Source organism: Lissotriton vulgaris, unplaced genomic scaffold, assembly GCF_964263255.1.
Source record: "Lissotriton vulgaris unplaced genomic scaffold, aLisVul1.2 SCAFFOLD_1959, whole genome shotgun sequence".
Lineage (NCBI taxonomy): Eukaryota > Metazoa > Chordata > Amphibia > Caudata > Salamandridae > Lissotriton > Lissotriton vulgaris.
This window is the reverse complement of record NW_028251493.1, coordinates 44,313-332,670: the sequence shown is the minus strand read 5'-3', so window position 1 is coordinate 332,670 and position 288,358 is coordinate 44,313. Positions and strand designations below refer to the sequence as shown.

The 288,358-nt window shown below is 47.8% G+C and overlaps 2 protein-coding genes across 4 annotated transcripts; both read right to left on the bottom strand.

Annotated features, from left to right (window-relative positions):
- Positions 1-77,997: 77,997 nt before the first annotated feature.
- On the bottom strand, positions 77,998-180,666 carry LOC147662869 (tapasin-like). Of its 3 annotated transcripts, none has more exons than XM_086950837.1 (10): positions 180,547-180,666; positions 180,021-180,105; positions 162,372-162,590; positions 146,927-147,202; positions 133,605-133,946; positions 132,456-132,779; positions 122,369-122,458; positions 117,005-117,057; positions 99,608-99,649; positions 77,998-78,315 (listed from the first exon to the last, which is right to left on the bottom strand). In XM_086950837.1, the coding sequence occupies exons 2-9, from the start codon at positions 180,073-180,075 to the stop codon at positions 99,635-99,637; spliced, it is 1,374 nt and encodes a 457-aa protein (XP_086806963.1). In that variant the 5' UTR covers positions 180,076-180,105; positions 180,547-180,666; the 3' UTR covers positions 77,998-78,315; positions 99,608-99,634. The 3 variants fall into 3 exon arrangements, with proteins under 3 accessions (XP_086806963.1, XP_086806962.1, XP_086806964.1); XM_086950836.1 differs by having other exon boundaries at positions 180,021-180,164; positions 180,538-180,663; XM_086950838.1 differs by lacking the exon at positions 180,547-180,666 and adding an exon at positions 180,377-180,471.
- A 39,063-nt stretch (positions 180,667-219,729) lies between these two features.
- On the bottom strand, positions 219,730-252,650 carry LOC147662868 (heme-binding protein 2-like). The gene is made up of 6 exons (XM_086950835.1): positions 252,549-252,650; positions 252,398-252,473; positions 250,348-250,465; positions 225,742-225,875; positions 223,203-223,366; positions 219,730-219,896 (listed from the first exon to the last, which is right to left on the bottom strand). The coding sequence occupies exons 1-6, from the start codon at positions 252,632-252,634 to the stop codon at positions 219,815-219,817; spliced, it is 660 nt and encodes a 219-aa protein (XP_086806961.1). The 5' UTR covers positions 252,635-252,650; the 3' UTR covers positions 219,730-219,814.
- Positions 252,651-288,358: the final 35,708 nt, after the last annotated feature.

Sequence of the window (288,358 nt, the reverse complement as noted above, 5' to 3'; positions counted from 1 at the left end):
GATGGCAGTGTATCGGCGACTGTTCTTAGTCATCGTTATGGACATGCGAAATTTAAAAGGACGTATGTATGTATGATATTTATAGATTTTTGACTTTGGAGTGTAACTGACAACAAGGCCACACTGCAGACTTTGAACGAGATGGGAGAAACTATGGATTTTCCCAAACTATGTATTTTGTTTGTTTCCGGGTAAGTGAGAAAACACGTTGATTTTTGGTACAATGTGTATGTTTTTAGCTACTACTCTACCCTCATTTCTGGATATGATAATAGCAATTTGTTGTGGGGTACATGCTAATTACTTAACAATAGTGTTTAATCCATTTTGCATCCCAAAAACATGGGAAGAAAAAATAATGGTTAGTGTCTGGAGCTTGTTTTGTAAAATAATTCATTGTAACATCTGTTTTTAATACAAAGTATGTGTACTATTTAGGAAACACTCAAATCCCAAATGATGGATCATGTGAACCTAGCTAGTGTAAGGATTTAGCAGGACAGCCCAGATTTTGAGTGCACTGTCTTGGAAAAGAAAATTCTTTTCTAGAGTCCCCTCACTCACCCAAGGTTGCCCCTAGGTGACATGCTTCATCATTGGGGCCATCCCAAGCATCTACTGGTTAGGGCGTGCTGCGACTTGCGAGGGATACGTAGGAGCACTTTTGTGAAGCTATGTGTGGTGCAGTGTATGGTGGACTGGTGGTGGGTGATAATTAAAAATACCTAACTAGTAAGCCAATATTTCATTCCTGTCCTGCTAAATCCTTACCCTAGCTAGGTTCACATGATCCATCATTTTGGATTGAGTGTTTCATTTTACAGTTCAGGAGGCCGAATCTAGCAATGGCCTCCCTCTTTTGTTATACTTATTAGGAAATGCAAAAAAAATGCGTTTGCATAAATCGTTAGGTTGCAATTCGTGTTTAATGGAAATATGAAGAGAATTAGATGGGTGACTCCAGGAGGACATTGTACTGTTTTTAGAACAGTAAATGTACAGTACGATCGATTAACAATGAATTAATGCAGATATGTCTATGTGTAATATGTGTTCCACCACAAGAGCATGTTGGTTTTAGTCTTTCTTAATGGTTTTTTAAGAAACAATTGGATCTTGAATGTTTGTGTCACTTGGTGTGTATCTGTATACATGTTTGTTTGTACATTATATATGTGTTGGTCATTTTATTTGTAATATCTGCAGCCCTGAGGAAGCCCAAATGTTCTGGGAAACGTGTTGGCTGTACTGAACTGTTGAACATTGATAAGAAGATGTTGAATAAAGGAATCATTATAAGCAAAGAAAGGACCTCTTATGTCATCCATGTGCTATGAATTCAACAATGTGTTGAACTATGTTTCTCTGCTATGAGTTGCCTCTCTATATATTTGTATTGTGAAAAAAAGAGACATGAGGTGGAATCAAGACCAGACAGCCTCAGTATTCATGAGCTAAAGCAACAAGAAGTGTAAGGTAGTGAGAGAAAGAGACATGAGGTAGAATCAAGTGTAGACAGCCTTGGTATTAGGCATCTCTGACATTCACAAGCACGAAATCTTTGGCCCCAGCGTATACTCTTTAACAAATTAACCACTGGAAAAGAGGTATAGAGAAAGGGGTGCAAAAGTCAACGCAGCAAGCATCTGATAAAGTGACAAATAACAGTTGTAAGTACTATGTCTGACATTTTTGTCAGTGTTCCCGTGCCAGTTAATAGCCCTTTAAAGAGTGTATGCCAAATAATAAAATACCATCAGAACTAAGGCCATTATATGCCAATCACTGCCTGTTATTTCAAGACGCTGATAATTGGAGAGGATGTGGCATTATGGCCAGAGCTGCCAACTTTGAAACTGGGGAACTAGGTCCGAGTCTCTGTGTTGGTTCAACATCATGTGATACTGGGCACATATCTTAATCTACCTATGCCTAAAAAATTAACGTGGTCTTGTGTAATGTAACTGATCCTCATGTAAAGCGGTCCAAAACCTTCTGGTGGGGTTCTAGCTATATAAAACTGCAAATAAATAAATAAATAATGCCTGTCAGCACTGCCCCACACACCAGCAATGCTGCGGCCACAGACCACGGCTGCTCATTGTGCCGGTGAATCTCAAGGCTCCCGGCTGCTTCTCGGGTGCCAGAGAAGGTGCAGGCTCCGCACTCCCGATGGGCACACTTCAAGATCTCTATTAACATCTATCTGTGAAAGTCTGTTCCAGAGTATGTCCGTGCACTCACTCACTGCCCCAGAGCATGTCTGTGCACTCACTCACTGTCCCAGAGTATGTCCGTGCACTCACTGACTGTCCCAGAGTATGTCCGTGCTCTCACTCACTGTCCCAGAGTATGTCCGTGCACTCACTCACTCTCCCTGAGCATGCCCGTGCACTCCCTCACTGTCCCAGAGTATGTCCGTGCACTCACTCACTGTCCCAGAGCATGTCCGTGCACTCACTCACTGTCCCAGAGTATGTCCGTGCACTCACTCACTATCCCTGAGTACGTCAGTGCACTCACTCACTGTCCCAGAGTATGTCCGTGCACTCACTCACTTCCCAGAGCATGTCCGTGCACTCACTCACTCTCCCAGAGAATTCCTGTGCACTCCCTCACTGTCCCAGAGTATGTCTGTGCACTCCCTCACTGTCCCAGAGTATGTCCGTGCACTCACTCACTGTCCCAGAGTATGTCTGTGCACTCCCTCACTGTCCCAGAGTATGTCCGTGCACTCACTCACTGTCCCAGAGCATGTCCATGCACTCACTCACTGTCCCAGAGTAAGTCTGTGCACTCACTCACTGTCCCAGAGTATGTCCGTGCACTCCCTCACTGTCCCAGCGTATGTCTGTGCACTTCCTCACTGTCCCAGAGTATGTCTGTGCACTCCCTCACTGTCCCAGAGCATGCCCGTGCACTCCCTCACTGTCCCAGAGTATGTCCGTGCACTCCCTCACTGTCCCAGAGCATGCCCGTGCACTCCCTCACTGTCCCAGAGCATGCCCGTGCACTCACTCACTGTCCCAGAGTAAGTCTGTGCACTCACTCACTGTCCCAGAGTATGTCCGTGCACTCCCTCACTGTCCCAGCGTATGTCTGTGCACTCCCTCACTGTCCCAGAGTATGTCCGTGCACTCCCTCACTGTCCCAGAGCATGCCCGTGCACTCCCTTACTGTCCCAGAGTATGTCTGTGCACTCACTCACTGTCCCAGAGCATGTCCATGCACTCACTCACTGTCCCAGAGTAAGTCTGTGCACTCACTCACTGTCCCAGAGTATGTCCGTGCACTCCCTCACTGTCCCAGCGTATGTCTGTGCACTCCCTCACTGTCCCAGAGTATGTCCGTGCACTCCCTCACTGTCCCAGAGCATGCCCGTGCACTCCCTTACTGTCCCAGAGTATGTCTGTGCACTCACTCACTGTCCCAGAGCATGTCTGTGCACTCACTCACTGTCCCAGAGCATGCCCGTGCACTCCCTCACTGTCCCAGAGTATGTCCGTGCACTCACTCACTGTCCCAGAGTATGTCCGTGCACTCACTCACTGTCCCAGAGCATGTCCGTTCACTCACTCACTGTCCCAGAGTATTTCCGTGCACTCCCTCACTGTCCCAGAGCATGCCTGTGCACTCCCTCACTGTCCCAGAGTATGTCCGTGCCCTCCCTCACTCTCCCAGAGTATGTCCGTGCACTCACTCACTGTCCCAGAGTATGTCCGTGCACTCCCTCACTGTCCCAGAGTATGTCAGTGCACGCCCTCAATGTCCCAGAGTATGTCGGTGCACTCACTCACTGTCCCAGAGTATTTCCGTGCACTCCCTCACTGTCCCAGAGCATGCCCGTGCACTCCCTCACTGTCACAGAGTATGTCCGTGCCCTCCCTCACTCTCCCAGAGTATGTCCGTGCACTCCCTCACTGTCCCAGAGCATGTCCGTGCACTCACTCACTGTCCCAGAGTATTTCCGTGCACTCCCTCACTGTCCCAGAGCATGCCCGTGCACTCCCTCACTGTCCCAGAGTATGTCCGTGCCCTCCCTCACTCTCCCAGAGTATGTCCGTGCACTCCTCCACTGTCCCAGAGTATGTCCGTGCCCTCCCTCACTCTCCCAGAGTATGTCCGTGCACTCACTCACTGTCCCAGAGTATGTCCGTGCACTTCCTCACTGTCCCAGAGCATGCCTGTGCACTCCCTCACTGTCTGCTCCAGGATTTTATCTATCTTTCAGTTGCTACTTCTGAGTCCTCTTATTTCCATACATTCATTTTCATGAATACTCCAGATTGGTGTGCAGACAAAATATCGAGTTGGAAATGTCGAACTACATGAATATCGAGTCCTAAATAGAGTCAGTGAGAAATATCGCCAAGCAAGAATATCTTGGTCAAGAATATCGAATTTAAGGTAAGAAATATAATTTTTTAAAATAAAGAAGTCAATAATACCGTTTGCAAAAATATCGATTTTTTTATTCGTGTCATGTATTTTAGTCTATATTTTACATGTATGTGATGTATTTTTTGTATAAGTATTGTTTATGTTTCTAATATATGTATTACAATTTTAGTAGTTATCAATTTTATTTTAATATAATTTTGCAGTTTTTAATTCTGAAGTAGGTTGTGGGTTTATAGGGGAATAGTGTGGGAAGTAATTTAATTATAATTAATGAATGATATTTTTTCATTTATTAATATTTATTCAATTGATATTTTATAGTGTTAATTGTGGGAAGTAATTCATGTTTAATTAATTATTAATTTGTTGTTAATTAATATTATTAATTGAAAATTAAATATTGAAATGGTGTAATTAATTTTAGGTGCAAGTTGTGTGGCTCATAGGGGTAAAAGGTGGGAGGTAATTGTTTTAAATTAATTAATAATTAGTTGTTAATTGTTATTAATTAATTCATTGAAAATTAAATATGAAAATTGTGTAATTATTTTTAGGTGCAGGTTGTGGGGTTTATAGGGTAACAGGTGGGAAGTAATTTGTTTTTATGTGTTTTAATTTGTTTTTTAGTTAATAATATTTATTTAATTGCTATTTAATTATGTTAATTATGGAAGTACATTTAATTTTTCATTTAGATGTGGGTTGTGAATTGTGTCGTGTCATAGGGTAGGATGTAAATAAAATGAATGTATGTAATAATGTTTTGTAATAATTTGTAACTAAAAATATTACTTTGAAGAATATTTTTTTATTTGATTTAATATAATATTTGTAGGTAATAGTGATATGTATTTAACATTATAATATGTTTTTTTTAATGTAAAATATTAAATATATTTGTATTTTAATTTTTTACATATTTATATATATTTTTAATTTATTTGCTTTTTCAAATAGTTTTTGTTGTTGTTGACATTTTGTTTGTTTTTAATTTTGAATTGATTGTAGTCGAAATAGTAATTTTTAACCCTCTGCAATCCAACACTTTCCCTACTGTTACACTCACTGGAGTGGAAATATTATTTTTTACCTCTCCGCTATCCAATACTTTCCCTACTGTTGCACTCACTGATGGGGGAATAGTAATTTTTACCCCTCCGCTATCCAACACTTTCCCTACTGTTGCATTGATTAGAGTGGGAAAGAAAAGTTTAACATTTTTTAATTAGTTTAATGTTTTAATTAATCTGAGAATGTTTTTTAACATACATTTTATGTTATTTTTATATATATATATGTTTTTGTTACATTTTTATATATTTTTAAGATTATAAAATACATTTAAATTATTCGTTGTTTAATTGTTTTTCAGTAAATATATATGTTAATTATTATATATGTGTGTTTAACTTTTTAGGTTAAGTTCATTTGTTATTTCATGCAGGCACATAAAGAGGAGCTGGGACTCCCAGTGACTGCGCTGGAAATCAAGAAGGCCATACATAGCCTACCTCGTAATAAATCACCTGGTGAGGATGGGCTGCCAATAGAATTTTACGCAGCGTTTGCTGACCTATTAATACCCCACTTGCAGCGGCTCTATCACTCGTCTCTCGAGATGGGCACCCTCCCACTTACCACGCTGCAGGCCACAGTGGTCTCACTGTTGAAACCGGGCCGGGACAGCACGGACATGACGGGATATAGGCTTCTCTCGTTGCGAAACGTAGATTACAAGATTTTGAGCAAGATACAGGCAGTTCGGATTAGTCAATATATACCGCAGTTGATCCACAACGACCAATGTGGGTTTGTCCTAGGCAGGAGCCCGGCCCTCAATATCAGACAGCTGCATCAGATAATGAGCCACACTATTCGGTGGGATGGCGCAGTAGGTTGTATCTCACTGGACCTCCGCCAGGCCTTTGATTCCCTGCAATGGGAATATATGTTTTATGCTCTGTCTAAATATGGCATACCAGAGGACTACATAAAATGGGTAATATTGCTGTATAAAGACCCTGCGGCTCAGGCGAGAACGGGAAGGCACATATCGAGGCAATATGGGGTTGCAAGGGGTACCAGACAAGGATACCCACTGTCGCCTCTGTTGTTTATCCTGGCTCTGCAACCCCTGCTGCTGAAACTGCGCTCTACTGCGGGTCATAAGGGTATAGTGTTGGGTCCTGACACGCATATTGTGTCTGCATTCGCGGATGACTTAATATTATATTTCAGGGATTTGGATGGTGACTGTGAGCCCGTGCCTTAGGTTCTTGCCGCCTTTAAAACATTGTCTCGGCTGTCTATTAATGAAAACAAATCCTATGTCTATTACTTCACGGATGCAACACGTATGCTCGGTTTTGGGAACTGGCTCGGTTTTGGGAACTGGTCATTTTAGATCGCACCTAGCACCTTTAAATACCTGGAAATCTATATAAATAGGGACACGACGGATCTCTTAGAGGGCAATCTGGACCGTGCTATCGGATCCCTTCGATCCCAAGTAAAATTCTGGGTCACCTTGCCCATATCTGTGGCAGGTAAAGTAGCAATTACTAAAATGGTGGTGCTCCCTAGTCTGTTGTATTTTTTCACCATTTTATCCATAATGGTACCAGCTAAGACGTTTAAACTGCTCTCCTCTATGCTGGTCGAACTGATCTGGGGTAAGGGGAGGCGACGCATAGGACTCAACAAACTCTGCTTGGATACCAAGCAAGGGGGCATGGGGGTGCCTGACCTGAAAGCCTACTGTTACGCGATTCAATTGCAATGGCTAGCATACTGGCTAGCGGGGAGCAACCTGCAAGAAATAGACATGACACACTTAAATTGGCAGAGGAGCGAGGTGCACACGCTTCTGTTGCCCAATAGCAGGGTCCCACCGACGGCGCCACACCTTTTGAAAATTGCGTTACTATACTGGAGGCAATCGCTTAGGAACACAAGGCGGTGACCCTGTACGCCCCCACTATACCTTTACTGGGGATCCCCGCTTTGATGGACAGGATTACTAAGAGAAGGATAAGAGCGTGGGAGGACGTAGGGATAACAACAGTGGATGACTTCTTTAGGCAGAGTGCCCTGATGACGCATGACACATTTGTGAGGGAGCACGGAGCACCGGACACACTGTTCCTTCTACACGCGGGTGTATCTTGCTACATCTGCACTAGCTGGGCACCTGGGGGTGTAGAGCCTGCCACACACACACTGATCATGATGCAACATCTGATGGGCAACGGTAGACACCTTACAAGATGGCTATACAGGGTCATAAGCGCAGTGGCAGCGGTGTCTCTCCAGACTCTCCGGGGCAGATGGGAGGCGGATGTGGGGAGGGCACTTGGGGATAAGGAGTGGAATGTGTTGTTAGAATACCCTAGGAAGGTGTCAAGAAACCCGAAATTCAAATTCATACAACTGATACTTTTACATAGGGACTATTTGACACCGAGCGAGCTGCGGGCCATGTTCCCAGATGTCTCGGATGTATGCCCGCGTTGTCAACTGCAGGCAGCGGACTTGGTACACATGCTGTGAAGTTGTCCAAGACTCCGACAGTATTGGGCGGCAGTCTGCAAAATCCTAACAACTGTAGCTCCGGTGAGGGATAATGACAGACTGGAATACTGTTTGTTGGGACTCGGCCCCAGGGGAAAGAAAGGTAGCCCGGTCACTAAATTTAACAACTTGGCGCTCGTTTTGGCCAAACGTAATATAACATTGAAATGGAAGGCTGCTAGACTACCGGCGTTGAAGGATTGGTATGATGAGCTGTTGCCGTGGGATAGGGCAGAGGGTGCGGAATTGAAGAGTGAGGAACAGAGGGGACTGCGTAAGACACCTATATCTATGGAATGGAATCTGTTGTTGGAAGAGCTTGGTGCTACAGACATACTCGAATATTGCCCTTAAAATGTGATTTGCTGGAGCCTGGGATGGGCGGTTCAACGGGGGAGTTGGGACTTTGTGGACCTCACAAACTACAAAAGAAAAAGTGGTGGTTGCTAAAAGTCATTGTTAGAATTGGGGGTCTCTGGTTGGCACAGGTATGCACTTGTGACAAACAGGGACCCTCTCCTCTGGTCAGGATAAGGGAACTACCCCTGAAGAATAACCCCTGCTCACCCTCTAGGTTGCGTGGGGCGAGCAGTCAAGGCTCATCTCCAGAGCGCTAAGTTAGTTAAGCATTTATGATCATACACAGTAAAAATAATGACCCACCACAAATGGGCACCAGGCTGTAGTTTGTTTAAAAATATGTGGACTTTATGTAAAAATAAGTAGATATGCAGATTCATCACAAGACCATAAATAGCGTTTGGCTTCAGGTGCACACAATACTTTCTTTATGCTGGAATATGTGCTTCCTCTTAAAAAGTGTCTTTAGATCATGAGGAACGTTTTAAAATGCAAAACAATTTGTTCTCTGTGAGGATATGCCTTTTAAAACGTGTTTCTTGCCAAATTAAGCCTAATCCCCCCAAGTACACAGTTCGTGGCTCCTAGGGCGACCCGCGAGGGTAAACGTACAGTTCCAGCCTTTTATAGATGAAAACCGGACTTTCCAGTCCGACACGTACACAGTACCTGACGATGCGCTGCAGACCATGCGGGGTACGAAGTGTACTCGGGCCGCGGGATCGTAGTGCCAGTCCGGCTCATGGCAGACGTCTTCGTGTTGCACTAGGTTCCTCCAGAGGCGGCAGCGGTACGGGGCGGCCTGTACACAACGTACAATGCAGCTCTCCCGGTGCGGCCTCGGGGACACAGCAAGGTGCGGTGCGCTTGGTGTACGCTTCTAGCTGTACGACGTGTACGTCGAGGGCTGACAGGTGGGTGCGAGGCGTACGGCCAAACGGACAAGGCGGTACGTCTCGTAGGATACAACAAAGGCTGGTGCGGTTGTGTAGGCTTCTGGCGGTCAAAAGCAGGGAAATTGCCTTTTCTTCGTGATGCGCGACGTTCGGGAGATGGTACACTTCGGTGTACGCAGCGTCTCCGGGACTGGTGCGCTGGTTTTCACGGTTTCTCCCCCCAGTGGGGATGCGGCAGGCAGTGCGGGGCGTCCTTAAGAGGAGGGCGAAGCGGGTGTGGGCAGCCCAGCGACACAGTGTGAGGACAGCTCAAAAGCAGAGCGGGTCACACGGGGCGGGCAGGCACAGGACGGCTTCGCAGCAGTCCAGGGACACAGGACACACTTGTGGCGGCTCCAGCGGCAGGGGGAGAACTCAGCAATTTCTTCAAAGCTTTAGCAGGCGGGCAGAGTCCAATGTTCCTGGGACTCAGATCAGGGGGCCAGCTCTCTTCCAGGCCCTTGGAGATGAGCTGTGAAGCACAAGGTTTTGGAGCAAAATGAAAATATAGTCTTTCAGGATGTCTTCCTCTCCTGTGGCAGCAAGGTTCCCACTGTTGGTCAGTCCCCCAGGATAGGGACAGTCTCTCTCCTTCAGCTTTCTTGGTTCCTTCTCCTCAGGCAGAGGGGGCGTCTTGGTTCACAAGCAGGATCTAGTTTGTTAGGCGCAGAGCTCTTCTTCTTATACCCAGTTTCTTCTGTCTTTTCAGGGCAGGGGGGCCTTTGCATAGTTCCATTCAGCTCTGGAGCACTTTGTTGTGCAGACTCTGGTCTCTTCTTTCAGTGTGTAGGGCAGGGACAGCAGACGCTCCGAAGGAGGTGGAGCCAGCATTGTGATGACAAGTACAGCCAGGAGCACTCTGTTGACAGTCCTCCCTCTTCCTGGGCCAGGTGTCGGGCAGAGTCATCAGTCACTCCCAAGGGGGCGGAGCCAGCAGAGTCAAGGGGCACTCCCCCCACCCATCCTGGTGTAATCCCTCTATTCACCACCTGTCATCCCTAGCCCTGTCACTCACAGAAGCCATTGAAGGAGACAGGATGCACACCTCGTATTTACACTTTTCTTAGCTTTTCTCAAGTTTTTCCAGTTATGCGTGCAGATTGCTGTTAGTGCCATGCCCAGTGACTCACGAGTACTAGTATCACTGAAATTGGGGCGTCATCACGTCCCAAGCAAATGCACAGCTCATTGTGCCACTTTGGTCCAAGTTATGTCTGTATCAAACAATTAATTATACACAGTCTTATCCTTGTAATCAAAATCCATTTCCCATTTGTCAAACTCTAAAGCGAGTCCACACGCCGTGTGTACGTGCTTTTTTCAGGTTTCTACTGCTCCAACTGTGTCTATCCAGACCTTTTGCAAGAACATGACTGAGGCATGAGTTCATTTCAGGCGGCATTTATTAAAAACAAAAGTAACCCAATGCATTTCGGGCTCAACGCCCTCCTTCGGGGGTCACTGTAAATGATCATAAAAAACACAATTACCAACTCTACGTTCCACAAACTATAACATTTTTTATTGCTCTGCCGTGTGTGTTAATACTATTTTTTGTGCTCTCAACGGAAAGTATTATCGTTTCTAAACATATGTATTCAATTGCGAAAAGTTCTTTTACTATAAACCGTTCCGTTCCTCAATTAAATTCCTTTCCCTGCTCATTGCTTTCCGATTTCCTATGCAAAAAAGCCAATTCTGAATTATACTTTGTCATCGTTTGCATATCGACAGGGTGGAGTGGAAAATGAAGGTTGCATGAGCACTTAAAGTATAATTCAGAATTGGGTTTTTTGCATAAAAAATCGGAAAGCAATGCGCAGGGAAAGGAATTTAATTGAGGAAAATACCGCCGTACACATTTGAAGCCAGGGATCTGATCTGCAGAGTCCCCCAGCGTTCATCACTCAACCCAACCCTGTTCAACATCTACACGGCCCAATTGCCAACATCATCAGATCCCAAAGCATCACCATCATATCCTTTGCCGATGATACATGTAGGAGGCTGGCTTAGTATATGGTGCACACTTATGTAAGTGTAACAGCCCTTATGGTGATTTTAGAGGTCTTAGACAACCTTAGAAAGCTCTCTAAGTGGTAGCCGTGGAGAGCAGGCTTCAGGCTCAGTCCAGAAGGAGTGTAAAGCAGCTTGTTTTAGCAGTTCTAATCATATAGTGTAGGTTAAACAAAAAGAAGCACCCAGTGTATGTATAAAATTACACAACATTCACTAACACATTGGTATATCTCCTATCCTAAGATATAAACAGAAATACACAATAATACTTCCATTGCAATAAGGTAAGTAGCACAAAATACAGTGGTCTCCAGGTGCAGAACAAACCATGTAATAAAAAAGTGGAATGCGAAATGCAAATTAAGTTGGGACTTGGACCAGGAGACTCAGGGGAGCTGGAGACACAAGGAATCATCCAAGGTAAGTACACAGGAACCCAACGAAGGCTGTATGTGGAGTGGAAACACAGCCGCGTGTCCAATAGAAGTCAACCGGAAAGTCGTGGTTGCAGTTTTGGAGAAGAAGGCCCTTCCCATTGGACCCTGAAGAAATCCAGTGGAAGATAGAAGATTAGAGAGTCACCCGACCTGTGGATATCCCAGGGACCAGGATACCTACACCAGCGAAGCCGTGCGCATAGGTGTCAAGTAACGTTGGAAACCGCCGTAGACCACAATGATGGACTTTAGGAAAGATGCCGCTGGGGAAGACTGTATAAGAGTCCCTGGAAATCCAAGGGTGGATTCTTGAAGAGAAGAACCTGCAAGCAGAGGGGATAGAGTCTATGCCACTCGGAGGGGGCCAGGAGGCACGGAAGAGCAATGCCCACTGATGTTGGATGGTTGCGGAGAGTTCATGGGGACCTTGTCACTGCAGCTGTGGGGACCAGGCAATGCTGAGGAAGACCAGAAGCTGTGCACGAGCTGTCCCATGTTGGAAGTCGAGAACCAAGGGGTCGGTGTCTGGCGGGAGCACCAACAAGTCTTGGCATATACAAGATACTTACCAGGGTACACCAGTAGCCATTTGTGAATGTACAGATGTACTTACCATAGTCAAATTTAAGGAAGAAGCTCAGTGACTGGGGTCCTGATTAACAGGATCCCAGTCAGACTAGTGAAAGAAAAACACTGACACCAAGCGAAAAGTGTGGTTAACCATGCAAGAAGGATCCTACCTTCCTACAACACCCAATTTCTCCTTTCCCTTACCGACAAATCCTCCAACACCAGAGTAAATTTCTCCAAATGCATGATCAACGTAACAGACTGGATTTGAGCCACCTGTCTGAAACTTAACTTCAACAAGAAAGATGTGCTGAGCTTTGGGAAGAAGAACTCTCCACGGGACTCAGCTAGGTGGCCTTCTGAGCTCACCCCAACCCCAACCAATCTCCCAAGAACCTGGGAAGCATCTTCGTCAACAAGCTCAACATGACAGTGCAGGTCAACGCAGTCAGGTTCTCCTGCTTCCTCATCCTTCACAAGATTTTCAAATGGCTACCCCAGAACACAAGACGCACTGTCACACAAGCCCTCATCATGAGCAGGGTGGACTACGGCAACGCAAGAGCCTGCAGGATCTCCAACCATCTCCTCCTCCATCTCCAGAGTATCCAGAACGCTGCAGCTAGACTCATCCCCAACCTCCCGCCTCTCCCCCACATCTCACCACACCTCAGAGATCTCAATTGGCTGCCAATTTACAGACTCTGCCTATTCAAACTCCTCATGCACGCATACACAGCACTGCACAACATTGGACCTGCTTACCTCAACCACTGCATGCACTAACACCAACCCACCAGACATGTGAGCTTGACCACACTCTCACGCTCACACCCCTCACAAATCCACAAAAGCAGAACGGGAGGTCGAGCTTTCTCCTACATCACACCCAAGACCTGGAACGACCTCACACAGAAGATCAGAGCCTCCTCCTCACTTCTTGAATGTCACCAAAAGCTGCAGACCTGGATCTTCTACTAACTATGAAAAGCCGGACAAGCACACCTTAGCACCACGCCTACACACCTCCTACAGCGCCTAGTTACCTTCAAGGGTGAGTAGCTGCGCTTTATAAATCCAATTAACTTACCCTAACATAACTGAGACCGCCACCATGCAAGTGATAGACGACACCTTCGTCACCATGAAGAAAGATTGTGCCTCCTGGTACTGCTGGACCTCTACTGATACGGGTGACTCCGCTCCATCATCTACACCCTGTGAGCACGGAGAGGACCCCCCAACAATGTTCTACACGGGTACTTGTTACATCTTGCTTATTTCTTGCATTTCCCTTGCATAGATTTTCCCCTTGCTTAGCCACTGCATCTGGGAGAATGTTGATGACACCGTAGAATGTTTGGTACCTGACTGCTCTGAGTAGAGGCAGTTGATGGCAGGCAGGCTGAGCGAGAGAAGAACTACTCCTGGTGGGGTTTTTATTATTACATCTAAAGATCATTTATTTGTTAACTTAACTTGGATTAATCTACAATAAATCAAACCTATTTATACTTACTGGATTCAAGAACTTTATTTGCTACAATTGGCGACGAGGTACAGAACAGAACTTATGCGTGGAAAAAGGACTGTTTTAATGAATTACTACTGCAACCAAGGAACTACTTAAGCCGGAAAAGAAAAGGTAAATTTACAGAAACGCCCTGGTTAACCCCACCAGTGTCCCCAGTCATCTGGACAGCCTACCATCCCAGGGTGTTTGAGTTCTGACTGCGTGATTTGATCTGAGAACTTGGATCAGTTCTCATATCTAGTTTAAAGATAATACTGGATTTTGTGTGCTAAGCACTTAGGGCCCGATGTAGGTAAACTCCAATTTACCACTTCTTAAATACCGAATCATACCGATTCGGTATTTAAGAAGTGGTAAATTGGAGGGGGGGGAGATGTGGGTATTTCAGAATCGGTAAATACCGAATCTGTAAGATTCGGTATTTACCGATTCTGTAAATACCGAATCGGTATCCCCCATTGATTCCTATGGGCCTTGAAGCCCATAGGAATCAATGTGCATTACCGAATCGGTATTTACCGATTCGGTAATTACCGATTTCTGCAAGGGTGCAGGGGGTGTCCCTTTGACACCCTCTAGCACCCCCAATACTGGCTTGTGTGCCATGTGGCACACAGACATGCCCTAAGGGCATGTCTGTCTGTCACATGGCATAGGTGTGCATGCACACATGTGCATGCACACCTGGATTCGGTATTTTAACACCCAATTGGATTGGGTGTTAAAATACCGAATCTGAAGGGCCTGTGGAACTGAAAGTAGTCCCACCTACATCCCGAATTTTAAAAATCGGTAAACTTACCGATTCGGTATTTTTCCGATTCGGTAATTTTACCGAATTGGTAAAATACCGAATCGGACAAAAAAAGGTCCCCCACATCTCAAAAGGCCAAATACTGGTCGGAAACGGCCGAATTCGGCCGTTTCCGACCGGTATTGGCCACCTACATCGGGCCCTAAGTGCTGTGTCTGCTGTGTTTTCCATACTGGCGGTTGTGAGCAAGAGCACATTTCAAAGCAACTTTATTGAAGATTTCTTATTTCTACAAGCAAAGAACACATTCATTCATAAACTCTCGATGTAAGGAGAAGTTTGAAAATATTTGGATATTCTGCTGAAGTACCAAAAGCTAAAGTTCACTGCATACTGCTTTGGATTGGTGGCGTTTTGGCAAGAAGGCTGTGCTGAGAGGGTGTTTGAGTTTTTGAGACATTGCCAGCTGTGTTTTTCCTCAAAGATAAGAGTTTAAAGATCTGCAGGAAACATTCGGGGCTTGGCATTATTTTCAGTGAGATCGTTAATTAATTGTACCTTTGGATTCGGCTCGAGCCACTCTTTTGAAAGAAAATCTACGTGTGCCCTGCTGTCTTTGCTGGCATTGTGGCAGCTGGTTAATTGGAGCAGAGCGATCCTTCCTGACTGCTATCTGTGATCTTCTGGTGACGTCGTCGAATGCGCATGGGGAGTCAGTGAAGAGCGTCGCAAGTGTGTGAGCGTACGTCAGACGTTCTGGCCGCTCTGGAATCTCTACTCTCCCCACGGCAATCCGAACAATCTACTTGTCTTCTTGTGCAGGAAACTGTATGTTATGTCACGTTTCTGTGACACTCTTGGGGATCTTTTCATCTGGTGCGGTGTGTGCAGCGTTATCTGGGAAATATTACAGAGTCCAGGAACTTTATTCTCACCGGCTATTCCTGAACAACTTTACATCTTGGCATTTGGATGATGTCATTTGTCTACATTATTAGTGCTATGTGCAGCGTTAACATCGTTCTTCTTCACACGAGTGACTGGACTTCAGCAAGTGACTGTTGGTGATAATCTACGTGGAAACTGGAAAAGAGCTCTTGTCGATCAGCGTTGGATGAGTTCTGCACTTCTCGGGTGAGAGAGTTCGTTCACCGGCGTAATATTAACTTGTTTTCTTTGCAGGGATATTTGTCTTCATGGTTTTATGAGGCAGCGTGGTTTTTTTTTTGGCTGAAATGTATTTTCATTCTGGGTTGTTGATGAATCATTTCATAATGTTCACTGCCATTATTTGCCTGTGTAAGTGGTAGTCAGTATGTTTGTTTTGATTTGAGCACAATTGTTAATTGGGTAGTGGTGTATGGGAGCAGGTCTCCTTTCCCTGGTCCATTCTCAGTGTTGGGTGGTGTGCACACACTTTCACTGTTCCCTCCCTATATGTGCCTGATCTTCTTTGTTTATGTTTTGCGCAGTGTGGGTTTTGTTCTTCTTGGCAGTCGTTGTATGTAACAGTTGCTTCAATATAGTGCACTTTAATTAGTGTAACTTAATGTGGTATCCAACCCATGTTTTAAATACAGCGGTGTGACTTTAATTCTTTTGGCTGTGCTTGTATACAGTTTTCGTACATTATTTGAAGTAATACTTTTACTGTAATGTTTTATTTAATTCGTGTTTAAACACTTGCATACTGTTTATGTTTTTATTCTTCGGTATGCTCGCATTACTTTGTAATGTTAACCTTTACGGTGTGGTTAACATAGGGGTGGGTGCTTAGTCCCATTTTCCCCTGTTCTTGTACTGCATTTTGGTGTGGGTTTGAGTTAAGCGATGTGTTGTCTGGGTTTACTTGTATTGCTTTGAGCCATTTATCTGCTCAACAGTTGTTGGGGCACTCATTTCGTGTGTGTTTATTTTTATTGAACTGAGCCATGTAAGTGCTCAACGTATGTTGAGGTGCTCTGTCATTTTTATTCATGTTTCTGGTTTTAGTTATTCGATTGAGTGAGCCATATTTATGCTCAACGTTGGTTGAGGTGCTCAGTTGTTTTATTTATATCTGTTGTAGATTGCATGTTTATTGCAGTTGCATCTAATTACATGGTCATGGGTGTGTACATGTGTACTTTTTGCGGGAGCCACTTCGGTGCTCATGTTTGAGGCGCTCCATATTGGTTTTGTACTTTTTGCGGGAGCCACTTCGGTGCTCATGTTTGAGGCGCTCCATATTGGTTATGTACATTTGGGGGAGCCACTTCGGTGCTCATTGTTGAGGCGCCCCATCCTTTTCATTTGTTTAATTAATGTTGTGAAGAGCCGTGGGTTGCTCAATTTTCTTGAGATGAATTCTGAGGAGTTCAATTGTTAATTTAATGTTGTGAAGAGTCGTAGGTTGCTCAATTTTCTTGAGATGAATTCTGAGGAGTTCAATTCTTAATTTAATGTTGTGAAGAGCCGTAGGTTGCTCAATTTTCTTGAGATGAACTCTGAGGAGTTCAATTGTTTAAGTTTGTTAAGAGCCGCAAGTTATTCTATTGGCTGATATGAACCACGCAAGTGCTCTAATGTTTTAGAGGAGTTCATATTGTATTTATTTTGGATATGAAAGTTGTCGGAGATTATAGGAACATCTGTTTAATTTTTCCCTAGGAAGGGGGATGGGGTCTCTGTATTTGAAAATGCAATTATATTTGTGAATGTAGTTGTACTTGAGAATGCAATTGTATTTGAGAATGCAATTGTATTTGAGAATGCAATTGTATTTGAGAATGACTTGAGAATGCAATGGTATATATATTTGTGATTCAAGAACTTTATTTGCTACAGTACTCCTTCTGCTCCAAACAGCAACAGTTCTTTCAGAAGATAGGCACCTCAAGATACCAGAAGCTCCCCTTTCCCTGCCCAGTGCCCCAGGGCTCTACCTTTTCACCCCCTCAGGACATCGTCAGTCCATATATGGAACCCATCAGAGCTCCACCCTCTGACACCATCACCAAAATACACCAATCCACCAACAACACCCACCTCCCTCTCTACAATGTAAAGCACACATTGCCATGCCAGTTTCCATACCCTTTAGACTCCAGTGAGTTATCTAAGAGTTCCACAGGCCATGCACAGCGATCAGCTGTGGCCACAGGGTTTGCGTCTGAGGTTCGGAGGGGAGGCGGTGCGGCCGCGGGTGCCACCTCCCACACTCAGGGTGCACGGCAACAGGTAACGGCCAAGGCGTGGTCCACACTTTAGAAAACTATGGGGCCGATTCACAGAACTAATCTGAGAAAAAATCCTAAACTTACTACTTTTGGTATTCACAGAAGGCAATTAGTAGTAGTAAAGTTAGGATTTTGTCTTAAGTTTGACTTAAGACACACTTAAGACAGACTTAAGACAGACTAGGGACAGACTTAAGACAAATTTAGGACAGACTTAAGACAACATTCTAAGTTTACTACTGTTAAATGCCTTCTGTGAATACCAAAAGTAGCAAGTTTAGGATTTTGTCTCAGATTACTTCTGTGAATCGGGCCCTATGTAAATCAAGTGAGACTGCTTCGGATTCTGCACCACCATTAACCTCACTGACAATCATCAGGAGGGGTCTGGCTCCAGCAAGTCCTTGTAGATCACAATGAAGCTACTTTTTAAATGGTGCCCCCTGGCAAGGTGTGCTGAAGACACAGCCTGTGACTGTAAACAATGTTCCGGGGAGAGACAGAGGCAAGGGCGGGAGCCTGTTGCATCTGTTGAACATACACCCCGGGGGTATATATACACCAACCAACCAAACCGCACCTCCCGTGTGATGCCCAGGTAGCCCAGAACAAGTCTGGTGGCGCTAGTGTCCTCGTCCAGAGGGGACCTGGCCCGGCAGCTCAGGGTGGATAGCTCCCATTATAGCAGGACTGAAGCCGATTTGCATATGGGTGGTCTCTGTCGGAGTGGCAAAGTGGGTGCAAAATGATGGACTGGAATGCAGCATGAGTGATCACCAGTGGCTGAGATTAATTCAAGCATTCCACACATTGCTTTTGTTGTTTTTCTGCAATAAAGTATCATGCAGTGTCCTCTTTGCGCATTGAAGTACATATTGCTGCCCGCCTCGCACATACAGAATATATATATAGGGCACGTCACCCTCAAACACAATATTGGGACAGTACAGTCAGTGATGCAAGCTTCCCTCACACACAAGGAGCAAAATGTGGCATTTACCCAAGATGTGCACAACGGTGTGAGCAGGTTGTATGACACTGCTGTGGTCTAAGGAGTCCACGTCTTTCATCCTGAGATGAACCCCCTGGGTACCCTGGCAGCAGTAGCTGGCACTTGTGAGTTGGTGCTAAAGTATAAAACCCTTGCCCCAAGCTCATGTGTGTACAGAGCAGGACCCCCCTTTTGCCTGTGGGTGGCTGCATTTGTTTACATCTGTGACTGGGGGGGGGGGGGGGGGGTGCTGCAGCCAACATGCAAGAATGTCAACATGCAAGAATGTGAGCCCCTGCAGAGATGCTGCCCTAACTAGCAGGGGCCAGCTGACCTGGCATTAGCCTGCTCCGACTAATGGTCAGTCCCCCCCTAATGAGCGAATGACGAAGCACCCTGCCCCAGCCCATCCTTTCCAAGCACCTGGTCTTAAGAGACACACCACACACTGTGCTGCCATGTCAGGGAGCATGTTAGGGGGTAAGGCATGCCACTCAGCAGTCGCTGCGCACGGGGGGGGGGGATCTAAGACCGCTCACACTGAATCCATTTCACAGAATGGACATCTGGTGGTCCTGGCAGAATGTCAATGTCTGGTGTGAGGGTACTTACAATACCAAAGTGAGGTATGGTGTGCACAGAGCCCAGTGGATCCCCAGAGGCTTACAGAGGCTCGAGGAGATGATACTAAAACCTCTATGTGTGGCAGTGTGGTTGAGCAGTCCGGCTTATCAGAGGGCTGTGCTGGGCATTTCTTGTACACACTCAGACAAGATATGATGTCAGAAACTCAGCAGACTGAATCCAAGACCAAATCTTCTATATAAAAAGTTTACTTTGTTATTTTATTTGAGAACCAACAGGAACTCAGTTGCAGATAAGTAACAGTTTCAAGAGCTGCAATATTTTTTAGAATGCAGTGGGAATACTTTACAGTATGAGAAATACTTTTATGCTGTCAATTAAAAATAGTAGCAAACTTAGCAGTTAAAAGAGATAGACACACTGGAAGGATGCGAATGCGGCCATGGGATGGAACGATCGATTGACACGAGCGACCCCTTTGTATGCGTCGGAAAGACTGGGATGCCTCTGGACAACGAAAGGTTTTGAGAAGTGGGATATGATCGGTATAAGCAGAGTGGGTGACCTTTGGGTGAAGGGCGCAGTTAAGACCTTTGAGGTACTTCAGAATGAGTGTGAGTTGAGTGACAGAGAATTTTTCAGGTATGCACAGGTCCGCCATGCCTTGACGTCGGTCTTCGCTGCAGACACTAATGTGCCCGAGTCCTCCCCACTTGAGGACCGTATACTCGATGGTCATCTGCCCGATAGTACGATTTCATTGATTTATAAGAAGTTAATCAACGATCGGGCAGATCTCCTTGTGCGTCTCAGGGAGGCCTGGACTGGAGACGGGTTGGAGTTGGATGACGAAGACTGGCAGTCAGCACTGTCTTCCCGAAAGAGGTCGCCATTCCCGCCCGTCTCCGTCTCGTCCAACTTAAAATTCTTCATCGGGTGTATGTTACTGGTCCTCGTTTGGTTGCCATGGGCTTCTCCTCAGATGGGTTATGCAAGCGCGGGTGTGGTTTGAGTGCTACTTTCCTCCATATCATTTGGGAATGGCGGGAGGTGGCTGCGTATTGGACTCGGATCCATGCTGTAATGGAGTGTGTCACCGGGGTTGCTCTGCTGCCTGAGGCTCGGAGATGCTTGTTGAATGTGTGGGAGCCGAATGATTACAACGTCGCTCAGGCCCGGTGGGCGGCCCTTGGGAACATGATCGCAAAGAGGGATATTGCGCAGCTTTGGGGTTCCCGACGGCCCCCCACCGTGTCAGTATGGAAGGAGAATATGGACTGGTGTATGTTTAGAGAGAGTACTGTGTATTTGGCTAGGGGCAAGCCGAGGGCGTGGAATAGAATCGGGGGTCAATGGAACGCTTATCGAGGGAACATCTGTACACCCCCGTTTGAGGACAATCCGGACATTTCTCTATCCCCCTGATCCTGACATTCCTGGAAGAATGTACTCTTTTTCCTGATTTTCTGACCTCCCCACTGACTCCCCCCCGGCCATCTCCATTGCTTACCTGGTTATCTATCCATTATCGAGGGTCCCCCCCGTTGGAGCACGACTTGGTCCATAATGCTCTCCGCCTTGAGACTTGTTTGTCTGGTTTTTCTTTCTGTTCTTTTCTAAAAAACAAAAATAACTATATCCTGATTCCATCCTGTGTTGCTACGAATTGTATCCTGTATTTTGCCGGACCTCTAAGGGATCGGTCGCTGCTTTGTGATGTTCCACGACTGCTTTTTATGCTCTAGCGGGCAGCCCCTGTGGTTGTAGGCCCATACTTGTAACTATATTTGCATTGCACAATAAAGTTTTTCCCCCCCCAAAAAAAAGAGATAGACACTTAAATGCAATAGGAGAAAACAGTTATAGGCATTAACAGATAAGTAAACGACTAACTCTTCCAGTCTTCAGGGGTTTAGACCAACACTGGGAAAGGTTCAGTTTAAGGTAGGTACGGCACCACCAGCGGCACTGAGGTGGTCAGGTGCAGAGGTCACTGAGCCCAATGTTAGTCAATGGAGACTGGGGTCACCCATTAGAGGTGTGATTTGCAGGTAGGTGCCTGTGGTTCCAGGGCACAGGCCCCTGGGGTTGAAGCAATCATAGGGGGGCCACGAAGCAGCACCATCCTTACACCACCAGCGGCACAGGGGCGGCAGAGTGCTGGGTGCAAATCAACGTCGGCACAACGCTGTCCAATGGGGGATCTCGGGGGCATAAAGAGGCTGCAGGCTCGGACCAGGAGGCTGAATGGAGGTGATCACCAGCAAGGCAGGTAAGTTGATATGTCGAAATAGGGCAAGGCACTGTGAGCTGGGCTCCCCAAGGTCAGGGAGCCGAGGATGCAGGGGTGCCCTTTGATGTTGGATTTCTTTTACCGGAGCCGGTCGCGGTCAGGTGGACCTTTCAAAATGAGACTGCAGAGGGCTTTGTGGAGTCCAGAAGAGGTCAGCCAATGTTGGATTCGATGTCAGGATCACTAGGAGACGTTGCTGGACAGGTGAGACACTCAGACTCGGTCCGTGGGTGTCGGATGCAGAGTGGACAGGACAGGGGTCATGGATCCGCCTGCATCCGGAGTCCTTGAATTTGGATGTTTCTGGACAGGGCCGCTGTCCTCGGGAGATCTGGTCTTTGTTGAAGCGTGGGCATTCTTCATTGGGTTCTGAAAGTCTCTGGCCACAAGACAGGCATCGCCTTCTTTTATAAGGTCTTTGAGCAGGAGACAGGCCGGTAGGGATGGGACCAAATCAGTAGTCGTTTCCCAGGCTCGTCTGGACGTCGTCTTCTTCATGCTTTTCTTCTTAGGTCGCAGAAATCTGAGAATCTAGGTTATGGGGTGCCCCTAAATACTGAATTTAGGGACGTTACAGGTACTGGCAGAAGGTAGTTAATGGGATACTTGCCTCTAGAAAGACTACACCCTTTGTATGTCCCCTCCCTTTGGGTAGGAAGCATCCCCTAACCTGATTGGCTAGTATCCTTCCATTCAAGATGGAGGAATTCCTAAGAAGGGTGTCCCCTCGATCAAGGGCACCTTAGGGGTGGTCCTAGCAGGTGGGGGCGCATTTCTCCTGGCTACTAATTTTCACACCGACCTTGCCACCAAAATTGGGGCTTGGTCAGGGGGCAGGCACCTCCATCATCTGGAGAGGCCCTGGCTAGCATATCAAAGGGACGGAAGCCTTTGAAGCTCACGGCCCTGAATGCGGTCCCTGCTTGGGGGTCAGCGTGAAGCGCATCCACCTCAAGCATCCTTTGTCCCAGAATTACGAGACAACAAGAGCGCCCACCTCAGGGTGGTCAGAAACATGTCTGTGTGTGTCAGGCTGGTGCAGACCAGTCAGTTGACAGAGGGAGTTTGATGTTTTTCAGGGGGCATCTCTAAGATGCCCACTGAGTGCATTTGGTAATAAATGCAGCACTAGCATCCGTGTGGTTTTATTATGCTGAGAAGATTGACACCAAATTTCTCAGCATTCAGTAAAGCCTTCATGGAGCTGTGGGGTTCTTAATGATACATTCCCAGACCATGTACTCAGTATGGCTTCACTGCACTTACAATGTCTAAGAATGGACTTCAGACACTGTAGGGGCATATTGCGGGCACATGATTAGTGCAGAAGGTGTACACCCTAAAGCCTCACTTGTGAGTACGATAGGCGGTGCACTGGCGCTCACACGTAAATAAGATGTGTGCTCGTTCCTTGGTATGGCAGAATATTGTGCTAAGTACATTTCCAAGTTTACTGAGAAAACATTCCACATGAGGCAGCTACTGTTTGCGCTACACAATGTGAAGAGGATTTCCAAAATGTTAAATTGAACATTGCTAACGCATCTGCATTTAAATTAATTGATCCCAATGCTGACATTCGTTTGAACGCACAACCATCCCTGCACGGAACGTTAGAAATGGCAGAAAGCATGTAGGTTTCTCCGTACATTAACAAGGCTGCTGCCACACATTGTACCTTGGGACATGTAGCTCAGAGCGGTGCCAGCTCGCACTCTGTGCTTCTCTCTTGGGGCACTGCGTACCACAATTGGAAATCCCCACAAGCAGAATTTGAAATGGTGGATTGCCCATGTACAAGGAATCGCTTCCTTTTCTATTGTCGAATAATGTCCCTCCAATCCGTTTAACATCCTAGAGGCAGAAGCCACCACTTTCTCTACTCCATCAAAAAATTTGTGCCAGTACCATCCCTAAACCATACAAGCGTGCATTTGTTGTTAAAATGGTCTTCTTATGGACATCAAAATGCCCTAAAGGAGGCAACTTACTGAGTTCTTCAACCAATACAAAAGGTCTTGCACAATCATCCGACCACTCAAATTCGTCACCTCCCTTGAGAAGTTGCCTCAATGGATGAACTAGAGATGCAAAATTCTTAATGTATGTGGAGTAATACTCTGTGAGTCCAAGAAAACTCCTCAGCTGCTCTATGTCCTTCGATACCGGTGTCTTAGGGCTAATACCTTCACCAGAAATTATATGGCCCAGATAAGTCACTGTACCAACTATAACCTGGCACTTTTCTCTAATCTCTGTTAACCCTCCATTTTGCAGTCTCAACAATCTGTCTTCGAGAACTACATCATGATTTACCCTACTTTTGCCATAAACCAAAATATCATCTTGGAATAACATGATCTGTCTTACACCTTCCAACACCTTCTTCATCGCTCATTGGAAACAGGCTGCCACTTTTGCCAACCCAAATGGCATCCTGATAAACTGAAAGTACCTGACGGCATGACAATAGATGTTAAATGCCTAGACTCTTTAGTTAGCATCACGTAGTGATAAGTTGATGACCTCTCCAAAACTCTAAAAACCTGTGCACCCTCCAACATGGTTAACTCCTCTGCAATGTTAGGTAAGGATTGTCTATCCACCTAGATGTTCCTGTTAAGATCACAGAGATCAACACAAATCTGAATCTTCTTACGCCCATCCTTGGGTTAGAACATGACAGGTGCCAACCACTCAGAAGACTCAGGGCCAGATGTAGGTAGCAGGTCTGAGGGTATGGCAAAGGGAGGAGCAGGTGTACAGGCAGAGGATCACCCTGTTCCAATTGACTGAGCCTGAGATACTCCAGAGGTACAGGCTGCACCCCACAACCATCATGGACCTAATAAGGGACATCCACCCATACCTGGATCACCCAACACCCAGGGCCCACGCCATCCCACCCCATGTCCAGGTGCTGTGTAGCTTACACCTGCTGGCCTCTGGGAGCTACCAGAGTATGATAGCTGCAGTAGGAGGTGTATCCCTGAGCTGTCTGTCCCGTTTTTTCAGGAAGTTCCTGGATGCCATGACGCAGAGAATGGGACATTACATCCAGTTCCCTGACACACCGTGGAACTTGCTAAAACAAAAACTGACTTTTATGGACTGGCACACTTCCCGCATGTGATAGGCTGCATTGATGGCACCCACATTCCCCTATGCCCACCTTCAGCCACCGAACACATATACAGAAATCGTAAGTCTACGCACTCCATCAATGTGCAGGTGATATGCAATGCAGGGAACATCATCACCGATATAGTTGCCAAATTCCCTGGGAGCACGCACGACTCCTACATATTCCAGAACAGCGGAATATACACACGTCTAGTTGCTGGAGATTTTGGAGATGGATATCTGCTAGGTAAAAAAGTGTAACACACCCTGAAATGAATGTCAGCTGAATGTGCAATGTGAATGTAACTCATGTACCTCTCATTCCCACCCAGGTGATAGTGCATATGCCCTGCGTTCGTTTGTGCTCACACCGTACCTCAACCCAACCAACAGAGCAGAAAGGCGATACAATGTGGCACACAGGTCTACTCGCAACGTAGTGGAGCAAACATTTGGACTCCGTAAGAGCAGGTTCCGCTGCCTCCATAAGAGTGGAGGTGCACGACAGTACACCCCCATCCTGTTGCAAGATAATAGTGACCTGTGCCATTTTGCATAATCTTGCTACCAAGGAAGGTACAGAGGTGGAGTTGACACATCATGAGAACATCGATGATGACCAAGAACATGCAGAGCCCCAAGCAACAGGACCAGCAGCACTAGATGGTAGATTGAGACGGACAGAAATTACACGACGATATTTCTAGGTAATGTATGACACATAGACAGGTGTAGTTTATGGCAAGTGTAGTATAATATTCACTACATTATCATTGTCACATCTAAAGAGGATCCATTAATCTAAGTCAATGTCTCTGGCTGCTCCTGCTCAGTTGCCGTCACTGTGTGCAGTTGAGTCAATCTGCCGCATAGGTCAGTGCTTACGTCCACGCACTACATTGCGGGATTGTTGTGCCTGGCCTTCAGATTCCCTGCTGGTGCCTGACTCAGCATGGCTGCGCCTGCCGCTCCTGCGCACCTCCGGTACAGGTGTGCTTGAGCCACTCCTGCTGGTTGACCCCTCTGTCTCCTCCACACCCGTGTCACCAGCATTGCCTGTGTTGGTGTTGTGCATCTGCTCCATCGCAGAGGTCACTCTTCCCATGCCCCGTGTCAAGTCTGTGCAGCAGTGCACTATTGCATCCTGCATGGAAATAGAGCGTCTGCACAGTAGAGCTGTATTAGTAGCAAACCTATTCATGGCCTTTGTTTGTTGGCGCATATACGGTCGTTCCCTTCCACGCTGTAGATGATCCCTGTCCAACTTATCCGACAGTACTCCCATGTATGTGGAGATGTCTGTTATCCCCTTTGCAATTTGCTCCAGACTCGATGCTATGTGGCCTATGCCCTTGTCCATGTTGGACATTTTATTCTTCATGCAGCGAACCTGCCTATGCATGGCTAACAGTGCTTTGGCCTGCTGGCGCTGTACCTTTACCATTGTGCCCTCCAGGCCACAGAAGACGCTCTCCCCTTCCTGCCCCTCCCCACCCTTAAGTGCCCTCCTGCCAAGGACACTTGAGCGCGCAGGGCCTGCTGCAATCGGTGGTCTTGGCCTGTCAGCCACAGGTGCACTGTTTAGGGGGACATCATCCGCATCCTCAGAATCAGAGGTTTGCAGGATCCTCTGAGGGTGCTTTGCATGCCTACTTGCCCCTCCCAGCATGGACACCCTGGACATTGCAATGGGTGTGTTTGACAGGTCAGGAGATCCGAACAACAGAGGGGAAAGTGGGACAGGTGTTGTGGGGCGGTCTGGAGATGAGGCCTCCTGGGTGGTGTCGTTGCCTCCTTCTACCGTGCTGTGACCAGGTTTTCTCTTCTCTTTCTCCCCTCTCTTAGTTGGTGCTGCCCTCTCCTCCCTCGGTGGTGCTGAACTGCGTGACGACTCTCCTGTGGAATGAAATTGACATAGGGTCAATGTTGTGGATCATTTGTGTGTAGTTCCTAATTAAATAGTCTGTACACCTTTGTACAGTGAACATTACATGCCTTGCTGAGTCATGTGTGGTGTACTTTGCTTCTATGTATACATGACTACGTCTACCATGATGCATTGCTGCCACCAAGTCTGAGCTGTTATGCAGTGTGATGTTTGTACACAGTGGGGTACGGGGTCAGGTAGATGGGTGTGGATAAGGGTACATGCCTCTTACCTTGTTTCTTTGTAGCTTTTGCTGTACTGTCCAGGTCTCCTATCCCATGGATGCATTCTGGCTCCATGGTGGTTTCCACTAGCTCCTCAATCGCTGTCAGCTTTGGTGCTTTGCTCCTGCCACCTCCAGTCACACCAGCATCCTTTTTCCGGGCAGCAATCTTTTTTTTGTCATGATGCGCAGGTCATACCACCTCTTTTTTATGTCCTCAATCTCCCGGTGGGTCACACCAATGGCATTTACTTTGGCATTTTTTTTTTAACATCATTTTTATTGCATCACCAATAGAAATGTACAGACAATATACTTATCAGTAAATATACAGCATGTACAAGATTATTATGGTCCAGTCTTTCTCCATCCGGGGGGTCTTCCTCGTCCTCGGTGTGGGTGACCTCATCCCCGATCACTTCTCGTAGCTCCTTACAGCGTCTGACCGCTACATTAGGCAAATATCTCTGGGTTGCTTTTGTGATTTTCACCCCTCCCCCTCCCCAAATTTCGGTACCCCAACAGTTCTCCAAATCAGCCTCCCACCCACCCTCCCCCGTGGTCGCTCTGCGCTGGGTTAACAGTGTAAAAGTGTCCGGTGTGTTGCAGGAGGAAGTAGTCATTCGCTAAGGTGTGTTCTCCTGTGCAGTGATAGGGTCTGCCCGGTCCAGTTCGCTCACGCCCTCCTGCCCCTCATCATCCATATCACGGAGCGCCTGCACCATCACTTCCCATGCAGTTGCCCTTTCCAGAGCTTTCTCGTCATTCATCCTCCAGGCCATCTGGTATCGTAGAGTACTTTCACACGCGGCCCATCTCAGACACTCCCCATACCATCTTTTATACGTGGGTCCCACTCTGGACTTCCAGTTTCTCGTGATCTCCCGCTTGGCCAAGATAAGCCCTAAATCTATAAATTTACTAGTCGTCTTGTTCCTGGCATTTACTTTGGCATGTATTGCAATCCTAATGTTCCTCTTCACAGTCTCTGCAACATGCAGTGACTGTCTCCCAAAAATTTGGCTGTAGTGGCTTACAATTTCATCTACAGCCACCTGTAGTTCTTCTGGGCTGAACTTGATCTTCCTTTTCCTCTCCCCTCCATCCTTTTGGCCTTCATGTGTCTCCATTCTGTCGCACTGCTTGCCTGTGGATGCTCTGCTCCTCTCACCTCTGCTGAATTGTTTGTTCTGTTGGTTTGCACCTGCATGGGTGTGGCCACTCCCAGGTACTGGGGTGGGGTGCTTCAATCTGATTGGTTGGATTCACAGGGCCTTGGTTATGGGGTGTGTAGGCTTTCCCTGATTGGTTGGCAGGCCCACATGGCGTTTTTTAAACTCCCGAATCGGAGGCCCATAGGGATGCTTGGGTTTCACCGACTCTGAATTTACCGACTTGGATTTTTCCGATTCTGTAATTACCGATTTGGGTTACCGAGTCATACCGATTCGGTAACTTTTACTGAGTTTTTACCTACATACCATTTACCGATTCAGGAATACCGATTCGGTATGAGTCAGTATTTATGAATCGGTAAATGGAATTTACCTACATCTGGCCCTCAATCTCCTCAATGACACCCAGGTCTTTCAATCCTTATAGTTCTAATTTAAGAGGTTCAAGCAGCATAGGTGGTACTCTACGGAGTTTATGAACAACGGCTTTCGCTCCTTTCTTCAATATGATCTTATGCTCAAACTCTCGCAACAGTCCCAGTCTATCTGAAAAAAAAAGTCTGGATAGCGTTCCACAATATCATTGTCATCACTGATGCGATTAATCAACATTACCTGGTTAGGTGAGTTTGGATTCAAAGTGATTCTGAGATAACGCTGATGTCGCAAGACTAAAAGGTGGTCACCCTTCTTAGCAACATATATTTTCCCACAGTTTCTCTGCCTTTAAAAATTATCTTCTGTAGAAGATACCCAATCAAATCCACTGAAATTCCCTCATAACCTATAGGGTTAAGATCAGGCTGCATCAATTCAAGTTTCTCAACACCAAACATTGTATCCCAATTCTTGTCACCTATCAAGGTGTATGGAGACCCAGAACCGGCCAGTATATCAATATCCTTCCCATCTATATTGACCTTCTATTAAGGCATTTCACATATTACTGTGCTAAGAGCATCCGGTAAGTCCTGCACTTGTTGAACAGCATCAGGACCTTTTCCTCTTGATTCTTGCAAACTCTGGCATAATGTCAATGTTTGCCACATTTGCGACTCACATATTGACTAGCATATTCACAACTCAACTTGTTGGACCATATGGTTACCACTGCACAACCATAACTTTTAAATGTAGTCAAAGATTGTCTGTGTATGTCTGAACTCAGTGTCTTCTCTTTGAGGGTTTGACGTTCACTCTCATTATCTCAGAGAGGTTTCTCTTCATTCCTCATTTTTTTGATCCACCCTGAGGCTTGTTCAGCATTCTCCGCACTAGATATAGCTTACTTCAAATATTTATTCCAAGCTAGTAATTTCTCCTAAATCCTAGGATTATTGGCACACTGTACCATCTAGCCTCTAATGAGAGGGTCTGTGGCTCACCACATTCACACTTTCTGTCTAAATACTTCAAACTAGCCTCGAAATTACAAAATGCATGGCCTGTCCTTTCTGCCATGAGTGACACTGTTTGTGCACAGCCGCGTGCAGTGAGCATCACAAGAGACACTCACCCCCTTCATCGCCGTCCTTTCTGCCACGAGTGACACTCTTCGTGCACAGAAGTGTGCAGTGAGCATCACAAGAGACGCTCACCCCATTCATCGCCGATCTTTTCTGCCACGAGTGACACTGTTTGTGCACAGAAGTGTGCAGTGAGCACCACAATAGACACTCACCCCATTCATGATCTGTCCTTTCTGCCACGAGTGACACTCTTCGTGCACAGAAGTGTGCAGTGAGGATCACAAGAGACACTCACCCCATTCATCGCCGGTCCTTTCTGCCATGAGTGACAATGTTCGGGCACAGCAGCGTGCAGTGAGCACCATAAGAGACACTCACCCCATTCATCGCCGATCTTTTCTGCCACGAGTGACACTGTTTGTGCACAGAAGTGTGCAGTGAGCACCACAATAGACACTCACCCCATTCATGACCTGTCCTTTCTGCCACGAGTGACACTCTTCGTGCACAGAAGTGTGCAGTGAGGATCACAAGAGACACTCACCCCATTCATCGCCGGTCCTTTCTGCCACGTGTGACAATGTTCGTGCACAGCAAAGTGCAGTGAGCATCACAGGAGACACTCACCCCATTCATTGCCGGTCCTTTCTGCCACGAGTGACACTGTTCGTGCTCAGAAGTGTGCAGTGAGCACCACAATAGACACTCACCCCATTCATGACCTGTCCGTTCTGCCACAAGTGACACTCTTCATGCACAGAAGTGTGCAGTGAGCATCACAAGAGACACTTACCCCATTCATCGCCGGTCCTTTCTGCCACGAGTGAAACTGTTCCTGCACAGAAAAGTGCAGTGAGCACCACAAGAGACGCTCACCCCATTCATGGCCGGTCCTTTCTGCCATGAGTGACACTCTTCGTGCACAGCCGTGTGCAGTGAGCATCACAAGAAACACTCACCCCACTCATCGCCGGTCCTTTCTGCCATGAGTGACACTGTTCGTGCACAGCAAAGTGCAGTGAGCATCACAGGAGACACTCACCCCATTCATTGCCGGTCCTTTCTCCCACGAGTGACACTGTTCGTGTACAGCAGCGTGAAGTGAGCACCATAAGAGACACTCACCCCATTCATCGCCGGTACTTTCTGCCACGAGTGACACTATTCGTGCACAGCAACGTGCAGTGAGCATCACAAGAGACACTCACCCAATTCATTACAGGTCCTTTCTGCCACAAGTGACACTGTTGGTGCACAGCAGCGTGCAGTGAGCACCATAAGAGACACTCACCCCATTCATCGCCAGTTCTTTCTGCCACAAGTGACACTGTTTGTGCACAGAAGTGTGCAATGAGCACCACAATAGACACTCACCCCATTCATGACCTGTCCTTTCTGCCACGAGTGACACTCTTCGTGCACAGAAGTGTGCAGTGAGCATCACAAGAGACACTCACCCCATTCATGGCCGGTCCTTTCTGCCACGAGTGACACTCTTCGTGCACATCCGTGTGCAGTGAGGATCACAAGAGACACTCACCCCATTCATGGCCGGTCCTTACGAGTGACACTATTCGTGCACAGAAATGTGCAGTGAGCATCACAAGAGACACTCACCCCATTCATCGCTGGTACTTTCTGCCACGAGTGACACTATTCGTGCACAGCAACGTGCAGTGAGGATCACAAGAGACACTCACCCAATTCATTACAGGTCCTTTCTGCCACAAGTGACACTGTTCGTGCACAGCAGCGTGCAGTGAGCATCACAAGATACACTCACCCCATACATCGCCGGTCCTTTCTGCCACAAGTGACACTGTTCGTGCACAGCAGCGTGCAGTGAGCACCATAAGAGACACTCACCCCATTCATCACCGGTTCTTTCTGCCACGAGTGACACTGTTTGTGCACAGAAGTGTGCAATGAGAACCACAATAGACACTCACCCCATTCATGACCTGTCCTTTCTGCCACGAGTGACACTCTTCGTGCACAGAAGTGTGCAGTGAGCATCACAAGAGACACTCACCCCATTCATGGCCGGTCCTTTCTGCCACGAGTGACACTCTTCGTGCACAGCTGTGTGCAGTGAGCACCACAAGAGACGCTCACCATACATGTCCCGTCCTATCCACCACGAGTGAGACTCTTCGTGCACAGCCGCGTGCACTTTGCACCACAAGGGTGCTCGGTTTGATGCACCCAGTCTTTAAGAAGAATGCAAACACTTCAGCAGACTCCGAGTTCCGCCAGGTGTTTCCACGGGTAAAACACTTCTAAAGGAAAAAGAAACATGAACTAACAGCTGTCCTGCGTCAGAGCAGCACGCGGGCACTTGCTCACCACTGGACCCGGTGGGACAGAAGGCCGCAGCCCCCTTTAACAGCCTCGTGACGCGTCCCAGCGTGTCAAGGCCAACATTGCACCCCTGTTCCAGCTTGTTGCAGCTGGTACCTTGAGAGTCGGAGACAACACGCTTCATTTCACGTCTGTAGCATGAGCACAGAAAAAGAAACATGGGGACCCCTCCGCCCCATCGAGCCTGAGCACATCTCTCACAAACAAGCATTGGCAAAGCCAACAGGTCTCAAATTTAAACTGCAAATACTAATCTATTGCTTTTCCCATCGGTGCCTCTCAGCAAAGCGTGCGTGCCTTTCAATGCACGCACAGAAATGCGTGCATTCTGTGGCCATTTTGGAATGGTAAGAAACACATTCCATGATGGCTGTCAATGGTGCACATGCGTTACGATGCATGTGTGTGCATGCAGTGTGGCACACCACCAGCAACTTTGTCTTTTTCAACTTTACTGTTCCAACGTGGCTGACAGCCATTTAAGAACGGTGAAGTAAAAACAAAAAAGAGCACAGGAGTGCGCAAAACAAAAGGGGGTGGCCTAGGGGCGTTTTAAAGCCATCGCGCCATTGAAAAAAGATAATACATTTAAAAATATGAAGCGAATCGGCGATGAGCAGAGAAGCATCAAAGCAGGACGGGTGGGGAGGGTGGGAGACACCAGAGTTAGTGAAACTAGGTGGCGGCACTGCCAACTCCAACGACATCACTCCCTCTCAAGCCCTTTGCGACTCCCTAGCTTCGTTCTTCCACCACAAAATCGCAGACATCCACAACAGCTTCGACAACCAACCCGGAGACCAACCCACCCAACCCTCTGCCGTACCCTCACCCCCCTTGAACATCCTTAATGACTGGAACCCAATCTCCACTGAGGACACCATCCGCCTGATGAACTCCATCCACTCAGGATCCCCCACAGATCCATGCCCTCACCACATCTTCAACAAAGCAGACTCCATCATAGCACCACACCTCCGAGACGTCATCAACTGCTCCCTCAACTCCGCCACCTTCCCGGAAAGCTGGAAACACGCCGAACTCAGCGCCCTTCTGAAAAAACCCACAGCGGACCCCACCGAACTCAAAAACTACCGCCCCATCTCGTTCCTTCCATTCCCGGCCAAAGTCATCGAGAAAGCTGTCAACAACCAGCTCGCCGCCTTCCTCGAAACCAACAAATCCCTCGACTCATCACAGTCCGGCTTCCGAGCCAAACACAGCACTGAGACCGCACTCATCGCAGCAACAGACGACATTCGAACTCTACTGGACAATGGAGACACAGTCGCCCTCATCCTCCTAGACCTCTCCGCAGCCTTCGACACAGTCTGTCATAACACCCTGTTACAACGCCTCAGAAACATCGGAATCCAAGGAAAAGCACTGGAATGGATCACCTCGTTTCTTGCCGGAAGAACCCAGAGAGTCCGCCTCCCACCATTCAAGTCAGAGGCCACTGAAGTCATTTGCGGCGTGCCACAAGGATCCTCACTCAGTCCCACCCTCTTTAACGTATACATGAGCCCCCTCGCGGCCATCGCACGCCAACACAACTTCAACATCATCTCCTACGCTGATGATACCCAACTGATCCTCTCACTCACCAAAGACCCTAACACCGCCAAAACCAACCTGCATGAAGGAATGAAAGAAGTAGCCGAGTGGATGAAGCAAAGCCATCTGAAACTGAATTCCGACAAAACAGAAGTCCTTATCTTAGGCACCTCCCCCTCTGCCTGGGACGACTCTTGGTGGCCAGAGTCCCTCGGAAAAGCACCCATCCCGACGGACCACGCACGGAACCTGGGCGTCATTCTGGACTCCTCACTCTCGATGACCAGACAAGTCAATGCCGTTTCATCTTCTTGCTTCAACATTCTTCGCATGCTCAAAAAAACATTTTGCTGGATCCCCACCGAAACCAGAAAAACGGTCACCCACGCACTGGTCACAAGCCGACTGGACTACGGAAACACCCTATACGCCGGTACCACCGCAAAACTTCAGAAAAAACTCCAACACACCCAGAACGCTTCAGCCAGACTCATACTAGACATCCCGCGCAATGACCACATTTCTGGTCACCTGAAACACCTCCACTGGCTCCCCGTCAATAAGAGGATAACATTCCGCCTCCTATCCCACGCACACAAAGCACTTTACGAACTTGGACCTGAATGCCTCAACACACGACTTTCCTTCTACACCCCCTCTCGCCAGCTACGCTCCTCCAACCAAGCCCTGGCTGCTGTACCTCGCATCAACAAAACCACCATGGGAGGAAGATCCTTCTCCTACCTGGCGGCTAAAACCTGGAACTCACTTCCCATCCACCTTCGCCTCACTCAAAACCATCTAGCATTCAGAAAGCAACTTAAAACCTGGATATTCGACAAATAACTCCCCACCCCTACCTAAGGGCCTTGAGACCCTCTGGGTATGTAGCGCGCTATATAAATCTCTGAATTGAATTGAATTGAATTGAATTACAAGCTGGACCTATTGTCTGGTCTGGTGCCGCAGTGGACTAATGCATCCACGGTAGGGGCCTGTGTTCGACCTCATGGTCACAGGTTCTAATCCCGGCGGGTCCACTCAGACTTTCATCCATCTGAGGTCGAAAAAATGAGTACCATTGAGTTGGGTAACAATATATATCTGTTATTCAGCACCAAAAGACCTTCGGGTGATACATGCGCTTCAAATGTGTATGTTATTGACGTTGCCACCAGAAGTCCAGGTTTGGGTCCCAAAGAATCTTGTACAGGATGGTTGAAACTAGGGTGATGTTTGGTTCTCGGTCCGAGGGGCACATCTGAAGTGGGTCTCATCATCTGTACGGGCTGATGGTCCTTCCTCCTGGCACGGGCTAAGAGTAAGTTCTGCTCATAATACGGGACGCTGCTGGCCTGCTTGAGATCTGGCCGTGTTCTTTTCAACGAAACCAGCTGAGTGTCTTTGAAAAGTTTAAACAATAAAGGCCATATTCATGACCCGAGTTTGCGCCGCTCTTGCCCCACGCAACGTGGTGCAACAGCAACGCAAACCTCAAGTTAGAATTTTCCTTCCATGCAAAGTCACTCTGCGGGATCCAAAAATCTTGAGTAATGCAACGCAGCACATATTGCTGCGCTGCGTTGCTCTGCCCTGGGAGGGCGTTGTGTGGGTGTTTTCACGCAACTCCCATGGTTTTTGCCAGGCTGCCCCAGGCCACTGAAGGGGCCACCTAAGAGGGCGGCCAACCTTAGTGCCACACGATGGCCCAGACTCAGCTGTAGTCTAGTGTTGGGGACCTGTGGGGTCCCCCGGGTGACATCACTTCCGGCAATGGAAGGGAGCCAGGGGGGGAGGTATAATTACCTCTGCCGCCATCGGAGCACCTAGATAGACAAAGACGAGACTCTCTGAGGAAACATGCTGACAATTCTGCAAACTCAATTGACAGCTACCCGCGGCCCATCACTGAGCTGACCATGTGATACAACCTCAACTGTGGCAAAGAGTCACACATCAATAAGACAACCTAAACAGCGACTAGAAAATTTGAAATGGATGTGGAGTAATGAGGCTACTGCCTCGGTATCCAAAGACTCATCACTGTCAGAAGGAATCTGACAGACGAAAACAAGACAGACGCTTGGGAGCGCCCTCTTTGGTCCCGGACGTTGCTGAGGACAGTCGCCCTCCTCCTGCCTGGCCGAGCTGCCCGACACTGTTTTTCTGCGTTTGATAGCTAGGTGAGTCCCACTTTGCTACGAACCAGACCCCCGCCCTCCCTGCCGCCTTGGCCCCCCCTTTGTTTGGACGGTATTTTCATATTTCGTCCCGGCTTTCTGGACAGGGGGAGGTGGTAGGGTCCCATTTTTTTAGTTGTTGTTTTCTTGGCGGGCCCCTTGCATCATGGATGGGTTGCTTGGCGGGCGGGGGAAAGGTGTAGGAGCCCGGCTGGTGCATCGAAAGGGGTGCGCATTAGTTGGCCGTCAGGTGGCCCTGTGGCATTTGCAGGAGGGGGGGGGAGGTTGGGGGCCTTGTTATACGGCGTACTGGGGGTAGGACTTAGTGGTAATGTAAATGTAATGTAATGTAAATGTAAATGGATACTTGTATAGCGCACTACTCACCCGCAAGGGTCTCAAGGCGCTTGTACGAATACCGCTGAGGAACCCATCCTTGCTTTCCCTGTGAGGCGTCCACTCCTGGGCACCCCCAAGGTGGAGGCCAGGCATCCTTAGCGTTGTGGGGGCCGTTGTGGAGATTAAGCAAGCTATTGCCCAGAGTTGCAGAGCGGGACTCCATGATTGGAATAGGCACCGAGGCGAGAATGATCAGGTCCGTGGAATTTTTGAGCTCAAGACCCGCCGCGGCGGGGAATTGAACCCTGGTCCCGGGGCAGACCTCTGCATCAGAGTCTGCCGCTCTAATCATTGAGCCACACTTCTCCACGTGTGTGCATCGGTGGGCGTGCTTGCCTATCCTGGGACCCGGGGGCGGGGCAGGTTTCCTGGGGAGGGGTATTCGGTCGCTCTGGGGCTTTGCTCTGCTGTGAGGGGTAGGCAGGCCTGGGCGCTGGGCGCCTGGGAGCTTAGCCGAGAGGCCCGGCATGCCAGCCTGTTTGCGGGGGGTTGGGGGAGCAGGCTGAGGCCTTGTCGTGTACGCGGTTTGCGGCGTTGCGGGGGAAGGGGGGAGTGCGGCCTGTTGCCCTGGAGGGTGGGGGTTTGGGGTGGTGGTGAAAGGTTGGTGGCATGCGGGGGGGATTGTTTAGCTCTTCATAATCAATATCTGCTGTTGTCCTGCTCTTACGGCCACACTGGTGCACTCTCCGGGGCTCTCCCGCTTGCGGGTGGGGATGGTGGGGGATGGTGTTTTCCCGCGACACCGAGGCCTTGGGGTAAAGTACGTTCTCGGCTAGGCCTTGCTCGTTCCTCGGTTGTCAGCTTGGAGGATGAATGCTCATCGGTGTCCTCTCCCAGCATGGTGGTGCGTTTATTTTCAGCATCTATGCATTTCTATGCGTCTGTTTACCCTGTGGGTCCCCCCCGCCTGACCTGGGACTGTGGTCACGCTGGTCATCCGGGGGCACATGGTGCGCGGTAGGCGGCCAAGCGCCGGGCTCCTTCGGAGCTTTGCCGGGAGGCCCGGCGTCCAGCGTGTTTGCGGGGGGTGGGGGCAGGCAGGGGCCTTGTCGCGCCTCGGTGTTCAGGCCCGGGTACACTTCGGGAGGGACTACGGTGTATACTGCTTCGCCAGCTCCCGGCTTGCGCAGCGCTATTAAGAAGTAACTGGTCTTGTGTGTGGGATGCAGTATTGGCATAGGAGGCATTTCAATGCAGAGTTCTGGTGTCAAATTTGTAAAGACTTAATCATGTATCTCATTGATTTCCTGGCATTTGTAAAGGCAGGAGCAGGCGCAGGTGGTTGGGACAAGTGACTCTGAGGGTGGCGTGCAGTGCTTTGCGGGTTTTGGCTAATGTGCTAGGGATCGCTGCCAGGATTTATGGGTTAGGGCAGCTGATGTGTGTTCTATGTCCCTACAGGAACCAAGCGGAAGAGGACGCCAGGGCCCCTTGGAAGGCAGCGGGAGAGATCGTCGGGGTAAAAAGGTGGTGGCACACTGGGGTCAGTGGGCCATGGTTACTGGCAAACAGGTGTGAGTTGGAAACTGACGTGTTTTTTCTAATTCCAGATTGTCTATTGGCCAGAAATTTTACGACGCCAATGAATTTTGAAGTTGGTCAGGAACAGGTATGGTCTGACACTCTGTGTGTAGGGGCAGGTCATGGTCAGTGAGGGGAAGGTGCTGTGAGGGGTTATCAACAAGCACCGAAGTTTTTCAGGATGCGCGGGGGGCGCTGCTAACCTTTCTTTTCATCGTGAAGATAACGGTAAGCTCTCGGACACTCTGAAAGACTTCATGGCAGAGCTGAGAGGGGGACGGGTTACCCCTTCTCCGGCCCAGCCGGTCAGTGTTCCAGCTTTGGGAGAGGGAGGGGCTAGGGCGGCGGCATCAGTGTGGGTGAACCTGGTGAAGGTGCCACAGTCTTCGCTGGGAGCGACGACCCCCGCTAGCCTGGGTGTCTCTTTGGTGGTCACGGCCACACCTTTGCTTAGTAGGCTCACGGAGGGAGCTCGGGAGGTCCCCCCCTGTGGCGCCCATTTTCTCTTCCACATCTAGCAGCAGTCGGTGGCAGTGGACCCCGCAGCCTCAGTGGTAGCCACTTCGGTCCCAAACACCAGTACGGCTGCTACCCCTGCAACCAGCAGTGTGGCCGCGCCAATTCCTTCGGCCGCGGGTGGCACACCCAGTGTTTCCCCTGCCGCGCAGTTAGCGCCCCGCGCCGTTGCAGATGGTCGCTGCAGCCCCCCTGTTATCTGGTCACTGCTGCTTGGCCTGGCAGGTACCTTTAGCGGTCAAGGAGGTTATATGGAGGCGAGAGCTGATAGACATCTTTCCTCTGCTCTTGTTGGGGCAGGAGGGAGTGGATATCGGGAAGGCGGGTCTAAAGAGGATGACAAGAAAATTAAGTACCAGCAGTGGCCGGAAAAATCTATTGAAAACTGGCTTGACGCTTTTGCTATCCTGTCAGCGGTCATCTTAGAGAAGCATCCCGAGCAGGCACATGGTCTCATCCAATACGGCACCCTCATTCGCAATGAGGCCATGAAATGGGGCGGACAGTGTTGGTTGAGCTATGACCGGGAGTTTAGGAAGAGGATGTCCTTGTGTCCAGAAATGAGGTGGGACCAGAAGGAAGTGCAGCTGTGGCGGATCACATGGGTTCTCGCACGTGCAAGGCGCAGGGGCACAGAGCAAGAGTCAGGGGAACAAGGATGTCAGCAGTGGTGCCTTTCGCTATGAGACTTGGGGGGACAGGCAGCCCTTCCGGGGGAGGGGGGTTCAGGGGGAGAGGGAGTAACAGAGGGGAGTTCAGAAGGTCGACCCCGGGGACCTGTCGTTTGTTCAACTCCGGGGCTTGCTCTTGGGGCAGAACATGCACATTTTCACATGCTTGCAACAGGTGTGGAGGCCCCCACCCGGCAGCCTCTTGCCAGTCTCAGCAAGAGGGCACCACCAAAGGAAGCAGGAGGCAGGAAGTTAGTAAGGACGTCTGGGGTCCCCCCTCTCCCACACCTCCCTTGTTTAGCTAGGCGGCGGTCTATTCTCAGCACCCGGCTCCCCCCCCTTTGGTTCCCTCTACAGGAAAGCTTGACGTCATTGAGGGTGCAGGGAAGGGCCCGTCGCCAGTGATCATGTCAAACCTGTTGCCTCTCTTGAGAAAGTACCCGCTCACGCTTGACAGTCAGTTGCTACTTGAGGGGTTTAGTGAGGGTTTCAGAATACCTTACGTGGGACCTGAAGGGCCCAGCGAGGCGGACAATCTTAGGTCTGTCAAGGATCAACCGGTTGTGGTCAGGGCCAAAGTGGAGAAGGAGAGGTTACTGGGGAGAGTGGCGGGCCCGTTTTCAAGGCCACCCTTGGACAATTTTGTGGTGTCTCCTCTGGGAGTGGTTCCCAAGAAGGAGCCTGGGGCTTTCCGATTAATCCACAACCTCTCTCACCCTGATGGGGCCTCTGTCAACCATAGTTTGGAGGAAGGCGCTTGTTCGGTCACGTACTGTACTCTGGATGTAGCGTTGGATTAGGGCAGGCAGGGGTGCCTGGTTAGCCAAGGCAGACATTGAGTCAGCATTCCGGTTACTACCAGTGCATCCGAGCAGCCTACACCTGCTAGGTTTCAAGCTAGAGGGCCAGTACTTTTACGACCGATGCATGCCCATGGGTTGTGCAGTGTCATGCGCGTACTTTGAGGCGTTCAGCAGCTTCCTTCAGTGGGCTCTTCAGTTAAGCTATGGGGTCAGAGGGGTGTCTCACTACCTGGACGATTTCCTTTTTATTGGGAGTGATGGGTCACAGGAGTGTAGCGAGGCCCTGTGTGATTTTGAGTTACTGGCTGCGCACCTAGGGGTCCCTCTGGCACCTGGCAAGACTGTGGGTACGGCACAAGTGTTGACCTTTTTGAGGATTGAAATTGATACAGTGGCAGGTGAATCCAGATTACCGGCAGACAAGATCCGGGACCTTGCACAGCACATCCAGGCAGCTTTGGGTCAGGAGAAGGTGACACTAGGTTTCTTGCAAGGCTTACTGGGCAAACTTAACTTCACCGCCAGAATCATATCGGCAGGGAGGGTCTTTGCACTCAGAATTGCCAGGGCTACAGCGAAGGTCACCAGGAGGTACCACCTAGTCAGACTCAGTAGAGGAAAGAAGGAGGACTTAAGCATGTGGGCGAGCTTCTTGGAAGACTTCAATGGATCAGTGGTTTGGAGGGCGCCTTGGGCAGGGTCTCCGGAACTCGCTTTGTTCACGGAAGCGTCAGGAAGAGAGGGCTTCGGGGGTCATCTTGGACACGGAGTGGTGCGCGCAGAGATGGCCCAATGTGTGGCATAAGAAGAAGATCACAGCGAACATTACTGTCCTGGAACTCTTCCCGATAGTAGTGGCGTTCCACCTGTGGACCGCGGCGCTGGTGGCACATAGGGTACTTTTCTGGTCAGACAATCTGGCGGTGGTGCAAGCCATCAATTCACATTCAGCGTCCTGCCCGCTAGTCTCGTGCTTACTCGGGAGCTGGTGAGGGTGTGCCTGGTGAACAACGTTGAGTGTAGAGCGCAACCTATACAAGGGGTGCAAAACACAGCGGCTGGCGCTCTTTCTCGATTTCAGTGGCACAGGTTTCGGGAGACGTGGACGCGAGCAAGGGAGGTGATGACACCTTTCCCAGCACATCTGTGGTTTCTACTGAATCTGAAAGGAGCTTGAGGGGGCTGGCAAGCTGTCCTTGGCTCCTCGAACGATCAAGCGGTACCGGGTGGGTGTGGAAAAGTTCTGCGCAGTTACCGGTGCTTGGGATCAAGTGAGGCCTACCCTGGAGAACAGGACTCAGGATTTCCTAATGTGGGCCAAAGACCAGGGGAAGTCACAACCGTGGATAGCAGGACACTTGTCAGCAATCAGCCACCACGCTAGGTTGAGGGGGCAGTTAGATCCTACCAAGTCCTTCTTAATAAGGTCTGCACTGAAGGGCTGAGCCAGGAGCAAGCTGCGAGCACCTGACACCAGGTCAGCCATAGACTTTCTGACTCTGCAGGGGATGCTAGATTGGGTGGACAGGGCCACTCACTCAGGTTTTGAAGCAGCTCTTTTCTCTGCAACTTTTGGGTTGGCTTTCTTTGGAGCATTTCGAATGGGGGAGCTGGAAGCGAAATCTAAACAGGACATGGCAGGTGTGGCCTTGTCCAGATAGGATGCAGTACTGACAGAGGAGGTCCTGACCTTAAGGCTGCGGAGATCGAAAACGGAGCAGGCAGGGGCAGGGAAAGTGATAGTGTTGAACAAACTGGAGATCGCCAAGTATTGTCCAGTGCGCCTAGTCGCGAGATACCTGGCGCTGCGCCCCGCTAGCGAGGGTTACCTCCAGATACACGCTGACGGTACACCCTTGACCAAATATCAACTACAGCGCATAATGGACGTGTGTTTAGAACTCTCAGGCAATAAGGTCCAGTGCAAGCGTTTTTGCAGCCATTCTTTTAGAATAGGGGCAGCAACTACGGCGTTCCAGGCGGGCTTGCCAGCGGAGCACATCAAACAAGTGGGGCGTAGGGAGTCAAATTGTTACAGGAAATATATACGTTCGTAAAAGTTATGAAATAAACAATGGTCCTGGAGCTTAAAGTGTTAAATATTATGCGACATAAGAGTCGGTGTAATTGTGATGATGATGTGGTATGAAGAATTGAGTTTTGTAGTAAACAAACAGTGTGTCAAACTTCTGCATCTTTATTTACCAGATAAAACGGTCTGGGTGATGGGACAGTCTGGAATCCAGAGGGTATCTCAGTGGGCGGATAGCAAAAAATGGAAACACGGGTTCACGTCAACCAGGATAATTTGGCTGGGGACACCCGACATGCGTTGGAATAACTTGAAGCGGAAAATACTTCAGAGACTGGGCGGGGTGACTCGCTACCTGATGTACTGGTAATACACCTGGGAGTGATGATCTGGTTCCTCTGGGACGTAGAGACCTGCTCCAGGAGATGAGGGGCACTTTGTGCGAATTGAGCAACATGCTGGGGTCCTGTGAGCTATGGTGGTCCGAAACTATGCCTAGGTTGCTTTGGCGGGGTGCGCGCTCAAGGGAGGCCATGGAGACCTCGCGCAGGTGGGTGAACAGTGCGATGCGCAAATTCACGGAGCAAAGAGGTTTTGGTTTTGTCAGGCATGGGTTGCTGCATGCGGAATGCTCCGGGTGCTTTGAGGTTGATGGGATTCACCTGTCTAAAGTAGGGATGGACCTATTTCTGCTAGACATAGGCGAAGCATTGGCAGCAGCAGGTTGTAAGTGAAAGGTCAGCATAAGGTGGGGAGGCCCTGGGGCGGCAGGGGCAACACCCAGAGCCATGGCGTGGTTACAGGGTGATCCAAAGGCTGTAAGGTACAGAAGGGTACCCTCTACAGGAGGACAGTAAGGGTGCCAAAGCCAATTATCCCCAGGGAGGTCCTCGCGGGGGATCCTGGTGGAGCGACGGCGCCCCGTTAGTCGTACGGGCGGTTGTGGACCTGAGAAACCCGGGGTTACCTGCAACTCTCCGCCCCCCCCCGTAGCGGGGAGGGGCATGAATAAGGGGTGGACTAGAGGTCCGCCGGTGGGAGGGGCTATCCCTTACCCCAAATTGACAACACCCCTCGGTTAATACCACTGGGGTTTTATGGCTCATCAGGTGGGCAGGTGGCGAGGGGCTGCCTGCCCCTGGATCGCCCGTAAGATAACCCAACATGTTGGCATATTGTTATAAAAATAAACCTGCAGCAACTTTCTCCACCAAACAATTGTGTTGTGTCTGTTATTCAGTTATTGTTGTGGGAGGGCTGGGGTATGGGCCGATGTTGGCACTATGCCAGGCTGCCCCGGCCCACCGAAGGGGGCCCCCTACGAGGGCGGCCACCCTTAGTGCCACATGATGGCACAGACCCCAATAGCGGTCTAGTGTTGGGGACCTGTTGGGTCCCCGGGTGATGTCCCTTCCGGTGTGGGAGGAGGGGAGTCGGGGGGGGGGGACGTATTTGTACCGTCACCGCCCATCTTGCGTCCTCTTTGGTCCTGGTCGTTGACGAGGACAGTCCCCCTCCTCCCGCCGAGCCGAGCTGCCCGATCGCTGTTTTCCCTCCCTACCACAAACCCAGCGGTCGAGCAGCAGGGGGGAGGGGGTGCTTCATCTAATATTATTTGCTTTGTGTTGCAGGCGGAGTTACAGGACGATCCAAAGGCTGTAAGGTACAGAAGGGTACTCTCTACAGGAGCACAGTAAGGGTGCGAGAGCCAATTATCCCCCAGGGAGGTCCTCGCCTGGGATCCTGGAGGAGTGACGGCGCCCGTTAGTCCTACGGGCGGTTGTGGACCTGAGCAACCGGGGGTTGCCTGCAACTCTCCGCCCCCCGTAGTGGGGAGGGGCGTGGGTAAAGGGTGGACTGGAGGTCCGCCGGTGCGAGGGGCTATCCCTTCCCTCAAATTGACAACACCCCAGCAGTTAAAACCATTGGGGTTTATGGCTCATCAGGTGGGCAGGTAACGAGGGGCTGCCTGCACCTGGATCACCCGTAAGATAACCCAACATGTTGGCATATTATTATGCAAATAAATCTGCAACAACTTTCTCCACCAAACAATTGTGTTGTGTCTGTTATTCAGCTAATTGTTGTGGGAGGGCTGGGGTATGGGCCGATGTTGGCACTAAACATCCTGTGATTCTGGGCAAATAAAAACAAGCGTGTAATGTAACCTGGTGCTCATGTAAAGTGCTCTAAGGCCCTTGGGCCACAATCGTGCTACATAACTGCACCAATAAATATATTACACGGACACACTGCAGTCTGTTTACATCCCGACCGTGTGCGCCTCTGTGAAGGGGGGGCTTTAACTCCATGAGCTGGTGGGCAGGGGCAGATGGGATCGGTCAGGACATAAGCCAGCGTCCCAAGTCCTGGTGGGGTAAAAAAACTATATTGAATGCCCAGCTATGCGTTGCTGCCCGCCAATCCCCAGTAACCTGTCGAGCTCAGAGCAGGCACGCTTGCCGAGGAGCACATGCTTTGTGCGCCCTTCAGGCCACAGAGCCGGGCTCTAGATCTCAATGTCACTGACATACACCCCCCGAGGACATGATTGTTGTGTGCGCCGAAGCCAGGGGTGCACACTCACAACTCATGCAGGCGACCATCTCTGCCCAGCGTTGCACAGTGTTGTACACTTTGACCATGTTCACACTGGCATTGATGGCTGTATTGTGTGTCACTGGCTATGTTCACACTGGCATTGATGGCTGTATTGTGTGTCACTGGATATGTTTACACTGGCATTGATGGCTGTATTGTGTGTCACTGGCTATGTTCACACTGGCATTAATGGCTGTATTGTGTGTCACTGGATATGTTTACACTGGCATTGATGGCTGTATTGTGTGTCACTGGCTATGTTCACACTGGCATTAATGGCTGTATTTTGTGGCACTGGCTATGTTCACACTGGCATTGATGGCTGTATTGTGCGTCACTGGCTATGTTTACACTGCCATCGTTGGCAATATTGTGTGGCACTGGCTATGTTTACACTGGCATTAATGGCTGTATTGTGTGTCACTGGCTATGTTTACACTGCCATCGTTGGCAATATTGTGTGGCACTGGCTATGTTCACACTGGCATTAATGGCTGTATTGTGTGTCACTGGCTATGTTCACACTGGCATTAATGGCTGTATTGTGCGTCACTGGCTATGTTTACACTGCCATCGTTGGCAATATTGTGTGGCACTGGCTATGTTTACACTGGCATTAATGGCTGTATTGTGTGTCACTGGCTATGTTTACACTGCCATCGTTGGCAATATTGTGTGGCACTGGCTATGTTCACACTGGCATTGATGGCTGTATTGTGCGTCACTGGCTATGTTTACACTGCCATCGTTGGCAATATTGTGTGGCACTGGCTATGTTTACACTGGCATTAATGGCTGTATTGTGTGTCACTGGCTATGTTCACACTGGCATTGATGGCTGTATTGTGTGTCACTGGCTATGTTTATACTGGCATTGATAGCTGTATTGTGTGGCACTGGCAGTGTTTACACTGGCATTGATGGCTGTATTGTGTGTCACTGGCTATGTTCACACTGGCATTGATGGCTGTATTGTGTGTCACTGGATATGTTTACACTGGCATTGATGGCTGTATTGTGTGTCACTGGCTATGTTTACACTGGCATTGATGGCTGTATTGTGCGTCACTGGCTATGTTTACACTGCCATCGTTGGCAATATTGTGTGGCACTGGCTATGTTTACACTGGCATTAATGGCTGTATTGTGTGTCACTGGCTATGTTTACACTGCCATCGTTGGCAATATTGTGTGGCACTGGCTATGTTCACACTGGCATTAATGGCTGTATTGTGTGTCACTGGCTATGTTCACACTGGCATTAATGGCTGTATTGTGCGTCACTGGCTATGTTTACACTGCCATCGTTGGCAATATTGTGTGGCACTGGCTATGTTTACACTGGCATTAATGGCTGTATTGTGTGTCACTGGCTATGTTTACACTGCCATCGTTGGCAATATTGTGTGGCACTGGCTATGTTCACACTGGCATTGATGGCTGTATTGTGCGTCACTGGCTATGTTTACACTGCCATCGTTGGCAATATTGTGTGGCACTGGCTATGTTTACACTGGCATTAATGGCTGTATTGTGTGTCACTGGCTATGTTCACACTGGCATTGATGGCTGTATTGTGTGTCACTGGCTATGTTTATACTGGCATTGATAGCTGTATTGTGTGGCACTGGCAGTGTTTACACTGGCATTGATGGCAGTATTTTGTGGCACTGGCTATGTTCACACTGGCATTGATGGCTGTATTGTGTGTCACTGGATATGTTTACACTGGCATTGATGGCTGTATTGTGTGTCACTGGCTATGTTCACACTGGCATTAATGGCTGTATTGTGTGTCACTGGCTATGTTCACACTGGCATTAATGGCTGTATTGTGTGTCACTGGCTATGTTCACACTGGCATTGATGGCTGTATTGTGTGTCACTGGCTATGTTTATACTGGCATTGATGGCAGTATTGTGTGGCACTGGCTATGTTCACACTGGCATTGATGGCAGTATTTTGTGGCACTGGCTATGTTTACACTGGCATTGATGGCTGTATTGTGTGCACTGGCCATGTTCACACTGGCATTGATGGCTTTATTGTGTGGTACTGGCTATGTTTACACTGGCATTGATGGCTGCATTGTGTTACACTGGCCATGTTTACACTGGCATCGATGGCTGTATTGTGCGTCACTGGCTATGCTCACACTGGCATCGATGGCTGTATTGTGTGGCACTGACCATTGTTACACTGGCATCGATGGCTGTATTGTGAGTCACTGGCTATGTTCACACTGGCATTGATGGCTGTATTGTGTGGCACTGACCATGTTCACACTGGCATTGATGGCTGTATTGTGTGGCACTGGCAGTGTTTACACTGGCATTGATGGCTGTATTGTGTGGCCCTGGCTATGTTTACACTGGCAATGATGGCAGTATTGTGCGGCACTGGCCATGTTTACACTGGCATTGATGGCTGTATTGTACGCCACTGGCTATGTTTACACTGGCATTGATGGCTGGAATGTGCGGCACTGACTATGTTTACACTGGCATTGATGGCTGGATTGTGCGGCACTAGCTATGTTTACACTGCCATTGATGGCTGTATTGTGTGGCACTGGCAGTGTTTACACTGGCATGGATGGCTGTATTGTGTGCACTGGCCATGTTTACACTGGTTGAGGGCTGTATTGTGTGGCACTGACTATGTTCACACTGGCATCGATGGCTGTATTGTGTGGCACTGGCCATGTTCACACTGGCATTGGTGGCAGTATTTTGTGGCACTGGCCATGTTTACACTGGCACTGATAGCTGCATTGTGTTACACTGGCCATGTTTACACTGGTATTGATGGTGGTATTGTGTTACACTGGCCATGTTTACACTGGCATCGATGGCTGTATTGTGTGGCACTGGCCATGTTTACAATGCCATTGATGGCTGTATTGTGTGTCACTGGCTATGTTCTCACTGCCATTGATGGCTGTAGTGTGTGTCACTGGCTATGTTTACACTGGCATCGATGGCTGTATTGTGCGGCACTGGCCATGTTCACACTGGCATTGATGGCAGTATTTTGTGGCACTGGCCATGTTCCCACTGGCCTTGGTGACAGTATTGTGTTACACTGGCCATGTTTACACTGGCATCGATTGCTGTATTTTGTGGCACTGGCCATGTTCACACTGGTATTGATAATGGTATTGTGTTACACTGGCCATGTTCACACTGGCATTGATGGCTGTATTGTGCGTTACTAGCTATGCTCACACTGGTATTGATGGTGGTATTGTGTGGTACTGACCATTGTTACACTGGCATCAATGGCTGTATTGTGAATCACTGGATATGTTCACACTGGCATTGATGGCTGTATTGTGCGGCACTTGCTATGTTTACACTGCCATTGATGGCTGGATTGTGCGGCACTGGCTATGTTTACACTGCCATTGATGGGTGTATTGTGCGTCACTGGCTAAGTTCACACTGGCATTGATGGCTGTATTGTGCGTCACTGGCTATGTTCACACTGGCATCGATGGCTGTATTGTGTGTCACTGGCTATGTTCACACTGGCATTGATGGCTGTATTGTGCGTCACTGGCTATGTTCACACTGGCATCGATGGCTGTATTGTGTGTCACTGGATATGTTCACACTGGCATTGATGGCTGTATTGTGAGTCACTGGCTATGTTCACACTGGCATTGATGGCTGTATTTTGCGGCACTTGCTATGTTTACACTGCCATTGATGGCTGGATTCTGCGGCACTGGCTATGTTTACACTGCCATCGATGGCTGTATTGTGCGTCACTGGCTATGTTTACACTTGCCTTGATGGCTGTATTGTGTGGCACTGGCTATGTTTACACTGGCATTGATGGCTGTATTGTGAGTCACTGGCTATGTTCACACTGGCATCGATGGCCGTATTGTGCGGCACTGGCTATGTTCACACTGGTATTGATTGCTGTATTGTGCGTCACTGGCTATGTTTACACTGGCATTGATGGCTGTATTGTGTGGCACTGACTATGTTTACACTGGCATTGTTGGCTGTATTGTGCGTCACTGCCTATGTTCACACTGGTATCTATGGCTGTATTGTGCAGCACTGGCTATGTTCACACTGGCATCGATGGCTGTATTGTGCGTCACTGGCTATGTTTACACTGGCATTGATTGCTGTATTGTGAGGCACTGACCAGGTTTACACTGGCCTTGATGACAGTATTGTGTGGCACTGGCAGTGTTTACACTGGCATCGATGGCTGTATTGTGCGTCACTGGCTATGTTTACACTGGCATTGATGGCTGAATTGTGCGGCACTGGCTATGTTCACACTGGCATTGATGGCTGTATTGTGCGGCACTGGCTATGTTCACACTGGCATTGATGGCTGTATTGTGTGGCACTGGCTATGTTTACACTGGCATCGATGGCTGCATTGTGTTACACTGGCCATGTTTACACTGGCATTGATGACTGTATTGTGTGTGTCGGGATTGAAAGCAGCGCAAGAACACGCACTCGCCACTAACCTGACTCAGATGGCCAGCAGAGACGATAAGACGATAGTCCTCCCAACTCCCTTCCGCACAACACCCAACAATGGAAATCTCACCACTAACTGAGCATGTACGGAAAGGGGCCGTGAGGTGGAATGGCAAGTGGGGTGTCTGGTGCTCTCGGTAATCTCTGGTCAAGGACTACCCCCGAAGTCACCGGTATTATGACACTGCAGGTGGAGGAGAAGACAGAGAGTAGAATATTAGTACCACAAGCTACAATTGCTTGAACTTCATTCCCCTCTTGCACTAGACTCACCGATTCCTCCACCCTTAATTGCAGTGAATGAATCCAGATAATACTCGTAACAAGGTGATGGGGATCTTGCCAATAGTATTGAGAAGTTATCTCCACTTCTCTTTCTTAACACACCTCAGTTTGCCTATGTTAATTGCCGTGGGGATTTCTCATACGAGGCGTTATCTCAGCACGTCTCGTAGTGACCACAATGCTTCTTGTGGACAAGAATAGTTCCAGATAATAAGAAGTTAGGCTCCAGTTAAAACTGGTAATGATAGAATATTAAACCCCAGGGTACATGAAACAGGATGTGCACTCCGCACATGTGGAACAAAAACGGTTATCAAAGAAAATAAGAAAAAAGACGTAGGAGGCGAACCCGCACTCCACAGGTATACTTGCAGTGCAGGATACGGCTTGTATTAACAGACCCACAGGAACTCTGACCTCGCAGGCTCTTCGTCGGCGTAGCGGCAATCCAAGAACTCTGACCTCGCAGGCTCTTCGTCGGCGCAGCGGCAATCCAAGAACTCTGACCTCGCAGGCTCTTCGTCGGCGCAGGCTGACATCAAAGGAAACTGACCTCGCAGGCTCTTCGTCGGCGCAGGCTGACATCAAAGGAAAACTGACCTCGCAGGCTCTTCGTCGGCGCAGGCTGACATCAAAGGAAAACTGACCTCGCAGGCTCTTCGTCGGCGCAGGCAAGGATATCACGAACTCCGGCGGGAACACACCATCCGACTTGGTGAGCACCCGGATACGAATTGACAAGCACTGTACTGTTCTCCGGGAGGAGTCTAAATAGAGTCCACCCATCGACCCGACCTCCAGTGCCGCATGGCCTTCTGGGACATGTAGTTTTTTAGGTCTCGCCTTTTCCATTCCGAAGGAGTGGGAAATGCGAGAATTCAAGTGCTCAAATTACTCATGAAACCAAGGGTTTTTTTGTGCGGTTTTCTTCAAGTTCACGTGGCCACAGGCATGCGCTTTTGGGCCATAAACTTTCACGGCCATCTGTTCCCCAGCTCCAGCACCTCCCCTCTCTCTCCACGCGCACAGCCTTACTTGGATTTCTCCTCCCCCTCCCCAGCCAGCTTCCACCAGGCCGTGTTCCCTCCCCTGCTACCTATTCACAACTTGTTTTTCTTCTTATTTCAGCACTGCATGGGAGACCATTTGTTTTCTTGCTCCCTCGTTTGTATATCGCTTTCCACTCACAACCACCAGTATTGTATTTGATTTTTTTATTAACCATGCTTTCTTTGCATTTGTAGAAATCTCTACTTATAACCTTTTAAAAAAACTCCAATAATTATAGGGAGCCTTCTAGAAGCACATCACTGCTGATTTCACTGCGTGAGCCTGTGATCTTGTGCATGCTGTAGAATGCCAGTGTTCTCTTTTTTTCATTATTAATTTCTGTATGGGGTGTTTTCCAAACAGCAGAGTAAATCATGGAAGAGCCCTGCTTATCTGGTGATTTCTCTCCTTTACTCCTTTGTGAGGTCTTTGAGGCCTTGCATCGTCTTCAAGGCGCTGTGTAAATTCACACTGCAGCTTCAAGAGGGTAGTGTTGTGCTATTACTAAACTCGTTATTTCGTTGTCCACTTTTGAGTAATGTATAACATTTACACAATAGTACACTGCACCGCGTATCTTTGTCGTACACTATTTTTTTATTATATGCTGTTGGTGCTGAATTTATCATATAAAATCATGCATTTTCCCTATGTACAGGGGTTCCCAACAGGATGATTTTTCAACTTAACGAGTAACTGACCGTGCCAACCTGCTGTACTCACTTGTAAGGAGAGTGGTGAAATTGCCCCGGTGCCTTAGATAAATCTTGAAATCGAAGGAATGGCTGTGGAGAGCTGCAGGGGTTTGTGCAACCGGAAAGGGTCTTAAGGCTTAAAGCCCAATTGTGACTTGATTTCAGGGTGGCTTTGTTTTTTAAAAAAAAAGGTAAAGTCATGGTGTAGCACCATTAATATTGCCAGGCTATCGGTTGGGGGTTGTGTACAATGATCAGTGCTGCAGCTACCCTGTACGCGTGTCCGTGTTCTGTCTCCGGCCGCATCTGTTTCACAGCAGGAATTTGGCAGGGCCGGGTGACTGTAACTGTAGAACGGTTTGTTTACTTTTTTTCTCTAATTTGAAGAGTAGCCCACCCTTTGAGCCTTTTTTTCTTTTGTAGCTTTTGAAACTATCTTAATGTGTAGCTGAATGAATAGAAAATATGACAGGTTAGTAGCCGTGCAAGTGCCTCGTTTGTGATGTTTGACACGAGGCGCTTAATAGATGGAAAGCTACCGTTTTTTTTTATCAGCAAAGACCGTAAAGTGCCATAGATTAAAAAATAAATAATTCAAATTACTGAGACTTCAAAGTCATATTCATGTTCACCAAACATATTTGCAATTCTCATACCCCCCCCCTCCCGCCCTGCGGCTATCCAAGACACCCCACGTGTGAAACTTCTAGCCCACCTTCCAGCCCCACCCCCACGCCCTCGCCATCCCTTCCAAGGAAGGCAGGAACAAATGGCAGGGTTTAGAAAGAGAAGTATATGGCTTTACTGCCCTAGAAGGCACCTCTGGTCAAAGGTTCACCAGTGGCCAATGACAGCGAGGGGGGTCGGGGTGGAGAGGTTAGGGGGGTGCTGGGGAGTTCTTCCCGGGGTTACATCTTCCGTAGATTCACGCAAAAAAAATAATAAAAACATGAACTCCGTACAGGCACTGGCAGGACTAAAACCCGACCCAAGACCAACGCTGCAGGTTTTTTTTGTGCCTGTCAGCGAAATGGCACTGCCTGATTTAAAGGGAGACCTGTTTTGGCTAAAATGCTTGTGTCTTTATAGTGCTTTATGTCCTCCCTTCGTCCATATCACACAGTGATAAATGACGTCAAGGAATAAGTAGAGCACTCAGCACTACTGATATTAAAATAGTCCCTCCTCGAAGCTTCCACTTTGGGCATCTGGGAGCAGTACCGAATTTGCAATCCAGTTCAGCCTGCAAGCTGCTTAAACTTATTTGTTATTTCCCAGTGGAGTATTTAAGATACTACTTTCTACTGTAGGCGTGACCCCTGAGCCCTGATCTACACACATGCCTGCCTCATGTGGACTCAGCCATTCAGCTTTTTGAGGTTCATTTTCACATGAATGTCCCTCTTTGAAATGCATGGGGCTCCGGTGGCGAGCCCACCTCTGCAGCTCTTTGTCCCCTTAATGAAGGGGCCCTGGTTATCATGCGCAGCGCTTTGAATCTTTAAGGCGCTTTGCCATGTGAATTGGTCGCATGCAGTTCAACTTGCATCAGGAAAGGAGGCTCTGGGGGCAATCAAAACATTCTTAAGCCCCATTGGTTACACCTAGGGACACAAAGGGACGCTGTGCAGGGAGGCTAGAGAGCCCCTCGCTGCAGCTCCATTTTACCCTCACTTCACTTCTGCTCCTGCAAGAAGCAAAATGGACGGAGGGAGGACGTCGGGGGCAGGGGCTGCCCACAGCACGAGCACTAATTAGCCAATAGCTGTGAATGGTCACGTGACATCACACCCCCAGTCTCTCCTGGTTGTGCAGAGAGCAGCAATCTGAGTTTAAAGGTTTTAATTTACCTTTATAAGCATTGTGGGAAAAAAACAGCTTGAAGAGTACTTTCAGGTAAAAATCCAGGGCTTGAAGGAATCACAAATGACCCGGGGCTTCTTGGCAGCCACGTTTATCCAATGACTTTACTAACACAACTCTACGTGTTGCAAGCATATCCAGGTCTTTTGAAGTTCGTGTCAGTGCTCATCACACAGCAGGAGCAGAGGCTGGGATCAGTCCTTGGCACTGCCTGCTGCTGGGCAACGAGAAGGCACTCAAATATCAATAAAGACTATTAGATGGCAATCAGCAGTTGAACTAAGCCAGAACACAATTTGCAGTTTTTTAGAGGTTTCTCACTTCAGAAGGTTTGCTGGTTTGTGGCCAACTAATTATGTCATTTGTATAGCTTATTTTTGGCCCATTTATTAAAGTCGTTTTTCCATCACTAAAACTTTCATATAGTAATTTTGGCTAGCCTCCACACAACCACACACCCAACCACACACACAACCACACACACAACCACACACACAACCACACCACACACACAATCTCACACACAACCACACACAACCACACACACAACTACACACACAACCACACACACACCACACACAACTACACACACAACTACACACACGCAACCCCACACACACAACCACACACACAACCCCAAACACCCACACACACCCCCAAACACCCACACACACACAACCCCACACACAACCCCACCACCATACACGCATACAACCACTCGCACATACAACCACTCGCACATACAACCACTCACACATACAACCACTCGCACATACAACCACCCACACATACAACCACTCACACATACAACCACCCACACATACAACCACTCACACATACAACCACTCAAACAACTACACACACAACCGCACACACACAAACACACACATCTGTCACCCTCACTCTATCTATTCCCCTCACTCTATCTATCTATTGCCCTCACTCTATCTCTCTATCGCCCTCACTCTCTATCAATCTATCTATCTATCGCCCTCACTCTATCTATCGCCCTCACTCTATCTATCGCCCTCACTCTATCTATCGCCCTCACTCTGTCTATCTATCTATCGCCGTCACTCTGTCTATCTATCTATCGCCCTCTATCTATCTATCGCTCCACCACAGCATCACTCAGGGGCACCACAGCATCACTCGGCACCACCACAGCATCACTCAGCACTACCACAGCATCACTGGTTCAAATATGTTCTCTCAATGTTTGAAGCTTTATTGCAAATGTAACAAAAAAATGTCAATATTTCACTTCTGTTCTTGGATTTTAGTCACTGAACATAATCTTCACAACAGTTATTTACAAAAGTTTAAGCTATTGCCATTACAAATTACAATCACTTTTATTTAAGTATTAATTATTTTAAAAAATTAAAAGCCAATGTTAATTGTAATATCAATACATCTAAGTAAAGGCAATACAAAACATGTGGCATTACAAATGCTAAAAGTGTCACATTTGCTAAAGTTAAAAGTATTGGCATTGTAAATCACAAAACATAAATATAAAATGTCATTTACAAAACCAATAGCTCCAACTTTCCTACTGCGAGACCTATTGGCAACGCCAGTGCTTGTCCTTAATGGGCGCTGAACACAGAGTCTCTTTCTCCCCGCTGCGCCGGCCTTGGTGATCGCTACAGTGTGGCACTGGCCATGTTCACACTGGCATTGATGGCTGCATTGTGCGGCACTGGCTATGTTCACACTGGCATTGATGGCTGTATTGTGTGGAACTAGCTATGTTTACACTGGCATTGACGGCTGTATTGTGCGTCACTGGCCAGGTTCACACTGGTATTGATGATTGTATTGTGCGGCACTGGCTATGTTTACACTGGCATTGATTGCTGTATTGTGTGGCACTGGCCTTTTTTGCACTGGCCTTGATGACAGTTTTGTGTGGCACTGGCCAGGTTTACACTTGCATTGATGACTGTATTGTGTGGCCCTGGCTATGTTTACACTAGCATCAATGGCAATATTGTGTGGCCCTGGCTATGTTTACACTGGCAATTATGGCTGTATTGTGCGGCACTGACTATGTTTACACTGGCATTGATGGCTGTATTGTGCGGCACTAGCTATGTTTACACTGGCATTGATGGCTGTATTGTGCGGCACTAGCTATGTTTACACTAGCATTGACGGCTGTATTTGCTACACTGGCCATGTTTAAACTGCCATCGATGACAATATTGTGTGGCCCTGGCTATGTTTACACTGGCATTGATGGCTGTATTGTGCGTCACTGGCTATGTTTACACTGGCATTGATGGCTGTATTGTGCGTCACTGGCTATGTTTACACTGGCATTGATGGCTGTATTGTGTGGCACTGGCCATGTTTACACTGCCATTGATGACTGTATTGTGTGTCACTAGCCATGTTTACACTGCCATTGATGGCAGTATTGTGCGTCACTGGCTATGTTTACACTGGCATTGATGGCTGTATTGTGCGTCACTGGCTATGTTTACACTGCCATCGTTGGCAATATTGTGTGGCACTGGCTATGTTTACACTGGCATTGATGGCAGTATTATGTGGCACTGGCTATGTTTACACTGGCATCGATGGCTGTATTGTGCGGCACTGGCTATGTTTACACTGGCAATTATGGCTGTATTGTGCGGCACTGACCATGTTTACACTGCCATTGATGACTGTATTGTGTGTCACTGGCCATGTTTACACTTCCATTGATGGCTGTACTGTGCGGCACTGGCTATGTTTACACTGGCATTGATGGCTGTATTGTATGGCACTGGCTATGCTTACACTGCCATTGATGGCTGTATTGTGCGTCACTGGCTATGTTTACACTGGCATTGATGGCTGTATTGTGTGGCACTGGCCATGTTTACACTGCCATTGATGACTGTATTGTGTGTCACTGGCCATGTTTACACTGCCATTGATGGCTGTATTGTGCGTCACTGGCTATGTTTACACTGGCATTGATGGCTGTATTGTGCGTCACTGGCTATGTTTACACTGCCATCGTTGGCAATATTGTGTGGCACTGGCTATGTTTACACTGGCATCGATGGCAGTATTATGTGGCACTGGCTATGTTTACACTGGCATCGATGGCCGTATTGTGCGGCACTGGCTATGTTCACACTGGCAATTATGGCTGTATTGTGTGGCACTGACTATGTTTACACTGCCATCGATGACAATATTGTGTGGCCCTGGCTATGTTTACACTGGCATTGATGGCTGTATTGTGAGTCACTGGCTATGTTCACACTGGCATTGATGGCTGTATTTTGCGGCACTTGCTATGTTTACACTGCCATTGATGGCTGGATTCTGCGGCACTGGCTATGTTTACACTGCCATCGATGGCTGTATTGTGCGTCACTGGCTATGTTTACACTTGCCTTGATGGCTGTATTGTGTGGCACTGGCTATGTTTACACTGGCATTGATGGCTGTATTGTGAGTCACTGGCTATGTTCACACTGGCATCGATGGCCGTATTGTGCGGCACTGGCTATGTTCACACTGGTATTGATTGCTGTATTGTGCGTCACTGGCTATGTTTACACTGGCATTGATGGCTGTATTGTGTGGCACTGACTATGTTTACACTGGCATTGTTGGCTGTATTGTGCGTCACTGCCTATGTTCACACTGGTATCTATGGCTGTATTGTGCAGCACTGGCTATGTTCACACTGGCATCGATGGCTGTATTGTGCGTCACTGGCTATGTTTACACTGGCATTGATTGCTGTATTGTGAGGCACTGACCAGGTTTACACTGGCCTTGATGACAGTATTGTGTGGCACTGGCAGTGTTTACACTGGCATCGATGGCTGTATTGTGCGTCACTGGCTATGTTTACACTGGCATTGATGGCTGAATTGTGCGGCACTGGCTATGTTCACACTGGCATTGATGGCTGTATTGTGCGGCACTGGCTATGTTCACACTGGCATTGATGGCTGTATTGTGTGGCACTGGCTATGTTTACACTGGCATCGATGGCTGCATTGTGTTACACTGGCCATGTTTAAACTGCCATCGATGACAATATTGTGTGTCACTAGCCATGTTTACACTGCCATTGATGGCAGTATTGTGCGTCACTGGCTATGTTTACACTGGCATTGATGGCTGTATTGTGCGGCACTAGCTATGTTTACACTGGCATTGATGGCTGTATTGTGCGGCACTAGCTATGTTTACACTAGCATTGACGGCTGTATTTGCTACACTGGCCATGTTTAAACTGCCATCGATGACAATATTGTGTGGCCCTGGCTATGTTTACACTGGCATTGATGGCTGTATTGTGCGTCACTGGCTATGTTTACACTGGCATTGATGGCTGTATTGTGCGTCACTGGCTATGTTTACACTGGCATTGATGGCTGTATTGTGTGGCACTGGCCATGTTTACACTGCCATTGATGACTGTATTGTGTGTCACTAGCCATGTTTACACTGCCATTGATGGCAGTATTGTGCGTCACTGGCTATGTTTACACTGGCATTGATGGCTGTATTGTGCGTCACTGGCTATGTTTACACTGCCATCGTTGGCAATATTGTGTGGCACTGGCTATGTTTACACTGGCATTGATGGCAGTATTATGTGGCACTGGCTATGTTTACACTGGCATCGATGGCTGTATTGTGCGGCACTGGCTATGTTTACACTGGCAATTATGGCTGTATTGTGCGGCACTGACCATGTTTACACTGCCATTGATGACTGTATTGTGTGTCACTGGCCATGTTTACACTTCCATTGATGGCTGTACTGTGCGGCACTGGCTATGTTTACACTGGCATTGATGGCTGTATTGTATGGCACTGGCTATGCTTACACTGCCATTGATGGCTGTATTGTGCGTCACTGGCTATGTTTACACTGGCATTGATGGCTGTATTGTGTGGCACTGGCCATGTTTACACTGCCATTGATGACTGTATTGTGTGTCACTGGCCATGTTTACACTGCCATTGATGGCTGTATTGTGCGTCACTGGCTATGTTTACACTGGCATTGATGGCTGTATTGTGCGTCACTGGCTATGTTTACACTGCCATCGTTGGCAATATTGTGTGGCACTGGCTATGTTTACACTGGCATCGATGGCAGTATTATGTGGCACTGGCTATGTTTACACTGGCATCGATGGCCGTATTGTGCGGCACTGGCTATGTTCACACTGGCAATTATGGCTGTATTGTGTGGCACTGACTATGTTTACACTGCCATCGATGACAATATTGTGTGTCACTGGATATGTTCACACTGGCATTGATGGCTGTATTGTGAGTCACTGGCTATGTTCACACTGGCATTGATGGCTGTATTTTGCGGCACTTGCTATGTTTACACTGCCATTGATGGCTGGATTCTGCGGCACTGGCTATGTTTACACTGCCATCGATGGCTGTATTGTGCGTCACTGGCTATGTTTACACTTGCCTTGATGGCTGTATTGTGTGGCACTGGCTATGTTTACACTGGCATTGATGGCTGTATTGTGAGTCACTGGCTATGTTCACACTGGCATCGATGGCCGTATTGTGCGGCACTGGCTATGTTCACACTGGTATTGATTGCTGTATTGTGCGTCACTGGCTATGTTTACACTGGCATTGATGGCTGTATTGTGTGGCACTGACTATGTTTACACTGGCATTGTTGGCTGTATTGTGCGTCACTGCCTATGTTCACACTGGTATCTATGGCTGTATTGTGCAGCACTGGCTATGTTCACACTGGCATCGATGGCTGTATTGTGCGTCACTGGCTATGTTTACACTGGCATTGATTGCTGTATTGTGAGGCACTGACCAGGTTTACACTGGCCTTGATGACAGTATTGTGTGGCACTGGCAGTGTTTACACTGGCATCGATGGCTGTATTGTGCGTCACTGGCTATGTTTACACTGGCAATTATGGCTGTATTGTGCGGCACTGACCATGTTTACACTGCCATTGATGACTGTATTGTGTGTCACTGGCCATGTTTACACTGCCATTGATGGCAGTATTGTGCGTCACTGGCTATGTTTACACTGGCATTGATGGCAGTATTGTGTGGCACTGGCAGTGTTTACACTGGCATCGATGGCTGTATTGTGCGGCACTGGCTATGTTTACACTGGCAATTATGGCTGTATTGTGCGGCACTGACCATGTTTACACTGCCATTGATGACTGTATTGTGTGTCACTGGCCATGTTTACACTTCCATTGATGGCTGTACTGTGCGGCACTGGCTATGTTTACACTGGCATTGATGGCTGTATTGTATGGCACTGGCTATGCTTACACTGCCATTGATGGCTGTATTGTGCGTCACTGGCTATGTTTACACTGGCATTGATGGCTGTATTGTGTGGCACTGGCCATGTTTACACTGCCATTGATGACTGTATTGTGTGTCACTGGCCATGTTTACACTGCCATTGATGGCTGTATTGTGCGTCACTGGCTATGTTTACACTGGCATTGATGGCTGTATTGTGCGTCACTGGCTATGTTTACACTGCCATCGTTGGCAATATTGTGTGGCACTGGCTATGTTTACACTGGCATCGATGGCAGTATTATGTGGCACTGGCTATGTTTACACTGGCATCGATGGCCGTATTGTGCGGCACTGGCTATGTTCACACTGGCAATTATGGCTGTATTGTGTGGCACTGACTATGTTTACACTGCCATCGATGACAATATTGTGTGGCCCTGGCTATGTTTACACTGGCATTGATGGCTGTATTGTGAGTCACTGGCTATGTTCACACTGGCATTGATGGCTGTATTTTGCGGCACTTGCTATGTTTACACTGCCATTGATGGCTGGATTCTGCGGCACTGGCTATGTTTACACTGCCATCGATGGCTGTATTGTGCGTCACTGGCTATGTTTACACTTGCCTTGATGGCTGTATTGTGTGGCACTGGCTATGTTTACACTGGCATTGATGGCTGTATTGTGAGTCACTGGCTATGTTCACACTGGCATCGATGGCCGTATTGTGCGGCACTGGCTATGTTCACACTGGTATTGATTGCTGTATTGTGCGTCACTGGCTATGTTTACACTGGCATTGATGGCTGTATTGTGTGGCACTGACTATGTTTACACTGGCATTGTTGGCTGTATTGTGCGTCACTGCCTATGTTCACACTGGTATCTATGGCTGTATTGTGCAGCACTGGCTATGTTCACACTGGCATCGATGGCTGTATTGTGCGTCACTGGCTATGTTTACACTGGCATTGATTGCTGTATTGTGAGGCACTGACCAGGTTTACACTGGCCTTGATGACAGTATTGTGTGGCACTGGCAGTGTTTACACTGGCATCGATGGCTGTATTGTGCGTCACTGGCTATGTTTACACTGGCATTGATGGCTGAATTGTGCGGCACTGGCTATGTTCACACTGGCATTGATGGCTGTATTGTGCGGCACTGGCTATGTTCACACTGGCATTGATGGCTGTATTGTGTGGCACTGGCTATGTTTACACTGGCATCGATGGCTGCATTGTGTTACACTGGCCATGTTTAAACTGCCATCGATGACAATATTGTGTGTCACTAGCCATGTTTACACTGCCATTGATGGCAGTATTGTGCGTCACTGGCTATGTTTACACTGGCATTGATGGCTGTATTGTGCGGCACTAGCTATGTTTACACTGGCATTGATGGCTGTATTGTGCGGCACTAGCTATGTTTACACTAGCATTGACGGCTGTATTTGCTACACTGGCCATGTTTAAACTGCCATCGATGACAATATTGTGTGGCCCTGGCTATGTTTACACTGGCATTGATGGCTGTATTGTGCGTCACTGGCTATGTTTACACTGGCATTGATGGCTGTATTGTGCGTCACTGGCTATGTTTACACTGGCATTGATGGCTGTATTGTGTGGCACTGGCCATGTTTACACTGCCATTGATGACTGTATTGTGTGTCACTAGCCATGTTTACACTGCCATTGATGGCAGTATTGTGCGTCACTGGCTATGTTTACACTGGCATTGATGGCTGTATTGTGCGTCACTGGCTATGTTTACACTGCCATCGTTGGCAATATTGTGTGGCACTGGCTATGTTTACACTGGCATTGATGGCAGTATTATGTGGCACTGGCTATGTTTACACTGGCATCGATGGCTGTATTGTGCGGCACTGGCTATGTTTACACTGGCAATTATGGCTGTATTGTGCGGCACTGACCATGTTTACACTGCCATTGATGACTGTATTGTGTGTCACTGGCCATGTTTACACTTCCATTGATGGCTGTACTGTGCGGCACTGGCTATGTTTACACTGGCATTGATGGCTGTATTGTATGGCACTGGCTATGCTTACACTGCCATTGATGGCTGTATTGTGCGTCACTGGCTATGTTTACACTGGCATTGATGGCTGTATTGTGTGGCACTGGCCATGTTTACACTGCCATTGATGACTGTATTGTGTGTCACTGGCCATGTTTACACTGCCATTGATGGCTGTATTGTGCGTCACTGGCTATGTTTACACTGGCATTGATGGCTGTATTGTGCGTCACTGGCTATGTTTACACTGCCATCGTTGGCAATATTGTGTGGCACTGGCTATGTTTACACTGGCATCGATGGCAGTATTATGTGGCACTGGCTATGTTTACACTGGCATCGATGGCCGTATTGTGCGGCACTGGCTATGTTCACACTGGCAATTATGGCTGTATTGTGTGGCACTGACTATGTTTACACTGCCATCGATGACAATATTGTGTGTCACTGGATATGTTCACACTGGCATTGATGGCTGTATTGTGAGTCACTGGCTATGTTCACACTGGCATTGATGGCTGTATTTTGCGGCACTTGCTATGTTTACACTGCCATTGATGGCTGGATTCTGCGGCACTGGCTATGTTTACACTGCCATCGATGGCTGTATTGTGCGTCACTGGCTATGTTTACACTTGCCTTGATGGCTGTATTGTGTGGCACTGGCTATGTTTACACTGGCATTGATGGCTGTATTGTGAGTCACTGGCTATGTTCACACTGGCATCGATGGCCGTATTGTGCGGCACTGGCTATGTTCACACTGGTATTGATTGCTGTATTGTGCGTCACTGGCTATGTTTACACTGGCATTGATGGCTGTATTGTGTGGCACTGACTATGTTTACACTGGCATTGTTGGCTGTATTGTGCGTCACTGCCTATGTTCACACTGGTATCTATGGCTGTATTGTGCAGCACTGGCTATGTTCACACTGGCATCGATGGCTGTATTGTGCGTCACTGGCTATGTTTACACTGGCATTGATTGCTGTATTGTGAGGCACTGACCAGGTTTACACTGGCCTTGATGACAGTATTGTGTGGCACTGGCAGTGTTTACACTGGCATCGATGGCTGTATTGTGCGTCACTGGCTATGTTTACACTGGCATTGATGGCTGAATTGTGCGGCACTGGCTATGTTCACACTGGCATTGATGGCTGTATTGTGCGGCACTGGCTATGTTCACACTGGCATTGACGGCTGTATTGTGCGTCACTGGCCAGGTTCACACTGGTATTGATGATTGTATTGTGCGGCACTGGCTATGTTTACACTGGCATTGATTGCTGTATTGTGTGGCACTGGCCTTTTTTGCACTGGCCTTGATGACAGTTTTGTGTGGCACTGGCCAGGTTTACACTTGCATTGATGACTGTATTGTGTGGCCCTGGCTATGTTTACACTAGCATCAATGGCAATATTGTGTGGCCCTGGCTATGTTTACACTGGCAATTATGGCTGTATTGTGCGGCACTGACTATGTTTACACTGGCATTGATGGCTGTATTGTGCGGCACTAGCTATGTTTACACTGGCATTGATGGCTGTATTGTGCGGCACTAGCTATGTTTACACTAGCATTGACGGCTGTATTTGCTACACTGGCCATGTTTAAACTGCCATCGATGACAATATTGTGTGGCCCTGGCTATGTTTACACTGGCATTGATGGCTGTATTGTGCGTCACTGGCTATGTTTACACTGGCATTGATGGCTGTATTGTGCGTCACTGGCTATGTTTACACTGGCATTGATGGCTGTATTGTGTGGCACTGGCCATGTTTACACTGCCATTGATGACTGTATTGTGTGTCACTAGCCATGTTTACACTGCCATTGATGGCAGTATTGTGCGTCACTGGCTATGTTTACACTGGCATTGATGGCTGTATTGTGCGTCACTGGCTATGTTTACACTGCCATCGTTGGCAATATTGTGTGGCACTGGCTATGTTTACACTGGCATTGATGGCAGTATTATGTGGCACTGGCTATGTTTACACTGGCATCGATGGCTGTATTGTGCGGCACTGGCTATGTTTACCCTGGCAATTATGGCTGTATTGTGCGGCACTGACCATGTTTACACTGCCATTGATGACTGTATTGTGTGTCACTGGCCATGTTTACACTTCCATTGATGGCTGTACTGTGCGGCACTGGCTATGTTTACACTGGCATTGATGGCTGTATTGTATGGCACTGGCTATGCTTACACTGCCATTGATGGCTGTATTGTGCGTCACTGGCTATGTTTACACTGGCATTGATGGCTGTATTGTGTGGCACTGGCCATGTTTACACTGCCATTGATGACTGTATTGTGTGTCACTGGCCATGTTTACACTGCCATTGATGGCTGTATTGTGCGTCACTGGCTATGTTTACACTGGCATTGATGGCTGTATTGTGCGTCACTGGCTATGTTTACACTGCCATCGTTGGCAATATTGTGTGGCACTGGCTATGTTTACACTGGCATCGATGGCAGTATTATGTGGCACTGGCTATGTTTACACTGGCATCGATGGCCGTATTGTGCGGCACTGGCTATGTTCACACTGGCAATTATGGCTGTATTGTGTGGCACTGACTATGTTTACACTGCCATCGATGACAATATTGTGTGGCCCTGGCTATGTTTACACTGGCATTGATGGCTGTATTGTGAGTCACTGGCTATGTTCACACTGGCATTGATGGCTGTATTTTGCGGCACTTGCTATGTTTACACTGCCATTGATGGCTGGATTCTGCGGCACTGGCTATGTTTACACTGCCATCGATGGCTGTATTGTGCGTCACTGGCTATGTTTACACTTGCCTTGATGGCTGTATTGTGTGGCACTGGCTATGTTTACACTGGCATTGATGGCTGTATTGTGAGTCACTGGCTATGTTCACACTGGCATCGATGGCCGTATTGTGCGGCACTGGCTATGTTCACACTGGTATTGATTGCTGTATTGTGCGTCACTGGCTATGTTTACACTGGCATTGATGGCTGTATTGTGTGGCACTGACTATGTTTACACTGGCAATGTTGGCTGTATTGTGCGTCACTGCCTATGTTCACACTGGTATCTATGGCTGTATTGTGCAGCACTGGCTATGTTCACACTGGCATTGATGGCTGTATTGTGCGTCACTGGCTATGTTTACACTGGCATTGATGGCTGTATTGTGTGGCACTGGCCATGTTTACACTGCCATTGATGACTGTATTGTGTGTCACTAGCCATGTTTACACTGCCATTGATGGCTGTATTGTGCGTCACTGGCTATGTTTACACTGGCATTGATGGCTGTATTGTGCGTCACTGGCTATGTTTACACTGCCATCGTTGGCAATATTGTGTGGCACTGGCTATGTTCACACTGGCATTGATGGCTGTATTGTGTGGCACTGGCTATGTTTACACTGGCATCGATGGCTGCATTGTGTTACACTGGCCATGTTTAAACTGCCATCGATGACAATATTGTGTGTCACTAGCCATGTTTACACTGCCATTGATGGCAGTATTGTGCGTCACTGGCTATGTTTACACTGGCATTGATGGCTGTATTGTGCGGCACTAGCTATGTTTACACTGGCATTGATGGCTGTATTGTGCGGCACTAGCTATGTTTACACTAGCATTGACGGCTGTATTTGCTACACTGGCCATGTTTAAACTGCCATCGATGACAATATTGTGTGGCCCTGGCTATGTTTACACTGGCATTGATGGCTGTATTGTGCGTCACTGGCTATGTTTACACTGGCATTGATGGCTGTATTGTGCGTCACTGGCTATGTTTACACTGGCATTGATGGCTGTATTGTGTGGCACTGGCCATGTTTACACTGCCATTGATGACTGTATTGTGTGTCACTAGCCATGTTTACACTGCCATTGATGGCAGTATTGTGCGTCACTGGCTATGTTTACACTGGCATTGATGGCTGTATTGTGCGTCACTGGCTATGTTTACACTGCCATCGTTGGCAATATTGTGTGGCACTGGCTATGTTTACACTGGCATTGATGGCAGTATTATGTGGCACTGGCTATGTTTACACTGGCATCGATGGCTGTATTGTGCGGCACTGGCTATGTTTACACTGGCAATTATGGCTGTATTGTGCGGCACTGACCATGTTTACACTGCCATTGATGACTGTATTGTGTGTCACTGGCCATGTTTACACTTCCATTGATGGCTGTACTGTGCGGCACTGGCTATGTTTACACTGGCATTGATGGCTGTATTGTATGGCACTGGCTATGCTTACACTGCCATTGATGGCTGTATTGTGCGTCACTGGCTATGTTTACACTGGCATTGATGGCTGTATTGTGTGGCACTGGCCATGTTTACACTGCCATTGATGACTGTATTGTGTGTCACTGGCCATGTTTACACTGCCATTGATGGCTGTATTGTGCGTCACTGGCTATGTTTACACTGGCATTGATGGCTGTATTGTGCGTCACTGGCTATGTTTACACTGCCATCGTTGGCAATATTGTGTGGCACTGGCTATGTTTACACTGGCATCGATGGCAGTATTATGTGGCACTGGCTATGTTTACACTGGCATCGATGGCCGTATTGTGCGGCACTGGCTATGTTCACACTGGCAATTATGGCTGTATTGTGTGGCACTGACTATGTTTACACTGCCATCGATGACAATATTGTGTGTCACTGGATATGTTCACACTGGCATTGATGGCTGTATTGTGAGTCACTGGCTATGTTCACACTGGCATTGATGGCTGTATTTTGCGGCACTTGCTATGTTTACACTGCCATTGATGGCTGGATTCTGCGGCACTGGCTATGTTTACACTGCCATCGATGGCTGTATTGTGCGTCACTGGCTATGTTTACACTTGCCTTGATGGCTGTATTGTGTGGCACTGGCTATGTTTACACTGGCATTGATGGCTGTATTGTGAGTCACTGGCTATGTTCACACTGGCATCGATGGCCGTATTGTGCGGCACTGGCTATGTTCACACTGGTATTGATGGCTGTATTGTGTGGCACTGGCTATGTTTACACTGGCATCGATGGCTGCATTGTGTTACACTGGCCATGTTTAAACTGCCATCGATGACAATATTGTGTGTCACTAGCCATGTTTACACTGCCATTGATGGCAGTATTGTGCGTCACTGGCTATGTTTACACTGGCATTGATGGCTGTATTGTGCGGCACTAGCTATGTTTACACTGGCATTGATGGCTGTATTGTGCGGCACTAGCTATGTTTACACTAGCATTGACGGCTGTATTTGCTACACTGGCCATGTTTAAACTGCCATCGATGACAATATTGTGTGGCCCTGGCTATGTTTACACTGGCATTGATGGCTGTATTGTGCGTCACTGGCTATGTTTACACTGGCATTGATGGCTGTATTGTGCGTCACTGGCTATGTTTACACTGGCATTGATGGCTGTATTGTGTGGCACTGGCCATGTTTACACTGCCATTGATGACTGTATTGTGTGTCACTAGCCATGTTTACACTGCCATTGATGGCAGTATTGTGCGTCACTGGCTATGTTTACACTGGCATTGATGGCTGTATTGTGCGTCACTGGCTATGTTTACACTGCCATCGTTGGCAATATTGTGTGGCACTGGCTATGTTTACACTGGCATTGATGGCAGTATTATGTGGCACTGGCTATGTTTACACTGGCATCGATGGCTGTATTGTGCGGCACTGGCTATGTTTACACTGGCAATTATGGCTGTATTGTGCGGCACTGACCATGTTTACACTGCCATTGATGACTGTATTGTGTGTCACTGGCCATGTTTACACTTCCATTGATGGCTGTACTGTGCGGCACTGGCTATGTTTACACTGGCATTGATGGCTGTATTGTATGGCACTGGCTATGCTTACACTGCCATTGATGGCTGTATTGTGCGTCACTGGCTATGTTTACACTGGCATTGATGGCTGTATTGTGTGGCACTGGCCATGTTTACACTGCCATTGATGACTGTATTGTGTGTCACTGGCCATGTTTACACTGCCATTGATGGCTGTATTGTGCGTCACTGGCTATGTTTACACTGGCATTGATGGCTGTATTGTGCGTCACTGGCTATGTTTACACTGCCATCGTTGGCAATATTGTGTGGCACTGGCTATGTTTACACTGGCATCGATGGCAGTATTATGTGGCACTGGCTATGTTTACACTGGCATCGATGGCCGTATTGTGCGGCACTGGCTATGTTCACACTGGCAATTATGGCTGTATTGTGTGGCACTGACTATGTTTACACTGCCATCGATGACAATATTGTGTGTCACTGGATATGTTCACACTGGCATTGATGGCTGTATTGTGAGTCACTGGCTATGTTCACACTGGCATTGATGGCTGTATTTTGCGGCACTTGCTATGTTTACACTGCCATTGATGGCTGGATTCTGCGGCACTGGCTATGTTTACACTGCCATCGATGGCTGTATTGTGCGTCACTGGCTATGTTTACACTTGCCTTGATGGCTGTATTGTGTGGCACTGGCTATGTTTACACTGGCATTGATGGCTGTATTGTGAGTCACTGGCTATGTTCACACTGGCATCGATGGCCGTATTGTGCGGCACTGGCTATGTTCACACTGGTATTGATTGCTGTATTGTGCGTCACTGGCTATGTTTACACTGGCATTGATGGCTGTATTGTGTGGCACTGACTATGTTTACACTGGCATTGTTGGCTGTATTGTGCGTCACTGCCTATGTTCACACTGGTATCTATGGCTGTATTGTGCAGCACTGGCTATGTTCACACTGGCATCGATGGCTGTATTGTGCGTCACTGGCTATGTTTACACTGGCATTGATTGCTGTATTGTGAGGCACTGACCAGGTTTACACTGGCCTTGATGACAGTATTGTGTGGCACTGGCAGTGTTTACACTGGCATCGATGGCTGTATTGTGCGTCACTGGCTATGTTTACACTGGCATTGATGGCTGAATTGTGCGGCACTGGCTATGTTCACACTGGCATTGATGGCTGTATTGTGTGGAACTAGCTATGTTTACACTGGCATTGACGGCTGTATTGTGCGTCACTGGCCAGGTTCACACTGGTATTGATGATTGTATTGTGCGGCACTGGCTATGTTTACACTGGCATTGATTGCTGTATTGTGTGGCACTGGCCTTTTTTGCACTGGCCTTGATGACAGTTTTGTGTGGCACTGGCCAGGTTTACACTTGCATTGATGACTGTATTGTGTGGCCCTGGCTATGTTTACACTAGCATCAATGGCAATATTGTGTGGCCCTGGCTATGTTTACACTGGCAATTATGGCTGTATTGTGCGGCACTGACTATGTTTACACTGGCATTGATGGCTGTATTGTGCGGCACTAGCTATGTTTACACTGGCATTGATGGCTGTATTGTGCGGCACTAGCTATGTTTACACTAGCATTGACGGCTGTATTTGCTACACTGGCCATGTTTAAACTGCCATCGATGACAATATTGTGTGGCCCTGGCTATGTTTACACTGGCATTGATGGCTGTATTGTGCGTCACTGGCTATGTTTACACTGGCATTGATGGCTGTATTGTGCGTCACTGGCTATGTTTACACTGGCATTGATGGCTGTATTGTGTGGCACTGGCCATGTTTACACTGCCATTGATGACTGTATTGTGTGTCACTAGCCATGTTTACACTGCCATTGATGGCTGTATTGTGCGTCACTGGCTATGTTTACACTGGCATTGATGGCTGTATTGTGCGTCACTGGCTATGTTTACACTGCCATCGTTGGCAATATTGTGTGGCACTGGCTATGTTTACACTGGCATTGATGGCAGTATTATGTGGCACTGGCTATGTTTACACTGGCATCGATGGCTGTATTGTGCGGCACTGGCTATGTTTACACTGGCAATTATGGCTGTATTGTGCGGCACTGACCATGTTTACACTGCCATTGATGACTGTATTGTGTGTCACTGGCCATGTTTACACTTCCATTGATGGCTGTACTGTGCGGCACTGGCTATGTTTACACTGGCATTGATGGCTGTATTGTATGGCACTGGCTATGCTTACACTGCCATTGATGGCTGTATTGTGCGTCACTGGCTATGTTTACACTGGCATTGATGGCTGTATTGTGTGGCACTGGCCATGTTTACACTGCCATTGATGACTGTATTGTGTGTCACTGGCCATGTTTACACTGCCATTGATGGCTGTATTGTGCGTCACTGGCTATGTTTACACTGGCATTGATGGCTGTATTGTGCGTCACTGGCTATGTTTACACTGCCATCGTTGGCAATATTGTGTGGCACTGGCTATGTTTACACTGGCATCGATGGCAGTATTATGTGGCACTGGCTATGTTTACACTGGCATCGATGGCCGTATTGTGCGGCACTGGCTATGTTCACACTGGCAATTATGGCTGTATTGTGTGGCACTGACTATGTTTACACTGCCATCGATGACAATATTGTGTGGCCCTGGCTATGTTTACACTGGCATTGATGGCTGTATTGTGAGTCACTGGCTATGTTTACACTGCCATCGTTGGCAATATTGTGTGGCACTGGCTATGTTTACACTGGCATTGATGGCAGTATTATGTGGCACTGGCTATGTTTACACTGGCATCGATGGCTGTATTGTGCGGCACTGGCTATGTTTAAACTGCCATCGATGACAATATTGTGTGTCACTAGCCATGTTTACACTGCCATTGATGGCAGTATTGTGCGTCACTGGCTATGTTTACACTGGCATTGATGGCTGTATTGTGCGGCACTAGCTATGTTTACACTGGCATTGATGGCTGTATTGTGTGGCACTGGCCATGTTTACACTGCCATTGATGACTGTATTGTGTGTCACTGGCCATGTTTACACTGCCATTGATGGCTGTATTGTGCGTCACTGGCTATGTTTACACTGGCATTGATGGCTGTATTGTGCGTCACTGGCTATGTTTACACTGCCATCGTTGGCAATATTGTGTGGCACTGGCTATGTTTACACTGGCATCGATGGCAGTATTATGTGGCACTGGCTATGTTTACACTGGCATCGATGGCTGTATTGTGTGGCACTGGCTATGTTTACACTGGCAATTATGGCTGTATTGTGTGGCACTGACTATGTTTACACTGCCATCGATGACAATATTGTGTGGCCCTGGCTATGTTTACACTGGCATTGATGGCTGTATTGTGTGTCACTGGCTATGTTTACACTGGCATTGATGGCTGTATTGTGTGGCACTGGCCATGTTTACACTGCCATTGATGACTGTATTGTGTGTCAATGGCCATGTTTACACTGCCATTGATGGCTGTACTGTGCGGCACTGGCTATGTTTACACTGGCATTGATGGCTGTATTGTGTGGCACTGGCTATGCTTACACTGCCATTGATGGCTGTATTGTTCGTCACTGGCTATGTTTACACTGGCATTGATGGCTGTATTGTGTGGCACTGGCCCTGTTTACACTGCCATTGATGACTGTATTGTGTGTCACTGGCCATGTTTACACTGCCATTGATGGCTGTACTGTGCGGCACTGGCTATGTTTACACTGGCATTGATGGCTGTATTGTGTGGCACTGGCCATGTTTACACTGCCATTGATGACTGTATTGTGCATCACTGGCTATGTTTACACTGGCATTGATGGCTGTATTGTGCGTCACTGGCTATGTTTACACTGCCATCGTTGGCAATATTGTGTGGCACTGGCTATGTTTACACTGGCATCGATGTCAGTATTGTGTGGCCCTGGCTATGTTTACACTGGCATTGATGGCAGTGTTGTGCGTCACTGGCTATGTTTACACTGACATTGATGGCTGTATTGTGCGGTACTTGCTATGTTTACACTGGCATTGATGGCTGTATTGTGTGGCTCTGGCTATGTTTACACTGCCATTAATGGCAGTATTCTCTGGCGCAATGATGCTCATGGTTAGTCTTAGGTTAGTTCCTGTGGTTGTGACCACACTGCGGCAGGACCAGCACCTGGCATGTGGCATCTCATTATTATGTTTAAGCACAAAGAGCTCTTTTTTTTATTGATAATATCCCCAGATGTGGGTTCTACGGTCACTGTTTAATCCATATCATACTACATTGCCAACACCCCTGGCCTGTTTGAACCCCAACACTTGCATTCTCCACTGCAGAATCTGGATTGGGGTAACCACAACAGTCTGGTGCCCACGGTGAAGAAGGATACTTTGTATTCACGGCAGCCTGGTCCCACAGTGAAGAAAGATACTTTGTATCCACCGCAGCCTGGCTCCCCAGTGAAGAAAGATACTTTGTATCCACATCAGTCTATCCTCTTAGTGAAGAAAGATACTTTGTATCCACAGCAGTCTGACTCCCACGGTGAAGAAAGATACTTTGTATTCACAGCAGTCTGTCCTTTTAGTAAAGATACATTGTATCCACAGCAGCCTTGCCTCTCAATGAAGAAAGATACTTTGTATACACAGCACCACTCCCTCCTGAATCCACCTCTCTGTATCCACCACTCTCTGTATCCTCTCCCTCCTGAATCCACCTCTCTGTATCCACCACTCTCTGTCTCCACTACTCTCTGTACCCTCTCCTGAATCCACCTCTCTGTATCCACCACTCTCTGTACCCTCTCTCTGTATCCACCACTCTCTGTACCCTTTCTCTGTATCCACTACTCTGTATCCACCACTCTCTGTACCCTCTCTCTGTATCCACTACTCTGTAGCCACCACTCTCTGTATCTACCATTCTCTGTACCCTCACTCTGTATCCACCACTCTCTGTATCCCCCACTCTGTATCCATCACCCTCTGGATCCACTACTCTCTTTAACCTCTCTCTGTATCCACCACTCTCTGTACCATCTGTTTCCACCACTCTCTGTATCCCCCACTCTCTGTACCCTCTCTCTGTATCCACTACTCTCTGTATCCACAGCAGTCTGGCCTCTAAGTGAAAAAGATACTTTGTATCCACAGCAGTCTGTCTTCTTAGTGAAGAAAGATACGTTGTATCCACAACAGCCTTGCCTCTCAATGAAGACAGATACTTTGTATCCACAGCAGTCTGGCCTCTCAGTGAAGAAATATACTTTATATCCACAACAGTCTGGCGCCCACGGTGAAGCAGGATACTTTGTATTCACGGCAGCCTGGGCCCTCAGTGAAGAAAGAAACTTTGTATACACAGCAGTCTGGCCGCTCAGTGAAGAAATATACTTTGTATCCACAGCAGTCTGGCCGCTCAGTGAAGAAAGATACTTTGTATCCACAGCAGTCTGGCCGCTCAGTGAAGAAAGATGCTTTGTATCCACAGCAGTCTGTCCTCTTAGTGAAGAAAGATAGTTTGTAGGAGTAGGTGTGATCTTTAAAGACACATGGAATTTGGCCACAATGGACATTGATGTGACAGAGGGATTTGAAATGATCGGATTTGGGATAAAAGATTCTAACGGTCGGTCACGCATGGACTGGGATTATTCGCTGCAGACCTCCAGGGGCTGTTACTGTGCAGCAACAGCAGTCACTGGCTGTGGGCTCCATTCACAGAACTAACTTAAGACAAAATCCTAAATGTACTACTTTTGGTATTCACAGAAGTTAGGATTTTGTCTTAAGTCTGTCTTAAGACAAATTTAAGACAAAATCCTAACTTCTGTGAATACCAAAAGTAGTAAGTTTAGGATTTTGTCTTAAGTCAGTTCTGTGGATCTTGCCCTGAGACTCTTAGTAATATGGCTGCCAGACTAGTGGTTCTTGGTGATTTCAATCTTCGGTTAAATGGAACCCTAGACTCCGGGTTTAATCTCCTCCAATCTGGTGAAGGTTTGAACCTACATCAGTGGGTGATGAACCAACACATAAGGAGGCCAGGCGCCTGATCTGATTATTTGGTTACATTTCAGGCGTAGAGCCGCACAGCTCATGGTTTGGCTGCCGGAGAATCTAGAATTGTTGTTTGCAGAGATTGGAAGTCCCTTTTAAACAAGGGAAGCGCCGCTCCGGGGTTTGTTCTTCATGACTGTTTTCAGGCAGACAGACACGTGGAGGAGAACGATGGGACCCTTTGCACACAGATCACCTCTACTTTGGACCAGCTCGCTCTGCTAAAGAATCATAAGAGGGTGGGTAGACCATCGCCCCCTGGTTTAATGACAAATTAAAAAATCTGAAACTGGATTGCAAGCAGAGAGGAAATGGAGAAGGGCCTATGAAGAAAAAGAAAAATCTGTATACTACTTTCTGTATCCAACACTCTCTGTATCCACTCCTCTGTATCCTCCTCTCTCTCTCTGTATCCACCCCTCTCTGTATCCACCCCTCTGTATCCTCCTCCCTCTCTCTGTATCCACCCCTATCTGTATCCACCCCTCTGTATCCTCCTCCCTCTCTCTGTATCCTCCTCTCTCTCTGTATCCACCCTTCTGTATCCTCCTCTCTCTCTCTGTATCCACCCCTCTGTATCCTCCTCCCTCTCTCTGTATCCTCCTCTCTCTCTGTATCCACCCCTCTGTATCCTCATCTCTCTCTCTGTATCCACCCCTCTCTGTATCCTCCTTTCTCTCTGTATCCTCTTCCTACTGAATCCCTCTGTATCCACCACTATCTGTATCCTCCCCTCTCATTCTATGTATCCACCGCTCTCTGTATCCACCACTCTGTACCCTCTACTCTTGAATCCACCTCTCTGTATCCACCACTCTCTGTATACCACTCTCTGTATCCACCACTCTGTATCCTCCTCTCTTTTGTATCCTCCTTTCTCTCTGTAACCACCACTCTGTATCCTCCTCTTTTGTATCCTCCTTTCTCTCTGTATCCACCACTCTCTGTAGCCTCTCCCTCCTGAATCCACCACTGTGTGAATCCTCCTCTCTCTCTGTACCCAACACTCTGTATCCTCTCATCCTGAATCCACCTCTCTGTATCCCACTCTCTGTATCCTCCTTCCTCTCTGTATCCACCTCTCTGTATCCACCCGTGGCTGCATCCTCCCCTCTATCTGTATCGTCCTCTCTCTCTGTATCCACCACTCTCAATATCCACAACTCTCTGTATCCCCCCTCTCTCTCTCTCTGTATCTACCACTCTCTGTATCCACCACTCTCCGTAACCTCCTTTCTTTCTGAATCCCCCTTTCCCTCTTTATCCACCAATCTCTGTATCCACCCCGCTCTATGTATCCCCTTCTCTCTCTCTGTATCCACCACTCTCTGTATCCTTCCCTCTTTCTGTATCCACCACTCTATGTATACTACTATCTGTATCCACAACTCTCTCTCTGTATTCTCCTTTCTCTCTGTATCCTCCACACTCTGTAGCCTCTCCCGCCTGAATCCACCTCTCAGTATCCACCTCTTTGTATACACCACTGTCTGGCTCCTCCTCTCTCTCTCTTTATCCTCCTCTCTCTATATTCACCACTCTCTGTATCCACCACTCTCTGTATTTACCACTCCTGTATCCTCTTCTCTCTCTGTATTCACCACTCTCTGTATCCACCACTCCCTGTATCCTCCTCTCTCTCTGTATCCAACACTCTGTATCCTCTCATCCTGAACCCACCTCTCTGTATCCACCACTCTCTGTATCCTCTCCCTCCTGAATCCACCTCTCTGTATCCACCACTCTCTGCCAGAAATGGGAATGCACTTCTGTATTTTATAAAAATTGATTTAACTGTCTATTTTTTCACCTCTTGCTATATGTATTGTATTTTTGTATGTAGTAAATTTTAATAAGACTTAACAAAAAATACCTTCTACAAAAAAAAGATGTTATAAAATAATAAAATATCAGAACAGATCAACACAATTAACGTGTGTTTTTAGTCATTAGTTTGTCAGTTTTCTTTCTCGAATATAACAGGCACAAAACCTGATGCAAATTTGCTCCCTCTTTACCCCAATTGTTGCTTCCTTGCCAGGGTTTATCCTATGAGGCAGGGGCCCCTTTCTTCCAAAAATAATCCACCACTCTCTGTCTCCACTACTCTCTGTCCGCCTCCTGAATCCACCTCTCTGTATCCACCACTCTCTGTACCCTCTCCCTGTATCCACCACTCTCTGTATCCCCCCTCTCTGTATCCACCACTCTCTGTACCCTCTCTCTGTATCCACTACTCTGTATCCACCTCTCTCTGTATCCACTACTCTGTATCCACCACTCTCTGTATATACCACTCTCTGTACCCTCACTCTGTATCCACCACTCTCTGTATCCACCACTCTGTAGCCATCACTCTCTGGATCCACTACTCTCTGTACCCTCTCTCTGTATCAACCACTCTCTGTACCACCTTTTTCTACCACTCTCTGTATCCCCCACTCTTTGTACCCTCTCTCTGTATCCACTACTCTCTGTATCTACCACTCTCTGTACCCTCGCTCTGTATCCACCACTCTCTGAATCCACCACTCTCTGTATCCATCACTCTCTCTACCCTCTCTCTGTATCCACCACTCTCTGTACCCTCTCTCTGTATCCACTACTCTCTGTATCCACCACTCTCTGTACCCTCTGTCTGTATCCACCACTCTCTGTACCCTCTCTGTATCCACCACTCTCTGTACCCTCTCTCTGTATCCACCTCTCTCTGTATCCACCACTCTCTGTACCCTCACTCTGTATCCACTACTCTCTGTATCCACCACGCTCTGTATCCACCACGCTCTGTATCCATCACTCTCTGTACCCTCTCTCTGTATCCACTACTCTCTGTACCCGCCACTCTATGTATCTACCACGCTCTGTATCCACCACTCTCTGTATCCACCAGTCTCTGTACCCACCACTTTCTGTTTCCACCACTCTCTGTACCCTCTCTCTGTATCCACCACTCTCTGTATCCACCACTCTCTGTACCCTCTCTCTGTATCCACCACTCTGTATCCACTACTCTCTGTACCCTCTCTGTATCTGCCACTCTCTGTACCCTCTCTGTATCCACCACTCTCTGTACCCTCTTTCTGTATCCACCAGTCTCTGTACCATCTCTCTGTATCTACCATCTCTCTGTATCCACCCCTCTCTGTATCCACCCCTCTCTGTATCCACCCCTCTCTCGTGTATGCCTACCTCGCCCATTGTGTATCCCCAGTTGAACCTTCAGTGCAGAGCTCTGCAGAGTGTTTACTGCCCCTCTCAGGCAGAGGTGCCTGTGCTGTCCATCACCAAACATCTGCATCACCTGAATGTTACAAGTGAGAATCCGGACAGTGACGACTCTTGTCGTCTGAGGGTGATGTCATCAGTGTTTACTGCCCCTCTCAGGCAGAGGTGCCTGTACTGTCCATCACCGGACAGACATCTGCCTCACCTGAATGTTACAGGTGACTCAGCCTTCAGAGGGTCAATCAATCGATCATGGAATTGTTAAGCGCAGCTACTCGCCCAGCGGCACTCAAGGCGCTGGGAGGGGGCGCAGGTCCTGGATGTTCACGGAGATCTGAAGAGCCAGGTCTTGAGGTCCTTTGTGAACTTGGAGAGTGTCAGCGTCTGTCTGAGGTGGAGTGAGAGGGTGTTCCATGCTTTGGCCTCAACGAGGAGACGGAACGTCCTTCCTCCTCCCCTGGTCTTCTTGATGCGAGGCACCGTTGCCGTAGTCGAGTCTACTGGTGACAAGGGTATGGGTGTCGGTTTTTCTGTGTTTGAGGGGGATCCATTTGAAGGTCTTTCATAGGATGCGGAGGGTGTGGAAGCAGGAGGATGAGACGGCATTGATTTGGCAGTTCATTTTGAGTTCGGAGTCCAGGATGCTTTCGAGGTTGCATGCATGGTCCGTGGGGGATGGTGATTTCCGAGGATGGGGGGTCACAAGGTGTCGTCCCAGGTGGTGTGTGGGCCATGATGAGTACTTCGGTTTTGTCTGTGTTTAGTTGTAGGCAGATGTTCTTCATCCACCTGGCGACTGCTTCCATTCCCTCTTGAAAGGTATATTTGGAGACGTTGGGTTCGTTGGAGAGGATGAGTTGGGTGTAGTTTGTGTAGGAAACAATGTTGAGTCTGTAGGATTTCACGATGGGGGTTAGCGGGCCATGTAGACGTTGAACAGGGTGGGGCTGATGGAAGATCCTTGGGGAACTCCGTAGGTGGTCGGTGTGGGATCCGAGATGGAGGGTGGAAGTCTGTTCTGCTGCGTTCTGCTGGAGAGGAATGATCGGATCCAGTCGAGGGCTTTGTTCTGAACCCCTGAGTGGTGCAGTCTGTGGGCTAGAGTGCAGCGAGAGACTGTGTCGAAGGCTGCGTAGAAGTCCAGGAGGATGAGGGCCACGGTCTTGCCTTTGTCGAGGAGGGAGCGGGTGTTGTCTGTTGCGGCGAGGAGGGCGGTTTCAGCGCCGGACTGGGAGGGTGATGTCCTCATTGTGTTTACTGCCCCTCCCCGGCAGAGGTGTCTGTACTGTCCATCACCGGACACACATCTGCAACACCTGGATGTTACAGGTGAGAATCCGGACAGTGCTGACTCAGGCTTCAGGGAGTGATGTCATCAGTGTGATTGGGCTGGGCTACTGACGTCATATGCAATGCAGGTTAGGGTACTTTTCACTGCCTATGCATGTGGGAGTATTTGTATGGCATGTGGCTGGCTGGGAAGCACCAGGGCTAGGCGTTTAGGCCCCGCACATACTTACACTGCATTACAACTGACAGATATTCTTCTTAGGCACAGAGAGCGCAAGTGACTCAGATCACATACTTTCCACTCAAGAGCTGGGATTCAAGCACAGGTCCGCAGGGTCCCTGGTGGTCCGCATGTTCCCTGGTGGTCCGCAGGGTCCCTGGCGGTCCGCAGGGTCCCTGGTGGTCCGCAGGGTCCTTGGTGGTCCGCAGGGTACCTGGTGGTCTGCAGGCCCCTTCAACTGTCACACTCTCCAGCTCAGAAGGCCTATGGGCGCTGCTCCCTTTTTTTATGATGGAAACTTAGATCTGTGCCCAGAATGAAAGAGAAGGCCACACTTAGAACACACTTTTATTCGAATTTTCATTCCACAGATTCAAAAGTATTTACACTTTGTCGATTTCCTCGACCTTCTCCAAAACAAACCTCAAGGATGGATGACTTGTAAAGATGGCGTCACCGGGCCCGAGAAGCCACAACACACACTTTAGACCCCGACCTTAGATTTCCACTTTTAGCAAACGGCTGCTAGCGCCAAGCGTGAGGCATCAACCTGGGTTCCAGGTGCAGTGCAGGCGCCAACGCAGAAGCAGGGGAGCGTCAGGAGAGCAGGGTGGCAGCTGTGCCAGGGGGAGAGGCACTCAGGTGACCCTGTATGAGGAAACAAAGGACACAAGTTATTATTCAAAGTAGATGCAAGCGCGTCCCAGAAACTGCGCCTGTGCAGACACGACACCTGAGATGTGCCCACGTCTCGTGCAACCAGGCTGGAGACTGGCGCTGCCCTATTCAACCCTCTGCACAACCCCGATTTGCCTTTAGCAATGATTTATTGGTAATACATAACATAACGTGTATTTATAGCAAGTGCATATTTGCTCAGTAGGGTGTCTTGACAATGAATCACAGATGTTTATTGTTACCCAACTCAATAGTACTTATTGTATCGACCTCAGGAGGATGAAAGGCTGAGTGGCCAAACCTGGGATTTGAACATGACGACAAACACAGACCCACACAGTGGGCGCATTACGCAACGAAGCCAACAGATCCGACAATACAACATATTTGGGGTTTTCTCTCCTCCCCACTCGCAATCTCTGTCCCTGCAGTTTCTGTGTGTCTGATGTTGTTCACCCATGTGGAAGGGTACACGCTTACACACGTCGCTGCCTTGCACATTCTTTTTAGCACAACGCAGTAGCCAAAATTGCTGTAATGCACAAAGAGGGGGAGCGGAAGCAACCCAGACTCAAATTTATTAAAAAAATTGCCTGCTGCTCCCCACCCCTGTGCTGGTGCAAACACAGGCCATCCAGTGGCGTGCACAACCTTGCATCATGGTGCAGTGGTGTGTGCGGTCATAGGATGTGTGGTGGAAGCCCACCAACTTTTTTACCTAGACAAATCCTTAAATATTCCCTACACTGTATGTACGCGGTCCCATCGGTGGAATGGATAATGTTACTTACCCAGTAAGCCTCTGTTCTCGGCTTGTAGAGCTGTAGATTCACATGCTTTGCAAACTCCTGCCATCTAGTGTTGGGTCCGGATGTTTGCAACTTGTTTTTGTCTTCGAAAAACTCTTTCCAGTCACGAGGTACAGTGACTCCTCCTTTCGGTGCTAGTGCTCATGGGCATTAACTCCATTGTTAGATTGTTTCCCGTAAGAGGGTGAGAATGGAGTATGTAAGTGTAGAATAGAGATGTCCATGAATATAAACGTAAAATGAAGAACTGCAACAACTACAAGTACCCGGGGAGGCAGGTGGGCGCATGTGAATCTACAGCCCTACATGCCAAGAACAGATGCTTACTAGGTAAGTAACATTATGCGTTCGAGGCATGTGAGCTGTAGATCACATGCTTTGCATGGACTAAAGAGCAGTATACTCCCAAAGCGGTGGCTATCCTGCAGGTGTTGCAGTTATTTGAAGTAGTGTCTTAAGCACTGCTTTGCCTACATTAGCCGGTTGAAGTGCTAACACATCTACATAGTAAATGTGTGTGGTGTAGACCATGTAACTGCTTTACATATGTCAGCTAGAGGAATGTTGCCTAAGAAAGCCACAGTGGCCCCTTTCTTGCATGTAGAATGCGCTCTAGGGGGTATGGACAAAGTTCTTTTGGCTCTTGTATAGCATATTTAAATGCATTTAACAATCCACATTGAAATGCCTGATTTAGAGATGGGATTGCCTTCGTGAGGTGGAGCAAATGCAACAAACAATTGTTACGTTTTGTGAAAATTTTTGGTTCTTTTTATATAATATGATAAGGCTCTTCTAACGCCCAGCGTGTGGAGAGCTCTTTCTGCCACTGAATCAGGTTGAGGAAAAAACACAGGTAACTCAACTGATTGGTTAATATGAAAAGCAGAAACCACTTTGGGAAGGAATTTTGGATTGGTGCGAAGAACAGCTCTATCTTTGTGGAGCTGAAAGAAAGGTTCTTCTAGGGTTAAAGCTTGTAGCTCACCAACTCTCCTCAATGAAGTGATAGCAATGAGGAAAGCAACTTTCCATGAAAGAAACCGTAGAAGACAATGATGTAAGGGTTCAAAAGGTGGACCTACAAGTCTTGTAAGGAGAATATTAAGATTCCACACTGGTGCACTGGTGCGGGTGGAACTCTTGGTGGTATTACTCTTTTCAAATAGGTCTTAATGAGCCATACTTTTTGGGGACTAGAAAGTAGAGAAACTAGACCCCTGACCCTTGGCACTGAAGTGGAATTGGTTCTATGGCTTCTTTCAGTAAGAGAGATTGCGGCTCTTGTTCGAGCAACAGCAGGTGGTCTGCTGACAATTTGTGATGTCGGGTGGAATATTTGGAGGATTGGTGGTAAGCTCCTGGCAATAACTATGCTGGATAATTCCAAACACCCATTTGTGGAGAAAGTGTTGAATTCTTCCTCCGACAGGTGTAGAATTATTGGAGGGAAGCGTGGGGAAGTCACTGCTTATTAGGGGAAGGGGTGTTACGGGTGTGGTGTTTTTACCTCTGCCTTTGGAACTGTTTCACCTGTAAACTCCTCTGAAAAATCCACTTGCAGAACAGGATTGGTTGTTCTGCGTTTGACGAGTTGACCTTGTCATGAACAATGGGGATCATGATTCTGCAGCGCAGGAGGGGAAAACCCCCTAGCAGCCAAGGTGTTAAAGGGCTTGCCTAGGGAAGGGAACGCAAGCACTAGAGCGTCCCTTGCCTAAAAATGGCGGCAGCGTATGGCACAACCCGGAAGTGGGTAAAAATTAACGTGCAGACTTTCCCCGTGGCCTCCCTCCACTCAAACAGTCCGCTCTTGACTGCGGTGGACCGGGGTGGCCACAGGTAAGAGAGCACAATCCCAGACCAGCGAGCAGAATAAGAACAAAAGGCCTTATAGACACACTCAGGTAAAGTAAAAAATTCAAAGAACAATTTTTGCAGCAATTTAAAAATAAAACAAATCACATTACTAGACGAAATAATTAAAAATTAGAAGGAGTGCGGAGTGATTAGCAGCGGCAAAGGGCAGATCGCAACGCTTTGCTGTTCAAGTAGTTTAAGTCCTCTAAGGATTCTCTATGGAGCACCACCCCCATGGTATTGTGCGGCCCTGGGAATGATTTCTTGATAGGACAGATTGGAGATAGCTTGGCAAGGTAAAGGTCTGGATTGTTATCCAATGGAGGGTCAATTGTATAATCGGTCAATGGATCCACTGGTAAGTGTGTGTCTTCCTCATCAGTATCATCTCCGTCATGTTGAGATTGTGGAGAGAGATCAGGTGTAATATGTAAATGATCTAAAAGTGGGGAGGAGGAGATGATGTTAGTGGATGGAAATGAGTAGTACCAACATTTTTCTTCTTCAAAGGAATTTTATGACTGTTGTCATCAGGAAGCTTGTGCTTGGATGGCGTCTTGGCATGAATATGTCCTGTGTTAGGATTAATATAGAGTTTCTTTTGCGTGGGATCCAATTTGGATGGCACAATGTCTATTTTCAGATCCGAAGGTGCTAAAGGGTCTTCGGCACCGAAGGTTTCAGAGCCGAGATGGAATGACCTTTCGGTGCAGAAGATTTCGGCTCCAAAGGGTGATTCTTGGTTTTCGATGTTGAAGGTTTCAGCTCCGAACCGACCTTGTGCTTGGAACCGGAAAGTTTTGGCTCCGAAGTAGATTTTGGCCGACTCGGTCACGAGCCGAAAGCCTTGTCAGTATGTTTCAGGGTGGAGCGTCAAAAACATAATCTCAATGCCTTGGCCAGAAAGCGGAGGGGGTGCTGAAGCCTTAGATTTTATAGGGTAGGGTGGACGGGGCAAAGGGTCTTTTGTACTCATGTCACCCTGTCCCTGTGAAAGGGTAAGGAGTGCCTTCAAGGGGATTTGCCACTTCCCATGCCCCTTAGACATACACTTCTAACGTGTGTCTCTGTATTTTGGTCATTCCTGGTGTCCCAATGTGTGTCAATGAAATGAGACAGTCTGCACACATGTGTGAGTGTGCATCACTGCCCCTGCATTCTGTCCATCAACTGTTGTTTTTGGATTTGTCACCCCGAGTGGGACGGGAATGTTCAGACGTGAGTCCCATGCTCTCCACACCACTGGAGTCAAGCTATCCAGGCTGATGACGGCTGATAGCCAGAAACCTGTCCTAGGATGCTTGATTCCAGTCCAGGGAGGATCTGGCCTGCCAGTTCGAGCTGGACTGTTCCCATTGGGCGCAGGGTCAAGACTGATTTGCATATGGCTGGGTCCAAACTGGAACAGCATGGTGAGCAAAAAAACGATGGATTTAGGCCCAGATCTCTGTACTGGGCTGAATGTATGACATTGTTCTGCATTCTGTCCATCAACTGTTGTTTTTGCATTCATCACTGCCCCTTATACACACCCACTGCGAACAGGTGTCCTTGAGACTGTCTTGTACTTTTTTGGTCATTCGTGGTGTTCACCAGTTTGTCAATTAAATGAGGCAGTCTGCACACATATGTGTCGCTTCCCCTGCCCCTTACTTTCTCACTTTCTTTCTCTTTATCTCTGTCTCTCTCTCCCTTTCTCTCCCCCTCCCCCCCAATGGGTGTCCATGTATTGTTTGTTCATTCCTGGTGCCCCAGTATGGTTCAATTAAATGAGGTAGTATGTGTGCATGTGTGTTGCTTCCCCTGCCACTTACACACACACTTCTAAAGGGTTTCCCTGTGGGTGTCTTGTATTATTCGTTCATTCCAGGTGTCCCAGTGTGTGTCAATGAAATGAGGCAGTCTGCACACATATATGTGTGTGTGCGTGTTCATGTGTGTGCGGGTATCAGTTACCCTTACACACACACTTCTAACGGGTGCCCCTGCGGGTGCCTTGCATTATTCGTTCATTCCAGGTGTCCCAGTGAGTGTCAAAGAAACAAGGCAGTCTGCACAAATATATGTGTGTGTGTTACTTCCCATACCCCTTACACACACATGCACGCTTCTAGTGGGTGTCCCTTAGGCAGCCTTATATTTTTGGTCATTCCTGGTGTCCCAGTGTGCATCAATGAAATGAGGCAGTCTGCACATGTGTGTGTGTGTGTGTGGGTGGAGCTTCCCCTGCCCCTTGCACACACACTTTTCATGGGTGTCCCGGCGGCTGCCTTGTCCTTCTGCACATTCACTGTACTCATCAGGGTGTGTTGTGTGTGTGGTTGAAATCAGGAAGTCTGCACATGTATGCAAGCGTCGCTCACCTGCCTGCTTGCACTTTGTGTTAGTGGGGCATTGCAGCTGCCTTGTACTGTTTTACTTTCACTGTGTTCATCAGTGAAAAGAGAAGGTCCCACACACATGCTCCTTTGTGCACACATGCATGTGCGTATCGCTCCCTTGCACACACACATGCATGTGCGTATCGCTCCCTCGTGCACACATGCATGTGCGTATTGCTCCCTTGCACACACTGCTCTAATGGACGTCTCTACAGCTGCCTTGTTTTCTTCAGTAAATAAACAACAATGGTTCTTTAGGACTTGTTAGGTCGAGCCTGGGTAGCGCATGCGCTGCTCTGCGAGGCATGCTGTATTCGAGTATGGACTTGAAGCTCCGCCCATATTTGTCATTGGCTTGTGTCATTGTTCTTTGTAAATGCTGGCTTCTGATTCGTTAATAGGCTTGTTAGTCCCTCCTTAGTACCGCCTTGTCTTCATTTGTAACCTCCCATGAGGACTGGCCCTTTTACTGCTGTCATTACAAGGTAGGTCTTATTTAGTCTTTAAGCACTACTTTCTTTAATGAGTTTCTCCTACTTCAGGCACGACATGCTTTCCTGCAACATTCAGCGCGCCATGCGCGCTTTAACTTTCAAGCAGCCCCGGACAATGGCGGCCACTTCTTTGAAGTGAAAAGGGTCTCGCATTTACAAGAGTTTGAGCTATTGGCATTGTAAATGAAAATGTTTTTTATTTATGTGTTAATTATTAAAACAGATAAATAAAAGGCATTGTCATTTACAATGCCAATAGCTCAAACTCTTGTAAATGCGAGACCTATATATACTCACAACCCAAACTTCTTTCTAAGTTTTGACATAATTTTGCTCGGTTTATTCTTAAATATACATTGAATGTCAGCGAATTCAATGAATGTGCAACCGGCGCAGTGCTCAAAAGGTGACGTAGACAGAGGTGTGGGTTGAGTGTATATATACAAAAAAAGAGTCCCACGGAACCGTGTTGTTTATTTACAGTTTGTACTCCGGTTGGATATTGGGCATAAGGATACACCGTATTTTCTTGCGCAATCATTGTGTCAACAAGTGAGTCTTTGGAATCCAAAGGTGCATGCACCGCTCCCCCGCTTCCTTGCAAACACGGCTTTGGTGGGTGTCCCCGCAACGACTGGCGTGAGCCCCGAGCTCACCTTGTATTCCTAACTGATTCCACATATTTGCAAACCACAATGTGTGGTTATTTCTAATGCTCCCTGGCAGGGGCGGTGCTTGGTCAGTAAGACGGGGGCGCGAGCTCAGCTCTTCCGACAATCGCGCTGGCGCATAAGTTAATCACTATATGGGTGGGAAGCAGCGCACGAGGGTGGCTTAAGGGCCAGAGGAAAGGGAAACGAGTGCGGGTTGTGAGGCGGACTTAAGACAGTATTTTGCAAAATAACAATGCTTTAAGACTTTCAAAACAGAGAGGAGCGCGTATGTGGGTGTTTTTGTCTGAATGAGTATTTAAAAATCCCAGGTGAAATCCGACTGACACCTTATCATACCCGACTGACTGAAAGCTCCTGTATCCAACCATTTATTAAACAATACATTTATTGGAGGGGTGGGTAACACTCCAGACAGCTAAAAAACTGAAGACAGAGCCAGGAAGGAAATAAAAGCAGTGCTTTTTAGGTATGGCTTGAGATTGCAGCTAGATACAGAACTATTGTTAACGATACACTTATAGTGGCCTTGGTTCCGCCCAGTAGACTCTTGCCCACTCACCTCATGTTATTGGCTGAATGGTGTAGCACCCCACTTCCTTTGGGGCGCTTGCATTACAACGAATAAAGGGCTATTCCTCATCTCAGAAGTACACTGAATCATGATGCCTTAAACTGGTTCTAGCACAGACAGAACAATCTAGCTTTCTTTTATCTGTTACTCCAGCACACGTTTGTACTGTTTTAGTCAGGACTGAAAATGCAGGCCAGACATGTTAGCTTTGCCAATGCTTGTTACCAGTCCCAGTGAGGGAGGCGCACACCCCCACAAGGTGACAGGGTCACACTTCCTTAGGTAAGCCCCTCAAAGGACTCGGTCCTTTCATCTCAGACAGGAGCCGCCTCTGTCATTAGTTAAATGTTGTAAAACTGGGCCCGCCAACGCCTGGAGCCGCCTGCCAGGGCCCCGACCCCGCCCGCTGAGCTGAGCCTTAGTAGTGCACTAGAGCCCCTCCCTTCGTGCAAATGCAGCTTCAAGGCGCTTCTCGTTCTTACTGGGATGACGAAATGTCCAGCTCGGTTTGAAAACAAGAGCTCACCTGCAAGCCACATCTACAAGAGAACTGTACAAAAGCAGGGTCCGCCTACAAAATAAAATATATCTTTTCAAAAAAACGGAAACAAAGTGAGAAGGCTTCGGAGAGTCCAGCTAAATTTGACAATACCATTGGTCCAGAGCATCTCTCGGGCCTCATCCAATCAAATGTGCTTGATACATGCCGGCATCTGAAAGATCCAATCAGACCGATTCTGGGCAAAGCCAGCAGCAATATGTGGAAAGCACTGGAAAAGTCAATCTGCCTGGCCTCGATAAACGTGCGACATGGCTATTTGTTTATTTCAAGCACAAGCCACTGAAATAACATTGGAAAAAGAAAACATGCCAATTCTTAAATGTTGCATGCTTGCAATAAAAATATTTCATTTAAAAGAAAATAATCTTTGTATACAATTTTAATTGGATTGCAGGGTTCTCCAGCGGATGGATATACTTATATAGGTAGAGAAGTCCTTTTAAGTTTTAATACGAATCACATGAAAATATGTTTCTTATTGGGGCAAAGATAAGGTACTCATGACTTTGAATTATTGTAACTTGACAAAAACGTTTGAACACACAAGGATAGTATAAAAAATGAAATTGAGTTAGGAACTAAAAGAAAAAATCATTGACAGAGAGGTAGGAGCCAAATTGCCCTAATACTGAACTGCACTTGTTTCAATGTGCAAATGTGAGCACGAAAAAATCCCATCAGTCACAGTGCAAGAGAGCTGGTGGCTGAAGTGGACTAGCTCAATGCCCCTCTATGAATGTGTATGAATTATTTATATGACGCTGGCGACCCAGCTAAAGCAATCAGTGCAAGAGAGCCAGTGGCTGAAGTGGACTAGCTCAATGCCCCTCTATGAATGTGTATGAATTATTTATATGATGCTGCCGACCCAGCTAAAGCAATCAGTGCAAGAGAGCTGGTGGCTGAAGTGGACTAGCTCAATGCCCCTCTATGAATGTGTATGAATTATTTATATGACGCTGGCGACCCAGCTAAAGCAATCAGTGCAAGAGAGCTGGTGGCTGAAGTGGACTAGCTCAATGCCCCTCTATGAATGTGTATGAATTATTTATATGACGCTGGCGACCCAGCTAAAGCAATCAGTGCAAGAGAGCCAGTGGCTGAAGTGGACTAGCTCAATGCCCCTCTATGAATGTGTATGAATTATTTATATGACGCCGGCGACCCAGCTAAAGCAATCAGTGCAAGAGAGCCAGTGGCTGAAGTGGACTAGCTCAATGCCCCTCTATGAATGTGTATGAATTATTTATATGACGCTGGCGACCCAGCTAAAGCAATCAGTGCAAGAGAGCCAGCGGCTGAAGTGGACTAGCTCAATGCCCCTCTATGAATGTGTATGAATTATTTATATGACGCCGGCGACCCAGCTAAAGCAATCAGTGCAAGAGAGCCAGTGGCTGAAGTGGACTAGCTCAATGCCCCTCTATGAATGTGTATGAATTATTTATATGACGCTGGCGACCCAGCTAAAGCAATCAGTGCAAGAGAGCCAGTGGCTGAAGTGGACTAGCTCAATGCACCTCTATGTATGTGTAGGAATTATTTATATGACGCTGGCGACCCAGCTAAAGCAATCAGTGCAAGAGAGCCAGCGGCTGAAGTGGACTAGCTCAATGCCCCTCTATGAATGTGTATGAATTATTTATATGACGCTGGCGACCCAGCTAAAGCAATCAGTGCAAGAGAGCCAGTGGCTGAAGTGGACTAGCTCAATGCACCTCTATGTATGTGTAGGAATTATTTATATGACGCTGGCGACCCAGCTAAAGCAATCAGTGCAAGAGAGCCAGTGGCTGAAGTGGACTAGCTCAATGCACCTCTATGTATGTGTAGGAATTATTTATATGACGCTGGCGACCCAGCTAAAGCAATCAGTGCAAGAGAGCCAGTGGCTGAAGTGGACTAGCTCAATGCACCTCTATGTATGTGTAGGAATTATTTATATGACGCTGGCGACCCAGCTAAAGCAATCCGTGCCAGGGAGCCAGTGGCTGAAGTGGACTAGCTCAATGCCTATCTATGAATGTGTATGAATTATTTATATGACGCCGGCGACCCAGCTAAAGCAATCAGTGCAAGAGAGCCAGTGGCTGAAGTGGACTAGCTCAATGCCTATCTATGAATGTGTATGAATTATTTATATGACGCTGGCGACCCAGCTAAAGCAATCAGTGCAAGAGAGCCAGTGGCTGAAGTGGACTAGCTCAATGCCCCTCTATGAATGTGTATGAATTATTTATATGACGCTGGCGACCCAGCTAAAGCAATCCGTGCAAGAGAGCCAGTGGCTGAAGTGGACTAGCTCAATGCCCCACTATGAATGTGTATGAATTATTTATATGACGCCGGCGACCCAGCTAAAGCAATCAGTGCAAGAGAGCCAGTGGCTGAAGTGGACTAGCTCAATGCACCTCTATGTATGTGTATGAATTATTTATATGAAGCTGGCGACCCAGCCAAAACAATCAGTGCCAGGGAGCCAGTGGCTGAAGTGGACTGGCCCAATGCCCCTATATATATGTGCATGAATTATATACATGACGCTGGCGACTCAGCTAAAGCAATGTCCGGGCAAGGCCTAAATAGCACAACATTGTGACTCTGACAAGGCACTGAAGAGTCCATCTGTCTGTAAAATGTGACCAGTCAGTCGTGTTTTAATGCACTGCTCAATGCCTGACGCAAACGCTCACAATTCAGTCAAGAAAAGCATCCGATGCATAATGAGATGAAGACATTTGGCAGAGATTACCCGATGTGGGTAAGTGGAGAAGCTGAGAATGTGAAGAGTCTCAATGGTTCTCAGTAGATTACTTAGGTCTAGGGCTGCAAAGTAGATTCTTTGTTTATTTTATGTAGAATTGTGAAAAGATAAATTAATGCATTATATTATATGTGTTCCATATGCCACAGCATTCACAAAACCCTTCCTTATACGCAAAGGTAATACTGAGCAATTAACAGGACCCTTTCTTATACATTAAGGTACGATCAAGCAATTCACAAGACCCTTTCTTATACACTACGGTAAGATCGAACAATTGACAGGATCCCTCCTTATACTCTTCAGTAATACAGAGCAATTCACAGGTTCCTTCCTTATGCACCAAGGTAAGACAGAGCAATTCGCAAGACTCCTTCTTATACATTAAAGATGGAAGAATTCACAGGACCCTTCCTTATACACTAAGATAAGACAGAGCAATTCGCAAGACTCCTTCTTATACACTAAAGTAAGATGGAAGAATTCACAGGACCCTTCCTTATACACTAAGATAATACAGAGCAATTCGCAAGACTCCTTCTTATACACTAAAGTAAGATGGAAGAATTCACAGGACCCTTCCTTATACACTAAGATAATACAGAGCAATTCGCAAGACTCCTTCTTATACACTAAAGTAAGATGGAAGAATTCACAGGACCCTTCCTTATACACTAAGATAAGACAGAGCAATTCGCAAGACCCTTCCTTATACACTAAAGTAAGATGGAAGAATTCACAGGACCCTTCCTTATACACTAAGATAAGACAGAGCAATTCACAAGACCCTTTCTTATACACTAAGGTAAGATGGAAGAATTCACAGGACCCTTCCTTATACACTAAGATAAGACAGAGCAATTCGCAAGACCCTTCCTTATACACTAAGGTAAGATGGAAGAATTCACAGGACCCTTCCTTATACACTAAGGTAAGATGGAAGAATTCACAGGACCCTTCCTAATATATTAGGTTGAAACAGCGTTTACTGAAGGGTTTTGCCAAATAATTCACAAGACTCCTCCTTATACACTAAGGTAATGCTGAGTCATTCACAAGACTCCACCTTATATACCAATGAAAGACATATCTATTCCCAAGACCCTTCCATATGCACTAAGGTAAGACGGGAGCAATTCACAAGACCCTTCCGTGTACTCAAATGTAATGCGGAGTCTAAGGTAATGCGGAGTCATTCACAAGACCCTTCCTTATATATTATGCTAAGACAGAGTTTACTGAAGGGTCTTGCAATTTGTTCTAAGGTTTGGCCAAATAAGTCACAAGACTCCTCCTTATAACCTAAGGTAAGACAGAGCCATTGCGTAATTGGACCCCTGGTAAATCCAGATCTCTGCTGTAATAATAACTGTGGCGGTATGAGCACGTTTGTATGTGCAGAGGCCCATTGAGACAAGAACCCCGTCCTAAACTGGGTCCAAGCATAAGAGAGCTCCTGCATAGACACGTCTTTGAATATTCAGGGATCGGACATACATAAAGCCCCAGTATATGGAAAGACTGGGCCGCTGCTATGATTCCCCACCGCAATGCGTGGCACCACATGGGACACGTAGGTTCCTTTTTACAAGCCAAGCAACTGTCCCATCCCCACACCCACTTCCCCAGCTCGGTAAGTTTAAAAGTAGAAAACATTTCCCTCTCGGTCCTGACTCGCTCTTTATACGGGGACTTCCTGTGGAGACGACAGGCCAGTTTTAAAGAGTCGAAAGCTACATGAACCCCCAATACTGGCCCGAAGTCAAGTGACCACATCTCCCCAGCACTGATATCCCTCCACCTACTCCTGACCAAGCATGGGCTGAATTCAACACTTGACGTGTCGTGCACAAGGCCCTGCGCAGTCACCAGCCACCTACGGTCCGTCCCTCAAAGCAGCGTCCCAACCTTAGACCAGATCCCACTGTTTTGGGGCAAAGCTGATCCTGCAGAAGGCTTCGTCACCGGAAGGGGCTTTATCTGGAAACTCCGAAGGAACCTTTGGTGGCACCAATGCAAACAGCTGATACTAACAAACTAAATAAAATAATACATTAAGAAAGAGGCCAAAAGTGGGGGAGGTAGATCTGGGGCCCCCTGCTGGGCTGGTCAGGAAGGAGGGCTGATAGCCATTAGACACTTGAGACATACACTGTATGGATTATTTGTGGGGTTCAATTTCACATCTGGCCTAAAAATAACTTGATGAACATTTCATCATCGACTCAACATGTTTAGATGTATTTAATGAGCTTAAAATCAATGAATTGTATGTTTTGCTGTAATTTTGTCAAGTGATTTACTTCTCTGTGGGTCTTTGTGATTCTGTTTTAACCAATATTTGATGTAATTATTCATGCTGCCCTTGTGGAAAAAATTACAATGAAAAATATTTTTTTATAAAGAAAGAGGCCAAGGACACTTTGGAGGCATGCCAGAGCCTGAAGCACGGAGTTTCTGTCCAGGACACACGCGCTGGTCTTAAACTTCAGGTGCTTTCCAGAAATCTGACTCAGGGTGGAGGTGGAACTGTCAGGGGGGGATAGTCAGACACATTCCCTCTTTGCCCAGGAATAGTGTCATGACATCACGTGTTCCTAGCGACAGAAAGCTGCGGCGCTTTGGGACATCTGATGGAACCTACAGCACCAAGCACTACACGGTGTCCTATGAACCCCCCACTACACGGTGCACCCCAAGAGTCTGTTCTGGAGCTGCTGGACGTCTCCGCAGCTCAAGTAATGCGGAGGCGCATTCCTCCTCTGTAATCCCGGTTCCTTTGATATGATGCATTGTCTGTGTTTGTAACCATAGTAGACTGAAGATGTAAGTTTCATTTTTTGTGATCCTTGCTCATAAATTCACCATTAGTACATTTTGAAGCTCTAAGGCATTGGCACTGGTTCATTTCTCGCTTATAACAGTTCTACACACCTGCCATGCAGTGAGGCTGCAGGCTACCTCCGCACCCACCTGCCCAGGGGTGTAAGAGACACTAAGTGCGCTCAGACCCTACCACGAGGGGTCCAATCTCCAGATTTCAGAGATGAGCAGGCCTACAAGGTTCTCAGCCTTCGCTCCAGTCTGGGAGGCATAAAGGTTGTACAACAAACAACACAACACCCAGTGCCATTTGCAAAACACATAAGTGCCAGGGCTCTCGTCGGGAAGACACTGCAGCTTGCACCACATACTGCCCCTAACAGCTCTGCCAATGATGGTAACCACACAACTACTAACCATCACACCCCCACAAGTCTGACAGTTCGGACTATTCCAGATACCCGAAGCGATAAGAATGGCTTGGACATGGTGCTCGACGCCACATTGGCATTTGATGGGATAGAATGGCCATATTTGTTTGCCGCCCTGGCTAGGCTGGGCTCGGGCCGAAGATCTCCGAGATGATCACTCTGCTCGATCAGGCTCTGGTGGCGAGAGCGAGGGTGAATGGTGCACTGTCTAGATCCTTCCTATTAGGAAGCAGCATCCGACATGGATGCCCACTGTCGCTTTTGATATTTACCCTGGCACTGGAACCCCTGGCTGCTGGGATCAGAGCGGACCCACTTGTATGGGGATCCCATCTAGGGCCGGTTGGGAGGAACAAGTCCCCCTATACACCAAAAATATACTGCTATATGTTTCCCGACAATATTACTCGATAGCCCACATTTTGCACATAATTGAACTGTTTGGTAGGTATTCTGGCTACAGAATTAACTGGGCTAAGTCTGTTGCTTTCTCCCTGTCGAGTTAACCCCCCAAACTCAAGGCAAGAAGTGAGGCTCCGATTGAATTAACAGGCTTTGAGTACCTTTGAATCTTCGTGACCAGGGATCAATCCCTGTTTCTGAAACATAACCATACCCCACAGGTAGATCGGCCTCAAACGGATGTGATACATTGGCCTACCCTACTCCTGTTGTTGTCTGGGGGGGGGGGGACTGCACTATACAAAATGATGTCCTTGCCGAGGTTTTTATATGTCCTACAAAACACGCCATACCCCATTCCTCTGGTTTTCTTTAAACAGCTAGTTTAGGTGCACCGCACATTACTGAGGCAGGGAGGAGCGCCTCGAATAGCTCTAAAAAACTCCAGAGAGGGGTTTATGATGGGGGCCTACAATCCCAGACATCAAAAGATATTATTGGGCCTCGCAGCTGTTAGTGATTAATGAGTGGGTGTATGGGACTGGGGGAACCAGCCTAAAGGGCAGATAGAGACGCGATGACCACTAATAATTAAGAAATCGTTCTATACACCCGTAAGCGAAGGGAGGCCCTCCCAAGACATACGTCTACTGTGGTGGAGTGCTGGACAGAGGCTGAGATTCACTTGGGAGGACGGGATGTGGTGGCGGCCATGACTCCACTTTGGTATAGCGATAGACAAAGAGGTCTCCAACTTGCCGGGCTTCTAACGATGGGCAAAGATAGATATTGAGCATTTGGGTGACATTTGGAGGAATGGAGCCTTTATCTCCTTTGACACCCTGAGGCAGGAGGCACTTAACTATCTCCAACTGAGGCACGGTCTCCGCACACACATCCGAGAGGGTACGAGCTTACTGGACTCCCCCCCCCCCCCCCCCGCCCCCCTCTGGAGCACTGCCAGCTAGCTGATCCCATTCCACAAAGGTGCACCAGCGATTTATAAAAATTAATGAACAACTCCCCAGACTCTCTGGGCTCCTTAAGAGAGGCTTGCACTGATGACCTGGGCAACAGAGGACGAGGAATGGGTAGAAGCACTCCAAACTCCCCGGGATATATCGATCCGAGCGCGTTTTAGGTTAGTATAACTCAAGATCCTACATAGGACATACTACCCACTCACCCTAGTTCACAAAGTGGGGCAGTAAATGCGCCTCTATGCATAAGAGATTGCTGACAAGTAGGCTCCTTTTACCATATTTAATGGGAGCGCCCAATGATACAATGATTATGGCAGGAAGTGACCACTGTAATGTCAAGGGGTCCTTTCGTTTAGGGTCCCTAGTGATGCTAAATGGCTTTTGTTGATGATACATGGTGAGGAAGACTGGCCCAGATACATCCGGCTATTTTTGGCACTGGTGGCGGGGATGGCTAAACGTAATATTGCGAGGAGATAGGGGCACGGCTCCCGCCGTCGGTGAGGGTATGGGAAAAGAATCTAGACTGGTGCCAGAGGGCGGAGGAGGTGGTGTATTGCAGTACGGGATGCCCTAAGAAATGGGAGGTGGGGGCCCTGACAAACGTTCGGGGAGGTGAACCTAGACATACGAGTGCCCTCGGTTTAAAGACGGGTTGCCTCAATAGAGCAGAGGGAAGAAAGTGAAGATAATACCCACTGACTGGTAATGTTTGATGGTTTCATTTGGTTTTACGCACCTCGATTGTGAAGTGACGACTTGCCTCGATGTAACAGTTGTGATACAATACACTTCTGTACCTGCTTTGTATTGTCATATCTTACTCTGTACAATGAGCATGTTTAATACAAGTTTTAAAAAAAGAATGGCTTGGACAGCAGGCAATAGTGATTTTAATGTATATTGAACTAATGATTAACTGTTGTTGTGGTGATCTCTGAATTAGCCAGACAGCGCCACCTTATGGTAGAATGTCACAAGCGCTGTGTTGATACCGGAAACCACCAGCTCAAATTAAGCACTGACAACACCGTAAAGTCTCACAGTCCCGCCCCCATGTTATCCAGTCCCTTCCCCTTCTGTTCCTCCCACTGCTTTAAAGGGTCGATGGTGACACGGCAGCCACAGAAGAAACCATCAAGACGCTGCATCTTCCAGAGGGCAGTGCTTTGCAATGTCAGTAAGGGCTGCCGCACCACAGAGTGGCATGCTACTGACTCTCCCCAATCCTGCTGGCCTTCCAGAGGCACTGGTTTGTTGGATGCCCTTTGTCTCTCTTGTTCGGTCCCACGCTAGCGCCCTCATTGGTTAAGGACAACTTCGACCCAGCTTCTAGGCACTTCACAGACAGTGGAGGCATGCATCACTTGCCACTCCCTGGTGAAAGGATGCCCCTCTGGACGGTGGCACCGCCTGGCTCTAACATTCACCTGTACTTCTCAGAGTGCATGGCGCACTGTCTCTAGGGCACGAGGGAGGGCGCAGGCCTGCTAAACCCCTCGCACATGGATGCTGGTGAGAACTACCGAGGCTCTCAGGGGGACCTGAAGACAAACTCAGCCCTCCCTCCAGGTAAGGACCCTCTCCTGCCCTCGGCTGGAATCTGCCCACAGGCCCTTCTCCCTTCAATCAATCAATCAGGGGCATTGTAAGCGTGCTACTCACCCGTGAGGGTCTCAAGGCGCTGGGGGGGGGGGGGGGGTGTCCCTGGTGTCCGCTGGTCTGTTTTAGCCGAAGAACCAGGTCTTGAGAGTCTTCCTGAAGGTGTTCAGGGAGGGGGCGCGTCTGATGTCTGCTGGTAGCTCGTTCCAGGTCTTGGCTGCAATGTGAGAGAAGGATCTTCTGCCTTCTCTGGCTCTGTGGATGCGCGGGGTTTCGGCCAGTGCGAGGTTGGAGGATCGGAGGTTTCTTTTGGGTACGTGGAAGTTGATTCTGTTGTTTAAGTATTTGGGTCCAATGTTGTGTAGGCATTTGTAGGCGTGGGTGAGGATTTTGAAGGTGACTATTTTCTCCATGGGGAGCTAGTGGAGTCCTTGTAGGTGTTTCTTATGTGTTCTTGCCGGGGGATGCTGAGAACGAGTCTGGCTGCGGTGTTCTGTATGGTCTAGAGTTTGCGGAGTAGGGACTTGTTGATGCTGGTGTAGAGTGCGTTTCCGTAGTCCAGTCTGCTGGTGAGGAGTGTGTGGGTGGCTGTCTTCCTTGATTCCGGTGGGATCGATTTGAAGGTGCTGAAAAGTATGCAGAGAGTGTTGAAACAGCTGGATGTGAAGGCGTTGACCTGTCGGTTCATGGTGAGTGAGGAGTCGACTATGATGCCCAGGTTCTTGGCGTAGTCTGAGAGGGTAGGTGTGCTTCCGAGGGAGGTCGGCCACCAGGTGTTGCCCCATGCCGAAGGGGCGGTTCTGAAGATGAGGATGTCTGTCTTTTCGGCATTGAGTTTCAGACAGCTGATGGTCATCCAGTCTGCGATGTCTTGCATTCCTTTCTGGAAGTTGAGTTTGGCAGTGGTGGGGTCTCGGGTGAGGGAGAGGATGAGTTGGGTGTTTTCGGCGTAGGATACGAAGTTGAGGCCGTATTGTCGGACGATGGCTGCGAGGGATGTAGATGTTGAAGAGGGTCGGGCTCAGGGATGAACACTGTGGGACTCCACAGGTGATTTTCGTAGGATTGGAGAGGAAGGGTGGTAGTCAGATTGTCTGGCTTTTTCCGGTGAGGAACGATCAGATCCAGTCCAGGGCTGTTCCTTGTATGCCAGAGTCATGTAGTCTAGCGACTTGTGTGCGGTGAGAGACGATGTCAAAGGCCGCCGACAGGTCGATTAGGATGAGGGCTGTGGAGTGGGCTTGGTCCAGGAGGGTGCGGATGTTGTCAGTGGTGGGGAGAAGGGCGGTCTTGGTACTGTGATTGGTTCTGAATCCGGAAAGGGGAGGGTCAAGGATGACGTTCACTTCGATGAATCGTGTCAGTTCTCTGCAACTTTGGCTGCAAAGGGGAGGAGCGAGATGGGCCGGTAGTTCTTAAGGTCGGTACGGTCCGCTAGGGGCTTTTTGAGCAGGGGCCTGACTTCCTCGAGCTTCCAGTCATCTGGGAAGGTGCATGTTTTGAAGGTGGTGTTGATGGTGTGTTGCAGTTCGGGTGAGATGGCGGCAGCGGATCTGTGGTAGATGTGAAGAGGGTAGGGGTAGGTGGGGGTCCCCCCGAGTGGATGCCTTTCATGGTTGAGGCGGTGTCCTCAATCGTGATTGGTGTCCAGTTGGAGATGGTGGGTTGGATGGTTTCTTTGGGGGGCAGGGCGGCTGTGGCATCTGGAGGGCGGTCGATGAAGTTGTCGTAAAGGGGTTTGATCTTGAGGTGGAAGTAAGTTACCAGCTTGTCGAAGAGGTCTTGAGTGGGGGTGATGTCTGTGACTTCCCTGCATGGGTTGGTGAATTCCTTGGGAATCCTATAGACTTGAAACACCCACAGGGCAGTGTCTGTCATATACCACCAGGGCACCAGACGATATCTTGAGAGTCAGATTCTAGAGCGTAAGATCTTTCTCCTATACTGCCCCTTCAGACTGGAATCAACTTCCAAACTACATTTGCTCCTGTCCAGACTTTGCTACGTTTAAAAACTCTTGAAGACCGGGTTGTTTTAATCAGTTGCTTGGCCCTGAGTTCGCAAAGCACTGAGGTACACACACAGATGTGAGTCGTTGCGCTACATCAAGTAATTATAACAAAGCAGAGCAGTATACAAACCTGTACCTCACAGAGGGGCAGCCCCCGAGGGGCCAGGGCACACTTTATTTCAGCTTTATGTTTGTCATGCGGCTGCATGCAGCGTCTCCCTCACAACTATAGGGGGAGTAGAGGTGCTCACCGAACAGGAAGGAGTTGAATGCTCCTCCAACTGAAGGCAATGCTCTAATCAAGTCCAATCCACAGGCCGCAAAGGATCATGGGAGGAAGGAGCAGTTCACCTACACATACCTGACAAACCTGGCAAAAGAGAGAGAGAGAGAGAGAGAGAGAGAGAGAGAGAGAGAGAGAGAGAGAGAGAGAGAGAGAGAGAGAGAGAGAGAGACGGCGTTTGGTGCAACAATGGCCCAAGCACAACAAACACGTGTACCCCAAAGAGCTCTTGCTAGGCTCTGCCTTTCCTAAGCTCCGATTGTCAAGCAGCGCTTTGTGTCATACTGAGGCAGCTGCTACGCTGCAGCTTATGAGCTGCACAATTTACTCATCACTCGCTCTGGGCATCATGTGTTTCCCAACGGGCGCCATATCCTATTTTAAAACACAGCTTGATTTTGATCTGAAGCAATCTATCGACCAAGGCCCAGATTTACAAACCTTTGCTTCGGGCTCGCCTTATTTCTCGACACAGGCCCAATGCAATTCTACAGGTTGATTCACAATTCGACACATCGTGATTTACAGAGGGCTGTATCTTAAAGTAACGCAGTGCAGGGCAGCGCGCTGCCTGCGTAACTTTGAATCAAGGAGGGGTTCCAGAGCGGCGCCTGGGCGTTCCCGCGCAATCACTCATGGGGTTTGGCATAAATCTTCATCTACAAAGAATTGTACATGGGGATTTGTGCAAAAATTCTGTGCCTCCCTAAGGAAGACCTAACAGGTAGAAATCTTTCATTTCTTCTTGGTTTTCCCTCTTTGCATGTGTGCTGCATTCTAAAGCCCGCATACAGAGAGAATTGCCATAAAGTATAGTTTTTTTGTACATGAAGGGACTGCATACTACACAGAAACTATGCTGAACACAACGCAGACACCCTGCACTATGGTGCAAGGTACCCGCATTGGTGTGTGGCTGCCAAATGTTCGTCAACGTAGCAAGAGAACAGAACAGTGCCATTTCCAAGTAGAATTGGCGCAGCTCTGCTCTCGCCCGGTAACCCAACACAGTACAGCAACTTTACCTGCTGTGCGTCGTAGCACCAACTCTTTGTAAATGTGGCCGTAAGCACTTTGGGTGTGCAGCCCCGTTCCTCAGCAATCAACAGCGAAGCCCACAGAGCTGGCTTTTTTACGATGTTGACACCGAGAAGCTGTGGTTGGATGAGCACAACAACGTGTGTCACATTCTGTAAGTTGTGCAACAGAAGGCAGCACTTTAGCTAAGGTCACGGTCTGAACCCCAGGATCTGCACTGCAGGTCACCCTGACCCCGGGCGGATTTAGATCTCGGCGGACGGGTTACTATGTCACAAAGGTGGCCGATATCCATTGGGTAGAATGGGATTTATATTTCGGCGGAGTCACCAATCTGCCTGGATCTAAACCAGGCTACAAGTTACAGCTGTAACATCTGTTCAGTCGTTCAAATGAAGGCCACCGTGCTTTTTTCCAAAGTACAACTGGTAAGCGTTACAGTTAATAAAAAAGGGATGATACTGAAAGACTGAAAGATACTGAAAGACTGCCTAACTGCTACTTTTGGATGGATGCACAATAACCATCTTAAGTGCAACTCTGCGAAAACAGAGATCCTGCCCTTCGGGAAAAATAACATCTTTTCCCCTCTTACATGCTGGCCATCAGACGCAGAAGCCCCTCCCAATACCATCAGTGCCACACGCAACTTAGGTATAAAATTTGACGATATGCTGTCCTTTAAACAGCAATCCAAAGAAGTGGCCGGTATCTGTTTCAACATAATCAAGGGCCTCAGAATTTTTTTTGACTACCTCCCACTGGCCGCCCGCCGTACGGTTGCAATCGCTCTCATAACATCGAGAATCGATTACTGCAACAGTTTGTACGCAGGAGCAGCTAAATCTACCCTGCACAAACTGCAAATGATTCAAAATGCGGCGGCCCGGCTTGTCTTAAGATGGCATAGGAGATCATCCGCATCAGCTGCTCTGAATGCGTTGCACTGGCTCCCCATCCAGAAACGGATACTATTCAAAATCCTTCTGATCACATACAGAGGCTTTCATAAATGCGGACCCAAATATCTGTCAACCAAATTTCACAGATACCTCCCAAATAGGGAACTTAGATCAGCCACTGCTAATCTAATGACCATACCCAAGTTTCGACTGACCACCAAGGGTGGCAAATCCCTAGCAGTCCTAGGCGCCAAGGCCTGGAATGCCCTTCCAGCTAAACTTAGAGCATCACCATCAGAAAAAATCTATAAAAAACTTCTAACAACATGGATTTACGGATTATCTGATGCAAAATGTAAGACTCTAATCTAAGGACATCTACAGCTCAGCTACCATCCCCAAATATTTCATCTTTGCAGTGAAATCAGCAGCGCCAAGATGCTCCATGGAGTGTATGTGCGCTATACAAAAACCAACAAACATCAAACATCAAACATCAAACATGTAGGGTCCTGCATGAGAGTCAATTAGATGATAACAATTCGAACTGTGAGCCGGCAGCTTTCGGTGTCCTTTTAGGTGAGTTTGCAGACCATGGAAGGCACATGTATGTAGTGACGTCCCCAAGGAGTGCCCCCCCCCCTTGACCAGACAGCCCATCTCCGTACTTACCGCTGAGACGTCTGGGTGCCACGCGGGTTACTCCGCCTTGTCCTGCAGAAAGAGATGACATTAATTGACGTGTGTCCATCCCACACCTGACCCATGATCCACCCCACCCCAGAGAAGCCTCGCCTCTACCAACCTCCCTGGTCAAGAGGTTTCCTTGGCTTCAAACCTCATCTGTAAGTCTGGACTCCTCAGTACTGAACAGTGTGAGGTGTGTGTGTGCGCAGTACTGCAGAGGGTGAATGATATGTGTGATCAGCACTGTAGAGGGTGAACAGTAAATGTTTACAGTACACCAGAGGATGGATTGTATGTGTGCTCAGTACTGCAGAAGGTGAATGATATGTGCTCAGTACTGCAGAGGGTGAGTGGCATGTGTGCTGAGCACTGTAGGTTACTTATCCTATAAGCATCTATTCATAGCATGTAGTGGCTTAGATTTATTTGCTCAGCGTACTCCTGCCATCTACTGCTGAGCTCAGATGTTGCAAGTTAGTTGTTGTTTTAAAAGTCTTTCGAGTCAGGCGGTGTAGTGACCCCTCCTATAGTCTGTGATGCGCATTGTTATCGGCTCCTTCGTTAGATTGTTTTTGTCCCTTTGGGCAAGCTTAGGATAGCAGCAGAAAATGAGATAGTAAAGATGAACATGAAAGTTATATTGAAGACAGATAAAAGTTGAGTAAAAGAGTGCGTTCATTCGTTATGAGCTTCCGGGGAGGAGGGCGGGTGCATATGAATCTACAGCACTACACGCTACGAATAGATGCGTACAGGGTAAGTAACATATTCCATTCGTAGCATGTGTTGGCCGTAGATACATATGCTTAGCATCAAATACAAAGAAGTGCTCTCAAAATGCGGTGGCTAGCTAATAGCTGACGTAGACGCTTGAAAAAGTGTTTGTAATACGGCCTGACCCACTTAAGCTCATTGATTAGCTAAGACATTAACACAGCAACGCTTGGTGAATGTATGTGGCGGGTTCTTCCATGTGGCTGCTTTACAGATATCCACTAGTGGAATGCTGCCTAGGAAAGCCATAGAGGCTGCCTTCTTACGGGTGGAATGTCCTCTTGGAGTTACAGGTGGCACTTGTTTGGCTGTGTGGTAGCACGATTGTATGCATTTTACGATCCAGCTGTTGAGGCTGGGAATCCTCTTTGAGGAAATGAGGAGGCTACAAAAAGCTGCTGAGTTTTACGAATTGCCTTTGTCCTCTCTGATGAGGCGACTCATCAGGCAAGACACACTCTTGATGGCACTTTTTCTAATAATTTGCAGTTATTAGTCACCAAGATTACTGCACTTCCGTGGTCAGACCACAAAGCGGTGTTATTTAATCGCTCTGTTCCAGAGCATCTTTCGCAGAAGCCAGTTGTCAAAAAGAAGCTGGTGAAAAGAGCGTGGAATAAAGTAGTGGCTGAGGATCTGTGCGACCCCTTCAATAAGACCATAGGCGTGCCCCCCCTAACCTAGAATATGCAACACGCTTCTTCTCTAGCTGGTTAGAAACAGCAGGGAATGTACTTGCTCCTAAAAAAAAATTCTACCCACCAGACGGCTGCCATCCGCCCCATGGTATTCACAGGTACTCAGGGAACAAAAAATGATATGTAAACATATGGAGAGAAAGTGGAGAACAGACTATAAGGATACCGACAAGAAGAAGTATAAATGCGCTCTTTCCATTTATAAACAGCAGGTTCATCAGACAAAACTTCTATTTTTCTCTATGAGGATTAATAGAGCAAAAGATTCAGCGAGGGAACTGTTTAATACAGTTACCAGCCTGGCCAATCCAGTGACGATCACAGCGTGGCCTAGTCAGGAGTTATGTGAAAAACTGGCTAGATTCTTTTTTGAGAAAGTGGATGCTATTTTTTCCAATGCTACAGCTAAGAACATAGCGAATCAAACTGTCGAGCGACAGATAGAGATGAATGTGGTATTGGACAAATTTGTTCCACCGTCAGCTATAGAAACTGGTAAACTTCTCAGTCAGGTGAAATCTGGATCCCCCTCGGACCCTTGTCCGATTGCTTTCTTAAGCTAGCGGCTGTGCCAGTATCTCAAGTTCTGACACCTATTTTCGATTTAATGTACTCAGAGGGATATTTCCTGTTAGACTGGAAAAAAACTTCTATTCTGCCCCTCCTGAAGAAACCTAATCTTGATACAAGAGACCCAAACAATTATAGACCTATATCTAGACTTACGGTACCTGCTACAATTATTGAGAAAAATTTAAATATGCAGCTGAGCCAATTTGTGGAGTACACTCAAGCCCTGGACCAAACACAATATGGTTTTCGAGGGGGCCACAGTACTGAAGCTGCCCCTTTGAAATCTACAGAAGAGATAAGGACTATTCTAGATCTTGGTGGTAAGGCGGCCCTGATCCGGTTAGATCTCTCTGCAGCTTCCGATACGGTCCATCACGTTTTGTTGATGGACCGGCTGCAGAAGATCGGGGTACAGGGCTCGGCTTGGAGACTCTTAAGATCATTTTTGTCTAACCGGAGTCAGCAGGTGGCATTGGGGGAATTTGTATCTAAACCTTTTCATTACCATGTGGGGTCCCTCAGGGGTCCTCACTGAGTCCGACACTATTTAATATTTATGTGTCCTCCCTCGCACCCCTTATTCAGTCCTTTGGGTTTAGTCTGACCAGTTATGCAGATGATACCCAAATAGTGGTGTCTCTTCTTCCAGCTAAATTAAAAAGTATGGCAGTCTGTTTTAAAGATTGTATGAATGCAGTGGTGACATGTATGGCCCAAAACTGCCTTAAGTTAAACTCCAGTAAGACGGAGGTGGTATGTTTTGGGAATCATCCCAATTTCTGGACTCCAGAATGGTGGCCAGACACCCTGGGTCCTCTTCCCGCACCCAAGAGGAAGGTTAAAAATCTTGGGGTGTGGATAGATCAGAAGCTTAATTTCAAAGACCAGGTTAATTCAGTGGCTTCTGCCACGTTTTTCGCCCTTAGGTCCTGCAAGAAAATTCTGCCTTTGCTGCGGATCGAATGTCGTAAAACAGTGATCACAGCTCTCACTATGTCGAGGCTGGATTACTGTAACAGTTTGTACTTCAATATTCAGGAAGGTTCATTGCAGAAGTTGCAACTCCTACAGAACGCAGCTGCTAGACTGTAGCTGGGCATTCCTAAATATGCTCCAATAGCGGAAGAGATTCGAAGACTACACTGTCTGCCACTCAGGAAGCGTACTATGTTCAAGGCGATGTGTCTGGTCCATAAGGCTCTTTATGGAGTAGGGTCGGCCTATTTAAAAAAAAAAACTTTATTGGTACACGCCAAGTAGAGTACTACGTTCATCTGATGCTAAACTGTTGTATGTGCCATTTGTTAGAAAGGCCACTTGGGGTGGAAAAAGCTTTGTGGCAAATGCAGCCAAAGCATGGAACAAGGTTCCCCATAGGCTTAGAGCTATACCGAGACTCCTTACCTTTCGAAAGGCTTTAAAAACGTGGCTGTTTACAGAATAGTTTACTAAGTAGCATGACACCGGTTGGACCCTTTGAAAGATCTCACATAGCGCCAGGATACCCATGGGTAACCGTGCGCTCAATAAATGCTATAAATAAAAATATATAAATGTAATACATTACAGCTCCTTTAACATCGAGTATATGTAGAGCTCTGTCTGCTACCGAGTCTCGTTTTGGAAAGAAAATTGTGAGCTCTATGGTCTTATTTAAATGAAAAGAAACCACTTTTGGGAGTAATTTGGAGTTTGTTCTTAGTACCAATTTGTCAGGAAGGACTTGGAAAAAAGGTTCCTCCAAAGTGAGTGCTTGAAGTTCACTGGTCTGTCTAAAGGATGTTATAGCTACTAAGAAGGCCTACCTTTCAACTGTCGATCACATGAATGTAGAGGTTCGATGGTTGGATCCATATGTCTGCTGTAACTATTTGAGATTCCAGACTGGAATAGAGGGCGGAATAACTCTTTTTAGGTCCTTCACAATATCTTTGATGACTGCAATTTTAATGGACATGTGTTGTCCGTTTTGCCTGTACACTGCCAGCACTGCTAAGTGTAACCGAAAAGAAGTATATACAATACCTGCTTGTTGTAAATAGAGTAGATAGCAAATAAGATCCTGTACCATAGGGAAGAGCGACTGGATGTGATTTTGTTAAACAATAGCGCACAACTGTTTTCCAGTTTACTGCATAGCATGCCCGTATGGTTGGGGCTACGGGCTTGTTTTAGAATGGTCATACATTCTTGTGGAGGTTTTAGGTATCCAAATTCTAAGACTTCAGGAGCCAAATCACTTGATTGAGCTGCTGGATGTACGGCTGTCTCACTCCGCCCTGCTCCTGAGTTAACAGGTGTGGCCAGATTGGCATTCCTTTGTGTGGTACAGCTCAGCTCGTTGAGCCTGCATTGGGGCTATTCGAATTAGTGTGAGGGATATTCGTCTGAGCTTCTGAACCAGATAAGGAATGAGTGAGACAAGAGGAAAAGCATAAGAAAATATCACTGACCAGAATTTAGGATAACAGTATTGGCAATTGTTTAGTTTCCTATCCAGTTGATCCATACGGCATTGCCCTTGGACCGAGAGTGGGGAAATCTGTAGGCGTTCTCTTGTGTGGGAAAGATCTCTACTTCTGTGGTTCCCCTCCGTTGGAAGTATGAGAGGAACAGTGTTGTATCGATTTCCCACTCATGTACCTGTTGTTGCATTCTGCTAAGCATATCTACGAAGTAGTTGTCCACCCCTGTTAGGTATTCTGCTAGTAGGTGGATATTGTGATGTACGGCCCAATGCCACATGTGCTGGTCTGTACGAGACACCTGTATGCAGTGTGCGCCTCCCTGTTTTTGTATGTAATACACAGCGGTCATGTTCTCGGTGCAGACTAGAACCACTCTGTGGTGAGGATGTTGTTGAAAAGCCTTGAGAGCTCATTGAATCTTGTGTAGCACTAGGTGATTGATGTGTAGATACCTTCGCACTGGGGACCATTGACCCGGCACTGTGAGATGTTACATGTGCGCCCCTCTACCATGTAAGGATGCGCCTGTTGTTATGGTTACTTGTGGAACAGGAGCTTTGAAGGGCCGTCGCTGCAACAGATTGTTTCACCACAGCAGGCGGTGATGGGTCGCCGGCCCTAGCAACACTAGATCCTGACGGTGTCACTCCGTTTGAGGTCATTGTGACTGTAGACACTGTGGTAGGGGGCGCACGTGCAGTTGTGCGTGTGGCGCTATGGAGATGCACGAGGCCATCATAACAATAAGGTCGCTCATTTCGATGTGACAATGTGGCTGAAAAAAGGGCAATGCAAGCGGGATCTTTTGTCCTCTTGGGGGGACTGGGATAAGATTTTGCTAAGATTGAGTTTAGGGTTGCGCGGAGGAACGGCTGTGTCTGTAAGGGTTGTAGGCGAGACGAACGGCTGTGTCTGCAAGGGTTGTAGGCGAGACGAACGGCTGTGTCTGCAAGGGTTGTAGGCGAGACGAACGGCTGTGTCTGCAAGGGTTGTAGGCGAGACGAACGGCTGTGTCTGCAAGGGTTGTAGGCGAGACTTTGTAACATTGAGCATGCAGCCCAGGCTGTGCAGAAGATTGATTACTTTCGGAGAATCTTGCAGAAGGTTTTTGCTTGCGCTCTTGATCAGCCAATCATCTGGATATGGGAACACGTGTGCCCCCCTTTTGAGATGAGCGGGTACCACTGCTAGACATATCGTGAACACCCTTGGTGCATTAGGTATCCCGAATGGCAACACTTTGAACTGATGTTGGCCACTTACTTGAAAACGGAGGTAGCGGCGATGGGCTGGGTGAACTGCTATGTGACAATAGGCGTCTTTGAGGTCTACGCCTGTCATGAAGTCTCCTTGCTTCAGCCGTAGGGTGACTTCTTGAAGTGTAACCATATGGAAGTGCTCCAACAAGATGTACTTGTTGAGGGGCCCAAGGTCTAATATAGGCCTTAAGGCGCTGTCTTTGTTTGGAATGAGGAAATACAGAGAGTACACCAGGTGTCTCTGGTATTGTTTTGGGACCGTCTCTATGGTTCCCTTTTGAAGCAGAGCTTGAACTTCCTCTTGTAGAAGTGTTAAGTGTTCCTTTGACGTTGCTTGTGACCGAGGTGGGATATTGGGAGGAGACGCAGTGAGTTCTAGACAATATCCATCGGTTATTTTTGACAGGACCCTCTGATCAGTGGTGATTTGTTCCCAGTCTGTGTGAAAGCCCTGTAGCCGTCCCCCCCACTAGTGCTAAATGTGGGGGTGGGGAGGCAGACAGAGTCACTGCTAAGTGGAAGTGTTTCCCTTGGTAATGCATCCACTACTGCGACCCCTGACAGTATTGCCTCAGTTGTGTGGTCGGTGGTATGACACTCTCGTAAACTGGGATTGATAGGGGCTTTGCTGCTTCGGAAAGGTACCTGTGCCCGTTGAGGTGGGTGCCTTGGATGACTCTCTACACTGACCCCTCCTAAAGGACCCTCTGTTGTGGTATGTTTGTGGGGCTCCCTTGGCTTTGACAACGTCGGTGTCCTTTTAATGTTTTTCTAGCATTTCATCCACTTGTGGACCAACGACGTGTTCTCCATCAAAAGGTACATTGAAGAGATATTACTGGGCATCAGGGTTAAACCCGGACACCCTCAGTCAGGAACGTCGTCTGGCGATGATACTAATGCTGACTTCCCTAGCACTAGCATCAGTAGCGTCTAGAGCACACTCGATAGTTGCATTAGAGATGATTCTCCTCTTCTACGAGTTCTGTACCTCTTTGTTTATATTATTCAGAAAGGTGTTGTAAAAATTCCTGCATTTCATCCCAATGTGCTCTATTGTACCTTGAGAGGAGGCCTTCTGAGTTGGCAATTCTAAGGTGGTTTGCCACCTGCACTGCAACTAGGTTAACTGCAGTGTCAAATTTCTTGCTCTCCTTGTCTGTAGAAGGAGCATCGCCCGTCCCTTGAGAGTTGGCTCGCTTTCTTGCTGCGTGTGCTACAAGAGATTCAGGAGGGATAAGTCCTTTCACATGTGTTGAGGATTTATATTTTGATCAACCCTAGGCGTTAACACCCTTGTTTTGGCAGATTGCTTAAATATCTCGGTTGGGGGTCCGAGCATGCCCTTTAACACGGGCAAGAGTTGGATGGTTTGTTGTATTTTTGATAGTGTGTCTACAAGGAAATCAGCTACATCTTCCAGCGTATGTTTAGGAACTTTATGGTATTCTGCTGCCCGGCGCGGTATCTCATAATTTGTGGTGGTGTTCTTAGGTGGGGAAGGTTTGGAGGGGTATAGATCGAGATATGTGTCCCCTTGTGGGTTGACATTAAAGCAATCGCAGGGTTCATGAAGTGAGTCAGGGTCACCATGTGGATCTGGTAAATGCATAGTGTATTAGGGGTCTATGTTTTCCCCTCTGTTGCGTTCCCCTAGAGAGGAAGTAGTGGGCTACCCCTGTGGATTAATATGAAGGGAGCATTGCGGTGAGGTTGGTAAAGGTGGAGGAGTGGAAGGCATTTCCAAAAGAGTAGGTGTAGGTAGAACTGGAGGTAGGAGGTGCCGGTTGGAAATGCTTGGGACCGGATTACCTATCCCTGTGTTTTGTACGTGAAGGCTTTTGCAGTTGAGGTCCCATAATCTCCTCCTCGAAAGTTTTCTTGCATTTTGGTAGTGTATCTGTAGGTGGTAGAGGTGATTTGGTTACCACCTTGCTTGCATCTGGGTTTATGGCCAGAGTTCTTTGCTTGGCATCATGCAGTTCTTGTACCCTGCAGTTCTTGTACCCTGGCTAAAATAGAATGTTTATAGGGTCAGTGTGGGCTTGCAGTAATTTTGGAGCCAAGATTGGCTTGGGTGCTGATAAAGTCTTGGATGTGGAGGACGTTTCAGATGCCAACGGGTTCTTTGGCACCAATGGTAACATGGTGTCTGATGGTGTTTTCGGAGCCAAGGGTATTTTCGGCGCCGACAGCATCCTCAAATTTGAAGATGCCCTGGTTTTCTCTGGCCCAGTGTTCGGCTCTGAAGACTTCTTCGGCATCAATGAATGTTTTTTTGGATGCCAGTTCCAAGACTGGCTTCGACTTGGAAAGGGTTGGGGCCTTAGTCTTCTAAGTTACTTTTAAGGCTTGTTTGGATGGAGGGACGACTGTCTGCACCTTTACCATGTGCCAGACACCTCCATATTTTCAAAAACACAAGGGAACCCGAAAGGTAGATAAATACCTTGGGTAACAGTTTAGTAATATTCGCATTTTCTGAAGATGAATAACCTGGCGTTTAAACTGTGAAAATAAGTTCCAAAGCAGCAAGTGGCGATGCACGTTATGTTGTTTGATCCAAGGCTCGATGGCAGGGACACCTCCATGGCCCGAGGACAGTGGGGCTCCATGAGCCTGTGCTTACTCTTTTGTTTGTGTTCGCGAGGCTTTCACCACAGTACTCATGCGACCTTGTAAAGCGACATGTCGGGCCTCTTTTGTGTCCTGGTCAGAGTCGGACCCATCTCCGCTGCTGGTGAGAAGAATGGGGACATCCATAGGAGCACCTTAGGTCTCTGTTTTTCCGTCGGTGTCACGTTCTTCCAGTTGCACTTGTTGGTCCTCAAAAATATCAGGGGCGTCTTCCGCTCAATGTGCCTGAATCGTGGTGTGGGCCCGTCACCTCTCACGTCATTGTTGAAGAGTCTTTTTTGACCGAAAGGCCAGGCAGGCTTCCCACGATGTCTCGTCATGTTCCGGAGATAGGCAGAAGTTGCGGTCGGGGTGATGATCTTGCCTGGAGTACTTGCAGTGGCTGAAAGGCATCTTTTCCATCACTCCGCATGCGTCGAGCGAAGGAAGTCGATGGAGAATCCTATAAGTTGAGCCGGGCCGGAGGCCAGACAGGCAGAAAGCCAAAGAAAGCAGTAAACTGCTGGGTATCTTGCACGTCTCCTTTGACGGGTGATGTAAATTAGTCACGTTCAACAAAAAATTAGGGAGGGTCTAAGGGCAGGTTTACCGACCAACCAGATATAAGCCCCGGACTCAATATACAACAACAAATAATATCTGGGGGTCAAAAAGAGAGAGTCAGTAAGTCTAGCAGGAAGGACCACTATACCAAAAGCATGCAAAACAGTACCAGTGAGAAATAATAGTTAGTGAACGGTCAAGTCAAGACTCAAGAGTACATGGAGAAAAATGTATTGTTCCCATCAGAAGCCACACTGTACCGCCCTTGTTGTCATCATTTGGGATCTCCTTACCCAGGAGACAAGACGGCCGGTAAATGATTACCGTGACCGAGATGTGATGTGAGGGCAGAACAGAAGGGTATGATCGTGGCTAATGAAAAAAGCAGTGTATGGTGATTGGAGTGGAAAAGTGAAGGGTAATTATAAAATTAGGTGAATTGGGTGGAAAAAAGAAATTTTATTAATCTCCCCCAACCCCTAAGATTAAAAGGCAGGTGTGGGTGCAGGTTTTAAATAATAACCGCACGTAATGGTGGTCGACATGTTTCTGCATTTCACAAGAAAAGATTTTCTAATGCATTCCTCAGGACCTAAAAAGGTACACTACTGCTTTGTGAATATAAATAAAATGAATAATAAAGATATCACCTGGACATCCAGGCGTACTCAACCGTATACTGTCAGTGCATAATGGTAAGGGATCCAACATGTAAAACAAACAGACAAACAAACGGAGAAACAAATAGGACACTTAATGTTATACACATTGTTTCTGTTTGTAATCATAATGGCATTGCAATATGTTCATTCATACTAGGACATCATCTCAAGTATACACTCACCCTTATATGTAGGTTGAGAGGCTTCACCCCACCTGGCTGCAGCGCAGGTAAAAGGAGCACCGCTCTGGGGATAATCATATTGTATTTGCAGAGCGGTTAGTTATGTGACACTAGACAAAACAAGGTAAAAATAGAGTGTACTTCGAGACTAGAGGTAATCTAGACCTCTTATAAAATCAGGTGGTGACCAGGCTAGGCGTGACCGCCGTAATCTATCACAGTCAGTGGGGATGACCACCCAGCGTTGGTAGCTTTTGAGTCTATCGCATTATGTATAAGGGCGAGATGAGGTTGCTAGGACATTTTGTTGTTCAAAATGGTGCACGTACAAGTTCGCCAGGCTCGGCGCGAAAACACTGCCCATGCTGGTTCCGGACGTTTGCAGGTAGAATGTGTCCTCAAAACGGAAGTAGTTTTCCTTCATAGCAATTTCTGCTAGATGCATGATGAAGGGTATTGGAGTAATGGATTGATGGTTGTTCTGCTCCAGAAGTGTACCCACTACTTCTAAGGTCTCAGTTTGGGGGATCGATGTGTAAAGGGACTCTACATCGAACGATACTAGATCAAAGAATCACAACCATACAAAACATTACCTCACTCCGCGATCGGCGCCCCCCTGAGCAGTACTGAAGACTGCCCGGAGACACCGACGGAGAGGTGAGTGAACGCTGCGCGAACCGCTTTCTCAATGCGCGTGGCGTTTGTTCTTTCCCTGAGCAGATACGGAGCAACACACGCCGCTAGAGGCCACTCCGCTCTCAAAGATAGAAAGCGTTGCAAGTATCGCATTGACTTCGTATTGCTTGTGCGCTTTTAAATAATGTTCACACGGAGCGTTTTCCATGCATACCAGATCTCTGTGTTAATAAGCCCACGATTAACGAGTGTTAGGCAAATCATTAGAGCGACTCATTCTTACGCCAGTGTTAAGCGCTCAGTGAGTACCTCATCTCGCCCTTATACATAATGCGATAGACTCAAAAGCTACCAACGCTGGGTGGTCATCCCCACTGACTGTGATAGATTACGGCGGTCACGCCTAGCCTGGTCACCACCTGATTTTATAAGAGGTCTAGATTACCTCTAGTCTCGAAGTACACTCTATTTTTACCTTGTTTTGTCTAGTGTCACATAACTAACCGCTCTGCAAATACAATATGATTATCCCCAGAGCGGTGCTCCTTTTACCTGCGCTGCAGCCAGGTGGGGTGAAGCCTCTCAACCTACATATAAGGGTGAGTGTATACTTGAGATGATGTCCTAGTATGAATGAACATATTGCAATGCCATTATGATTACAAACAGAAACAATGTGTATAACATTAAGTGTCCTATTTGTTTCTCCGTTTGTTTGTCTGTTTGTTTTACATGTTGGATCCCTTACCATTATGCACTGACAGTATACGGTTGAGTACGCCTGGATGTCCAGGTGATATCTTTATTATTCATTTTATTTATATTCACAAAGCAGTAGTGTACCTTTTTAGGTCCTGAGGAATGCATTAGAAAATCTTTTCTTGTGAAATGCAGAAACATGTCGACCACCATTACGTGCGGTTATTATTTAAAACCTGCACCCACACCTGCCTTTTAATCTTAGGGGTTGGGGATATTAATAAAATTTCTTTTTTCCACCCAATTCACCTAATTTTATAATTACCCTTCACTTTTCCACTCCAATCACCATACACTGCTTTTTTCATTAGCCACTATCATACCCTTCTGTTCTGCCCTCACATCACATCTCGGTCACGGTAATCATTTACCGGCTGTCTTGTCTCCTGGGTAAGGAGATCCCAAATGATGACAACAAGGGCTGTACAGTGTGGCTTCTGATGGGAACAATACATTTTTCTCCATGTACTCTTGAGTCTTGACTTGACCGTTCACTAACTATTATTTCTCACTGGTACTGTTTTGCATGCTTTTGGTATAGTGGTCCTTCCTGCTAGACTTACTGACTCTCTCTTTTTGACCCCCAGATATTATTTGTTGTTGTATATTGAGTCCGGGGCTTATATCTGGTTGGTCGGTAAACCTGCCCTTAGACCCTCCCTAATTTTTTGTTGAACGTGTTACTAGTACAGCTAACGGCTGTGGGTCTTTTTAATACTGGTTGACCACTCTGGTCACCAATGTAATAGAGTATACTTCGAGAATTTCGCTCTGTGGTTTGGCCGCCTCACCTGTCATTTCAAACGATGGCTACCAACTGGGGTTTGGCTTTTGAAAGCGCTGAAGTACAAAACATCTTAGACGAAAATCCTAGCCTTTTAGATAATGTCCCTGTTCCACCTCAAGCAACAAACAATGATGATAGTTGGAATAAAGTCCTAATCCTAAAGAAGTCCCACTCCAGAACTTCCGTCCATGGTATGATCATGGCACAATACCTTCGAGGCAACTGTGCTCCCACAGGCCTCATCGTCAACAATGCACCACGCCTTTTCCTTGACGACAAGGAATTTCTCAAGGATTGGGCCATGATAGCTTGGAGATGTACGAGGGATTGGCTGGTCCTGATCATCAAAACCGCGAAAAGAATTGCGGATACCATCCTGATTGAAATTCAGGTTCTTGAGGGCCAGATTAAAACCACTTTAAAAAGTGGACAATTTAAAAAGGGACAGGATGATACGGATAAGAGTAATAAAGATTTCAAGGAATCTATCTTATCCACGAAATTAGAGAAGTTCAAAAAGGACTTAGCGAGATTTTCAATGGAAAAAGTGTACCCATATAGTAGCGACAATTATACAGCACCTACATTCAGTCGCAGTGGCCAAAAGGGTGGCTCCACATATGGCACCTCCAGTTCAGATGGGACCTCTAGTGACTCAGACACATCACAAACCGGATCGTCTAACCAAGCCCCTAGAGGTCGTGGTAACAGGAGGAATTGGAGAAACCAACCGCAGAACTTTGGAAATTTCCAACCATGGTGGCCTATTAACCCTTGGATGATGGGACCAAACTACCCTCCGCAAATGGGCCCGACCTTCTGCCCACCACAGATGCAACAAGGCCCGGGGTCATTTCCTTTTTTAGGTTTTGGCCAGAGACGAGGGAGAGGCAGGAGGAGACAAGGAGTAGTGCCACAACAAGTTCATTGGAACACGGACACGAATACCCCGCAACAATCGAGGATGGATCTACGCAGCGGGAAGAAAGTCCCCCAAGACGCTGCGGGAACAAGCAACCAGACGGCATCGTGATCAACCTCAGCTCACACACACTCTCTACCAATGAAGAACGCCTCTTAAACAAAGGCTTGGGATTTGTAGCCACCCAGAAAGGTGATCCTTTTCTGGCTCAAATCGAACTATCCCAGCTGTTTAGGAAAATAAGGTTGCACTATTTTTTCACAAAATCGACCAATTTGGAAACCATCACCAAAGACAACAACACTGGTTTGAAAAGACCCTCCTCGTTCAATCCACCAAGTGCCACCTTACCACCCAAAGTTCTGACCTTTGAAGCAGCTGTGGAGAACGACGTCACAAACCTGTACAGAAGAGAGGTCAAGCCCTTCATGAATCTTTCCAAGGATGAACAGCAAGCCTTGCGCTCACTAACCTCCAACGACAAAATCACCATCAAGCCGGCCGACAAAGGCGGAGCCACCGTTATTCTAGATACCGAGGTGTATAGAAACGAATGCCTCCGGCAACTAAGTGACCGCAAATCCTACCTACCATTGAGATCGGATCCAACAGAAGGGCTACAAACCAGAATAAGCACCTTGGTAGAGGAAGCCACGAGTGAGGGATGGATAACATCACAGGAAGGACAGTATCTGGTAACCAAACACCCTACGATTCCATACTTCTACTGCCTCCCTAAGGTGCATAAACCACTAAGGCCACCACCCGGTAGGCCTATTATTTCAGGCATTGGGTCGGTATTAGAACCCCTCTCGACCTTTGTCGACCACTTTCTTAACCCAATGGTTAAAGCAATGCCTACCTTTCTCCAAGACACTAAAGATGTCCTAAGACTCCTTCCAACGATACAATAGAACATCGAAACTGACATCCTAGTATCGTTCGATGTAGAGTCCCTTTACACATCGATCCCCCAAACTGAGACCTTAGAAGTAGTGGGTACACTTCTGGAGCAGAACAACCATCAATCCATTACTCCAATACCCTTCATCATGCATCTAGCAGAAATTGCTATGAAGGAAAACTACTTCCGTTTTGAGGACACATTCTACCTGCAAACGTCCGGAACCAGCATGGGCAGTGTTTTCACGCCGAGCCTGGCGAACTTGTACGTGCACCATTTTGAACAACAAAATGTCCTAGCAACCACCAATCCATATCTATCATCAATATATATATGGAAACGCTATATTGATGACATCCTGGTGGTGTGGCGTGGCACGGAAGAAAATCTCATGTCATTTCACGGCTGGTTGAACGGCAAGAACGCATATCTTAAGTTCACTATTGAGCACAGCAGAACATCTCTGGCTTTCCTTGACCTGAAGTTGAACGCAACACCCACCGGCATTGAATCGGAGCTATATCGCAAACCCATGGCCAAGAACGCACTTTTGCGATACGACAGCTGCCATCCGCGCGCCCTGAGAGACAACCTACCTTTCGGTCAGTTTCTCAGGGTACAGAGGAACTGCTCCAAAAAGGAATCCTTTGAGGTGCACTCCAGAAATCTGGAGGCTCAACTGAAGGAGAAACAATACCCCAAGAAAATCATCCGCCGGTCAAAAAAGAGGGCCTCAAATAACAACAGGGAGGCCCTACTTGAAGTCCACCCTCCAAAGGAGAAAACGGACCGTATTGCTTTCGTCAACACCTTCAACAGCCGATCAAACCAGTTGCAAAAAATCATAAGGAAACACTGGTCTATCCACAAAACCGGAGGTGACGACATCCCCCAGCCCATGTTTGCCTACAAGAGAGGACCAAATTTAAAAGATCAACTGGTCCACACACGCCCACGCAGTAAGGAGGTGAGGCAAGTGGGTACCCTATGGGACCTACCACCCGTGGTGGGACACCATCCATGCGGGAGTTGCACTGTCTGTCCCCAGACCAACAAGTCCACTGAGATCGATATCGGCACCAACCGCCCATGGATACAAAACAAGTTTACGAATTGCAACAGTAGTAACTTGATTTACTTGATCAAATGTCCATGCCAATTACAGTACGTCGGCATGACAACCAGAAAGATACGGACACGTATCCAAGAACATAAAAGCACAGTGCGGTGCCGAAAACAAGCTACCCGACTCACCGCACACTTTCTGGAGAAGGGTCATGGTCCTGAAGAGTTTTACTGGACAGTCCTTGAGCAACCGCACATCCCTGATTCATGTGCGGATGTCAGCCGTTTTTTGTTCAAGATTGAACAAAAATGGGTATACCGCCTTAACAGCGACAAGGAGGGCCTCAATGAGCCTATACCCTGGATGTCCCTCTGAATGGTGCCCTGTATAATGTCCCTCTGAATGGTGCCCTGTATAATGTCACTATGCACCGTCCACTAATACTTGTCAGAAAGCCATCTAACACCCACGCTACGGTATGCATACACTTTGATACTAATGCCGTGGAAGTTGTGATCTTAATTACCACGGAGTGTGTTTTAATCAATGTACATATACACACACTGCTGTGCAGCTTTAAAGCATTTTTCCATCGATTGGAGGCTGAAATGGGTAGCGAACTACATCTCCCATAATTCCAAACATCACGTGACTGCTTTTGTCACGTGATGTCTGAAGAATCACAACCATACAAAACATTACCTCACTCCGCGATCGGCGCCCCCCCGAGCAGTACTGAAGACTGCCCGGAGACACCGACGGAGAGGTGAGTGAACGCTGCGCGAACCGCTTTCTCAATGCGCGTGGCGTTTGTTCTTTCCCTGAGCAGATACGGAGCAACACACGCCGCTAGAGGCCACTCCGCTCTCAAAGATAGAAAGCGTTGCAAGTATCGCATTGACTTCGTATTGCTTGTGCGCTTTTAAATAATGTTCACACGGAGCGTTTTCCATGCATACCAGATCTCTGTGTTAATAAGCCCACGATTAACGAGTGTTAGGCAAATCATTAGAGCGACTCATTCTTACGCCAGTGTTAAGCGCTCAGTGAGTACCTCATCTCGCCCTTATACATAATGCGATAGACTCAAAAGCTACCAACGCTGGGTGGTCATCCCCACTGACTGTGATAGATTACGGCGGTCACGCCTAGCCTGGTCACCACCTGATTTTATAAGAGGTCTAGATTACCTCTAGTCTCGAAGTACACTCTATTTTTACCTTGTTTTGTCTAGTGTCACATAACTAACCGCTCTGCAAATACAATATGATTATCCCCAGAGCGGTGTTCCTTTTACCTGCGCTGCAGCCAGGTGGGGTGAAGTCTCTCAACCTACATATAAGGGTGAGTGTATACTTGAGATGATGTCCTAGTATGAATGAACATATTGCAATGCCATTATGATTACAAACAGAAACAATGTGTATAACATTAAGTGTCCTATTTGTTTCTCCGTTTGTTTGTCTGTTTGTTTTACATGTTGGATCCCTTACCATTATGCACTGACAGTATACGGTTGAGTACGCCTGGATGTCCAGGTGATATCTTTATTATTCATTTTATTTATATTCACAAAGCAGTAGTGTACCTTTTTAGGTCCTGAGGAATGCATTAGAAAATCTTTTCTTGTGAAATGCAGAAACATGTCGACCACCATTACGTGCGGTTATTATTTAAAACCTGCACCCACACCTGCCTTTTAATCTTAGGGGTTGGGGGATATTAATAAAATTTCTTTTTTCCACCCAATTCACCTAATTTTATAATTACCCTTCACTTTTCCACTCCAATCACCATACACTGCTTTTTTCATTAGCCACGATCATACCCTTCTGTTCTGCCCTCACATCACATCTCGGTCACGGTAATCATTTACCGGCCGTCTTGTCTCCTGGGTAAGGAGATCCCAAATGATGACAACAAGGGCGGTACAGTGTGGCTTCTGATGGGAACAATACATTTTTCTCCATGTACTCTTGAGTCTTGACTTGACCGTTCACTAACTATTATTTCTCACTGGTACTGTTTTGCATGCTTTTGGTATAGTGGTCCTTCCTGCTAGACTTACTGACTCTCTCTTTTTGACCCCCAGATATTATTTGTTGTTGTGATGTAAATTAGTCACCTAAGGGTCGGTGAAACAGTATCAAAGCTTCAGTCCTGGCACCCGAAGAAGACGTCCGAAGACGGAGAAAAACAAACAATTTAACAAGGAGCTGATGATCACGTGCAACACAGACAACAGGACGAGTCTCTATACCTCGTGACTCGAAAGACTTTTCGAACAAAAACAACTCGCAACGTCGGAGCCCAACTCTAGACGGCAGGAGTATGCGAAGCATATGTATCTATGGTCAACACATGCTACGAGTTTACATTTTGAAGCAGGAGCACGAGGCCTGAAAGAAGTGTGTATACTGGGAGAATAACACCCCCTCTGCCTTCCCTACTGGGAAGGAAAGTGTCTGAAGAAGCCAGAGATGCTCATAGAAAGTGAAGTAGCACCTACCTTCTGCTTCACTGATTGTGAGTCTCCTGCAGGTGGGGCCAGCCAAGATGAGACTGCAAGAGAGAGAGAGAGAGGCATGTGAGGGGAGCTGGACTGGAGGGGGCTCAGGTGGATAAGGGAGCCAAAGAGAGACTGCAAGACAGAGAGGCGTGTGAGGGGAGCTGGGGTTGGAGGGGGCTCAGGTGGATAAGGGGAGCCAGGGGTACAAAGGATACCAGGGACATGAGGGCAGGCCTGCGGTGCGAAGACAGGGTGGGGGCAGCGGAGGGCATACAGGCTACCAAGGGAACCAGAGCAGTCAGAGTGTAGGAGCTGATGGGCCCTGAGGGCAGATAGGAGTACAGGGCAGAAGGCTCTGAGGGCAGATAGAAGTACAGGACAGATGGGAGTGCAGGGCAGATGGGAGTGCATGGCAGATGGGAGTGCATGGCAGATGGGAGTACATGGCAGATAGGAGTACAGGGCAGAAGGCTCTGAGGGCAGATAGAAGTACAGGACAGATGGGAGTGCAGGGCAGATGGGAGTGCATGGCAGATGGGAGTGCATGGCAGATGGGAGTACATGGCAGATAGGAGTACAGGGCAGAAGGCTCTGAGGGCAGATAGAAGTACAGGACAGATGGGAGTGCAGGGCAGATGGGAGTGCATGGCAGATGGGAGTGCAGGGCAGATGGGAGTACAGAGCAGATAGGAGTACAGGACAGATGGGAGTGCAGGGCAGATGGGAGTACAGAGCAGATAGGAGTACAGGACAGATGGGAGTGCAGGGCAGATAGGAGTACAGGGCAGAAGGCTCTGAGGGCAGATAGAAGTACAGGACAGATGGGAGTGCAGGGCAGATGGGAGTACAGGGCAGATGGGAGTGCAGGGCAGATGGGAGTACAGAGCAGATAGGAGTACAGGACAGATGGGAGTGCAGGGCAGATGGGAGTACAGAGCAGATAGGAGTACAGGGCAGATAGGAGTACAGGGCAGATAGGAGTACAGGGCAGAAGGCTCTGAGGGCAGATAGGAGTACAGGACAGATGGGAGTGCAGGGCAGATGGGAGTACAGAGCAGATAGGAGTACAGAGCAGATAGGAGTACAGGGCAGATAGGAGTACAGGGCAGATGGGAGTACAGAGCAGATAGGAGTACAGGGCAGATAGGAGTACAGGACAGATGGGAGTGCAGGGCAGATGGGAGTACAGAGCAGATAGGAGTACAGGACAGATGGGAGTGCAGGGCAGATGGGAGTACAGAGCAGATAGGAGTACAGGGCAGATAGGAGTACAGGGCAGATAGGAGTACAGGGCAGAAGGCTCTGAGGGCAGATAGGAGTACAGGACAGATGGGAGTGCAGGGCAGATGGGAGTACAGAGCAGATAGGAGTACAGAGCAGATAGGAGTACAGGGCAGATAGGAGTACAGGGCAGATGGGAGTACAGAGCAGATAGGAGTACAGGGCAGATAGGAGTACAGGGCAGATAGGAGTACAGGACAAATGGGAGTGCAGGGCAGATGGGAGTACAGAGCAGATAGGAGTACAGGGCAGATAGGAGTACAGGGCAGATGGGAGTACAGAGCAGATAGGAGTACAGGGCAGATAGGAGTACAGGACAGATGGGAGTGCAGGGCAGATGGGAGTACAGAGCAGATAGATGTACAGGGCAGATAGGAGTACAGGGCAGATAGGAGTACAGGGCAGAAGGCTCTGAGGGCAGATAGGAGTACAGGACAGATGGGAGTGCAGGGCAGATGGGAGTACAGAGCAGATAGGAGTACAGGACAGATGGGAGTGCAGGGCAGATGGGAGTACAGAGCAGATAGGAGTACAGGGCAGATAGGAGTACAGGGCAGATGGGAGTACAGGGCAGAAGGCTCTGAGGGCAGATAGGAGTACAGGACAGATGGGAGTGCAGGGCAGATGGGAGTACAGAGCAGATAGGAGTACAGGGCAGATAGGAGTACAGGGCAGATATGAGTACAGGGCAGAAGGCTCTGAGGGCAGATAGGAGTACAGGACAGATGGGAGTGCAGGGCAGATGGGAGTACAGAGCAGATAGGAGTACAGAGCAGATAGGAGTACAGGACAGATGGGAGTGCAGGGCAGATGGGAGTACAGAGCAGATAGGAGTACAGGGCAGATAGGAGTACAGGGCAGATAGGAGTACAGGGCAGATAGGAGTACAGGACAGATGGGAGTGCAGGGCAGATGGGAGTACAGAGCAGATAGGAGTACAGGACAGATGGGAGTGCAGGGCAGATGGGAGTACAGAGCAGATAGGAGTACAGGGCAGATAGGAGTACAGGGCAGATAGGAGTACAGGGCAGAAGGCTCTGAGGGCAGATAGGAGTACAGGACAGATGGGAGTGCAGGGCAGATGGGAGTACAGAGCAGATAGGAGTACAGGGCAGATCGGAGTACAGGGCAGATAGGAGTACAGGGCAGAAGGCTCTGAGGGCAGATAGGAGTACAGGACAGATGGGAGTGCAGGGCAGATGGGAGTACAGAGCAGATAGGAGTACAGGACAGATGGGAGTGCAGGGCAGATGGGAGTACAGAGCAGATAGGAGTACAGGGCAGATAGGAGTACAGGGCAGATAGGAGTACAGGGCAGAAGGCTCTGAGGGCAGATAGGAGTACAGGACAGATGGGAGTGCAGGGCAGATGGGAGTACAGAGCAGATAGGAGTACAGAGCAGATAGGAGTACAGGGCAGATAGGAGTACAGGGCAGATGGGAGTACAGAGCAGATAGGAGTACAGGGCAGATAGGAGTACAGGACAGATGGGAGTGCAGGGCAGATGGGAGTACAGAGCAGATAGGAGTACAGGGCAGATAGGAGTACAGAGCAGATAGGAGTACAGGGCAGATAGGAGTACAGGGCAGATAGGAGTACAGGGCAGAAGGCTCTGAGGGCAGATAGGAGTACAGGACAGATGGGAGTGCAGGGCAGATGGGAGTACAGAGCAGATAGGAGTACAGGGCAGATGGGAATACAGAGCAGATAGGAGTACAGGGCAGATAGGAGTACAGGACAGATGGGAGTGCAGGGCAGATGGGAGTACAGAGCAGATGGGAGTGCAGGACAGATGGGAGTGCAGGGCAGATGGGAGTACAGAGCAGATAGGAGTACAGGGCAGAAGGCTCTGAGGGCAGATAGGAGTACAGGACAGATGGGAGTGCAGGGCAGATGGGAGTACAGAGCAGATAGGAGTACAGAGCAGATAGGAGTACAGGGCAGATAGGAGTACAGGGCAGATGGGAGTACAGAGCAGATAGGAGTACAGGGCAGATAGGAGTACAGGACAGATGGGAGTGCAGGGCAGATGGGAGTACAGAGCAGATAGGAGTACAGGGCAGATAGGAGTACAGGGCAGATGGGAGTACAGAGCAGATAGGAGTACAGAACAGATGGGAGTGCAGGGCAGATGGGAGTACAGAGCAGATAGGAGTACAGGGCAGATAGGAGTACAGGGCAGAAGGCTCTGAGGGCAGATAGGAGTACAGGACAGATGGGAGTGCAGGGCAGATGGGAGTACAGAGCAGATAGGAGTACAGGACAGATGGGAGTGCAGGGCAGATGGGAGTACAGAGCAGATAGGAGTACAGGGCAGATAGGAGTACAGGGCAGATAGGAGTACAGGGCAGAAGGCTCTGAGGGCAGATAGGAGTACAGGACAAATGGGAGTGCAGGGCAGATGGGAGTACAGAGCAGATAGGAGTACAGAGCAGATAGGAGTACAGGGCAGATAGGAGTACAGGGCAGATGGGAGTACAGAGCAGATAGGAGTACAGGGCAGATAGGAGTACAGGACAGATGGGAGTGCAGGGCAGATGGGAGTACAGAGCAGATAGGAGTACAGGGCAGATAGGAGTACAGGGCAGATGGGAGTACAGAGCAGATAGGAGTACAGGGCAGATAGGAGTACAGGACAGATGGGAGTGCAGGGCAGATGGGAGTACAGAGCAGATAGGAGTACAGGGCAGATAGGAGTACAGGGCAGAAGGCTCTGAGGGCAGATAGGAGTACAGGACAGATGGGAGTGCAGGGCAGATGGGAGTACAGAGCAGATAGGAGTACAGAGCAGATAGGAGTACAGGGCAGATAGGTCATGAAGTAAATAGTAGTATAAGGGCAGAAGGGATTATGAAGGCAGATAGGAGTACAGGGCAGAAGGCTCTGAGGGCAGATAGAAGTACAGGACAGATGGGAGTGCAGGGCAGATGGGAGTAGATGGCAGATAGGAGTACAGAGCAGATAGGAGTACAGTGCAGATAGGAGTACAGAGCAGATAGGAGTACAGTGCAGATAGGAGTACAGAGCAGATAGGAGTACAGTGCAGATAGGAGTACAGAGCAGATAGGAGTACAGTGCAGATAGGAGTACAGTGCAGATAGGAGTACAGTGCAGATAGGAGTACAGAGCAGATAGGAGTACAGTGCAGTTAGGAGTACAGAGCAGATAGGAGTACAGTGCAGATAGGAGTACAGTGCAGATAGGAGTACAGAGCAGATAGGAGTACAGTGCAGATAGGAGTACAGAGCAGATAGGAGTACAGAGCAGATAGGAGTACAGAGCAGATAGGAGTACAGTGCAGATAGGAGTACAGTGCAGATAGAAGTACAGAGCAGATAGGAGTACAGAGCAGATAGGAGTACAGTGCAGATAGGAGTACAGTGCAGATAGGAGTACAGTGCAGATAGGAGTACAGTGCAGATAGGAGTACAGTGCAGATAGGAGTACAGAGCAGATAGGAGTACAGTGCAGATAGGAGTACAGTGCAGATAGGAGTACAGAGCAGATAGGAGTACAGAGCAGATAGGAGTACAGAGCAGATAGGAGTACAGTACAGATAGGAGTACAGAGCAGATAGGAGTACAGAGCAGATAGGAGTACAGTGCAGATAGGAGTACAGAGCAGATAGGAGTACAGTGCAGATAGGAGTACAGTGCAGATAGGAGTACAGTGCAGATAGGAGTACAGTGCAGATAGGAGTACAGTGCAGATAGGACATGAAGTAAATAGTAGTAGAAGGGCAGAAGGGATTATGAAGGGAGATAGGAGTACAGGGCAGAAGGGTAAAGAGGGCAGATGGGGTTAGGGGGGCGGAGGGGAATATGGCCCTGGTGGAGGAGGGTCGTGCTGAGGGGAGGCAGGAAAGGTCTGGGGGTTCGATGTAAGAGCGAGGTAGGGGGAATACATGGCGAGGACTCATCAAAGAAGGTAAGTCACACTTGGAGGTGGGCTGGGGGCAGCGGGGACACAGGGAGGGGTCCGGTGGGCTGGAGGGCCGCATGCCAATGGGACTTAGAATCACATACGGAGAAGGGATTTGGGGGGGTCGCACATGGAGAGGGGTACATGCATGTGAATTCTTACCCTTCGTGCCGATGAAGGTCAGAAGCCCACAGAGGATGAAGGCAGTGATGAAGAGTCCGATAGCATCTTCCATAGAGGGTCCAGACTCCCCTAGAGCGAACAAACAAAAGACGAAGCGGCATGAGGTCAAGGGCCGCAGTCAGCCTCGAGCGACCTCACACCTGTACCCAGATGCACTAATACAGAAAAAGTTACAATCGCGTCAAAGCTTCAGGCAATTCCAGATTCACAGGCTGTGTGTCACCGCGACACCTAGTGGCTGGGATTGGAAAAGCAATGGCGTATATGTCTTTTGGACCGCCCCATAGGCGGAGTCCATGTGACTCATGATGGTGGGCATGGCACCAATACTGTGAGCTAAATCTCCTCTGATAAAAAGAATATGTCATGAGTATCATGCACTAAACCATTGCTCCATTGGAGTAAATATTGACAAATCCACACCAAATGGGGCAATAGTTTTGTAAATGATTTTTAGGACATGATATTTATATCAAGTGGAATGTTTGCAATAAGTCTAACCACTGGCAATCACTCGGGTTGTACGAGTAGGGCCCTTCACCACAGATATGTCTCCACCAAGAAATCTTGGTGCTCATTTTACTCCAAAAAGAAAAACAATGAGTTGGTGAAGTTCACCACCGACCGCGAACCAGAGGTACCAGCCGTGCTTGTTGTGCGTCCGGCAGCGAGAGTCCCCATCAAGGTAGAGCATGAAGAAAGAGACGTTACCCAGTTCTGTTAGTGGGGTGATGCCATGAAAGGTGGACCTCTTGAACCTCAATGCCTGCATGTATCGAATCAAACTATGAAAATCCAACATTGATCGGAGGGTACTATATTTTTTGGGGGATAAGGAAATAAACTGAATACACATGTTGGCCCTGATTATGCTAAGAATAACAAATTGGTTCTGTCGGTTGAAAACAATCACTTTGATCTATGTACAAATGTAAAGAAATCACAAACAAGGCAATAGAACCTTAAGGATAGAAACATACCAGTTGAAAATGTATTTGTTTGATATTTTAGTCATTTACCAAATAAAGTAGATATGGCTGTCATAAACACAATTCAAATAGAGTGATACAATTGTGAATATAGTGAGAAATGAGTGACAAAGTGACAAGTGAAATCAATGGTGCACTATATACATGACACACAGAGGTGAAGTTTGATTCAAGATTTTTGTCCTGTCCTTAGTTTTTCACATGAATACAAGACCCAATAATGATTTGAAAAAAGGGTAAAGGAGACCATATGGACAAGCGTAGTAATAACCTCGACGTTTCGACCCTAGACAAAGCACAGATTGTAACGCGTCAAGGCCAGGTCTTCCTCAGGACAGTAAAGAGACGGAGCAGACAGCCACAAGAGCAGAAACTCCAAAAAGTGAAGTGCGATCACAATGGGAAATTCACTGGAATTCAAGAAGCAAAACCATGCAGTCATTCATGGGGTAACTTAGATCCAATGGTAAATGAAGGCTTTGGTCAAACGAACACCTGGTCTTAATCTGTAGGAAAAGAAGAGCTCCACCAGCCGGTTGGAGTCTTAATGCGTGGCTCAAAACACTTGACTTCCACAAGCCGGTTGGAGTTGTGTCAGGTCAGGTAAAGTGCCGCCAAGACGGTCGATTACTTGAAATTCAGTGCGTCGTCTGAGCTATAACAGGAATTGTCTTCTAGCAATAATAATTTAATTCCTACTTTGAAATCATTATTGGGTCTTGTATTCATGGGAAAAACTAAAGACAGGACAAAAATCTTTGCATTTGTGGCGAAATATATTGTGATATCTTTTTATATATAGAGTACACAGATTAAAGTGTTTCTTTTCACCCGACTTGTTATTCTTATCGTAAATACCCAGGTTCTGAGGGACACAGGGTCACCCCGTTATTTTTAATGGCCCTGATAATGCAGCAGAACATCTCAGACAGCAGTGATTGCAACAGAAAGTTGTGACCCTGCATGATTATAGTTTGCTTTGGTCTGTGATTTTATGACTTTCTGGAAGTTCCACAAAGTATCACTGGTACAGAACCTACAGAGCTCTTGGAACAGAGGTGCCGCCTTCACGATGGGCAGGAAAGTTCTCAGACGTCCTTCCACTGGAGGAAGAAAATGTGCTCTCAGTGGAAGGCGAGGGCTGAGCCACTGGGGCTTTGGCTCCTACCCTGAACTCTGCCTCGACAGGACTGGCCTTGCCCATGTCACGACTGCGGCCAGGATGCACTCTACTGCTGATGATACGGCGTCCAATGATGATGATGCTGGTGCCTGAAATACAGTTTACACCGTCTCGATCTGCACATGAAAGACTCTCTATGTTCTATTGCCTTTGCTGTCTCAGTGCCTCGTCCATGTGGGAGAAGAAACATGGTCTCCATCAAACAGCAAGTTTATGATACGTCTGTGGATGCCGCAGGAACTGTGATGTATCTCAGAGTTCATGGTGGGCTGCCTCTTGTGTCATCCGCATAACTCAAGGCAAGCATCTGCGATTGGCAAACAGTGTTGTATCTCAGAGCTCATGGTGGGCTCTCTAGTCTGTCATCTGGGATGTATGACGGTACAACGCGGTATAAAACACCGCAGACCATCACAACGCAGGTTTTACAACGCAAGTCGTTACCACAACTTGCGCTGTAGGGCGCTGGACTTAAGAATAGTAAGATTTACTATTCCACAACAAGCCAACGTACAGTAGGGAAGTTGCTGAAATAGTAAATCTACGATTCCTAAGCCTAGAGCGCCCTCCAGCGCAAGTCGTGGTAACGACTTGCGTTGTGAAACCCGCGTTGTAATGGCACTGCTGTGTCATTACCGCGTTGTAAAGGATGTTCCCCGTCATCTGCATGACTTAAGGCATGTATATTTAGTTAGTGAACAGCGGGAGGGAACGAGTACGATATATCTCCTGCTCGTGACTCAGAGGTCTAGTACCGCGTGCTGTGGTGAGAGTGTCTGATAGGATGGAACGAGTACGATATATCTCCTGCTCGTGACCCAGAGGTCTAGTACCGCATGCTGTGGTGAGATTCCATCTGACGGGAGGGAACGAGTACGATACATCTCCTGCTCATAAACCAGAGGTCCAGCACCGCGTGCTGTGGTGAGAGTGTCTGATAGGATGGAACGAGTATGATACATCTCCTGCTCATGACCCAGAGGTCGGCACCGCGTGCTGTGGTGAGAGTGTCTGATAGGATGGAACGAGTACGATACATCTCCTGCTCGTGACCCAGAGGTCCAGCACAGCGTGCTGTGGTGAGAGTGTCTGATAGGATGGAACGAGTACGATACATCTCCTGCTCGTGACCCAGAGGTCTAGTACCGCGTGCTGTGGTGAGATTCCGTCTGACAGGAGGGAAAAAGTACGATACATCTCCTGCTCGTAACCCAGAGGTCTAGTACCACGTGCTGTGGTGAGATTCCGTCTGACGGGAGCGAACGAGTACGATACATCTCCTGCTCGTGACCCAGAGGTCTAGTACCGTGTGCTGTGGTGAGAGAGTATGATAGGATGGAACGAGTACGATACATTTCCTGCTCGTGACCCAGAGGTCTGGCACCGCATGCTGTGGTGAGAGTGTCTGATAGGATGGAACGAGTACGATACATCTCCTGTTCGTGACCCAGAGGTCTCGCACCGGGTGCTGTGGTGAGAGTGTCTGATAGGATGGAACAAGTACGATGAATCTTGTGCTTGTGACCTAGAGGTCTAGCATCGCGTGCTGTGGTGATAGTGTCTGATAGGATGGAACGAGTACATTACATCTCCTGCTCATGACCCAAAGGTCTAGTACCATGCGCTGTTGTGAGATTCCGTCTGAAGGGAGGGAACGAGTACGATACAACTCCTGCACGTGACCCAGCGGTCTAGTACAGCATGCTGTGGTGAGAGTGTCTGATAGGATGGAACGAGTACGATACATCTCCTGCTTGTGACCCTGAGGTCCAGTTACGCATGTTTTGGTGAGATTCTGTCTGATGGGATGGAATGAGTGAGTTGCATCTCCTGACAGTGACCCAGAGGCCGCATGCTATGGTGAGATTCTGTTTGATGGGAGAGAACGAGTACGATACATCTCCTGCTCGTGACCCAGAGGTCTAGCACCGCATGCTGTGGTGAGAGTGTCTGATAGGATGGAACGAGTACGATACATCTCCTGTTCGTGACCCAGAGGTCTAGTACCGTGTGCTGTGGTGAGAGAGTATGATAGGATGGAACGAGTACGATAGTCAAGTCAAGTCAAGTCAAAAGATTTGTATAGCGCGCTACATACCCAGAGGGTCTCAAGGAGCTTGAAGAAGGGTGGGGAGTTACTTGTCGAATATCCACGTTTTGAGTTGCTTTCTGAATGCTAGGTGGTTCTGAGTAAGGCGGAGGTGAGTGGGAAGTGAGTTCCAAGTTTTAGCTGCTAGGTAGGAGAAGGATCTACCTCCCATGGTGGTTTTGTTGATGCGAGGTACAGTGGCAAGGGCTTGGTTGGAGGATCGTAGCTGGCGGGAGGGGGTGTAGAAGGATAGTCGTGTGTTGAGGCATTCGGGTCCAATTTCGTAGAGTGCTTTGTGTGCGTGGGTTAGGAGCCGGAAAGTGATCCTCTTATTGACGGGGAGCCAGTGGAGGTTTTTCAGGTGATCAGAGATGTGTTCTTTACGCGGGATGTCTAATATGAGCCTGGCTGAGGCGTTCTGGATGCGTTGTAGTTTTTTCTGGAGTTTTGCGGTGGTGCCGGCGTAGAGGGTGTTTCCGTAGTCCAGTCGGCTCGTGACCAGAGCGTGGGTGACTGTTTTTCTAGTTTCGGTAGGGATCCAGCGAAATGTTTTTTTGAGCATGCGAAGAATGTTGAAGCAAGATGAAGAAACGGCGTTGACTTGTCTGTTCATCGAGAGTGAGGAATCCAGGATGACGCCCAGGTTCCGTGCGTGGTCCGTCGGGATGGGTGCTTTTCCAAGGGCCTCTGGCCACCAAGAGTCGTCCCAGGCGGAGGGGGAGGTACCTAAGATGAGGACTTCTGTTTTGTCTGAGTTCAGTTTCAGACGGCTGTGCTTCATCCATTCGGCTACTTCTTTCATTCCTTCGTGTAGGTTGGTTTTGGCCGTGTTAGGGTCTCTGGTGAGTGATAAGATCAGTTGAGTGTCGTCGGCGTAGGAGATGATGTTGAGGTTATGTTGGCGTGCGATGGCCGCGAGGGGGCTCATGTAGACGTTGAAGAGGGTGGGACTGAGTGAGGACCCTTGAGGTACGCCGCAGATGACTTCAGTAGCCTCTGACTTGAATGGTGGAAGGCGGACTCTCTGGGTTCTTCCGGAGAGGAACGAGGTGATCCATTCCAGTGCTTTTCCTTGGATTCCGATGTTTTTGAGGCGTTGTAGAAGGGTGCTATGGCAGACTGTGTCGAAGGCTGCGGAGAGGTCGAGGAGGATGAGGGCGACTGTGTCTCCATTGTCCAGTAGAGTTCGAATGTCGTCTGTTGCTGCGATGAGGGCGGTTTCGGTGCTGTGCTTGGCTCAGAAGCCGGACTGTGAGGAGTCGAGGGATTTGTTGGTTTCGAGGAATGCGGCGAGCTGGTTGTTGACAGCTTTCTCGATGACTTTGGCCGGGAAAGGAAGGAGTGAGATAGGGCGATAGTTTTTGAGTTCGGTGGGGTCAGCTGTGGGTTTCTTCAGGAGGGCGCGGAGTTCGGCATGTTTCCAGCTTTCCGGGAAGGTTGCGGAGTTGAGGGAGCAGTTGATGACGTCTCGGAGGTGCGGTGCAATAATGGAGTCTGCTTTGTTAAAGATGTGGTGAGGGCAAGGGTCTGTGGGGGATCCTGAGTGGATAGAGTTCATCAGACGGATGGTGTCCTCAGTGGAGATAGGCTTCCAGTCATTGAGGATGTTCAGGGGGGGTGGGGGTCCTGCAGGGGATTGGGTGGGTTGGTCTTCGGGTTGGTTGTCGAAGCTGTTGCGGATGTCTGCAATTTTGTTGTGGAAGAATGAGGCTAGGGAGTCGCAGAGGGCTTGAGAGGGGGTGATGTCGTTGGAGTTGGCTGAGGGGTTGGTAAATTCCTTGACGATGTTGAATAATTCCTTGCTGTTGTGGGCGTTGTTATCTAGACGGTCCTTGAAGGCTGTTTTCTTGGCATTTCGGATTAGTTGGTGGTGTATGCGGGTGGCGTTTTTGAAGGCGTCCTTGGTGCTGGTGGTTGGGTCTTTTTTCCAGCCCTTCTCGAGGGAGCGACAGAGTTTCTTGGATTTCTTAAGGTCATCGTTGAACCAGGAGGCCTTCTTGCTGCCTAGTTTGATTTGTCGTTTTTTCAGTGGTGCTAGGATGTCGGCGCTGTTGGATAACCATTGGGTGAGGTTGGTGGCTGCTTGGTCTGGGTTTGAGGAGTGGGCGGGGGGCTTTTGAAGAAGAGATGAGGAGATCTGGTCGATGGTGATTTTGTTCCAGTTTCTTTGCAGAGTGGGTTGGGGGTGGTTGTTGGATGTGGGCTTGTTGTAGGTGAAGTGAACGCAGCTGTGGTCAGTCCAAAGGAGGGCTGTGGTGTGGCTGAAGGAAACATGATTGCTGGAGGTGAAGATAGGGTCAAAGGTGTGACCTGCGATGTGGGTGGAGATAGTGACAAGTTGTTTAAGTCCGAGGTTTGCGAGGTTGTCCAAAAGGGTGGTGGTGTTGCGGTCGTTTTTCTTTTCAAGGTGAAAGTTGAGGTCTCCCAGAAGGATGTAGTCCTCGGAGGGGAGCGTGTGTGGAGTGATGAAGTCCGTGATGTCTTCACTAAATTGTGCGCGGGGTCCTGGTGGCCTGTAAAGGAGGGTGCCTCTGAGTGTGGTCCTGGGGTCGATGTGGATCTGGAAGTGAAGGTGTTCAGAGTTGGCGAGATTGACGTCTGAGCTGGTTGAGATGCGGATGGATTTCTTATGGACGATAGCGATGCCTCCTCCTGTGTGGCCGGTACGGTCCTTGCGAATGATCTTAGAGCCTTCCGGGATGGCAATGGTGATGTCTGGGGCTGAAGAGGCATTCATCCATGTTTCTGTCAGGAAGGCGACGTCCGGAGAGATGGTGTCGAGTAGATTCCAGAGGTCAATGGCGTGTCTGTGGACCGAGCGGGTGTTGAGCAGGATGCATTGTAGGTGGTTGGGATCGGATATCTGTTGAGAGTTTGTAGATGAGGAGTTGTTGTTGGTGCCGTCGAACTTGCAGGAGTAGCAGGAAAAGGGTCCATGGGTGTGTCCAGGAGCGGCCTGGACGCAGCTGAGGGAGCGGCCGGGGTTGAGGGCTAGGAGGGTGGAGGCATCGTAAGTAATGCGGGAGGGGTGGACTTTACGAGGACCAGGGGCTCTGGCGCTGGGCGCGGTCCAGGCGCAGACGGGCTTACCTTTGGCGCACCTTCGGCGTGGCCGTAGCGCGTGGACGCTGCGCGTGGGGCCATCTGACATAAATGGACAGTGGAGGGGGCGGAGCGTGGGAGGGGCAGCAGGGAGGCGGTAGTGTGGGTGAGGGGCGGGTCAGGGGATCCCAACAACAAAATGGAGGGTCAAAGGGGAAAGCCAGACAGGGACAACAAATGCACAAATGCGAGTTCTTTGAAATCAGTACATAAACAAAAACACTGGAGAAATGAGCGCAGCTGCCTGAGCGAGGTCGCGCTGATGAAATCAATCAAAGCTGCGGCGCTACAATTCACTGCTAAACCGCGCTAAATTTGAATGTTACACAGCGCTATAATTGAAGGCTACACAGCGCTACTATTCTATGTAAAAACGGCGCTACAATAGGATGATACACAGCGTTGCAATTCTATGTAAGACAGCGCCTCAAATGGATGCTACAGGGCGCTACAATTCTATGTCAAACAGCGCTACAATTGGAAGATACACAGCGCTATAATTCTGTGTAAAACAGCGCTACAGTTGGATGTTACCCAGAGCACGAAATTGACGATATCAGCAACGCGATAGCGTGGAGTGATGCAGCTGTGAGTGAGGAGGAGCGAGGGTGAGCGACCGTTCTGAAGAGAGTCCAGATACATCTCCTGCTCGTGACCCAGAGGTCTAGCACCGCATGCTGTGGTGAGAGTGTCTGATAGGATGGAACGAGTATGATACATCTCCTGTTCGTGACCCAGAGGTCTTGCACCGGGTGCTGTGGTGAGAGTGTCTGATAGGATGGAACAAGTACGATGAATCTTGTGCTCGTGACCTAGAGGTCTAGCATCGCGTGCTGTGGTGAGAGTGTCTGATAGGATGGAACGAGTACGATGAATCTTGTGCTCGTGACCTAGAGGTCTAGTACCACGTGCTGTGGTGAGATTCCGTCTGACGGGAGCGAACGAGTACATTACATCTCCTGCTCGTGACCCAGAGGTCTAGCACCGCATGCTGTGGTGAGAGTGTCTGATAGGATGGAACGAGTACGATACATCTCCTGCTCATGACCCAGGGGTCTAGCACTGCTTGCTGTGGTGAAATTCTGTTTGATTAAAGGAAACGAGTACGATACATCCCCTGCTCGTGACAGAGAGAGTCTGTCCTGAGTTTCTCACAAGTTGTCTGCAATCTTTTGATGTGTGTTGTGACTCCTCCTATTAGAGATGGGCCCCTTCTTCTGGGTATTGTGGCGTGTGAACAGATACCGTCGGATGACCAGCAGTAGTAAAGGGTTCTGCTGGTCTTTTAGGGCTTGGGTGCTTTGTAATTATATATTCATGAACTGAGCCAAAAAAAGGGATTTCTTTTTTGCAACGACCGTCTGTGTTTATAACAAAGCTGTATGGGGTCAAAAAGTCTTGCATTCTATTTTGATGCCGATGCCAGATGCTGACAAACATGGACTTTTCAGCAGAGAAGGTACTTGGTTCTGGATGAAGGCGGACCGCCCTTCTTTGGAGCGGCTTGGCTGACATACTTTGCCCCTTTGGCATGTTCTTTGATGTGTTTCAATACTGACGTGTTTTCATCTCTAGCCTACGTAAACATTACATTTTCTTTGTCAACGTGGGTTGACTTAGTTAAACATTATTGTTTGGTGGGGGGGGGGGGGGTCAAAATATGACTTTGCAGTTTGAGGCACTGGAACCACAAGTTATTCACTGATCAGGAGCCGTTGCATAAGTTTTCTTAACTTTCCATGACACCACCTAACCTGCAGTGCCTCAAACTGGACTTTGAGAATTCTCACCCGGTCTAGTTATGACCATTCAATGTCTGAACCTTCAGCGCTGAAACCTACAAATAGCGGATCAGCTGCACTTGTCCAAATTCAGACTCCCTGCGGCATCACATGGCAGCCCAGGGTTTTTATTTGTGCATTCTAAATGGAATTATATTGAGAACACTGCAGCCCTTGCACCGAGTTTAATCTACACTCCGCGGAAGACACAAATGTCACCCTCTTAAAGCGTAGACATCACTGGTGACAATGCAGGCAGAACACAAATGGCTTCTGCTCATAATCAAAATCCAAAACACATTAAAAAATTACTCTTTAACCAGAGTCATTATTTACTCCCTGTGTCCCTAAATGCCCAAGGTCTGTGCAGAGCTGCATATGGCCAAAGTTAATTTTCAGCATTTCCAGATTTCCTGTGGACTGCCCCTGGCTGTAGTTTTTGACTTTGAAAGCATGAATTTTAAAGTTTTTTGGAAAGTGGTTACATTTTGTGTCCCAACTTGAATAAACTCTATAAAAGTGGTAGCCCTGCAACATTACCATGAATCCTGTGGACTCCACCTATGGTCGAGGCCCAGCATAACGTTTATATAGATGCTGTTCTAAGCCGAACCCCCAGACGGTGAAATAATGCACAGCATGTGGATCTAGAACAGATTCATGATACCAAACCACCATTAACTTCAAACCCCTGCGCCTCGATCTGGTGAATGAAGCGAACTACAGACCCTGGGAAGATGAACAACCTCCCCCCAATGCCCATCACCGTGAGAAATTACCAATTATCTTCAGTGGGAAAATAAGAGCCCCCAGAACCCCAATATTCACTGTGCACCAAGTTGTCCCCCTTCCCTTTTACACATACACACATGCAAGATAGCAGAACTGCACACACACACCCTTAGCATCCTCCTCACTTTACCTGCCACACTTAGTCGCAGACTCCTCTTGGTGCCAGTCTTGAGTGCCGGGTGGCTGACATAGCAGGTGTACTGGGCCCCGTGCTCCTTGGGGTCCCCCCACACCCGCACATAGCTGCTGAGGGTGAAGGTGCCGTCGGGGCTGGCGCGGTGGTTGGATTGCCAGGACCCTGTCAGATACTCCACCTCGGCCGCCGAACCATTCCGCCGTAGCCACTCCACCGTCACATCCAACGGGTAGTAGGACGCAGCCTCGCACTCCAGGACCTGGTCGCGGCCCGGCACCACGTAGAGGGGGTCTGGGTGGAGGGTCACCCGGGGTGGCTCTAGGGGACAGAAGGATAGGGTGGTAATGAGCAAACACATAAAAGATGCAGTCTCTTTTCAGTTTCATGGAAAGGGGGCCAGGTACCTTTGCAGAAGGATTGCCCACTATGTCCCTTTCAGAACTCTGAGGTCCTCCTCGTTGAATCTGGCTACGGTCCCTAGAGTTTCTCGCGCCCAGGCTGGGGGATCCTCGTTTGGATTCCTCGGTGCTCAGGCCTGGAATGCGCTTCCCGCTTCATTGCGAGCGGCGACAGATTTACCAACATTCAGGAGGCTTCTCAAAACTCTGCTTTTTAATCAATAATGTGAGTTGCTCTCAGCTCTCTGTTTTCCCCTCTTCCCTTTTCTTTTCTGCAATTGTAGTTGGTGTGGGGGGTCTATTCCAGGGGGCTTTTGATGCGTGGGGAGTGGGACACTCTTCTGAGTAGCTGTGCCCTATATAAATGCCTTTATTCAATTTAATTCTCTACCTGGTCTAGAGTTCACCTCACCTGTCCCCCTAGATTTGTTCCCACTTGTACCACGAGTTGATCACAGCTTCTATCTCCATACAGTGGGATGTGTCTTATTCTTCAACCTGCAATCTTCAGATCTAAAATGGCGCACATTTCCACCACTAAGAACTATCCTTGATTCAGAGATCTGCTGTCACAGGAGGGGCACAAGCTCCAATACTTGGAAGATGGGGTTACGCGCATGTCCTCTGTGGAATCTGCAGGTTTCTGGGTAACGGGCTTTGCACAGGCCTGGCCTCCACTGAGCTAAGACTCACGCAGGGCCTACTCATGGCTTATTGTTTGCAGAGCCCTTCTGCAGTCTCTTACCAGCGATCCGCAGCTCCACAGCCTGCTGCACATGGAGGTACGGGGTGTACACGATGCAGAGGTAGGTGCCCTCATGCTGGACGCTCACATCGCGCAGCAGAAGCGAGGCGTTCCCATGGCTGTGCATTTCCTGGAAGAAGATCTCAGCCCCTTTCTGTGCGACAAGGATGCGGTCCGTCACTCCGTCGTAGGCGTACACCACGTGTCCTGAACCCTGGAACTGGTACCGCCACTCAACCGAGAAGCGGTCGTCCTTCAGCGCCGAGAAGCCGCAGTCCAGCACTACCTTGGAGCCCAGCCGGGCCTCAAGCTTAGGGGTCTTTGTGAAGACATTCAGAGCCACTAGGGATAGGAGCAAAGAGAGACACCCATTAAAATACAGAAACACCTCCTGTCTGTGCAGTCCAGGAGACACTACAAACGCCCTCTGTTCACTACCACATGCCTCTTCTATTGATATGTAATAGTTATCTATTGGTGATTTCTTCAGCAATTCAATACAGCTCATTGATAAATGACTCAAAATAATAGCCATAATAAGGTGGGTTGGGAAGATACACAAGAGGAAAAAAAGATTTGAGAAAACATTTAACCTCTGCCTATGTGTATTTTCATTTTAATGGCCTAAAAAATCCATATCACTGTTCTCGAAATTAATCCCTTAAAGGATAAAAAAGAAAAGGGTGTCTGTCTACGTCTCTCTCTTTAGAAATAAATCTATAGATGTCCCTGAAAAACCCAAAAGGTAAGGAATGTTATAGTTATGTGAAAATGTCAGTTAAAACATACCTTCCTGGTGCCCAGCAGGGATACCCACATCTTTAATTTTTATTTTGGCCAGCGGGGGGAGCTCCAAGTCCCAAACCGACTCCCTGCAAGCGACCCAATGGGCTGTGCAGGAGCCGGCAATGTGGTTTCGAGTTTTTAGGTCGAGCCTAGAGTCAGGGCGCATGCACTGCTCTGGGAGTATTGGTGTAGAGGAGTAGGTAATAGAAGCCCTGCTCACTCTCCACAAATATTTCCCATTGGTTTGTGTAAGTTGTCCTTCCTAAATGCTGGCTTCTGATTCGTAAATAGGCTTGTTTGTCCCTCCTTGGCATCGCCTCCTCTTCATTCGTCACCTCCCATGGCGACTGGCCCTTTTACTTCGATTGTTACACGGTACCTGTTATTTAGTCTTTGAGCACTATTTTCTTAATCGTGTTTCTATTTCTGCAGGCATGATGTGCCTTGATTACATTCCGTCCATGGTGCCTTCTTTATAACCCTGCCCTTCCACCCGCCCTCCGTGCCTTCTGTACCACCAACCCCCCTGCCCTCCATGCCTTTTTTACCCCGAAGTTGTCTGTGCCTTCTTAAACCCCCGCCCTCCCGCACTCTGTCCGTACCTTCTTTAATACCCGTACCAGCCCTCCCTCCCATTGTCCGTGCCTTTTTAAATACCCCGCTCTCCCTCCCGCTGTCCGTGATACCTACAATGTGATAGGTCTTGCATTTACGCAAGTTTAACCCCGTCCCTGCAGGGGTAATTCCCCCACGGTGCGGGGTGGGGAAATGGGGGTGAGCATGGCGCCGCGGTGCTCGTGACGAGCCCAGCTCGTCAGGAGTCACGATGGAGCAGTGCTCAAGAGGAGCTGGTCTCGTCATGACCCCGCCCACTGATTAATTCACTCACACAGGCGGGGAATGAATCGTGCGTGGGCGTAGCGGCGTCGCTATGACGAGACCAGCTTGTCACGAGCACAGCTCCATTGTGACTCATGACGAGCTGGCCTCGCCATGAGCACCAAAGAGGTTAAGCTTTTGGCATTGTAAATGACAATGCCTTTTATTTATGTTTTTAAAACATAAATAAAACACATTGTCATTTACAATGCAAATATCTTAAACCTGCGTAAATGCGAGCCCTATGGCATTGCAAACGTTTTTTTAACCAGATGAGAGCTGGCTATCTGAAAGCAGGTTTTAAACAGATTGACAGTCTAAGGGGCGGTACTTCTCATTAAGCCCTCCGATTGGTTAAAAAACATAATCTGCCCAGAAAAGATCGTCGAGACACCCTAACAAAGCTGCCGTGTACCGGAAGTGACATCACCTGTAGTGCACCGCAAAAGAACCCTCTGTTGCTCTGGAAGTCCTGATCCAGCCTCATATGGGTAGTTGTTGCTGTCCTTGCTTTGATTTCCTAATTGCCAGAGTCTGCTTAGCCACATTTAAAGAGTACGGTGTATGGGCAGACTGACTGGGGCACACCATAGAGACTTTCGCTTGCTCAAGAAAGAAAAGTGCAGCACAGGTCGACAGCGCTCTGTGAGCGGGTCAGTGTCCATTGAGTTGAGAGGGTCGCCGGCAGGGGCCACAGCTATCCATCAGGAAATGAGTGGCTTAGGGCATTGTAGTGGGTCGCTCTACCATGGCATGGGAGCTACCATTTGGTGCTGAGACTGTGATGGTGTTATGTTTAGGGCATTGGCACTGTGAGGACCCAGCGGCAGTCTGAGAGCTTCCAGGGGCGTGCTTGCTGTGTCGGCTCCCAGCAGATTATGGGGTGTAGAACGCCATTTGGCTTATGGCAGTGGATACAGCAGGAAACCTTGGGCAGTTAGGCATTGAGCACCCACCAACTAAGAGCAAGGGGCATTGTCTTGATCTGTTCAACTTCTATGCATTAAAACCAGCTCTAGAAATGGGGTTGTTCGAGCCTTAGAGCAGCGGAGTAATTTCCATTTATTAAGTTAATTACCACTGTTTATTTTCACACACACACATATATATATATATATATATATATTAGATAACGACATATGTATATATTGTCCATTTGGTATCTTCTGCCTCGCCCTTCCTGTTGTGGTGTCCTCCAGCGGTCTTGAAGCTCAAGTTAGAATGTTGGTGAAGAGATGCTACTTTTCTGTCATTCTGGCGATGAGCAGAGCGTGTAAATTTCCTCTAATAAGGTTCTACATTGTATCAAAGTCATTGGTTATCAGTCATAATTATAACATGTAGACTGCGATACCACCAAGTGAGCGGTGTTCTGAGTGTGCAAAAGCCCCTCTCGCGGGCAGTATGATTCTGGTCGGAGAATGCAGGTAATCCTCTGGTAAAAAACACTTGAGCTTATTTAAAGTTTTGATGCTCACTTTATTACTGGTTAGAGTGAGATGGTTGGGTTGGGTTGGAGGGACCAGGTAGACCTCTTTTTACTACATTAGGATGCACTGTTAAAAACAAGGGTAGGTAGGGAGGTCTAGGAAGCCTGAAGAAGACCAAGTGACCAATAGGGCATTTCTTTAATTCGACTGAAACATGTTGGCAAATTAGAGATGCAGGAACCATTGGATTTCAACTTGGCATCCCAATGATTTATTTTTAATCATGGTATGGTTCCCCGTCAAGTACAGGAATTTAGGATATAATTTTTAGACTATACTAGTCCACCACATTTGTCCAGAGAATTATATAGGATTCGGTTGAGCCCGCCATGGTGGCAGTGGCCTACCTGGGTGAGTAGCACACCACTGATGAAGCATTCCACCATTGATGGGAGCGGTGTCTCCTCTTATGATCTTTAATGGTCCAGTCGGATAGAGTTTTAGACACAGGTATGTATTGGTCCCCGAGTTCTGCAGTGAGGATAGTTATAGGTTCTTTACCCCGCTTCGCCATGGGCGCAGCCACATGATGAGCTTCTTTGTTAGCTTCACTGCAAGAAACAGCCCCCTTGCATCTACTTTGTCCACATCTCTTTACAAAACAGCCATCTCATAACTTCATTAGTCCGCATCACGACGATCACGACTATCCACCACCACCAGCAACCGGTTGCTCGAAGAAGCTGGAACAAGATCACAGCCGACCAGCTCGCCGCTTCCCTGAGCCAGCACCCCCCCGCCAACTCAGCGAACCCCAGCCAGGCCGCCGACAACCTCACGAAGTGGATCAACAACTGCGCGGACGAACTCGCCCCACTGAGGACCCCGCCTAGCAGACATGGCAGCAAGAAGGCCCCATGGTTCACCGACGAACTCAAGAGCTCCAAGAAGAACTGCCGAGCCCTCGAGAAAGCCTGGAGAAGGGAACCAACACCGGACAACATGACCGCCCTCAAGCTTGCCACCCGGAAGCACCACCAACTGATCCGCGCCACTGAGAAAACTGCTTTCAAGGACCGGCTGGACAACAACGCACACAATTGCAAGGAACTCTTCAACATCGTCAAAGAGCTCTCCAACCCCAACGCCGGAAACAATGACATCACCCCATCGCAAGACCTCTGCAATTCCCTCGCCTCCTACTTCCACAACAAGATCGCGGACATACACAACAGCTTCTGCACTCAACCGACGCACGCCACAACCGAACCACCGCCCCCCACCACCACCCTCCGCGCCTGGACTCCGATCAGCACCGAAGACACCATCCGCATGATGAACTCCATCCACTCCGGATCTCCGACCGACCCCTGCCCTCACCACGTCTTCAACAAGGCCGACGCGGTCATCGCACCCCACCTGCGGGACATCATCAACACCTCCTTCGACACCGCCACCTTCCCGGAGAGCTGGAAGCACGCCGAACTCAGCGCCCTACTAAAGAAACCTACAGCGGACCCCACCGAACTCAAGAATTACCGCCCCATCTCGCTCCTCCCGTTCCCAGCCAAAGTCATCGAGAAGACCGTCAACAAGCAGCTGGCCGCCTTCCTCGAGACGAATGGATCCCTCGACCCCTCACAGTCTGGCTTCCAAGCCAACCACAGCACCGAGACCGCCCTCATCGCTGCCACCGATGACATCCGAGCCCTGATGGACAACGGAGAAACAGCGGCCCTCATCCTCCTAGACCTCTCCACGGCATTCGACACTGTCTGCCACCGCACCCTAGTGCAGCGCCTCAGCAACATCGGAATCCAGGAGAAGGCACTGGAATGGATCATCTCCTTCCTCGACGGAAGAACACAGAGAGTCCGTCTACCACCGTACAAGTCAGAGGCCACCGAAGTCATCTGCGGCGTCCCTCAAGGATCCTCGCTGAGCCCCACCCTCTTCAACGTCTACATGAGCCCCCTCGCGGCCATCGCATGCCAACACAACCTCAACATCATCTCCTACGCTGACGACACCCAGCTGATCCTCTCCCTGACCAACGACCCCGCCGCCGCCAGAGCCAACCTTCACGAAGGGATGAAAGACGTAGCCGAGTGGATGACGACCAGCCGCCTGAAACTGAACTCAGACAAGACGGAAGTCCTCATCCTGGGTTCCTCACCCTCCGCCTGGGACGACTCCTGGTGGCCCCCCGCCCTGGGCAGCGCACCCAAACCGACAGACCACGCACGCAACCTGGGCTTCATCTTGGACTCCTTCCTCACCATGACCAGACAAGTCAACGCCGTCTCCTCGTCATGCTTCAACATCCTGCGCATGCTACGGAAGATCTTCCGGTGGATCCCCACCGAGACCAGGAAGACGGTCACCCAGGCCCTCGTCACCAGCCGACTGGACTACGGCAACGCCCTCTACGCCGGAACCACCGCCAAGCTCCAGAAGAGACTCCAGCGGATCCAGAACGCCTCAGCCAGACTGATCCTTGACATCCCACGACACAGCCACATCTCCGGACATCTGAGAGACCTGCATTGGCTCCCCGTCAACAAAAGAATCACCTTCCGCCTCCTCACCCACACACACAAAGCCCTACACGATCAAGGCCCGAGCTACCTCAACAACCGCATCAACTTCTACGCTCCCAAACGACATCTCCGATCAGCCAGCCACGCCCTCGCCGCCGTCCCCCGCATCCGAAGAACGACAACAGGAGGAAGGTCCTTCTCCTACCTGGCCGCCAAGACCTGGAACTCCCTCCCGACCGATCTGCGCTTGACCCAAGACCACCTCTCCTTCAGGAAGAAGCTCAAGACCTGGCTATTCGAGCAGTAGCAGCACTCCCCCCTCCCCCCCCCCTAGCGCCTTGAGACCCTCCGGGTAAGTAGTGCGCTATATAAATGTCTGTGATTGATTGATTGATTGATCACGGCAAGAAGCAGCCGTCTTGTGCCTTCCTTCAGCAGAAGCGTTGCGTGTAACAGCCATCTTGTGGTTTCTTTTGTCAGCTTCTCTGCAAGAAGCAGCATTGCATCGTTTGTCAGCATCACTAGGAGAAGCAGCATTGCATCATTTGTCCGCATCACTAGGAGAAGCAGCATTGCATCATTTGTCAGCATCTCTGCAAGAAGCAGCATTGCATCATTTGTCCGCATCACTAGGAGAAGCAGCATTGCATCGTTTGTCAGCATCACTAGGAGAAGCAGCATTGCATCATTTGTCCGCATCACTAGGAGAAGCAGCATTGCATCGTTTGTCAGCATCACTAGGAGAAGCAGCATTGCATCGGTTGTCAGCATCACTAGGAGAAGCAGCATTGCATCATTTGTCCGCATCACTAGGAGAAGCAGCATTGCATCGTTTGTCAGCATCACTAGGAGAAGCAGCATTGCATCATTTGTCCGCATCACTAGGAGAAGCAGCATTGCATCGTTTGTCAGTATCACTAGGAGAAGCAGCATTGCATCGTTTGTCAGCATCACTAGGAGAAGCAGCATTGCATCGTTTGTCAGCATCACTAGAAGCAGCATTGCATCATTTGTCCGCATCACTAGGAGAAGCAGCATTGCATCATTTGTCCGCATCACTAGGAGAAGCAGCATTGCATCGTTTGTCAGCATCACTAGGAGAAGCAGCATTGCATCATTTGTCCGCATCACTAGGAGAAGCAGCATTGCATCATTTGTCCGCATCACTAGGAGAAGCAGCATTGCATCGTTTGTCAGCATCACTAGGAGAAGCAGCATTGCATCATTTGTCCGCATCACTAGGAGAAGCAGCATTGCATCGTTTGTCTGCATCACTAGGAGAAGCAGCATTGCATCGTTTGTCCGCATCACTAGGAGAAGCAGCATTGCATCGTTTGTCCGCATCACTAGGAGAAGCAGCATTGCATCGTTTGTCAGCATCACTAGGAGAAGCAGCATTGCATCGTTTGTCCGCATCACTAGGAGAAGCAGCGTTGCATCGTTTGTCCGCATCACTAGGAGAAGCAGCATTGCATCGTTTGTCCGCATCACTAGGAGAAGCAGCATTGCATCGTTTGTCCGCATCACTAGGAGAAGGAGCATTGCATCGTTTGTCAGCATCACTAGGAGAAGCAGCATTGCATCATTTGTCCGCATCACTAGGAGAAGCAGCTGTTTTGCAGCTTCCTTTGTCAGCACCGCTGCAGGCAGTAGCTCCCTTGCACCTTCCTGCGAGAAGCAGCTTCTTATGACTTGCTTTGCCTGCATCTCCATGCTGAGCTGTCCTACAAGGTCCTTTGCCTGCAATGCTGGAATGGTCTGTTGTCTTGCAGCAACCTTTGCTTTAGTGGCCACTAGACGCAAAGTGAAGGTGAGACGAAGTAAAGGTCATTTCAATGCTAAAGACAGGGGGTAAAGAGAAGACAAGCCGAAGTAAAAGTGAAGAAGTACATGGGGATGTGAAGGTTGTGGACATACAGACATAACGCCACTCCTGCTTGCGGTCTGGCTTTTACTCCAGAGCTTGTTGGTTGAAGGAAGCCCCCGACATTGCCCGCGGTGAACCAGAATGATCACCGTCCGGGGGCTCCCATAGCTCATGAGTCTCCTGAGGTGGCTAGAGTTGAGCAGAGGAGGATTACAAAGGGAGGTGATGTGACACCTGGATCCAAAATACAGTATAACATATTATTAACAAACAGTACAAATCAATCTCCTGCCAGAGGTATCACTTCTAGCACCTTCCACTGTTGACTTACTATGGATACTGCTCACAGAGTATGAGTTGAAGCAGTTTCTCCATAACACAGTGTTAAATACCAAAGAGGGCGAGGCAGGCTCGGCCACTAACCGGCCTCAGCTTTACCTCTGCGGAATAGGTCGCCAGGGCTAGTGCGACAGCGATGGATGGCAAAATCAATCAGTACTCCTGTCCTGGTCCTAAACGGGCTGCAATCGCAGGCTTCAAACTCAATCCTACTTTTTGGGCAACTGTCCTTGTTTTATTCGTTCAAGTCGCAGTGGATGTCCTACAAGAAGCACGGGAGGTATATAATGGTATATTCTTACATAAATAACTGACGTCTCTTGCGCTAGCAATCACCGCATATTTGCATTCTTGTATCCAGAGTTTCCAGCAAGGTGTGATTCCATAGGAAACCAGCCAGGTTTCTAGCAGGGTCCTCACACCAAAGATGTTGTGCTCTGTGTGGGAGTTCTGCGCTGTTTGCTAAAGGTCGTTGGCAGAATTGCTGTTTTGTGAACTTCAGTGCAGCCGGGTGGACCGGCAGGGTCTACATTGGTCCTGCATTGCTGAATTTACTCAAAGCTTTCCATCCCAAGAGTAGGGTCCAAGCTCCAACGAGTACCATGGGGACGTCACGCCTAGATCTGAAACCTTGTCTGGACTTAAACAAGGCTTTGCACTCTCTCAGGCCCCATTGCGTGTGTATGCCTCGGATGCGGATTAGGGCTCGCAGACTGCTCATGGATGTCCTCTTTCGCAGGGCAGATCCCAATATATTGATTAAGACATGGTCATGTTTTCATCTAAACTCCTAACGCCCTCAGCGATCACTCAACAGATCATCCACTCACAATCTTGAGAATAAATTGATGGTGAGTGTAACAACACTGAAGGTACCGGACTGTGGTCACTTAGGGGCACCTAACATAAAGCAATCTTAACCTACATAAGATATGAACTCAACTAATCTTGATCAATATGGAAACACGTCTGTAATATACACTCCCATACACCTAGCTGCTAAGTACATCTTAAAACCAAACAACCAGAAAGCCAATACTGAGACCTCTATTTCACTAAAGTTTCCTACGCGCAAAGAATTAAACTAAGCGCAGGACAGTGACACAGTTCACAGATTAAATCTCTTTAATTTATCAAAAAAAAATTTTGAAAATAATTAGTTGGTTCAAAGTTTACCAAAGATTCAACACAATTTAGAACACAAACAATACAGGGAACAATATTCATAAAAATGACATTTTCTTAAAACAAACATTGATAGCACAACAATTAGTGAAAAAGCATACTATCATACCTAGTTGATCAACATTTGCAATCATAACTCACTCTCTCATACACAGCACACACTCAGGACTATATATATATAATTGTAATGTCACAAACTAATTATTTGAATACAAATAAATGAGGGAAGAGAGCACCATAGACAACAGCTCTAGAAAAACAAATCAGCTTATTTTTATAAATTCTAAAAAAGAATAGTTTAAATTTGGCAGTCTTATGGTGTTGTAGAATGGTCTACGCGTTTCGAACCCTTACGTTTAGTTGTATTGATGAGGCGTGGCCTTACTGTGGGAAGCCCACACCCAGTGTTGTTTTCTCAAGTACATCTTAAAGACATTTCTGTTTACGCGCAGCGGGTCTCAGCTTTCTAAGAAGATTTATCTCTACTTTTAAAGGCGGCAAATGTGTGCCCCCACTTCCACCCCAGAACCTGAAGGAAGGCTGGGTTTACTAAAATGTGAATTACTTTGACAATTACTGGAGTTGATTAAGTCCACCTACCATGTCTGCTGGAGCTCGAATTTGGTGGGGCCTCTTGTTTCTATAATGGATTATTGTAAAATTATTAGATCCATGCTGTTTCAGTAGCGTCTAAAGAACAGTTTACACACTAATTCCAATGTGCAGCAACGAACAGAAATGTAGAGCAAGATCTGTTTGTTCTACATTGTAACTGTAGGGTGATCTCAGGGGAGGGTTACCAACCCACTGTGACTCAGGGATACTAGGATGCTGCCTCAGCCCATGTTAGAAATGGTTATGGGTGTATCAGGGAACAAGAGCTGAGACCTCTGGATACCACCGACCCCTGGAAACGTTCCCCTTACAGGAAAGGTATGTGCAGGAGACAACTCTTCATTTATATGCACTTGCTTTTATACTTATATAGTGCTTCATGCCTTGGTATAGGTGTCTAACCGCTGGAAAAAGGTACAGTTTTGCGGTGTTATTGTTAAGAAATCATTGACTACGATGAATGAGCTGGATCACCTGCATGTTTTTAAAACGCTTGTAGCCTAATGTTGTAAATTATTACTATTTTTTATTCCTGATTTTGAATTACATGAATCTTATGTGCAGTTTCAATGGTACAAAAGTATGAAAATACTTAACTCCAATAAAGCATTAATGAAATAAAATTTAAAAAGCACAAATGTATCCAAGAATCTTGAAAGAAGCAGGAAGTTCACAATACCCTCCACAGATGTTACCGCTTTAGGTTACACCTTCATAACATACACCCTCCTCAGATGTTACCGTAGGAGGTTACACCTTCATTGGGTTACACCTTCATTAGGTTACACCTTCATGAGGTTACACGTTCATTAGGTTACACCTTCATTAGGTTACACCTTCATTAGGTTACACCTTCATTGTCTACAGTAGGATGCTTAGAACGCAGATCACGTACTCATATGCAGTTCAAATTTGTAAAAGAAATACAAGTTTCCATAAAGGATATGAAGTAAGGGTCACTTTTATTACTCAGATGAACAGCAGGTGAAGATGTATGCTGTCCACCGGTGCACAGAGCCCGCCTTGACGTCACTGAGGGACATAGGGAGCCTGCAGCCTCCTGGGTGCACCTGGTCATGGTTCGGTTTCTTCTGGTGACCTGTGGCTGCCTTCGTCTCTGGCCTCAGGTCATCAGGGGTTCTTCAGGCTCGGCGGGGGGCAGTCGATAGCACGAAGGACCTGGTCTGGCCTCACGGCTGGTGGTCGCTATCCCTCACCACACCAGGTGCTGTCACCAGAATAGGCCCTGAATGGCGCCCGCGCAGCACCACAGTGAGAACTCTGTGTTTGTGCCGCAACACTCCACACCCGGCACTCGGAGGGCTCTGGACACAAGGACTGCTGGGTACAAGCCGCAGACTGATTATAATAATAACGATAATATATTTCCATAACTCACTTATGCAGTTTCTAAGTGCTGTAAATAACAGATGTCACTATTACAGGATTTATTGTATTGTATTGTAACTACATTTGTATAGCGCTTACTACCCCTGACGAGGCGTCAAAGCACATTTTTGGCAAGCAGCACGCTACTCCGGGACCCATAGAGGATTAGTGTTGAATCAGTATAGTGAAACATGCAAGTACATTTTAAGTGGTGGATAGGTTAGTCAGTTATTTGGATGCTGAAGGATAGAGGAGGAAATATGGATTTATGGTACACCGAAGAATGAATGGATGAATCTGCCCTACAGAGATTTCAATTTATGACCTCAAAACACCACATTTGTCATTGGCTAACTGAGATACACTGACAGCCTAACTTGTAGCCCTAAGGAGAGAGACTATTCTGCATTGCAGGGCAGGATTCTGCTCAACCAGCACAGCTCTCCACTGGGGCACGGCTGGTCCCTCAAAGCTGCTGAGGTCTAAGGTCCCAGGAGGGTGGCACTCTGGTCCTTGAGTGAGGCCGGGACCTCCTTTTACTGGGTACGGTCTTCAATCCCCCTGCTAATCACTTCAAACCAAGCAGCCAACATCACGGCCAAGAGATGAACTTTTCCCTGATAAGCCGACGAAAAGGCAGCGCTCAGTGTCCACATTAAGGTCCAACATTCGGAGCGCTTCTCCACGGTTCACGCAGGGCGTTAGGGAGGTTGTTTTCTAAGGTCGGTGGAATCACCAAGGAGCTTTGTATAATGTAAGACAACCATAATCCCAAAAAAGAGTGTCGGAGAGCAGGGTGTCGGAGAGCAGGGTGTCGGAGTGGAGTGGCCTAGATCTAGTGGCATGGAGTAGAGTGGCATAAAGTGGAGTGTCAGAGTGAAGTGGCGGAGAGTAGAGTGGCGGAGAGTAGGGTGTCGGAGAGTAGAGTGTCGGAGAGTAGGGTGGCAGAGAGTAGGGTGGCAGAGAGTAGGGTGGCAGAGAGTAGGGTGGCAGAGAGTAGGGTGGCGGAGAGTAGAGTGGCGGAGAGTAGAGTGGCATAAAGTGGAGTGTCAGAGTGAAGTGTCGGAGAGTAGGGTGGCGGAGAGTAGAGAAGCAGAGAGTAGAGTGGCGGAGAGTAGGGTGGCAGAGAGTAGGGTGGCAGAGAGTAGGGTGGCAGAGAGTAGGGTGGCAGAGAGTAGGGTGGCAGAGAGTAGGGTGGCAGAGAGTAGGGTGGCGGAGAGTAGGGTGGCGGAGAGTAGGGTGGCAGAGAGTAGGGTGGAGTGGCAAAACGTGGAATGGCGAAGAGTAGAGCACTTCAGAGTGGCATAGAAGGGCACAGAATGGAGTGATGTAGATTTGATTGGTATAGAGCAGAGTGGAGTGGTGTATAGCGGCATTGCATCGAATGGTGTAGAGTGGTGTGGAGTAAAGTGTAGTGGCGTACAGTGGAGTTGCTTAGAGTAGACTGGGATAGAACAGAGTAGCATAGAGTGGGGAACAGAGCGGGGTAGTGTGGCGTGGAGTGGCATAGAGTGGAGTGTCATCATCTAGAGTGTAGTGGTAAGAGTGCCGTTGTGTGGGGTAGAGAGGCTAAGAGAGGAGTGGCATAAGGTGGAGTGGTGTAGAGTGGAAATAAGTGGAGTGCAGTGGCGTAGAGTGGAGTGGCGCCCACCGGTCTGCCGAGGGAACCTTCGCGGAGGCGATGTAGTAGGAGTCTTTGGCATCAAGGAACTATCTGAATCGCAGCCTCGCCTACTGCAGTGAACTCGCACTCCGGCTTCTTTGCACTTTCTTAAGCGCTAGAAGAACCCACAAGTAACTGTGCTTAATGCTTCTGCAAAGTGTTTTGTGTCGAACATTACTGCAAGCTACGTCATGAAACACTGATGACATGCCCAGTGCTTGCTGGCTGTTTCTGGACAGAAGGAACAAAACTGAAAAGGAGCCTTTTTGATGCTCTAGGAACACAAAACAGCGACCATGTATATCAGATGCTCTTTTACAATCTCTTCCAGCACCAGTCGCTGAATCGGGACCCCGCAGTACAGTCATCTGTCTTGATCCACACTGAAGAGGCGCTATAAGGCGCTAAGGTATGGGCTTCGGGCAATTGAGCCACTTGAGGCCTCTTGAGGATTCTCATTCTTGACACACAAAGAAGGGTCATTAAATAAAATGCATTTCCCAACCAACCACTAGATGGCAGAAGTATGCAAAGCATGTGAACCTATAAGAATGCTGCAAAAGTGAAAATGTCAATTCCTTCTGGCTCTCCCCCCCAATCCTGTCAAGGAGTGTTGTGGGGACGCTTACCCATGGTGCTCTTGGCCTGCTCCTGCTGGCCCTCAGGTCCCGGCGCCCCCCTGTGGACGCTGGAGATGCTGAAGGTCTTCTGGGGGTCCTGCAGAATGCTGGTGTACCAATCCCCACCCAGGTCTGGGGGGCTCTGCTGCTCTGGGGTCAGAGACAGGGCCCAATCCAGGAAGGCTGCCTGGGGCTTAAAGGGGGACACCTCACAGAATGAGGCGACCCTCCGCTCGGACGCCCGCTGCTGGCGAAACATGCGGTTCAGGAGCCTTCTGGTGGGGTCTGCAAAGAGAGAGAAGGGAAAAGGTCAGAGAGAGAGAGATACCAGCATCACCCAACCCAAGCCAGCACCCTGAGCAGAGTTTCACCACAGCCAAACTAATACCTTGCCGCTGCCAATCCTCGGCTTTCACCAACATCAGGTGATAGCCCACGCCAAAGTCGCGTCCAAGCCAACCCTTACCGCAAAAAGCCACCAGGCCCAAACCAACATCCTGACCTAAAATCCCCAACAGAACAAAGGCCATAACCAAGTAAACTCTTGACCTAAAAGTCAAGGCCAAAAATATTAAGCCCAGGATCAAGCAAATGGTACACACAAGTCAACACAAAGCCCAGCTCCCCTTCAACAAAACCAATGGCCCAAGCCACCACCAGGCCACAGCCAACCCCAGGACCTAAGGTCCACCTCAAAACCAGGCCAGGCTCAAAAGAACACCATTTTACAGTCAAGACCACAGCTAAGCAACACCAATCCAACCCAGACAATTCCGGAGCAAAACCTTCACCACAAAAAAACCAAGACCAGGCAGAAAGCAATGTTGGAACAAAGCCAAGACCAGGCTAACACCAGGCCCAGACTTACACTCCAACAAACCCAAACCAAGCTCAAGCCAACACCAGAAGCAAAGCTCTCTCCTGACATATGGCCTTAAATGGAGGCAAATAAGCTGTAGCGTAATCAGATCAACACCAAAGAAAAACAATGCCCACAAGTAACCCCCCCTCAACCCAAAGGCCTCAACACTACTATTCTGATGTAACCACTTGAATAAATCCTACACTTCCCCCAACAATCTTTCAAACTCTCCACCCATACCAACCTCCTGCCAACACAAGCACTCTAGCCACACCTCTGCTCTAGCCAGAGTAAGCTCCGGAACAGAAAAACACCCTCCCCACAAAGCTGCTTCGCCCTAACCAATCTCCCTCCAAAATCGACACTCCGCCTACATTCCATCCTACCTAAACTAACTTCAAGTCAACACCAGTGCCCTGCCAGTACCTCTACCCCAATGAAACCAAACCTCTTTGATAAAAGCTCTGAAGCAGGTTAAGTTGTAGAAGGAGCTTTAATTGTACAACCATCAACAGGAGATCACAGCAACTGACTCTTCAGGAGAAAACATAACATTCTGATAATGATGTCAAGAAGACAGAGCCGGTAAAGTTCTATTAAAGGGATAGTAACCACAACACATCCCCTTACCAATATAAAAGAAAGAACAGAAAAGTAAATGCAAAACATTTCATAAAATCAAGGACAAGGGATAAGCTAAGGCTTAAGACATTACATAATCATTGAACTTCCGAGGAAGGTGTATAGACCTCCTAGGAACAACACTCTGATAACAAGGAGAAGGAGTAGCACTGGGATTACAGGAGGAACTGGAACTGGTATTGGAATAATTCCTAACACCATCGCACCTGGATAATCTAGACATATTCCAAGTGCAACCATTGTCCAAAGTGACAACGTTTTTTCTGATGGAAACAATGGTGAAGGGACCGGTGAAGTTTGAAACACCTTTATGACCACACTTGGATTTTTTCACCAGAACACTGTCACCCACATTCCCTTTCCTAAGTTTGACAACCCTCTTAGCATCATAATGTTGTTTGTATTTCTGCTGATAATTTGTCAACACTTCCCTCCTTCTCACTTCTCTCTCAACACTGTCATCGCGACTTTTCTCAGGAAGCCAAGTGGGATTGAGTTTAGAACAAGCTAATCTACCCCTCAAAGCCTCAAAAGGAGATCTCTGCATGACAGCGTTGGGAGTCGTGCGGTGTGCCCACCACGTCTCCCTCAAGACACTGCTGAAAGAGACTTTGGATTCCAGGGCCCTCTGCGCACAACTTTTTACAACTCTATTCATCCTCTCCGTGAGACCATTCGCTTGTGGAGAGTAAAGAGCTGTTTTCTGATGAATAATCCCCAGATCTTTTAGGAAATCATCCATCTCTCTGGAGGTGAATTGCACTCCATTGTCAGTGAGCAGGAATTTTGGAACACCCTCTGAAACAAATACTACCTTCAAAAACTCAATCACAGTACTAGAATTAACAACACTCATGCATTTGGAAACAACCCATTTAGAAGTATAGTCAACTAATAACACAACAAATCTTTCATGCGAGGGCATAAGCTCAAACGGACCTGCAATGTCCAGGCCCAATTTAGTCCACACAGCAACAGGAACCTCAACCGGTGACAAAGGAGATTGACTAGTAGTGCGTGATTTGTCATTGACAGCACACAAATGACAATCTTTGACGTCAGTCTCTACCATGCGATCCATACCGGGCCACCAATACCTCTCTCTAATGCGAGCTTTCGTGAGATTTCTACCCAAGTGCCCTTCATGAGCTAGGTTGATAACTCTCTCCCTCAAATCACCTGGAGGTACAACTCTGTCACCTCTCATCAAATTATCTTGAATGAAAGTTAAATCATCCCTTACCGTCCAAAAAGGCTTCAACATACTCTCAAGAGCATCATAATGTGGCCATCCATCTCTGATAACATTTTTAAGCAATTGAAAAGTGACATCATCTGCAACACTCTGTGACCAATCCTCCTTGGAAATGCTGGACTCCAAAACCCAATTTATACAAACACCTTCTGTGACACAGTCCCTTTCAATGGGAAGACGAGAAAGGCAATCAGCAGGTTTATTGTTCAACCCAGGAATATACTGTACCTTAAAGTTGAATTCCTGCAACCCTTCACTCCATCTCTTCAACCTAGGCGTCATATGATCACTTTGATGACATGAAAAAATTTGAACCAGGGGACGATGATCAGATTTTACAACAAACGGAATCCCCCACAAGTAAAATTTAAAGTGTACTGACCAAAATACCGCCAACGCTTCCCTCTCAATACAAGAATAATTAATTTCAGCTTCTCCTAAGGCCCTAGATGCGAAGGCAACAACAACCTCTTCACCATTCACAACTTGTGAAAGCACAGCGCCTAAACCCTTAAGGCTGGCATCAGCAGTGAGAATAGTTTTGAGTCAAAATGGCCCAGAGTAGGCATCTTACCAATCTCTTTTTAACCAATACAAAAGCTTTTTCACAATCAACAGACCAGGAAAAATTTACACCCTTCTTTAAGAGGGCCCTAATGGGCTCAACCAGACTGGCAAAACCTTTGACAAACTTGGAATAAAATTCCGCCATGCCTAAAAATGACTTGACCTGATCTTTATCCACAGGAGTCGGTGCCCTCACAATGCTCTCAGCTAACTCCAATTTGGGCTGGATCCCACTTCCAGAAATAACATGTCCCAAATATGTGACAGATTTTAAACCAACACGACATTTTTCCTTCTTTACAGTAAGTCCACTCTCATCTAACTTGTTCAAAACGGATCTCAATACCATGTCATGTTCACACTCATCCACTCCATATATCAAAATGTCGTCTTGAAAGAACATGACATTTGAAAGGCAGCCTAGAACCATCTTCATTACTCTTTGGAAACACGCAGCAGCTGAAGCTAAACCAAATGGCATTCGTAGAAATTGATAAGCACCCAATGGTGTGACAAAAGATGTTAAATGTCTGCAATCTTTATGTAATACAATTTGATGGTAAGCCGAAGAGAGATCGAGTACACTATATACCCTTGCACCTTTCAAAATGCTGATGCTCTCAGCTATGTTGGGCAAAGGCTGTCGATCTACCCAGAGTCCGCGCAAGTCCACACACATCCTAATTGACTTCCCACCATCCTTGGGTGCTAGAACCACTGGACTTAACCATTCAGATGATTCAATCTCCTCAATCACCCCCAAATTCAACAATCTTTCAATTTCAAGCTTAAGCGGCTCAAGCATCATATTAGGTACCTTTCTCACCTTGTGCACACACGGTTTGGCAGATTTCTTGAGAATGATTCTGTGTTCAAAACCTTTCAGACATCCCAGGGTGTCCGAGAAAACCTTTGGATAATCATCAAAATATTTTTCAGACCCACACACAGAATCTATTTGAGAAGGAAAAGCAACAGGTAGAGAAGCAGCAAGAAAATCTTCCTTCAACATGACTTGGTTTTTTGGATCTTCAGCTCCTGGATTAAGGATAATCCCCAAATCATGCTGGTGTCGCCATCCAAGAAGATTGTCACCTCTGATGGCAACATAAACCTTGCCAGAAATACTTTTACCTTTGAAAGAAATATTAGCTACAGTATATCCCAGTATCTCTATTTTAGATTTGTTATAACTCAAAGAAGAGATGTCAGAAGGTAACAATTGAACATTTTCTAAACCCACCACTTCATCCCATATTTTGTTTCCAATTAAGGTAAAAGGGGATCCAGAGTCTGCCATAAGTTTGAAAACAAACTTGTCAATTCCTATATCACAGAATGGCATGAAAATGTGTTCTGAATCAACCATTCCATTACTAACACTAGAAATCACAACTGTACGTACAATGTCAGAAACAGGCTCATTGGTTTCCCTCTTTTTAGTGGACCTACACACACGTGCATAGTGCCCTTTGATACCACAGTTGTTACAAACACTATCTTTAGCAAAGCATTGAGGAAATTGGAAGTATGAAAGAAACTCCCACATCTAAAACAACGCATTTTTTGGTTGGTGAAAGGACGTTGACGAGAATCTTTAGGAACAAAGGAATCTTTAGAGGAAGAAGGGCGATTTTCAAAGGAACTCTTTTGGGAAACTGAGTTCCTTTGAGAAGATTTACTTTTAGGCCCAACACTAACTTTAGCCACTTCTTCGAGACATTCACTGAATTCATCTTCTCCTAACATATGTACTGAGTCAGGAGTTTTCTTTTTATTACCACTAACAGTTTGACTCTCATCTTCTTTATTCTTGCACGCGTGGGTTCGGATCCCATCCTCGTCGCCAGTGATAAAAGCTCTGAAGCAGGTTAAGTTGTAGAAGGAGCTTTAATTGTACAACCATCAACAGGAGATTACAGCAACTGACTCTTCAGGTGAAAACATAACATTCTGATAATGATGTCAAGAAGACAGAGCTGGTAAAGTTCTATTAAAGGGATAGTAACCACAACACACTTCTAAACCTCTAAGGCACTCAAACTATCACCAGGCATCATAGCAGCCAAGCCACTTCCAAGCCAATGACCCATCCATACCTACGTCTAAATCAGACCAATGCGTCATCCAACCGTCCACCAAATTCAAGCCAACACCATTCCAAATTAATGCTCTGACCAACCCAATGTCCATCCAACACTCCCACCCTGTTGACAGAACACACACCGAAAACAAATCCATACGTTGGAAGCACTGATCATGCCTCTTAAGAAACCTCAAACCATGAAAGCTGTCAAACCACCCAAACATCCACACCACCCAAACATTTCCCCCTTCAAGTCAGTGTGCCCACCCCAACCTAACAGCAAAGAGCTCCCAAAGGCACTTCCCCCTGAAACACACACCGCGTTGCCTGCTCTTGCGGCTCTTTGGCAGTCGGAGGGAGCTGCACAGTAACCTCTGTGTGGATACGGTTGTTGATCAAGGGTGTCTCAGGCCTGAGTGCTCCTGCACTCTGATAGGAGAAGCCATGTCCTTCCCTCATACCCATAAAGCCCATGGGTGAGGACAGTGAATAATTTGTCCTTTCTTGGTACTATGTATGACAGATTTCAATGTCATGTGAAGAACAGGAGTTTATTTAAATGTAGGTCACATGGGCAGTCACAGCTATAAAACATCCCAAGGACAGAGGAGGTGACACCTGTTGGGGCCAACACACACCCCAAAAGTATCTATGGGGTGCGGTATAGGAACCTAGATTATTATTTGGGATGGGTGACGGCCCTCTTCAAGGAATAATCACAACCACCCTTGTCAGGGTGAACCCTCCAAGTCACTAAATTAATCTGCGCTGAGCCCCCCCCCCTAGAAGCCAGGTGCAAGAGGAACAAATGAGGGACGGAATGCTGAACAATGCAAGCATTCACCCCCAGCCACAGATCTGGGTTAAATCCATCGTTCTTTTGCTCACCACGCAACCCCAGTTAGGACCCAGACATATGAAAATCAGTCCAAACCCGTCCCAGGATCCTTGTTTCTGGTCCAGGGAAGACCTGGCTTGGCAGTTCGGCTGGACTGTTCCCATGAGGCACAGGGTTAGACTGATTTGCACATGGCTAGGTCCAAACTGGGATGGTGAAGTGAGCTAAAGAATGATGGATTATACCGCGATCTTTGTGACTAGGGGCGAATGTATTGTTCAGCATTCCATCAATCATTTGTTCATTTTGCTGCGTTTTCTCGCTCTACGTAGGAAGGGTCTGCCCAGACGTGGGTCCTTTGCTCACTTTGCAACTGGAATCAAGCTAACCTGTCTCATGAGGGGTGATGCCCTGAATCCGGTCCCAGGATGCTTGTTTCCAGTCCAGGGAGGACCTGGCTTGGCAGTTCGGCTGGACTATTCCCATGAGGAACAGGGTCGAGACTGATTTGCATATGGCTGGTCCAGACTGAGGTGGCAAAGTGAGCTAAAGAATGATGGGTTAAACCCAGATCTTTGTTACTGGGGGTGAATATTTGGATTGTTCAGCATTCCCTCCATCATTTGTTCCTACTGTTTTTCCCCCTGGTAGCCATAGCACAGAGCAGACAGGCTGAACTTACAGCAATGTCTAAAAAATGTATACAGCACTAAAACAGAAGTTAAGTCGAAATGCAAAACAATAAAAATCCCATAACGAATTAGAAAAATAAAGTACAAGGGTTTTTTTTCAATTATAATTAGCAGAAATGCACAGAAGTTGAACAAACACCTCCTAAAGCTTACTCCAGGCAGAAGAAAATGTGAATAACATAACATATCAACGGAGGAAGAGGGCTGGCATGAAGCCCCCATAACTAAGTACACTCAATCAAGCAAATATTTATAAAGTGCTGCAAATCACCCGTAAGGGACTCAAGGCGCTGGAGTTGTTTTGTGCTGCATGCTGATATCTTCATTCAAACAGCTAGGTCTGGAGTCCTTCCCTGAATCCCCGGCGCTATGAGGCGGTCCTGGGGTGCAGGGGAAGGGAGATCCATGTCTTTGCTGCCAGGCGCGAGAAGGAGCGTCCTCCGCTGCTCGCTCGGCGAATCCAGGGTGTGTCTGCGAGGAAAAGGGAGCAAGATCATAGGTGTCTGGTCGGTTGGTGGAAGGTCAAGCGTTTGTTGATGTAGCTGGTCCTATGTTGTGCAGGCCTTTGTAAGCGTGGGTCAGCATCTTAGATTGGGAGCCAGTGTAGCTTCTTGAGGTGCGGTGCGATGTGGGTCCTTCTGGGGAGGTCGAGGATGAGTCTGGAAGTTTTGTGTTGTCTGTAGTTTCTTCTGGAGGCGTGCAGCGATTCCTAAGTAAAGTGTGTTCCCATGGTCCAGCCTGCTGGTGATGGGGGCCTTCGTGACGGTCCTTCTGGTGTTGACTGGGGGGCACCTGAATACCTTGCAGAGCATTCATAGGGTGTGAAAGCCGGGGAATGAGACTATGTTTACCTGTTTCTTCATAGATCGCTTGCTGTCCAGGATGAAGCCGAGGTTGCAGACGTGGTCTGTCGTGGTGAGGGGGGGACCCAGTTCTGCGAGCCCCCATGTGTCGTTCCATGGCGAGGTGTTATTCCCAAAGACGAGGACTTCCATCTTGTCCGTGTTTAGCTTGAGACCGTTGTCCTTCATTCAGTCGGCGAGGTTCATCATACATCTGTGGAAGTTGGCTCTGGTGGCCTAGGACACCGAGACAATGAGCTGGGTGTCGTTGGCGTAGGAGATGATGTTGAGTCTGTGCGATCTGATGGTGTTGGCGGGGATGGTTCATGCAGGTGTTGAAGAGGAGGGGCAGAGGGAAGATCCCTGGGGGACGCTGCAGATGATCTTCTTGGGTTCTGTAGTGAGCGGTGGGAGACGGATTCTCTGGGTTCCTTCGGTGAGGTAGGAGGGCGTCTCCCTGGATTCCAATGTTGTAGAGTCTGTTGATCAGGATGTGATGGAAGACAGTGTCGAAGGCGTCTGACAGGTACAGGAGGATGGGGGCAGCAGACTCTCTGCTGTCCAATAGGGTCCATGATTTCGTTGGTGTCTGCAATCAAGGCTGTCTCGGCGCCGTGGTTGGCTTGAAATTCAGATTGAGAGGGGTCCAGGAAGTTGTTATGTACCAGGTGTTCAGTGAGTTGCTGACTGATTGCTTTCTCGAGAACTTGATCGATCCTGGATCAAACTCTTGCTCAGTGTCCTCTTAGCAGCCAGGGGAGGTCAAAAAGTGGTAAAAGAGAGCGAAGTAGAACACACTCAATCCCAACCCTAAAATAACTTATAAAGGTCCTGCCAGTCACCACGTCAGTGACAGATGAACTCACCATGGTGCCTCCACCAGGCATCAGCCACCCCTACAGAGACAGGTGAACTCACTGAACACAAGAACCAGACATCCCCATAGTGACAGGTGATCTCACCAATCACAGCCACCCCTAGAGAAACAGTTGAACTCACCAAACACAGGATCCAGACATCCCCAAAGTGACAGGTGAACTCACTAATCACAGTCTCCAGCCACCACCAGAGTGACAGGAGAGCTCACCAAACATAGCCACGCCTAGAGTGACAGATGAACTCACAAATCAGAGCCACTCCTAGGGTGACAGGTGAACTCACTAATCACAGACAGAGGACACACCTAGAGAAAAAGAGGAACTCACCAATCACAGGCACCTACCACCCCTAGAGAGACAGGTGAACTCGCCAATCACAGGAACCAGACATCTCCACAGTGACAGGTTAATTCACCTATCACAGACATGAGTCCATTCAATCACCCCCACCAATTAGAAGCACTAACCACCCCAAGAGAAAACGATGTACTCACCAATCACAGCCACCAGCCACCGCTAGAGAGACAGGTGAACTCACCGATCACAGGATCCAGACATCCCCATAGTGACAGGTGATCTCACCAATCACAGCCACCCCTAGGGTGACAGATGAACTCAACAAACACAGCCACCAGAGGCCACTAGAGAGACAAGTGAACTTGCCGATCACAGGAACCAGACATTCCCATAGAATAAGATGAACGCACCAATCACAGGGCACTAGCCACATCTAGAGTGACAGGTGAACTCACCCATCACAGCCACTAGACCATCCCTAGCCTGGCAGATAAACTCACCGCTCCCAGCGCCAAGACCCCTGGCCCCTGCAAATGCCACGACACCCGCCTCCACTACGACTCCAGCACCCTCCATGCACTCAACACAGGACGCCCACACACCTGCTTCCTGGCCGCCCCGAAGCGCACACAAGGACCCTTCTCCTGCCGGAACTGCAGCTTCACCAGCATCCAGCCGGCCAACCCATCTACCAAAGAACCCTACTACCTCAGATGCATCCTTCTCAACACCAGCTCTGCACGCAAACACGACTGTGAACTCTGGGACCTTCTGGACTCCAACAACCCAGACGTCGGCTTCCTGACGGAGACCTGGCTGAACCACTGCTCGGCACCGGACTTCACCATAGCCGTCCCGGAAGGTTACAAGATCACCCGCAAGGACCGCACCAACGGAATAGGAGGAGGAATTGCCATCGTCCACAGAGACACAAAATCTCGACACACGCCGACGACACCCTCAGCACCGCCGCACACTTGCACTTCCAGATCCACACCGACCCAAACACCACCCTCAGAGGAACTCTGATCTACAGACCCCACGGACCCCGACCACAGTTCAGCGCCTCCATCGACGAGTCAGTCAGCACACACGCCCTCGCCTCCACGGACTACATCCTCCTCGGGGACCTGAACTTTCACCTCGAGAACAACAACGACCCCAACTCTTCCACCCTGATCGACAACCTCGCCAACCACGGACTCATAAAACTCGTCACAACACCCACCCACTCCGCCGGCCACACGCTTGACCCCATCGTCACCGCAAGCCCCCACGTCTCCTGCAACCACACCACCAAACTCCACTGGACCGACCATCTCTGCATCCACTTCACCTTCAGGAAACCCACCACGCATCACCGCACTCAACAGATCCCCCGCCGCTGCTGTAACAAAGTCACCGAAGACCAGCTAAACACCACCCTCGCCCAGAGCCCACCCGCAGACCCGATGACCCCGCCGCCGCAGCCCGCAACCTCAGACAGTGGATCGACAACTGCGCCAACACCCTTGCCCCGCTCAAGGAACCCTCAAACAGCCACACCAGAAAGAAAGCAAGCTGGTTCGCTGAATACCTCCAGACTTCCAAGCAAACCTGCTGTAAGCTAGAGAGGAACAGTGAACAAACACCGGAAAGCCACACAGCCCACAAGACCGCCACCCACAGACACTACCACCACATCAGATCCGCCAAACGGGCCTCCTTCAAAGACTACCTAGACAACAACGCACACAACAGCAAAGAGCTTTTCAAAATCGTGAAGGAACTCTCCAACCCCAGCGCCAACACCAACGACATCCCACCTTCGCAAGCCCTTTGCGACTCGCTGGCCCCTTTCTTCCACCACAAGATCACAGACATCCACGACCGTTTCAACACCCCCCCGACCACCCCGGGAACCACCGAGACCCCCGCCTCCTCGACCACCACCCGCACCAACCGCCTGATCTCCTGGACCAACATTAACTATGACGATACCATCAAGATCATGAACTCCGTCCACTCTGGATCCCTGTCAGACCCATGCCCACACCACATCTTCAACAAAGCCAGCACCACTATTGAACCCCCATCTCCGGAAAGCCATCAACATCTCCTTCGAGACAGTAACCTTTCCGGAGAGCTGGAAGCACGCCGAGATCAACGCCCTACTCAAGATACCCAAGGCAGACCCCAAGGACAACAAGAACTTTCGACCCATCTCCCTGCTCCAGTTCCTGGCGAAGGTCATCGAGAAGGCCGTCAACAAACAACTGACCAGATTTCTCGAGGAGAACAGCATCCTGGACCTGTCCCAGTCCGGGTTTTGCAACAACAACGGCACCGAAACGGCCCTCATCGCTGCCACCGATGATATCAGGACCCTGCTAGACAACGGAGAAACCATGGCCCTCATCCTCCTGGACCTCCTGGCCTTCGACGCGGTCTGCCACCGCACACTACAAACACACCTCCACGACGCCGGGATCCAAGAGAAGGCCCTGGACTGGACCACCTCATTCCTCTCCGCCTCCCCCCCTTCCACTCTGAAGCCACCGAGATAATCTGCGGCATACCCCAGGGCACATCCCTCAGCCCAACGTAGTTCAACATCTACATGGCACTGCTCGCCCACATCACCTGTCTGCACGACCTCAACATCATCTCCTACGCCGATGACACCCAGCTGATCCTTTCCCTCACCAAAGACCCCCTGTAATGGCTGGATTTTCTGGTTAGATGGGATCAGCCCCTAGGGGCCCCTCCAACCCAGCCAGAACGTAATCACATCCCTCCTCAGGACCAACTATCCAGGCACCTGGGTACCTACCTGAGGATGGGGAACTCGCAATATACAAGCTCATATTATTAAAAACACCACTAAATCTATAGGGATACTAAGAATACTCACTGATTACTAGGGATATCCATACCCTACACCACACTTATATTCACATCAGTTGGTCTCGCGGCCACTCAGACCCAGACCGGTCTACCCTAGGGCAGATATGACACACAATCCGGTGCGTCTACACATGGGCCTGCAGAACCCAATGCTCCCTTTTCCAAACTGTTCGCAATCCTGCAAAACTACACGCCAGTCTCCTTCCTGGCGCTCTCACTTATTCAAGCCACAATCCTGTGGGTATCCGCGCTGGTAATCCCCCCCAGCGTTCTCACTAACACCGTATATCAACGACGACCACATTCCTATGAACACCTATATATATATATAGTGGGAAGTCTCTTCACTAAGGGTCTGCTACTACAATATTAGGAGTTAGCCAATTAATATCATGCATCTCCTATTCTTGGCATCATAGGTCCACTCACTCCCTATTTATGTGATCACCACTTACCTGATTGGGATTACTCATCCATTCATGTACCTAGTAAATACCTAGGAGCTTTATTTACCTAGATTGAACAAAAGTAGGAGACACAGGCCAGTTTTCTACAAACTGGGGGTTATTTTATTAGTACAATATAAACCTTTACACAGAACTGACAAAGACTATAGGTAGAACACACCGCTGAAAGAGAAAAGATTAAACATAACAGGAACACTCCGCTGAAAGAGAAAAGATTTAAACATACAATGGCTTAGGGAATAAGGGCAAAATTACGGATGGAGTTCACCTTATTAGTGTGTAGTCTTGTTCTAGCTGTCATCTGGGTTCCTCTCTCGTCTGTGCCTTGGCTCATCTCAGACTCCCTCTCTCTCCTGCACTCTTGGGTACACCTCTGCGCTGATCACTTTGCACTGGACTCCTCTCCCCCACGAACTGTCTCCACCTTCCAGCTTCAATCTTAATGGTTCCTGCCGCTCTGATCACCGTTCATTCCACTAGCTTATTCACTCTGTCTCTGCGCCAATGTCCAAATAACTCCATCTGCTCCCATAGGTTAGTCCACAATCTCTCCTCCGTCTCTTCTAAAAGGCATTACTTCAGACTCCAGCTATTCACACCTCCTCCTGATAAGTAACTGCTTCCGACTGCTTCCTTCAGTTCCAGCTCACTATTCAACTCAGCTCTCTCCAGCTTGAACCCTCTCTCTCTCTGCCAACTCCACTCCACTGCTTTCCACTCCTCCACCTTAACACGACTGACTGGCACCGCCACCTTCACTCGACTGCAACTCTACTCGACTCCCTGACTCCGCCTCTGCACTTCACTGATATAGAATGCTGTTTCCTCATGGAAAGTTCCAGCCAGCAGCTTCCTCCCACCAATCCCATGCACCAGGCTCCTTGCGCTAGACGCTCCCACAGTGACCAGTCTGCTTGTTTCGTCTAGAGACCTGAGCCCGGGAACAATTCCTGATTAGATTCAGCTCTGGCCGGTTCTCTCCGGTCCGCTTAGGGCGAACAACAGTTATAACTATAAACTTTGCCTTTGCCCTGAAAAGCCTCTCAGCTTCATCAAGATGGAGTCCCTCTAGCTCTAGGCCTGTAGGCCTGAAAGGGATGAAATGCCCCTTAGCTCTGTCAGAATACCTACATAAACCATACCAATGTGTCTAATATGTCAAAGCCAATAGGCAATAGACAGGTTAAAGTGAAGAATAAAGGATCTATTATCATATTAAGCAGCTATCCTCTTCTAGGTCTGGAAAAAAGGGCTTAAAAGGGCCAACACAGGCTAAGAATACCTATACTAGATGTGAGCAAGATTAATGATCTATATCACTGCTAAATAAAGCCAAAAACTCTGCCATTACACCCCCATACCACCAAAACCAACCTCCGCGAAGGAATGGAGGCCGTCGCCGAAAGGATGAGAAACAGTCGACTGAAGCTGAACTCGGACAAGATGGAGGTCGTCATCCTCGGATCCACATCCTCGGCCTGGGACAACTCCTGGTGGCCGACCGTACTAGGAACTGCTCAGATGCCCACCGACCACACACGCAACCTAGGGTCATCCTCGACTCGACCCTCTCCATGACGAAGCAGGTCAACGCCGTCTCTTCCTCCTGCTTCAACACCCTTTGCATGCTCCGCCGGATCTACAAGTAGATCCCCACCGAAATGAAAAGGACGGTCACCCAGGCCCTCGTCAGTAGCAGACTGGACTACAGAAACGTCCTCTACGCAGGAGCCTCAACCAAACTCCTGAAACGGTTCCAAAGCATCCAGAATGCCTCCGCACGCCTGATCCTCGACATCACTCGCCCAGCCACATCACACCTCACCTGAGAGACCTGCACTGGCTCCCCGTCAACAAGAGGATAACCTTCAAGCTCCTTACCCACGCACACAAGGCACGCCACAACACCGGACCAGCATACCTCTACAGATTATTCAGCTTCTACACCCCAACCCGCCAGCTCCGCTCTGCAGACCGCGCCCTCGCCACAGTCCCCCGCATCCGAAGAGTGACCACCGGTGGCAGATCATTCTCCCACCTCGCCACCAAGAAATGGAACACCTACCCAACCCGCAAACGGCAGACCCAAAACCTACTCGCCTTCAGAAGACTCCTCAAGACCTGGCTTTTTGAACAGTAGCAGCATTCCCCACCCCAGCGCCTTGAGACCCTCACGGGTAAGTAGTGCGCTTTACAAATGATTTATTGATTGATTGATTGATTGAATCACAGCCACCCCTAGAGAAACAGATGAACTCACCAATCACAGGCACCAGACATAATATCACATTTGTATTTGTAAAGCACACGTTCACCCGGAGGTATCTTGGCGCTGAATAACAGATGTTTCTTATTACCCTTACCCAACTCAATGGTACTCATTTTATCGACCTCAGATGGATGAAAGGCTGAGTGGACCTGGCAGGATTGAACCTGTGACCATGAGGTCGAACACAGGCCCCTGCAGTGGATGCATTAGTCCACTAAGCCACCAGACCCGGTATCCCCACAGTGACAGGTGAATTAACCAATCACAACCCTCAGCCGACCCTAGAGTGACAGGTTAACTAACCAATCACAGCAACCAGCCACCCCTAAAGTGACAGGTGAACTCACCAAGCACAGTATCCAGCCACCCCTAAAGTGACAGGTGAACTCACCAAGCACAGGAATCAAACATCCCCACAGTGATAGGTGAACTTACCAATCACAGACACCAGACATCCCCACAGTGACAGGTGAACTCACCAATCACAGACACCAGACATCCCCACAATGACAGGTGAATTCACCAATGACAGACATGAGTCCCTTCAAACACCCCCACCTGTCACAAGCAACAGTCCCTTCTACCACCTCTAGCTTGACCGATGAACTCACCAGTTCCTTCAGCTATCCCTACAGTGATAGGTGGACTCACCAGGCACAAGCACCAGTCCCTTTTGAACATCTTCAGTGTAACAGGTGAACTAACCAGTCCCTTCAGCTGCCCTCACAGTGACAGATGACCTCACCAGGCACATGCACTATTCACCTCCAGTGTGACAGGTGAACTCACCAATCCCTTCAGCTACCCCTACAGTGATAGGTAGACTCACCAGGCACCTGTACCATTTACCTCCAGAATGACAGATGAACTCACCAATCACGTCGAAGAAGAGGCCGGCCTCCACGTCCTGCGGCACAGTGAAGTCTAGCGCCTTGGTTCGTTGGACGTCATCACGTAACAACATCAGGGCCTTCCTTTGCGACACACCTCTGGCGAAGGAGCCCGCGTGACCCTTGACCTCCTCCACGTACCAGCAGTCCACCAGGGTGCCCAGGGATGTGGTCTCCACACATCCGGCGCCCCCCAGCAGAGCTGAAAGTGTATGACAGAGAGTTAGGGATTATGAGACATCTGACACATGCAAGTATAAAGCGCTATACCAGGACCACAGCGAGTGGCACTAAGCGTACTCCCACAGCCCATGGCGAGGCGTGGCACATATCTCTGGGACTCAGAGGCGGGAGTGCAACATAACCAGTGAAATCAGGTGTGAGGTGTGAGGTGCACCCAAGGCCAGTGTGAGGTGTGATTTGCCTCACATAATCAGTATAAGATGTGAACCCCACCTCTGGACATAGAATGTATGATGTGTGGAAAACACACCTTGAACCCGCTGAGCTGTGTGGAACATACACCTGGAAACAGGCATGAGGCGTGGAAAACCCACCTTGAACCTGCTGAGCTGTGTGGAACATACACCTGGAAACAGGCATGAGGCGTGGAAAAGACACCTTGAACCCGCTGAGCTGAGTGGAACATACACCTGAAAACAGGCATGAGGCGTGGAAAAGACACCTTGAACCCAGTGAGCTGAGTGGAACATACACCTGAAAACAGGCATGAGGCGTGGAAAAGACACCTTGAACCCAGTGAGCTGAGTGGAACATACACCTGGAAACAGGCATGAGGCGTGGAAAAGACACCTTGAACCCGCTGAGCTGAGTGGAACAAACACCTGGAAACAGGCATGAGGCGTGGAAAAGACACCTTGAACTCAGTGAGCTGAGTGGAACATACACCTGGAACCAGGCATGAGGCGTGGAAAAGACACCTTGAACCCAGTGAGCTGAGTGGAACATACACCTGAAAACAGGCATGAGGCATGGAAAAGACACCTTGAACCCAGTGAGCTGCGTGGAACATACACCTGGAAACAGGCATGAGGCATGGAAAAGACACCTTGAACCAGCTGAGCTGAGTGGAACAAACACCTGGAAACAGGCATGAGGCGTGGAAAAGACACCTTGAACCCGCTGAGCTGAGTGGAACATACACCTGAAAACAGGCATGAGGCGTGGAAAAGACACCTTGAACCCAGTGAGCTGAGTGGAACATACACCTGAAAACAGGCATGAGGCGTGGAAAAGACACCTTGAACCCAGTGAGCTGAGTGGAACATACACCTGGAAACAGGCATGAGGCGTGGAAAAGACACCTTGAACCCAGTGAGCTGAGTGGAACATACACCTGGAAACAGGCATGAGGCGTGGAAAAGACACCTTGAACCCAGTGAGCTGAGTGGAACATACACCTGGAAACAGGCATGAGGCATGGAAAAGACACCTTGAACCCAGTGAGCTGAGTGGAACATACACCTGAAAACAGGCATGAGGCGTGGAAAAGACACCTTGAATCCAGTGACCTGAGTGGAACAAACACCTGGAAACAGGCCTGAGGCGTGGAAAAGACACCTTGAACCCGCTGAGCTGAGTGGAACATACACCTGAAAACAGGCATGAGGCGTGGAAAACACATCTTGAAATGGTCAGACATATTATTATTATTATTATTATTATGTTTCTTATATAGCGCCTGAATCGACCCCCGAAGGGGTATCTCCATGCTTGCCTTGGGAACCCGTCCTGGCTTTTCCCTGTGAGATAGCCCCTACAGGGCATCCCCAAGGTGAAAGCCAGGCATCCCACAGCGGGGGGGGGCCGTTGTGGAGATTAAGCAAGCTTAATGCCCAGAGTTGCAGAGTGTGAACCCATGATTAGGTCAGGTAACGAAGCGAGAATTATCGAGTCCATGGACATTTGAGCTCAAGACCCTGCCGCGTCGGGAATTGAACCCTGGTCCCGGGTCGGACCTCTGCTTCAGGGTCTGCCTGCTCTAACCAGTGAGCCACACTTCTCCATATGGAACATACTCTGTGAACATGGCGTGAGGTGCGGAACATACACTTGGAACCCAGGGCGTGGAGTGAAACATTCACCTCGCAGCCTGAATGAGCGGCGTGGGACGTAGGCTTGGAGTGCGCTAACCCACCGTACCTAGCATCAGGCACGTGACCCACCATGAACACCTGTGTGAGGTGTGGCAGAAGAACCAGCACCTGTGTGACGAGGTTAAAACATCTCTCCTGCTCTAGCAGGCGGTGCTGACCTGAAGCTGGACTCTGGTGTGAGATGTTTAGTTTGGTTAATTGTTTGGTCAATTAAAACCTTTACAAATTGCTCATGAAAGAAAAGTTATAGCAGCTAAGTTAAAGATTTAAGATTAATGTAAAAAAAAAATATATATATATATATATTCAATGAAAAAACCATTGGTTTTAGGCCATATATAGTTAGGGATTTGCATTTACAAAACCTTATTTTACTCGCATAAAACCATTGAAATTCCATATATAGTTATAAGCGCTAACTATATATCGCGCACCCGCAATCCACTGCTGATGATGTCACATATTACATCATTCATGACATGGTTAGTGACATCACTGATGACATCACTGATGACATCTCAAATGACATCACTGATGACATCACTGATGACATCATCCAGTGACTGTATGTTTCTGTAAAGTTAAAATATCTCTTACATATTGAAGAATGAGTGGATGTATAAGTGTCTGGATGAAGGATTTAGTAGGTGCATGACTGACTGTATGAGTGAGTGATTAAATGTGTCTCACTGAGTGCATGGGTTAGTGACTAAACTGTCTTAATTTGTGCATCATTATGTCTGTTGTTCTGTAAACTGTTGCATGTGTTGATAAGTAGCTATATGAGTAACTATATGGGTTATTGATTGATTGTCCAAGTATTTGTATGGGATACTGAGTGTGTGTGTGTGGGTGGCTGGGAGGTGTGTGACTCTGTGCATAGATGTGTGAGCAGTTGATTCACTAGATGTATGGTTTCAAAAGTGCATGTGGAAACAGCTGTATGGGCGGTTGACTGTGTGCATGAGTGTATTGGTGAGTGAATGGATATCTCAGTGCTACATGTCAAAGTAAGTACATATGTAAAACACAGTACATGTGAGAGTTGACATATATAAATAACTGTGCATAAGAGCCAGTGAATGTGTGAGTGGCTGTATGGATCATTGTGAACTTGTATCAGGGATTGTATAATAGAGTAAATATGTGTTAGTATATGTTTGAATAAGTAAAGTTTGTATAACTGTATAGTTGAGGAAATGGAGGTGTGATTGATTCTTTGCATGACTGACTAGGTGTGTGAGTAACTCCATGGATGAGTGACAGTCTGTGAGTGTCTGTTTACACTGATTGTATCTAAGGTTATATTAGAGTCTGAAGAGGTTCATCGTATTATCACATGAATGATATCATCAGTGATGTTATCAGTCATGTCAAATGAGATGTTTTCAGTGATGTCATCAGTGATGTCATTTGAGATGTCATCAGTGATGTCATCAGTGATGTCACTAACCATGTCATGAATGATGTAATATGTGACATCATCAGCAGTGGATTGCGGGTGCGCGATATATAGTTAGCGCTTATAACTATATATGGAATTTCAATGGTTTTATGCGAGTAAAATAAGGTTTTGTAAATGCAAATCCCTAACTATATATGGCCTAAAACCAATGGTTTTTTCATTGAATTTTCAAGGTTTTGTAAATGCAAATTCCTAACTATATATCCACTATAACCTATGGTTTTTTCTGTGAATTTCATTGGTTTTTTAATAGCAAATATGAAAAGCTTTAAAATGTCAAGTACGTGATAGATAAAAACATTTTCGTATTTATGCACGCTGATGTGCTTTGAACGCTGCACCCCCCCCTCCCCTCTTTTGTCTTAGTAGTACTCTCTCTTTGCAGATACTGAAGGGTAGTTAATGCAGGCCTTTACCCCCGTTGTAATCCGTCGTGCCTGCTTGTCTCTCCATTTGATTGATTGTTGTCCAAGCATTTACTGTTTTAGAATTGGTTCTCTTTGGATCATTCTCTATTTACAAACAAGCACAAAGTCGCAATACTCTGTTTAGTCTTTGCAGATAGTGAAAAATCGTGTAAAAAAATAAAAGTAATCGAGCAAAATCAGTAGGCCACTAATTGGATCTCTTTTTGACCTCGCTAAAATAGAAATATTAGGAACAACCCTTCATGAGAAATACGAAAATAGTGAGATGAACTGAGCTCCACACCATGAGGGCTGCAAGACAGCTCGGCTCCATCACCCATCCCGCACAAAATAACGACAAACCCTATGCAAATATTAAAAATATAGACAACACACCAGCAAAGAAACAGGGTAAAACATTTTATTAAAAAACTATTTACATAACGTTGGTTTATAAGATGATGTCAGTAGTGGACCGATGTGTGAATAGGTCGAAAGCAGCACAAGGCTCCAAGATCCGGATGGCAAGCTCCTGGATGTTGGGTGCCATAGTTCAGAGTTCTGAGTTTGAGCCTTTTTCAATGCCTGTGCTTTGTTGAATCAAAATGGCGGCTTGACACAAAGCTGACTCAAGCGTTGCTACTGATGCTATGCAGACCAAAACTGGTTTTCAGTTTGTACATTTTTCTAGATTTTTCAATCCAAGTTTGGTTGACTTTGTAGAACGATGGCTTCAAATTTTCAACATACGGTGTGGTGGCGCTGACTGGGAGGGGGCGCTTCGCTCCTGCCCCCTCCCTAAGTAAGATTTTCATACGTGAAAGTACGTTAATGGTTTTGGTCCTTGAGTTGCTTCGATGTCACTGCCATTCTCAAATGGCATAAGTTCTGGATGTTGGGTGCCATAGTTAAGAGTTCTGAGCAGTGCTTGTAACACTGTCTGAAGCTTATTTCCACCTACTGCAGCTTCACTATTCTCAAAGTAAGTGAGTGTCGTTTGTGGACCTGACTGCATTAGAAAACAATGTGATATGTTACCTTCCTAAACAGCTTGACGGAGGCCCCTGAGGGGCGGTGTAATGGCCATGGACTCGGAGAAGACGCTTGGCTCCGACACCCTCCCCAAGTCTTATAGCACTGGTGTAGCCTGAGATCGCCCCCGACATAGGCGGCCGGCTCCCGGGGTCCGGCAGAACTTTTTGCCTTTTGATGACTCTTCAATTCTGAACCTTGTCCCACAATCCGTTTGACCTGAAGACACGCTGTAGTGGGGCGCCCCTTTACCGTTTCAGTTGCCATTCCGCCCGCTTTTGCTACACTGTGCCTCTTCCGCCATTCAGCTGTTTACCGCCCGCTCTTGCGACTACAGCGTCTCGCTCATCATGTAGTTGAGTTGCTCCCGCTCTTGCGGTGCAGCGATAGGCGGCTGCCACAGGACTCTCAAAATGGCGGCCGGCTCTTCGGTTTTGGGCCTGGTCCACTAAAATGGCCCTGGGACACCTTTGAACTCGGACGCTTCCCTGATAGGGCTTGGGTCCCATTCTCGAAAAGCGTCCCCTCAGCCGTGAAGATTCTACAAAAGTCTTGGGGGCCTCCGACTTCCGCAGGCTTCTGGTGGGGAGCGGCTGCCATGATTGCTCGTGGAATGGCCACGACGGAGCTACGAGATGGTAGTGGTCTCATGCTGACGCCAGCTTTAGTCTGAAACATCCAGAAACACTGTAGACTACCAATTCGATCAGTTCCGGTAGCGCCCCAACATGACCCGGAAGAGAAGAACTTGCCCTCCCCTCTTTGACTGATGGTTCTTGTTGCCTGTCCCCTCTGTTGTCATTTAACAGAACTTTTTGGACTGCTGAAAGGGGTTGTGTTCCGAACGCTGGTTGGTGGAGACATTTTGACTATATTCTTGACCTACGTTGTCGCGTAATGCGTTATATGACACGCCGCGTTACCGCACCCGGAAGTGATCCGAGGCGCGGCGCGCAGCGCGTAACGTAAGCATAACAGGTCATGTGACTTGTTAATAAAACTTTTCATTGGTTCATTTTACTTTTGTTAATTTAATGATGAAAAGCTTGGTCATATGACCTAAAAATTACGCTTTTTATTGTTTTCGAACAATATTTTTTTTTCAAACATATGTTATAATATTCCAGGCTAATGTACTTTCCCGGAAAATTTACAACTGTCTTGCAAGTAAAATATATTCCTTTTTCGAGAAAAAGGGCGTTTCTTCCTTCCATGACGGAGCCGTTGAGTAAAAGAGATTCGGCCTGCTGTCTTAGTCGCCGATACGCCTGATTATCAGATTCTTATCGATCACTTTATATTGCAGACATGAAAAACACAACTGCCCTTGACCATTTATCTTTACTGCGTTCCTACATATTATACCTTTTATCCGTCATGTAATTGGACTGCTTTATTTCACTTGCCTTTTACTGAATCGAAAACAGTGACTAAAAGTAAAAACGTTACCAATGTAAATACTACTACCGTGTTTTGTTTTAAAAACCTTTATTGTGAAAATGTCAGTATACAAATGCGGGCCTATAACCACGTGGGCCGGCCACGGAGCAAACTGAAATCGTATATGATGAGGAGACATTTACACTGTAGAAGAACGTAACGAGCGGGCCATTAGGTTGCAAGAACAAAGGTGTCTAACAGTTGCGGAATCGGTGGACGTACATTTTGTAATTAAAATACGACAGGGCCACTTACAATAACATTTTCTAGATATACATTTGCGGGCAAGGAGTTACGAGTCCCATTTATACCGGCGCCATTTTGGGCGAGGCCGGGCAGGTCCAAGATATAGTCAAAATGTCTCCACCAACCATCGGCCAGACCAGAACCCCTTTCGGCCCTTTATGCTACAAGATGGTGTCTTCCATTCAGAAAATATTGTTGGCAGCATTTTGAAAGGAAACAGAAACAGCCGTTCTCCTAGTGAGTTTCACATTGTTACATTTAGGAAGAATGTTGAAGAGTAGTATGTGGAAAATCTGAAGCCATTTTTCTACAAACTCTCAATCAGACTTGGATGGAAAAAAAAAACCTGAAGAATGTACAAACTGAAAACCAATTTTTGTCTGTATAGCATCAACAGCAACGCTTGAGTCAGCTTTGTGTCAAGCCGCCATTTTCATTCAATCAATAGCGTCCCCCTGCACACATTCAGGGACCTGGTCGTGTCTTCAGATGAAACGGATTGTAGGAAAAGAAGCAGAAAGGAAAAGGAAAAAAGTTCCGCCGGACCTCGGGAGCCGGCCGCCTATGTCATGTGCGACCTTTGGCCACACCAGGGCAATAGTGAAGCTGCAGCAGGTGCAAATAAGCTTCAGACAGTCTTACAAGCACTGCTCAGAACTCTCAACTGAGGCACTCAACATCCAGGACTTGCCATTCGGATCTTGGTGCCTTGTGCTGGTTCCGACCTATTCACACATCGGTCCACTACTGACATCACCTCATAAGCCAACGGGGCACCCCACGCCGACTTTCGGCGCAGCATTGTAGGATGGCCACACCAGTGCGGCAACTTGCTGGACACAACATCGGGGCCATCCAGATCTCGGCGCGTTCGACTCACTGTACCGCAAGAGTGACCGCAACTCAGCTGGACACGCCATCTTTCGGCGCAGCATTGTAGGATGGCCACACCAGTGCGGCAATTTGCTGGACACCACCTCGGTGCCATCCGGATCTCGGCGCGTTCGAGTCACTGTACCGCAACAGTGACCGCAACTCAGCTGGACACGCCGTCTTTCGGCGCAGCATTGTAGGATGGCCACACCAGTGCGGCAATTTGCTGGACACCACCTCGGTGCCATCCGGATCTCGGCGCGTTCGAGTCACTGTACCGCAACAGTGACCGCAACTCAGCTGGACACGCCGTCTTTCGGCGCAGCATTGTAGGATGGCCACACCAGTGCGGCAATTTGCTGGACACCACCTCGGTGCCATCCGGATCTCGGCGCGTTGTGCTGCCTTCGGCCTATTCGCACATCGGTCCGCTACTGACGCCGCCTCACGTGCCAACGGATTTTCTACGCTTTTTGTAGCCCTATGCCGCATAACAGGTCATGTGACTTGTTTATAAAACTTTTCATTGGTTCATTTTACTTTTGGTTTCCTAAAGATGGAAGGCTTGGTCATATGACCTAAAAATAACACTTTTCATTGGTTTAGAACATTTTTTTTTCCCAAACGATGAAAGCCCCACCTTGTTTCTGGATCATTCAGACTGAAGCTGGCGTCAGCATGAGAGCACCACCATCTCGTGGCTCCGTCGTGGTCATTCCGCGAGCAATCATGGCAGCCGCTCCCCACCGGAAGCCTGCGGGAGTCGGGGGCCCCCAAGACTTCTGTAGAATCTTCACGGCTGAGGGGACGCTTTTCGAGAATGGAGCCCAAGCCCTAGCAGGCAAGCTTCCGAGTTCCAAGGTGTCCCAGGGCCATTTCAGTGGACCAGGCCCAAAACCGAGGAGCCGTCCGCCATTTTAAGAGCCATGTGGCAGCCGCCTATCGCTGCACTGCAAGAGTGGGAGCAACTCAACAACATGGTGAGCGAGACGCTGTAGCCGCAAGAGCGGGCGCAACTCAGCTAGATGGCCGCCACCTGGGGAGGCCCGTTCACGCCGCCTCCCCCATGCCCCCCCCCACCCCCCCGGGCCGCCGCACGCCAATTTTCGGAGCAGCATTGTAGGATACCAAAACCAGTGCGGCAGTTTACTGGACATCACCTGGGTGCCTGTCGTACATGTTGTGTCAGCCATGGGACACTGGACACAGTCCCATCAACATCTCAACGTGTTCTGCTGCCTTGGGACTATTCGCACAACAGACCGCTACTGACGAGGCCTCCCCCCGCACCACCCGGGACGCCCCACGCTGTTTTTCTGTGCTGCATTGTAGGATCCCAAAACCAGTGCGGCACCCAGGCGACATCACCTGGGTGCCGTCCAGAACTCTGCACGTTGTGCTGCCTTGGGACTATTCGCACAAAAGACAGCTTCTAACCATTGTTGCTTTTTGAGTTGAAAAATGTTTAAATGTTTTTAGTTTTTGTTCCGTTCATTATAGTTAAAAGTTAATAAAGTTTTATAATCTTACTTTGTTGGAGTGTTATCTATTTTTTTAAAAACGGGTGAATAGGGCCTTGAATCGGGTTATTGTCATGTGTGGGCTTTGGAAGTGTGCTGCTGCAGGATCGGACATTTCAAACTCAAATGCACGTTCTTTTTCTTACCTTTCCGAAGCATGGAGCGCAATAGCAGGCAGAGAAAGGGTGATGCACGTGTTGAACACTACCTGACCTGGCAAGTTGCTGGCAGTGCCCCCCCCCCGCCCGCTCCTGAAAGAGGGCACACACACACCGCCGCCCCGAGTACTTCACAAATCTTTAAAAGACCATGCGCTTGTTAATGAGGCTTAAATGGTTTATCACCTCTTCTAGAACCCCTGCATCGACCCTCTGACGTTTCCTGGAAAAATTACCATGTAACACAATACCAAGCCCTGTCAGCTGAAACCCCCAAGGAATCGTGGGGCATATTATCAAGGGGGTTTATCTCCGCTTTTTTGGCTTTAAAAGCCATGAAAGCGGAGATAAAATTATCTCCCTATTACCAAGCTGTCGCTAACACCAGTTAGTGACAGCTAAAAGGAGATAGCGACCATCTTGGGCCCCGCTTTGCATGTCAGTGATACTTATCACTAATGACATGCAAAGTGGCGTGCCAAGATGTTAGCGACTGGAAACAGTCCCTAACATCGCTATCTCCTATTACCAACTTTTGGAGATATTCGCGCTAAGCGCGAATATCTCCAAAATCTAACACCTGCCCTGAGCAGTTCTTAGCCATGTTATCCAATGGGAGGTGGATAACATGGCTAAGAGCATTTGCTCGATAATACATGAATATCGCTGACTTTTCTGCGATAATAGCAAGGTTTATCTGCGATAAAAATCGCCGATGTGCGGCGATAATTTTTGTCTCTAAACAAGTTAGAGACAAAAATTATCGCTAGTTGTTCGTAATATGCCCCCGGGTTTTTGCTTGCAGAAATCGGGAGGCGGGAGACTAGCACTGAAATCAGTAGTCACACGCCTGAATCGGGAGGGTTAGCATGTCTGAATTCTCTACAGCTGGGGCCATAAACTACATCCGCAGGGGTAGGTGATAGCCTGGGACCAGCCTGGCATCTAAAATGGCTGCCGTGCACGACAAAATTGTGGCATTGGAAAAAAGGCAAGATGGCGCAGCCGCTGGAAGAGATGTATCAACATATATCAGCCTCCTCAGCCACCCTCAGGAAACATAGGGGATTAGGATACGTCTCCCGCACCCCCTTATACCTAGTAATTTAATTAACGAAGCACAAAATGGCGAATTCCCGTTTCGCTACCAGTTTGCGGCCCAGTTCGCGGCCCGTGAAGCGCTTCTACCGTGAAAAATCATTTTTTTTTTATTTTCCCCACGGGACCCTTTAATAACCCCAACAACATTCCTAGGGGGTCAAGAGGGTGATACCTTGCCCCCTTTCATTAAATTCCCCCTTCGTTTTTCACCTCTTCTTCTCTCTCGATCCTACGAGAGACAAGATGGCGGCCGCTCCGGACTGTCACGCAGCAAAAAAAAAAAAAGCTCACGCACAGCCGCTGGAAGAGATGTATCAACATATATCAGCCTCCTCAGCCACCCTCAGGAAACATAGGGGATTAGGATACGTCTCCCGCACCCCCTTATACCTAGTAATTTAATTAACGAAGCACAAAATGGCGAATTCCCGTTTCGCTACCAGTTTGCGGCCCAGTTCGCGGCCCGTGAAGCGCTTCTACCGTGAAAAATCTTTTTTTTTTTCTTTTCCCCACGGGACCCTTTAATAACCCCAACAACATTCCTAGGGGGTCAAGAGGGGGATACCTTGCCCCCTTTCATTAAATTCCCCCTTCGTTTTTCACCTCTTCTTCTCTCTCGATCCTACCGAGAGACAAGATGGCGGCCGCTCCGGACTGTTTAGAATGTTGACAGACACCGGAGAGCCAATCAGCTTTCTGCGCGCAAAGTTCCGAAACGCGAAAAGTAAGCGGACCGGATCGCTGCCCGGAGCGCTGTTACAGATATATATCTTGATTTAAACGTTAATTTCTCAAAATCCACTGAAGCACATATATTGAGACCTAGCAAAGGCACATCGGGCTAACAGTCCCTACAATTTTGCCAAGTTTCGTGCAAATCCATTCAGCCGTTCGAGCTAAAAGTGAGTCCAACCGCCCTATGGAAAAATGAATGGGAAAAACGCGTTTTGGGACCCCCCTTTTTTCTCGGCCCCCCCTTGACGAAACCCCACCAAATTTTCAGGGGCTGCTCAGAAACAAAATGTGCCATTTTCCTGAAAATTTCAGCCGATTCCGTCCACGAACGCCAAAGTTATTAGACATAGAATTTTCAAAAATCCCATAGGGAATTAATCCTAACTATATATACCTACTGGCGATAGCCAGTAGGTAATATATATATATATATATATATATATATATATATATATATATATCATTCCATAAAATATCCATGCATTATGGTAACATCAATGATGCAATTATCAAAAATTATTGTCTAATACAGTACATTGATAAGGGGTTTCAGCCTTTCAGTATATTTACAAATTGCCAAGTGAGTTGATAATTCTGTCCTTTTTCAGTTCCTAAGAGTTTTTTTAGGTAAGAAGTAAAAATCAAGAGGGCTCAAATTTTGATAAAACAAATACTCAGGGGCATATTATCAAGGACAGGGGATACATTATCGCCGCTTTTATCGGCAGGAAACTGACGATAAAGCAGCGATAATGGCCTTGATAATATGCTCTATGAATTCCAATCGAAGCCCACGTTAGATGTGAACAAATCTAACAACGGCTTTGATTGGAATTCATAGAGCATATTATCAAGGCCATTATCGCTGCTTTATCGGCAGTTTTCTGCCGATAAAAGCGGCGATAATGTATCGCCTGTCCTTGGTAATATGCCCCGTAGTTCTCAGTGTGAGGGGAACTGTGCCATTATCAATTGCTTTGTGGACAGCGGCTGCAGTAGATTGCTGTTGCCTGTTATGCTGGAGCATTTGTCGTCCGGGTGAGCGGCAACCTAAATATGTGTTGTTTACTGTGAAGTGACGCTTTAAAAAGTCTTAATATTGCAGTAATGAGGTGTTTAACGACTGAGTTTCTCCCCCAACGCTTCCATAAATCGCACAAAGCGGCATGCTAACTGCACGTCTCCTCCTCCGAGGCATGCCAACACAGCTTGTCTACAGGTTCTTATCCCCTTGCTTACAAAGAATGGCTTCAGTAGGTGACGTCGTTCAACCTGTAGTTCTCTGCAGATGCACAAAAGGTGTAATACACTTTCATTCGCTTCCCCACATGAATGGCATATTGTCTGACCCGGCGATCATTTCATTTCCAAGGGGGAAGGTGCGGCAATGTTGGTAAAATGCCCATTCGAAGATGAAGATATTTTTCTTTCTTCCTCCTGTTGAAACCTACACCCAGGTAAGATTGCGGACAGGACTTGACATAGGTTTGCACAACAAATCATCGGTGGGTTCTTTCTGTGAGTGCGGCCTTGTCTTCTACTAGAGATCGTTTTTTCACAGTCTTATTTACGATTTTTTTTAAAACAATGATAGGACCCTGAGACCGCCCAAAATTCCTCCAGGCTCAAACGCTCCTTTGATGCTTTCAAATAGCTCATGTCTGTGCAGTCCCTCTGTCGATGTGTTTCATTCCATATATAGTAATTCAATGTTCTTGCTTCGGCCCTTTTGATCCTGTACCAGTTCTTGGCATAAGCTCGTTTACGGGCTAATTGCTGCCTTTGTTGGCCAAATTCTAGACTTATTTGGGTTGGCGAAACATACTTAGGTAGATTAAAAATCGTTCTGGCCGCTCTCGAGACAGTGCTGTCTAGTATAGCCGCATCTCTTCCCCTCAGGCACTCACTCCTATAAGTGATGGCCGGAATGAGCTTTGCTTGCCCGACTTGTAGAAGTCTAGTACGATTTGGGCCGGTAGTTTTATGTTTTATAGATTTCATTGCTGCTGCAATAGAGTTGCCTCTTCTTTTGATGACCTCTTTTTGTGAGTCTATTGTCTATTATCACACCTAAGTATTTGCATTGGTCAACTACTTCTGCTGTTAAGTTAGCCATGTGCCAGCAAAAATGAGAGGGTTCCTTTCTTGGGTTGATCCTCATAACCTTTGTTTTATCACCATTGATGGTTAAAGCATTGCTTGCTGAATATCTGCTGGTTGTGTCTAAAAGATGCTGGAGATCAGTAGGGGTTCAACTAACCAGCACAAGGTCACCTGCACACAGGAGGTCAGAGAGTAGCGGCCCTCTGGTGTGCGATGTGAACCGTTCATATGGTGTGGAACAATTTTTTACTTTATTATGCAGCGCCGGCTGGTATAATTAGGAAAGTTGGAAAGTTGAAAATATTTATAGAGCGCAGTGTGACCTAGCGGCTTCCTGGCGCTAGATGACAGACGGTATTGGATGAGAGGGGACACCAGGAGATTACTGGGCAGCAAAGGCTAGGGCGAACAGATGAGTTTTGAGCGCCTTGCGGAAATGCAGGTACTCGGTGATTGACCCGATGATGAGCGGAAGCTATTCCAGAAGCGGGGGGCAAGAGTAGAAAATCTAGTGCCACCTACTCTGGTCTTACGAAAGCGGGGAATGCTGAGAAGAGACTGACTAGAGAAACGAAGGTCACGGCAGGGGAGGTAGTGCGTGATCATGGAGTTAATGAAGGTAGGCGCCGTACGGGCGCGGGCCATGAAAACTATGCATCCCATCTTAAAGAGAGTTCGCTGTAAGATGGGTAGCCAATGGAGGGATTTAAGAAACGGAGTGATGTGGTGGTACCTGGGAAGCCGCTAGATAAGGCGAGCAGCCTGATTTTGGATGGTCTGGAGGCGTCGCAACTCGTAGGCGGGAATGCCCACGTACAGGCAGTTCCCGTAGTCCAAGCGAGAAAGAATCATGGCTAGGACAATGATTTTTAGAGCGTCGGAAGAAAAGAACCTGGAGATATTTCGAATAACCCTAAGGGACAGAAAACAGGAGGAAACAACGGAGCTGACCTAGGGGCGCATGGAGAGGTCCTGGCTGATTGTGATTCCAAAGGTTTTTACCGAGACAGAGGGAACAGGGGGGGGGCGAGAATGGAGGGCCAGAAAGCAGAAGTCCAGGGGCTGGTAGAACCGCCCGTCAGGACAACCTCCGTTTTGTCCGGGTTAAGCTTGAGGTGATTTTGGTTCATCCAGTCTGAAATAAAGATAAGTGTGGTCTGAGATTTGAGGAGGGAGTCTGAGGGAGAGGAAAGATCAAAGACAAGCTGAAGGTCATCAGCGTAGTTATACACGGAGACCTCCATGTTAAGCAGAGAAATGATAAGGGGATAGATATATAGATTGAAAAGAAGGGGGGATAAGGAAGAACCTTGGGGAACCCCGCAGGACACCGGGCGGGAAGGGGCAGAGAAGCCGGAAAGACGGACAGCTTGTGTCCGGCCTTGAAGGAATGAGGCGAGCCAAGATAAGGCAGTGCCCTGGATGCCCGCTGCCTTGACACGGCCGAGAAGGATGGAATGGTCGACCGTGTCAAAAGCAGAGGACAAATCAAGAAGCACCAAGGCTGGAGGAGAGTTGGAATCCGCCTTACTCTTAAGCTCGTCCAAGACAGACAGAACCACAGATTTGGTCGAGTGAACCGGGCGAAAGCCTGCTTGATGAGAAGCCAAAAGATGGTTCTCCTCGATGTAAGCCGACATGCAGGAGGTGACGTGGCTCTCTAGGATCTTAGCTAGATAAGGGAGAAGGGAGATGGGCCTGATGTTGGCTGGGAGAGAGGGGTCAGAGCCAGTTTTTTTTAAATGGGGATGACAGTGGCCGATTTAAAAGAGAGCGGGACCGTACCCTGAGAGATGGATGCGTTAAGAAGGGATAAGGGAGGGCCGGGACAGCCAGAGAATATCTCCCTTAAAATGCGAGCCGGGCCGCAGTCAGCGGGGGACCCTGAATTGATATTCCTAAGCAAGATAAGGAAGGATTCCTTAGAAATAGTTGAGAAGTGGTCCAAGGAGGAGGACAGCGGGGGTAGGGGAGGGGGGGAGGGGGGAAGATGACGCAGGGATATTCCGTTTGATGTTAGCGATCTTCTCGAGAAAAAAATCATTCAAAGAAATGCAAAGGGCTTGGGAAGGGACAGGGTTGGGATTAACTCTGTCTGAGGCAGCCAGATTATGGATAATGGAGAAAATCTCCTTGGATTTATAGGTCGCTAGCAACATTTTATTAGAGAAGTAATCCAATTTAGCTGAAAGAATAGCTCTCTTATAGTTTTTTAGGAGGGACTGTGTCGGTCTCTCAGAAGGGGGCAATAGTTGCGCCTCCACTGGCGCTCAGCTTGTCCGAGAGCTCATTTAAGGACCTTAAGATCACTAGAAAACCATTTATTGGCTTTGTGGAGACGACAAGCCTTGACCCTCCTGAGGGGGGCGACCATGTCACAGGAAGAGGATAGCACCCCTGCTCAAATTAAGCTGGGTGAAAAAAAACACCCTGCAACATTCCGCAGTCTCCTGATGAGATGCTTGTTGTTCTCGGTTTAGAGGGCGATCTTGTGGTCTAGCTTGCTGGTGAGGAGAGTGTGGGTGATGATTTTCTGAGTGTTCCCTGGGCGCCATTTGAAAATCTTCCCCGGTATCTTCAATCCGCGGACGCATAAGGCACTGAAGGCGTTGACTCGGGCTGTGATGTTGAGTTTGCAGTCGAGGATGATCCGACGTTTCTTGTTTTGGGTTACTTAGTTCTGAGGTAAGTCTCGATAATTAGCATTACTGCCACGGTGGGTTTATCGTTCCACACTGCATCACCCGTGTGGGCTCTTTATCGAACTGAGGTATGAGCAGCCCATTGCGAGTAGAGGTGGTTAGACAAAGAGTGTCACTGAATGAATGCAGAAGGGGAGACCCACACTATGCAGCAGAGTTGACTTATGCAGCAAGATAAGGCACATTATGTGCTGCAATAAAACACATTTTGATTAGCATTAGTTTGTTATGTTTTTTACTCTTGTTAGCACTGTATGGGCCTGGGCTGCACCTCATTAGTACAGATTTAACACGGAAGTGCAGCAATAAGCAACTGAAAGGTGAACAGTCAACCTTTGCAAAGGGTCTTCAACAGCGCTGGAACATGTGCTGTAGCATTATTTAGTAACTTTTTTATCTCTGTTTATTAGCATTTATCAGTATAGCACAAACCGTATTTCAGGAGAATTTAAAGGACACATGATCGGCATCTGGCCAACTGACCCCACCATGAAACATACCATTAACTTCCCCCCCCCCCCCCCCCCAACAGTCCCCCCTCCTCACCCACGACAGATGGCATTATTTCAAGTTTGTATTATGGCACCCATGTTTCTGTACCCCTCCCCCTGTCCCCATTGCCTCTTCTCAGTACGACGGCGTGCATTCACTCCCCATAGGTGGGGGCAGGTGTACGGGAGGTGGGGGCAGGTGTACGGGAGGTGGGGGCAGGTGTACGGGAGGTGGGGGCAGGTGGACGGGATGGTGGGGAAGGTGGACGGGAGGAGGGGGCAGGTGGACGGGAGGAGGGGGCAGGTGGACGGGAGGAGGGGGGGGTGTATGGGAGGAGGGGGAAGGTGTATGGGAGTTTTGGGGCAGGTGTATGGGAGTTTTGGGGCAGGTGTAAGGGAGTTTTGGGGCAGGTGTAAGGGAGTTTTGGGGCAGGTGTATGGGAGTTTTGGGGCAGGTGTATGGGAGTTTTGGGGCAGGTGTATGGGAATTTTTGGGGCAGGTGTATGGGAGTTTTGGGGCAGGTGTATGGGAGTTTTGGGGCAGGTGTATGGGAGTTTTGGGGCAGGTGTACGGGAGTTTTGGGGCAGGTGTACGGGAGTTTTGGGGCAGGTGTATGGGAGTTTTGGGGCAGGTGTACGGGAGTTTTGGGGCAGGTGTATGGGAGTTTTGGGGCAGGTGTACGGGAGTTTTGGGGCAGGTGTATGGGAGGTGGGGTCAGGTGTACGGGAAGAGGGGGCATCTTCACCGACTTGTGCTGGGTTTGTAGTTGAGGGATCTCGGCCTTCCGAGAAGGAGGGATTTTTACATCTCGAAAGTGAAAGGCGCCAGAAATCTCCCGGTGGAAATCCCCTGAATGAGACACTGGGACCGAGGGAGAAGAGACACTCGGGGACCGGACGGAAAGAGACGGGGGGGGGGGGGGGGGGGAATTGGCCCACGAGGCGAAAGAGACACCTTTTGTTGTGTGAGAGACGGATTACCAGACATCCGACGCAAAGGGAAGGCAGCAGCAGTTCAAGTGGGCAAGAGACCTCAGAACCAGGAAGAGACAGCCATGCTGGGGGTGAGACGGCCGCCAAGGGACCGTGAGATTCATACTCATGAAGAGACAGACACCTGTGACAGAGATACCCCTTGAGGCGAAGAGACGCAGCCCGGGAAGAGACAGCAAAGAGGCCTTGACAATAACCATAGGGAGAGACACTCATACCCTGAAAGTAACACCCCCGGCAGAGGCTCACCCGCAGCAGCGCTCAGCAGCAGAGACACTCTGTAGATTGTGGAGGGCGGCGCCATCTCGAGGGTGCTGAGGAGAGGACGAGAGACTGCGCAGGAGCCGTGTGATCCTCGCCTCTCAGGGGCGCAGGAGCCGTGTGATCCCTGGCCTCTCAGGGGCGCAGGAGCCGTGTGATCCCCGGCCTCTCAGGGGCGCAGGAGCCGTGTGATCCTCGCCTCTCAGGGGCGCAGGAGCCGTGTGATCCCTGGCCTCTCAGGGGCGCAGGAGCCGTGTGATCCCTGGCCTCTCAGGGGCGCAGGAGCCGTGTGATCCCTGGCCTCTCAGGGGCGCAGGGGCCGTGTGATCCTCGGCCTCTCAGGGGCGCAGGAGCCGTGTGATCCTCGGCCTCTCAGGGGCGCAGGAGCCGTGTGATCCTCGGCCTCTCAGGGGCGCAGGAGCCGTGTGATCCTCGGCCTCTCAGGGGCGCAGGGGCCGTGTGATCCTCGGCCTCTCAGGGGCGCAGGAGCCGTGTGATCCCTGGCCTCTCAGGGGCGCAGGAGCCGTGTGATCCTCGGCCTCTCAGGCTGTCTCCGACGCTTCGAGTGTCAGCGGCTGCGATGCCTCCTGGCTGGCGTCTGTCTCTTCCGTGCTGCCGTCGCTCTCTCTATGACTACAGGAGGTGGGAGGAATGGGTGCACACTCTATAAGTACTTTCGCTTTCACTTCTGAGCGTCCCGATGCCAGGGCCCTGCCATGCTTCGCTTGCCTCGGTGGTGCGTTCGCTGGGAAGCCGAAAGTACCATTCTAACTCTAAGCCAAGAATATTTCGCAAAGTATTTTTAACAAGCATTTGCAATGCAATAGGTCTCGCATTAGGAAAGTTTGAGCTATTGGTATTGTAAATGGCAATATTTTTATTTATGTGTTGTTTTTCAAAATAGCGAAATTAATAGCTTTATTATTTACAATGTCAATAGTTTTAACTTTAGCAAATGTGACACCTATAGCATTTGTAATGCAATATAAAAGTTATTGTAATTTATAATGGCAATAGCTTTTGTGAAGATTATGTTCATTGTATTTTTATTGTGGCGAAAATCCAAGAACAGAAGTTAAATATTAACATCTTTTTGTGACATTTGTAATAATGCTTGAAACATTGAGAGAACATATTTGAACCAGTTGTTGTTGAATGGTTGCACAGATTGATGCTGTGGTGGCGCTGAGTGATGCTGAATGATGCTATGGTGATGCGATAGATAGAGGGAGGGGCGATAGATAGAGAGTGATAGATAGAGGGGGGATAGATAGAGCGCGGGCGATAGAGGGGGGGCAATAGATAGAGAGCGATAGATAGAGGGGGGATAGATAGATAGAGAGCGATAGATAGAGGGAGGGGGCGATAGATAGATAGAGTGAGAGCGATAGATAGAGGGAGGGGCGATAGATAGAGAGCGATAGATAGAGGGGGGATAGATAGAGCGGGGATAGATAGATAGAGAGCGATAGATAGATAGAGGGAGATACATAGATAGATAGATAGATAGATAGACAGATAGATAGATAGAGTGAGGGCGATAGATAGAGGGAGATAGAGGGCGATATATAGAGGGCGATAGAGGAGATAGAGGGCAATAGATAGAGTGAGGGCGATAGATAGATAGATAGATAGATAGATAGATAGATAGATAGATAGATTAGATAGATAGAGTGAGGGCGATAGATAGATAGATAGATAGATAGAGTGAGGGTGATAGATAGATAGATAGATAGATAGATAGATAGATAGATAGATAGAGTGAGGGCGATAGATAGAGGGAGATAGAGGGCGATATATAGAGGGCGATAGAGGAGATAGAGGGCAATAGATAGAGTGAGGGCGATAGATAGATAGATAGATAGATAGATAGATAGACAGACAGACAGATAGATAGATAGATAGATAGATAGATAGATAGATAGACAGATAGATAGATAGAATAGATAGATAGATAGATAGATAGATAGATAGATAGATAGATAGATAGACAGACAGACAGATAGACAGATAGATAGATAGATAGATAGATAGATAGATAGATAGATAGATAGATAGAGAGCGATAGATAGAGGAAGGGGGCGATAGATAGAGAGCGATAGATAGAGGGAGGGGGCGATAGATAGATAGATAGATAGATACAGACAGACAGACAGACAGATGGCGATAGATTGTATTTATGTTGCATTGAGTAGAGTGTAATTATGTGGCGTGTAAAATTATGTGGCACTGAGTGGTATTTGGAGTGTATGTTGCATTGAGTGCAGTGTAATTATGTGGCTTGTAATTATGTGGCACTGTGTGGTAAGCTTTCAAGTACCTCCAGTTATTAAGCCTTCAGAGAGCATAAAAGGCAGAAAGGTCCTCTGCACCATGCTACAGTCTACTATTTGACTGTGTGGCTGATCATTAAAGACGGATTACTAGGGAGCCCCCAGCCCCCCTCTCTTTTGGGGCAGAGGGGATTCTGGGAGTCTCAAATCGACATTTGTATGTTCCATTCTAGTGAGTAATGCCCTCCTGCGACATGGAAGCTTTCTACGGTATAACATATCTCATTACTGCTATGTGTTGTGTACACATTTTTATAGGTGCTAAGCCTCTTTTAACCTAATTACATGAAGTTGTGCTGACATTAGTATGCATTTAACAAACACATATGGAAATTATTTCCTTCTCATATTAAGTGCAATTTAAGAAATGAAATCTGAATATTTACAAAGAGCATAATAACATTCACATTCCGCAACCACATAACAAGAATAAACAGCTAACTTCCTACAGAGGCAAGTGTTCATGAGGGAAACGCAAAAGATATATCTGCTAAACTTCCACTGACAGTACTTTAAGGGCTGTGCTATTCCACTGGGGATTGTGCATTATTTGTTACAAATCAATAAATTACTTTATTATTTGCACTGCTTGAGGCACTTTAGAACTTGTCTGACAAATTGGAAACCGCATATTTTTACCATTTAGTTGAAAAGTGTTATTGCCATTGGTGTAATAAGTAAAAAAAACATTGTCATTTTCAATGCCAACAGCTCTAGCTTTAACAAATGCATTTGAGTATTTACACGGAAATTGAAATAGCACTTAGTGACATTTAAAACAATGGAAAGCGTTACTTGCCCTAACGTATGGCGTGGGAGCACTTTGCATCACATGCACAAATTGATAAGTTACAAGTATGTTCATGAAATACATGATGTTACGACAAGAGTTTCAAGATGTAGGAGTCAGTCTTTGTTGGTATGAATTATATGTAACAAGAGAGTGGCTGGGAGAAACACTAAGTCACGATTTAAAATGTAAGGCAGTGCTTAGAGTTGTCTGTACTAAAGAAAGGTTATTTGTCATAACAGAAACCCACTTACCGATCTACATAAAATAAAACTCCTCTGCATGTAATGTGTTATTCTTTGCTGTAGACTTTCACTGTAACATAAAGAATGTTGACTGAGACTGTGTTTTATGACTCCGCACCTTGCAACTCTACCCTCTTTTATAGCGACACCTTAACCCCAAATATATTGTTTCCTGGAGTAATTGACGTTTTTCCAACACTGAGGCAAAATGTCTTAACAAGCCTCCGTATGCTGTTCGCTCAACCACATCAACTACATAACTACTGGAGGCCGCATCTTTTTGTTCCTGGCTGCACGTAGTTGAAAGACCCTACTGTTGCAACGGGAGTTGCAATAGTGGTGTGTGTAGTGCAGAGGACAGATTAAGGAAGGGTGAAGGCGGCCCCATTCTGGGGGGAAAAACACGAACATTATGAAGTGGATACCGTGTCCAGTAAAATAAAATAAAGGCATGCAACACGAAGTGCATATATGGGGGTAAAAAGGGTGAGGGAAGTGGAACAGTGGCCTGATGGAGGAAGATGGACTGTAACAAACTAGCAGGAGAGAGGAGGGAGGAGGTGGCCGCTACAGCCTAGGGAGTGGACGTTCGCATGAAGAGCAGCTCTTCCTAAAACTTTATTAAAGCCATTAGAGTGAAAGCGTGTCATTGGACACTTGATAAAAAAAATCCTTTGTTAAAATAAATACAGCAAGCCGCATGTAAACAAAGGTGGGTGGTCGCAATGGAAGAAAGCGCAGCTCAAAAAGAAAACAGTCAACACTGTAACTGATCAAGCAGGCAGCTTATAGCCCAGGGAGTGCATTCACATGTTCTCACAGCGGCTGAATATCGCGCATTACTCGTCGCTGTAGCAGTCTCTGTCACTGCTGCAGCTCAGCAGTAATAGGCCCTTCTCAGGCCACAGGAGAGCGGCTGCTGGTACCGCACACTTCATCGTTCTTGTGGATCCGATCCACTGAGAAGAAAGCACTACAGCCGGCCGTAAAGCGGGGAGGGGCCATATTTTAAAAAAATGCTTCTACGCTTGAGAGCGCTTTGTTACCAGGCCGGTGCCCACCCGGCATTTGCCCCGAGTGCCTCGAGTGCACTTTATCTCATTATTTACGGGACCCGTTTTTAGGTCCTTTGCGAGTGCCCACCTCACATATATAATTATATTTTAATTCGAGGTTACCTACCCCTCTTGCCCCCGAAAGAAATCACCGCCGCAGCCCTGCTCAGTGAAAACCGGAAGTCAGGCACTTTTGGCCGAGACGGGGGCGGGGCCTGCAATCGGGCAGGAAGTCCCGCCCGCCGCCACCGAGGAAGAAGTGAAGCCGGCCGACTGATGGCCTCTCCGCAGAGTTGAGGAGAGTCCCGGGGCTGCCAACAGCAAAACAGCCAGAGTGTTGCGGGGCTCCCAGGTGCTGGAGGGAGCCCCGGAAGTGAAGTCCTGCCCCCTGGTGCCGCGACGAGACGAGACTGCCGCAGAGAGGAGCCCGATCCCAAGCAACAGCCCGGTGAGTGCCCGACCAGCGCTGCAGAGGAGACACGGAACACGCCGAAAGAGCCCAGTGAGTGGGAGGGGAGGGGGGGTGTTCGCGCGTGTGTCTGTGTGTGTTCGAATGTGTCTGTGTGTGTGTATGTGTGCGATGGCGGCGGCGGCGGGTCGTTGTATGTGTGCGTGCGTGTGTGTAGGTGCGCTGGTGTGTGTGTGTGGGGGGGGTCTCTGTGTGTGAGTGTAGGTGCGCTAGTGTGTGTGTAGGTGCGGCGGCGACGGGGGGGTGTGTGCCTGTGTATGCGTGTGGCTGTGTATGCGTGTGGCTGTGTATGTGCGCATGTGTGACTGTGGGTGCGCGTGCACGCAGTCAAATGCAGCACCAGAGAAGCGCGTGGCACACTCTTGTCCCTCATTCCCCCGAGACCGGCAGCTATAAGTCTCCAGCCTGGACGCATCCTTCGGATGCTAATTCCAGGCGAGACCTAAAAAGGGTTGAAAAGTAGTATTTTTGGATTGCTCTGACAACGGCGCTTAAGGGCAGCAGAAGGGCTGCCACTGGAGCAGCGCCACGATCCGAGCCAGTGCAGGCAGCTCGCGTGGCCTCGTGCAATGCTTGTTTGCTACAACTGGTTATGGATGACTTTGTCAACTTGTGACAAAGATTTGAGTTTCATGTGATCTTGGGATACCGGTTTCTATACTTGATATATTCAGGGATGATTGATTGTCATCCATAACCATTTGTAGAATCAATCACTGGGAGATGGATTAGTTAGTTAGAATAGTTTGTGATTTTAAAATGTGGAGTTAGTTTTGATGGAATGTTGTTTGCTTTCTATATATTAATGTGGGAGTAATTGAACCAGGGCCATTTTATGTTTCTGCTTTTTGCACTGCCAGAAAGCAGAATGGTGTTTGGTTGTGGGCGGGTGGGCGGGGTGCTCTGCGAGCTGGGCTGCGCAGGAGGGGTGTGCCCACTCCTGAGTGCGCATGACTGGTTTGGTCAGCCATGTGGGTCCGACCAAACCAGTCACGCGCACTCTGCCCTTCTCCATGTAACCTCCAATGCAGACTACGTGGAGTACGTGGCCGGGCCATTAGCCCCTGGCTGGGCAGTGTCCCGACCAATCATTGGCATAGGGGTGGGAGCCTGGCTGCCTGCTTCCTGTTCCTGCTGTCCGAGCCCTCGCGCTCTCACATTGGGTGGTGGTAACACCCCGTTCCACGGCCTCCCCACTGCCACTTAGCAAAATCAAACTACCAAGAAAGCGTTTTGCTTTCATCAAATTACACATTTACCCATCGTACATGTAGGTCTAAGGAACTCTACAGAAAGATGCGAAGAAGTCTCACAATAGTTTTAGAAGAAAATAAAAAAGATTGAACTCTCACTCCAATCTGAGTCAACATGACGGAAAGCGTCTGACCCTTGGTCACTCTCCGGAGAAATCTTCAAGGACGATCACATTTATAACGTCACAAAGCTCAGACCTCCCTCCCACTTTCTTGAAACCCTTTTTCCACCACCACCTGTAAGATATTAGCCTCTCCTTCACACTACACCGGGCCAGCTTTGTCTGTTTAGCTCCACTGCCGACTGAAAGTCAACGCCTAAAAAGGAGATGCTTGGTAGCTCAGCGAGCTGAAAGTAGTACTTGAGGCCTGTGTTTTCCAGGACCCTGGCAGTCCTTGCAATGAGGATTGTCCACCCGCACTTCAGTCACACAAGCTCTGGCTACAGCATCTGACCACCGATATGGAGTTAAAATATTCTTCATGGTCACAAAAAAGCAGGTTCTGCTCATCAGACCTGATGTAAAATGGCCCAATGTATCTGACGAGGGACCCTTCTGCACTTGACACTCAGTGGTAGCTGTGGTTGAGCAGTCGAGGCTCCGTTGGGGGGTGATGTCGATACAGGTCAGTGAAAACGACTCGTAGCTCAGAGGTCAAATAGTACGAACATTAAATCAATGCCCAGCCGAATACTTCCTTTTACAAGAAAAGTAGTCTTTTTTTTCTAACTCTACGCATGTTATGTTATGTTATGTTATTAAAATATTTCTAAAGCGCGCTTTCACCGATTGGTTTCTTGGCGCTGTGATCAGCAGTGACATGAACAAAGGGGGGAGTTGCGTTATTGAAATGCTTGTCTGAAGAGCCAGGTCTTCAAGGCTTTCCGGAAGGAGAGGAGGTCTTGACAATTCCGGATCTCCAGGGGGAAGGAATTCCACAAGCAGGAAGCAAGGGTCGCAAACCTACGGCCTCCTGCGCACTTAAGTTTGAAGGAGGGCGTCTGCAGGAGGCTCAAGTGGAGTGAGCGTAGGTTGCGGGATGGAGTATATCTGGAAATCAGTTGGTTAATGAATGAGGGACTTTTACAATAGAGGGACTTGAAGATTATGCAACCAGTTTTAAAGGCACAGCGCTGGGTTACTGGGAGCCAGTGTAGTTTCCTTAGTAGGGGGGTAGCTGCGTGTCGCCTAGGTTGGTTCAGGATTAGCCTTGAGGCATGGTTCTGTACCATCTGGAGTTGCTTAACTAGGTAGTTGGGAAGACCTAGGTAGATAGCGTTCGCGTAGTCCAGATGGGACAGTACAGTTGAGATCACAACCTGGGTGATTGCCTCTGAAGTAAGCAGACGGCGTACCTTCCGAATTTTTTTTAGTTGGAAGAAGCACTTGGAGACCACCTGACCTACTTGCCCTTTCAGTGATAGGTCGCGGTCCACGGTGACTCCAAGTGTTTTGGCTGACAAGGAAGGTGTTGGAGCTTGGCCTAATTCAGAAGGCCAATAGTGTCGGCCCCAGTACTTGGTGCTGTCGCCGGTCAGAACTAACTCGGTTTTCCCCGGGTTTAGTTTGAGCTGGTTCTGGTCCATCCAAGTTTTGATGAAGCTCATGGTAGACTGGAAGTGCAGTATGGAGTCTTCAGTGTTGTCGATGGTAAAGAGCAGTTGTAAGTCGTCTGCGTAGTTGAAGACTCTCACCTGTTTGTCTCTTAGGGTCTGAATCAGGGGAAGTATGTAAAGATTAAATAGGTGAGGTGACAGGGAGGAACCTTGTGGCACTCCGCAGGTGATGGCCTGTTTGGCACCCATTAGATCACCAAGGCGTAGTGTTTGGTTGCGGTCTGTCAAAAAGGATCTCAACCAACAGGCTGCTAGGTCCCGGACGCCGGCCTGTTCGACACGGTCGACCAAGATGTTGTGATCGACCGTGTCAAAAGCGGCCGAAAGGTCCAGGAGCACCATGGCCTGTGGGGAGCGTCTGTCGGCGCAGTCACGCAGGGTGTCCAAAACTGTTGTGACTACTGCTTCAGTGGAGTGTGCAGGCCGAAAGCCTGCCTGGTGGGGGTCAAAGCAGGAGGATTCCTCAAGAAAGTTAGAGAGGCACTTGGCCACGTGCGCCTCTAGAACTTTTGCCAAATAGGGCAGCAGCGAGATGGGTCGAAAGTTGGCTTTGCAAGCTGGGTCTGCCCCAGGTTTTTTTAGCAGCGGGATGACTATGGCCTCTTTAAACACTGCGGGAACTGTGCCAAGAGACAGGGAGTTATTCAGGAGGGTAATGGCAGGGGCTGGGTGTGTCAGGAAGCACTCTTTTAAGATGTAGGGCGGGCAACTGTCCGAGGGTGCACCGGATTTTACTCTTGATAGCAATTCCCGAAATTGGTCCTGGGTAATAGGTGGGAAGCTACTAAGGATGTTGTGGTTAGGCTTGATAGTCATACCAGACGTGAGGGGGGACACCGGTTGAGGGATACTGGCTTTGATGTCCAGTATTTTGTCAATAAAGTAGACATTAAGTGAGTCACAAAGCGGTTGAGTGGGGATGATTTTAGGACGAACAGTGTCTAAATTTGTTAATTCGTTTAAAATGGAAAAGATGTCCTTAGATTTATTTGTGGATTCCAGAATTTTGGAAGAAAAGTAGGACGCTTTCGCAGCCGAGATGGCAGTCATGTATTCCTTCCTTACTTTAATGAAGGTCCTTTTTAAATCAGGGTCGTAGTTGCGACGCCAGTGACGTTCTAATTGCCGTAGGGCCAGTTTCCTCACTTTTAGATCAGTGGAAAACCAGCGGTTGGCATCGGCACGTCGTGCCAGTCTGATTTTTTTAAAAGGGGCATGGAGGTCACTGGCCGTGTTTAGCCAGTTGGTGAGGATGGATACTGAGGGATCAATCTCATCTTGAGGGGGAGGGATGGTATTGGCTAATGACTCTAGGAATGCTGTTTTGTTCATTGTATTCCAGTTCCTGGCTAACCCGCCTCCGCCTAATGCGGTAGTGATGGCAGGGGCGATACATAGTTTAAATTGAAGGAGTGCATGATCAGACCAGAGGCAAGGTAGTATGGTTGGGGCAGTTGTACAGGTGGTATTGGACCACACCTGGTCTAGGATGTGACCTTTGAAGTGGGTGGCGGAGGAAACTAATTGATTGAAATTTAGGTTGGATAGAAGGTCAGTCAGTTCGGACGATTGTGGGCCTTCCAGGGGGTCTTTGTACCAGTAGTTTAAATCTCCTATTAAGAAAATCTTAGGATGTTCGAGTGCTAGATTAGCAAGTTGGTCAGCCAGATTCATAGGAAATGATGGCATCGGGGTCGGAGGTCTGTACATTAGTACACACGCAATTGTCGATTGGGAGGTAGTAATTTTCAGCACAAGGTTGTCTGTGTTATCCAGTGAGAGGCCGGTGAGGGAGGTGACAATCAAGTTGGAACGGATAATAGCTGCAACTCCTCCCCCTTTCCCGCTGACACGATCTGCGTGGATGATATAATAGTTAGGTGGGAGCGCCGCTATTATATCAGGGGCGGAGTTGGGAGTTAACCATGTCTCCGTGAGTAGGAGAATATCTGGTTTCTCCGTGTCCAGCAGAAGGAAAACATCCAACTGATGTTTTGGTAGGGAGCGAGTGTTTAAATAGAAGATGGTGAGCGATGGAATTTGCGGGTCTCTTTGAGTGTGTTCTAAGGCAGGAGTAGTCAGATGACAGCCCTGAGGCAGAATACCGAATGCGCAGAGTCGATTAATAGTGTCCCTTGGTAACAAGCTCTGTTCCTTGTTTCGATAACTCAGGAGGACAGACCTGGAGTAGACAAAGGAGCGGGCAGCATGGTCTGGCCCTGGTCCCGGCAGGTCGCGGACGGGCGCAGACGGGCTTGTCTTAGGCGCGTCTTCGGCGCGCAATCGTCGCGCCCGCTGCACTCGACCGCTGCGCTTCCGGTGCATGTACATTTTTATGGTGGGAAAACGAAGGGAGGGGGCGTGGCCTCTGAGTGGGCGTGTCCCAGGTCAGGGCGAGGGTAATGGCGATGGGAGTATGAGCGATTTCGCCTTTTCTAGCGCTTGTTTTTACTCGTGGGGAGGTTCCTGCACACTAGAGTTGTGAGAGGAATAGGTAGGTGAAATATTTAAAAATACAAGTTTCACAACATGTAACAAAGTACAACATTCAGAAGCAACAAGACGGTCCCCCGTGGGATCTGGGCTCTAGTAGTTGTCATGCGAACGCCAGTCCCACCCTCCTTCATCTGACGTGTTCAGGGTTCACTGGTGGCTGCATCCAGCGAATGCAAACTATTAGGCCATACTCCGGAGTTCTTCCTTTGACTCTTTAGGAATTTCATCAAAAGAGTCTATGGTGCTGCCGCACCACTAGCAGCAAGTCCCCCGGGACCCACCTGGCCCAGCTCATGCAACGGAAGAGTTCAGGGATGCAGCGGGCGCCTTCAACGTGCCTCATGAGTCCTGTTCATTCGGAGAAGTAGGGCTGCTCGTGGCCCACACGGCGTCACCCAGCAGTGCACGCTCCCTCTCCTAAGTGGTGCTGTCGGAGGGCTCTCAGATGTCGGAGCAACTCCTTGCTATTTGACTCTGCTCAACGGGGGTGATGGGAACCCTTTCTTCAGCTCCTGACTGGAGCCAGCGAAGGTGCGACGTCATCCACAGCTTCACTGGCAGTCCACTGTGGTCAGTCGGGGGCAATTCCCTCGTGGAGCGGGTCGAAGCCGTGGATCGTAGCCTCAGTCCTTGAGTGGCGCACTGAATCCTTTGGCAACATAGATACTGGAAGCCCCTCTTGGCATATGAGGTTGCCACGAGACGTGGTTATATGGGAACAGGCTCTCCCAGCCCAAGCGCCTTGGCCTAGACGGTCACTAGTCTTGGCACTGCTTGAAGTGGTAACTGTACTGGTGGCGCCCTCTGGCGTACGGGGTCACCACAGTGCAGCGGTACAAGTATTTCAGATGCGCTCAACACACAGCTTAATCGATGGCAGCCCGCTCCTGGCACACAGTGGTCGCTGAAAATAATCTTGTACACGGGTGACGGCCTGATCGCTCACAGACGAATCCTCATACCTTGCACATGGAGTCCTCACGGTACGGCTCCCCTCTGGACCTTGCTCCTTCCAATGCTCTCCTCTTCCTCACATGGCTCACTGGTCTTGGCCAGCAGGCAGGCGCTGGTGCTACATGCAGAGGACTTTTCCGTCCCAACATCATGTATGACGCTTGCAGTCATCCACAGCCTTTAGCCAACATTGCCCTGCATTCTGGGACATGTTTGTTTCTCTTCTCACTAATGGTACACGCTTTAAAAATCCTAGCACACAAGCTGAAGTCAACTAAAAGCCATCTCTTCGACGGGTTACACATGACATCGCTCCACTTGTTATGTTATGTGTATTTGTGAAGCCCAATATCGTGGTTCTGACCAGATATGTGTCGAGCCCTGCCTAGTGTAGGTTGGTTAATTGAAAAGCCAGCTCTTCGGCTTCTTGCGGAATCCAGTGAGAGAGGAGGAGGCTCTCGTGGAGTCGGAGGCCATTCCACGCTTTAGAAGCGATGTAAGAAAAGGCTGGTCCTCCTGACGTGGTTCTGTGTATGCGTGGGATGTCTGCGATCAGGAGTCCTATGGAGCGCAGGTGTCTGGGTGGCTGGTGGAAGGAGATGTGGCTGTTTAGGTGAGTCAGGCATGTGTTGTGTAGGGGAATCAACCATTACAACACAGTCATTACAACGCACTACCTTTACAACGCAGTCACTACAACGCAACATCCTTTACATCGCATGCCATTACAACGTATGTCACTACAACGCATACCATTACACCGCATGCCACTACAACGCATGCCATTACAACGCATTATAAGGTAAGTAATGGGAAATAGTCATTTTTACCCCTACACTATCCAACACTTACACTACTGTTGCCCTAAAGTATTATGTATTGTAATTGTATGCGTTGTAATGATATACGTTGTAATGGAATGCATTTTAAGTGTAGTTTCTAAAAATGCGTTGTGATGGCATGCGTTGTAAAATCGTGCGTTGTAATAGATGTTGCGATGTAAAAACCACGTCATAAAGGCATGCATTGTGAAAATTTGCGTTGTAACGTGTCCTATTCGTTGTGTAGTGCCTTGAATGTGTGGTTGAGGAGTTTGGAATGAGTGTGTTTGTTTTCAGGCTCCTTGAGGTGGGGTGTGATGTGGTTCTGTTGGGAGGTTGAGGGTGAGTCTGGCTGCTGACTTCCTAGCTGCACTTGGCTGCCATGATGTCTCCAGAGACCCCACCCTGCAGCCGACCTCAGGATTTGATATTTCTCCTACTCTCCAGCTCATCAAACGATTCATCTACCGAGTTCTGCTGTCACTACAAGTCTCACTGCCGTCACTCCAACCCTACTCCACTCACCTATGGTCCCCTCCATCCCTGTGAGTCCCTTCATATCCCTGCCCATCAGAGGCGTAGGAACTGTGGGGTGGGGATTTGGGGGTGGTGGTGATTTATCGCCCCTCAGATTTTGGATTTGAGGGGACAATATACCCCGCCCTGATTGAAGAGCAGCAGACAGAACATGTCTCTCTGCATCCATTCTGCATGTGCTCTAAGCCCAGCTCTAGCCCTTTAATCTGAGAGCCAGTCTCCGTGGGGGCTCCAAGACCTCTTTCTTCTGTTAATTATTTAATTGTGGTTGTTGAGGCGTTGCGCCTCCCCTAAAACCCTTCTGTGTGTCGAGCCTGGTGAGCTGCAGAGCCAGGGGAGGCAGAGATGCTGTGTGGTGGTGATGCTCCTGCTGGCTCTGTAGGCCTGAGAGTAAGGAGAGGCCCAGCCCCTCTGTGACAGCAATTCAATCATTAGAGAAAACCGAGAAGTCTCGAATCCCTACAGGAGACTGCTCCTGCAGCTTGATGTCAGAGAGACAACCCTGGCAGAGTGTCTGAACCTCCGTGTCTGTGGAAACATTCAAACCAGAGAAGCCCAGCTGCACAGGCTGTGGATAACCTACTGTATACATGTGTGTCTATCCGCTTGATGTAAGGTATATTGATCTCCATATACTAACACTGATTGAATAAGAATAATTGAACACAAAGCAGCGACCTTGCTTTCAAGTTTCAAGTTTATTTTTATTTGCATAGTTAATTAAAACCGTTGCAATACAAAAAATGTATTCAATTAAACACTATCACGTGCATAAATAAAACTCTTGTATCTAAAAGCCGTACTAAAAAACGTGCTGATTCTGTGCAGATATGATAGTATACATCGCTTGTCAATTTTCCCAGCTATCATTTATATGCTCGAAGTGTCTCTTCAGACCCCTTGCACTTCTGCATGTGCTTTTTCTGGCTAGGTTCCTATTGTCGGTATTTCAGCAGCGACTTTGGGTGTTCAACAGAAATGAGAAGGATGTAACGCTACAGTCTCTGAAATGTACAATGTGTAATCTGGACTCTAATCCCAGTTTACTGCTTCACCAAACTGTGTGATCCATGCCCCACTACTTTACTTAACTATGGGCCATATGTATCAAACTCTGATTTTGCGAATCTAAAATTGCGATTTTTTGCGAATCGCTATTTGAGAATCGCAAAACGCTATGTATGTAGGATTTGCAAATTTGTGAAAATCCTTCATATTCCTTAATAGCGAATTGCAAATTGCGATTCACAATTAAGGAATACCTCTGCATTCATTCCTATGAGCCTAGAGGCCCATATGAATGAATGGGAAGACGTTCTCAATTTGCGATTCTCAATTAAAGAATCGCAAATTGGGAATGGAATTTCAAGGGTGCCAGGGTGTCAAAAGGACACCCTGTTGCACCCCTGAAATGTGCATGTGTGCACATGTGGCACACATACATGTCCTAAGGGCATGTATGTGCTCCACATGGCACTTTGAAAAATGCAAAAAAGTGCTTTTTTCAGAGAAATCGCAAATTACCACCAACTTGAAGTTGGTGGTAATTTGTGATTCCTAAAGGCCAAATTGCACTTTTTCTGTGCTTCTTACATTGCATTTAAGGAATAGCAATTTGCGATTCCTTAAATGCGATCGCAAAATAGGGAATCGCAAATTTGGAGATTCCTTATTTTGCGAGACAGTTTTTCTTTTATACATACCACTGAGTCCAATTGCGATCGCAAATGCCCAAAGTCTGCAAATGTTGGCGTTTGCGATCGCAATTTGGAATGATACCTATGGCCCTATGTATAATTTTCCTCCGGTTTGAGAGCACATTGAAGTAATTCAGCACAGCATCTACACTCCACAGAAACCTCACCTGTATATGGTTAATGTAGGAAGTTTCTCTCGTATATACTATACCAAAGGTTTTTTTTTTTTTTGCCTTTTTGCACAATGGAATTTATTTGGTATAAGATCTATGAATTAGGTCAGTTTTAAATAATAGATGTCTATTTTGCTGTTATGGAAATCAGTCTCAATTATCATTGTTAAAAACTTTGTTGCTCCTTCACAGTTTTCCTGCACCTTTTGGATTTTACCGCCCTGAAATTGATACTTGTATAGCGCACTACTCACCCGCAAGGGTCTCAAGGCGCTTGTACGAATACCGCTGTGGAACCCATCCTGGCTTTCCCTGTGAGGCGTCCACTCCTGGGCACCCCCAAGATGGAGGCCAGGCATCCTTAGCGTTGTGGGGGCCGTTGTGGAGATTAAGCAAGCTATTGCCCAGAGTTGCAGAGTGGGACTCCATGATTGGAATAGGCACCGAGGCGAGAATTATCAGGTCCGTGGAATTTTGAGCCCAAGACCCGCCGAGGCGGGGAATTGAACCCTGTCCCAGGCTAGACCTCTGCATCAGGGTCTGCCGCTCTAACCATTGAGCCACACTTCTCCACCTGTCCCCTGTCAGTGCAAAATGATTTATTTTGTCGAAACTCTATGAATCGGACTGGTTACAGGCTTTGGACTTAAGACATATAGAGATACTACTCCATTTATTTGTAATCTGAATTGCAGTATTATGTATTATTCAGTATATTTGCTTAATATCTAAAATTAATTGTTTTTAGTATCGTAACCTAAAAAGTATTCAATTTCGAATTCGCATTTATTGTTCAATGAATTTGAAATAGTGGGGGGTTTTTGTACAAGTTTTTAAAGTTTACTTGCAATGGTTTTTGTTGATCAAGCAATAAAGATATACTACTACTATACCAAAGTAAGGTATAGTGTGCACAGAGTCCAGTTGATCCCCAAAGGCTTACAGAGGTAAAAGTAGATAATACCTTACTCTCTAATTGTGGTAGTGTGGGCGAGCAGTAAGGCTTTATTAGAGGGTAGCGTTAAGCATTTATTGTACACACTCAGGCAAGAAATTATGTCACACACTCAAAGACCGAACTCAGACCAATTGTTTGTATAAAAAAAGTTTCTGTAGCTGTATTTTATTTTCAGAACCTATGCAGGATTTGGTACAGGTAAGTAAAATGGCACCTTTCAAACAGGTTGATAAGAATAAGCAAGCTGGATGAAATTGACTCCAGACAGAGGCCGCCGGCGTCGTCGGCAGGCTTGAGGTAGGTCAGAGATCACCAAATCTCAGGTCAGGTTCGATGGGGGGACCTCCTCGGGGTGTTGGGCCACTCGAACTTGGGCCATGGGTGTTGGGTGTAGAGTGGTACAGACTCGCAAATTCGGCTGGAGGCAGAGTCTGTTTTTTGAGCAAGTTCGATGCTCACAGGGGATAGAGTCTTTGTTGGGAAGGCAGGGTAAGTCTTCCGGGTTCTCAGGGGCCACTGACTGCTGGACATGCTGGGATTCTGCTGGAGTAGGTCAAGATTGGGATAGGTCGGTAGGGCTGGGGCCAAGACAGTTGGTGTCCTCCTCCCCTTCCTTCAACATGGCTTTTCAATCCTTCTTCTTCTTGCTTATCTGAGGAGGCAAGGTTCGGAGTAGCCCCTAAATACTAAATTTAGGGGTGTTTAAGGTAGGTACAGGCTGGGGCCAATGGGTCCCTTGCCTGGGGTGGGTACATCCCCAATTATGCCACCCTTCAGTGGGAGGGGGCCATATGCCTCTCTCTGGATGGCTGGGTCCCCCCAACTTCAAGATGGAGGGGACTGAGAGTGGTGCTTTGCCTCGCCTCCTTCACCTGAGGGGTGGAGTTGGCAGGGGTGGGCACACCTCTCCTCCTATCTTGGTTTTCCTTTGAAGCTTCCCCTTCATGAACCCAGCCCATCCTGGGGGAGGAGGCTTGGCACCTCTGCCCAGGATGTGCTTTGCTTCAGGACCCGGAGATCCAGGGGCCCAGTACCATGTCTGGTGGTGGCAGCTGGCGAGCAGCCACTCAGCCAGGACACTAGTGTTAGGTCGTTTTTCAGGGGGCATCTCTAAGATGCCCTCTGAGTGCATTTTATATTGAATCCAACACTGGCATCAGTGTGGTTTTTATGGGCTGAAAAGTTTGATACCAAACTTCTCAGTCTTTAGTAAAGCCATCTTGGAGCTATGGAGTTCGGGGCGCCAAATTCCCAGCCTATTGTTTAACATGGCTTCACTGCACTTACAATACCTGTGAATGGCACAGGTACTGTAGGGGCCCAGGCCCCATGCCACTGTGCCCTCACCTTTGGTATTGTGCACCCTGCCTGAGGGCGATAAGCCTGCTACAGGGGTGACTGACCTGTGCCAAAGGCAGTGTTTTGAAGGGCATGGCAAACAGGGACATATGCCATGTCGACTTGTAGTTTTAGGATCTCCTCCTTGCAGAAAGAATGCACTGGCAGTGTGTATGGGTCGTGGGAGGAGCCTCTGAGGGTGGCAGAATACATGCTTCCGCCCTCAGAGACTTTCTCTGGCTACAAGGCCCTTGGTGCCCTTGGCACCTTTTACTCGGGAACTTATATGGAGGCCAGAGGAGTGCCAATGTGGGAGCACAGGTAAAGTTTTGGGGAAAGAACACAGGTCCTGGGTACCTGATTAGCTGTAACCCCAGGCACACTTACTCAAGAAGTATCAAACATCAGGCAAAAAGTGGAGGGCAATCATGAAACAAACATTTGCAATGCAATAGGTCTCGCATTAGAAAAGTTTGAGCTATTGGTATTGTAAGTGACACATTTTGTATTTATGTGTTGGTTTTGAAAATAGCTAAATAATAGCTTTGTCATTTACAATTCCAATAGTTTTAACTTTCGTGAATGTGACACCTATAGCATTTGTAATGCAATATGTGTTGTATTTACGTAACTTAGATGTATTGATATTACAAATAACAATGGCTTTTCATTTTTTTAAATAATTAATACTTAAATAAAAGGTTTTGTAATTTATAATGGCAATAGCTTAAACTTTTGTAAATAACTTTTGTGAAGATTATTGTCAGTGTATTTTATTGTGACGAAAATCCAAGAACAGAAGTGAAATATTAACATCTTTTTGTGACATTTGTAATGAAGCTTGAAACATTGAGAGAACATATTTGAACCAGTTGTTGTTGAATGGTTGCACAGATTAATGCTGTGGTGGCGACGAGTGATGCTGTGGCGTTCAGTGATGCTGTGGTAGCGCATAGTGATGTTGTTGTGCCCCTGAGTGATGCTGTGGTGGTGCTGAGTGATGCTGTGGTGATACGATAGATAGAGTGAGTGCGATAGATAGATAGATAGAGGGAGGGCGATAGATAGATAGAGGCAGGGCGAGGGCGATAGATAGAGGGAGGAAGGGCGATAGAGAGAGGGAGGGCGATAGATAGAGTGAGGGAGGGTGATATAGGGAGGGCAATAGATAGATAGAGGGAGGACGATAGATAGATAGAGGGAGGGTGATAGAGTGAGGTAGGGCGATAGATAGAGTGAGGGAGGGTGATAGATTGAGTGAGGGAGGGCGAAAGATAGAGTGAGGAAGGGAGGGTGATAGATAGAGTGAGGGAGGGCAATAGATAGAGTGAGGGAGGGCGATAGATAGATAGATAGAGTGAGGGAGGGTGATAGGTAGATAGAGTGAGGGAGGGCGATAGATAGATAGAGTGAGGGAGGGCGATAGATAGAGTGAGTGAGGGCGATAGAGTGAGTGAGGGGGGTAGAGTGAGTGAGGGCGGTAGAGTGAGTGAGGGCGGTAGAGTGAGGGCGGTAGAGTGGTAGAGTGAGAGCGGTGGAGTGAGGGCGGTAGAGTGGTAGAGTGAGAGTGGTAGAGTGAAGGCAGTAGAGTGGTAGAGTTAGGGCTGTAGAGTGGTAGAGTGAGGGCGGTAGAGTGGTAGAGTGAGGGCGGTAGAGTGGTAGAGTGAGGGCAGTGGAGTGGTAGAGTGAGGGCGGTAGAGTGGTAGAGTGAGGGCGGTAGAATGAGGGCAGTAGAGCGGTAGAGTGAGGGCGGTAGAGTGGTAGAGTGAGGGCGGTAGAGTGGTAGAGTGAGGGCGGTAGAGTGGTAGATTTAACAGCAGTGACACTTTTGCAAAGTGTCCGAGGGGGTGGGGCCATGCAGTGGCATTAAAAGCCTGTATTTCATTTCCTTGCAGTGAACAGCGAGCTGTGAGCAGTTTGTGCTTACCAATGCAAAACTCTAAAGATTCCTGTTTCTGACTGATCACAGAAAGAAGAGATAAGCAAAATTACAAGCAGCCCTTGTCAGTACTTATTAGAACATCTATGCATGTCTGGCTGTAGTCATATAATGCACATAAATGCAGGCTTACCGGGGTGTGTTGCGTAGATGGAGCGGATGCTTAAAATTATGCAGGGTAGGCCAAGGGACCAATTGTGCCTGGTATGGATATTACTCTAGGTAATAATGCCTAAAATTAGCCTTAGTTTTACCAACAGTCAAGAATTGTAATAATAGTAAGGCTTCTAGCGTTAAATTGCTAGTAAAGGAACAGTATGCAGGCAAGCAGCATTTCATGTGAGTGGCACGCTGGAAATAGAGGTCGCCACTTGTCGCTCACGTTAAAATACACAGTTGAAGGAATCAGTGATTAACACGGCGCCCATATAATGAACACCGCCGCTCATCTCTTGCATTAAAATAACAATAGTGGAAGTCAGTAATAATGTGGACAGCACAGCGTGCCTATAATAATTAAAGACTCGTCTCTCGTGTATTAATAAACATTAGCGGGAGTCAGTGATTGTGTGGGCAACAAGGCTGTCTTATAACCTGCAGGAGAAGGGGTCGCCACATGGAAGGGGTGCTCCCCTTTCTGATAAATTCGGCAGTGTGCCGGAAATAGAACAGCTCCGGTAATCTATATACTCACAGGGATGACCGTCGGGCAATGCGGACGTGTTTAAGTACACGGCAGAACCGCTCAGACCTATTTGTTCGTCAGGCCTCGCTAACGATCGCCGGCTGTAGACAGGAGCCAGTGCTCTACTATCCAAGTTAGAGTGAAAAAAGATCGGTGTCTCAAGAGAGTAAAAACCAAGTTTGAATGCAGTTAAAGGGTGCAATTTCGAAAAATGCTAACGTTTTTGTTGGGAAAGACAGGTTTATGTTTTATGTTTAGGACCTGCAATACAAACAGAGGGCATACACAATTTGAACTGGGTTGCGGTGTCGGGCACCGGTTGAAGCTGAGCAGAGGAAAGGCAGCGCTGGGAGGGGGGCTGCGCAACCATGCCAGCATTCCGATTCCCGAGCAGATGGTCCTGTTTATGACCTGCGGAGCGCGTGAAGTGGCTGGTGGCAAATGGAATCAAAGCAGCCGGTCCCTTTGATGTTCTTGGCTTGTCTTGCTTTGTTGGAGGGGTAGGTGGAGCGAATTCCTGTGCAGGCGCCTGGCTCACATGAACTGTACACGATCCGCAGTGGGTAGACTTTTTAGGTCTGCTTACTATAAATTTTGCCTATCATCCCTTCGAAATGGAATAGGCGAGACCTAAAAAGGGGCACTTTCCTATAGTTAATATATAATAATACGTCACATTTAATAACAAAATAGACTTTATCAATGTAGAACATGACAAACTGACACAATTTCGGTAATCTTAGGCAATATCAGTACATGGGGATATTCTTGAATGTTTGATGTACCCCCCTCCCCCCACTGAGTAGTTACTAGAAGCAAGGGATCCCAGCCTAAGCATTTTCAATATTTTGATCATCAAAACAATACATGAAAAATTCATTAAAAAGTAACATATATACAAATGATGACATATTTATTACATTCACAAAGAAATAAAAAATATATAAATGTTAATTTTAATAGGCAGGTTGTGTTTTTCTAAATTTAATTGAGGCCAAATGTTCAACTGTACATTTTTCCAAGGGGCTCCACGTGAAAGAAGCCTGTCTCTCTGACCTATCTCTATTCCATTTCTCTCTTGAAACCTCTCTTCCTCTAACTGACTCATTCTCTCTCTTCAGTGGCATCTGAAGGCTATTGTGGGCCTGGGCAAGACATAGTTCAACTGTTGTGTGATCCTGTTAAAGGTTAGTATCAGAGGATATGAATTATCAGGAAATGAGTAACAACACTGAAGTTTGTTCCACACAGGGGCACCAAAATATGTCTTGCCCAGGGCCCCTAAAGACCTCAAGATGAAACAGCCTGCCAGCAACGATCCATATAGTCAAGACATTTAATAAAATACCAAAACCAATTTAGTAAAATTAACAATAATTGAATGATGAAAGTGACATGGAAATACACTAAATATGATGTTTGGAACAGGAGATATTAAAATATAAAACTGAATCCTTTTAAAAACCAAAGCAGACTTAGTAAATGAAAATGAGCAAATGTTCTTCTCGCTGTGGTGCTGCAGAGTAAACAAGCGACCTCTAGAGGGCGGTGGTGCTCCGTTTTTATCGCGGTACAAAGCAATGTCCCGGTGTTTAAAAGTGACTCGTTTTAAGACAATGCCGCCCTTAAAATAAACATAGTAATTGATGATTTCTTTGATTTTAAAAAAAAATAATTCTATATAAAACCAGCCACCCTCAACTGAAGCTGAAAATGCCATAGCAATAATTACGAATCTTGCTGCAAATATAACAATGATTTTCGAAAAGTGTATACAAAAAATCCCACTTAGTCAAAACGTCTCTGCCATTTGAGAAGTTCCACGGCGCGAGCAGGTCCTTCGGGATAGAAATGACTCTCTTACCCTTGTGGGCCTACAAGATACAACACATGACTGACCTCCTATTTCACATGTCACTAATACAGTGCTTAATTTGAGCCGGTGCTTGCCCCACTCGTTCATGGACACTCTGGGCGTCACTTCTCACTGCGCCCTCCTTGTGACATGATCGATGCGTCATATTTATTGTATGACGCATCATGTTGCAAGGAGTTACAGATACGTGAATTTTTCTCACCTATCTGCAGGTGCAAAAGTGACGCATTGTTGGAGTGTGTCACAAAAGTGACGCAACTCCAGCAATGTGTCCTTTCACATGGGGCAAGCCCCATGTGAAAGGGCCTGTGTCAGTCTTACGCCTGCTGTGAGGCAGGGGTAAGATATTGACGCATTTGCGTCCTAGAAGTGGCGCAGTGAAAACTTATAGATTTCACTGCGTCACTTCTATGACCCTTTGTTACGTCAGAACGCCCCCCCCTGCATACATTATTCTCGGCGCAGGTATAATGTGGCGGAGGGGTTTACATAGTGACGCTTCTACCTAGATGCGCCACTTTGTAAATATGGTGCAACAAGGCACATTTTTTACGCCGCTGGTGCATCACAAAAAGTGACGCACCGGCAGCGTAAAAGTGACGCACTGCCTCATAAATAAGGCCCTGAGTTGTTTTCTATTTTCACACTTTGATTTAGAGCAAGCAACAGAAAGGCAGAAAAGGGAGAAAGACAGGGCCTGGAGAAATATAGGAAAACAGTGACAAAGAGAACACGCAGGGATGAAAAAGAACTTTGGGGCATATTATCAAGAAACGGCGTTAAAATTATCGCCGCTTTAGTGGCAGGAAACTGCTGCTAAAGCGGCGATAACGGGTTTGATAATATGCCCTTGTGAATTCCCATAAAAGCCCATGTTCTGGTGTGAACCTCGGCTTCTATGGGAATCCTCAACGGCGTATTATCGAGCTCATTACCGCCGCTTTTGCGGGAGCATTTCTATTTCTTCCTTGCGCTGGTGCACTGTATGCTGCCTGGCACCAACGAGGCCGCCTCGCAGCATAGTGCAAGGGTGCCTGCGTCACACGCAGGATTGTAACAGCGCTGTGTCTCTGCTTTGGAGCAAGTGCTATGTAGAATTATGTACAGCATGCCTTGGGTTCTACGTCACATCATGTGCTACAAATAGATATGAAAACACTGTTTAATTTGGATACCACCAGCAGGGGCGGCTCCTCCACGTGGGCGGCGGAGCACCGCCCACTGCTTCCTCGCAATGCGAGGAGCAGAAACGTAAAATGGTATAAATACCATTTTACCTTTCTGCTTCGCGCACTGCGAGAAAGCAGAAGGGTATGCCTGGTTTGGGGGGGGGGGGTCGGGGAGGAGTGGCCTGCCCAATGTTATGGGCGCTGACTGTTTGGTCGGCCCCAGGGCCAACCAAACCAGTCATAGGACTCTCCGTTTTCTCCATGTAGGCTGCTGCGTGGCCTGCATGAAGAAAACAGCCTCCTTGTAGACGCCTGTAAGGACGTGTCCTAGCCAATCACAACGCTGCCATTGTAGCGTTGTGATTGGCTTACGGGTAGAGAGGGAGGCTGCCTGCTTCTGCTTCCTGTGAGCAGAGAGCAGGAGACACAGGAGTCCGGGACCAGAGGGGAAGGTACGTTTTTGTTTCATTTGAGTTTTTATTAAGTTAACCCCCCACCCACGATTCATGCTGGCCGCGAGTGACCACCAGTGCACTGTTACGACACCTTCCTGCACAAAAACATTCCTTCGAGGCATATTCCTCTTCCAATGTAAGGGAAGTAACGAGAGGAAATAAACATATTTCTCCTTCTGTCAGGTAGGCAAATCATTTTGGCACAAACACAGGTTTATTTCTTTGAAAATCTGGGTTTGCATCAGAGTTCATGGGAGGATGTATGTGACGGCCCATGATCCGCCTATGTGACGCCTTCCCGTGGCAAGGTAACGCAAGGCAGTGCGTGCCTACTGCCCCTTGTGAAGCGCTAGTCCCAGCTCAGTCCTTACGGCACTCTGTCCGGGGCCCTTGCCTTGCTTCTTTTCTGCTGGTTCGGAATCTGGAAATTATCGCCCGGCCCTCACATTGGTAGAGTTACACGTTTCTGCTGCTTTAATCGCAAAAAACGTTGTACTATCCCCCCTCATTCCATGAAAAGAGATTTTTCCATTCTCACCTCCAACGGTCTAGTGCAGTGGTCTTCAAACTTTTTATTGCTATGCCTCACAAAAAGAAATAATCATCGGGGGGCCCCCCTTTAGAAATGTTCTCAATTATTCTATTGACCTGGCAATGTTTAAATATGTCTAGACGTAGTTAAACATTGTAGTTACGTTCTGTTACCGTTTTAAAATGCAATCAAATGCATGATTGCCAAACATACTATTCAGGTCAGGCAGGCAGGCCTCACTAACGTGTAGAAGTACCCACAGTGTGGATATTAGAAATGGGGTCGGGGTTTTGAAGAATAATGGGGGTCCATTCCCTTTTGACCCCTTCTCGCAGGCAGAATATAAATTACAAAAGTTGTTATAGTACAGAGCAGTTTAATGCCCCTCACCACCCTTCTGAAAAGAAAGCACCTCTATCACCATGATACTTCTTTTGGCCAGAGCCTGGCACCCCTCCCCCATTAGTTGAAGCCCACCCCCTCCGCGAGGCAGACCCCCAGTTTGAAGACCCCTGCTCTAGTGGGACCCCGCTTAGACTACAGGAACGCAATTTACCGTCTGCATCTAGAGTAGTCACCCATCTACCTGGTGATTCAAATGCGAGGCCGTTTAATCTGTAACGCACATCTGTCCTTTTACATAGTGCCAATATCGGCAAACACTCAGCCTCCCCCATACAGCATTCTCCTAGAGCAATAACCAGACAAGACACATTCTTTGTGGAGAAAATTGCTGCCGGTTTAATAGCATTACAAAAATGCCACCATTGGTTATCTTACGGGCGATCCCAGGGCAGGCAGCCCCTCGCCACCTGCCCACCTGATGAGCCAAATGACACCGTGGCCCTGCCCAACAATGTTTGCCATATTTTCGGGTAGGGAAGACCCCTCCCACTGGTGGACTAACCTCCTACCCCTCTGCTCACGCCCCATAAGGGAGCGGAGCCTGCCAGGCAACCCCCGGTTGCTCAGGTCCACAACCGCCCGTAGGACTAACGAGGAGCCGGCGATCCTCCAGGGTCCAATGCGAGGACCTCCCTGTGGATATTTGCCTTTGCACTCTTGCTGTGCTCCTGCAGAGGGTACCCGTATGTACCTTACAGCCTCGGGATCGCCCTGTAACTCCGCCACAGCTCTGGGTGTGGCCACCGTCAACCCAGAGCCCCCCACCAAGATAGCTTTCTTTACTTACACCCAGCTGTCTCTAAGACCTCCCCCAGGTCAAGTAGGAGCAGGTCCCTACCTACTCTGGACAGGTGTACCCCATCTTCATCAAAACACCCTGTGGCCTTCGTGTGCAGCAACCCATGATGGATGAAGTCAAACCCCCTTTGCTCTGTGAATTTCTTCATGGCGCTGTTAACCTTCCTGCAAGAGACCTCCATGGCTTCCTTCGATCGTGCGCCCTGCCACACGCGCCTGGGTTTTATCTCAAACCACCATATTTCACAGGTCCCCTGCTGGTTGCTCCTTACACGTGGTGACCGTCAATGCTTGAAGCAGTGCCCTTCTCCCCAGCGATGCCAGATTATTCCCTCCCAGGTGTTTGACCAGCACATTAGGAGGAGGAATGACCCCCCCCCCCCCCCAACGACTCTGCTGCAGCTTCCTCAGCAGCAGGTCCAGCGCATGCCTGGGTCTCCGAGCCAAATAATGTCTACTTTGTTCAGTGAATTTACGCATGGCGCAGAAAACTCTTTTGCGCGAGGCTTCCTGGCCTCCCTTGACGGGCTCCTAGCTTTACTAATCAAGGGGTTATCCTTGACCCCTATCTCACATGTCCCTCAATAGTTGCTATCTTACGCATGGAGGACTTCATGTCTTACAACAGTGCCTTCCTACCCAGGAAAGGCAACTTATTGCCTCTTAAGTGTATGTCCCACTGTTAGGGGAGAGACACCCCCGCCGGTCTGTGCCGCAGCTATCTTCAGCAAGCTGTTCCAGCGCTAGCCTAGGCCCCCAAACTGAATTAACTCGGGGGTGGAAACAACACCCGTCTCCGATTCCTGCATTCCACCCCTCTTGCCACTCTGAAGACGCACGAAAGGCCATATACCCAACCATTGATCCTGGCCAAATAAAGAAATGCTGGGTTGCTTAACACCCTAAATTGAGCACTGCACACCTTTCTATACACTCCAGATTGAAACCAAGCCGTTTTACCTACATCCTTCATGCTCAAGCCTCTCTCCAGGTCCAGCAAACCTGTCCATGCAACCTCTGGACAAGGGTAGGCATCTTTACCTACATCCAGCTGATACCCGGGCCTCTCGTGTCCTATTGCCTGCACGTCCATCCCTGTCTGCAAGTGATCAAAGATGCTGAGTCACCATGCTATTGTCCCCACCCTGGCGTGAGTGACCCCCTGCCGAACTACTGCTATTGTAACCTGGAAGCATCCAAATGGATGGTGAGAACGGGAGGACAGTTTGCAACGAATCCCCCCCAGTCTGACTGAGGACTTTGATGGACATTGTGTTGCCGTCCCGGTGTACCCACCCTGGTGTAGAATACCCAGCCCCCGGACTGGGAAGGTGCTGGGAGCAGGAGAGGACATGTAGTGGCTCTAATCCACTTTAAGTTATGCCTGAGTACAACCACAGCCCCAACTGAACGGGTTGCTGCTGGCTCAGTCCAGCGCTAAGCAACGCCTGGCCTCTACTGCGCCTGCCCCCTAGCCAGGCTATTGACCTTTACTACCTCCTGTATGTTAATAGGGGACTATTATATGACAGGTCAATGTCTTTGCTACCGACACATCTGCAACTATGGAGCCCCTTGTGGTCTTTCCCCAATCAGATGCTAATCCTGTAAAGTGGGGTTCCAAAATTGATAACAGAGCCACTACCAATGTTCATTATTAGTGCACTGCCCTCATACCTGAACCCCTGAGGGTCCCAAACACTGGGAGGCTGCCTCCTGTGCCTCTTGTGGCACTAAATAGGTCTCCTTCATGGACCCGGGGCAGCCTGCAAATACACTACATTGGCGACCCGTTCGCAGTAGAATTGAGCTCAGGGCCCTGGTTATCGTCCTTAAAGCTCTGTGTGAAACTTCTCCAGATTTCATGGCAGCCGAAGTCAACAGGCAAAAGTCGACCCGTAAACTCAGATCCAATGATAAACATATTCTAGTAGGCCAGACAGCCCAAACTGTGCCTTTCGGAGCCCACGCCTTCCTTGTAATGGCAGCCTGAATCTGGCATTCTCTCCCACCGTCTCTTGGTTCTGAATCTTCAATGTTTCACTTTAGAAAATTATTTCAAAAAATTGTATTCAGCCAATAGGTACACCTTTTGCATTTGTACAGACTGAAAAAGTACATGAAGCTACGGTGTATGCATGCTTTATAAATTACCCTTACCATGATATACCATGGGGTGAGCTCTCCTGCCCTCAGAGAAGCCTTCCAAGCCGAGAGGTTCAAGGGCGAAGGAGTCACTACCCCTCAGGTTTCCTTCCAGCGTCCATAAGTAACACTTAACGTTTGGTACAGGGGTCTTCCTGCACTGAATGTTGGGGCCCCCTGACGGAATCCGGGATCACTGACTAAATATCGACAACACTAATATAGAATGGACAGAATATCGACACCAAAAGATCGAAGTACAAAATATCGACTCCCTAGCTACAAACAGGTAAGTACAAAAATATCGAAGACAAACTATTGTTGTTTAAAATATAGTTTGTAAAAAATATCGAATTTTTTGAATATTTTAAAAGTAATATTAACTTAATTAATCAATATAATTAATTAAAGCATACTTATAATGAATTTAAAAATGTAAAAATTACTAAATGATATATACAATACCTAACAATTTTTTTACATTAGTGTTGGACAGTGGGAGGTTAAAATGTACTATTCCCACTCCAGTGAGTAGAAAAGTAGGGAAAGCATTGGATAGCGGGAGGGTAAAAATTACTGTTCCCACTCCAGTGAGTGCAACAGTCAAAAAAGCGTTGGATAGCGTGGGAGTAAAAATTGCTATTCCGATATTTTGACAGTCGATATTACTTACCTGTAATTAGATATTATTAACAACTATATTATGTCCATTCGATATTATGTCCATTCTATATTTTGGACTCGATATTCTGTCCATTCGATATTTTCTTTTCGATATTATGTCTATTTATCGTCCAACCCCCAAAGCCAGAACATGTCAGCTCCAGGCCTCTGCTGGGCACATCTGCGCCCGCCCTCTGATGGAAGGCTGTAATTCATCTACAAGACCCCCTTCTTCCAAAGAAGGCCAGCTTCCTTGATCACCATTGCCTGTCAGATGTGACAGAAAGACGCTTGTGCAGGCGGTCGTTGATGAGTGAAAGGAGCCACCTGCATTTCCGGAGACGGAGGTGTTTGTGACCCCAGCTAGATGTCAGCCCCAGGGGTTCACCACAGCAAAGGAATGAAACCACCGCATTCACGGGTCCGCTTCCCGACAGACATCCAGCAACTTTGTCAAAGTCACCCTTTGCAGCATATATATTAAAAACCCAGGGCCCCATTACCGTCCGCCCGCCACCGTAACGGTAAACGGGACCGACCGCCAGATGTGTGGCGGTCCCGCCAGGCCTATTAGGATGCAACCGCCACCCTGGCGGTCGCATCCCGTATACTTTACATTGCGGCGGGCGGTGCTGTAAGCGGCACCCACCGCAATGTAAAATATGCAGGTTGTGCATTGGCATGCATAATGTGACAGGCACCGCGCGGCGCTTGCCACCTTGTGTATGCCAATGAAGGGGGGTAACCACAAGTGCAGCCCTCCACCCCCTCCCGGGACACGTAACGGGCACCTAAAGCATTTTTCGCTGGCCTTTCCGCCATGGAAAGGCCTTTCAATTGCATATGATAATATGGATGGCGGTGCCTGCAAGGCACCACCACCATATTGTCTGCCTTTTACCCCGGCCGGCAATCCGAGCGGCGGAAAAGCGGCATATGGTCTTTCTGTCAGCCGGTGTGCCCCTCGCCATACTAATATGGCAGGGGTGTCATAGGGACATTTAGCGAGCGGAACGCCACCGCCGGCCCGGTAGATCGCCAACGCCAGCCGGGCGGTGGCAATCCGCCCGAGATCATAATAGGCCCCTCAGTGTGATTATTGGTTTTTATTTATTTACTTTTTTTATTCTGTGAGAATTGCATATTTAGGCATTTCCTAACTGGAGTTGAACAGAATAGCTTTAAAAAAAGAAAATGTCACTCTCAAGAGACCACAGCTGCTCTCACAAACATGGCTTCATGCTCATGGTTTTGGTTGCAAGTTGAACACACATTTTAATTTTTAGAGTTTGCTGGCGAAAGGTGTTTCATAAGTGTTAAGTGCTCACTTACAGCAGGGTTACAAAGTGACTCATCTATCGTTCAAACGTGCAATGAGGGCATTGTGTTCACTGCTAAGTGCCAGGCATGAGCGGCACTGTAACATGGCTCCCCTCTGTTTATGGTGTAGGGTTTTCTCCAAATGTGGATGGTGAAAACCATACTGCAGACTCATGTTTGGAATTTAACTTTAAAGGAGCTTGCACTATTTCTGCACACTTCACATCAGCGTATTAAAAATAAATCAAGCCAATTAAAGAGTAAGAACCACATCCCCACATGATTTTAACTATGACATTCAGAACTGCACAACATATCCCAGAGGAGTTCCCTGGAATCTGAGACAGTCAGAGAGAGGTAACCCCAGGACTAAACAACACAACAGATGTGTCTCTGGTACAGGACACAATAATGCAGATGTGGCCTCCAGACAAGCACACAACTCCCTGGACACATCTCCTGAACTGCACACAACACTCTAGATGAGATCTTCAGAACTGGGGGCAAATGTCTTATGTGGCCAGCAGAAGTGAAGAGTATACTGCAGATGTTTCCCCCAGCACTGGCGGCCTGGTGGTCTCCACAATGGGACACAACGCGCCAAAGGAGCTCTTGAAAACTGGACAAAATAACATAACGGGTATTTGCGGAGCACATGTACACCCCCAAGAAGGTCTCTTGGTTCCAGTCACAGATACCAGCTGTTCATTCTAACCCAGCTCAAAGGTACTCCATTTATCAACCTAAGAAGGATGTATGGCTGAGTGGACTCACTACTCTTGAAGACACCTCCATGATGGTGCCAACCACTTCAGATGAGACAGTATGTGAGATGAGACATTACCAGTGCTGTGTACACTGGACACTGGTGCCACAGCCTCCCTCGTGTGCTGGTTGCATCTCATGAACGGCACATCTCCTAGAGGTGTCTTTCTCTATGTGGCCTTTGGCACTGGACACAAGACACTAGAGGTAACCCTTAGACAAGGGTGAGCAGAAAGAATATTGAGTAAAAAATATCGAGGTGCACAAATATTGAGTCATAAATATCGTGGTTCAGAAATATCGACAGCAAGACTATCATGGTCAAGAATATAGACTTAAGGTAAGTATGATCGATTTTAAAGATATATTTTAGTATATATTTTAAATGTATGTAATGTATGTAACAAGGAACAGATGCAGATACTTACGTTGATGAGGCTGCCTTTTAGAAGGTGCTTTAGAATGTTCACAAAGGTTGTGTTCTAATTAAATTCAATTATCACATGAATAATCTCATCTGAATTTTATACACATATCGCAAATTATGGGGCCGATTTTGATAGCAGTTTTTCCGCATCCTCCGGGCCGGCGGAAGCCACCGCCGGCCCGGAGGATGGGGAAAAACCGCTGCAGAGCCTCCAAAGACCCACAGCCAAATTAGGATGGCTGGTGGGTCTGGAATTCCGTCCACAGCTTTTCCACCGCGGTCGGCTTCCGATTGCGGCGGAAAAGCTCTAACATAGCTGGCGGTGTCTATCAGACACCGCCAGCCATATTAGGATGGTGGTGAATACATGCTTTTCCACTGCGGCTTTTCTGCCGTGGAAAAGCATACAGACTTTCACTTCGGGGGCCTGTTGCGGGCCACCTGGGTGAAAGGGGGGTGGAGGGTGCACATGGGGGGTACCTATGGTACCTCCCTGCATTTTCGTGCACAAAGCGGCAGGCACTGCGCAGTGCCTGCTGCTTTGTGCATGCAAATGCGATGCTTGCATTTTTAACCTTGCGGCGGGTGCAGCTTGAAGCTGCACCTGCCGCAGTGTTAAAGATAGAGGACGTGACCGCCACCTTGGCGGTCACATCCTAATCTACTCGGAGGGAACACCGCAGCCCCTGCGGACGTTCCCCCTCCTCAGGGGTCGCGGACGGACTCAAGTCCGTCCGCGATCCTAATGATTCCCTATATTCGATTATCTAAATGTGGATTATACACCGATCTTCGTATTATTGTACAACCACTGATCATACAGTACTCTCCATATGAAGACCTTAAAAGTATAACATAAAGCTCCATTATCAACAGGAAGCTCTTCCATCAGATCTCCACTGTTAGACCCACATGACTCGTGGTGGTGATCCATGACTTAATGTAAGTGAATATTGTGACGGTCCCCTGATGAAGGCACTCCAGCCGAAATGCGCATAGTGTTTAACCTACCGCCAGCCTTCTCATTCATGGGGATTGTTCTGGATTTCGCCACTCTTTCTATACTGTGCAATGTTTATATATACAAGTACTGTATAAAGTTAAAAGCAAATTTATAAATATGAAATGAAATGTTTTTCATGGACACAATAATGGTGCACAATCTTTGACAATGTGTTGATGGTTTTAACTATTTACTAAAACATAATTTTTGATAAATGGAATAAAAATAAAAAATATTTTCTATATTAAAAGATATGTGCCATGTCTAAGACTTGTAAGTATTGCACATTGACCTGTAAGATGTCATTGTTGTTGCGCCCGTATATATTTCCTATTGTGTACGCTTGTCTAGGTTACTTTCCCTATATTGTTGTTTACTCCCTACATTGTGCATGTCGGGGGCCCTTCTTTCCAAACTTATAATTCCCCCATATGATACCAACCTTAGAAAAGCATTTGCAATGCAATGGTCTCGGCATCATTAATGGTAGAGCTATTGGCAATGCTCATGACATTTCTTTTTTTCTTTAAATCACAAATAAATGGCATTGTCATTAACATTGCCAATACACAGCACTCTGCACTCAACAGCACACAATGCTCTGCACACTCACTGCTCTGCGCACTCACTCTGCACTCACTACTCTGCACTCACTACTCTGCACACTCACTTTACACTCACTCCTCGGCACTCACTCCTCTGCACTCACTCCTCTGCACTCACTCCTCTGCACTCACTACTCTGCACTCACTACTCTGCACTCACTACTCTGCACTCACTACTCTGCACTCACTACTCACTATTATGCACTCACTACTCTGCACTCACTACTCTGCACTCACTACTCTGCACTCACTACTCACTATTATTGTTGGACAGGCCACGTGAAAGGCTTGCTCCCTCCCCGCACGACCAGGCCCGAGCCCGGCTCTTCAGGTGTTACACGCAACAACCACCCGTTTCCCGTCTCATATGGGACCCCTGCCCCTGAACATCTCCACACCATGGGCCCGATTCCCTACCGGCCCTCTCGCCCGGCCTGGGCGCCATCTTGGACACAGCACCACGAGGCCGCATGGCCTCCGATCGACCCTAACCCTGGGCCTGGCCAGGCCCCGACATCCCGGCACCACCATCCACCCAGGAGGTGAGCGGACTACTTGGCAGGTCAATGGGAGAAAGAGGTGTCGATGGTTCTCCCCCGCCAGGTGCCGATCGCCCCCAGCTCCCCCAGGCGCTGGCTCCACCCCCCTGCTGGGTGTCTGGACTCCCTCATCCCGGACCTCCCGACCTCCAAGTGCGAGGGTCCGGACATCAAAGGGCGCCAGACCTATAACTGGGGCAGCTCCAGAGCAGGAAGGCAGTTGTATCCTGGAGTCGAGAGACGCAGTGAGGAACTCATCCTTGACGGACTACTGGCGCTGCCGTAGCCCTGCCTTGCGAACTATCGACCTGCCTGCTGGCGCTGCCGCAACCTTCTGAAACCTTCATCGTCGTCGGGACCTGCTGGCGTGGCCGCGGACCGTTTGTAATCACCACCTTCATCGGGACCTGCTGGCTCCGCCGCGGACCGTCGCTACCTTCAACCATCCCGGGACCTGCTGGCTCCGCCGCGGCCCGATCATCTAGAACGCCGAGCTCGAGGATTGTGAGCTATTTTATCTACCACCATATTCACCAGATTGGTAACAAGACTGTCCCGCTACCCCCTTTCCCAACCAAGAGACTAGAATAGAGGGGACCCCTGAGTCCAGACCTCCTTGTACTATTTCACCGTACTTAAAGAATTGCTTATAAAATAACGTTGAACCTTATCCTTGTGTGGTGTACATCTGTGGGGGGGAAGTTACTTGTCTGTACGATCGCTGGAGACGGCTCTCCCCGGAGACCTCTCCCCTTGTCCTCGGCCGACCCTCCCGGTCCGTCTAACAATTATGCACTCACTACTCTGCACTCAGCACTCACTACTCTGCACTCTGCACTCACTACTCTGCACTCACTACTCTGCACTCACTAGGAGGAAGGATACACAGTTATACGAGTAGATTGTCCAGGTTTTTTGCTTTGGATTCTGCGACTTGCAATCCTCTGTACCCCTTTATAAATTCAGATCTGCAAATCTCAGAATTGAAAGGAAAACATCTGGACTTGATTAGATACTCCTACTCGGAACCAGAAAGCTTGAGAGGGTTGAATGAGCCTGCTTAACTCTGCAGTTCGGTAAGTGCTTCCTAGAATCAAGCGACAGGAAGTGTTGAGTTAAATATGAGGTCCAAGTCACAGGCACATCATGCTAGTCTCCCTCAAGTGCCAATGTGCATAGCTGCCAAGGTTTCAGATTGCTATGTGTGACATTTTCATAATTTCAGTGCAATTATGATTGACATTTCAACAAATATGAGTGACACCTTCTCGCGAGCAAAATCAAGTAATAAGGACGAGGGAAGCATATAAATATCAGGAATTACAACCATCTGAGGAATGAGAAACTCTAAGATCTTAAAACTGTTAAAAAGCACCAGAAATGGAAGAGCACTTCAGTGTGAATGTGCGAGGCGCGCTGCTTTTAAGCACCTCATGCCCATGACCCCCAGGATCTCCAGCCACGGCCTCCCTGAGTTCTGGGGCACTCTAATCGCCCTACTATGTCTCTCACATTCCATAGCGGACACCCAGCCTTGTACTACAGGTGTAAATGTGTGAGTCACTCTGCTTCTAAGCACCTAACACCAATGACCCACGTCCCCTCCTGTCCTCCCTAAGTTCTGAGGTGCTCCCTCTGCACTACCATGCCTCTCACAACTCTAAGGGGTCACCCAGGCAGCTGACACACATGTAGGGTCATGATACATGTGTGAATGTGCTAGATGGGCAGCTTCTAACACACCACTACCACCCAGAACCTGCAGCCCTCCTTGAGTTCTGAGGCGCTTCTCTGCCCTACTGTGTCTCCCACGCTCATAAGGGGACATCCAGGCTGCAGGTATTGAAAGCACATTTAAAATTAAGAGTCAACCGCTGACTCGTGGACTCTGCTGCAGACAGGCACAGACATTGACTGGGCAACAAATAGCACTAAGCAGCTGAGGTACACAGCCAGCGGCAGTATTTCATAAACTACCCATCAATTTAGTGATACCAAAAATAATAATTATTGCCCCCGCCCCCTTCTTTGCACAGATCACAACACACCACAGCTTTCACAGAGACCTACACACCACTGAGCAGAGTCACCGGCGCGGCCCAATTAAAACGAATTAGTACATGACACTGCGGGCTCGCTCCGTTCCAGGACTCTAAAAGTACAGTGTAACTAACATTGCAGTTTTTAGAACGTACAAAGCGTGCTCCTGTTATTAGTGTTGGTTTAAGCATGGGGTTACGTGGGGACACAGGAGCGGCAAGGACTGCAGCGCTAAAAGTTCGAAACAGACCCCCGGGCGTGGCAGAAGAACCCGAGTGGGGGCCTTACCGTTGTGCCTGAGGAACCAGCATATTTTGTGCTCACAGTGAACCAAGGTGGTTGTCGCCACAAAGGTCAAGCACTGAGTCTTCTTAAGGCACAAGAGGCGGGAGGGGCAAGCTGCTGCGAGTACGTGAGCGAGAGAGAAATCATGTAAGTGCAGGGATGCATGCAGCCTGACTGGCCGGTTGGGGACTCTGCAGCACTGATGCCAGGGTCAGGCCTTGATACACTCCCCCCGCCCCCCTCTCCCTGATGCCAGGCTCAGACCATGATCCACTCCGCCCTCCCCCCCTTCGCGGTAATCATTTCATTTTAAGAGGTGGGTAGCCTTAGTTCCGGCTGACAGTCTGACCCTGATTTAAGTTCTATCGGGCCTGGCACTGGCTGCTGCACCAATCTTACCGTTCAGTGGGTGTCACACGGAAGACTCCACAATGTCCGATCACTCCACTGCACTCTTCCTCAGCAGGGTATGGCAAAATCGCATTCACTTGTGGCGCCCATCATAAGCCCCACAGCATGGGGGCCCCTACGAGCAGACAGCAATGCTGAGAAAGCCGAGCCCGGCGCTACCTGCAAACCAATGAGCCCACACTGTGCTGGCTTTTTCGCTTGAACTTCCCGCTGCGCCAGATGGCAGCAGGACGTGACGTTCTCCGCTGCGCCACTGTCCAATTGTATCAGTTGGGCCCAGCCCTGCGTCATGCTGTCTGACTCACAGCCGCGCGGCGCCATGGAATCACCACCTCGAGTCCTGAATAAGATACTTGTACCATTAAATGACGAGACGATGAGCCTGCCAGCATCTCCTTAGCTCAACTGGAAGCCCCCAAGCCCGAGGGAACAGTGTGTCTCTTCAACCCTGTTTGCTGCTGCTGATAACGGCCGGCCGGGTTTATTATCAAAGTGAATGCCGACCCGCGCGGCCTCGGCCGCCTCAGGAAAAGGTGCCGCCTCAAAAAAGGTGCCGCCTGGGGCGGACCGGCGCCCCCCGCGCCCCCCCTAGCTACGCGGCTGGCCCCGTGTTTATTTCCTCTGCGGGGCTGTGGAGGAAGCACAAAGCACGCCCCCTTCTGCGTGACCCTCCTATGATGGGCTGGCTGAGAATGAAAGTCTTACCATTGTTCGCTACGGCGCGCGCACTCCTGAAAACGAAAGCTATGGTGGGGGCGGGACTTCCGCCTTGTGCGCGAAGCCCGCACCCACGAGTGCCTGGCCCGAGGAGCAGTGGTTGAGGCTGCAGATCTCCGGAGTGGCGGTAAGTGCCCTTACTTGTAGGGGGGTAGAGGGGGGGGGTGCGCTTGTGTGTGTATATGTATGTGTGCGATGGGGGGCCTTGGTGCACGTGTGTGTGTGCTTGTGCGCGCGCGCATGTATGTGTGTGTGTGTCCGGGGGTGTGTGTCTATGTATGTGCGTGCGTGGGCGCTGGGGGAATTGTCAGAAGAGGTGCGGCGTAGAGTGTGAGGCGAGGTGGGGGAGGGGTGGGTGCAGTATCGTGGGCAAAGGAGAGAGCGGACGAGGCACTGGGAGGCATGCGAAGGGGGGGGCGAGAGTGCCGGGATAGTGGGCAATTGAGGAACATCAGCGATGTGAAGAGTGGGGTGGCATAGCGAGCGCTGAGCAGGGCTGCTGTGGAAGGGACATGAAAATGGTTGATCACCGGAGTAGCAACGGCATAAGGCGCCCATTGCTGGAGAGTTTTTAAGAGGTGCGCATCTGTCGGCGGGGGGGGCGGGCGGGCGGCTCCCGTATTGGTGGGGATGTGTGTGTCTGTGTGCATGCGTGTGTGTATGCGTGTATGCGCTGGCGTGTTTGAAGCTTCTCAGGAGACAGTGGCTGAGCGCGCGGCCCGCGGCAATCGCCTCAACAGGAAATGCGCGCGGCCGGGACTGTCTCCTGGGGAGCATAGTCGCTGACAAAAGATCTCGGCGGAGACGCGCTTCCGCGCGTTGACGCCGAGACCTAAAAAAGGGAAAACTCCAATTTTATGTTTTTATTTTTATACCTGTAGGAGTAACTGCATTTTTTTTAAAAAACTTTATATTTTCATTAGTAAAAATATTATTATTTAGTTTCCAGTCTGCTTACATACATTATACATGTACACATCACAGTCTGGTTGACTTCTACACGTCAACGTGTCATATCCCTATCCAACGATATTACCACTTACCCCGACCCCGGTGTTAGCGGTTGGTCCCACCCAGCGTGTCATAGCTATCCTTCTCTTGGCCAGCATTATCCTCAGGGTCAAAGAGCGTCTTTCATTAAGGCTACCCATGGGGACAGTGTATCAACAAGTCGTCCATGATATTCAGAGAGTCAAAGACCTCCTTCCAAAACCATTGACCTCTAACACATTCTACATGCCTTGGGTATGACCGGTCAGTTATAAGGCCACAGCTGTACAGGTGCACAGTGCATCTGACATAGATATTTAAAGGGTAGTAAGCAGTGTTTGCTATTTAATGAAAATGTTCATAATAGCAGCATTAAAAATCCATTGCTGATCAGTAATCGATATCTCTTTCCCATATCCAACAGGCTGTGGATACCACCTGTAGATATGTACTTGTATAGACATGAGACCCAGTGTCTAATACCCTTAGACATTATTATTTTATTGGGAATATCTAGCAGATGATTCTAGATTTGGCGATGTGTACAGCAAAATAGGTCCTCAGTGTGTGTAATATCCTCAAATATAAAAAAAGTCCAACCCAGATGTTGTCGCCAAGTCTTTCAATTCTTCCGGTGTCAGAGGTTTACCATCTATGAATAAATGTCCCACTTTGTTAATCCCAAGTTTTCTATCTGTGAGCTTGCCTTGGGCGCTGACACCATTGGAAGCAGAGCATGTCCTTTCAAAGGTATGTCAGGTGAATACATTGCTTGCTGTTATAGTACCGCAGGACCTTGTGCCAAGCTCAGATTGTAACTGTATTTCACTGGAATAGTTTCTAGTGGGTAGGGGTCAGTCAACTCCTATTCCACCACTAACAGCGGATGTTTGGGGTCATCCTTGTACAAGAAAGGAGCATAATATGGCTCACCTACATATTATAAGGAATAAAGTACCTCCTGTGATACATTATAATGATACTGCAAGTTACCGAAGAGTTCAATAATCATATAATAGAATGACGTTGAAGGCCAAGTTCCTTTATAAGATTATGGAACTCCGAAGTGACTTCAAATATCCTGATCATGTTTGCCAGGGGGTACTTTATACCATAATATAAAACCCTGGTACGTAGCTTTTTCATATGAAAGAGTGAGCATGTTTACAAACGTGAGGAATAAAAATAAAACCTCCAATGCAAAATTAAACACATCAAAAACCTGTTATTTATTTGTTGTAAACCGTTCAATAGAAGTCAGTTATAAGAAAAAAAACACTAGCTCGGAATGTGTAGCTTTTCTCCAACTATATAAGGAGCGCAAAAAATAAAAATGTTCTTTCTGCTTGTCATTGTAACCTAAAAAATAGAGCAGAAGAAATAAAAGCAATGGTCAATGTTTGTTGTTTTAACCAGCTGCTTAAATATGCTCTGTGACCTGAGCAGCCATTCACCTCGACTGCTGGCTCTGGCAGAAGGCATTGTGACATTAGAACCTGACTGTAATAACCTTATAATAATCGCGTTCTGAGTGGGTGTGTCACAAGTCGTCGAAAATAAAGAAATTAGATACTGGTGTTTATAAAGGCATTATAGAATCCCAAATATTATTATATAATTCCATGGCTGGGACTGACATACTCCCTTCATAAGGTAAGGTCTCAATATCCCAGGCAATATGAGGTTGTCTCCCAGCCAATGCAATTGAATGTTCCAGAAGAATGTTTGGGAGAGTGGTATTGGGCAGTGGCATAGCTAGCCACTTTGCCGCCCATGACGGTCCCTACCTTTGCCACCCGCCATGGCTGTACTGAAGAGCGGGGGAGGGGGTGGTGCTTGCCGATGAATCCTGCCTCTCATGTAAGAGCGGGGCGAGGCCGCCGCCACCAAAAGCTCGTGCACGCCACCCCCCTTGCTACGCCACTGGTATTGGGATATTACAAAACAGGTATAATAATTGGGGAAGAGTTACCATCTGCTGAAGCATGATTCTTCTCACCATAGAAAGCAGGAGTGTTCTCCACCTTTCAGGCTGTTATTGTATTTTCAATACCACAAGCCCATGGGTACCTTCTAGCACAACATGGCGATCCCTAAGAATTTTAATACCACGGTATCTTACCGATTCCTCCCTCCATATTCTTGAGTATTCCAAATGTGTTCGTCTTGTGCATTCCATAAAGTGGAAAGATCTCTGACTTATTCCAGTTTATATGGTGGCCTGAGATAATGCCAAACTGTATTATATCTCTCACTACAGGTACCAGGTTCGGCTCCGGAAACTAAATGTATAAAAACGTTAACTGCGTATTATGAAATTAGCAGGCGTCGACTGATCATATACATACCTCTATCAGCATAATATTTGCAGAGTGTGCAAGCTAGTCCTCCAATGGATAACTGCCTCTTGATGGAACCACAATGACCATTGTGTAACCTGCAAGTGGGAGGCCACCACAAGCAATGAACCTAAAGTGTGGACTACGAAGTAGTATTGAGTGCAAGGGGTCTGGTTGAAACCAGGCTGGGCTATGTAGATGGGGGATAGTAACGCGATGCTGGGGCATTACCAGGCTAAACACTGTTCCTACAAGTTATAACCTGAAATCGTCTGCACTTTTGTTTCCACTCCATCCCCGTTCTGCTGAGCATTGCGCTGCTGATGTTTTCCCCTGTTCTCTGATAGATATTGTATATGTCCAGCAATACGGGCGAAGCAACCAAGCAGTAATAAAAACAGAGGGCCATACTATCAAAAACAGGCGATAAAATTATCGCCGCTTTATCGGCAGGAAACTGCCGCTAAAGCGCCGATAATGGGCTTGATAATATGTCCTTGTGAATTCCCATAGCGGCCCAGGTTCTGGTGTTAATTTGGGCTGCTATGACAATTCACAAGGGCATATTATCAAGCCCATTATCGCCGCTTTAGCGCAGTTTCCTGCTGATAAAGCAGCGATAATTTTATTGCCTGTTCTTGATAATATGCCCCAGAGTTCTCTGGAAGCACCAGAAAAACACTGCTATTGTTTGGAAAGCATAGGAAAAAACCCACCAGAATTCACAACAAAGAAACACTAGAAACATGACACCTTAAATACATTGAAACAGGCTAACAGCAAAAGTAATTTGTTGCAGGGAAGATACATTTTATTTGGCAGCCTTTCCCCCCATAGGAGGAGTAGGAGGTGTAGCAATTTGGAGAGGGGATGGAGTGTGGCACGTTCCAGGTACCACGTGAAGCAGCCTATCAGGATCCTCCTGTCATTTTCATGATCACTCCTGCATGCTCTCACAGCTGGGCTCTCCGAGGCCACGGAACCAGATCTCGTTGTGGCGGTTGAAGAGTTTCATGGCACTGCGGAGAGAAGTAGACAGAGCTGAGGTCAGCGACCACTGGTGTCCAAACAGAAGTGGACTGGCCAACACAGACACCGGCATCTTTACAGTCTAAGAGGTGGAAGTGGGTTGAGTGAGTGAGCAGATGTTACTGCTTCCTGTGGCTTTGACACTTGTAATCCTGTTCCTTTCTGTGAGAGATGACAATGAAACAAGTAATCCAGTCTGTGTGTCTGAGAAAAAATGTTGCTATGGTGGGTATCTTCCTCATGTAACATGAATGTGTAGTGTTCTAAGTCTTTTTTGATGCGTTTGTAGATGAATGCGTGATATGCGCAGGGGCAGAGAAGAGTCTTAAAATACGTTCCCCTCCTCTTCAACATATTCCTTTTCCTGACAGGCCTTGAGAAAACATTGGAATAGATTTAGTTGGACCGTTTTACTTGTTGCCTTCTGCCTCTAGATATGCTATTGTTGCTATCGATTACTATTCTAAATGGCCAGAGGTGCGGTTTATAAGTGACCCGAATTCGAGAAATGTGATTGACTTTTTGAAGGATTTGTTCTTACGAGAGGGATTTCCTTCTTCTATTGTGAGCGACAATGGTGTACAGTTTGTGAGTCAAGAATTTAATTTGTTTTTAAATCAGAGCGGTATTGTTCACCTAAAAAGCGCACTTTATCATCCACAAACAAACGGTTTAGTGGAGCGCATGAACAGGGTGTTAAATAATTGTGAACAATGGGCTCGATCTCAGAAGTGTAATGTACAGAATGCTGTTATATCAATGCTATGGTTCTATCGGACCACTCCACATTCCTCTACAAAGGTGTCTCCTTATGAGCTTCTCCGAGGAGGGAAACCTTGTTCTAAAATTTGTCCAGGATGGATGTCACAATGGGTTAAACTAAATTCTTTGGAAAATTTAGATGAAGTTGTTAGACATAATGTTACCCAAAATCAATCTAAACAAAAAATGACATTTGATTCTAGGAAAAAAACAATTTTGCAGAACTTTGCTGCTGGGGACAAGGTTTGCGTCAAAATACCTACTCACAGAGGTAAATTCTCTGAGATTTACACTATTGACAAGGTTTGTGGTAATTCTATAAGGGTTGATTTTAAGAACTGGTGGAATGTTGCAAGAGTTGTAAAAGTTTCAAAAGCATCTGACCTTTCTCTTCCTAATGTCATTCGGGGGGGGAAGACTTGTCATGTACAGATGAAGATCCTGTGTCCTGCAAGAATGTTCCTTTACCTAATGATGGGTTGCGTAGAAGCACTCGTCAACGTTGTATTCCTGCAAGATATCGTTGACTTTCACTTACTCACTGTTAGTGTCACCCTTGACTGTTCCTGGGTGATATAATACTGTTGTTGTGTTTTTGATATTCACATATTCATATATGCTTGTTTTCTTGGTTATCTCATTTTATTTCGTTTTGGGTTTTTTTGTTTGTTTTTTTAATTTGTTTTTTTTTATTATTGAAGAGGAGAGGATAATGTAGTGCTCTAGTCTTTTTAGAATGTTCCTAGTAGAATTCTCTCTTAGATTTCTTAGTCAGGTTCTGAATAGAACTGGCTTTTCAAAGGAGAGAAGTTACAGTTGCTGTCTAAACGTTGGCTGCTGCGCAGCACCTGTGCCACATTAAAAGCTATTGATTACCACTTACACAATTGGTGTGGATTCAATTACTACAGAATGATTCTATTGTAACGTTGTTCAAGTGATGAAGGCAAACATTTAAATATGTGTTTTCACCTTGATCTTAACATTACTAATGTCCCGAGTTGACTACTGCAATGCCCTCATGCTCAATGCTCAAGAACAAGTAGTGAATACGCTCCAGCTGGTTCAAACCTATTTCCAACATTATTCGTAAACTTCACTGGCTACCAGTCAGAAAACGAATTAAATTCAACGCCCTGTGTATAGCCTTTAAAAGCATTCATGAAAAAAGTCCATCCTTTCTAAAGGATGCCGTCTGCCCTTACCGACCATCCGCTGGTGCCAACCTTCTGAAGGTAGTTAAAACTAAGAAGGCTACATGGGGAGATAGATCCTTTGCAGTGGCTACGGCTAAATTATGGAACACCTTGCCTTGTCATCTTAAGAGCATTCCTACACTAACATCATTCAGGAAACAGCTAAAGACTTGGCTATTTAGTCACTAGACTCACCTAAGGTTCTCAGACCTGAACCTTCCAGATCTTCTGTCCAGCGCCAAGACACCCTTGGGAAATCGTGCGCTCAACAAGTTGTATAAAATAAATCTGAATGTTTATAACGTAACATTTAAGCCTGTCGCCCTGTGTAAGTGTTTATGATGTCACAGATAAACATGTTTCCTGGTGCAATACGTCAGTGTTTTATAAAAACTCATAACTTTGGGTGTGTGTTAGGAGTGTTAAATGTACATTCATTCCTCTTTCATGAGTGTTGGAGGTGTAACATGCTAATGAAGGGCTCTTTTCAGTTTGAAGGGTGGACCACCAGTCTGCCAGGCCAGGCCCTCCCCCACCATGGAGGGCCACCCGTCATAGTTAGAGATTCTTAGCCTGCCGGGGGTGATCTCTGTACCTAGGGGCTTATTTACAAGCCTTTTGCGCCACCCGTACGTTACTTTTCCCATGTTAGAAATGACGCAAAAGTGGCGCAAGAGGCTTGTAAATAAGCCCCCTAGATTTTGTCTGTCTGTACGTCAGGGCTTGTGTTTGTTGTTCCTGCTATGCCTGTGACCTCGATGCCTCGTGTGGCTGCCCCTCGCCATGTGCCCAGCCTTTGGTGGTTGGGTCACCACCTTTGGCTCTAGTGGTGGTCCGTCAGTGTTTCCCTCACTGTATATGAGGCACGAGACCGCGGCTTTAGCAAGACGGAGACCATTCTATTTAACAGTTGCTCTCACATCTTCTTTAACTGTAAATGACCCACATCCCTGAACAATCACCTCTCCTTCCACGTGCTCAAAAGACACGTCCGATCAGCCGATCTCTCTCTAGTCTTACGTATCTACAAGCCCAGAACGAGAGGAAAGTCCTTCCCCTACCCCCAGGCAAAGCCTAGAACGACCTCCCCCTCCACCTACGGCGAGCTCCCCACTGCCCTGTTTCAGGAAAAACCTCAAGACCTGGCGTTTCAGATGACCCCAGCAGTCAACAGAGCCGCCTCCCTGCCCCCCTCCCCCCAGCGCCTTGAGACCCTCACGGGTGAGTAGTTGCGAGAGGGTTGATAGTCCTCTGCCAGTGTGGCAACACAGAGCTCCTGATGTCCAGACCCATGACCAGGCGTGACGGTTCGTGCTCTCACAAGGATCCTGCACTTACCTGTTGTATCCCGCTGTGTAATAGTAGTTGGTGTTGAAGCTTTCAGCGTTCTGCTCAAGTGACGTGGCAAGGGCCTGAAAATGTGAGTCTCGATTGCTGTTTATGATCCAGCCGCCAAAGGAACGAACGTAGAGCACCATATGAGGGAAGCGGGCCAGGAAGACCTGGGGACGGAAAGGATGTTACATATGACTCGCCAAGACACGGTCAGGAACGCCTCCACCGGCCATTAAAACATATCAGTCATTCCTGGTAATGAAGCCCATCTCTGAAGTACACCACGATACAGACTGAGGGCCCAATTCAATTCTTGGAGGTAGGATCCTCACCGCCAAGAATGCTGTATGTCCACTGCATATAGACGCCGGTGGATCTGCGGAGACCACTCTGACTCCGCTATGTTTAATCCCCTCGGACGACCCTGAGGAGTAATGGCCGCCGGAGAAATTTCTTCATGTCCATCCACCCAATCTGGATGGGTGGACATATGGTCATTTTTTTACTGTTCCTTACTGCCAGGAACAGCCTGGTGATAAGAAACATTAAAAACATTTGGATGCTCCCCCGACTCCCATGGTGAGGGATGCATTACTTTTTTTCTTTACCAAAAGAAACTCGTGTTTCAGAATTTCTTTATAAATGACCGCCTTCTATCTGGCGGATTGAGTAGGCACAGCCTGGCGGATGTAAAAGCCAATGGTCCCTACTCCATCCACCAAAAATTAAATTGGGCCCCAACACTTAAATGTAACAACCGCCTATACCATCAATGCCAGCAACATACCAGCCAATAGAGCCACACTTCACACACTGATGACCCCAAAACCCTACTCATAAGAAACCTCTAACAAATCCAACCTCACTCACCGCTAGTCTTAGGGACCCCTTCTTGCTCTGCACCCCAGATTCCTAACGCCACCTGTAGAGGATCTCGCCTGCATTTTTTGCTTGAATGTAATTGATCCACTTCTTTTTCTTTATTTTCTCTTTTCGGTTCTTTCACCAATGACTACTCATTCTCTCGCCAGCCTTTTCCTTTCGCCAAACATTTCTAACTGTCTGTTGCATTTCACTTGAGTTCACTAGTGTTTTGCTCCCACTGTGGTGGTGGAGAAGGCTGCTGGGTCGGATGCAGAGATTATGAGCTGTTGTTCAAAGTCCATTTTCCAAATGATTGAGTGAGCAACTAGAATCGACCCGTATTACCTTCAATGAAATTGGCACTTCTAGGCCACACTGAGTGGCGGCTCGCATAGGGCGTGCTGTGGGGCAGTGAGGTGGGGCGGAGGAGGGGCAGGATGGGGTAGTAAACTCGGACATTAGACCAAATGGAGGAACGTAATAATTACTTTCCTCCGTTCCATCGTATGTCCCCAAGGTTTTTCACCACCATTGCAGGGGGAATCCGAGGGGACCACCGAGCCTTCTGCCCTCACAGGCCGGGAGGCAACGTGAGATCGAGTTCCTCTCTAAAACGGCCCTGTTAACATTCACTTAGGGGCACATGCATCTAAATTGTAACTTGCAACTACCTAATTGCGAATTTCTGAGAGTTGCAATTAGATAATCGCAATTTACAACGCATGAACTCAAAGAGTTCAGGATAGCGATTCCTACAGGGTCGCAAAATCGCTCTACCTCGATCGCAATTTATGACCCCCTAGGAATCGCAAAAATCACGGGGCTGGTGGCCTGCTGAGGTCAGCAAACCACCCTGTCCGTGATTGCTTTGAAATAAAGCAGCCCAAGTTTTTTTTAAAGGAAAACGAGATGCTTTACAAAAAGTCAAATGAAAAGTTTCCTTTTCATTTTTTAAGACCAGGCAGTGCTTTTACAACCATTCACAAAGGGGAAGGGGTTCTTGTGGGACCCCTTCCCATTTACAAATGGGTTACCAGCTACTTAAAGCAGGTGGTAATATGCAAATGTTTTGCAACTGCATTCAAGGTCACAAAACATTCATGCATACCGTTATGATTCCGTATTTGGAAGGGACGCCCTAAAAACGCCCTTCCAAATACTGAATCGTAAACTCATTTTGCAATTCGGTAACAGATCACCGAATTGCAAATTAGGGTTTTCTGCATCGGTAAATCATTTTTTGCGTGTGGAAATGGGCCCATTCAGCCCTTTTGCGAAGGCAAAAATGCTTTATGCATGTGTTCCTTAGTCATTAAGCTTCTCCTATGCAATCGATTTTTAGACTTTTAGGCAGCTGTGTTTTTTACTTAGTAACATTTGCCTTCTTTAAAGACCTGTGTTCTGAAAGGAGAAGAGATTATTGTGCTGAATTCGTGAGAAACCACAGATTCTCTGTCATGTCCAGATACAGTATTCCTTAATCCCACACTATACCATCTGGGTACATCAGTAGCACAGAACCAAGGTAGGAAGCAGAAATACCCCCTTTCAGTTACTACAGACGTGGGAGGCAGGTGCATTATCTCCTGTCCTCTGGCCTCCGCTCTGAAGAAGCTTCCACCCACCCTCACCCATCCCCCCACCCCTGGGGAGAGGAGAAAAGCTGAGTGTGACTCACATCAGAGCTGGTGGGCACAGGCGGGGCTTGGTGAAATGCCTGAGGGAGCAGGAAGTAGATGGTATACTCTTTTTCAACATCATGGCCCAGTGGCACTTTGGTGATGACTGGAGCTGTCATTTCAAGTTTCACACCTGTGCAGACAAAGAAGAGACAGCCACAAAAAGAAAACATGATTATGAAAGAAGAGTGATGCAGCCCTTCTCAGGCAAGGAATCGTTCATAACTCCCTGCTCAAATAATGTCACTTCTACGCCTCTCTTCTCCAGGTCCTGCATCTCCTCCCTCAGCCCAGCCTCTCGTCTCCAGGTCCTGCGTCTCTTCCCTCAGCCCAGCCTCTCGTCTCCAGGTTCTGTCTCTCTTCCCTCAGCCCAGCTTCTCTTCTCCAGGTCCTGCGTCTCTTCCCTCAGCCATGCCTCTCTTCTCCAGGTCCTGCCTCTCCTCCCTCAGCCCAGCCACTCTTCTCCTGCGTCTCTTCCCTCAGCCCTGCCTCGCTTCTCCAGGTCCTGCGTCTCTTCCCTCAGCCCAGCCTCTCTTCTCTAGGTCCTGCGTCTCTTCCCTCAGCCCAGCCTCTCGTCTCCAGGTTCTGTCTCTCTTCCCTCAGCCCAGCTTCTCTTCTCCAGGTCCTGCGTCTCTTCCCTCAGCCATGCCTCTCTTCTCCAGGTCCTGCCTCTCCTCCCTCAGCCCAGCCACTCTTCTCCTGTGTCTCTTCCCTCAGCCCTGCCTCGCTTCTCCAGGTCCTGCGTCTCTTCCCTCAGCCCAGCCTCTCTTCTCTAGGTCCTGCGTCTCTTCCCTCAGCCCAGCCTCTCGTCTCCAGGTTCTGTCTCTCTTCCCTCAGCCCAGCTTCTCTTCTCCAGGTCCTGCGTCTCTTCCCTCAGCCCAGCCTCTCTTCTCCAGGTCCTGCGTCTCTTCTCTCAGCCCAGCCTCTCGTCTCCAGGTCCTGCGTCTCTTCCCTCAGCCCAGCCTCTCTTCTCCAGGTCCTGCGTCTCTTCCCTCATCCCTGCCTCTCTTCTCCAGGTTTTGCCTCTCTTCTCTCAGCCCAGCCTCTCGTCTCCAGGTCCTGCGTCTCTTCCCTCAGCCCAGCCTCTCTTCTCCAGGTCCTGCGTCTCCTCTCTCAGCCCAGCCTCTCTTCTCCTGCGTCTCTTCTCTCAGCCCAGCCTCTCTTCTCCAGGTCCTGCGTCTCTTCCCTCAGCCCAGCCTCTCTTTTCCAGGTCCTGCGTCTCCTCCCTCAGCCCAGCCTCTCTTCTCCTGCGTCTCTTCTCTCAGCCCAGCCTCTCTTCTCCAGGTCCTGCGTCTCTTCCCTCAGCCCAGCCTCTCTTCTCCAGGTCCTGCTTCTCTTCCCTCAGCCCAGCCTCTCTTCTCCAGGTCCTGCGTCTCTTCCCTCAGCCCAGCCTCTCGTCTCCAGGTCCTGCGTCTCCTCCCTCAGCCCAGCCTCTCTTCTCCTGCGTCTCTTCTCTCAGCCCTGCCTCTCTTCTCCAGGTCATGCGTCTCTTCCCTCAGCCCAGCCTCTCGTCTCCAGGTCCTGCGTCTCTTCCCTCAGCCCAGCCTCCCTTCTCCAGACCCTGTGTCTCTTCCCTCAGCCCAGCCTCTCTTCTCCAGGTCCTGCTTCTCTTCCCTCAGCCCAGCCTCTCTTCTCCAGGTCCTGCGTCTCTTCCCTCAGCCATGCCTCTCTTCTCCAGGTCCTGCCTCTCCTCCCTCAGCCCAGCCACTCTTCTCCTGCGTCTCTTCCCTCAGCCCTGCCTCGCTTCTCCAGGTCCTGCGTCTCTTCCCTCAGCCCAGCCTCTCTTCTCTAGGTCCTGCGTCTCTTCCCTCAGCCCAGCCTCTCGTCTCCAGGTTCTGTCTCTCTTCCCTCAGCCCAGCTTCTCTTCTCCAGGTCCTGCGTCTCTTCCCTCAGCCATGCCTCTCTTCTCCAGGTCCTGCCTCTCCTCCCTCAGCCCAGCCACTCTTCTCCTGTGTCTCTTCCCTCAGCCCTGCCTCGCTTCTCCAGGTCCTGCGTCTCTTCCCTCAGCCCAGCCTCTCTTCTCTAGGTCCTGCGTCTCTTCCCTCAGCCCAGCCTCTCGTCTCCAGGTTCTGTCTCTCTTCCCTCAGCCCAGCTTCTCTTCTCCAGGTCCTGCGTCTCTTCCCTCAGCCCAGCCTCTCTTCTCCAGGTCCTGCGTCTCTTCTCTCAGCCCAGCCTCTCGTCTCCAGGTCCTGCGTCTCTTCCCTCAGCCCAGCCTCTCTTCTCCAGGTCCTGCGTCTCTTCCCTCATCCCTGCCTCTCTTCTCCAGGTTTTGCCTCTCTTCTCTCAGCCCAGCCTCTCGTCTCCAGGTCCTGCGTCTCTTCCCTCAGCCCAGCCTCTCTTCTCCAGGTCCTGCGTCTCCTCTCTCAGCCCAGCCTCTCTTCTCCTGCGTCTCTTCTCTCAGCCCAGCCTCTCTTCTCCAGGTCCTGCGTCTCTTCCCTCAGCCCAGCCTCTCTTTTCCAGGTCCTGCGTCTCCTCCCTCAGCCCAGCCTCTCTTCTCCTGCGTCTCTTCTCTCAGCCCAGCCTCTCTTCTCCAGGTCCTGCGTCTCTTCCCTCAGCCCAGCCTCTCTTTTCCAGGTCCTGCGTCTCTTCCCTCAGCCCAGCCTCTCTTCTCCAGGTCCTGCGTCTCTTCCCTCAGCCCAGCCTCTCTTCTCCAGGTCCTGCTTCTCTTCCCTCAGCCCAGCCTCTCTTCTCCAGGTCCTGCGTCTCTTCCCTCAGCCCAGCCTCTCGTCTCCAGGTCCTGCGTCTCCTCCCTCAGCCCAGCCTCTCTTCTCCTGCGTCTCTTCTCTCAGCCCTGCCTCTCTTCTCCAGGTCATGCGTCTCTTCCCTCAGCCCAGCCTCACGTCTCCAGGTCCTGCGTCTCTTCCCTCAGCCCAGCCTCCCTTCTCCAGACCCTGTGTCTCTTCCCTCAGCCCAGCTTCTCTTCTCCAGGTCCTGCGTCTCTTCCCTCAGCCCAGCCTCTCTTCTCCAGGTCATGCGTCTCTTCCCTCAGCCCAGCCTCTCGTCTCCAGGTCCTGCGTCTCTTCCCTCAGCCCAGCCTCCCTTCTCCAGACCCTGTGTCTCTTCCCTCAGCCCAGCCTCTCTTTTCCAGGTCCTGCGTCTCTTCTCTCAGTCCTGCCTTTCTTCTCCAGGTTCTTCATCTCTTCCCTCAACCCAACATCTCTTCTCCAAGTCTTCTCCCTCGGCCCAACCTCTGTTCTCCTGCCCAGCCTCTCTTCCACAGGTTCTATCTCTACCCTCAGCCCAACCTGTCTTTATTCCCTCAGTCCTAGGGTGACCAACTGACATGGATGCAAATTTTGGACAGGACTGAAAACAATTCAGGAGAAAGGGTCAAAATTCTGGACAAAAACTCAGGGCAAAAGATCCCTTTTGCAGACACACCCAAGGAGAGGCCATACCCCACTATTCTATCAATTCATTTATTTACTATTTCCTACATAGCACCATATATTCACTATGGTCTTTATGTGATTGCCTCTGGGAATGATGCATTCAGGCGGCACAATATGTCCTTGTTCAATAGTGAATGAATGCCGTTGAGCACGGTGTCACATCCATCACCCCTATCCAGATTTACCCAAACTTTCTTGGAGAGAAAGCAACAGCAACATTCTGATTATGCTTCTAAGCGTTTTAAAACCCATGGCCAACAGTGTGGGAAACATTAAGGTAAGTGGCCATCTGCTAGTTAAGACAAGTTGAACAAAAACATCTGCCTCACCTCAACCTCCAGACAATATTAAACCTAAAAAAACAAATAACGTGGAAGAGCAGATGGTGTGGGCGACAATCTCGCATCTAATGTCAGGATGTGAGGTACCCGCAGCTTGTCTGTTGTCTCACAGCACTAAGGCTAGAGTCGCGGACTGTACATGTATCTCAGACCTGGGAGCCCCGACTACCAATCAGAGAGACTTCAAGAGCAGGATGAAACTAAGATCAGAGGGAGATCCAGAGCAACTGATTCAAAGGTTTCTTGCTTAGAACCAATCAAATAAGGAAGAGAAGAACAAGGTGGGTGTTGTAAATGAGTTACAAAGACAGCAGGACACTTTCCTTAAGCTACAGGATAGATTCATTAAGACACAGCAGAGCGCACACCTCACCAGCTGACCAGACATCAACTGACCAGAGTGGTACTCCCAACAGAACAAGGTAGAATGCACATGGGTATTCTGGGAGTCTGGGGAGGTGGGGACACAAAGGAAGGACTAATGACCACATGTGGCCATCTTGTGAGCAGCACAAGTATACTACAGTGGGACGATTCCTAAAATCAGACAAGAGGGGCCTGCCAGGAGCACTAGAAAGAACTGCGTACCTGGGGAGTCGTCTCAGCAGAGAGGAGAGAAACAGAAGAGGCGTAGTCAATTGGGTGAACAATCAACTCCCACCCACCCTAGTAAACCCTGCTGGTGCAATGGTCCGCTGGTCGTGCTTGTGAAGGATGAGCAGGGGCCAGGAGCCCTTGGAAGGTTGTGCCCGGGGCAATCACTCACTCGGTCCATGTCTTAAAATGGTTCTGCAGTCGCGTCAAGGCTGAACCATGAGAGTGGCTCATCCGTAAGTGCCAAAGTACATGCAGAATCTTCAAAATATGTGGGCTGTAATTTACACACTCAAAATTTAAGAACATGATAAAGATTTTATATTGTAAGAAATGTTTCTTTAACACATGATCGTGTTTTCCCCTTTCTGTACAATTAGACACCGGATTGAACGTGGAATCAGTTACCTTTCGATATCTAGCCCAGTTTGCTTTTTGATCTTCTCTTCGACTTTCAGGAACGAGCCTCGTGGCACTACTGAAGATGGTGGCGCTACCACAGTTATTGTATTATTTTGAAAACCTTCACCTGCACATCCTTCATTTCTTCTTCAGACATCTCGACATGTCCCACGTTTGATTTGGGGGCCAGGGAGTCACTGGGAAGCTGCTGCCCCTTTAAATCTAGCTGTGACTGCTGGTGGATTAGTGCATCTGGACTTAGAATGCCTTTATTTATCTGCACTGGTCTTTTGATGGTTTACAGGCTGTCTGACCACTCCCGGCATAAGACAGCGTTTCCTACTGACCATTGCACCCAACGCCACCCAAGGTTGATCCGCAGAGCTTTATCTTGCCTTACTAGAACCTGTAAACTCACTAAGACAAAGAAGCTCTATGCTCTTTCAATACCTTTGCTATTCCTCCCCATGCACACAGGGTAGCTTTGCTCAGGGCAGCTCTGGCAGTGGCATGCTGCAGGCCCCTCAAAAGTGCTGTATTTGTTTGTTGGCACTGAGCTACTAGATTTCCAAATCCTTATGGCAGACTTAAATCTTCACTCAGGTCAACTTCTTTCTTACGAACACCTTAAACAATGATTAAATATCCTTTTTCATGTCCACCCCCTAGCTCACCCCCAAAGTGTACCAGTCGCTCTTCACCACAGGGACTGGAGGCAAACTGATAAGATGGGTGTACCGAGCTTTCAATACAACATGGGAACCGCGACAGGTCTTCTCGCCGCACTAAATGAGAGACCTCCACTGCCAAACCTCGGCACGATATGGACTGGCCGAAAATATTGAAGCAACCCATGAAGTATCCCACAACTCCCATGTTAAGTAGATTCAATTTCCTATTCTGTACTGAGCCCAACTTACAACTGCCCAAATTAACAAAATATATATGAGAGTTGCAGCTGAATATTCTCGCTGTATGCTATTAGGTGCCAAATTGTTTCATATGCTTTGGTCTCGCCCACACTCCTTTCATACTTGCAGGGAGCTCTGGAGGTGCTGTCCACCGCGATGGGCCGTGTACTAACAAATTCTCCAGAAACAGTCTTATTGGGTGTATTCCCTCGCCTTAAGATCGAGAAACTATAGACCAAGTTCCTCGACCTGGCTCTTCTGTTACCAAAACACAATATAACACCGCCCTAGAAGGGTTCACTTCCTCCGACTGTCGTAAGTTGGACCAAGGTCTCGCTCTCTTGGTTTCGATCTAAGACCGCCTGTTACACAGGGAGGAATGAGCCGGGCTGATAAAATATTGTATTGCACAGGAGTGGAAAAGTTTGGTGGAGGGCTTTAAAAACTGCACCAAGGAGATACTCTCCCTACATAACCCACCCCGACACACGCACTCCCGGTTTGTATACAGTCGGTGTTCTTGCCACATATAGACGACTACTCAAGGCATTGGACTAAGGACGCCTGTCTCTGACACACTGTCATGATTTCCCCTCTACAACACTTTCTTCTAAGCACCACAGGCGTAATTTCTCTGCTTCCCCACAGTAATAGTTGAAGCATCGGCAACTGGGCAGGGGAGTGGGGTCAGACAGTTTATTTGAGGTCCGTTTGTTACAAAGAAAAATGTAAAAATTGTATGCTCACTTTTCATAAACAGCACAGCATGGTTTTTTCTGTTTGTGCATGATGGAATCTATTGCTACTTACCCTGCCAATTATCATGCTGTATAACCGCAGGGGTGTGGAACTTAATAAAATATCTATTTGTCCATGGGGCAGGTTGTTTTATAAATCTACAAGACTTGTAAAAAAATCAATGTGTCCGTTTGATGCCACGTAAAAAAATCAATGTGTCCGTTTGATGCCACGTACTGTAGCGACAAATTATGGCAATAATCTCATTATGTAAAAGTTCTGATATTAGCCTTTCTGATTATGGCTTACACAATAGCTGAGAGTGAGTTCTAGCAATTTCCTTAGTTTGCCACCTTTCTGCAGATCTACATGGCTTGAGGTAGCCCTAAGCAATAGTTCCAGGGTTGGAATTAGGCCTGACCAGTGAACTCCATCCGTTCGCTGAGTTTACAGAGTTTTTCACACTCTGTGCTCCGCTGAGTTTTTTCCTCGCTCTTGCTCGCCAACCGAAAGTTGGCAAGCGAAGAAAATCCAACACTAGACTGCTCCCCACCTAGATTTCTCAACACAGGCGGTCGCTACCACTCACATTAAGAAATCTTCCATTCCCATTAAGGGAGCTGCCGCTCGAATAGAACTTCTACTCAAGTTGCAGAAAGAAGCGGCGCACTTTTGCGCTGTGCGGGATGCCGCTCGCACTGATTTTACTAAGCGGGACAAACACCCGGCTCAAAAAATCAGTGCGAACTGTGCAAGGTAACACACTCTGCCACTCGCGGAAGTCTGCGTAGTTTAGTGGAGTTTTTTTGCCACAATGCAAGGGACACCAGATAATTGGTTCACTTTATTCACTCCACGTCCAGTCAAGAGGGAGGGTAATGAATATTTTAAAGTTCATGTTTAGAAACCTTCATTTCAGGTAAATGCCAAAGTTATGTTGTGATCTAATGCACTAAACTGAAACACCGCCATATGTTTTTAAAAAAGATTTTATTATTGTGCAAGAAAAGAGATTACTATCCGCAGGGGTGCGGAATTCCTATAGCCCGACTCTCATGACATATTGTTTGGGGCAGGGGCGGCTTCTCTGTAGGTGCCAAAAGGGCGACAATCCCCCACGACGATCATGTTGCACTGTCATCTTTTTTTCTCAAAATGTTTACGGCTTTTATATGTAACAAAACGATCTTACCCATCATTTACTTACAAAAGCTGTAATATCACCCTGCACTGGAAGAGGGCTCCCCGAGCTTTACTGCGCATGTGTCAGCCCGCCCTTTCACAGATGCAATACATGTCTCACATGCTCCACTAGCCTCAAGCAGTGCGGCACGTTAGATAATGGTGAATTAGGGCCTGTCAGTCATGTGCCCTTATTCCCTATCAGAAGCCCTGATAAACGAAAAAGGACCGCCTTCCGTCCTACCCGAGCCTCTGATTGGGCATAAGGGTGTGAGCCTCGTTCTGGCACCGGGAATCTTTGTGGAGAGGAAACTGCGCTGAGGACTTTCCCAGGTAAGTTTCCCTTTTGTGTGTATGAATATGTTCATGTGCCTGCCTGCAAGCATGTACCGGTGTGTGTGTTTATGTGAGTGTGTGTGACTGTTTGTATGTGTCCTTGCTAATTTTTTATGATCTTTCATTTGATTGATAGCCCACTGCTTTATAAATTGACCAGCCGCCACTGGTTTGGGGTCAAGGGCAGTAGGATTATGGATCAGGGAACGGCATTGTCTGCAGTTAATGCATTATTGTTGTCCATATGTTTGTGCTGTTGTTCATTAATACAAAGTCTTTCTTATTAGGTTGAGCTCTCAAAGGAAACGTGAGCTCGGCCTGCACCACTGACGGTGGTTCCAGTGTAAAGATATGTGCACAAATTGGCAAACTTTAGCAATATGTGGCTACATACAGTGCTCCCAGAATGCTCTTTGATTAGTTGCAAATATCTTCAGAAGCTTGAAAAGATTGCTGATCCTTTGCTTTCAAAATAAAATGTTCACGAAAAAATACAACTAGGAAAATAAACTTTTTGCTTAACTACTGTGAAATTTTAGGTGACATTTCTTTGAAGCATCTTTTAGTAAAATGTCTTGATGCATGCTAGTATTTCCCCAAAATATTCAGAATGGAAAATCAGTGCAACCAGTTTCAACAAGATAATGGAAAACATGAATAATACAAGAATTGGCAAAGCCAATAGGTCTGATATTGGTGGTCAGACTTTTGGTTTTGTAAAATGTAGTGGGAACTACCAGGCCCTCACCATTATAACAAACATTGTGCAAAAAGCAATAAAGATGTTTGATCTCAAAAAGCGCAGATTGCCATGGTAGTCCCTGGCACCTAACAAAACTGCTTTGTGTGCCGATATGCTATTTTTGAAAGAGCTGCCGCCAGTCAATAGAAAGAGAGAGACAGACAGAGAGGGAGAGAGAGAACTTAAATAAAAACAAACAGTGTTGGGTAATTCCAGACCTAATTAGGGGCCCCATTCTTTAGGAGAGTCACACAATTGCACCCATTGTAAATGTCCTTGCATTAATGCAGATTAACAGCTTTCGCGAATTAACACGAATTTACAGAAGTAGGCCAGGAAACTGTATTCCGAGAAAGTATTTGTGAACTGTTTTTTAAGTTCTCTTTCCCTCCAAACACTTTTTTCCCAACCCTAAAAGAAGTATTATTTCTGCCACTGTTGTCAGGAGTACATTCCCAACCTTTCTCAGTATGGGAAAAGATTAGAGAAGAGCTGGTGAAAACCCCTAAAACATGCAATTTAGCAGGTTTGCACAGAATCAAAAGGGCATTCCAACTAGGCCTAGGCGTAGTTCGCAGAGTTCTGCTATGCGAAACTCTGCGAAGTGGGCCAATATTATTGTTATGGATGGTGTAACATTCCAGGCTTATAAAACATACAAGTGATTTTTTGTACACAGTCCATCTTAAACTGACTTACTTGGAAGTGCTCTCGAATGTCACATGGATTAAATTGATTTGACTAAGATCAGACAACTTAGCTATGCAGTAAATCCGGGATTTGAACCCAGGTTTCCGTTAATACATAATGAACTTGCAACACTGACTAGATTAATGTGTTAATTAAATACAGTTCACAGGTTAATCCAACACAATACCTAAAAGAAAAAGGTCCATAATGAAGGTATGGGAAGGTATGGGGCTGGAGGACATAATAGGCTTGTATCATTGAATCTTTAGACATTGTAGGGCTATTCTAGATGTGACAAACCATTGAAACGTCGAGCCAGACTTGAGCTTGCAGCCTGGCTCTAGCTCAGCTTAAGGTCCTGTTGGAACCTCGAGCCCACAACGAGCCGAGCTTTCATGTAGCGTCTTCCTGCCTCCTTCCCTCTACCTAGGATGTGGCGTTAAGGACAGGTCTGCTGATTTTGGAATCGATGTCCCAGGTTCAAGTCTTGACATCGACAACATCCTGCGATTCTAGGCAAACTTAGGGAAGAGGATGTGGCCTAACAGCTAGAGTGGTTGACCTCGGAGCTAGGGAGCCGGATTCGAGTCTCGGCGTCAGCTCAACATCCTGTGATTCTGGGCAAATCACTTAATCTCCTCGAGCCTCACAAATTGAATGTGCCCGTCTGTAACACAACTGGTGTCCATGCAAAGCGCTCCGATATCTTCGGGTCTAGATCGCGCAATATAAAACTCAAAAAACAAATAGTAGTAATCTCCCCTATAAACAATGCATGTGACCTTGTGTAATGTAGGCGGTGCTCATTTAAAGTGCTCCAATACCTTTGGGTCGAGTTTGCGCTATATAAAAATTGCAGAAAAATGCACAAAGAAGTTAAACAAAGCCCTAACATAAGAAAAGACAAACACCCATTTCCTGGCTGATTTTTTATAAATTTAAACTGGGATAAATTGCGGCTTCCCTGCTCAAATTGTGCAAGACTAGGCACATAATTTACTTCACCGACACCTTTTCCATTAATGCGCATGAAAGCACTTTCAAATACGTGAGTTCTGAATACCGGTTGTACAAAAACCTATTGTAGTTGATTTAATATACTTTAATGTGATGTATTAACGTCAATGCTTCACATGCTAAAGAAATACGCTTCTCTTAAATCTTATATACATACTTTACATGATGTTTGTTACATGATTTACATAGCAAATATTTTAGGGCTCGGCTCGTGCACGGGCTCTAGGGATGGAGCCAGACCCCTGGCTCGGCTCATGCACGGGCTCTAGGGATGGAGCCAGACCCCTGGCTCGGCTCATGCACGGGCTCCAGGGATGGAGCCAGACCCCTGGCTCGGCTCATGCACGGGCTCTAGGGATGGAGCCAGACCCCTGGCTCGGCTCATGCACGGGCTCTAGGGATGGAGCCAGACCCCTGGCTCGGCTCATGCACGGGCTCCAGGGATGGAGCCAGACCCCTGGCTCGGCTCATGCACGGGCTCTAGGGATGGAGCCAGACCCCTGGCTCGGCTCATGCACGGGCTCTAGGGATGGAGCCAGACACCTGGCTCAGCTCATGCACGGGCTCTAGGGATGGAGCCAGACCCCTGGCTCGGCTCATGCACGGGCTCTAGGGATGGAGCCAGACTCCTGGCTTGGCTCACCCTGTTAATTTGTTGCCTCAACCACCTCGAAGCTATTCAAAGCAGCGGGTGAAGAGCATTAAAAAAGTATGGATACGGCTATGGGGATGGGGTCAGTGAGCGCAGAGGTGGAATCAAAGGCCTGCCTAAAAAGCCAAGGGTGCAGCAACATCAGATAAGGATGGGGTGTGAGACTACAAAAAATATGTTACATTTATGGCATGAAAAGAGAGTGTTGGAATCTACTGTAATATTTGTGTAGGAAAGATGTACTGAGCAGAAATTAATAAAAAGATATTTTCATTTTAAAAAAATAGCAAAATATTGTGTAACTATTTTGTTGATATCTCACTGTCAGGAAACTACACATAAAATAATGCACACTGTTAGACATGGCACCTTGGCGAGTGTCTCCCTTCAACTTTTTGCTGATGTGCCTCATGTGTTTTGATGGTGTTGGCTGCTCAGGGCACTGCGCCACAGCCAATCCGAGCTAATAGAATCTATTGTTCATTGTAGCAAAGTAAAAATTGGGGCAATATACACCAAGTTAACCACTGGATTCCCGGATGATATGGACAAACACATAGATAATTGGCAGAATAAACTCAGAATTTCAATTATACCCATCCAGAACGCATTCCAGCTATCCCAATCGATACTAATGTCCTCAAAACTGCAAGCACAATTCTACAAAACTTTCTTTCTTCTATACCATACCCCCTATATGCTAGCTAAATGGAGTACAGGTAAAGGGACATTTTGTCCGAGATGCATGATGCCTGAAGTAGATCTAATACATATGTTTGCTACTTGCGGGGCACTATGTACCATCAGACGTGAGATATCCACCTTTTTCTCTGAAATATTTGTAACAGAAATTGTAATTACAACACCGGAGTGGGGTTTGATAGTGCTGACCACCCAGATAACATGAAGGGACTTCTATTTGTCTCCATGGCGGTGCTTCGAATCTGTCTTGGCTCTTCTTGGCTGGATAATGTCCCCCCATCTTTCCACCAATGGCAAGCCAGACTACTCTCAGCCTATAGCTTGGAAAAAGCAATATACAGCAGGAAGGGTGTCAAAAAGAAAAAGAAGGGTTTAGAAATTTGGTACCCACTTACACAGTGGATCGAAGGTCTTGGATAGTAACTTAACTCCATTTTTTTTTTTTTTTTTTTATTCATTACTTAAATGCAAATGTTTATAGTCTTGTCTTAAGGGTATAGTTACTCGTCATGTTTAGTTAGTCGATGTTAGACGATATGATCAATAATATCGTGCAACCATGCCTGTATTTGAGTGGGTGGAGGGCGGGGGGGGGGGGGGGGGCTCCTTAATGTTTTGAAAAATTATGTGTAATAAAAATTGTTTAAAAAAAAAAAAGCAAGTGCTCCCTATGTAAAGTATATACATTGATTGGTGTCCATGATTGACTTATTTGGTTTACTGTCAGTCCCCAGTAAAGTGCACCAGGAGTGCCAGGGCTTGTAAATCCAAATGCTGCTGGTGAGCTTGCAGCACTGGTTGTGCCACCCACAGAAGCGGCCTAGTAAAATGTGTCTAGGGTCTGCCATTGCAGAACCTGCGTGCAGTCTGGTACTGTCATGCTGACTGGGCAAGTGCACCCACTTGCCAGTCCCTAAACCTTCCCTTAACTTCATATTAGTCACCCCTATGGTAGGCCCAAGGGCAGGGTGCATTGTAAGCATGAGGTAGGACAAGCCCTGATGTGTGTGGCATGTCCTAATAGTGAATTACAGCCAATTTCGTTTTTCACTATTGTAAGGCTACCTGTTCTCATGGGCCAGAATGGGCTGCTGGAATTATTACACTCTATAATCCCAGCAGGCTCAGGGAACGTGGTAGAAAGTCATGTTTAGTATGCCTAAACTGAGAATAATAAAATACTTATTTTAGTAAAGTTTATTTTAATATCCTGTGTTTGCAAATGCTACTTTTAGAAAGTTAGCCTTTGCTTGCCTAACCATTTCAGCCCACCTCTGCTCTTATGTGTATCTGCTGTCTGGGTTCTGTGAGTGACAGGGCTAGGGATGACAGGTGGTGAATGGAGGGATTACACCAGGATGGGTGGGGGGAGTGCCCCTTGACTCTGAATAGGGCTGTGCTCTGCCACCACAATGCTGGCTCCGCCCCCTGGGGAGCGATTGATGACTGCCCTGCACCTGGCCAAGGAAGAGGGACGACTGTCATAAGAGTGCTCCTGGCTGTACTTGTCATGACAATGCTGGCTCTACCTCCTGCGGAGCGTCTGATGTCCCTGCCTACACACTGAAAGAAGACACCAGAGCCTGCAAAACAAAGTGCTCAGAGACTGACTGGATTAGGCAAAGGCCCCCGTGGCCTGCGAGAACAAAAGATATGTCCTATAAAAATAGGAGTCCTGCTCCTAACAAATCAGATCCTGTTGACGCCAAGGAGAAACTCTTCCTGAAGAGAAGGACCTGGGAAAGCTGCATGGAGGACTACTGTCTCTAATCCTGAGCGACTGGCCTGTGGTGGGTGCCTTGTTGCAAGAAGGAGGGAAGACAAAGACTGAAAGAGACTTTACTTTATTTCAACTTGTGCATTCTACTTGAAAAGATCTCCAAGGGCTTGCTTGTGAACTTGCCCCGTGAACTGCGCCCCAAGAACATTGGGCGCTAACCCCCTGAAAGAAGGAAGCTGCTGCTGGTGTGAACTTTTCCTTCAGTGCTGACCCCAGAGACCTGAGTGCAACAGGGAAGCTGTCCCGCACTCTGAGAGCCCGTGCAGTTCATCCCGACAAGCAAGGCGACTCCTGGACACCTGCCAACGCAACTCACACCGCAAAGGCCTGCCCCGTCTGGCCCAAGCACCGTGAGCTGCTACTACGAGTCAGGAGAGCACCGCAAGAACGGACTGACTGGTCCAAGTAACGTGAACCTGAGCCCCGAGCCATGGAACACACCACAAAGACTGCCTGCATCGGCGCTCTGCCCCCCCTTTGGGAGAAACGCCGCTGGATTGGCCTCAAGCAGCTGCCCCCTCTTCAGGACGCGGACCCTGCTTGTGAGCCTGTGTCCCCCGAGCACCGCCAACCTCAAGACAAGTGGCCCCATGGTCTCCGTGCCGCGACACCCTTCTGGAAGGCACCGCAACGTGGGACGTCAGCCTAGCATCGGCCGCACCGAACCCGCCATCAAGAAAGAGGTATTGTGCGCTTCGCTTGTGAACCTGTTCGCACCATACGGCGGCTCCCCTGAGGCTGGTACGCCTCATAGTGCGCTGGGAACCTGTTTGCACCGTAAGCTTGCTCACGCGAGAAGCATGAGGATTAGGGGGGCACCTTCCTTAAAGCGGAACGAAGCACACAGGAGCGCGACGAAGCGCCCAGAAGCGCTAGTAAGCGCCATACCTTCCAAGAACTTGCCCATCAGTACAGACTTTTGCAGATAAAGAACTGTGGCACCATTTTAAAGTATTGGGACAATTTTACAAGTAACTGGAACACTTATTGAAGCATAAAGATTGTATTTTAAACCTGCTTGAACCCTGCTATATAAAGAGTATATTTTGTATACATACAGTCTTGTGTCATTGTGTGGGGGGTTGGTAATTTACTGTGTAAGGTACTGCAAATGCTTAACCACATGTGCTCCAGAGATTAGCCTAGACTGCTTGCGCCACACTACCTAGAAGGTGAGCAGGGGTTATTCCCTGAGAGTAATCCTTTGCCCTGACTTAGAGGAGAGGGTTCCCTGCTTGTCGCAAGTACCTACCTGCGCCAACCAGAGACTAATCATTGGAAACTGTACTATTATATGTTATGAAACCTCTATTGGTTAATGCGATCACTGCAGATGTGTACGTGTGCAACCAGAGGTCCACAGAGTGGAATTCTGTTTGGTGCATCAGGGAAAAGTGACTTGTATTTTTAGTGGTAGGAGGTCCTTGAAAGCGCTGTGAATGTTAAAGTCATTATTTGAAACGTGCATTATACACAGTATCATATAGGCTGCCACTAAATGCACATATAAATTTAGGTTAAAGATAAAAAGGGCTTCTAAATGAAAGAGTTCAGTAATATGCAGATTATACCTAGTGCAATTTTTTTTATAACTGTGCATTGACAGCACTCATTCCACAGCTCAGCGTGACACACACGTACAGTACCTCTCAAACAGAAAATATCTTGTTATCAGGAAGTTTCAAGCGACTCCATCAACTCACGGCTGTACCGGCTCCAGAGCAGCCTTTAAGTTTGCTGACCGCACTCATTTGCATTTCTCAGGTGAAGCAGACACCCTGGCAAGAAGGCTTCTTTCTTTTTAGCTGTCGGTCCCTCCCTCCAGAATGCAGCAGAGGAGACCCACTCTCCTCCACTTCAGCTTAGGATCACAATTGTGGGAATTTTTTTTCCTGTAGTCGAGAGGCTAAAATTATGGACAAATGACATCTGTTAAGACCTCTATCATGAGCAACAGACATAAGGGCTAATTACGGGTAGTCCGTGAATATTATGGATGGTTGGTCACCCTACTCAGCCCAGCCTCTCTTCTCCAGGTCCTGCGTCTCTTCTCAAGATTCTGCTTGCTTTCCTAAGTCCAACCTCTCGTTGCTCGGTCCTGTTTCATTACCTTACGCCCTCTCTTCCTCTTACTATGAATGGAGTCCCCATGACTTGCCTCTCTTCCCAGAACACAATGTCTCTCTTGAACAGGCTGTGTGTCCTGTCTCTCTTCCCCAGAACACAATGTCTCTCTTGAACAGGCTGTGTGTCCTGCCTCTCTTCCCCAGAACACAATGTCTCTCTTGAACAGGCTTTGTGTCCTGTCTCTCTTCCCCAGAACACAATGTCTCTCTTGAACAGGTTTTGTGTCCTGTCTCTCTTCCTCAGAACACAATGTCTCTCTTGAACAAGCTTTGTGTCCTGTCTCTCTTCCCCAGAACACAATGTCTCTCTTGAACAGGCTGTGTGTCCTGTCTCTCTTTCCCAGAACACAATGTCTCTCTTGAACAGGTTTTGTGCCCTGTCTCGCTTCCCCAGAACACAATGTCTCTCCTGAACAGGCTGTGTGTCCTGTCTCTCTTCCATGGAACACAATGTCTCTCTTGAACAGGCTTTGTGTCCTGTCTCGCTTCCCCAGAACACAATGTCTCTCTTGAACAGGCTGTGTGTCCTGTCTCGCTTCCCCAGAACACAATGTCTCTCTTGAACAGGTTTTGTGCCCTGTCTCTCTTCCCCAGAACACAATGTCTCTCTTGAACAGGCTTTGTGTCCTGTCTCTCTTCCCCAGACACAATGTCTTTCTTGAACAGGCTTTGTGTCCTGTCTCGCTTCCCCAGAACATAATGTCTCACTTGAACAGGCTGTGTGTCCTGTCTCTCTTCCCCAGAACACAATGTCTCTCTTGAACAGGTTTTGTGCCCTGTCTCGCTTCCCCAGAACACAATGTCTCTCTTGAACAGGCTTTGTGTCCTGTCTCTCTTCCCCAGAACACAATGTCTCTCTTGAACAGGCTTTGTGCCCTGTCTCGCTTCCCCAAAACACAATGTCTCTCTTGAACAGGCTGTGTGTCCTGTCTCGCTTCCCCAGAACACAATGTCTCTCTTGAACAGGCTTTGTGTCCTGTCTCTCTTCCTCAGAACACAATGTCTCTCTTGAACAGGTTTTGTGCCCTGTCTCGCTTCCCCAGAACACAATGTCTCTCTTGAACAGGCTGTGTGTCCTGTCTCGCTTCCCCAGAACACAATGTCTCTCTTGAACAGGCTTTGTGTCCTGTCTCTCTTCCCCAGAACACAATGTCTCTCTTGAACAGGTTTTGTGCCCTGTCTCGCTTCCCCAGAACACAATGTCTCTCTTGAACAGGCTTTGTGTCCTGTCTCTCTTCCCCAGAACACAATGTCTCTCTAGAACAGGTTTTGTGTCCTGTCTCTCTTCCCCAGAACACAATGTCTCTCTTGAACAGGCTTTGTGTCCTGTCTCTCTTCCCCAGAACACAATGTCTCTCTTGAACAGGTTTTGGAATAGTTTGATGAGACGTGGGTTAAGTTGTTCCTCAAAGGTCTTATAGAAATTGGCCGTGAAGCCGTCTGGCCCCGGAGCTTTATTATTCTTCAGTGTTTTTATGGCGGAAGAAATTTCTTCCATTGTCAATGGGGCCCCTAATTTGGCTTTGTCAGTCTCGGATAATCGTGGGAGTTGAATTGAGTTTAGATATTTATTGCACTCTTCTATGTTGAATCGGTTATTGTTCTTATAAAGGTCCTCATAGAAGGATTGGAATGTGCGGAGAATGTCTGTCTGTTTGGTTTGGGTGGTATTGGACTGGTCTCTAATAGATGTTATATGTAATTGCTGTTTAAGATAGGAAGCCAGGAACTTCCCTGCTTTGTTACCCTCACAAAACCTTAAGGCCTTGAATTTATTAATCCATACTCCTGCCCGTTTACTGAGAACGGCGTTGTATTTATATTTCAAGTTAGTCAAGCGGTCAATGGTCGCTTTATTGTTCAAGTCGAGGGAGTGTTGCATCTCTAGCTGCTTGATTGTTTTTTCTAAAGAGTCTAGTTCGGAGTTTAATTCTTTGTTCATACGAGCCCTAATACCTATCAGCGTACCCCTTAATGTGGCCTTAAACACGTCCCATACTAAGGCGGGATCTGTTTCTGGCTGCGAGTTTATCTGAAAGTATTCTCATATGCACTGTTCTATGATTTTCTTGTTCTCTGGTACCGACAATATCTCATTGTTGAAGCGCCATCGTCTGGGGGGGATGAGTGAGTGTGAGCCTGCCAGTTTCATATGGATACATGCATGGTCCGACACCAATATGGGGGCTATATCAGTTTCGTCGATAAGGTGTGTATGTGAGTCGAATATTAATAAATAATCTATTCTTGAATAAGAATTGTGAGGAGGGGAGTAGAAATTATAGTCATGACCATCTGGATGTTGGAGGCGCCACGAGCCATGTAGGTGGAATTTAGCACACATTCATTTCAGTGCCTCATGAAAGCGTGGGGGGTGGTACACACTCTTGGATTGCCTATCTAGCAAGGGATCTAGTGGTAGATTAAGATCCCCACCAACCACCAGGAGCTCATCTTGCGGAATATTTTCAAGTTCTTTTGATACATATTCCCAGAATTCAGGGAGGTCTGTATTAGGTCCATAAATATTTGCCACATAGATATGGTCTTCATCTCTTTGTAGGTGTGCAATGCTTAGTCTACCCTCGGAATCTACCAAATGAGATACCAGAGCTAAGTTTGATTTCTTAGCAACCAGGGTGATCACCCCTCTTTTCTTTTGAGTCGCAGGGGAGCAAAGTGCAATTGAGATCCAGTGTTGTTTAAGATTATCAGCATCAATCTGGGATAATTTGGTTTCCTGCATGAGAATTATATCCCCTTTAGTTTTGGCCAGATAATCCAATTTTTTTTTGTGCTTGACTGGTTGATTAAGCCCCTTAACGTTTAGCGAGACAATATGCAGAGAGGCTGCTAAATTCTTATTTGTAGCCATGGACATGGGTTGGGTTCAATGTGGTGGTGAGTCGCCCCGACATTTGGGAGAGTGTGGGCTTCACTGTGAGGTTCACCTTCTCTCTCATAGGCAGGCTGCGTTTGATAGATACCCCAATAGAAAGTGATGCAAGCAGAAGATGAACCCTGTATATGTGGCACACATCGTGGTGGCAGTGAGTTTTTAATAAGTGAAAGGTAGCCGAGAAAGGGTGAGAGGAGAAACAAAAGGAAGGAAAGAGAATAGAGAATAGGAAAAGTGTAGTACATAGCAGAGATAATCCTGAAACATCCGTCTTTACAACCCCACAACCCCCCAGCCCCCCAACTTACTCAGCACCCCCTTTCCCCCCTCCACCCCCCTCGGTACTCCCCCCTCTCCTCCCCCCTCCCTGAAACTCAAACTGAAGAGCTGCGACGGCAGTGCTGTCTACGCTCGCACAGGGACATATGTAATAAAACGGTAGTCGAAACATCGTGTGATAACATTCTGATAACCTTTTGGTAACATTGCGAGAAGAAGCATCTTCTACATACATTCAACTTAGTGCATAAACCTCGCCGAGGGGTAAGCGATGTAATCTCTTAATTAAAGAACCCCTCCTTTTTTATGTACGAAAGGTAGATCTTCTGCCAACAATTCTAATAATGCTCAGAAAACATTTAGAAATCTAGCCAGAAGAAGAGTCTTCTACATGCAAATAATTTAGCGCATTTAGCTTGTCTAGGGATAAGTGAAGCAACCTCTTAGCTAAGGAGCCGTGAGATTTCTGTGGGCTTGCTCCACGACAAGTGAACTAACAGTGGCGGCTAGCACTCTCTAGGACTCTCTAGAACCCATAGATAGTGAGGAGCACGAGCCAGTTGAGCACTGCAAAGCTATGCAATGCAGTGCTGGATCCTTCCTATAGTAGACACAGAAGGGGGTTCCCCAAGGGTAACTTTAGGATATAGGCAGGAAATGGGGGGAATAACCAATGCAAATAGAAAAGACAAGAACCCTGCCTTGGGATATAAAGGCCCTAAAAAAGGGGTCCAACAAATGTAGGTAAAGGGGTGATTGACCTAGGGGTTGACACAACACAAAACAATCACATGGACAATTCAAGGATAAACAGAACAATTCATATTTGAAAATATATATCTTTTTTTATTGTTTTTAAGAATATCAATGATATAAATATAAAGTTTCTTTTATCACATGTACAAAATAAATCACCAATAAAATAGACATAGATAAGAAAGCATTATCACTAAGAGGAATCTATCCTGCCCAGTATCGGCCACACTAGCTTGTCTAGGGATAAGTGAAGCAACCTCTTAGCTAAGGAGCCGTGAGATTTCTGTGGGCTTGCTCCACGACAAGTGAACTAACAGTGGCGGCTAGCACTCTCTAGGACTCTCTAGAACCCATAGATAGTGAGGAGCACGAGCCAGTTGAGCACTGCAAAGCTATGCAATGCAATGCTGGATCCTTCCTATAAACAGTGCAAGATCTTTTTAAGACATACCTAAAGCTGACCTGCATCAAATGTCCAGATTAAATACGGCCGAATGGCCACAGCATGACTGGCACCATTTTGAGTGAGACAATAGATTTATAACTTGTCTTAGAACATATTACAGAGATCAATCACCAAGGCTATGTCAAGTCTCTGAAAGTCAGTGAGAGTCAGTGAGAGTCTTAAGCCAGGACGATAATACTGGAATGGCAGTCCGACTGGATTAAAACCCCTAAGGAGGCCGAATCATTCCAATTCATATTTTACAGTTCAGCACCTAGACATACCTGTCAGAAAGATCGTGGATGAAGGAAGCTAGAGACCACCTTTGTAATGAGTGGCTGATGCGGGAAAAGATAGCATGCTGGAACCTCCGCTCACGTCTGGATGGAACCCGCGGCTCTAAGATGGCAGGCGAGCCGCGAATTACCCGGGCACAAAGTCGATCTTTAGGCCAGACCGCAATTACCGGGTGGTTCACGAATACAGTCTCAACATCCTGTGCTCCAGTAGATGCGGTCGCTGGAATCACCTTTAGTGCATGTTTTCGGGGTCTGTATCACACTGTTTTCGCCGCAAATCTGGGTCCCGTGCAGCGCAAAGACAGACTAGGTGGCCATTCTCCCCGCCGTCCAAGCCACGCCCCCTACAATGTCCATTTTTGAAACACATTTAACATTTATGGTTTTGTTCTTGAGAAGAGGCCAATTTACAATTTTAAATTCAATCAAAAGTCTAACTTAGACCTAATGTTTAATTTGACAACTTCTCGGTATTCAAAATAGGAAGTTACTTCTAGTAAACTTACTAGTAATAAAATTACATACTACTAGTAAAATTACTAGTAGTAAAGTTAATAGTAGTAACTTACCTTTGTGAAAACCAAAAAGTTGTAAAGTTAGACTTTAGATCTAAATTTAGACTTTTGGACTAACTTTGCCTTCCTTTGTGAATTTGTCCTGTGGTATCCGTATAGCTCAACGTAGCCAACAGGCAGAGGAGGTATCCGTATAGCTCAACGTAGGCAACAGGCAGAGGAGGTATCCGTATAGCTCAACGTAGCCAACAGGCAGAGGAGGTATCCGTATAGCTCAACGTAGCCAACAGGCAGAGGAGTGCTGTACAGCGTTAATTACAAGCATAAAGTCAACGAGTGATAGGAGAGGAAGCTGGGTTGTGGACAGTTAGCGCATTGTGATGTATTGCTCCCTAAAGAGGTGAGTCTTCAACTCTTCCCTAAATTGAAGCAGTGTTAGGACAGTCCTGGTGATTATGGGAATGTTGTTCGGCTAGGGCGGTCGACCTCGAATCTGGGAACCAGGTTTGAGTCTCGGCAATGACGCTGAACATCCTGTGATTCTGTGCAGATCACTTAATTTACCCGTGCCTAACAAATTGAAAAGGGGGGGCCGTTGGCCTCCCCGCCCGCATGGCAGTGCGGCGATCACCTCTCCCCTTTCCTCCCGGTGGTGTGGTGGCGTGATCTCCCGGCACCCAATGGTTACGCGGGAGGTGTGCGCCACACCACCGGTTGGCCGACGCCTAATCCCTGACTCGGAGGAGTGGTGCAGACTTCCAGGTCAAGGGGGCGGGCGTCGAGGGTTGAGGGGAGGGGGCGGCCCGCCCCCTCCCCGCGTCCCTGGGAATAAAGGAGGGGGGAGCGCTCAGTTGGCCCTTCTTGTCGCCTGACGCTCCCCCACACTGGTCGTGCCCCGCGCTCGGGGCCTCCTAATTTTCCCCACCCACTATCTCCGGAACAAAGCTGTGTTGTGCATTACGTATACCTGTTTTGTTATTGATTAAGTTGTTTTTCTTTTAGGATGTATAGTTGAAGCAGTATGTCAGTAGATTGCTGGATGTAGACTGGAGTTGTGTATATCTCTCGTGTATTAAAGTATTGGCTTCCCGTTTGGGGAGAAATGTTAAAATGTAATTATGAATGTTTGCTGTCTTTCTGTTTAGGCCTTTTTTCCCATAGTAGCTTGATAATGTCATGACATGTGTTGTAGATAGTGTAGCTGTCCTTTAGTTAATTTTTTCCACAGGTCGTCGTATTTATTAGGGTATTGGACATGCGGTAAGGTCATGACCGGTGAGCAGCTATTTTAAGGTCTTATGGGGCGGTATCATCCTTTGGAGGTGTCCGCTCAGGGGGAGGAGGGGTCACTGGCCCCTCCTAGAACTTCAGGGGCAGCTGGTAACGCAAGTAAGGGCCCTCCTTCACTGGTTAAATGAAGTGCACGGGGTGGACCGAGTAATTATCGGGCTCGGCTGCATGGGTGGACCGAGTAATTAACGGGCTCGGCTGCAGGGGTGGACCTAGTAAGTAACGGGCTCGGCTGCAAGGGTGGACCGAGTAATTAACGGGCTCGGCTGCAAGGGTGGACCGAGTAATTAACGGGCTCGGCTGCAGGAGTGGACCGGGTTATCAACGGACCCGGCTACGCATGCGCACCTGCGTAAGGGGCGCAGCTTGTAAGACCTGACACCGGTTAGCGACCTTGCCATATCGCCATAAATGTTAGCATGCAAAAAATTTCAGATGAGGATGTTAGATTCGGTTAGGAAACAAGCTGTATTAGAATCTTGTTAAGGCTTGCCGATCACAATTGTCGATATAAATGTATCTAAATGTGTCTGAATATTTTTGCATAAAAATTGTATATTTTGTTTAACAATTTTATTATTTTGTATCTTAATAAATACGGCCGGGGGGTTTTGCGACCCTCCCCCCCCCGCCTTCCAAAGACAAATCCTGTTCCGTTTTGTTGATGTGGGCATACAGGGAGAAGGGCGGTAGCCGTCAATGACCATGATCAATGTAACGCAACAGGTGCCATGTAAGGCGCTCTGATACTCAATTCGGGTCAAGTTTGCGCTATATAAAACTCCATAAAAGGTCGAAGCAGAGAGGAAACCTCCAAATTTAGTGACTCAACCTATGTTCACTGTTGGGTACTTGCCAGAGAGACCTCTGGAGATAAAGTGTGCCCTCATCAAGTGGAGTTTCCCCTTGAAAGGAAAGTATTTAGAATAGTGTGTGGAAAATCGAATTATTTTTACTCATTAGTAGAAGGGAAGGGAAATTTCTTGAGTTTCCAAGAGAGTGAAGAAACAAGACAAGACTGGAATCTCCACTTCTCCCCGCCATCCCTCTCCCGCTCTGTCTCGTTCTGTCCCTTCCTCTCACTCCTCTTTTGCCTCCTTCCCTCTCTGTATATTTCTCTCTCTGTTTCTACATCCTTGGTTTCTCTCCCTCTCTCTTTGTGTTTCCATCTTTCACCATTCAGCATTTCCTATTCCAAAATCTCCTTCTGCTGTTTCCCTTTTCTTTCCTTTCAGCAAACTCAGTGTTTCTCTCTTTCTTTTCTTCCCCTCTCTTAATTCTCCTTCCACTTATCACTCTGTGGGCCTGATTCACAAAGATAAACTGAGACAAACGCCTAACTTTATGACTTTCAGTATCACAAAGGGCATTTACGAGTAGTAAAGTTAGACTTTTGTCTCAGTTTTGATCTAAGTTAAACTTAAGATCAAAATGTAAGTTTAACTGAGACAAAAGTCTAACTTTATGACTTTCAGTATCACAAAGGGCATTTACAAGTAGTAAAGTTAGACTTTTGTCTCAGTTTTGATCTAAGTTAAACTTAAGATCAAAATGTAAGTTTAACTGAGACAAAAGTCTAACTTTATGACTTTCAGTATCACAAAGGGCATTTGCGAGTAGTAAAGTTAGACTTTTGTTTAACTTTTGATCTCATTTAAACTTAAGACCAAATTTAAGTTTAACTGAGACAAAGGTCTAACTTTGCGACTTTCGGTATTCACAACGGGCATTCAAGAGTAGTAAAGTTAGACTTTTGTCTCAGTTTACCTTTGTGAATCGGGCCCTCTGCCTTTTTCTTCCTCACACACACATTCCATCTACAAGTCTCGCTCTCGCCTGTTCTGTTTCTCACTCCTCACACTGTCACTCATTCAATCGTTTTCTTCCTCTCTCGCTGGATGGGCCTAGCCTTCATCCTCTTCTTCATGCCCAGCACGTGTCTCTTCTTCGTTGCCAGACTTTTTCCCTTTGCCAAGCTCCGTATTTCACCTCTTCGCCGAGGCCGATTGTTGTGCTTTCCTCATGCTCAGCCATATTCGTCCTCTTCCTCAGTCCCTTTCTTCCTCACACCCAGCCTTTCTCCCCCGACAGTATTTCGTATCTTTCCTCACACCCTGCATATGCCAACCCTCCAGACACAGCCTTTGTCTCCTTCGCCATGCCCATCCTCTGCCCCCTTCACCATGCCCAGCTTCTGCCCCTTCACCATGCCCAGCCTCTGCCACCTTCACCATGCCCATCCTCTACCCCTTCGCCATGCCCAGGCTCTGCCCCTTCACCATGCCCAGACTCTGCCCCTTCACCATGCCAAGTCTCTGCCCCTTCACCATGCCCAGCCTCTGCCCCTTCACCATGCCCAGCCTCTGCCCCTTTCACCATGATCGGCTTCTGCCCCTTCACCATGATCAGCCTCTGCCCCCTTCGCCATACCGATGCCCTGCCCCCTTCGCCATGCCCATGCCATGCCCCCTTCGCTATGCCCCATTCGCCATGCCCGCCTTTGCCCGGCGTCCTTACCATCTTCATTTTGGCCCTGGATGTAGCTGAGGAGACGCCAGAAACCGGTCAGCCTGGCACGGGTGTACGAGGCCGTCACACGTGTGCCCACCCAGACGGAGGGTGGGTATAGCCGAGCCTAGGAAGGGAAACAGGAGCACTTCAGTCCCAAGCATCACACACCTCTTTCTCAGGGTAAAGAACCAGAACTGTCTCACAGGGCACAGCACCCGAGGGCTTAGGGTGTCAGCACCTACCTCATACTCTGAGGTGTTGGTAGGGGCTCTCTGTACTAGTAGTAGGAACGGGGCTCAGGGTGTCAGCACCTACCTCATACTCTGAGGTGTGGGTAGGGGCTCTCTGTACTAGTAGTAGGGGCGGGGCATCGACTGTCAGCACCTACCTCATACTCTATGGTGTGGGTAGGGTCTCTCTGTACTAGTAGTAGGGACGGGGCTCAGGGTGTCAGCACCTACCTCATACTCTGAGGTGTGGGTAGGGGCTCCCTGTACTAGTAGTAGGGGCGGAGCATCGACTGTCAGCACCTACCTCATACTCTGAGGTGTTGGTAGGGGCTCTCTGTACTAGTAGTAGGAACGGGGCTCAGGGTGTCAGCACCTACCTCATACTCTGAGGTGTGGGTAGGGGCTCTCTGTACTAGTAGTAGGGGCGGGGCATCGACTGTCAGCACCTACCTCATACTCTGAGGTGTGGGTAGGGGCTCTCTGTACTAGTAGTAGGGGCGAGGCATCGACTGTCAGCACCTACCTCATACTCTATGGTGTGGGTAGGGGCTCTCTGTACTAGTAGTAGGGGCAGGGCTTAGGCGATCAGCACCTACCTCATACTCTGTGGTGTTGGTAGGGACTCTGTACTAGTAGTAGGGGCGGGGCATCGACTGTCAGTACCTACCTCATACTCTGTGGTGTTGGTAGGGGCTCTCTGTACTAGTAGTAGGGGCGGGGCTCTGGGTGTCAGCACCTACCTCATACTCCGTGGTGTTGGTAGGGGCTCTCTGTACTAGTAGTAGGGGCGGGGCTCCGGGTGTCAGCACCTACCTCATACTCTGAGTTGTTGGTAGGGGCTCTCTGTACTAGTAGTAGGGGTGGGCTTAGGCGGTCAGCACCTACCTCATACTCCATGGTGTTGGCAGTGGCTCTCTGTACTAGTAGTAGGGGCGGGCCCCGGGTGTCAGACCCTACCTCATACTCCGAGGTGTTGGTAGGGGCTCTCTGTACTAGTAGTAGGGGCGGGGCCTAGGCAGTCAGCACCTACCTCATACTCTGTGGTGTGGCAGGGGCTCTCTGAACTAGTAGTAGGGGCGGGGCATCGACTGTCAGCACCTACCTCATACTCTATGGTGTGGGTAGGGTCTCTCTGTACTAGTAGTAGGGACGGGGCTCAGGGTGTCAGCACCTACCTCATACTCCATGGTGTGGGTAGGGGCTCTCTGTACTAGTAGTAGGGGCAGGGCTTAGGAGGTCAGCACCTACCTCATACTCTGTGGTGTTGGTAGGGACTCTGTACTAGTAGTAGGGGCGGGGCATCGACTGTCAGTACCTACCTCATACTCTGTGGTGTTGGTAGGGGCTCTCTGTACTAGTAGTAGGGGCGGGCTCAGGGTGTCAGCACCTACCTCATCCTCTGAGGTGTTGGTAGGGGCTCTCTTTACTAGTACTAGGGGCGGAGCTTAGGCGGTCAGCACCTACCTCATACTCCGTGGTGTTGGTAGGGGCTCTCTGTACTAGTAGTAGGGGCGGGGCTCCGGTTGTCAGCACCTACCTCATACTCTGAGTTGTTGGTAGGGGCTCTCTGTACTAGTAGTAGGGGCGGGCTTAGGCGGTCAGCACCTACCTCATACTCCATGGTGTTGGCAGTGGCTCTCTGTACTAGTAGTAGGGGCGGGCCCCGGGTGTCAGACCCTACCTCATACTCCGAGGTGTTGGTAGGGGCTCTCTGTACTAGTAGTAGGGGCGGGTCCCTGGGTGTCAGCACCTACCTCATACTCCGTGGTGTGGCAGGGGCTCTCTGTACTAGTAGTAGGGGTGGGTCCCTGGGTGTCAGCACCTACCTCATACTCCGTGGTGTTGCACAAGGCTCTGAAGGTGAAACACTCCTCCACCTCGCTGCAGAAGTCCGGCTTGAGGCTGTAAAGAGTGGAGGGAGAGAGCTGGTGAGGGTCTGTGAGTAAGGGGGGGCATGTGCAAGGGGGTCCATCTTACCTCTGACCCCGAGACCCTCCGACCCCCAGAGACAGGAGGATAAGGACTGCAGCCCCTGGAGCAGATGTGGGTGGAAACAGCACCATTCTCAGCTGTCAATCTGAGGGAAGAAACCACTGTTAGTTACATAGGCCATGACCTGCAGGTGCCCCTCCCCCTCATATCCTTAGCCCTAGTTGCCCCTATGAGCCCTCCCTGCCTCACCCCTTGGTGCCCCTCCCAGCCCCCTCCAATCCTTATCCCGTGACCTCCTTATGACTGCACCACTCACCAGTATATTACTATTGTTCTCTTAGCTAAGTGTCCACTACTCTCTACCTTCCCCTGTGGGGCCTCCCCCACCTTCATCCTTCAGGGCCACAGTTCCATTTCCCCCTCCAACTCCCCTGCACACACCTCGCCATGGTGCTCGTTTCCTAGGGGCTTCCCTCCTCTGGGCAGGTTCTCTTGCTTCTTGCTTGCATGGACCTTACTCCCCAGCCCACCATCCGTTTCTCCTGGTTACAACCACCCCTTCTTCTCCACAACCTCCCCTCTGTTGACAATCACATCTCTGTTCTTCTCTTCTCTCTCTTTCTATACCTTCTCTCTGTCCGTCCCTGGCATCAACGGTTCACTGCCTATCCTCCAGGGTACATCCACTTCTGCCCTGAGGATTCCCCCTATAACCTCTTGTCTTCTCACCATCTCTCTTCTACTCTCTTTTGTGCTTTCTCCCAACCACTTCCCTCACATCTCCTCCCAACCACTTCCCTCACCTCTCCTCGCTCCCACCCCAACTCCTCCCAGCCGCTTCCCTTACCTCTCCTCACTCCCAACCACTTCCCTCACCTCTCCTCCCAGCCACTTCCCTCACCTCTCCTCGCTCCCAAACAATTCCCTCACCTCTCCTCCCAACCACTTCCCTCACCTCTCCTCCCAACCACTTCTCTCACCTCTCCTTGCTCCCAACCGCTTCCCTCACCTCTCCTTGCTCACAACCACATCCCTCACCTCTCCTCCCTCCCAACTACTTCCCTCACCACTCCTCACTCCCAACCACTTCCCTCACCTCTCCTCCCTCCCAACCACTTCCCTCACCTCACCTCTCCTCCCCTCCCAACCACCCTCCCAACCACTTCCCTCACCCCTCCTCACTCCCAACCACTTCCCTCACCTCTCCTCCCCTCCCAACCACTTCCCTCACCTCTCCTCCCTTCCAACCACTTCCCTCAGCTCTCCTCCCTCCCAATGACTTCCCTCACCTCTCCTTACTCCCAACCACGTCCCTCTCCTCTACATTCTCCTCAGTTTCCGTCACTGAAGTGTGAGCTCTGGTAAAGAAAGGTGAGGTATAGGTCATTAACGACCTGCAAGATCTTCTAAGCAAAGCTAATTGATGGTGTGCAAGCTCTAGTGAAGAAAGGCGAGTTCAGGCCATTGATGGCGTGCAAGCTCTAGTAAAGAAAGGTGAGTTCAGGCCATCGATGGCGTGCAAGCTCTAGTGAAGAAAGGTGAGTTCAGGCCATTGATGGTGTGCAAGCTCTAGTGAAGAAAGGTGAGTTCAGGCCATTGATGGCGTGCAAGCTCTAGTGAAGAAAGGCGAGTTCAGGCCATTGATGGCGTGCAAGCTCTAGTGAAGAAAGGTGAGTTCAGGCCATTGATGGCGTGCAAGCTCTAGTGAAGAAAGGCGAGTTCAGGCCATTGATGGCGTGCAAGCTCTAGTAAAGAAAGGTGAGTTCAGGCCATCGATGGCGTGCAAGCTCTAGTGAAGAAAGGTGAGTTCAGGCCATTGATGGTGTGCAAGCTCTAGTGAAGAAAGGTGAGTTCAGGCCATTGATGGTGTGCAAGCTCTAGTTAAGAAAGGTGAGTTCAGGCCATTGATGGCGTGCAAGCTCTAGTGAAGAAAGGTGAGTTCAGGCCATTGATGGTGTGCAAGCTCTAGTAAAGAAAGGTGAGTTCAGGCCATTGATGGTGTGCAAGCTCTAGTAAAGAAAGGTGAGTTCAGGTCAATGATGGTGTGCAATCTCTAGTAAAGAAAGGTGAGTTCAGGTCAATGATGGTATGAAAGCTGTAGTGAAGAAATGTGAGTTCAGGTCAATGATGGTGTGCAATCTCTAGCAAAGAAAAGTGAGTTCTGGTCATTGATAAGGTGCAATCTCTAGCAAAGAAAAGTGAGTTCTGGTCATTGATAACGTGCAAGCTCTAGTAAAGAAAGGTGAGTTCAGGCCATTGATGGCATGCAAGCTCTAGTAAAGAAAGGTGAATTCTGGTAATTGATGATGGGCAAGCTGTAGTAAATAAAGGTGAGTTCAGGCCATTGATGGCATGCAAGATCTGATAAAGTAAGATGAGTTGTGGTCATTGATGGCATGCAAGATCTGGTAAAGAAAGGTGAGTTGTGGTCATTGATGGCGTGCAAGCTCTAGTAAAGAAAAGTGAATTCTGGTCATTGATGATGTGCAAACTGTAGTAAATAAAGGTGAGTTCAGGTTATTGATGATGTGCAAATTGTAGTAAATAAAGGTGAGTTCAGGTCATTGATGATGTGCAAATTGTAGTTAATAAAGGTGAGTTCAGGTTATTGATGATGTGCAAGCTCTAGTAAAGAAAGGTGAGTTCAGGTCATGGATGGCGTGGAAGCTCTAGTAAATAAAGGTGAGTTCAGGTCATTGATGATGTGCAAATTGTAGTAAATAAAGGTGAGTTCAGGTTATTGATGATGTGCAAATTGTAGTAAATAAAGGTGAGTTCAGGTTATTGATGATGTGCAAATTGTAGTAAATAAAGGTGAGTTCAGGTTATTGATGATGTGCAAATTGTAGGAAAAAAAGGTGAGTTCAGGTCATTGTTGGTGTGCAATCTCTAGTAAAGAAAGGTGAGTTCAGGTCATTGATAACATGCAAGCTCTAGTAAAGAAAGATGAGTTCAGGCCATTGATGGCATGCAAGCTCTAGTAAAGAAAGGTGAATTCTGGTAATTGATGATGGGCAAGCTGTAGTAAAGAAAAGTGAGTTGTGGTAATTGATGGCATGCAAGATCTGGTAAAGAAAGGTGAGTTCAGGTCATCGATGATGTGCACACTGTAGTAAATAAAGGTGAGTTCAGGTTATTGATGATGTGCAAATTGTAGTAAATAAAGGTGAGTTCAGGTTATTGATGATGTGCAACCTCTAGGAAAAAAAGGTGAGTTCAGGTCATTGTTGGTGTGCAATGTCTAGTAAAGAAAGATGAGTTCAGATCATTGATGGCGTGCACGCTCTAGTAAAGAAAGGTGAGTTCAGGTCAGTGATGGCGTGCAAGCTCTAGTGAAGAAAGATGAGTTCAGGTCAGTGATGGCATGCAAGCTCTAGTGAAGAAAGGTGAGTTCAGGTCATTGATGCCGTGCAAGATCTGGTAAAGAAAGGTGATTTCAGGTCATTGATGACGTACAAGCTCTTGAAAAGAAAAGTGAGTTCAGGTCATTGATGGCGTGAAATTCTAGTAAAGAGAGGTGCGCTCAGGTCATTGATGGCATGCAAGCACTGGTAAAGAAAGGTGTGTTCAGGTAAATTTTGGGGTCCAAGATCTGGTAAAGAAAGGTGGGTTAAGGTCATTGATGACGTGCAAGCTCTAGTAAAGAAAGGTGAGTTCAGGTCATTGACGGCGCGCAAGCTCTAGTAAAGAAAGTTGCGTTCTGGTCATTGATGAGGTGCAAGCTCTGGTAAAGAAAAGTGAGTTCAGGTCATTGATGGCTTGAAAGCTGTAGTGAAGAAAGGTGAATTCAGTTCATTAATGATGTGCAAGCTCTAGTGAAGAAAGGTGAGTTCAGGTCATTGATGGCGTGCAAGCTCTAGTAAATAAAAGTGAGTTCAGGTCATTGATGGCATGAAAGCTGTAGTGAAGAAAAGTGAGTTCAGGTCATTGATGGCATGAAAGCTGTAGTGAAGAAAGGTGAATTCAGGTAATTGATGATGTGCAAGCTCTAGTAAAGAAAGGTGAGTTCTGGCCATTGATAGCGTGCAATCTCTAGTAAAGAAAGGTGAGTTCAGGTCATTGGTTGCGTGCAAGCTCTAGTAAAGAAAGGTCAGTTCATTGTGGGCGTGCAATCTCTAGTAAAAAAAAAGGTCAGGTCAGGTCATTGGTGGCGTGCAATCTCTAGTAAAGAAAGGTGAGTTCAGATCACTGATAACATGAAAGATCTGGTAAAGAAAGGTGAGGTCAGGTCATTGATGGCGTGCAATCTCTAGTAAAGAAAGGTGAGTTCAGGTCATTGGTGACGTGCAAGATCTGGTAAAGAAAGGTGAGTTCAGGTCATTGATGGCATGCTAGCTCTAGTAAAGAAAGGTCAGTTCATTGTGGGCATGCAATCTCTAGTAAAAAAAAGGTGAGGTCAGGTCATTGATGGCGTGCAATCTCTAGTAAAGAAAGGTGAGTTCAGGTCATTGGTGACGTGCATGATCTGGTAAAGAAAGGTAAATTCAGTTCATTGATGATGTGCAAGCTCTAGTAAAGAAAGGTGATTTCAGGTCAGTGATGGCGTGCACGCTCTAGTAAAGAAAGGTGAATTCAGTTCATTGATGCCGTGCAAGATCTGGTAAAGAAAGGTGATTTCAGGTCATTGATGACGTACAAGCTCTTGAAAAGAAAAGTGAGTTCAGGTCATTGATGGCGTGAAATTCTAGTAAAGAGAGGCGAGTTCAGGTCATTGATGGCATGCAAGCTCTGGTAAAGAAAGGTGTGTTCAGGTAATTTTTGGGGTCCAAGATCTGGTAAAGAAAGGTGGGTTAAGGTCATTGATGATGTGCAAGCTCTAGTAAAGAAAGGTGAGTTCAGGTCATTGACGGTGCGCAAGCTCTAGTAAAGAAAGTTGCGTTCTGGTCATTGAGGTGCAAGCTCTGGTAAAGAAAAGTGAGTTCAGGTCATTGATGGCATGAAAGCTGTAGTAAAGAAAGGTGAATTCAGTTCATTGATGATGTGCAAGCTCTAGTAAAGAAAAGTGAGTTCAGGTCATTGATGGCGTGCAAGCTCTAGTAAAGAAAGTTGCGTTCTGGTCATTGAGGTGCAAGCTCTGGTAAAGAAAAGTGAGTTCAGGTCATTGATGGCATGAAAGCTGTAGTAAAGAAAGGTGAATTCAGTTCATTGATGATGTGCAAGCTCTAGTAAAGAAAAGTGAGTTCAGGTCATTGATGGCATGAAAGCTGTAGTGAAGAAAGGTGAGTTCAGGTCATTGATGACGTGCAAGCTCTAGTAAACAAAAGTGAGTTCAGGTCATTGATGGCATGAAAGCTGTAGTGAAGAAAAGTGAGTTCAGGTCATTGATGGCATGAAAGCTGTAGTGAAGAAAGGTGAATTCAGGTAATTGATGATGTGCAAGCTCTTGTAAAGAAAGGTGAGTTCTGGTCATTGATAGCGTGCAATCTCTAGTAAAGAAAGGTGAGTTCAGGTCATTGGTTGTGTGCAAGCTCTAGTAAAGAAAGGTCAGTTCATTGTGGGCGTGCAATCTCTAGTCAAAAAAAGGTCAGGTCAGGTCATTGGTGGCGTGCAATCTCTAGTAAAGAAAGGTGAGTTCAGATCACTGATAACATGAAAGATCTGGTAAAGAAAGGTGAGGTCAGGTCATTGATGGCGTGCAATCTCTAGTAAAGAAAGGTGAGTTCAGGTGATTGGTGACGTGCAAGATCTGGTAAAGAAAGGTGAGTTCAGGTCATTGATGGCATGCTAGCTCTAGTAAAGAAAGGTCAGTTCATTGTGGGCGTGCAATCTCTAGTAAAAAAAGGTGAGGTCAGGTCATTGATGGCGTGCAATCTCTAGTAAAGAAAGGTGAGTTCAGGTCATTGGTGACGTGCAAGATCTGGTAAAGAAAGGTGAATTCAGTTCATTGATGATGTGCAAGCTCTAGTAAAGAAAGGTGATTTCAGGTCATTGATGGCTTGCAATCGCTGATTAAGAAAGGTGTGTTCGGGTCATTGGTGGCGTGAAAGCTCCAGTAAGGAAAAGTGATCAGGTCAATGATAGGGTGCAAACTCTAGTAATGAAAAGTGAGTTCAGGTAATTGATAACTTGCAAGATCTGATTAAGAAATGTAAGTTCAGGTCATTGATGGCGTGCAATGCCTAGTAAAGAAAGGTGAGTTCAGGTCAGTGATTGCATGCAAGCTCTAGTGAAGAAAGGTGAGTTCAGATCACTGATAACATGAAAGATCTGGTAAAGAAAGGTGAGTTCAGGTCATTGATGCCGTGCAAGATCTAGTAAAGAAAAGTGAGTTCAGGTCATTGATGGCGTGCAAGCTCTGGTAAAAAAAGGTGAGTTCAGGTCATTGATGATGTGCAAGATCTAGTAAAGAAAAGTGAGTTCAGGTCATTGATGGCGTGCAAGCTCTAGTAAAGAAAGGTCAGGTCATTGTGGGCGTGCAATCTCTAGTAAAGAAAGGCCAGGTCGGGTCATTGTTAACATGAAAAATCTGGTTAAGAAAGGTGTGTTCAGGTCAGTGATGGTGTGCAAGCTCTAGTGAAGAAAGGTGAGTTCAGGTCAGTGATGGCGTGCAAGCTCTGGTAAAGAAAGAAGAGTTCAGGTCATTGATGACGTGCAAGCTCTAGTAAAGAAAAGTGAGTTCAGGTCATTGATGGCATGAAAGTCGTAGTGAAGAAAGGTAAGTTTAGGTCATTGATGGCATGAAAGTCGTAGTGAAGAAAGGTAAGTTCCTGTCATTGATGGCGTGCAAGCTCTAGTGAAGAAAGGTGAGTTAAGGTCATTGATGATGTGCAAGCTCTAGTGAAGAAAGGCGAGTTCAGGCCATTGATGGCGTGCAAGCTCTAGTAAAGAAAGGTGAGTTCAGGTCAGTGATTGCGTGGAAGCTGTAGTGAAGAAAGGTGAGTTCAGGTCAGTGATGGCGTGCAAGCTCTAGTAAAGAAAGACGAGTTCAGGTCATTGATGCAGTGCAAGGTCTGGTAAAGAAAGGCGAGTTCAGGTCAGTGATGGCATGAAAGCTGTAGTGAAGAAAGGTAAGTTCATGTCATTGATGGCGTGCAAGCTCTAGTGAAGAAAGGTGAGTTCAGGCCAGTGATGGCGTGCAAGCTCTGGTAAAGAAAGACGAGTTCAGGTCATTGATGACGTGCAAGCTCGAGTAAAGAAAGGTGAGTTCAGGCCATTGATGGCGTGCAAGCTCTGGTAAAGAAAGACGAGTTCAGGTCATTGATGACGTGCAAGCTCTAGTAAAGAAAAGTGTGTTCATGTCATTGATGACAATCGCATGCGCGAATGTATATGGTGAAGCGTTCCTGAACTTGTATAACTATGGTTGTGTGAATGAGATTTACGATTTGCACTGCCTACTGCCAGAAGTATTTCCTGCACTTTAAATCTGCGTGCACTAAACGATCCTATGTTTAGGTAGCGCGAGTAAAATTGTTTTAATTGCACTGCGCCGATTGATTTTAAGAATCTGCACTGTGTACTCTGTAGGAACTGTACTTATATTTACTCACCACTGTGGCATTCATCACTCCCCTAGCCCTGGTCCACCGCAAGCGCTAGGCTTGTTTGTGTGGAGGGCGCAGGGAGGCACCTTCTTCCGGCCGGCACAGATTGGCCGAGCGCGTAGAGGCGGAGCTGATGAACGGCCCGTCCTGTACATAAGGCTGATGCCCCTATAACGCGCAGCGAATACGCGCTGCGACCGCGCCACAGCCGCGCCAAAGACAAGCCTAAGACCAGCCCGTCTGGGCCCGTCCGGGCCAGTACGGGGCATGGGGCACAGACCCATACTCTATCTATGCGGAAAAACACAGGTATGAGCTCCGGTTTCTTGATGGGCCTGCGCCCGAAATTACACAAAAATTGCACTATACTATCTCCTATACAAAAAGTAACCAATACATGTTGTAACTGCAAGTTTACTCTCTCTTATTACCAGCCCTACCCTGATTCTCAATTGTGCGATCAAACGCCAAAAAAAACACCTAAGAAATTGACCCATAACTTCTCGTTCTACAGTATTAATTGTAGATCCCTACCGCAGCACAAATTAGATATTTTCAATCTCTTACTGGATGATAATCCTTGTGCCATATTTTTAACTGAAACATAGCTGCATGAAAGCTCGGGTCCTGATATAGCTACCGCCCTTCCCCCTAACTATGCCATAGTTATAAGGGACCGTGAGGGTCAAGTGGGCGGGGGTATTGCTATCATATTTAACAGAGAGCTCACATGCACACTGGAACCCGTCAACATCCCTGCTTGTGAAGCGGCGTTTTTTAAAATCACTCTCAACCCCAACTTTACGGCCTCTGGCATGCTTATATATAGGCCTCCTGGGAATGCCAGCATATGGGCCGCAAATCTGGCTAACTACATCACTCCTTTCCATCTCTCCTCCAAAAACTTTTCTCTTCTGGGAGATTTGAATCTGCACTTCGACGACCCCACTAGCCTAGCATGCACAAACCTACTAGATGACCTAGCAGCACTGAACTTAACGCTACTGAATTCTGGGCCTACCCATAGGGCAGGTCACCTGCTGGATCCCATCTTTTCCAACTTTCCTGAACTAAATTGGCTTAATACGATACCAATATGCTGGTCAGACCACCATCTTATCCACTTTTGCCTAAATCTGCCAATTCCTCACAAATCAAACAACACCTGGCCGATATCCTCCATGAGAAACTGGAAGTTGCTTGATGCTGGAAAACTCAACAAAACTTTAGCTAAAGATCTACCGGCCCCCGGCTCGGACATTGAAAGTATTGCTACGGCCACACATTCATGGCTTGAAAATGCCGTTGATACCTGTCTCCCCCTCTCTCGGTTAAAAGCAAATACCCATCATCCCCCAGCCCCCTGGTTTACTGAGTCACTGAAGACCGAAAAATCCAAATGTAAAACCCTCGAAAGAAGGTGGCGAAAGGATTACGCTCATGATAAAAAAGTGATATACCATAAAGCCAGAAATGAATACCACTCGGCCTGTACTAAAGCTCGTGCCCTTTACGTGGCAAACTCCATTAATACAGCGCCCAACAAGGCAAAAACGCTTTTTAAAACAGTCAAAGATCTTGCAGGTGCAAATACGACTGCTACGGCCCGCCCTTTGAACGAAAAACAATGCCAAGACCTTGCTTCTTTTTTCAATGATAAAATTGAGAAAATCATCTCGGATATCACCAGAAACACCTCCACTCACGACCGTGAAGAGGAAATGCCCCCCTGGTCAACTGAAATTAATACCCTCGAACACTGGCCTCCCATCACCTTGGATTCACTTACATCTACCCTCAAGACCATCAAATCTGGCTCCCCCCGTGACCCACTACCCGCCACTGTTTTCAAACAACTTGACGCCCCCTCACTGACCATTATTGCCAATACTCTAAATTCTTCTCTTCAACTTTCCGCAGTTCCATCTCGCTGGAAACACGCCATGGGTCAGTCCACTCCTGAAAAAACCTACAGCCAACCCTGATTTACTTGCAAACTACCGTCCCATACCTCTTCTCCCCATCTTCTCAAAACTGCTTGAAAGACACATTCACTCCGCTCTCACTCTCTTCACCGAAGCCAACTCCCTCCTCCATCCATCACAGTCTGGTTTCAGAGCTGGCTTTTCTACTGAAACAGCCCTACTGGGAGTAACAGAAACCATCAGGAAACTCCTAGATGATAGTCAGACAGTCGCACTCATACTGTTACATTTGAGTGCTGCTTTTGACACCATCTCTCACACCAAACTTCTGGCCACACTGGGGAGAAATGGTATCCGGGGTGAAGCACTTAAATGGATTGAGTCTTTTCTGTCACACAGAACTTTTCAGATTACATCCTCCACTGCGTGTTCTGAGACGGTCAGCGCCCCTCATGGAGTACCGCAGGGCTCTATTTTGAGCCCATTGTTTTTTAATCTCTACCTTAGACCCCTGGCGGATTTAGCTGACAGGTTAGGACTCACTCTTATGACATACGCAGACGACTCTCAAATCATCTTCTCACTGTCAGAGTCAAACCAAACGGCCCCATCCCTTCTTAAACAAGGGCTCCATAATATCTTCAGCTGGATGTCCTCAAACCAGCTGAAGCTAAACGGAAACAAAACTGAAGTCCTTATCCTGGGGAAACATAAAGACCTATGGAACGCCGTGCTTTGGCCGTCTGAGCTTGGCATCATCCCCACCCCTGCTACCCACGTAAGAAATCTGGGGATTACCATCGATAATGCCCTATCAATGAAACAACAGGCAAACAAAGTGGTAGGCCTGTGTTTCACCATCTTGAAATGGTTGAAAAAAAATCCTATGGATGCTCCCCCTTGCAACTCAAAAGACCGTAGTCAACGCACTCATCACATCCCGTCTTGACTACGGCAACATTCTATATTTGGGCTCAAATCAAGCTGTCATCAAACGGCTACAATTGGTCCAAAACTCGGCCGGAAGATTACTCTGCAAGATTCCAAAAACGGCTAGCGTGTCGAAACATCTGAACGACCTACATTGGCTCAGGGTAGAAAACCGCATTAGGTTCAAAGCCCTGAGCTACATGTTTAAAATCAAATCCGGCACCGCTCCTAAGTATCTGCAATCCCTAGTGACCCCATACATCCCGGGAAGAGAACTGCGCTCCCAGACCCCAGCAAACTTCTCTACTCCGAGATTCAAACTCGCGAGAATGGGAGGTAGGTCTTTCTCCGTCCTGGGGCCTTCTCTTTGGAACAAACTCCCCCCCCATAGTCGCAAAGAAGTAAATTATGCTAGATTTAGAAAGAACATAAAGACCTGGCTCTTCCAGAAATAAAACAGAAATACCCCTTCTTCCTCTACTTCTGTGCATCGAAAGTCATCGGCGCCGGGAAACCCTTTTTGGGTAGCTGTGCGCCATACAAATGAAAAAAATAATAAATTGATGGCGTGCAAGCTCTGGTAAAGAAAGAGGAGTTCAGGTCATTGATGACGTGCAAGCCCTAGTAAAGAAAAGTGAGTTCAGGTCATTGATGGCATGAAAGTTGTAGTGAAGAAAGGTAAGTTCAGGTCATTGATGGCATGAAAGTCGTAGTGAAGAAAGGTAAGTTCATGTCATTGATGGCGTGCAAGCTCTAGTGAAGAAAGGTGAGTTAAGGTCATTGATGATGTGCAAGCTCTAGTGAAGAAAGTCGAGTTCAGGCCATTGATGGCGTGCAAGCTCTAGTAAAGAAAGGTGAGTTCAGGTCAGTGATGGCGTGCAAGCTCTAGTTAAGAAAGGTGAGTTCAGGTCAGCAATGGCGTGCAAGCTCTAGTGAAGAAAGGCGAGTTCAGGCCATTGATGGCGTGCAAGCTCTAGTGAAGAAAGGCGAGTTCAGGCCATTGATGGCGTGCAAGCTCTAGTAAAGAAAGGAGAGTTCAGGTCAGTGATGGCGTGCAAGCTCTAGTGCAGAAAGGTGAGTTCAGGTCAGTGATGGCGTGCAAGCTCTGGTAAAGAAAGACAAGTTCAGTTCATTGATGATGTGCAAGCTCTAGTAAAGAAAAGTGAGTTCAGGTCATTGATGGCATGAAAGTCGTAGTGAAGAAAGATAAGTTCATGTCATTGATGCCGTGCAAGCTCTAGTGAAGAACAGTAAATACAGGTCAGGGATGGCGTGCAACCTCTAGTTAAGAAGGCTGAGTTCAGGAAATTGATGGCATGCAAGCTCTAGTAAAGAAAGGTGAGTTTAGGTTATTGATGACGTTCAAGCTCTAGTAAAGAAAAGTGAGTTCAGGCCATTGATGGCGTGCAAGCTCTGGTAAAGAAAAGTGTGTTCATGTCATTGATGGCGTGCAAGCTCTGGTAAAGAAAGCTGAGTTCAGGCCATTGATGACGTTCAAGCTCTAGTAAAGAAAGGTGAGTTCAGGTCAGTGATGGCGTGCAAGCTCTAGTGAAGAAAGGTGAGTTCAGGTCAGTGATGGCGTGCAAGCTCTAGTGAAGAAAGGCGAGTTCAGGCCGTTAATGGCGTGCAAGCTCTAGTAAAGAAAGGTGAGTTCAGGTCAGTGATGGCCTGCAAGCTCTAGTAAAGAAAGGTGAGTTTAGGTTATTGATGACGTTCAAGCTCTAGTAAAGAAAAGTGAGTTCAGGCCATTGATGGCGTGCAAGCTGTAGTACAGAAAAATGTGTTCATGTCATTGATGGCGTGCAAGCTCTAGAAAAGAAAAGTGTGTTCATGTCATTGATGGCGTGCAAGCTCTGGCAAAGAAAGCTGAGTTCAGGCCATTGATGGCGTGCAAGCTCTAGTAAAGAAAGGTGAGTTCAGGTCAGTGATGGCGTTCAAGCTCTAGTGAAGAAAGGTGAGTTCAGGTCAGTGATGGCGTACAAGCTCTGGTAAAGAAAGGTGAGTTCAGGTCAGTGATGGCGTGCAAGCTCTAGTAAAGAAAAGTGAGTTCAGGTCAGTGATGGCGTGCAAGCTCTAGTAAAGAAAGGTGAGTTCAGGTCAGTGATGGCGTGCAAGCTCTGGTAAAGAAAGGTGAGTTCAGGTCAGTGATGGCGTGCAAGCTCTGGTAAAGAAAGACGAGTTCATGTCATTGATGGCGTGCAAGCTCTAGGAAAGAAAAGTGTGTTCATGTCATTGATGGTGTACAGGTTATTGATTGTGTGCAAGCTCTAGTAAAGAAAGGTGAGTTCAGGTCAGTGATGGCGTGCAAGCTCTAGTGAAGAAAGGTGAGTTGAGGTCAGTGATGGCGTGCAAGCTCTAGTGAAGAAAGGTGAGTTCAGGTCAGTGATGGCGTGCAAGCTCTGGTAAAGAAAGACGAGTTCAGGTCATTGATGCCGTGCAAGATCTGGTAAAGAAAGGTGAATTCAGTTCATTGATGATGTGCAAGCTCTAGTAAAGAAAAGTGAGTTCAGGTCATTGATGGCGTGCAAGCTCTGGTAAAGAAAGGTGAGTTCAGGTCCGTGATGGCGTGCAAGCTCCAGTAAAGAAAGACGAGTTCAGGTCATTGATGGCGTGCAAGCTCTAGTAAAGAAAGGTGAGTTCAGGTCAGTGATGGCGTGCAAACTCTAGTGAAGAAAGGTGAGTTCAGGTCAGTGATGGCGTGCAAGCTCTGGTAAAGAAAGACGAGTTCAGGTCATTGATGCCGTGCAAGATCTGGTAAAGAAAGGTGAATTCAGTTCATTGATGATGTGCAAGCTCTAGTAAAGAAAAGTGAGTTCAAGTCATTGATGGCATGAAAGCTCTAGTGAAGAAAGTTGAGTTCAGGTCATTGATGGTGTGCAAGCTCTAGTAAAGAAAAGTGTGTTCATGTCATTGATGGCGTGCAAGCTCTGGTAAAGAAAGCTGAGTTCAGGCCATTGATGGCGTGCAAGCTCTAGTAAAGAAAGGTGAGTTCAGGTCAGTGATGGCGTGCAAGCTCTAGTGAAGAAAGATGAGTTCAGGTCAGTGATGGCGTACAAGCTCTGGTAAAGAAAGGTGAGTTCAGGTCAGTGATGGCGTGCAAGCTCTAGTAAAGAAAAGTGAGTTCAGGTCAGTGATGGCGTGCAAGCTCTAGTAAAGAAAGGTGAGTTCAGGTCAGTGATGGCGTGCAAGCTCTGGTAAAGAAAGGTGAGTTCAGGTCAGTGATGGCGTGCAAGCTCTGGTAAAGAAAGACGAGTTCATGTCATTAATGGCGTGCAAGCTCTAGTAAAGAAAAGTGTGTTCATGTCATTGATGGCGTGCAAGCTCTAGGAAAGAAAAGTGTGTTCATGTCATTGATGGTGTGCAGGTTATTGATTGTGTGCAAGCTCTAGTAAAGAAAGGTGAGTTCAGGTCAGTGATGGCGTGCAAGCTCTAGTGATGAAAGGTGAGTTGAGGTCAGTGATGGCGTGCAAGCTCTAGTGAAGAAAGGTGAGTTCAGGTCAGTGATGGCGTGCAAGCTCTGGTAAAGAAAGACGAGTTCAGGTCATTGATGCCGTGCAAGATCTGGTAAAGAAAGGTGAATTCAGTTCATTGATGATGTGCAAGCTCTAGTAAAGAAAAGTGAGTTCAGGTCAGTGATGGCGTGCAAGCTCTGGTAAAGAAAGGTGAGTTCAGGTCAGTGATGGCGTGCAAGCTCCAGTAAAGAAAGACGAGTTCAGGTCATTGATGGCGTGCAAGCTCTAGTAAAGAAAGGTGAGTTCAGGTCAGTGATGGCGTGCAAACTCTAGTGAAGAAAGGTGAGTTCAGGTCAGTGATGGCGTGCAAGCTCTGGTAAAGAAAGACGAGTTCAGGTCATTGATGCCGTGCAAGATCTGGTAAAGAAAGGTGAATTCAGTTCATTGATGATGTGCAAGCTCTAGTAAAGAAAAGTGTGTTCAGGTCATTGATGGCATGAAAGCTGTAGTGAAGAAAGTTGAGTTCAGGTCATTGATGGTGTGCAAGCTCTAGTAAAGAAAAGTGTGTTCAGATCATTGATAGCGTGCAATCTCTAGTAAAGAAAGGTAAATTCAGGTCATTGATGGCATGAAAGCTGTAGTAAAGAATGGTAAATTCAGGTCAGGGATGGCGTGCAAGCTCTAGTTAAGAAGGCTGAGTTCAGGAAATTGATGGCATGCAAGTTCTAGTAAAGAAAGGTGAGTTTAGGTTATTGATGACATGCAAGATCTGTTAAAGAAAGGTCTTTGATTACTTTTAAGCTCTGGTAAATAATCTTGAGTTCAGGTCATTAACAAAATGCAAGCAATGATAACGAAAGGTGGGTTCCTAGCACTGACACCGTGAAGCTCTGGTAAAGAAAGAACATTGACGAAGTAAAAGCTCTGGTAAAGAAAGGTAAGTTCAGGTCAGTGATAGCGTGAAATCTCTGGTAAAAAAAGGTGAGTTCAAGTCACTGACGAAGTACAAGCTCTGGGAAAGAAGAGGTGGGTTCAGTTCATTGACGACATGCACGTTTCAGTGAAAAAAGATGGTTTGAGGTTGTTGATGATATGTTTAATGTCGGTATGAAAGATGAGTTCAGATCACTGAAGAAGTGCAAGGTCTGAGAAAAAAAGGCGGGATCAGATCATTGACGAAGTGTGAGCTCTAGTTCAGAAGGTTGGTTCAGGTAATTGACAACGCGTGATCTCTTGTGATGAAAGATAAGCTCTGCTCACTAACATGCAAGCTCTCAGAAAAAAAGGTGGGTTGACGTAATTTTCAAACTTGCCAGTTCTGGTAAAGAAAGGTAGGCTGATGTCATTGACGATGTGAGAGTTCTAGTAAAACAGGTAAGTGAAAGTTAATGATGCTGTGTTCTTTTTAGTAAAGAAGATTGGTAGAAGTAATTGCCGCTGTGTGAGTTCTGGTAAAGATAGGTAGTTTGAGGTCATTGACCGTGTGCAAGTTCTGATAAAGAAAGGTAGGTTGAGATTAACAGTGTGTGAGTTCCGGTAAAGAAGGGTAGAGTGAGGTCATTGATTGTGTGGGAGTTCTAGTAAAGAAAGGTAGATTGAGGTCATTGATGACGTGTGAGTTCTAGTAAAGAAAGGTAGGTTGAAGTTATTGACGGTGTACGAGTTCTTGTAAAGAAAGGTGGATTGAGGTAATTGATTGTGTGTGAGTTCTGGTAAAGACTGTGTGCAAATTCTGGTAGAGAAGGTAGGTTAAAGACTGTGTGTGAGTTCTAGTAAAGAAAGCTAAGCTGAAGACATTGATGGTGTGTGAGTTCTTGTAAAGAAAGGTAGGTTGAGATCACTGATGAGGTGAGGGTTCTAGTAAATAAATGGAATGTTAAGGTCATTGATAGTACGGGAGTTCTGGCGAATAAAGTTAGGTTGAGGTCCGGGCGAGTTCTGGTAAAGAAAGGTAGAGTGAGGTCATTAGTGGTATACAAGTTCTAGTAAAGAAAGGTAGGTTGAGATCATGAACAGTGGGAGAGTTCTGGCAAAGAAAGATAAGATGAGGTGAGTCACAGTGTGCAAGTTCTGAGAATGAAAGGTAGGTTGAGGCGATTGATGGTATGCGAGCTCCAGTAAAGAAAAGTAGGTTGAGGTAATTGATGGTGTATGTGTTCTGGTAAAGACAGTGTGCAAGTTCTGGTAGGGAAGGTAGGTTAGGGTGAAATACTATGTGTGTGTTCTAGTAAAGAAAGTTAAGCTGAAGTCACTGATGAGGTGCGGGTTATAGTAAATAAATGGTATGATAAGGTCACTGACTATGTGTGAGTTCCGGTAAAGCAAGGATGAGGTCACTGATGAAGTGCGAGTTCTCGTAAACAAAGGTTGGGTGAGGGAATTGACAGTATGCAAGTTCTGCTGAAAAAAGTAAGGTTGAGGGCATTGGCAGTGTGCAGGTTCTGGTATAGAAAGGTAGGTTGAGATCATTGATGATGTGCGAGTTCCGGTAAAGAAAGGCTGAGGTAACTGATGAAGTGTGAATTCTAGTTACCAAAGGCCAGGTGGTGTAATTGACGGTGTACGAGTTCTACTAAAGAAAGGTAGATTGAGGTTATTGACACTGTGAGAGTTCTGGTAAAGAAAGGTAGGTTGAGAGGTTGAGGTCATTGATGATGTGCTTGCCATGATAAGGAAGGTAGGTTGAGGTCATTAACATGTGCATTTTCTAGTAATGAAAGGTAGGTAGAGATCGCTGATATGTGTGAGTTCTAGCAAAGAAAGGTAGGTTGAGGTCATTCACAGTATGTGAGTTCTGATAAAGAAATGTAGGGGGAAGTCATTGACGGTGTACAAGTTCTGTTAAAGAAAACAAGCATGCATGGTAATCCATTGTATGTATATTGTGTCAAAATATCATGAAACAAATGGTGGTATTTGTATTACTTTTAGCCCTGATGAAGTTGTTGGGTTATTTCCCAATATACGACAAAAACGTGATGGCTGACAGGTCATCTGGAAGAAATGAATCTACACTGAAAAAAGAAAAAGAAATCTATGTTCATCAATAATCTTGTTTGTTACACAACACAACTGCGATTGAATTGTATGGCGTGTACTGGAAAATGTATAGTAGCTGTTTGTCGACCTTAGGACCAGGGCACAAACTCTGTTGTATGAATATGTCTATGAATATTCTATGAGCACTCGACACCTCACAAACAAATTGCTGTGTTTCTATCTAGGACCCTAATTCGATATTCCCGATTCATGCCCTTATGTGGTTATAATTAATAATATCCTTATAAAGGCATAAGAATCATATCCATATTCAGTAATAACCCATGCAGTCCAAAGCACAGCACGGCTCCTAGAAAGCACAACGCGTTCTTTAAACAAACCAAGCCTCCAGCAGCCCGGGAAAACCCCTGCTTTTGTTTTGATTTGAAAATGAACCCCTGGAGTCCAGAAAGAACTGTTAGTTCTTAGTGACGTCTTATGTCCAACCTTACGTCAAACCCGGCACCTTTCAGGTATAAAATACCAACAGTTGCCTTAAGCAAACACACAGTGGTTTGGAGCAGAGCGGCTATCTACTTGCCCGAGAGCCCAGCTGGTGCGAGAGCCCACGCAAGCCGCCCCTCCCGTTTGACGCACTGAGAGAGACGTTGTCTTTTTCTCCAGCCGAGAAAATCCAGCTCTGGTGTTTCCAGCCACCCTTGCGGGTTGCTGGGAGATCGAGTCCTGAAGAAAGAGATACCAGACCTCCCACATTCTATTACCAAGGTACGGAGCTGACTAAACCCGTAAGAGAATTCTTGATTCAGATTCTTGGCAAAACCAACTTAACCAACTTAACTTAAACTGCTACTTACTTACTCCTTCCCAAGTATTAGGCTTAGGTCAGGTACACCGGGGTAGGCGTAGTTAGAAGCACCAGTTGAGTACGTTTAAAGTATCATATGGCTAAGAAACCATATCAATGCTTTTACAGTATTATTTCATAATACTACTTTTACTGTACGCACTTTACTTTATGATAAGTATTGCAATTGTGGCAATTCATTTCTCTTGCATGAGAAAGAAGACTGCTCAATAAATACCACCTTTTATTGAAAACGCCCGTCTCTCTATGTCTCTGCACTCTGGTGAAACTAAGTATGCACGGTTGACTGAGTGAAATAGCTGCCTATTGTTTTCACACAACTCTAGAGATACAGGGGCATATTATCAAGGGATTTATCTCTGCTTTTTTGGCTTTAAAAGCCAAGAAAGCGGAGATAAAATTATCTCCCTATCAGCAACAGGGTGCTAACACGCAAATTTGCATGTTAGCACCCTTTTTCTCTACGCTTCCCCTTGCATCTCTAATGAGATGCAAAGGGGGCTTTCCAGAGAAAAATAATAGGAGAAATTTTGTTAAGCGACATTTCTCCTATTATCAAGGATTTCGCTAACTCTGTTAGTAATAAAAAAAAGCAGCGCTAACCGTGGTTAGCACTGCTTTTTTTACACCTGGTATTTTCCTGACTTAGCCATGATATCCTATGGAAGGTGGATATCATGGCTAAATTTGTGAGCCCCTATTATCAAGCTAACTCCAAACTTCGAGAGATTATCGTTGGTTTTCCAGCGATAATCTCTCAATTGGCAGTTAGAGCAAGGATTTTTATCACTACTGAGATAAACCTTGCTAATAGCAAGTTATCTCTGCGATAATTTCCGGCGATGCTTAGCGTTAAAAAATTCGTTGCTAAGCATCGTTAGGGGTAAATATCGCTAAACGTTGGTAATATGCCCCACACTCTTTTCTGAGGGAGCAAAGTTGTCATGTTCGTATGGTTGTCAGAAGCTAATCCCTTCTTGTCTAAATCCGGAGAGTTAACTCTTTCCTGAACATTCGAGAAAGTTTCTAGTGACCTCTGAGCTAGCTTGCAAAACTAATTAAGTCTAATATAGTCAGTAGAGACCTAGTGGACCTCAGTCCTACGTCTACACTGCTGTTTATATTATTCCAATGCGCAGAGCCTATTGAGAATATAGGAACTACACTACATGGCGCCCAACGTTTGGTAAGGTGATAATCTAACGCAAGACACTAGAGTAACTCAGTCGTGCTTTTTCACACAGAACTCTTTTCCCGTAAAAACTCCAAAAGACGTCTGGAGTGGGTGAAAGGTTAATATCCGCCGGGACTTAGTAGGAAGAGATTCCTATGAATTAGTTTTTGGTTTAGTCAACGTTGAAGGATACAGTGTTCCAAAATATTGTGCACCTAATCTTTGTTTCCTTGAAACTTGATCTGCAACAAAACTTTCTGTCAGTAAAATGGGAAAAAGTGAAGACGAAAGGGAGCAAGCTAGAATAGCAGCTCAACTCATAGCGGATGACACAACCATCCAAGAAAATGACCCGGGTGCTATACTCATTCCGGTCAACGTAAGGAGAACTATAACTCTTAAACTTATAGAAAATGGACTGACATCACAATGCGGTACAGTCATTTTCGTGGTAGAGGCCCATGAATATCGGCAGACAGAGGTATTCTATTCATGGATACACTTTCTAGCAGCAAACGCTGTAACAAAAGAATTCCACTATTACAAAATAGAGGAACCTCCGGATATATACACTCCTTTCGAGGATGTTGAAATCCCACTAAATTACCAAGAGCACCTGCTCTGGTTTAAAGGCGCCCTAAAACATCAAAATCACATCACCAGGCACGGTCCACTAGGTAGACCAGGAGCAACGTGGCCGGTTCTAGCCAGCTACACACCATATCCAGACATTGATAAAATATCAGACCGGGAACTATAAGCCCAGCTAAAATTACTAATTAAAATACATAGACAATTGGTCCAATATATCATGCGGACTTCAACAGTCCAACCCACAATTAATATTCCACAGCTGACCCCTCATCAGGGGAACAGAAACAAAATTACACCACAGAACATACAATCATGTCTTGGTAAAGTACCCGCAAAACGGGAACAAATTCCATTCTGGTTAGCACAAAAAAAATACTCAAATAGAGGCAGTATTTCCAGATACTACTCCTACTGAGAAACACAGAATTCTGACTATCTGTCTTCCAATGGGGATCGCACCACATGTGGAAGACTGTGACACTTGGGGCATGGTCTTTGCTTCCATCTACACAAAAACACAATACGGTCCAGAACCTGCTTTAACTCTGGGTATGAAATTACTGAAAGACTTCAAGCAGGTCTCGGCTATATTATTAGCCAACATAAAAGGAGAAGCAGCATCTGTGGCGATCTGCCAGAAATTTAAGGAAACAGATATAGCAGACCAACCATTTGAACTTGCCAGAATCATAGAAAAATCCTATGAAGAACTAGGAAGAGATAGTTTGGGTGGGAAACCAGTAAAACCCCAACTAACTGAAAAACCTGAAAAAAACTTTCTTAAAAATAATCTGAATACTCCAAAAAGGAGTTGGGATGGTAATAAACAGTCCACTCCCAGGGAAAAACGATTCCAGTCCAGAGGAAGGTCTCCTCAACGGAGAGAAAATTCTCCAGACCGAGGAAACAAGTCTCCCCAAAGGGAGCCCTCTGAGAAAAGATACAACCTTAGAAATAGGGATAATTTGAAAAAACCTGATAGATATCAAGATGTTGATACACGTCCCTCTCGATCTTTTCAGACTTCCTCACAGAAATCAGAAAGAAGAGGATGGTCAGAACACAGAGAAGAGCACGTCAAGTCCAAAGACAAAGAACCTGCTCATCAAAGTAAAAAATTACAATATCCAAGAAAGAAGGTAGCTAGTATTAAAATTAAACATGCCGAGGATACTGAGGACTCAACTGAAAAACGGAGAGTGGGCCCAGACAATGCTAGACAGTGCAGCAGAAGTGACCATAGCTCGGAAGATCGTGATGAATCCTCTGGAGACACTGGACACAAATGAATACATTCAGGTGGAAACTGCAGATACCAGGGTTAGCAAACCTCATAAAATATACGAAATAACATTGTGTATAGAGGGGGACAAGACGAGGAAAGTAAGGGGTCTCTTTTGGGATAACCTTTCGAAAGGCTATGACATCCTGTTAGCTGGAAAAGACTGGCCACCAGAGTTTGTCAGGGAGTGCCCTCATGGTGAAGAAATGATTATGCCTGCCTTCTCAAATCATATTCCAATTCATAAAAAATACACATTCGCAAGAAAATGGGCAGCGGCCCAAGCTCCTGTATTATATAAAAATCATGTAGGATGGGATGAGGATTCGCCTCACCACAAAATCCAGTTAAAAAATCAGCCCACTGCACAAAGGCAGTACCCAGTTAAACAAGAAGCTAAAAAGCAAGTCAGGAAGATCTTAGATCAACTTGAATATCAAGGGGTGATTGAAACATGCACCTCACAAATGAACAATCCTTTGTTTCCTATCTCCAAGCCAGACGATTCATATCGTTTAGTTTTGGACTACAGACACCTAAACTCCTGTTGTAAAACATTTGCAGTACAAAACTCACATAGTGCAGCACTAATGAATAACATTGTGCGCAAAAAATATAAAACAACATTAGACATCTCTAATGGATTCTTTTGTCAAAACATTGCACCTGAAAGCAGGTATTTGACCGCTTTCTCAATAATGGGGTCACAAAAACACTTCTGTCGACTCCCACAGGGATTCAAGAATAGCCCAGGATTATTCTCAGCAAGGGTAATAGAGTTACTACAAATATATGATGATGAGGCATTATCCTATGTCAATGATATCTATCTCACAGATGATGACCTGGAGACTCACTTAAAAAGAGTGAACACCATAATACTTGGGTTCGCATCAGAGGGTTACAAATTCAACTTTAAAAAGTTACGAATTGCCCATCTTACTGTCCTGTTTTTAGGATATGAATTATCAAGTGAAGGCAAGAGCCTAGCAGAAAACTTCTTAGAGAAATGTGCTGTACTCCAAGCACCAAAAATGCTGAAGAATTTACAATCAATACTAGGTTTCCTGAATTTCGGAAGAACATACATTCTAAATTATGCAGAGAGGGTTAAACCTCTCTATGAATTAATAAAACCAGATTTCAAACCAATCAATTGGACTCAGAAACACACAGAGATTTTGAGATCATTGCAAACAGACATGTTAGCTGAAACAAAATTACAAACTCGCGAAAACATACGCAATCTTGTAATCAGAGTCCTTCCAGGAAGATGCAGATTCACATACCTGACCTCTAATGAGGGAGAAACGGTACCTATAGCTTACAAATCACATTTGTACACTCAAGCTGAAATAAAATTCAGTTCTACTGAAAAAATTCTGACTGCGGTTCAAACTGCTGTAGCAAAAGAAAGAGCCCTAGCCCAAGGCAAGAGAATAACTGTTTATACAGCAGAATCAGCCCTTGAGGCATTAACGAGTCCACGCAATCTGAATACAGTGGCATTAGATCCAAAATGGATACAATGGGAAAATTCTCTTGCTACAGAAGACGTGAAATACTACTTTGACCCGAAACTGAAAAAACTAGATGATCTAGAATATGAACAAGAATATCCTCTGCCAATCGAAATTCTGCCTCTGGAACAATATACCTGCGTAATCTATATGGACAGATTCGCACAACACTACGATATAGATAAAAAATCCTACAATGCAGCGTGCGCGATTGTTAAAGGTCACTGGCGCTCTGGTAAATTCAAACCAATGATTACCAAAACTGAACCACTCAGAAACTGTTCAGCTCAGCGAGCTGAAATGAGATCTTTAAAGATGGCACTTAAAAATGCCGATCACGAATTCCCCACACTGATAGTGTGTGATTCGCATTTCTGCGCCAAGTCATACATCACTGACATGCAGACATGGAGTAAAAACGGTTACAAAGATGACACAGGTGCCACAATAAAGCATAAAACGCTTTGGTAACAAGTAGTTCTTTTAAAGAAAAAACTTCAGAAGACTCACATGATACACGCACTGAGTCATCAACGTGATGGCGTTCACGTTGCAGGGAATTCATTGGCTAACACAGCCACAGCGGAAGCGGTTCAACCGGCTTCCGTAGCCACTAAAAAGCGTTCAGAAAAACACATAGATGGGTAAACCATGCTGGCAGTAAAAGCCTCATTAAAAGGCGATTATGCAGCATTACCTCTCAACTATCCACTCAGTAATACATACATAATTGATGCAAACTCCGTTCCTTTTGCTCAAATCCCTGGAGTGGGGGATAGAGTAATTCCAAACACGAATCTGAGAGTTTTCTTGATTGAAAGCGCACACATGGGACTGGGTCCGAGGCACCAACAGATCTTGAAATCTCTAATAGAATTACACTCAGAGTACTGGTGGCCGGGAATGAGCATGCAAATTTACAAATTTGCAATGAATTGTCCAGACTGCAACAGAGATCGCAGTTGTGAACCGGACCAGACTATTGCCAGGACATCTTTGTTAGAGAGCATCAGACTATCTATAATGCAGAAATCCAACCGGAGGAATGCGTCCCCATAATTATTAAGACAAAATTAACTTAAAAATGTAGACCACCAGCACTCGGCTGACGCCAGAACTGTTATAAAAGATTTGCGAGTCTTTATCGGCACATACGCAATTGGCATGCTACATTCTGATCAGGGTCCTGCGTTTAGCTCTCGAGCTTACAAAGAGGCCATGAACAGCATGGGCATGGCATTGCGGTACTCTTCTCCCTTCCATCCTGAGGGAAATGCGGTAGTGGAAAGAAAAAACCGTGACATAAAGCAATCTATAACGGCGAGGGTATTAGGTTCGGGTGATGGGTGGGTCAAACATTTAACAAGTGTCCAACGTAGTCTTAATAATCTGCCAAGAAATTCTCTAAAAGGTCTCACTCCATACGAACTATTGTTCGATACTAGAATGCACATTCAGGGGGGCTTGGCTTGGACGCCGATCGGGATGGCGGCGTGAGCTCGCAGCTCCGCGCGGAATCCCGTTAATTCTCCTGTTTTCGGGACCCTAGGCGACCCGAAGACGACGTTCCTGCCCTCTGAAGTGAGAGGGGACAGCTGGGCACAATTGGAGGGCCGCTGGGGGACTGCTGGCCCCGAGAAGATCGAGAGAAGAGGCGGCCGAGGTGTTGCCGAGGGTGCGAAGAAAATGGCGGCGAGGAGGTCGGACGGCCCCGAACTTCAGCCCTGAGCCAAGTTGTCGCCGAGTGGCAAGAGCTCCTGCACTCAGCTGCCCGAGGCACTAGGATCGGCGGTGCTGTGTCCTGAGACCAGGGGACGCTGACCTGATTCGCCCAGGAGCTTGGGGACCTTTTTGGGCCGCCGCCCTAAGACTCATCCTTCCCCCCTCGGGCTTCGGAGGGGGGTGACGGAACGGAGCTCGTCTACCTGGCCATTGCTCCTGAGAAAGTCGGTGGGGACATTGCACTGCCCGGTGCCCGGAGACTGGCACGGAACCACGGGCGTCCACGCAAGACTGGACCTGTGACGCAGCGCCTTGGCATGGCGGCGATCGGAGGGCCGATGCCCGGGAGTCACGAGGGGGACTCAGCGACATCTACTCGGCTGAGCGAGAGTCCCTCCCCGGAGCTTGACCAAGAACAGCGGCTGAACCGGCGTTTGGATGCCATACTTGATGCGATCACCTCCACTAAGGAAGCATTGCACCATGACATTGCCCAAGTGGCCACGGGCCTGGGGCTGCTACGCGCGGATCACGCGAAGCTGGCGGACAGGGTCAAGGACCATGACCAACTGTTGCTGGACCTGAAGCCATCGGTGGTGACCGCGGAGCACAGGATCACGGACATTTTGGCCCGACTGAACTCACTGGAGCGGAGGGCGGAGGATGCCGAAGGCCGCAATAGACGGAACAACGTGCGGGTCGTAGGCCTGCCGGAACGAATTGAGGGGGAGGATGCGGTGGCCTATATGGAGAACTGGTTCCGCACTGTGGTGGCGCCGGAGGGGCTTACCCCTTTTTTCACCCTGGAGCGAGCTCACCGGGTGCCTGCTCGCCCGCCGGGGCTTGGCCGCCCCCCCCCGACCGATGGTGGTGCGGCTCCTCCACTACAAGGACCGGGATCTCCTCATCCAGCGGGCCAGGATGTCGGGCCCGTATGAGGTGGAGAACAGTAAGGTCACGATCTTCCCGGACTACACTCAAGCGGTTCAGAAGAACAGGGCATCGTTCCTTGCGGTGAAGAAGGAGCTCAGGGAAGAAGGCATCCAGTACTCCTTGCTTTACCCGGCTAAGCTGCGGATCATAATGGATGGCTCTACACACTTTTTTCAGACTCCGGATGAAGTTTGGCAATGGCTGGAGTCATATAGAGCGGGGACGGACAGATCGCATAAAAGTAGGCGAGACCAACCCAAGCAGCCCCGGGTGAGGCAGTCACAACGCATCAGATCCCGCAACAGGCGCCAGCGGGAGAAACGGGAGGCTCAAATGGCGGCGGAGAAGAGGGATGCGCTCGCATCGACGGCGGCCATTACAGGGTCGCAACAGAACAGTGAACGGGCAGAAACGGACTTGGGAGGGGAAGGCAGCAGGACGGGAGAGGAACTTTCAGAGGCAGAAAGCACGAAGGGGCCGATAGTGACCCCACAGACATCGGCTGGTATCTTCTGCGGCTGAGATAGAATTGGGACTAGATCGAGACTTCATGGTAGGGTGGTATCCTGTTACTGGAGGGCGGGTTGCCGGGAGGGGGAGCTGTGTGCGTCGGAGGGGATGAAGGCGCGGGGCGCGGGCTCCGCTTGCTGGGGTCGGCGGTGACTCACCCCCTTGGGCCCTTAAGGCCGACTGTGGTGGAGACCACAGGGTAAGAGTGCGAGAAGTTGGTTCAAGGTTAGTATGGGGGCGGCCATTGGGTTCGTGTGCTCTGTCCTGGGGAGTGGGGTTTGGGGAGTTTTTCAGTTTTGGGAATGTTCGGGGGGGGGGGGCAACTGCATTGGGGGGGCTATGAACCTTCGTTATTTGAATCGGACTGTGCGAAGTTGGAATGGGGACATTACCTAATTTGAAGTGCCTGACGTGGAATGTCCGGGGGCTGCGGACTATGGTGAAACGGCACAAAGTACATGCATATCTAGTACGCAGGGGGGTTCAGATTGCTATGCTCCAAGAGACTCATCTCACCAAAAAAGAGTGCGCTGCCTTGCAGAAAAGATGGCGGGGCCAGGTGTTTGGCACCACTTACTCAGCGTATGCCAGGGGGGTGTTGATCTGGGTGAGGGCGGGGATACCCTTTCAAGTGCTGAATCAAGTAGTGGATCCGGATGGCCGGTTTGTGGCGGTGGAGGGGAGGTTATATGGACGGGATGTGGTTTTCTGCTGTGTCTATGCACCGAACACTGACCAAGCTCGATACTTTGATAGCCTCTCGGGGTCCTTGGCCTCTTTCCTGGCGGGTCCGATAGTGTTGGGGGGGGACTTCAATTCGATCACGGATGTAGCTCTGGATAGGTCCCATCCCCCCCTGGTGGACTCCCCGGTGCGCAGGCTGGCCGCGCACAGGAAGGACTGGCAGGAACGATGGGGGTTGCTGGATGTCTGGAGGGAGCGGCACAGGAGAGCCAGGGATTATTCCTTTTATTCTGCTCTCCATGATCTGCATGTAAGGATTGATTCGGTGCTCTGCGGTGGATCCCTAGCCCCATTGATTTCCCATGCGGAGTACCTGGCTAGGACTATCTCCGATCATAACCCCCTATTAGTACACATTCAGTGGCAGAGAGAGCGCTCAGTGATACCAACATGGCGGCTTCGGCCGGAGACGCCTGAGGATTCTGTGTTCAGCGACGCGGTTCGGCAGGGCATTGATAGCTATTTTGGAGCGAGTGAGGGCACGGCTACGAGTAGGTCCACTGAATGGGATGCAATGAAAGTGGTGGTGAGAGGGGTGTGCTTGGGTAGGTTCTCGAATGCTCGCACGACTGTATTGAACGACCTAATGAAAGCGGAAGAAACTTTGAGGGACTTGCAGCGCCGCAGGCTGGCTAGACCAGATTTACAGGCCCAGTTATTGGAAGCGAAGGAAGTGGTTGCCACCGAGACGGAACGTTTAAGGTGTTATGACTACAGGCAGTATATCCTCAGGGCACACGCGGAAAGGGACAAGGTGGGTACCCTCTTGGCCAGACTAGCTAACCCGGAACTTAGGGGCTGCCCGATCCTCAGCATTAATAATGTGCAGGGAGAAATGGTGTACTCCCAGGCTGCGGTATTGGAACGTTTTAGGGGGTATTATGAGGAGTTATACCAAAGTCAGCTGAGAGTGGGGGTTCAGGACATCGCGGAATACCTGGGGGAGAGGCAGCTTCCGGTCCTGGACGAGGAGGACGCGAAGGAGCTGGGTAGCCCGATCACGCTCACGGAAATACAGGTGGCCATCAAACATATGGCCCGCAACAAGACGCCCGGGGTGGACGGACTGCCGATTGAATTTTATCAACAGTATGTGGACAGCTTGGCTCCCAGGCTGCTGGTGGTATATACGGAAGCTTTCGAGGCGGGGGCATTGCCTGGGTCCATGCGGGAGGCCTTGATTGTACCGCTCCTAAAGCCTGGCCGGGATGCCGCGGATGTGAGGTCTTATCGCCCGCTATCCATGCTGACGGTAGATTATAAGATCTTGAGCCGAATCCTAGCCACCAGGCTGGCCCCCCATATGACGGGACTGGTACACAAAGACCAGGCCGGGTTTATACCCACGAGGAGCACGGCGCTGAATATCCGCCGCCTGGTGGGAATAATGGACGCCATCTTGGACGGGGAGGGAGCTCCGGCGGTCCTGTCTGTGGACATCGAGAAGGCCTTTGATAGTTTGGAATGGTCTTTCCTGGATGGAGTGTTAGAGAGGTTTGGCATGGGCGAGGGGTTCCGAAGGTGGACGAGGGTCTTATATACCTCGGCAACGGCGAGAGTGCGTTTGGGCGGCCTGGTGTCTGCGGCATACCCGGTGGGCAGGGGCACACGACAGGGATGTTCTCTCTCCCCCCTATTGTTTGCTCTGGCGATGGAACCCTTGGCGGTCCATGCGAGGTCAGGTGACAGGTACGAGGGGATAGTCAGCGGCGGGCAGTGGCATTATATATCGCTATATGCGGATGACCTGCTCCTGTACCTGGCTGACACCTCGGGGGCGTTGGTCGGAGCGATGGATCTGTTGTCTGAGTTTGGCCGGCTGTCGGGCCTTAAGGTCAATTGGGCGAAGACTTGTGTGTTCCCGCTGCGAGCGGGCTCGCCAGTCCCTGGCAGTGATTTAGGGGTGGTATGGGAGCCCTCTTGCATCACCTATTTGGGTGTTCGCATCTACCACGCGACTGCGGACCTATTGGAGGGCAACATTGGTCGCTGTGTCCGGGCACTGCGGGGCAGCTTGTCTTTCTGGTCGACCCTCCCGCTGACGGTTCTGCGTAGGATTGCACTGTTGAAAATGGTGGCGCTCCCCCGCTTCCTCTATTATTTCCGAACGCTGCCTGTCTGGATTCCCCAGGGGGTATTTAGAGACCTGCGGTCAATGATAATTGGCTTCCTGTGGGGCCATGGCCGCCGTAGAGTGGCCCTGAGCACGCTACTTCGCCCCAAGCTAGAAGGGGGCATGGCTGTGCCCGACTTCGAGCTGTATTATCTGGCGGCGCAGTTGCAGGTCCTTACACAGAACGTAGCTAGGGTGTTTCGGGGTCCAGAGGAGGACCGGGATCGGGGGATACAACGCCACGTGCTGTCCTACATCATTATGCAACAGAGGCTCGAGTTACGGGCCCTCACCATGGAAGAGCGGACGCTCCGGCTGTGCTGGCAGAGGAGCCTTCGGAGAGCGAGGGCGTCGCGGCCTTATGCACCGGAGATTCCGATCGGAATGCTGACGGCTTTGCCGCACGGGGGAGATTGGTCCCCGTTGCTGGATTGGGAAGAGGCGGGACTGCAGGTAGTGGGCGACTTGTACATAGACGGGGCTTTGGCGCCGTTCGAAGTGCTCCGGGACCAGTTCGGGCTGCCTGATGGGGGTTTCCTATTACACGCGGCAGTGGTGGCTGCCATGCAGAAGCACTGGAAAGGGGGGCTCATGGAACCCACAACGACTATGGCGTGTCAATATGTGGTGATGGCGGCTGGTACGTTCAAAGCTGTGACGTGCCTCCATACTAGGATGCTGAATGAGGGACTGGAACCACTTCAAGGGCTCAAGGCTAAATGGGAGGTGAGCGTAGGCCGACCCATTCCGGATACGGCGTGGGGCCACATCCTGCGGCGCACATGGAAGGGCACGAGAAATGCGCGCTTTCAGCAGGTACATTTCTATGTGCTTCATAGGGCTTACTTAACTCCTGAGAAATTACAGCGGTACTTTCAGGTGCCGGATGCCCGATGCCCACGGTGTTTGTCTCGGGGAGCGGACATGGACCATTTGTTTTGGGGGTGCTCACACCTGGGGACCTACTGGGCGGAGGTAGGGGAACTCCTGAATGAAGTGACTGACAGGGAGGTGGAATTCGATATGGCGGCGTGCCTGCTGCTCTGGTTCCCGCATACTAAACACACCAAGGTGACAAGCAAATTCATAGACCTGGGTCTGATATTGGCGCAGAGGAAAATATCGTGGCATTGGAAGTCCAGGGGGGGACCCTCACTGCGTAGATGGAAGAATGAACTGCTGCGTTGGTCTGACTGCGAGAGTGTGCTCCGGATGAAGCAGGCTGTCAAGATGGGGAATGAGAAGGCATTGGATGCGGCGCGTGCATGGGAGTTAGTGGTACAGGCTTTGCGTGATTCCTTGGTAGAGGATGAGGATGGTGAGAACTAAGCCGATGGACACCGCGGGGCGAACACAGAAGTATTATACCACGCGCTGTAGTGGATCCATCCAATTCGACAGGACGAGGCACACACATTAGCAGTTGCCAGGGGAGGGGGGGCCTTGGGGGGGCTGGTTAACGGGAGTTGGGGGGGGCCAGAAGCCATTAGATGGTTGCTCGTTAGGGCACCTTGGATCTACTAGGACGGTGGGTACTGTGTGGAGTGTGGAATGGCTGGGGAGAGCGGCCAGGTGTGACAACCCATAGCACCTAGGGCAGGTCCCGACGAGGGCGGTACCACTGATTATCACTGGGATGGCTGACGGGAGTGTTGTTGTGGGTGGGGGGGTAAAAGCAGATACGCAAAACGATATTTCAACCATGGTCCCTATGGGACGTGCACCGTGATGATTTCCTATTGAACGAAGTAATATGCCGCCCGGCCTCCGGGATGCGGGCTGAATGGCTGTGTGCGACTGGGATTTCTTATTGGACGGGGGGATATCACGAGTGAACTGGCTGATTATTTGTATCCTGTGGTTTATAACTCTGCAATAAAAATATATTTAAAAAAAAAAAAAAGAATGCACATTCAGGATCTTGATTGTCACACTTCAGTGGTAGAAGAAAAATCCTCAACCGTTTGGCTGTTTTACAGGATTTAAATGAAACAAGAAAAAGCCTGAGTAACATAAAGTTGAAACAACAGCCGACAGCCACTTGAGGTTCTGAAATTCTGGACCCTGCTGTAATATGGTACCAAGGACCAACCCTCGTGTCACAAAATATCATCGTACCATGACGAATTTGGTATCGACAGACCGGTAATGATTAGGACATCATCCCTATGCATTTGCGTCGTGATTGAGTGATGCTAACACCCTTAAATCGTGGTTTCCTTCCCGAACCCTCGGACTCCATTTTGTGAACGGCATCCATCTTATGGCTTGCCCTCATATAGTCAATTGATTAAGGCCAAGCTTGATCTGAAAGGACACGTCCACCTTAGCTGACTTCCCCATGACCTGGCCGAGCTGACTCCACTGACTCCAGCCAAACCTGTTCAGGCAGTCCCTCGCCCAGTGGCCGAGTAAGATAGCATCAAGGCACAACATGCCATAAACCATTCACTACATACAAACCATGTTATCCACACACATACACCTGTCCATGTTTCTTGTTTATGACCAGTTTTACGATGAGGAGGTGCCCGATTTTATTGGGGTTTCATCGATATCTGATGGGAGTTCTGGGCCTGGCTGGGTAATCTATCACGAACTGGACATCTAAAATATGGGTTGGCCGTCATGACTTCGCTCTTTGCTTTATTGTGGAAATATTTATATGACCGAATTGTAAACTGAAGAATTCTTGCCTGCAGCTGTTATTTTTTGTATAAAAGGAGAAGGCTGGTTCTGTAAAAACGAACAGTCTCCTTAGAACTTACGACCCGTGCTGTTGTACTTCTAGGATGCTTGTTACTTGGTTGCAGCCAATAAAACTCGATCTCTGACTTCACCTAGAAGACTCTTGGTTTCTGTGGTCCGGAACAGGGAGAACTCAGAGGTCTTCGGGTGTTATCCCTGGCACCACCGGGTTCCTAAAAACCCGGCACCTCAGTTGGCACCCAACTCGGGGCGGTACCAAGCGGTGACGGTCCAAGCCAGATGTTCGTGAGGAGCTTCGTGTGAAAATTCCAGAGGACGGCCAGCCACTTCAGCGACCCCTGTATGTCGACGTGGTTCCGAAGGTCTTTGCTGCGAGGTTCCCCGCGTCCCGACGGCTACGAAGGACTGCTGCCCTGACTATCGCCCTGTTTTGGACTCAGTGATCCTTGGTAGAGCGAAACGATAGACGAGTCTTCTAGTGACGTCATCGACCATCAATACTTCAGTTAAGTATAAGTGGAGCGTCTCCCAGTCCTTAGTTTGGTTCTTAGTTTTGGTATCCCTGAGATACACCTTGTTTGGAACTTGCAAGCGCCAAAACCGAGGGATTCGTGTATTCACGAAAATATCGTATTCGATAATCCCTTGAAGTTTGAAGCTAGACTAGTGAGCAAAGATGCCTGGTCTTAGCAGACTTGGAAACTTGTTTTGTCTTGGTTGTAGTAGGGACTCCCGATTAGAGGATTCGTGTCCGGTTCCTCCGATTGGAACTCCAACATATGAGTTATATATAAAGCACGGAGTAGGCCCTATCACATATAATGAAGTGTGGATGAAATACACCCGCAAAGATGGTGCTTTAAAATGGCCCCAATATGGTAGCTTTGATACAGAAATACTAGATAATTTAGAGGTCAAACTGTTCAAGAAGAAAGCCCGGCCGGCGATGTTTGACGCTTTTCGCTTATGGCGCAAGGAAGCCAAACAGAAAGAAATGAAATTAGCAAAGAAAAATAAAAGAGGTATGTCAATGGTGCAAGCCGCCGTTGCATACAGGGATAATGAGGAAGAGCAAGAGAGTGAACAAATGCTCAGAAGCAAGAAATTAGCAGTAGATAATTGCTACCCGATGTTGCCCCATGAAGAACACGGTTCAAAAAGGACATCAGAGAAAGATCCATTAATGTCCCATTTACTGAGTTCACCACCCCCATATGCGCTAGATGCTACTGCACCCCCGAAGCGCTTTGTTATACCACGCCCCGGCGCACGAAATGCAGTTCTTACACAAGCACCAGCTACTCTTCAGCTGGTTCCTACTTCTCCGGCGCTGCCCTCTCAAGGGCCGCCGCCTTTGCTACATACTCCATCTACTTCTTCTACAACTTTGCCTACTGCTCCAACTGTTTATCCTGATACTACTTCTGCCACTGCCTCAACTTCTTCTGCTATTGCCTCGACTTCCTCTTCTCATCATCCTGTCTTTTCCGGCACATCCGCCTCTCCGCAAGCTTCTCCTTCTGTTCGACAGAGAGTGGCAAGTACTGTCACTGGTCTGTTCTCACCCTTCTTTGGGTCGCCTAAAACGACCCCCAAATCAGGACGTAGACAGTTGCATAGTCAACTGCCTGATTATGAGGAAAGAGAAGTGCTGAATGAGTTAGCACGCAAATGGGTTACTGATACTGTTAGATATGATGTTCAGTCTGTTATGGAAGTGTTCCGTCAATGGGATGCACCCACTCAGAGAAACGTATTTGAAGAGATGTGTGTATATCTTTGCGAAGATTTGGAAACAAATGATCCCAAACGCAAAATGCAGGAATTATTCCGTATGCGATAATTTTATGAAGGCATGATTGTAGGTGTTGATGTTGAACGAGCAATAGATTTGTTGTTATCTTATAGGAGTAAGGGAAACGTCTCTAGATCACTATATGAGGATGATTCGTCAGGTAGGAAAAAGGCGCGACAATACCCTATGAGAGAAGTTCCTCCAGTTTGGAGGGAAGGTGATGCGAACCCGAATCCAGCGATTCCGCCGCATTTCCAGCGTGTATGGGTACATGTTCCCTGGAAAAGATCTGAAGTTTTAGCTCTAAAACAGACATTACCTGATCCCCGTAAAAATCCTGCAGGGTATTATAAGGAGTTATCACAGACTGCCAGCTCATGTATAATGAATTTAGCAGATGTAGACATGTTGTTTGGGAATGTTGTTCCACAGCCTTTATGGAGTAAAATTCGTCATACAGACCATGATCAAGAATTGGGTGACACATGGGCTAATATTACTGCTGCAGATACTAGACAAGTTGGTGGTTCCAAACCTGAGCCTTTAGTAGCTGAACTTCCTGCTAGAATTATCACGTACATGAAGACCTTAATGCCTGAATTGCGTGTAAATTGGGACAAGTTGTCTGCGTGCAAGCAGAAGAAAGATGAGAATGTGTCTGACTTTTTCACAAGATTTGAAAAAACTTTTGTCGACCACAGTGGTCAGGATATGGCTACCGAGGGTGGCCAAAGATTGTTTGTAGATAAATTTGTACATAATTTGCTTCCTGAACTGTGCAATAAATTGAAAGATTCAGAGAGTGCTTGGGCTGTTTCCACGTCAGCGCAGATTTTAGCCACAGCCCAGTACTACGAAAATAGGCGTAAAGGCGAGCTAGATAAGGCAGACAAAAAGACTAAAGATTTAAAAACTAAAGTTCTTCTCCAGCAAGCCTATCCACCTCGCACTCCTAGTCAGCCCAATTATCAGCAACCACAGCAGTATTCGAGAAACTCGCAAGGAAACGAGTTTTCTCATCAGCGTCTACCGTATGGTCCGAATCAGTGTGCGTATTGCAAGGAAGAGGGTCAATTCAAGAATAATTGTCCAGCTTTATCGCGACGTCTGAATGGCGTCTCTGGTTCAAGAGGTAGAGGTGTCCAACAGGCTCCTAGAGGTAGGGGCCGTGGAAATTTCCCCCAGAATACCACTTCTTTTCCGCCTCAGAATTCTATGAATAGCTTTGATCAACAGAATAATGCGTCTTCTAGGTCAGCTCAGTACTATGCTGATGACTATTACGCCGAAAACGAGAATGAGGGTAATAATTGCTAGGACAGCCATGGACAAAGAGAGGGAGTTGTTTCAGTTCCAGTAGATCAAAATGGACCTTATGTCGAGGTGATTACATCAGGAGTGTCAGAGCCATTTCTGCTGGATACTGGTGCAACAAAAAGTTCGATTATGCACTCAAAACTTCCTGGCGCACCTTTGTCTGGCGAAATGAATGTTTCAGTAGGTTTTTCTGGCGCCCCTGTTAGAAACCCGATTTCTAGTCCTATGCCCTTTTCTGTTGGCCCATGTGAATTAGAAGCACCCCTCATTCTTACAACAGGTTGTGGTGAAAACTTGTTAGGTTTGGATTTGTTAAAGAGATTATATGCGACTTTGTACTGTTCTCCTTCAGGAGTACAGCTTACCCTAGGTAAGAAAGTGGTTTCTCCGATGTATTTGGCAAAGGAGAATATTCCAACTGAATTGTCATCTCTCCCCGATATACTTTGGGCTAGTGGATCAAATGATGTGGGTCTTTTGGAGATAGCGCCATATGTCATAACATTGAGAGCTAATGTTAGGTTGCCACGTGTTCCCCAATACAAGATCTTCAACGAATGTGAAAAAGCTTTGTTAACGATCGTTTATGATCTGATTGAGAAAGATGTCATTGAAGAAACAACAGGCAACATTTGTAACAGTCCTGTTTTGCCAGTCTTAAAGCGTACTGATCCTTCACAGCCCCCTGTGTACAGATTTGTGATTGATCTCAGAGAAGTGAATAAAATTGTTGTACCACAGTTTCCAGTTGTCCCTGACATTACTGCCTTATTGACTATGGTTCCAGCTTCAGCCACTTGGTTTTCCGTGATTGACTTGAAGAACGCCTTCTTCAGCATCCCTATTGCTGAGGAGAGCAGAGATATTTTTGGCTTCAATTTAGGAGGACGAAGCTTCCGCTTCAAACGTGCTCCTCAGGGCTACTGTGAAAGTCCATCTATATTCAGTCAAGCTCTGAAATCACAACTTGACATGATTGTTCTACATGATGGTGCGACTCTGATTCAGTATGTAGACGATCTGCTGATCGCTGCAGATACTGAAGAGATTTGCAAGCAAGCCACATTGTCGTTGTTGCGTCATTTATGTGACATAAAGCACAAAGTCTCTCTTTCAAAACTACAATTTTGTCGACAAGAAGTGACCTACTTAGGTCACATCTTATCGAAGGAGAGAAGGAGACTGACCCCAGAGAGAATACAGGCCATTGCAAAATTGAGTGTCCCAAGGACACAAAGAGAAGTCCGTGCTGTCTTGGGCATTACATCGTACTGTAGACAATGGATACCAAATTTTTCACTATTGGCTAAACCTTTGCTGGCACTAATCCGTAAAGACACACCCAATCCTATGCCTTTGTCTGAAGATTGTCAGACAAGTTTCCACGAGTTGCGTGATGCATTGTGTTCAGCTCCTGTGTTGGGCAACCCCGACTACAGTAAGCCTTTTACGTTATATGTCCATGAGAAAGAAGGTTGCGCATTATCAGTCTTGACACAATACTTTGGGGACAAACAGCGCCCATGCGCGTATTTCTCAGCGACTCTAGATCCTGTAGCTAAAGCATTACCAAGTTGCTTGAGGGCCACTGCTGCAGCAGCTGTCTGTATTCGACAGTCTGCTGGATTAGTAATGAATAACACTCTGATCGTTGAGGTCCCACATGCAGTAGACATTTTACTAAACAGAACGAAGACGCAGCACTTAACTAGTGCTCGACTGTCAAGTTATGAACTGACACTATTAGCGAGTCACATTCACATAAAAAGGTGCGATACACTCAACC

What these genes read in the sequence shown, in the direction of transcription:
- LOC147662869 (XM_086950837.1), bottom strand. Translation starts at nt 180,075, where the DNA reads ATGGCGCCGCCCTCCACAATCTACAGAGTGTCTCTGCTGCTGAGCGCT. An exon ending in CCTCTTCTTCGACGTGATTG is followed by an intron (nt 147,203 to 162,371) that starts GTGAGTTCATCT and finishes CTCTCTTTGCAG; the next exon opens with ACCCCACCAGAAGGCTCCTG. An exon ending in TGTGGAGCTGCGGATCGCTG is followed by an intron (nt 132,780 to 133,604) that starts GTAAGAGACTGC and finishes TCTGTCCCCTAG; the next exon opens with AGCCACCCCGGGTGACCCTC.
- LOC147662868 (XM_086950835.1), bottom strand. Translation starts at nt 252,634, where the DNA reads ATGGTGCTGTTTCCACCCACATCTGCTCCAGGGGCTGCAGTCCTTATC. An exon ending in GGAGGGTCTCGGGGTCAGAG is followed by an intron (nt 252,474 to 252,548) that starts GTAAGATGGACC and finishes CACTCTTTACAG; the next exon opens with CCTCAAGCCGGACTTCTGCA. An exon ending in GCAACACCACGGAGTATGAG is followed by an intron (nt 250,466 to 252,397) that starts GTAGGTGCTGAC and finishes TTCCCTTCCTAG; the next exon opens with GCTCGGCTATACCCACCCTC.